Consider the following 258,217-nt stretch of genomic DNA (forward strand, 5'->3'; position numbering starts at 1 on the left):
ACAGGGACACACTTGGACAGCTACAGAAAATTATTGATAAATACAATACGTCACAATTTCTGGTCATTGCCGGAGATATGAATGCCATGCCAAAAAGAAAACAATCACCCAGAGATACTGCTCTGAATGAATTCATTTAGAAAACCTAACCTGTACTCTGCGGCTGCTTCTGACAAACCAACCTACTACAACCACAATGGGAAATCACAGTCACATATCGATTACTTCTTATTCACAACTGAGGAAGAGTTTCGGAACCCTTTATTCGCTATCTCCGACATGGACACTGCAAACACATCGGACCATGTACCGTTCTCCATTAACACCCTCCCGGTTACCATCCCCAGGACATAAGACCTAAACCACATCAAGTGCAATTAAGACCTAACCGGAACAAATGTAGCATGGACATGTATAGAGAATGATTGGCCAATTACCTTAAAACGGATAGATACAACCCCTCATGTAAAGAGCCCACAAAGAGATCTAAGAAATCTGGAAAAGGCGCTACACAAGGCTGGAGAGATATCCATACCAAAATACAGGAAGCGCATCACTCGAAGAAAGTCGGGGAAAGCAATAATCCACGAGGACATAGTTAAAGCCCTCAAAGATTAAAATTTAGTACAAGCAAAACGAAGAAAATGTAAAAATGAAGTAGAATCCCTGGCACTCCACCAAAAAGCCAAGGCGATTAAAAGAGCACTTCAACGAAGAGACTATGGATCCCAACGTGACCAACTTCATTGAGATATCATGAATTCCTCACAGAGAGACAGTAAGCTAATTTACAAACTGGTTAGTAAACAAAGATCTTCAGGCTCACTAACACTAAAGTAATCAACGTCAACAACATTCTCTATTCTGAACCTTTGGAACCCTAGAACAATGGCGCATTTTCAACAATTAGCCACACCACCACCGGACATTAGTAACGACTTAACAGAGAGCATTTATCAAAAATACAAAATGAGCTATCATGGAAATCAAGCCGATATCGGAAAAAGAACTGGAGATAGCCATAAAAAGCCTCAACTCCGGGAAGGCCGTGGACGCAAATGACATCAACAGAACATCTGAAATATACAGGGGATAAATGAGATAGTACCCTAGCAAGCATCTTTAATAAAATACTGCAAGATCTGGATATACGAGTAATCCAGCCAATGAAAGAAGGAATACCAACACCTATACTCAAAAAGGCAAAGGATAAAACAATTCCATCCAACTATAGAGGTATCACTGTAACAAACGAGGCCACCATAAAGTCCAGGCTAGAGGCAATCCTGAACAACAAGCAAATCCACTACAAAGAGGGTTTACGTCAGAGTCTCACACCTCGGGCTGCCCTTATGGTCTCAGAGGCAATCATACATGCAAATGAAAACAAGAAAGACCAGTTTCTGGTAACGCTACACGCACAAAAAGCCTTTGGCACGGTGAACCATGAGATACTCTTTTACAAGATTTACCATGCAGGAGTCACGGGACCTCTCTGGATCCCTATTGAGGAACATGTACAGAAATTCAAAAGTCAAATGGGAAGACAACCTCTCGAACGATGTACAGCTCAAACAGGGAACTAAGCAGGGAGCCAAGCTCTCAACCACGCTCTATAAGGTCTATAACAACACCATACTGGACAGTATAACTAGCACCGCCATTGGAACCCACATTGGAGACATCAATGTAGCCTGCCCTACATGCGCAGATGACATTGCCCTCCTTACTAACAGCCACCATGAAATACAAGCATTGCTAGAGCTAATTAACTACCACACCACGCTGGATCGAGTCACCATCAATCCCACAAAATCAAATTTAATTATATTCGGGAACAGCAAAAAAAAAAAAAAAAAAGCAAACAGGAAACAACTAAAAACATTAGACAAACCAAAATTACATCAACTGCAGAAACAATACACCTGGGCATTACCCGTTCCAATTCTAATAAGACAAACATCAAAGAAAGGACAAATTGTGCAAGAAACCATCTATGCAATCCTGGGAGCTGGTCTTTGTGCAAAGAACGGAATGTCGCCAACAGCCACACACAAACTATGGCGATCATATGTCGTTCCACGCCTCACATATGGACTTGAAGTTATGACGCCCACAGCAACAGATATAGACAAAAATAGAAATGATGCACAGGAAAATCCTCTTCGTAAACATTGCAAGAAACACGGATTCCATTGATCTACCAGAGTTAAGTTACTCTGATCTACCAGAACTGAGTTACTCTGATCTAACCGAGTTAGGTTACTCTGATCTACCCGAGTTAGGTTACTCTGATCTAACCGAGTTAGGTTACTCTGATCTACCCGAGTTAGGTTACTCTGATCTAACCGAGTTAAGTTACTCTGATCTAACCGAGTTAGGTTACTCTGATCTACCCGAGTTAAGTTACTCTAATCTACCCGAGTTAAGTTACTCTGATCTACCCGAGTTAGGTTACTCTGATCTAACCGAGTTAGGTTACTCTGATCTACCCGAGTTAGGTTACTCTGATCTAACCGAGTTAAGTTACTCTGATCTAACCGAGTTAGGTTACTCTGATCTAACCGAGTTAGGTTACTCTGATCTAACCGAGTCAAGTTACTCTGATCTAGTTAAGCTACACTGATCTACCAGAATTTGTTTCACTCTGTACACATAGGAAGATTGACAGCCGATGAGTGCCGAGAATATGATCTATAACCAAAGATTCCGTAACCAGTCTCAAAGAGGAACACATATATCAACTTCCAGAAACATCCATGAAGTCCTTCTCAGGAAATATCAGTAACAAACTTAAATTATAACAAGAGATCCCAGAGGGATCTTGGCGCCCACCATTGAATTATCTTTATAGGTTACATGTCAGATTGATCTTTTCTTTACTTTTCCCTTCCTCTAAGTGTTACTAATCTGTGTAAATTCAGAAACAGCCCTTGTTGTTTTCAAACAAGGGGAACCTATATATAAAATTTAAGATTTAGCGATAATGGCTGTCTGTCGGCCATGTTGTTTTTGGATTGGTCCCAAAATGCAACACCAGGGACCAAGGGGAACCTACATATGAAATTTGAGATAGATCCCTTCAGTACCCATTGTCAAATAGCGATAACAAACTTCAATTGTCAAAATACAAGATGGCTGCCTGTCGGCCAGGTTGTTTTCTGACTGGTCTCAAAATCCAATATGCATAACTAGGCACAGAGGGCAACCTACAAATGAAATTTCAGAAAGATCCCTTCAGCCATTTCTGATCAATAGCGATAACAAAATTCAATTGTAGAAAATACAAGATGGCTGGCTGTCGGCCATGTTGTTTTCCCATTGGTCCCAAGATGCAATATGCAGAACTACAGACCAAGGGGAACTTACAAAAAAAGTTTGAGAAAGATCCCTTCAGTACTTTTTGAAAAATAGCGATAACAAACTTCAATTGTCAAAATCCAAGATGGCTGTCTGTCGGCCATGTTATTTTCCGATTGGTCTCAAAATGCAATAAGCATAACTAGGCACCAAGGGGAACCTATATATGAAATTTGAGAAAGATCTCTTCAGTACATTCTGAGAAATAGCGATAACAAACTTCAATTGTCAAAATCCAAGATGGCTGCCTGTCGGCCATGTTGTTTTCCAATAGGTCTCAAAATGCTTTATGCATAACTAGGCACCAAGGGGAACCTACATATGAAATTTGAGAAAGATCTCGTCAGTGCATTCTGAGAAATAGCGATAACAAACTTCAATTGTCAAAATCCAAGACGGCTGCCTGTCGGCCATGTTGTTTTTCGATTGGTCTCAAAATGCAATATGCATAACTAGGCACCAAGGGGAACCTACATATGAAATTTGAGAAAGATCCATTCAGCACTTTCTGAGAAATAGCGATAACAAACTTCAATTGTCAAAATCCAAGATGGCTCCCTGTCAGCCATGTTGTTTACCGATATGTCTCAAAATGCAATATGCAATATGCATTACAAGGCACCAAGGGGAACCTACATATGAAATTTGAGAAAGATCCCTTCAGTACTTTCTGAGAAATAGCGATAACAAACTTCAATTGTCAAAATCCAAGATGGCTGCCTGTCGGCCATGTTGTTTACCGATATGTCTCAAAATGCTATATACGCATAACTAGGCACCAAGGGGAACCTACATATGAAATTTGAGAAAGATCCCTTCAGTACTTTCTGAGAAATAGCGATAACAAGAATTGTTTACGGACGGACGGACGGAGGGACGGACGGACCACGGACCACGGACGCAGGGCGATTGGAATAGCCCACCATCTGATGATGGTGGGCTAAAAATCCAAGATGTCGACCTGTTTTGGTGTTATCTGTAAGAGGTGGATTTAGACACCAATTAATCACCACACAAAATAACACAACACTGTCAGTATATCTATATGTTTATTTTATTATAAAAAATAATCTTTATGTTCAAATATGGGTATGAATTACATTTGCATGAAAATATTAAAACAGAACAATGTTCTGGGAAAGCATGTTCAATATGAAATAAAGAGATCATTAATATACAGCATGTACATAATATATATATATACATGTATATAGGGGGTTCCTAGTAGCCCTACCGAACAATACTTGGTGTATATACATGTACCTGTATTTATTCTAAAATCATAATCATCCACAATCTTCTCTTCATCTTCATACTTTCCAACAATATTTAAAATTTGATTTCCAATTTTATTTACTCTATAACAAATATAAAACAAGCTTTAAGTTATACCAACTTATATTGAGCATGCGTGTTGGTCTTATGTGACATGACGTCTTACTTGTTTGATATTTGTTGATATGTTCAGTAGTTCCATTGTCACTATCCTAACTAAGATTGTGATCGAGATTAACACAGCTTTGACCTACATTGTATATGTCACGTGTCGTCCACGAAGCAGAAGACACCTCCTTTCCTTATCTTATTCTTTATGTCTTACAGTTAAATTATATCATGGAATAATAATTACAGTTCAATATTCTGCAGGTACAACGTGTTATAGTTTATTATTCTCCAGGTACAAAATGTTATAGTTAATTATTCTCCTGGTACCACGTGTTATAGTTAATTATTCTCCTGGTAAAACGTGGTATAGTTTATTATTCTCCAGGTACAACATGTTATAGTTTATTATTATCCTGGTACCACGTGTTATAGTTAATTATTCTCCTGGTACCACGTGTTATAGTTAATTATCCTCCTGGTACCATGTGTTATAGTTAATTATTCTCCTGGTAAAACGTGGTATAGTTTATTATTCTCCAGGTACAACATGTTATAGTTTATTATTATCCTGGTACCATGTGTTATAGTTAATTATTCCCCTGGTACCAAGTGTTATAGTTAATTATTATCCTGGTACCACGTGTTATAGTTAATTATTCTCCTGGTAAAACGTGGTATAGTTTATTATTCTCCAGGTACAACGTGTTATAGTTTATTATTCTCCAGGTACAACATGTTATAGTTTATTATTCTCCAGGTACAACGTGTTATAGTTTATTATTCTCCTGGTACAACATGTTATAGTTTTTTATTATCCAGGTATAACATAATATAGTTTATTATTCTCCAGGTACAAAATGTTATAGTTTATTATTCTCCAGGTACAACGTGTTATAGTTTATTATTCTCCAGGTACAACGTGTTATAGTTTATTATTCTCCAGGTACAAAATGTTATAGTTTATTATTATCCTGGTACAACATGTTATAGTTTATTATTCTCCAGGTACAACGTGTTATAGTTTATTATTCTCCTGGTACAACGTGGTATAGTTAATTATTCTCCAGGTACCACGTGGTATAGTTTATTATTCTTCAGGTACCACGTGTTATATTTTATTATTCTCCAGGTACAACGTGTTACAGTTTATTATTCTTCAGGTACAACGTGTTATAGTTTATTATTCTCCAGGTACAACGTGTTATAGTTTATTATTCTCCTGGTACAACGTGTTATAGTTTATTATTCTCCTGGTACAACGTGGTATAGTTAATTATTCTCCAGGTACCACGTGGTATAGTTTATTATTCTTCAGGTACCACGTGTTATATTTTATTATTCTCCAGGTACAACGTGTTACAGTTTATTATTCTTCAGGTACAACGTGTTATAGTTTATTATTCTCCAGGTACAACGTGTTATAGTTTATTATTCTTCAGGTACAACGTGTAATAGTTAATTATTCCCCAAGTACAACGTGTTATAGTTAATTATTCTCCTGGTACAACGTGTTTTAGTTTATTATTCTTCTGGTACAACATGTTATAGTTTATTATTCTCCAGGTACAACAAGTTATAGTTTATTATTCTCCTGGTACAACGTGTTATAGTTAATTATTCTCCAGGTACAACATGTTATAGTTAATTATTCTCCAGGTACAACGTGTTATAGTTTATTATTCTCCTGGTACAAAATGTTATTTTTTATTATTCTCCAGGTACAAAATGTTATTTTTTATTATTCTCCTCGAACGACTTGTTATAGAATATCATTCTCCTAGATGTGTTATAGTTTATTAATCTCCTAGTACACGTTATAGTATATTACTCTTCTAGTATAACATGTTTTTTATTACAATTTATCCTCAGTAAAAATACAGACAAAAAATAAGGAGTATTTATCTATACATGTACCTTGGGAGATCACAGGGACTTGAGCCTATTGACAATTTTGGTGTAGTGCAACCTTACATACATGTAAGCTGTCACCAATAATTCAGTAATCTCCCTTTAAAATTAAATGTATAATAGCCTTTATATATAGAACATGCAATAATATCATATACACATGTGTAAATAAAATAAGCTCTTCCATAAAGATAAAAGAAAATGTGTGTAAAATAAAATATGATGATTGAACAAGGATATATTGAATAAAGAAAATAATGTGACATAAAATCATTGACTAAAGACATGATTACATGAAATTGTTAGTTACTGGTTTACCACCTACATGACTCCGCCTATTTCTAGTTTCCGTCTCATTGACTATAGTCAGTAGTCTGTGGTCCTTAGTTAGTTACTGGTTTACCACCTACATTACTCTGACCAAAGAGTTAATTATTGTTTATCATTCTTAAATGATGTAAATAAATATAATCTACAGATTAAATGAGAATATAACAAAATTACCCTGGAATGCTTAATATCATATTATTGATATTATTCATAATTTTAGAAAACAAACAGTTCATCTGAAAAGTTAACCCTTAAATTTAATGCAGACTACTGGGTTACTTCCCCTTTCAAAATTACTCTGAAATACAGTGATATCTCAAGATGACAGAGAAATATTACTATATAGATATACATGATCCTATTACACAAGGATTTGAAAAAAAAGCTGAAACTGACCAAAAAAGTATATATCAGAAACAAAATTTTACTTCCCACTCAAAAAATAAAGGGGAACAGTACATGACTTCCTTTAGGAATTCCACACTTGGCACTTCAACTCAAACAGAAAATAAACTATTGAAGTGGTAGTAGAGTTTGACTCTGCCACTTATTACAAACAAAGTATTGGTAAAATGTAAGGGAAGTAACTCCTAAAATATCACAGGTAAAATGTTAAAGATGGGTTCCAGTATAGTTCTCTCCTTGTTCACCTTGAAAGTTTGCAGTAACTATCATTTTTGGGATTCCCCGAAATATAAGCTAAGTGATAATGTCTAATTTATAATTTAAAAGTAATTCACAGAATAAGTATTAAACTGAGAATATTATGTCTCAGATTTAACTCCCACCAATAAAATATGCCTTCTCAATTTATTGAAGCTGACTGGTTCTTAACAAGTGATTATATTCTGTTATGTATAGTAATGAAGCGAATGTGTCAGTTAACAAATATGAAATAAAATCTCACATTGCCAAAGGATGAATGTTCATTAGTACCAAGTTTGATATTTACCAGTATAGGCAGGGAGTTGGTAAAACTCTGGATAACCAAGTCCATAGCAACATAATATTTTAACTTTAAAAATTGTTTGCGAAGACTGTATAGAAATAAATCTGTTGTGTAATAGATATTGTATTTTGAATTCCGCGCTCTACAATATTCTACCATATGCCGGACAAACTCTTAGTTTGATTGTATATGTTAAGAAAGTAAACAGCATGTTACAAAAAAGAAATAACACAAACATGAGGATAAGAAATAATTCTCTGAGGTAAGGTCATAAGATATAAACCTGGAGGTGATTGGTGAGTATTTCATCTTTAATAATTTAACATTACATAAAGTCATTTCATTTTTTGTACTGTGCTGATGTGGAAGAACAAAGTCCAACTGTACACTGGAACCCATCTTTAAGGCAGCATATATCCAGAAATTACGAGCATGCATTGTATCTGACATTGCTGGAGTCATAAATATTCTTTACATCATAAGTTTAAAGGGCCATGGCTCTGTCTAAAAAGGACAATGAAAAACACAAATCTTCACCTCATTCTGTAATAGGTTATTCAGAAATCATGTACATTTGAGCTCAGAGAGACCATGCAAAGCAGACTTCCCCAAACATAAATGAAAACTATGTCCTCTAAGAGACATTAACCATGCCCCCCCCCCCCCCCCCCCCTCCCCTCCCCTGGGCAGAATATTAAACTACATACCTATGTTCCCCACATAAACCAAGAACGACCATGCACCTACCCCTCCCTGTAACCCCCAACCCCCACCCTCAGTACTAAAAGAGATTGTAAATCAAATGTAACCCCCACCCTCAGTACTGAAAGATTGCAAATCAAATGTAACTCCCACCCTCAGTACTGAAAGAGATTGTAAATCAAATATAACCCCCACCCTCAGTACTGAAAGATTGCAAATCAAATATAACTCCCACCCTCAGTACTGAAAGAGATTGTAAATCAAATATAACCCCCACCCTCAGTACTGACAGAGATTGTAAATCAAATATAACCCCCACCCTCAGTACTAACGAGATTGAATCAAATGTAACCTCCTCCCTCAGTACTGACAGAGATTGAATCAAATGTAACCCCTACCCTCTATACTGACAGAGATTGAATCAAATGTAACCTCCTCCCTCAGTACTGACAGAGATTGTAAATCAAATATAACTCCCACCCTCAGTACTGAAAGAGATTGCAAATCAAATATAACTCCCACCCTCAGTACTGAAAGAGATTGTAAATCAAATATAACCCCCACCCTCAGTACTGACAGAGATTGAATCAAATGTAACCCCCACCCTCAGTACTGACAGAGATTGAATCAAATGTAACCTCCACCCTCAGTACTGACAGAGATTGTAAATCAAATATAACCCCGACCCTCAGTACTGACAGAGATTGAATCAAATGTTTGATAGACTATCATTTCAGGTCATCATTTTGAGATAAACTCTGAAATCTTCTCTTTAAGCTTTTTCAACAGTCCTGTTTCCTTACCAAAACACATGACAACTTCTTTAGTGAGTCGGTGGTAGATTGTGGGCACCATCTTCATGTTGTTCAATGTAGGATTGTCCGTATTAGTCTCTTTGAGTGACACGTCCTGCGATACTTCGATAAGGATGCTGAGAAAATCTCGTTCACTGATTTTACGGCTGCGTATGTACTGCTTAAAGACATTGTAGAGGTTTGCTAACAGCCAGCCTCCTTCTGAAGTACTTCTCCATGCGAGTTTACCTGGACAATAACATGTAAAATCAGTCTAGCATTGTTCTGATAAGTATATGAAAAAGATTCCTAGACAATGAACCCTATTTATATATAAATAAGCCCCTGGCCACATATAAGTCCTTTCTAAATTTCAGACTCTGAAATTTCAAATCCGTAACCAAAATAATATTATGTATCGCTTCAAGGTAACACGTGTATATTTACCTGGTGGGGAAGCAAACATGTCGTCATGGTAACACATGTATATTTACCTGGTGGGGAAGCAAACATGTCGTCAAGGTAACACGTGTATATTTACCTGGTGGGGAAGCAAACATGTCGTCATGGTAACACATGTATGCTTAACTCGAGGGGAAGTGAACATGACGCCATGGTAAGCAGTTTATAATTACCTGGTTGGGCAAGGAACCTGTCGTCATGGTAACAAGTGTAAATTTACCTGGAGGGGAAGCGAACATGACGAGCATGTCGTCATGACAAGGAATGGCGGTAACCTCCATGGGCTCTGCCTCCTGTATATCTGTAGGACCCTGTGTTTGCCTTTGGCTCCAGCATCATCCTGGTCCAGCGGAACACCACTAGGTACCATTCTCTCGCTTTGTTGGATTTCTGTTTTCTCTTCCTCCTTGGGAACAACGTTAAGGTCTTTGTTTTGGTCTGAGAGTGTTGTAGCCTGTATGTGTCTGATTTCTATTTTCACGTCATCCTTGGAAATTACATCTTCGTTCTCCGTGTTTACTGATCTGTCTCTCTTCTTGATTTCTTCGTGTCCTGTCTGTAAAAATCATCTCTTATAATATTTCAATCGCGGGAAGGAGATTAATAGAATCTAACATGGGTATGTTCCATGGACAGGGATATCTCAACCCGAGTGTAAGAGTTTGACCAGTCAGCACGAGGCTTGCCGAGTGCTGGCCAGCCAAACTCTTACACGAGGGTTGAGATATTCTTGTTTGTGGAACAGACCCATGTTTGATTATTTTTCTCACATACTTGCAACCAAATGTAAGTTTTTATGAAAGTTTTTCATCGCCTCATCTTCAATGTTTTTATGAATATGTGTCAAAATTTATGATGTCATCATTTACGACTTGGTTACTCAACGTAAAATGATGACGTTACGTTATTGTGAGCAGCGTCATATAGCGTGTGCAGGCTGTCCTTATCCCCATGTGTAGGATCGATTTATCTTTTCCTTATTAACCGCCTGATAACCCTGTGAAGTATGTGAGAACTACCTATTTATACCTGGAAACAGTGGTGATGTTGAGTTGAATGATTGGGAGAAGGGCATTGTTTGTTTGGTTGATGGATTTATCATCTCATCAAGATCATGTCAAAGTGGTTATTTTTGGTGGGTATAAGGTTGTTGATGTGGCAGGTGCTGGGGATGATGGTGTTGGTGGTGATGGGGGGGGGGGTCGATGGGGGAGAGGATGTTGGTGATAGGGGGGGGGGGTCAATGGGGAAGGGGGTGTTGCTGGGGTAGTAGTGTTGTTAGTGATGGGGGAGAGGATGTTGGTTGGGGTGGAAATGTTGTCAGGGATTGAGGTGTAGGTGGGGACAACAATGAAGAAGGGGTGTTGGATGGGGTAAGGATGTTGTTAGGGTAAGAAGCTGTGGTTGTTAGGGTAAGAAGCTGTGGTTGTTAGGGTAAGAAGCTGTGGTGAGGGATGGGGGTGTAGGTGGGGATAACAATGAAGAAGGGGTGTTGGATGGGGTAAGGATGTTGTTAGGGTAAGAAGCTGTGGTTGTTAGGGTAAGAAGCTGTGGTTGTTAGGGTAAGAAGCTGTGGTTGTTAGGGTAAGAAGCTGTGGTTGTTAGGGTAAGAAGCTGTGGTGAGGGATGGGGGTGTAGGTGGGGATAACAATGAAGAAGGGGTGTTGGATGGGGTAAGGATGTTGTTAGGGTAAGAAGCTGTGGTTGTTAGGGTAAGAAGCTGTGGTTGTTAGGGTAAGAAGCTGTGGTGGGGGATCGGGGTGTAGGTGGGGATGTTGGTGAGGAATCGGGGTGGGGTTAGATTTTTGGTGGTTGTGGTGATCATGGTTTGAGTCATGTTAAAATTTGGAACTGAAGGTGTAATATTTACATTTAAGCTATTAATGGTGATAATCGTGGTTTAAATTATGAGATTATAAATTCCTTCCGTGATCAGTTATAGCTTGTCCTACCTCTCTGTCAGAATCCGCGTCAGAGTCTTCGTCCGTGGTCGCTGTGTCATAGCCATCAGATAACTGGTCATCATCATCACTGTCACCGTTGCCAGTTGGATCAATGATATGGTCCAGTGCATCTAAAGGGACTTCTGAAATAATGATTTTATATATGTTAATGACTGCTAACAAGATAAGCAATGAAACTCTGTTTCTCATTAATACCCCAAAATCTCAATATTTTTTATTATCACCCTGAACAACGAGTTTGCTGTGGATATCTATTAAGAACAATGATGTCACAGGAACACTACATAGAGGATATCGTACAGGGTCTTCACTAATACCAAATTTATTTCACTCATGTGGCTAATATTTGGATATTTTTCACTCTTGTTATACACTCATGAAAAATATCAAAATATTTGCAACACGAGTGAAATATATTTGGTGTAACACAAGTAAAAATTATCAAAATATTTCACACGAGTAAATTATATTGGTACATTGTATTACTGAAGATACTGCTAGATATTCTGTTTATTACATTTTATAACAAAATATACAGAGGCAGCTCAGTCTCTCCCAGAATTCATTATGGCCACCTGTCAACAGCTTACAAATGTATGCCAAAATCGTGACATTATGTATTCTATCTTGAATTATGACGTCATATAACATGATGAAGAGCTATATGCAAATCTTAATTTTCACCATGGTTATTTAAAAGCAATTTTCTGATTGGTCAAATCAGAAAAAGTGATATTTTTCACTAGTGAAAAATTTCACTTTTATAGAATTAATAATTTTTTATATTTCACCAGTAAATATGTAATAAAATGATATCACATCCACGATTCATCATTACATGAATTTATCTGGTAATCCTGATGACAAGGGACACATCATCAGTGTTAGATAGTGGAGACAATTGAGGTCACAGAGCACATGTTCGTTATTACATACATAAACTTTGTTGTTATTCTATATGTGGTAATGTTGAGCCTGATGACACAAGACCCATTATCTGTGAGATACTGTTGACACATTTTTCTGGAATGTTGATCCTGATGACGAGACATTTTTCTTGATGAGATACTTACCGGCCTGGTCCAGTTTACTATCAACACTAACAATATTTTTCTGGTTAGATACTTACCGGCCTGGTCCAGTTTACTATCAACACTAACAATATTTTTCTGGTTAGATACTTACCGCCTTGGTCCAGTTTACTATCAACACTAACAATATTTTTCTGGTTAGATACTTACCGGCCTGGTCCAGTTTACTATCAACACTAACAATATTTTCCTGGTTAGATACTTACCGGCCTGGTCCCGTTTATTATCAACACTAACAATATTTTTCTGGTTGAGATACTTACCGGCCTGGTCCAGTTTACTATCAACACTAACACTATTTTTCTGGTTAGATACTTACCGGCCTGGTCCAGTTTACTATCAACACTAACAACATTTTCCTGGTTGAGATACTTACCGGCCTTGTCCAGTTTACTATCAACACTAACAACATTTTTCTGGTTAGATACTTACCGGCCTGGTCCAGTTTACTATCAACACTAACAATATTTTTCTGGTTGAGATACTTACCGGCCTGGTCCAGTTTACTATCAACATTAACAATATTTTTCTGGTTGAGATACTTACCGGCCTGGTCCAGTTTACCATGGACACTAACAATATTTTTCTGGTTAGATACTTACCGGCCTGGTCCAGTTTACTATCAACACTAACAATATTTTTCTGGTTAGATACTTACCGGCCTGGTCCAGTTTACTATGGACACTAACAATATTTTTCTGGTTAGATACTTACCGGCCTGGTCCAGTTTACTATCAACACTAACAATATTTTTCTGGTTAGATACTTACCGGCCTGGTCCAGTTTACTATGGACACTAACAATATTTTTCTGGTTAGATACTTACCGGCCTGGTCCAGTTTACTAACAACACTAACAATATTTTTCTGGTTAGATACTTACCGGCCTGGTCCAGTTTACTATCAACACTAACAATATTTTTCTGGTTGAGATACTTACCGGTCAGGTGCATTTTACTAACGACAATCTTAACATTTTTTTATCAGATATTTACCGCTTTGGTTCGGTTTACTATCGGCACTATCATATTTTGTGTTCAGCGATAATCTCTGTCTCATCCGTCGATGTTTTGATAACTTAGCAGACACAACGTACTGGATAGCTACCCCCCTGTCAACGGCCTTACTGCGATCAGTACTGTAGAGTGTCTCTCTGCATGCCTGTCAAAGAAAACTACATACAATAGAGGAAAGTATATCACAAATTTTTCAAACATATTCAACACAGTGTCATATATTACAGCCCACAGAAAGAAGAGTAATGTATTTTGTAAGGAAGATCCAATCAAAATTTAGAAAGATATTTATTCTATAATGAAGTGTAATGCTTTAACTATGATTGCATTCAAGGATAAACTTTGACGTATCACAACCAGATGATTAAACCAACCAGAATTCCCACAGAAGTGGATGTGTCGCCTGCACCCACTTAATTGTAAGGGTGTCATGTGGAAAATTTCATGGTCGTCATGAAAAGCATCAGGTTTTTTGTTTTCTGAATAAGCTGCCTAATTTGGAAGATTCAATTTGAGGTGACAAGTTGTAGAGGAAAAGGGATGAAAAACTATTAATTGTGATAATTTCCTGTACATGCAAAGGGCCATAACTCCAGAAAAAATATCTGACGTGACAAGTTGTAGAGGAAAAGGGATAAAAAACTAAATTGTGATAACTACCTGTGCGCAAAGGGCCATAACTCCAAAAAAAAATTTTGACATGGTCCAAATTGATCAATGTTAAAGCCACTAACTAAGATACAGTTGAAAATGGGTAATTCTGACAACTTCCTTTCTGTAAAGGAAAGTCTAGATGGTAAAATTAATGTGGGGAAAAAACAGGATTTTTAACACTTTTATGTATACAAAAGATGTATTATATGGTAATTAGATTGAGGTACCCACCTGAATGAAGAAAAGTTTGGGTTTTCCCACCATGTCAAAACACTTATCCTCCGAGAAGAACCCCACTAAGTCCTTCGTTAGCACTCTCATGCCGTCTACGCCCACAATGGCATGTTCCATTGTCTTCTTTTTCTCTTTCCTATCTACTTCTGCCCATTGTTCTCCGTGGGAACTGATTACACAAATGAAGCAAGACCGATCAGCAAGGTCAGGCCTCTTGGAAGCTGTGTGGCAGAAGAGAAATGTATCGGTTTATGAAGAATTTATAAAATCAGAAATTACAGGTTCAAGATTAAAAAAAATGCAGATGAAGAACATGATGATCTTACTGCTACATACCACACCTTAGATTTTACAATAAAACAAGAGGCCCATGGGCCTTAACGGTCACCTGATTTCTGAAATATTTCAGTAAATTTGAATGAAAGAATGAATTTCAAAACAAATAAAACAAATGATAGTCAAAAATGTAATTTCCCTATAACTATAGTAAAGTTTATCCCCTCCCATGGGGCAAACGCGAGAACCCAGGGCTAGGAAATTCACAATTATGGTAAAGCACCTTAAGACCCTTCGATCTGTGAAGAGTATTTAATTCTACCTTATTTGGGTTGTAAGAAGAAGATTTTTGAAATTTCAGTTAATTTGACCCTTTTTGGCCCCGCCCATCAGCCCCTGGGGGTCAGTCAGGGCCAACATGTACATCAAACTGTCATCCCAAGCTGATAACGTTAACAAAGTTAGAATGAATTCCAATAAAATTCCAACAAATAATAGTCAAAAATGTGATTTCCCTATATAAACTATAGTAAAGTTTACCCCCTCCCCAGGGGCAAACGTGAGACCCCAGGGTCATGAAATTCACAATTTTGGTAAAGCACCTTAAGACCCTTCCATCTATGAAAAGTATTTGATTCTACCATATCTGAGAGTAGAGAAGAAGATTTTTGAAATTTTAGTCAATTTGACCCTTTTTGGCCCCACCCCTCAAGCCCCTGGGGGGTGGGGACCATATAATTCACAATTTTGGTTCACCCTCAGCCATGGAAGCTTCCTGTTAAATTTCATTGAATTTAGTTCAGCAGTTTTTAAGAAGCAGTTGAAGATGTAAATTGTTTACGACGCACGATGCCGGACGCCGGACAAAAGGCGATTGCAATAGGTCAACTGAGACTTTGTCTCAAAAAAACCCCACCAAAACAAACCTGGTATGATCTTCTATTTTTAAAACAATACTTCCCTGAGGGGATAAACCTGACACCTGAAAAGTACATTAAATTTTTATAGCAATCCAATCTTCCGCGAAATAGTATTTTTTGAGAATGAATTAATTGTGAACCTCATGAAGGTATGATTCGTCAGTAAACTGTATAAAGTATTTAGTGGTTGTATCAAGACAACCCTTCTCCGTTAATGACTGTTCTTTAATATACATTTGTCAGTGTTTGTACATACCGTTTTGTATGACATATTTGTCAGTGTTTGTACATACCGCTTTGTAAGATATCCTTGATCTGCTGTCCAGTTTTATCGTAATATGTCATTAGTTTTAAATTGAGTGGTTTAAACAGATTCTTCATGTTTCTGTAATCAGTGTACGCTCCATGCCTGTCGGGATATCCCTCGGCAGAAAACCTCTCGTTCACGATGATATAGACAAGGCCACGCTTTGGATATTTTTGTTTGGAAAAGTCGTACTGCATGTCTTCGTCTTCCATATCTGCCAATCACACATTCAATCTGAAACAAAATGTTAAATAACTTTGTTAAAATACTTAATATTCACAATGACGACATGACACCTTCTCAAATATCTCACCTTATCTGCAGGTAAACTGCCCAATCCTGTGGTATCTATTCTGTATTTGACAAAAGACAAAGTTAAGATATTTCTCTATTATATTATAACAAATTAATTAAAATTAGCATGGCCATCCAAAAAAATGTTAATCATAAAATAGTTTCCTCACAAACAAACTTACAGGTATTGATTTTTACCTGAGTTGCAGATTTACCTCTTAATAAAAGTCACTGATAAAAAAAATGTTGTAAATATTGCTAATAACATGCTGTCCTTGCTAATGTCGGCATTACCTCCCTTACATGTAATAGATTTAGGTAGAGTTTATTCTGTTTAACTTTCTATTAACAGCCAGGGTCATTATGGACGTGTCTGGTTCTTGAGGGGGAGGAAAGCCAGAGTACCCAGAAACCACTGACCTACAATTGTATGGTCAGTACCAGGCAACTGCCCCACGTTGGTTTCGAACTCGCAACCCAGAGGTGGAGGGCTGTAGTGATAAAGTGTCGGAACACCTGAACCACTCGGCCACCACTGGTCCTTTAAGATATAGACACTCACCTGTTAGACTGTTATTACTATACAGATACCAGTAGTTCGGTATATTGCGGCTAGTATTTACCAGGGTTACATAAATGTAATATTTAACTGCAACTAGATATCAACATAATTGTTACAAGTACATGTATCTGTGTAGTTAAGTTTTTGCTGATCAAGTGCCATTACTTTATAAACCACTTTACACAGTGGCATGAATTAGACGGATTATTGTGTGTCTGTAGTGCTGGAAATGGTGCTAAAATTAGATATCTGGTCATTCCCACAGATATGGGAGTAACATATAGTGACATGAAAGGCTAACATACTTACATTTTGTAAGTGCCAAGTCTCAAGACTGTTTGCCTAAATCTCACCATCCGTATCAACTTATAAGGCACCTGTCAAAAATGTTTTGCTAAATATAGCCCTTCTCGGAATTACTGTTATAAAAATAGCATGTTCAAATGTAATGAATGAATTCCGTACTGTTTTATTACTTCAATTAAATATTCATTTCATGTCGATCTTAAAAGCGCACTGTCTGCAGGAGTCTATATCTAAATTGCTTAGTAACGTTAGTGAGCAGTTTAATTAGTCTATATATATATATATTAGTCATACTACTTTGTTATGTAAACCTGATCATGACTTTGTCAGTTTTTGTTGTACAGTATGATAAAAATCAGAAAACGAAATTACACTAGCTTTCCGATCAGAAACGTCATGAACCTCCATTATATTTATCAGTAACTGGTAAAATATTCCGACAGATTCTGTTCACCGAGCCCACCTACCTTCCCTTCTCTTCCTTCCTCAACTTTCGTTTTGTTTTCGAAACCGGAAGTTTACACGTATTATAATTCCGAAGTGACTGTACATATATTCCGGAATGTGATACCTCTTATTCGACGTCGCTGGTTAGCTGATTTCAGCTAATTCTGACGCATCTCGTAGGAATAACTCACTGTTATCCGGTTGCGCATCATAAAAACTTGGGTAAAACTTAAAAGGTACTTTGTGCCAATGTCTATTTAGACGATTTTTAAAAACATACCCATATTTGAACATAAAGATTATTTTTTATAATAAAATAAACATATAGATATACTGACAGTGTTGTGTTATTTTGTGTGGTGATTAATTTGTGTCTAAATCCACCTCTTACAGATTACACCAAAACAGGTCGACATCTTAGATTTTTAGCTCACCTGGTCCGAAGGACCAAGGTGAGCTTATGCCATACCGTTGCGTCCGTCCGTCCGTCCGTCAGTCCGTCAACAATTGACTTCTTCTTCATAACCACTGATAAGAATTTGACCAAATTTTGTCATAAGCATCGCTATGGAGTGTGGACTCAAAATTGTACAAATGGTGGGGCTGACCCCCCCCCCCCCCCCCCCCCCCCCCCCCCCCCCCCCCCCCCCCCCCCCAGGGGTCTGAGGGGCGGGGCCAAAAGGGGTCAATTTGGTTCTGTTAATATAAACGACTTCTTCTCTGAAACCATGCAAAGGATATCGCCCCTATTTGCCTGGTAGCATCACTATGGGGTGGGGATTCAAAATTGTACAAATGATGGGGCTTACCCCCTGGGGGCCTCTGTGGCGGGGCCAAAAGGGGTCATTTTGGCGCTATTGATATAAACGACTTCTTCTCTGACACCAAGCAATGGCTATCACTCATATTTGCCTGGTAGCATCACTATGGGGTGGGGATTCAAAATTGTACAAATGATGGGGCTGACCCCCTGGGGGCCTCTGTGGCGGGGCCAAAAGGGGTCATTTTGGCGCTATTGATATAAACGACTTCTTCTCTGACACCAAGCAATGGCTATCACTCATATTTGCCTGGTAGCATCACTATGGGGTGGGGATTCAAAATTGTACAAATGATGGGGCTGACCCCCTGGGGGCCTCTGTGGCGGGGCCAAAAGGGGTCATTTTGGCGCTATTGATATAAACGACTTCTTCTCTGACACCAAGCAATGGCTATCACTCATATTTGCCTGGTAGCATCACTATGGGGTGGGGATTCAAAATTGTACAAATGATGGGGCTGACCCCCCAGGGGCCTGAGGGGTGGGGCCGAATGTGGTCAATTTGGCTATATTGATATAAACGACTTCTTCTCTGAAACCGAGCAATGCCTGTCGCTCATATTTACAAATGGTGGGACTGACACCCCCCCCCCCCCCCCCCCCCCCCCCTTCTCTGAAACTAAGCAATGGATATTACTCACATTTGTATGGTAGCATGGTTATGGGGTGGGGATTCAAAATTGTACAAATGTTGGGGTTGACCCGGGCCGCCAGGGGGCTGAGGGGTGGGGCCAAAAGGGGTCAATTTGGCTTAATTGATTTAAACAACTTATTCTCTGAAACTTAGCAATGGTTTGACTGGTAGCATCCTATGGGGTAGGGATTCAAAATTGTATAAAGAAAGGAGCTGCATCAGCCCAGTGTTCCAGTGATCCTTGACAGCTGGCGAATAGCAAACGTAACACCAATCTTCAAAAATGGTAACCATCATCAAGTAGAAAACTACCGGCCCATTAGCCTAACATCTATCCCAGGCAAACTACGGTGTACCTCAAAGAATTGTACGTGATGAAATAGTAAAACATATGGACAGTAACAACTTGTTCACAGATCACCAACACGGTTTCAGAACTGGCAAATCATGTACTACAAACCTACTTGAGGTACTCCTTCTTCCATAGATTTTTTGAATATGTATTCCAATGGTTCTAATATTTGGTTAGTGGTTTCTAATAGCAATTTAGGATGAAAGATGTCAGGCCCTGGTGATTTGTTTGGATTCAGTTTTTTTTACGGCCTTTTTGATTTTTTCTTTGTTTATGTCAATATTGGATAGTGCAGTTTGGTGTGGTCTCACTGGGAAGTACGGTGAATCATCGTCATCTGGTTTGTTAAATACAGTGCCGAAATAGTTGTTTAGGTCTTCAGCAGTTTCTTGGTGGGAATTGGTGATGGTACCGTCAGTTTTTTCCACGTTGGTTACAGACATACCTGTTCGAGTTTTTTCTTTTACGTACTTCCAGAATAGCTTGCTGTTGTTATTGATGTTTTCTGCTAATGTGTTTTCGTGCTGATAGTGAGAATTCCGGATCTTGTTGGTTGCGACGTTCCTAGCTAGTTTGTAGGAATTGAAATTCTCATCCGTCTTACAGTGAAGATATTTTTTCCATTTTTGTTTTTTTAATCGAATGGATTTTTGGGCCTCTGTATTTAAATGAGACTTCCATCTGGATTTGTTCGGAGATGTCTTCTTCACGGGTATTTTGTCTTCTATTAGTATTGTAATGGTTTCAAGAAAGACATTCCAAGTACTGATCCGGTGACTTGTCTTCAAATATTATAGGCCAGTTTATTTCAGGTTGTAGTACGTGTTGATATAGGAAGGTATCCCTGATACATTCCAAAAATCTAGTTGATATGTGTGTCTCTGATGTGGTTGTCGTCCAATTTGACAAATTTATTTCGGGCAAGTTATCCCTACGATTGTGCCCTTTTTTGGTCAATCATTTTATCAATTTTATGACTTTATAGCTTTCATAAACACTCCCTTTCTTTTCCTTTTCATTTGATGTACTGTGTACTGTAGGCCTACAAGGAATAGATCACCGAAACGGACCGAAACCATGGAAACGGAACCGAACGCGCTAACCATGGGAAATGTTCGTTGCCTGCTGCGGGCATACTACCGTATACACAGTCAAAATGAGATACACACGTTAATTATACTTTTAACAATGCTGCATATCATTACTTTATTTAATTATGTTAGTTCATAATATCCAGGGTTACTAAAAGGTAAATTACGTCGGAAAAGTTTTATCAAGTTCAAGGGCAATAACTCTGTTAATGAAAATGGGAGATTGAAGAGGTGACATGTCGATATTTTTATTTTCTTTGGCTTTAAGCATCCATACTCTTTGCAATAAAAGACATTTGACTTGTTGTTTCTAGTCGTGAAAAAAAGACTAAAACTGATAAGAATCTGATGTAATTAAGTTGATTGAGGCGATGGGGAAGTAGATTATTGTTGTAGTTGGAACATATTATACTAGATTCCGTTACTCCTTGTCCGATAGATGTATGAATTCAGAATCTTTTTTTTTCATCGGTGATTTTAAGTAATGTATCTCGAGTACTGTTTCAATTATAAGATACGTCCCTTGCATAACGTCAAATAATAAGCACAGCTCTGAAAATCTAGTAATTACACATTATCCCTACGTTCTTCCCATTTCTACGTCATCATTCTTCACATCCTTCCCATTCTTACGTCATCCCTCCTCACATCCTTCCCATTCTTCCGTCATCATTCCTCACATTCTTCCGTCATCATTCCTCACATTCTTCCCATTCTTCCGTCATCATTCCTCACATTCTTCCCATTCTTACGTCATCATTCCTCACATTCTTCCCATTCTTCCGTCATCATTCCTCACATTCTTCCGTCATCATTCCTCACATTCTTCCCATTCTTCCGTCATCATTCCTCACATTCTTCCCATTCTTACGTCATCATTCCTCACATTCTTCCCATTCTTACGTCATCATTCCTCACATTCTTACGTCATCATTCCTCACATTCTTCCGTCATCATTCCTCACATTCTTACGTCATCATTCCTCACATTCTTCCCATTCTTCCGTCATCATTCCTCACATTCTTCCCATTCTTACGTCATCCCTCCTCACATTCTTCCGTCATCATTCCTCACATTCTTCCCATTCTTACGTCATCATTCCTCACATTCTTCCGTCATCATTCCTCACATTCTTCCCATTCTTACGTCATAATCCTCACATTCTTCCCATTCTTACGTCATAATTCCTCACATTCTTCCCATTCTTCCGTCATCATTCCTCACATTCTTCCGTCATCATTCCTCACATCTTCCCATTCTTCCGTCATCATTCCTCACATTCTTACGTCATCATTCCTCACATTCTTCCCATTCTTACGTCATCATTCCTCACATTCTTCCCATTCTTACGTCATCATTCCTCACATTCTTCCGTCATCATTCCTCACATTCTTCCCATTCTTCCGTCATCATTCCTCACATTCTTCCCATTCTTCCGTCATCATTCCTCACATTCTTCCCATTCTTACGTCATCATTCCTCACATTCTTCCCATTCTTACGTCATCATTCCTCACATTCTTCCGTCATCATTCCTCACATTCTTCCCATTCTTCCGTCATCATTCCTCACATTCTTCCCATTCTTACGTCATCATTCCTCACATTCTTCCCATTCTTACGTCATCATTCCTCACATTCTTACGTCATCATTCCTCACATTCTTCCGTCATCATTCCTCACATTCTTACGTCATCATTCCTCACATTCTTACGTCATCATTCCTCACATTCTTCCCATTCTTACGTCATCATTCCTCACATTCTTCCCATTCTTACGTCATCATTCCTCACATTCTTCCCATTCTTACGTCATCATTCCTCACATTCTTCCCATTCTTACGTCATCATTCCTCACATTCTTCCGTCATCATTCCTCACATTCTTCCCATTCTTCCGTCATCATTCCTCACATTCTTCCCATTCTTACGTCATCCCTCCTCACATCCTTCCCATTCTTACGTCATCATTCCTCACATTCTTACGTCATCATTCCTCACATTCTTCCGTCATCATTCCTCACATTCTTCCCATTCTTACGTCATCATTCCTCACATTCTTCCGTCATCATTCCTCACATCCTTCCCATTCTTCCGTCATCATTCCTCATATCCTTCCCATTCTTACGTCATCATTCCTGACATCCTTCCATATTACGTCATCCCTCCTCACATATTCCCATTCTAACGTAATCCCTCCTCACATATTCCCATTCTTGCGTCGTCCCTCCTCACATCCTTCCCATTCTTACGTCATCATTCCTCACATTGTTCCCTATAACGTCATCCCTCACATTGTTCCCATTCTAACGTCATCCCTCCTCATTCTCCCCTCATTCGGCTCACCTCGGCAGATTGATGCAGTGTACCGGAATCTGCCGAGGTGAGCCGAATGATTCTCCCCTATAACGTCATCCCTCCACACGTTCTTCCCATCCTTATGTCGTCCCTCCATACGTTCTTCCCTATTACGTCCTCTCTCCTCACATTCTTTCCCATTACAAGTTTTGTTTACACATTTGTATTAACTTTTTAATGCAGTAATTGTTATCATTCTGTCATTAAAAAACAGATATCCACTTGATCTGTAACATTGTTTTTAAAAATGTTCAACAGGTTATAACTCACTCAAAACGATAATGAGAAACTTCCCAACAGTGTCTGTGTGAAGGGAGATAACTCCCATTACTCATGAAAGTTTGTATGTGTACATTATCATGGTATTTGCGGTATGTGGAAAGACAGGGGGTTCCCCTAGTTTTCCTACACGCGACAGGTATATAAAACCCTTCGCCGGAGTAAAACCACTTGAGTCGGGTATGCAGGCGGAGTGTGATGAATCGATACAGATACAAGGATGGGTAGAGCTGGGCAAAAAATAAAGGTAGGTGTCAATAAGAAAAATATATCATACCTTTATTTTTACCTGTAAACTGTATTTATTTGTTTTATTGCAGATAAATGACTGCAGGTTGCGTGTTGCATTAACATTTAATCATTTCTAACAGAAACCAGAAACCTGCATAATTTTCATGTCCCTGCACGACCTAGATTTCTAGCATTTTTTTGCAAATAGACATTAAATATGAAAAAAAAAATCTTAAATGCATCAGCATACTTTGTTCATTGGCTGTTCTTTATGTGTTTATTTGATGATAATTGATTTGACATAAAAATTACAGGAGCCACGAAAGACATGGTCGATCGCGATCATCGATAGGGTTCATCCCCACCATGAAAGAATTCAATCTTATTCGAGTTGCTTCCCTTGACTCGATGGATTTGACCTTTGACTTGTTGCAAGACAAGTTGAAACATTTGCTGGACTGCTAACAACATCACACACCACCTGAAGTGAAGTGATAGTACTAGTGACGATTCCCACGGTCATTGTGGTAGGTATGTTTCTTTGTTTTATTACGAGTGATAAAGATTAACGTTTTCGTAGGTTGGGGGCGGGGGTTGGGAGGGGGCGGAATATTACACGCAGGGAAGTAGGTTAAGATCGTAGCCTGATCGCTTATTAACGACCATATTACGCACAAAATGAGGTTATGTGTGTGAAATACATTTGTATTTGAGTATATTTTTGTGTATTTGAGTATATTTTATGTGTATTTGAGTATATTTGAGTATATTTGAGTAAAAAGTCAAGCCGGGTTAAGAGACTACATCCGGAACATCACTGAGAACTATCTACGAATAAAAAGTAAACAAGTATATTAATCTATAAAATGAATACATGAATGTACTATAATGCTTACTAAGCCTAAAATGTGTTGATAAAACTTGAATGAACTCAACGCCACACAAATCGTGTTAGTGGAAACATACAGGTGTGTGTGCTGCAATCTATTTTTAGCATGTTATTGCATTTATTACGGTAACACTGATTAGGAAAACTGGTTCGACGCTTACCGGAGACAGAAAACAGGATTTTTTCATCAGTATTATTATTTGTTTATTTTACAATTAGATATTGCTAACAAACAAACAAACAAAAAATTGATCCGAAAAATTTTTTTTTTTTTTAAATTAAAATTGACTGAAACTATATGTTTCACCAGAATATTGATAGATATTTATTGTTACAATATTATATTTGATAACTTCTGAAAAAATACATATGTAGAGAAAATGTATCTTGAGAGAGCCTCTTGCTTTTAAAGTTATCTTGGTGCTTATAAATACATGAATAAGGTTTTTTTTCTGTTTAAATTTAATTTGATTTTCCTTTTTTTGGCAGAGGCAAGATTAAAAGTAATCAACCGAAACCATGGATACAGAAAAAAATTTGGTTGTTATGGCAACTGAAGCATTACAAGCTCAAACACGTCTGACTCATAAATTACCCAGATCATCCAAAGGTAGGATATCTTAAAACTGTTTTTCTCTAGAAAAAAAAATTGCATTAAAAAATGAGAAAAACTTCAAATAAGTGAAATGAAAAGAAAGTGTAACTCTTTTTGAACCGGAGGTAGTATAGAACACTGACACTCTCTACCTTAATTAATCAATTACCTTACAAATGGCATGATTGGATGTTTTTTTTCCAGTTCATGAAAAAGCTTGTGAGACTTTAGACAATCTGAGAGAAATCAAGGCCGAACTGGATGGTTCAAATGTGAACTTTGACTACCCACAAATAAAGCGAGACCAGTTTACGGAGTTTCGTCAGCTGACACTAATGCATTTGCCATCATCTGTGACAGAGGAGGTCAAGGTCAAGTTTAACGGTTTTGTCAACCATGCATTGAAAGGTACAAATAGTGACATTTTTAGCATTTTGAAATTACACACACACATATATAATTATATATGCATAAACAAGTTGTTTTACAGTAATAGTGCAATGAGTTTGTATCTGATATAAATCATTCTTGTTAGCCGGGATAGTACCACACAGAAGGTCTTAACTGTGGGGGTAACCAGTGGAAAAACCCATATGATCAGGCAACTTATTTGTTAATGTTTTCATGTGAATGATATTTGAACTCAATGACTTTTTTTTCAGGTTCCTGCCGAAAAGTTTTGAGTGTGACCTTGGTAACCTGCCCTTGGTATCAAGTTACACAGCAAGAAAGAGGTGAAATGGCGAGACATAATGTGATATTCATCGTATATCTGTCACATGACCACCAGTATCTAGCACCGACCAATCACCACGACCAGGAGAAAGCCTTTGTTATAGATGAGGTAAATTTACGTTAACCCAAGTTACCTCCCCTTGTTCAAAATTTTTATGAAGAACTTTGAAACAATTTTTTTTGTGACAATCGCATATAGAATTTGTTGAAGATTTTAGTTACAAGAACTATGGAAAATTAACAGAGATATTTAAATCTGAAGAATTCAATGTTGATGTGACCACCAAATTCAAACCACTATCTCATAATTCGGTAGGATAATAAGTCTATGTAATTCTGTATTATTTCCAGGGCTGGTTATACGCTGTAGAATTGTACCATTTTCTCCACTTCCTGTCTCGAGGAAGGACAAGATGTATCGAAGTTCTGTACGCCCCGAAATCTGCTGTTTTGTATGAGAGCGAGGCTTGGGCAAATCTACGAAGCTTATTGGATTATAAAGATCTTATGGGTAAATGCATGTAGAATGTCTGTTTAATAATACAGTACATGTATACATGGTTTACCAATTTCACAGATGAACCACAAACATTTCCATGTGTGAAAACAAATAATTCTATGTGCAAAAACAACTATTTCCACACATGAAATTGATTAAAATATATACCGGTATTTCAACCTCTGAAAACATTTTCATGTGAAAAAAATCTGGGTCACATCATGTCTATAATCAAATTTTTCAAAGTGTGAAAATAGATATTTGTATGATTTGAAACAAATAATGCTTTGTCTAGAAATAACTATTTCCACATGTAAAATAAAATACATGTATTCAGATGTGTGTATAGAAATACATATTTTCCACATTGAGCAATTTTTTTTCGGGTCTAAATTAACGATTACCATTTTGTTATGCAATAAACATTGTTTGTTCATCGACGTAGCTGTGCATGCATATGTAATGTATAAAACATATGGTTATTGATTATTGAATTGATAAAATGTTCACTTTATAATTTTTCCTCACGTTTACAGGGTTACAAGGGTCTGTGTTTTCCTGTCAAGGTCAGTGTACTGGGAAGATTGGAAAGAAAACTTCCAAGAAAGGACCATTTAGACTGAAGGAAACAGCAACATTCCAGGACTTCTGTAATAGTTTTAGGTAATGTCCCCCTCCAATTAATCAAACTTTGCTGATTCTATTTCTGTTATAGTGAATGTATGATTACTATGAATTAATATCTATTTTAAATAATAAAAAATTAAATTTAATATTGGATTTGTATAAAACTAGAATTAATTATTAATTATTTATATTGTTCTGTTTTGATTTCCAGGTTGATTCATCATCTCTATAATTTGATGTCAGGATTACCTCCCCTGACAGACATCTTCACTATGGAAGATCTTCCAGCATTGGCTAGAGAAGGTGCTGAGATGCTTCAGAAACTGTACAGGGTAGGATATGTTTATAGGATGGGACAGATAATGTTGAAGTATCAGCAAGATTATGATTGTAATAGTTTAGGTCCATTTCCCAATACAGCACTCCAAAATTCAACATCTTAATAAAATGGAAGGATTAAATTTTGATATTGTATATCTATAATTAAACATTGTGAGATATACCTGTTTAATAGGAAGGAGTAAGGGAAAATACCTTGTCTGTGCCGGGGTTCAAACTAACGACCTTTCCCTCTTAAGACAAACATCCTACTATAAGGTAAAGGGAAATTCTCTCTAGTCTGAGTTAGCAAGGTCATCTTATACTCTCTACTTTTACACCTGTAGCAGGTTTGATCTGTCTCTCATTTTATGAAATGTCATACAATAGTTCCATTTCTGATGTTTTCCCAGATAATTCTTGAGTAAAATTATATTCAACACCTTATACTCTATTAGCTCCATGGTGATGTGTTTCGGTACCACTTCTTGATAGAAAAGAAAATAACTTGGTGACCAATTTTATGTAAAAGGAAAGAGCGACACAATACTTTTGTATGTTCTGATCAATCAGACTGGGACTCAAAACTAAGTGAACTCTCTTTTTAGCGGACAAACTACCACTAAGGCTAACCTGAGCTAGTATGTTGACTTTGTACAATCCTGCACTTTTACACTACTCCTATGTCTACAAAGTCATCACCCCCGATGACAACCAAGGTTCTATAGCTCCAACAAAGCCTCTCAATCTCTCACTCTACCTTTCACTTGGAGTGGTCAACGGCACCAAATCAGTAAATAGGAGTGATAAAAAATACCCTGAAGATGCGTGGTTCAACGCTCCCTACCTGTGTCGGTTTATGTTTCTCTGGTTGCTAAGAAATAGGTCCGTCTGTGCTGTCATGGTTGTGTCCTTGGGCAAGACACTTTACCCCAATTGCTCTTGATGGCATGTGACAGGCCTGCTGTATGTGGTTCTGTGAGGTAGTCACCAACTACTACAATTAAGGAGACCCCTGCCTCAATATGACCCTGACTGTTTACAGAGCGATAAACCAAGTAAACAATAAAAAAACCTTACATGTAGTGACCTAATAAGATCCCACCAGCCAGAGCTATGAAGAGGACCTTATGCTATGCACTTCTAAAGTTACATGAAAAACATACGAAAATGATGTAAACGTGTATATTTTGGTGTACTCAAAGTGTAGCGCATAACAAAACATTGCTATATAATTAGTGTACAGTAGTTATAAATTGGCACATCCTAATTTTTGGCTGTAGCTGATCATGAGCAACGCTTCCAATGTGAAATTTGCTAAAATAAGGTTACCGCTAAAATATGTATGTTTTATGTCAAGACTCATTATAGCAATATGTGACCTTATATCTTGTATTTATAGGATCATGACACATCTAAACGTGACATTTTCGACATTGTCATGAAATGGAATGAGGAAGTAATGGGTCAGCTCTCCAAATTTAAATATACCGACGCAAGCAAGATTGAACGAATCCTCGAGAATTGGCAAGTTGAGGTTCGTCTGGAGGGCAGGCAACTTGTACAGCAGGGTGAGTATCAGTTGTCGCTTCTCATGATCATCACACTCTGGGATGTATGTTTGTCATAGGGTCACAATATTCGGATAATGAGTAACTGTTTTGGTACCTACATGTTTATGATCTTTTTTTTATTTTGAAACAATATATTATTTTTTTCTGATTTTTAGATTTTTATAAAGAGAAATTATAAAAAAAGGTATTGTTTTCCTCTTTTCTTCTTGTAAATCAGGGTGTGGGTTCTTTAAAATATCAATTTTATTTTTTTCCTCAAGGATTTGATGTAATAGCTAATATTTCATATTATATATGATAACATAGTAATGAAGGTGTATGTGGTTTTGTTTTAGCTCTCTCTGACAACCACACCAGTCTGGTAACAGTAATGGAGAAAATTGGTGGACCTGTTGGAAAATTGGAGCCGAGCCAAATCGTACTGGTCGCCAGGGCAGGAAGTCACATGTACGGACTATCAACACCGGAGAGTGATGTTGATTACATAGTCATATTTGCAGAGAAAACGGAGGTAAAAACCATAATAGTGGTCCGAAAAAGTATAATAAAAATGTTTGTATAATTTGAACAGTTTATCAATGCATGAACCATAGTGAATGATCATTGGTTTATGGAATGTTTTTATCCTAAACTAAAATAAACATTATGTGTAGCCAGCAATAAGACCACCCATTTATTGCATGGTTAGATTCCAGTATTTCAGGGATCATTCTGGAGGGGGCCATTGACCCACCATTTTCCTGAATGACCTACATGATTCAGTAAAATCCTTTAAATGTCAATAAATAGCCAATAAATTATTTTACAGATAGTTATTTTTCTTGAAAATGACCTATCCTTTTGGTTACCCAAAATAATCCCCGAGTTTTTTGATAGGTATTGGTACTTTATATATCCAGCATTAACCATGTCTAATGATAAGCCCAATATGTCCATTGCAGTTCAGAAAAAATACAAACACATGTTATTTCATTGTCCTGCAATAAGCCTGCCCCCTTCTGTTACCAGATGTGTCGCCTCTCTGGGCTTATTACAGTTGAAAATTTATCTGTTAATGTAATAATTTACGTTATTTTAAACCGCTTGCTTAAGATTTATTATTGCAAGAAATCAAGTCAAAAAATGGTTTTTATCCACAAATAATCCCCTTCTTCATTTTTGTAGAATCATCTATAATGAAACAGATTTGAAAAAATGTTTAAACTACGTGACAGGGCTTATATGAGAATAAACAATAGTATTTAATGAAATTAAATGAATACACGAAATGTATTTTGAATACTAGCAGTTAGACTGAACAGACAGTTAACATTAGAAATGTCTTCCCCTGTTGACCCGGGCAGTACTTGGAACCTTACAGTTAACATTAGAAATGTCTTTCCCTTGTTGACCCGGGCAGTACTTGGAACCTTACAGTTAACATTAGAAATGTCTTCTATTGTTAATCCAGGCAGTGCTTGGAACCTGTAAGGCCCTGAAGGACATTTACGAGAGTCGAGGTCCCACCAAGGACTTTGAGTATGGAGCCTACGAGGCCAAAGTGTTCTGTGAAATGGTACTGAAGGGAAGTGTGGTCATACTGGAGGTAAAGACAACTAATGAGATTAGGATAATTAGGAGCAAGACATATCCATAAAATAAAATAATTATATATGTATATAAAGTTTGGGGATTTTCCTACAATAGAAAGTGGGTCTGTTAAAAGGACCTTTTCCCCTAAAATATCTTGTGAAAATTCCCAATTTGCCTCCAGAATATGAAAAGAAGTACTTAATATATACTTTTTAACAGAATTAAGAGAAAAAGCAGTACATAACACCCAACAATTCAGAGACAGTAATCAAACTCATTTTAGTTAGAATTAAACTGTACAGAGAGAAAACCTAAAAAGCATTAGTTAACAAATTTGTTGAAAACATCTTTATTTTCTAACTGATTGTTGTTTCAGCTGCTGTTTGCTGAAGGCCACGAGTACTCCAGTCCACTGTGGAAGGTAAAAACACAATTTGTGATAGTTTGACTGAAATGTGTTTGATATTGATAGTTTTGAAAATTCTATTATGCAAAGCTGTCTGTGAAGTATTGAATTGTTTTTTTTTTACCCACCAGGCATTAAGTGAGAAGAGGAAAGCATTCCTGACCGAGACAGGTATCCAGCAATTCCTTGGTCTGATAAAAAACAACTTCCATCTATTAAACAACGAAAAACATAGAGGCACCCCAAGAGACCGTAAACTGTTTTATCAGGTAAGTTATAAATACATGTAAAATACAGAGGTGTTCCTAAAAGTCTGAGAAATGATATACCATTAAAAATTAAAAATTTGGCGCCATTTTTGTTAAATTTTCCAAAATCATCAAAAAACAATTTTTTCCAACTACACCACGAAATATAGATTTGCATAAAAGACACGTGCTCTGCTTATTCATTGCCTAGGGATCCTCTATGAATGATTTACATATTTCTAGTGCAAGGCGAGTAGAATATATAAGAATTTTTGTGTTATACAGATATTCCACAAGATGGACAGTATCCGTTACATGATGCGAGGTGACGTGCCACCGATTCGCTGTACTGGGGATGTAAAGGACTACATCATGAGGATACGCACCCAGCCACTCGAAGTAAGTAACATGTATCTACTGGAGATCAGAGGCAAGGTCACCATGGGGGTCACCCTGGAAGTCAAATTTCAAGATTAGCCTTGGGGTCTGATTCTTGAGTATCCTCTAGCATTGTCAGTCCCTAAGTAATTCACATTTTGGACCTCTTCTCTTAAACCAATAGACCAATTTCAATGAAATTTTCTATAAAATTTCCAAGGCCAAACTTCAAACAAAATTGATAATTATATGGTATGCAATCCCCGGGGATCTGTGGGGAGGGGCAAAACAGTGGGTGAAATTGACTGAACTGTGAAAAAAGTATAAGTTTGACTAACAAAGCAAACAAAGGAGATGTTTTCGAAATCCTGTAGAGGAAAAGGTAAAGAATTACACTTATAACCTCACCCAGTTCACCTGATAGATTGATGTAAATTTGACTTAGGTAATGTTTAAAGTACTGTAAATCATTTTCAAGGAAGAATACCTTTTTATTCCAGGGGGATCTAGACAGAGATGTATTGAGCCAAACAGCCAACCAGAAATTTGAGGAGTTACAACTTGAACTTGGAGCTCGTGCAGAACGTCTAAAGGAAAAGATGGAATTCACCCTGATGTTGGATTGGCTGTTGTCTGTACGCGGTATAGAAGACAGGCGGTAGTAATCATCTGTCTCATCAATAGACAAAGGTTTTTCTTGATAGTTAAGGAAACCGGCAGGATCACATTTCCATTAATTCAAGGTCACACAAATAAACTTTGCCAAAATATATCAAAACTCAGGGGATCATAGGCCCAGGGACCTCTGGTAAGTAAGCCTATCACAATCACCATTTGTTTTTCAATCACTTGGAATTAGGTGGAAGGTTTTATGATATGTTTATTGAATTTTTTTGTTTTTGTTTTGGTAAACTGGTCAATTTTCTTATTTGAATTTTTTGAAGATATATTTCTTTTTATTTCAAATGCAATTTTATTTTACATTCAACTTTTCAATCTTGTAAATTTGGACATTTTTGTGCCCTAAATGTTGTTATTAAGCCTTTTTAAGACTTATAAACATAGTTTTATTAATAGATTTTGTATGTATAATAATTGATAAAGTAAAAATTCTTGAAAACCAAAACCATATCCTTAAATGAAATATAGTGAACAAAATTCCTGCATTAGGGGTATAAAATGTAAGCTATAAGTCAGTTTTCTATAAAACATTCTGAACAAATATATCACTGTCAATGTTCAGTGGTCAAAGGAACAAGGGTCTCTTATCAGAGTGTTATTGTATCTGTCCACTGCTTATCGCCACCCAGTTGTTCAAAACTTTGAAGCTTGCAATGTTGTTACTATAATAGTCATAAACTTCTAATTCTGCAGTAGTTAACATCTATGGTTAATTTTGGTGCTCAGAAATATTAAACAGTCATTAGCTTACCCTAGAGTTATTTTGGCAGTTTCTCCCACAATGCAATTGAGAAATGTACACTTCCTGCATTTCTCGACCCAGTGTTGCAGTGACAGGGGACTGTTGTATGTTATCAAATTTGTTGGTATCTTTTTTTCGTGGGATTTTCCGTTTCTAAGATTCATAACTGTTGTTGTTACTGCCTTGAGTGAAATCTAATTCGTCAAATATGACATCTCTGGTGACGTCATCAGATACGTCAATATTAACATAACAAGAATTCACTAACTGCTTAAAGTGATAATTTTTTCCACATAAACATTTTCGAGTACTGAGCTTATTCAGGATTGTATTTTCATGAGAACACAAGCCTTTCGTCATCGTGATTCAAATATTGCCTTTTTATGCTTCCGCCATGAAATTTGGGGGCATATAATGTAACCCATGTCCGTCCTATCCTGCCGTGTCGTGTCGTGTCGTGTCGTGTCGTGTCGTGTCGTGCCGTGTCGTGTCGCGTCGCATCGCATCGCATCGCATCCCCTTCATCATTAAACTATGGCTTGTCATCATTGGCCTTATCTTTCAGAAAATTTACATTAACTTGAGTTTTTCCGGATATATCATCCACAACGACCCTTTGGAATGGCTCCATCAAATACTGTAATTCTTGAGTAAACTTTTCTGTACAAGTATCAGTTGTTTCCCGATTTACTTCTCCTGTGATCATGACATTATCCTTTAATTTATCAGAGTTGACATTCAAAGATTCAATAAATTGATGCTTAAAATCGTAATTCCATACTATTGTAATCATCTTTATAGGAAGTTGCCTCTATGGGTGGTTGTTTAACAAAAAGTTCTACATGTAACGGTGCTGGTCAGAAAACTTGTAAAACTACCACCAATAAACTGTTTGACCAAATCGAATAGAGTGAAGGGCATTAACTTGTAATCTATTTCTCTAATTTCATTTGAACCATAACAAGTAAAGTCACGAGAAGCAGACCAAACAGAATCTATGGCAAGCCGTTTTAACATTTAATCCCATTTCCTCTTAAGGTAAAATATGCTTCAAATTTATTTCACTTAAGTGAAATACTTTTTACCTTAAGGTTAAAAGACTTTTTTTGCATTATGTTTTATTTCACTTAAGTGAAAAAGAATTTCACTTAAGTGAAATAAATCTTATTCATCTTAAGGGAAAATCTTTTTCACTTAAGTGAAATAAAACATAATGCAAATGCTGCTGTTGAGTAAATCGGACACCCACTCTCATGAATCAGATATGGACTAGTCCATCTATTGACCAAGCAGTGGGTGTTTAATTTCTGACCAATTCGAGACCTTTTCTCTACTTCATTTGTTGTTAGTAAAATCAATACTATTTCCCATATGATTTACTTTCACTTATGTTTTAATTCCATTAAATATGTTTTATTTATTTCCCTTATGATAAGTGATAAGAACGTATCAAAGTTAAAGTTTACTCACACTGTTTCTTAGTTGACAGGTCCAATGGGTTCATTCCATTATACCATGGGGTGGATAGGAGGACAGAGTGACTTTATGGACATATGGTCAGTTTTATTTACCTTAAGATGAAAAGAATTTCACTTCAGGGACAAGTATTTTGCATTATGTCTGCACATAATTTTTTTCACTTAAGTGAAATTCTTTTCGTCTTAAGGGATTTTAACATTTATTTGCATTATGTTTTATTTCACTTAAGTGAAATTCTTTTCACCTTAAGGTGAATAAATTATTTGCATTATGTTTTTTTCACTTAAGTGAAATTCCTTTTTCACTTAAATGAAAAAATATCCCCTTAAGAGGAAATGGGATTAAATGTTAAAACGGCTTGCCATAAGAATCTCTGCCATTTCCGACCAGTAGATTTAAATTAATTAATAAACCTATTACCAAAACCATTTACAAATGGAGCTCGATTGACCTGAAATCATTTTTATCCGAATGCTAGATCGTCATTGGTTACAGCACAGGTGCCTGACTCGTATTATAAAATAACAGATAAGATTACATATAAATGAGATGTACTCTTATATATTATCATTTGATAAAACGGGCACCTCTGGTTACAGAATGATCACTGGATATCCAGCATTCGCAAACAAATTCAATATCTTACGACAAGATGTAACTTTTTAAATTCGTGCTCATTAAGCTTTTTATCAAATTCACCATTTATATTCCTTGATAAAGTCACTATCGAGAACGGACTGTCTATATATCGACTCCTATCCTAACACTCCTATCTTGGAGTGGAAGATTTCCGTCTCCTCTTATTATCGGGGCGACTAGTTGTCTGAGTAGTTGCCAGCGCATCGTGGTATTGGGGGCCGTTTCGGCATTCCTTCCAGCATTTCGATCGTGATTGCCTTTGTCCGTGGAATCATCGGTTTTTGTACATATGTATATAGGTTATCTTCGATATAAAGTTTGTCGCAAACTAGACGAGTGTTGTGACCACTAGCCTTGGCCTGCTTCCTAACAGGACACAGGTTGCGAGTATGTTTTCAATTTCAGCAGGAAACTGCTCATTTATGCCAAACTAAGAACCATGTTGCTTGTTAGCCCGATTTAGAACGTACTCCAACTCCATTTGATAAAGAGAACGTGAAACTATTGGACGTAGTTTACCATTCCTGGATCGACCAAACTGTATACGTTATCGAATTCAACGTGGAAGTCGACACCTAGTTCAGCATGTACAAAATGTCGCAAGAGCGCTTCTGTGTCCTCATCTCTCTGATCACAGCGCAAGTCATCAAATGTTAGATTGTTTTTTCAATCGATCGACAACTAATATCGAGAATATCTTCGTTCATGCAGAGACATATATCTCAGATTTTCAATATTGGTCCTCATTGAACATGACTCGGTCTCGGATCTCACAGAAGTTTTGATGACTTTTATTTCATTATTCACAGAATCATGCTTATCGCTAAGTAATTCACATTAAAATAGAAACATTGTACCCCCCTCCCCGTGATTTTAGTTGAATGTAAGGCTTTACTATGCCCTGCTAATCGTTAATTGTTTGCAAATCAGATCTCAAAAAAAAAAAAAATAAATAAATAAATAAATAAATAGATAAAATATTTGAATAAATATAATGATTACAATCATATATTTGCAGTTTAAATTCGATACCGCATTGCATTTACTGGCTACTTTACTACCAGTCAAAATATCCTTACTTTTATCATTGGATATCCCCCTTTGGCAAAGTCAATTATTTTTCATGCGTAATAAGAAAAAAAAATGTAAAATGCATTTTTTATCACCTCCTCTACCTCCTGTACATTGTATGCACAGTGGAGTCAAAATGAATTGATGCAATATATCATTTTATAGTGCATTCTATGTATATGTTACAGGTAAAAAATACTTTCATCTAGTCTCCATCTACTGCATTGGTTGATTTTACACAACAGTCTAACATGAATTTGAGGTTTATGTGAGTCTTACCGGCTCCCTCCTTACCGGTAAATACCAACATCGGTATTACTGAACATTTATCCTTTAACAACCTGCGATTCTAGTTCATGTTACAAGTAAATAAATGTTTATACCTCATCTGGTCTTCGTTTGCTCTACTGGTTGTTTGCGCATCAGACTGAAATGAATTTGAGGCATATGCGAGTCTTACCGGCCCCCTCCTTACCAGTAAATACCAATCTTGGTATTACTGAAAATGCATCCTTTGAAAACGAAAAATTCTAATTCGTGTTGTTTGCAATAACGACTTAAAACAAGTAGAGTTAAAAAAAAAAATCAGTAAAATATGAAAACATTTTAATGTTTAGGTTGAAATCGTGGCTTATGTCTTGTTATCCAGTGTCTTACCGACCCCCTCACGACCGGTAAATACCAACCTTGGTATTACTGAACATTCATCCTTTGACATAATGAAATTCTATTTCACATATTGAAAATAAAAATGTTGTACTAGGTAAATTACTTATGGAGACTTCAACAACGGTGTTTTTCTGAGTTTGTACACTGGACTCTGAAAGATATTACAGAAAATGAATGAAAAAGAAAATAAATGAAAGACAGAGTTGATGTAATTATAGTTGAATGTAAGGTTTTTGTTTTATGCCCTGCTAATTGTTCCTTTTTTTTTTTAAATCAGATTCAAAACAAGCATATTTGAAATATATATATTTACCGTTTAAATTAAATTCCCTTCTGATGTTTTGATTATTTCATTTTTTTTTTTTTTTTTTTACATGGCTGTTAGATTCTATTTCATGTTACAAGCAAAAACAAACTGTTTATAACTGATCCTGTCTTCGTCTGCGGCATATGGTAGTCTTACAGGCCCCATCCTTACCGGTAAATACCAACATCGGTATTACTGGACATTCGTCCTTTGACAACGTGACATTCTATTTCGTGTTAACTGCAAAAACGACTTAAAACAAGTGTGGTAAAAAATAGCATCAGTAAAATACGAAAACATTACAATATTTAGAATGAAATCGTGGCTTATGTCTTGTTATCCAGTGTCTTACCGACCCCCTCACGACCGGTAAATACCAACCTTGGTATTACTGACTTCATCCTTTGAAAACGTGACAATGTTGTTGTAGATAAAACAATGGACATGAGTGATGTAGTCCTGTATTTTGCAAAACAGACTGAAACACATCTGATGATAATGTCTTGGTTATCAGGAGTTTTACCGGCTCCTTCTTTACCGGTAGATACCACGTTGGTATTACTGCAAAATCATCCTTAGACAACGTGGTATTCTATTTCATGTTACAAGTAAAAAAACAAACAAAAAAACTAATGTTTTTAACTCATCCTGTCTTCGACTGCTGTATTGGTGGTTAACTCATCAGACTGAAAATAATTTGAGGCATATGTGAATCTTACCGGCTCCCTCCTTACCGGTAAATGCCAACCTTGGTATTACTAGACATTCATCCTTTGACAACGTGACATTCTATTTCGTGTTGTTTGCAAAAACGACTTTAAACAAGTGTAGTAAATAATAGCATCAGTAAAATATGAAAACATAATATTTAGGTTGAAATCGTGGCTTATGTCTTGTAATCCAGTGTCTTACCGACCCCCTCACGACCGGTAAATACCAACCTTGGTATTACTGAACATTCATCCTTTGACAACATGAAATTCTATTTCACATATTGAAAATAAAAATGTTGTACTAGGTAAATTACTTATTGAGACTTCAACAACGGTGTTTTTCTGTGTTTGTTCACTGGACTCTGAAAGATATTACAGAAAATGAATGAAAAAGAAAATAAATAAAAGACGGAGTTGATGTAATTATAGTTGAATGTATGGCTTTTTTGAATGCCCTTCTTATTGTTCTTTTTTTCAGATCAGATTCAAAACAAGCATATTTGAAATATATATATTTACCGTTTAAATTAAATACCCTTCTGATGTTTTGATTATTATTATTTTTTTTTTTTTTTGCATAGGTTGTGAGATTCTATTTCATGTTACAAGCAAAAACAAACTGTTTATAACTGATCCTGTCTTCGTCTGTGGCATATGGTAGTCTTACCGGCTCCCTCCTTACCGGTAAATACCAACATCGGTATTACTGGACATTCATCCTTTGACAACGTGAAATGTTATTTCATGTAACAATTTTAAGAAAAAGTATATAACTCATTTGTCTTCATCCGCTGCATTGGTTGTTTTAACACAGTAGACTGAAACTTAAATTGAAGCTTATATCTTAATTATCTAGAGTTTTACCGAAAATAATTTGAGGCTTATGTGAATCTTACCAGCTCCCTCCTTACCGGTAAATACCCAGCTTTGTTTTACTGACTATTCAACCTTTGACAACGTGGGATTTTATTTTATGTTACTGGTAAAAATGTTTAAAACTCGTCCTGTCTTCGTCTGCTGTATTGGTTGTTTGCGCAACAGACTGAAATGAATTTGAGGTTGATGTGAATCTTACCGGCTCCCTCCTTACCAGTAAATACCAATCTTGGTATTACTGAAAATGGATCCTTTGAAAACGAAAAATTCTATTTCGTGTTGTTTGCAATAACGACTTAAAACAAGTAGAGTTAAAAAAAAAAAATCAGTAAAATATGACAACATTTTAATATTTAGGTTGAAATCGTGGCTTATGTCTTGTTATCCAGTGTCTTACCGACCCCCTCACGACCGGTAAATACCAGCCTTGGTAATACTGAACATTCATCCTTTGACAACATGAAATTCTATTTCACATATTAAAAATAAAAATGTTGTACTAGGTAAATTACGTATCGAGACTTCAACAACGGTGTTTTCCTGTGCTTGTACACTGGACTCTGAAAGATATTACAGAAAATGAACGAAAAAGAAAATAAATAAAAGACATAGTTGATGTAATTATAGTTGAATGTATGGCTTTTTGATGCCCTGCTTATTGTTCTTTTTTTTCCTGATCAGATTCAAAACAAGCATATTTGAAATATATATATTTACAGTTTAGATTAAATTCCCTTCTGATGATTTGATTATTTTATATTTATTTTTACATAGGTTGTGAGATTCTATTTCATGTTACAAGCAAACAAAAAAAAGTTTATAACTGATCCTCTCTTCGTCTGCTGTATTGATTGTTTGCGCATCAGACTGAAAATAATTTGAGGCATGGGGTAGTCTTACCGGCTCCCTCCTTACTGGTAAATACCAACATCGGTATTACTGGACATTCATCCTTTGACAACGTGAAATTTTATTTCATGTAACAATTTTAAGAAAAAAGTATATAACTCATCTTTGTCTTCATGCGCTGCATTGGTTGTTTTTACACAGTAGACTGAAACTTAAATTGAAGCTTATATCTTAATTATCTAGACTTTTACGGAAAATAATTTGAGGCATATGGTGAGTCTTACCGGCTCCCTCCTTACCGGTAAATACCAACCTTGGTATTACTGGACATTCATCCCTTGACAACGTGACATTCTATTTCGTGTTGTTTGCAAACAAACGACTTAAACAATTAAAGTAAAAAAAACAGTATCAATAAAATATGAAAACATTACAATATTTAGGTTGAAATCGTGGCTTATGTCTTGTTATCCAGTGTCTTACCGACCCCCTCACGACCGGTAAATACCAACCTTGGTATTACTGAACATTCATCCTTTGACAACATGAAATTCTATTTCACATATTGAAAAAAAAAAAATGTTGTACTAGGTAAATTACTTATTGAGTCTTCAACAACGGTGTTTTTCTGAGTTTGTACACTGGACTCTGAAAGATATTACAGAAAATGAATGAAAAAGAAAATAAATAAAAGACGGAGTTGATGTAATTATAGTTGAATGTAAGGTTTTTGTTTGATGCCCTGCTAATTGTTCCATTTTTTTTCCTGATCAGATTCAAAACAAGCATATTTGAAATATATATATTTACCGTTTAAATTAAATACCCTTCTGATGTTTTGATTATTTTAATTTTTTTGCATAGGTTGTGAGATTCTATTTCATGTTACAAGCAAAAACAAACTGTTTATAACTGATCCTGTCTTCGTCTGTGGAATATGGTAGTCTTACCGACCCCCTCCTTACCGGTAAATACCAACATCGGTATTACTGGACATTCATCCTTTGACAACGTGAAATGTTATTTCATGTAACAATTTTAAGAAAAATTATATAACTCATTTGTCTTCATCCGCTGCATTGGTTGTTTTAACGCAGTAGACTGAAACTTAAATTGAAGCTTATATCTTAATTTTATATTTTTTTACATAGGTTATGAGATTCTATTTCATGTTACAAGCAAAAACATGTTTATAACTGATCCTGTCTTCGTCTGCTGTATTGATTGTTTGCGCATCAGACTGAAAATAATTTGCGGCATATGGTAGTCTTTCCGACCCCCTCACGACCGGTAAATACCAACCATGGTATTACTGACTTCATCTTTTGAAAACGTGACAATCTGTTTCATGTTGTAGATAAAACAATGGACATGAGTCATGTAGTCTTATCTTTTGCAAAACAGACTGAAACACATCTGATGATAATGTCTTGGTTATCAGGAGTTTTACCGGCTCCTTCTTTACCGGTAAATACCACGTTGGTATTACTGCAAAATCATCCTTAGACAACGTGGTATTCTATTTCATGTTACAAGTAAAAAAAAAAAAAAAAAAAAACAACTAATGTTTATAACTCATCCTGTCTTCGACTGCTGTATTGGTGGTTAACTCATCAGACTGAAAATAATTTGAGGCATATGTGAGTCTTACCGGCTCCCTCCTTACCGGTAAATGCCAACCTTGGTATTACTGGACATTCATCCTTTGACAACGTGACATTCTATTTCGTGTTGTTTGCAAAAACGACTTAAAACAAGTGTAGTAAATAATAGCATCAGTAAAATATGAAAACATTTTAATATTTAGGTTGAAATTGTGGCTTATGTCTTGTTATCCAGTGTCTTACCGACCCCCTCACGACCGGTAAATACCAACATCGGTATTACTGACTTTATCTTTGGAAAACGTGACAATCTGTTTCATGTTGTAGATAAAACAATGTACATGAGTCATGTAGTCCTATCTTTTGCAAAACAGACTGAAACACATCTGATGATAATGTCTTGGTTATCAGGAGTTTTACCGGCTCCTTCTTTACCGGTAGATACCACGTTGGTATTACTGCAAAATCATCCTTAGACAACGTGGTATTCTATTTCATGTTACAAATAAACAAAAAAAAAACAAAAAAACTAATGTTTATAACTCATCCTATCTTCGACTGCTGTATTGGTGGTTAACTCATCAGACTGAAAATAATTTGAGGCATATGTGAATCTTACCGACCCTCTCACGACCGGGAAATACCAACCTTGGTATCACTGGACATTCATCCTTTGACAACGTAAAATTCTATTTCATGTAACAATTTTAAGAAAAAGTATATAACTCATTTTGTCTTCATCCGCTGCATTGGTTGTTTTTACACAGTAGACTGAAACTAAAATTGAAGCTTATATCTTAATTATCTAGAGTTTTACCGAAAATAATTTGAGGCTTATGTGAATCTTACCAGCTCCCTTCTTACCAGTAACTAACCAGCTTTGTATTACTGAATATTCGTCCTTTGACAACATGAAATTCTATTTCACATATTGAAAATAAAAATGTTGTACTAGGTAAATTACTTATCGAGTCTTCAACAACGGTGTTTTTCTGAGTTTGTACACTGGACTCTGAAAGATATTACAGAAAATGAATGAAAAAGAAAATAAATAAAAGACAGAGTTGCTGTAATTATAGTTGAATGTAAGGTTTTTGTTTGATGCCCTGCTAATTGTTCCTTTTTTTTTTTAAATCAGATTCAAAACAAGCATATTTGAAATATATATATTTACCGTTTAAATTAAATACCCTTCTGATGTTTTGATTATTTTTTTTTTTTGCATAGGTTGTGAGATTCTATTTCATGTTACAAGCAAAAACAAACTGCTTATAACTGATCCTGTCTTCGTCTGTGGAATATGGTAGTCTTACCGACCCCCTCCTTACCGGTAAATACCAACATCGGTATTACTGGACATTCATCCTTTGACAACGTGAAATGTTATTTCATGTAACAATTTTAAGAAAAAATATATAACTCATTTGTCTTCATCCGCTGCATTGGTTGTTTTAACACAGTAGACTGAAACTTAAATTGAAGCTTATATCTCAATTTTATATTTTTTACATAGGTTATGAGATTCTATTTCATGTTACAAGCAAAAACATGTTCATAACTGATCCTGTCTTCGTCGGCTGTATTGATTGTTTGCGCATCAGACTGAAAATAATTTGCGGCATATGGTAGTCTTACCGACCCCCTCACGACCGGTAAATACCAACCATGGTATTACTGACTTCATCTTTGGAAAACGTGACAATCTGTTTCATGTTGTAGATAAAACAATGGACATGAGTCATGTAGTCTTATCTTTTGCAAAACAGACTGAAACACATCTGATGATAATGTCTTGGTTATCAGGAGTTTTACCGGCTCCTTCTTTACCGGTAAATACCACGTTGGTATTACTGCAAAATCATCCTTAGACAACGTGGCATTCTATTTCATGTTACAAGTAAAAAAAAAAAAAAAAAAAACTAATGTTTATAACTCATCCTGTCTTCGACTGCTGTATTGGTGGTTAACTCATCAGACTGAAAATAATTTGAGGCATATGTGAATCTTACCGGCTCCCTCCTTACCAGTAAATACCAATCTTGGTATTACTGAAAATACATCCTTTGAAAACGAAAAATTCGATTTCGTGTTGTTTGCAATAACGACTTAAAACAAGTAGAGTTAAAAAAAATCAGTAAAATATGAAAACATTACAATATTTAGTTTGAAATCGTGGCTTATGTCTTGTTATCCAGTGTCTTACCGACCCCCTCACGACCGGTAAATACCAACCTTGGTATTACTGAACATTCATCCTTTGACATAATGAAATTCTGTTTCACATATTGAAAATAAAAATGTTGTACTAGGTAAATTACTTATGGAGACTTCAACAACGGTGTTTTTCTGAGTTTGTACACTGGACTCTGAAAGATATTACAGAAAATGAATGTAAAAGAAAATAAATAAAAGACAGAGTTGATGTAATTATAGTTGAATGTATGGCTTTTTTGATGCCCTGCTTATTGTTCTTTTTTTCCAAATCAGATTCAAAACAAGCATATTTGAAATATATATATTTACCGTTTAAATTAAATTCCCTTCTGATCTTTTGATTATTTTTTTTTTTTGCATAGGTTGTGAGATTCTATTTCATGTTACAAGCAAAAACAAACTGTTTATAACTGATCCTGTCTTCGTCTGCGGCATATTGTAGTCTTACCGACCCCCTCACGACCGGTAAATACCAACCTTGGTAATACTGAACATTCATCCTTTGACAACATGAAATTCTATTTCACATATTAAAAATAAAAATGTTGTACTAGGTAAATTACGTATCGAGACTTCAACAACGGTGTTTTTCTGTGTTTGTACACTGGACTCTGAAAGATATTACAGAAAATGAATGAAAAAGAAAATAAATAAAAGACATAGTTGATGTAATTATAGTTGAATGTATGGCTTTTTTATGCCCTGCTTATTGTTCTTTTTTTTCCTGATCAGATTCAAAACAAGCATATTTGAAATATATATATTTACAGTTTAGATTAAATTCCCTTCTGATGATTTGATTATTTTATATTTTTTTTTACATAGGTTGTGAGATTCTATTTCATGTTACAAGCAAAAAAAACGTTTCTAACTGATCCTGTCTTCGTCTGCTGTATTGATTGTTTGCGCATCAGACTGAAAATAACCTGCGGCATATGGTAGTCTTACCGACCCCCTCACGACCGGTAAATACCAACATCGGTATTACTGAACATTCGTCCTTTGACAACATGAAATTCTATTTCACATATTAAAAATAAAAATGTTGTACTAGGTAAATTACTTATCGATACTTCAACAACGGTGTTTTTCTGTGTTTGTACACTGGACTCTGAAAGATATTACAGAAAATGAATGTAAAAGAAAATAAATAAAAGACAGAGTTGATGTAATTATAGGTGAATGTATAGCTTTTTTATGCCCTGCTTATTGTTCTTTTTTTCCAGATCAGATTCAAAACAAGCATATTTGAAATATATATATTTACCGTTTAAATTAAATTCCCTTCTGATCTTTTGATTATTATTATTATTATTTATTTTTGCATAGGTTGTGAGATTCTATTTCATGTTACAAGCAAAAACAAACTGTTTATAACTCATCCTGTCTTCGTCTGCGGCATATTGTAGTCTTACCGACCCCCTCACGACCGGTAAATACCAACCTTGGTAATACTGAACATTCATCCTTTGACAACATGAAATTCTATTTCACATATTAAAAATAAAAATGTTGTACTAGGTAAATTACGTATCAAGACTTCAACAACGGTGTTTTTCTGTGTTTGTACACTGGACTCTGAAAGATATTACAGAAAATGAATGTAAAAGAAAATAAATAAAAGACATAGTTGATGTAATTATAGTTGAATGTATGGCTTTTTTATGCCCTGCTTATTGTTCTTTTTTTTCCTGATCAGATTCAAAACAAGCATATTTGAAATATATATATTTACAGTTTAGATTAAATTCCCTTCTGATGATTTGATTATTTTATATTTTTTTTACATAGGTTGTGAGATTCTATTTCATGTTACAAGCAAAAAAAACGTTTATAACTGATCCTGTCTTCGTCTGCTGTATTGATTGTTTGCGCATCAGACTGAAAATAACCTGCGGCATATGGTAGTCTTACCGACCCCCTCACGACCGGTAAATACCAACATCGGTATTACTGAACATTCGTCCTTTGACAACATGAAATTCTATTTCACATATTAAAAATAAAAATGTTGTACTAGGTAAATTACTTATCGATACTTCAACAACGGTGTTTTTCTGTGTTTGTACACTGGACTCTGAAAGATATTACAGAAAATGAATGTAAAAGAAAATAAATAAAAGACAGAGTTGATGTAATTATAGGTGAATGTATAGCTTTTTTATGCCCTGCTTATTGTTCTTTTTTTCCAGATCAGATTCAAAACAAGCATATTTGAAATATATATATTTACCGTTTAAATTAAATTCCCTTCTGATCTTTTGATTATTATTTTTTTTTTTTTTTTTGCATAGGTTGTGAGATTCTATTTCATGTTACAAGCAAAAACAAACTGTTTATAACTCATCCTGTCTTCGTCTGCGGCATATTGTAGTCTTACCGACCCCCTCCCGACCGGTAAATACCAACCTTGGTAATACTGAACATTCATCCTTTGACAACATGAAATTCTATTTCACATATTAAAAATAAAAATGTTGTACTAGGTAAATTACGTATCGAGACTTCAACAACGGTGTTTTTCTGTGTTTGTACACTGGACTCTGAAAGATATTACAGAAAATGAATGTAAAAGAAAATAAATAAAAGACAGAGTTGATGTAATTATAGTTGAATGTAAGGTTTTTGTTTGATGCCCTGCTAATTGTTCCTTTTTTTTTTAAATCAGATTCAAAACAAGCATATTTGAAATATATATATTTACCGTTTAAATTAAATACCCTTGTGATGTTTTGATTATTTTAATTTTTTTGCATAGGTTGTGAGATTCTATTTCATGTTACAAGCAAAAACAAACTGTTTATAACTGATCCTGTCTTCGTCTGTGGAATATTGTAGTCTTACCGACCCCCTCCTTACCGGTAAATACCAACATCGGTATTACTGGACATTCATCCTTTGACAACGTGAAATGTTATTTCATGTAACAATTTTAAGAAAAAAGTATATAACTCATCTTTGTCTTCATCCGCTGCATTGGTTGTTTTTACACAGTAGACTGAAACTTAAATTGAAGCTTATATCTTAATTATCTAGAGTTTTACCGAAAATAATTTGAGGCATATGTGAGTCTTACCGGCTCCCTCCTTACCGGTAAATGCCAACCTTGGTATTACTGGACATTCATCCTTTGACAACGTGACATTCTATTTCGTGTTGTTTGCAAAAACGACTTAAAACAAGTGTAGTAAATAATAGCATCAGTAAAATATGAAAACATTTTAATATTTAGGTTGAAATTGTGGTTTATGTCTTGTTATCCAGTGTCTTACCGACCCCCTCACGACCGGTAAATACCAACATCGGTATTACTGACTTCATCTTTGGAAAACGTGACAATCTGTTTCATGTTGTAGATAAAACAATGTACATGAGTCATGTAGTCCTATCTTTTGCAAAACAGACTGAAACACATCTGATGATAATGTCTTGGTTATCAGGAGTTTTACCGGCTCCTTCTTTACCGGTAAATACCACGTTGGTATTACTGCAAAATCATCCTTAGACAACGTGGTATTCTATTTCATGTTACAAGTAAAAAAAAAAAACTAATGTTTATAACTCATCCTGTCTTCGACTGCTGTATTGGTGGTTAACTCATCAGACTGAAAATAATTTGAGGCATATGTGAATCTTACCGGCTCCCTCCTTACCAGTAAATACCAATCTTGGTATTACTGAAAATGCGTCCTTTGAAAACGAAAAATTCTAATTCGTGTTGTTTGCAATAACGACTTAAAACAAGTAGAGTTAAAATAAAATCAGTAAAATATGAAAACATTACAATATTTAGTTTGAAATCGTGGCTTATGTCTTGTTATCCAGTGTCTTACCGACCCCCTCACGACCGGTAAATACCAACCTTGGTAATACTGAACATTCATCCTTTGACAACATGAAATTCTATTTCACATATTAAAAATAAAAATGTTGTACTAGGTAAATTACGTATCGAGACTTCAACAACGGTGTTTTTCTGTGTTTGTACACTGGACTCTGAAAGATATTACAGAAAATGAATGAAAAAGAAAATAAATAAAAGACATAGTTGATGTAAAAAAAAAAATGAATGTAAAAGAAAATAAATAAAAGACAGAGTTGATGTAATTATAGTTGAATGTAAGGTTTTTGTTTGATGCCCTGCTAATTGTTCCTTTTTTTTTTAAAATCAGATTCAAAACAAGCATATTTGAAATATATATATTTACCGTTTAAATTAAATACCCTTCTGATGTTTTGATTATTTTAATTTTTTTGCATAGGTTGTGAGATTCTATTTCATGTTACAAGCAAAAACAAACTGTTTATAACTGATCCTGTCTTCGTCTGTGGAATATTGTAGTCTTACCGACCCCCTCCTTACCGGTAAATACCAACATCGGTATTACTGGACATTCATCCTTTGACAACGTGAAATGTTATTTCATGTAACAATTTTAAGAAAAAGTATATAACTCATTTTGTCTTCATCCGCTGCATTGGTTGTTTTGACACAGTAGACTGAAGCTTAAATTGAAGCTTATATCTTAATTATCTAGAGTTTTACCGAAAATAATTTGAGGCATATGTGAGTCTTACCGGCCCCCTCCTTACCGGTAAATACCCAGCTTTGTTTTACTCGACATTCATCCTTTGACAACGTGACATTCTATTTCGTGTTAACTGTAAAAACGACTTAAAACAAGTGTGGTAAAAAATAGCATCAGTTAAATATGAAAACATTACAATATTTAGTTTGAAATCGTGGCTTATGTCTTGTTATCCAGTGTCTTTCCGACCCCCTCACGACCGGTAAATACCAACCATGGTATTACTGACTTCATCTTTGGAAAACGTGACAAGTTGTTTCATGTTGTAGATAAAACAATGGACATGAGTCATGTAGTCTTATCTTTTGCAAAACAGACTGAAACACATCTGATGATAATGTCTTGGTTATCAGGAGTTTTACCGGCTCCTTCTTTACCGGTAAATACCACGTTGGTATTACTGCAAAATCATCCTTAGACAACGTGGTATTCTATTTCATGTTACAAGTAAAAAAAAAAACAAAAACAAAAACTAATGTTTATAACTCATCCTGTCTTCGACTGCTGTATTGGTGGTTAACTCATCAGACTGAAAATAATTTGAGGCATATGTGAGTCTTACCGGCTCCCTCCTTACCGGTAAATGCCAACCTTGGTATTACTGGACATTCATCCTTTGACAACGTGACATTCTATTTCGTGTTGTTTGCAAAAACGACTTAAAAGAAGTGTAGTAAATAATAGCATCAGTAAAATATGAAACCATTTTAATATTTATGTTGAAATTGTGGCTTATGTCTTGTTATCCAGTGTCTTACCGACCCCCTCACGACCGGTAAATACCAACATCGGTATTACTGACTTCATCTTTGGAAAACGTGACAATCTGTTTCATGTTGTAGATAAAACAATGTACATGAGTCATGTAGTCCTATCTTTTGCAAAACAGACTGAAACACATCTGATGATAATGTCTTGGTTATCAGGAGTTTTACCGGCTCCTTCTTTACCGGTAGATACCACGTTGGTATTACTGCAAAATCATCCTTAGACAACGTAGTATTCTATTTCATGTTACAAGTAAAAAAAAAAACAAAAAAAAAACTAATGTTTATAACTCATCCTGTCTTCGACTGCTGTATTGGTGGTTAACTCATCAGACTGAAAATAATTTGAGGCATATGTGAATCTTACCTACCCTCTCACGACCGGGAAATACCAACCTTAGTATCACTGGACATTCATCCTTTGACAACGTAGAATTCTATTACATGTAACAATTTTAAGAAAAAGGATATAACTCATTTTGTCTTCATCCGCTGCATTGGTTCTTTTTACACAGTAGACTGAAACTAAAATTGAAGCTTATATCTTAATTATCTAGAGTTTTACCGAAAATAATTTGAGGCTTATGTGAATCTTACCAGCTCCCTTCTTACCAGTAACTAACCAGCTTTGTATTACTGAATATTCGTCCTTTGACAACATGAAATTCTATTTCACATATTGAAAATAAAAATGTTGTACTAGGTAAATTACTGATCGAGTCTTCAACAACGGTGTTTTTCTGAGTTTGTACACTGGACTCTGAAAGATATTACAGAAAATGAATGAAAAAGAAAATAAATAAAAGATAGAGTTGCTGTAATTATAGTTGAATGTAAGGTTTTTGTTTTATGCCCTGCTAATTGTTCCTTTTTTTTTTAAATCAGATTCAAAACAAGCATATTTGAAATATATATATTTACCGTTTAAATTAAATACCCTTGTGATGTTTTGATTATTTTAATTTTTTTGCATAGGTTGTGAGATTCTATTTCATGTTACAAGCAAAAACAAACTGCTTATAACTGATCCTGTCTTCGTCTGTGGAATATGGTAGTCTTACCGACCCCCTCCTTACCGGTAAATACCAACATCGGTATTACTGGACATTCATCCTTTGACAACGTGAAATGTTATTTCATGTAACAATTTTAAGAAAAAAGTATATAACTCATCTTTGTCTTCATCCGCTGCATTGGTTGTTTTTACACAGTAGACTGAAACTTAAATTGAAGCTTATATCTTAATTATCTAGAGTTTTACCGAAAATAATTTGAGGCATATGTGAGTCTTACCGGCTCCCTCCTTACCGGTAAATGCCAACCTTGGTATTACTGGACATTCATCCTTTGACAACGTGACATTCTATTTCGTGTTGTTTGCAAAAACGACTTAAAACAAGTGTAGTAAATAATAGCATCAGTAAAATATGAAAACATTTTAATATTTAGGTTGAAATTGTGGCTTATGTCTTGTTATCAAGTGTCTTACCGACCCCCTCACGACCGGTAAATACCAACATCGGTATTACTGACTTCATCTTTGGAAAACGTGACAATCTGTTTCATGTTGTAGATAAAACAATGTACATGAGTCATGTAGTCCTATCTTTTGCAAAACAGACTGAAACACATCTGATGATAATGTCTTGGTTATCAGGAGTTTTACCGGCTCCTTCTTTACCGGTAAATACCACGTTGGTATTACTGCAAAATCATCCTTAGACAACGTGGTATTCTATTTCATGTTACAAGTAAAAAAAAAAAAACTAATGTTTATAACTCATCCTGTCTTCGACTGCTGTATTGGTGGTTAACTCATCAGACTGAAAATAATTTGAGGTTGATGTGAATCTTACCGGCTCCCTCCTTACCAGTAAATACCAATCTTGGTATTACTGAAAATGCATCCTTTGAAAACGAAAAATTCGATTTCGTGTTGTTTGCAATAACGACTTAAAACAAGTAGAGTTAAAAAAAAATCAGTAAAATATGAAAACATTACAATATTTAGTTTGAAATCGTGGCTTATGTCTTGTTATCAAGTGTCTTACCGACCCCCTCACGACCGGTAAATACCAACCTTGGTAATACTGAACATTCATCCTTTGACAACATGAAATTCTATTTCACATATTAAAAATAAAAATGTTGTACTAGGTAAATTACGTATCGAGACTTCAACAACGGTGTTTTTCTGTGTTTGTACACTGGACTCTGAAAGATATTACAGAAAATGAATGAAAAAGAAAATAAATAAAAGACATAGTTGATGTAATTATAGTTGAATGTATGGCTTTTTTATGCCCTGCTTATTGTTCTTTTTTTTCCTGATCAGATTCAAAACAAGCATATTTGAAATATATATATTTACCGTTTAAATTAAATTCCCTTCTGATGATTTGATTATTTTATAATTTTTTTTACATAGGTTGTGAGATTCTATTTCATGTTACAAGCAAAAAAAAACGTTTATAACTGATCCTGTCTTCGTCTGCTGTATTGATTGTTTGCGCATCAGACTGAAAATAACCTGCGGCATATGGTAGTCTTACCGACCCCCTCACGACCGGTAAATACCAACATCGGTATTACTGAACATTCATCCTTTGACAACATGAAATTCTATTTCACATATTAAAAATAAAAATGTTGTACTAGGTAAATTACTTATCGATACTTCAACAACGGTGTTTTTCTGTGTTTGTACACTGGACTCTGAAAGATATTACAGAAAATGAATGTAAAAGAAAATAAATAAAAGACAGAGTTGATGTAATTATAGTTGAATGTATGGCTTTTTTATGCCCTGCTTATTGTTCTTTTTTTCCAGATCAGATTCAAAACAAGCATATTTGAAATATATATATTTACCGTTTAAATTAAATTCCCTTCTGATCTTTTGATTATTATTTTTTTTTATTTTTTTTTGCATAGGTTGTGAGATTCTATTTCATGTTACAAGCAAAAACAAACTGTTTATAACTGATCCTGTCTTCGTCTGCGGCATATTGTAGTCTTACCGACCCCCTCACGACCGGTAAATACCAACCTTGGTAATACTGAACATTCATCCTTTGACAACATGAAATTCTATTTCACATATTAAAAATAAAAATGTTGTACTAGGTAAATTACGTATCGAGACTTCAACAACGGTGTTTTTCTGTGTTTGTACACTGGACTCTGAAAGATATTACAGAAAATGAATGTAAAAGAAAATAAATAAAAGACAGAGTTGATGTAATTATAGTTGAATGTATGGCTTTTTTATGCCCTGCTTATTGTTCTTTTTTTTCCAGATCAGATTCAAAACAAGCATATTTGAAATATACATATTTACCGTTTAAATTAAATTCCCTGCTGATGTTTTGATTATTATTATTATTTTTTTTTTTTTGCATAGGTTGTGAGATTCTATTTCATGTTACAAGCAAAAACAAACTGTTTATAACTGATCCTGTCTTCGTCTGCGGCATATTGTAGTCTTACCGGCTCCCTCCTTACCGGTAAATACCAATATCGGTATTACTGGACATTCATCCTTTGACAACGTAAAATGTTATTTCATGTAACAATTTTAAGAAAAAGTATATAACTCATCTTTGTCTTCATCCGCTGCATTGGTTGTTTTTACACAGTAGACTGAAACTAAAATTGAAGCTTATATCTTAATTATCTAGAGTTTTACCGAAAATAATTTGAGGCTTATGTGAATCTTACCAGCTCCCTCCTTACCAGTAAATACCCAGCTTTGTATTACTGACTATTCAACCCTTGACAACGTGGGATTTTATGTTACTGGTCAAAATGTTTATAGCTCACCCTGACTTTGTCCGCTGCATGGCTTGTTTGAGCATCAGACTGAAATTAATTCAAGCCTGATGTGAATCTTACCGGCTCCCTCCTTACCAGTAAATACCAACATTGGTATTACTGGACATTCATTCTTTGACAACGTAAAAATTCTATTTCGTGTTGTTTGCAAACAAACGACTTAAACAATTAAAGTAAAAAAAACAGTATCAATAAAATATGAAAACATTACAATATTTAGGTTGAAATCGTGGCTTATGTCTTGTTATCCAGTGTCTTACCGACCCCCTCACGACCGGTAAATACCAACCTTGGTATTACTGAACATTCATCCTTTGACAACATGAAATTCTATTTCACATATTGAAAAAAAAAATGTTGTACTAGGTAAATTACTTATTGAGTCTTCAACAACGGTGTTTTTCTGAGTTTGTACACTGGACTCTGAAAGATATTACAGAAAATGAATGAAAAAGAAAATAAATAAAAGACGGAGTTGATGTAATTATAGTTGAATGTATGGCTTTTTTATGCCCTTATTGTTTTTTTTTTCAGATCAGATTCAAAACAAGCATATTTAAAATATATATATTTACAGTTTAGATTAAATTCCCTTCTGATGATTTGATTATTTTAATTTTTTGTGCATAGGGTGTGATATTCTATTTCATATTAGAAGCAAAAAAATGTTTATAACTGATCCTGTCTTCGTCTGCTGTATTGATTGTTTGCGCATCAGACTGAAAATAATTTATGGCATATGGTAGTCTTACCGGCTCCCTCCTTACCGGTAAATACCAACATCGGTATTACTGGACATTCATCCTTTGACAACGTGAAATGTTATTTCATGTAACAATTTTAAGAAAAAGTATATAACTCATTTGTCTTCATCCGCTGCATACTTAAATTGAAGCTTATATCTTAATTATCTAGAGTTTTACCGAAAATAATTTGATGCTGATGTGAATCTTACCAGCTCCCTCCTTACCGGTAAATACCCAGCTTTGTTTTACTGACTATTCAACCTTTGACAACGTGGGATTTTATTTATGTTACTGGTAAAAATGTTTAAAACTCGTCCTGTCTTCGTCTGCTGTATTGGTTGTTTGCGCAACAGACTGAAATGAATTTGAGGTTGATGTGAATCTTACCGGCTCCCTCCTTACCAGTAAATACCAATCTTGGTATTACTGAAAATGCATCCTTTGAAAACGAAAAATTCTATTTCGTGTTGTTTGCAATAACGACTTAAAACAAGTAGAGTTAAAAAAAAAAAAAAAAAAACATCAGTAAAATATGACAACATTTTAATATTTAGGTTGAAATCGTGGCTTATGTCTTGTTATCCAGTGTCTTACCGACCCCCTCACGACCGGTAAATACCAACCTTGGTATTACTGAACATTCATCATTTGACAACATGAAATTCTATTTCACATATTGAAAATAAAAATGTTGTACTAGGTAAATTACTTATCGAGACTTCAACAACGGTGTTTTTCTGAGTTTGTACACTGGACTCTGAAAGATATTACAGAAAATGAATGAAAAAGAAAATAAATAAAAGACAGAGTTGATGTAATTATAGTTGAATGTAAGGTTTTTGTTTTATGCCCTGCTAATTGTTCCTTTTTTTTTTAAATCAGATTCAAAACAAGCATATTTGAAATATATATATTTACCGTTTAAATTAAATACCCTTCTGATGTTTTGATTATTTTAATTTTTTTGCATAGGTTGTGAGATTCTATTTCATGTTACAAGCAAAAACAAACTGTTTATAACTGATCCTGTCTTCGTCTGTGGAATATGGTAGTCTTACCGACCCCCTCCTTACCGGTAAATGCCAACATCGGTATTACTGGACATTCATCCTTTGACAACGTGAAATGTTATTTCATGTAACAATTTTAAGAAAAATTATATAACTCATTTGTCTTCATCCGCTGCATTGGTTGTTTTAACACAGTAGACTGAAACTTAAATTGAAGCTTATATCTTAATTTTATATTTTTTTACATAGGTTATGAGATTCTATTTCATGTTACAAGCAAAAACATGTTTATAACTGATCCTGTCTTCGTCTGCTGTATTGATTGTTTGCGCATCAGACTGAAAATAATTTGCGGCATATGGTAGTCTTTCCGACCCCCTCACGACCGGTAAATACCAACCATGGTATTACTGACTTCATCTTTTGAAAACGTGACAATCTGTTTCATGTTGTAGATAAAACAATGGACATGAGTCATGTAGTCCTATCTTTTGCAAAACAGACTGAAACACATCTGATGATAATGTCTTGGTTATCAGGAGTTTTACCGGCTCCTTCTTTACCGGTAAATACCACGTTGGTATTACTGCAAAATCATCCTTAGACAACGTGGTATTCTATTTCATGTTACAAGTAAAAAAAAACAAAAAAAAAACTAATGTTTATAACTCATCCTGTCTTCGACTGCTGTATTGGTGGTTAACTCATCAGACTGAAAATAATTTGAGGCATATGTGAATCTTACCGGCTCCCTCCTTACCAGTAAATACCAATCATGGTATTACTGAAAATGCATCCTTTGAAAACGAAAAATTCGATTTCGTGTTGTTTGCAATAACGACTTAAAACAAGTAGAGTTAAAGAAAAATCAGTAAAATATGAAAACATTACAATATTTAGTTTGAAATCGTGGCTTATGTCTTGTTATCCAGTGTCTTACCGACCCCCTCACGACCGGTAAATACCAACCTTGGTAATACTGAACATTCATCCTTTGACAACATGAAATTCTATTTCACATATTAAAAATAAAAATGTTGTACTAGGTAAATTACGTATCGAGACTTCAACAACGGTGTTTTTCTGTGTTTGTACACTGGACTCTGAAAGATATTACAGAAAATGAATGAAAAAGAAAATAAATAAAAGACAGAGTTGATGTAATTATAGTTGAATGTAAGGTTTTTGTTTTATGCCCTGCTAATTGTTCCTTTTTTTTTTTAAATCAGATTCAAAACAAGCATATTTGAAATATATATATTTACCGTTTAAATTAAATACCCTTCTGATGTTTTGATTATTTTAATTTTTTTGCATAGGTTGTGAGATTCTATTTCATGTTACAAGCAAAAACAAACTGTTTGTAACTGATCCTGTCTTCGTCTGCGGCATATTGTAGTCTTACCGGCTCCCTCCTTACCGGTAAATACCAACATCGGTATTACTGGACATTCATCCTTTGACAACGTAAAATGTTATTTCATGTAACAATTTAAAGAAAAAGTATATAACTCATCTTTGTCTTCATCCGCTGCATTGGTTGTTTTTACACAGTAGACTGAAACTAAAATTGAAGCTTATATCTTAATTATCTAGAGTTTTACCGAAAATAGTTTGAGGCTTATGTGAATCTTACCAGCTCCCTCCTTACCAGTAAATACCCAGCTTTGTATTACTGACTATTCAACCCTTGACAACGTGGGATTTTATGTTACTGGTCAAAATGTTTATAGCTCACCCTGACTTTGTCCGCTGCATGGCTTGATTGAGCATCAGACTGCAATTAATTCAAGCCTGATGTAAATCTTACCGGCTCCCTCCTTACCAGTAAATACCAACATTGGTATTACTGGACATTCATTCTTTGACAACGTAAAAATTCTATTTCGTGTTGTTTGCAAACAAACGACTTAAACAATTAAAGTAAAAAAAACAGTATCAATAAAATATGAAAACATTACAATATTTAGGTTGAAATCGTGGCTTATGTCTTGTTATCCAGTGTCTTACCGACCCCCTCACGACCGGTAAATACCAACCTTGGTAATACTGAACATTCATCCTTTGACAACATGAAATTCTATTTCACATATTAAAAATAAAAATGTTGTACTAGGTAAATTACGTATCGAGACTTCAACAACGATGTTTTTCTGTGTTTGTACACTGGACTCTGAAAGATATTACAGAAAATGAATGAAAAAGAAAATGAATAAAAGACATAGTTGATGTAATTATAGTTGAATGTATGGCTTTTTTATGCCCTGCTTATTGTTCTTTTTTTAGCTCACCTGGCCCGAAGGGCCGGTGAGCTTATGCCATGGTGCAGCGTCCGTCGTCCGGCGTCCGTCGTCCGTCGTCCGTCAACTTTTTCTTTAAATTGCTACTAGTCCTAAAGTATTGAATGGATTTTCACCAAATTTGGTCAGGAACATCCTTGGGGGAAGGTGAACAGAGTTTATATAAATTTTTACTCTGAACCCCCAGGGGCCTGAGGGGCGGGGCCAAATAGGGAAAATAGGGTTACTCCTTTAAATTGCTACTAGTCATAAAGTTATGAATGAATTTGAACCAAATTTGGTCAGTAACATCCTTGGGGGAAGGGGAACAGAGTTTGTATAAATTTTTACTCTGAACCCCCAGGGGCCTGAGGGGCGGGGCCAAATAGGGAAAATAGGGTTACTCCTTTAAATCGCTACTAGTCATAAAGTTATGAATGAATTTGAACCAAATTTGGTCAGTAACATCCTTGGGGGAAGGGGAACAGAGTTTGTATAAATGTTTACTCTGAACCCCCAGGGGCCTGAGGGGCGGGGCCAAATAGGGGAAATAGGGTTACTCCTTTAAATCGCTACTCGTCATAAAGTTATGAATGAATTTGAACCAAATTTGGTCAGGAACATCCTTGGAAGAAGGGGAACAGAGTTTGTATAAATTTTTACTCTGAACCCCCAGGGACCTGAGGGGCGGGGCCAAATAGGGGAAATAGGGTTACTCCTTTAAATCGCTACTAGTCAAAAAGTTATGAATGAATTTGAACCAAATTTGGTCAGTAACATCCTTGGGCAGAAGGGGAACAGAGTTTGTATAAATGTCTACTCTGAACCCCCAGGGGCCTGAGGGGCGGGGCCAAATAGGGGAAATAGGGTTACTCCTTTAAATCGCTACTCGTCATAAAGTTATGAATGAATTTGAACCAAATTTGGTCAGGAACATCCTTGGAAGAAGGGGAACAGAGTTTGTATAAATTTTTACTCTGAACCCCCAGGGACCTGAGGGGCGGGGCCAAATAGGGGAAATAGGGTTAATCCTTTAAATCACCACTAGTCATAAAAGTTATGAATGAATTTGAACCAAATTTGGTCAGGAACATCCTTGGCAGAAGGGGAACAGAGTTTTGTATAAATTTTTTACTCTGAACCCCTAGGGACCTGAGAGGCGGGGCCCAAATAGGAGGAAATAGGGTTACTCCTTTAAATCGCTAATAGTCATAAGTTATGAATGAATTTGAACCAATTTGGTCAGGAACATTCTTGGCAGAAGGTGAACAGAGTTTGTATAAATTTTTACTCTGAACCCCAAGGGGCCTGAGGGGCGGGGCCAATAGGGGAAATAGGGTTACTCCTTTAAATCGCTACTAAGTCATAAAGTTATGAATGAATTTGAACCAAATTCGGTCCAGTAACATCCTTGGCAGAAGGGGAACAGAGTTTGTATAAATTTTTACACTGAACCCCCAGGGGCCTGAGGGGCGGGGCCAAATAGGGGAAATAGGGTTACTCCTTTAAATAGCTACTAGTCATAAAGTTATGAATGAATTTGAACCAAATTTGGTCAGGAACATCCTTGGTAGAAGGGGAACATAGTTTGTATAAATTTTTACTCTTAACCCCTAGGGACCTGAGGGGCGGGGCCAAATAGGGAAATAGGGGTTTATCCTTTAAATCGCTATTATTCATAAAGTTATTAATGGATTTGAACCAAATTTGGTCTGGAATATTCTTAGGGGAAGGGGGAAAGAGAGTTTATATAAATATTGACTCTGACCACCAAGGGGCCTGAAGGGAGGGGCCAAATAGGGGAAAAAGAGATTTGAGTTTTAAATGGATTTGAACCCAATTTGGTCAGAAACATCCGTGGTGATGGGGGAACAGATTTTGCATAAATGGTTACTGTGACCCTCAATCCCATAACTATGTATAGTAACGCTGGGCATTAAGGGATAAACACAATTCTTATGTAAACATAGGCCAAAGGGTTTTCCCCACCCTAAGGGACTTAGTTTCTTTAAACACCATTATGTTGTAAAAAATAATCCATATGGTCTTTCAGAGAGTACATTTTTGTATAATGTATTAACAAATTGAACATGAACATTATTTTGACATTTGGTCAAATCCAACCAGGTGAGCGATACAGGCCCCATGGGCCTCTTGTTTCCTGATCAGATTCAAAACAAGCATATTTGAAATATATATATTTACAGTTTAGATTAAATTCCCTTCTGATGATTTGATTATTTTATGGTTTTTTTTACATAGGTTGTGAGATTCTATTTCATGTTACAAGCAAAAAAACCCGTTGATAACTGATCCTGTCTTCGTCTGCTGTATTGATTGTTTGCGCATCAGACTGAAAATAATTTGAGACATAGGGTAGTCTTACCGGCTCCCTCCTTACCGGTAAATACCAACATCGGTATTACTGGACATTCATCCTTTGACAACGTGAAATTTTATTTCATGTAACAATTTTAAGAAAAAAGTATATAACTCATCTTTGTCTTCATCCGCTGCATTGGTTGTTTTTACACAGTAGACTGAAACTTAAATTGAAGCTTATATCTTAATTATCTAGAGTTTTACCGAAAATAATTTGAGGCATATGGTGAGTCTTACCGGCCCCCTCCTTACCGGTAAATACCAACCTTGGTATTACTGGACATTCATCCTTTGACAACGTGAAATGTTATTTCATGTAACAATTTTAAGAAAAAGTATATAACTCATTTGTCTTCATCCGCTGCATTGGTTGTTTTAACACAGTAGACTGAAACTTAAATTGAAGCTTATATCTTAATTATCTAGAGTTTTACCGAAAATCATTTTAGGCTTATGTGAATCTTACCAGCTCCCTCCTTACCGGTAAATACCCAGCTTTGTTTTACTGACTATTCAACTTTTGACAACGTGGGATTTTATTTTATGTTACTGATAAAAATGTTTAAAACTCGTCCTGTCTTCGTCTGCTGTATTGGTAGTTTGCGCAACAGACTGAAATGAATTTGAGGTTGATGTGAATCTTACCGGCTCCCTCCTTACCAGTAAATACCAATCTTGGTATTACTGAAAATGCATCCTTTGAAAACGAAAAATTCGATTTCGTGTTGTTTGCAATAACGACTTAAAACAAGTAGAGTTAAAATAAAATCAGTAAAATATGAAAACATTACAATATTTAGTTTGAAGTCGTGGCTTATGTCTTGTTATCCAGTGTCTTACCGACCCCCTCACGACCGGTAAATACCAACCTTGGTAATACTGAACATTCATCCTTTGACAACATGAAATTCTATTTCACATATTAAAAATAAAAATGTTGTACTAGGTAAATTACGTATCGAGACTTCAACAACGGTGTTTTTCTGTGTTTGTACACTGGACTCTGAAAGATATTACAGAAAATGAATGAAAAAGAAAATAAATAAAAGACATAGTTGATGTAATTATAGTTGAATGTATGGCTTATTTATGCCCTGCTTATTGTTCTTTTTTTTCCTCGTCAGATTCAAAACAAGCATATTTGAAATATATATATTTACAGTTTAGATTAAATTCCCTTCTGATGATTTGATTATTTAATATTTTTTTTTACATAGGTTGTGAGATTCTATTTCATGTTACAAGCAAAAAAAACGTTTATAACTGATCCTGTCTTCGTCTGCTGTATTGATTGTTTGCGCATCAGACTGAAAATAACCTGCGGCATATGGTAGTCTTACCGACCCCCTCACGACCGGTAAATACCAACATCGGTATTACTGAACATTCATCCTTTGACAACATGAAATTCTATTTCACATATTAAAAATAAAAATGTTGTACTAGGTAAATTACTTATCGATACTTCAACAACGGTGTTTTTCTGTGTTTGTACACTGGACTCTGAAAGATATTACAGAAAATGAATGTAAAAGAAAATAAATAAAAGACAGAGTTGATGTAATTATAGTTGAATGTATGGCTTTTTTATGCCCTGCTTATTGTTCTTTTTTTCCAGATCAGATTCAAAACAAGCATATTTGAAATATATATATTTACCGTTTAAATTAAATTCCCTTCTGATCTTTTGATTATTATTTTTTTTTTTTTTTTTTTTGCATAGGTTGTGAGATTCTATTTCATGTTACAAGCAAAAACAAACTGTTTATAACTGATCCTGTCTTCGTCTGCGGCATATTGTAGTCTTACCGACCCCCTCACGACCGGTAAATACCAACCTTGGTAATACTGAACATTCATCCTTTGACAACATGAAATTCTATTTCACATATTAAAAATAAAAATGTTGTACTAGGTAAATTACGTATCGAGACTTCAACAACGGTGTTTTTCTGTGCTTGTACACTGGACTCTGAAAGATATTACAGAAAATGAATGAAAAAGAAAATAAATAAAAGACATAGTTGATGTAATTATAGTTGAATGTATGGCTTTTTTATGCCCTGCTTATTGTTCTTTTTTTTCCTGATCAGATTCAAAACAAGCATATTTGAAATATGTATATTTACAGTTTAGATTAAATTCCCTTCTGATGATTTGATTATTTAATATTTTTTTTACATAGGTTGTGAGATTCTATTTCATGTTACAAGCAAAAAAAACGTTTATAACTGATCCTGTCTTCGTCTGCTGTATTGATTGTTTGCGCATCAGACTGAAAATAACCTGCGGCATATGGTAGTCTTACCGACCCCCTCACGACCGGTAAATACCAACATCAGTATTACTGAACATTCATCCTTTGACAACATGAAATTCTATTTCACATATTAAAAATGAAAATGTTGTACTAGGTAAATTACTTATCGATACTTCAACAACGGTGTTTTTCTGTGTTTGTACACTGGACTCTGAAAGATATTACAGAAAATGAATGTAAAAGAAAATAAATAAAAGACAGAGTTGATGTAATTATAGTTGAATGTATAGGCTTTTTTATGCCCTGCTTATTGTTCTTTTTTTCCAGATCAGATTCAAAACAAGCATATTTGAAATATATATATTTACCGTTTAAATTAAATTCCCTTCTGATCTTTTGATTATTATTATTTTTTTTTTTTTTTTTTGCATAGGTTGTGAGATTCTATTTCATGTTACAAGCAAAAACAAACTGTTTATAACTGATCCTGTCTTCGTCTGCGGCATATTGTAGTCTTACCGACCCCCTCACGACCGGTAAATACCAACCTTGGTAATACTGAACATTCATCCTTTGACAACGTGAAATGTTATTTCATGTAACAATTTTAAGAAAAATTATATAACTCATTTGTCTTCATCCGCTGCATTGGTTGTTTTAACACAGTAGACTGAAACTTAAATTGAAGCTTATATCTTAATTTTATATTTTTTTACATAGGTTATGAGATTCTATTTCATGTTACAAGCAAAAACATGTTGATAACTGATCCTGTCTTCGTCGGCTGTATTGATTGTTTGCGCATCAGACTGAAAATAATTTGCGGCATATGGTAGTCTTACCGACCCCCTCACGACCGGTAAATACCAACCATGGTATTACTGACTTCATCTTTTGAAAACGTGACAATCTGTTTCATGTTGTAGATAAAACAATGGACATGAGTCATGTAGTCTTATCTTTTGCAAAACAGACTGAAACACATCTGATGATAATGTCTTGGTTATCAGGAGTTTTACCGGCTCCTTCTTTACCGGTAAATACCACGTTGGTATTACTGCAAAATCATCCTTAAACAACGTGGGATTCTATTTCATGTTACAAGTAAAAAAAAACAAAAAAAAACTAATGTTTATAACTCATCCTGTCTTCGACTGCTGTATTGGTGGTTAACTCATCAGACTGAAAATAATTTGAGGCATATGTGAATCTTACCGGCCCCCTCCTTACCAGTAAATACCAATCTTGGTATTACTGAAAATGCATCCTTTGAAAACGAAAAATTCGATTTCGTGTTGTTTGCAATAACGACTTAAAACAAGTAGAGTTAAAAAAAAATCAGTAAATTATGAAAACATTACAATATTTAGTTTGAAATCGTGGCTTATGTCTTGTTATCCAGTGTCTTACCGACCCCCTCACGACCGGTAAATACCAACCTTGGTAATACTGAACATTCATCCTTTGACAACATGAAATTCTATTTCACATATTAAAAATAAAAATGTTGTACTAGGTAAATTACGTATCGAGACTTCAACAACGGTGTTTTTCTGTGTTTGTACACTGGACTCTGAAAGATATTACAGAAAATGAATGAAAAAGAAAATAAATAAAAGACATAGTTGATGTAATTATAGTTGAATGTATGGCTTTTTTATGCCCTGCTTATTGTTCTTTTTTTTCCTGATCAGATTCAAAACAAGCATATTTGAAATATATATATTTACAGTTTAGATTAAATTCCCTTCTGATGATTTGATTATTTAATATTTTTTTTTACATAGGTTGTGAGATTCTATTTCATGTTACAAGCAAAAAAAAACGTTTATAACTGATCCTGTCTTCGTCTGCTGTATTGATTGTTTGCGCATCAGACTGAAAATAACCTGCGGCATATGGTAGTCTTACCGACCCCCTCACGACCGGTAAATACCAACATCGGTATTACTGAACATTCATCCTTTGACAACATGAAATTCTATTTCACATATTAAAAATAAAAATGTTGTACTAGGTAAATTACTTATCGATACTTCAACAACGGTGTTTTTCTGTGTTTGTACACTGGACTCTGAAAGATATTACAGAAAATGAATGTAAAAGAAAATAAATAAAAGACAGAGTTGATGTAATTATAGTTGAATGTATGGCTTTTTTATGCCCTGCTTATTGTTCTTTTTTTCCAGATCAGATTCAAAACAAGCATATTTGAAATATATATATTTACCGTTTAAATTAAATACCCTTCTGATCTTTTGATTATTATTTTTTTTTTTTTTTTTTTTTGCATAGGTTGTGAGATTCTATTTCATGTTACAAGCAAAAACAAACTGTTTATAACTGATCCTGTCTTCGTCTGCGGCATATTGTAGTCTTACCGACCCCCTCACGACCGGTAAATACCAACCTTGGTAATACTGAACATTCATCCTTTGACAACATGAAATTCTATTTCACATATTAAAAATAAAAATGTTGTACTAGGTAAATTACGTATCGAGACTTCAACAACGGTGTTTTTCTGTGTTTGTACACTGGACTCTGAAAGATATTACAGAAAATGAATGAAAAAGAAAATAAATAAAAGACATAGTTGATGTAATTATAGTTGAATGTATGGCTTTTTTATGCCCTGCTTATTGTTCTTTTTTTTCCTGATCAGATTCAAAACAAGCATATTTGAAATATGTATATTTACAGTTTAGATTAAATTCCCTTCTGATGATTTGATTATTTAATATTTTTTTTTACATAGGTTGTGAGATTCTATTTCATGTTACAAGCAAAAAAAACGTTTATAACTGATCCTGTCTTCGTCTGCTGTATTGATTGTTTGCGCATCAGACTGAAAATAACCTGCGGCATATGGTAGTCTTACCGACCCCCTCACGACCGGTAAATACCAACATCGGTATTACTGAACATTCATCCTTTGACAACATGAAATTCTATTTCACATATTAAAAATAAAAATGTTGTACTAGGTAAATTACTTATCGATACTTCAACAACGGTGTTTTTCTGTGTTTGTACACTGGACTCTGAAAGATATTACAGAAAATGAATGTAAAAGAAAATAAATAAAAGACAGAGTTGATGTAATTATAGTTGAATGTATGGCTTTTTTATGCCCTGCTTATTGTTCTTTTTTTCCAGATCAGATTCAAAACAAGCATATTTGAAATATATATATTTACCGTTTAAATTAAATTCCCTTCTGATCTTTTGATTATTATTATTTATTTTTTTTGCATAGGTTGTGAGATTCTATTTCATGTTACAAGCAAAAACAAACTGTTTATAACTGATCCTGTCTTCGTCTGCGGCATATTGTAGTCTTACCGACCCCCTCACGACCGGTAAATACCAACCTTGGTAATACTGAACATTCATCCTTTGACAACATGAAATTCTATTTCACATATTAAAAATAAAAATGTTGTACTAGGTAAATTACGTATCGAGACTTCAACAACGGTGTTTTTCTGTGTTTGTACACTGGACTCTGAAAGATATTACAGAAAATGAATGAAAAAGAAAATAAATAAAAGACATAGTTGATGTAATTATAGTTGAATGTATGGCTTTTTTATGCCCTGCTTATTGTTCTTTTTTTTCCTGATCAGATTCAAAACAAGCATATTTGAAATATATATATTTACAGTTTAGATTAAATTCCCTCTGATGATTTGATTATTTTATATTTTTTTTTACATAGGTTGTGAGATTCTATTTCATGTTACAAGCAAAAAAAACCGTTTATAACTGATCCTGTCTTCGTCTGCTGTATTGATTGTTTGCGCATCAGACTGAAAATAACCTGCGGCATATGGTAGTCTTACCGACCCCCTCACGACCGGTAAATACCAACATCGGTATTACTGAACATTCGTCCTTTGACAACATGAAATTCTATTTCACATATTAAAAATAGAAATGTTGTACTAGGTAAATTACTTATCGATACTTCAACAACGGTGTTTTTCTGTGTTTGTACACTGGACTCTGAAAGATATTACAGAAAATGAATGTAAAAGAAAATAAATAAAAGACAGAGTTGATGTAATTATAGTTGAATGTATAGCTTTTTTATGCCCTGCTTATTGTTCTTTTTTTCCAGATCAGATTCAAAACAAGCATATTTGAAATATATATATTTACCGTTTAAATTAAATTCCCTTCTGATCTTTTGATTATTATTTTTTTTTTTTTTTTTTTCATAGGTTGTGAGATTCTATTTCATGTTACAAGCAAAAACAAACTGTTTATAACTGATCCTGTCTTCGTCTGCGGCATATTGTAGTCTTACCGACCCCCTCACGACCGGTAAATACCAACCTTGGTAATACTGAACATTCATCCTTTGACAACGTGAAATGTTATTTCATGTAACAATTTTAAGAAAAATTATATAACTCAATTGTCTTCATCCGCTGCATTGGTTGATTTAACACAGTAGACTGAAACTTAAATTGAAGCTTATATCTTAATTTTATATTTTTTTACATAGGTTATGAGATTCTATTTCATGTTACAAGCAAAAACATGTTGATAACTGATCCTGTCTTCGTCGGCTGTATTGATTGTTTGCGCATCAGACTGAAAATAATTTGCGGCATATGGTAGTCTTACCGACCCCCTCACGACCGGTAAATACCAACCATGGTATTACTGACTTCATCTTTTGAAAACGTGACAATCTGTTTCATGTTGTAGATAAAACAATGGACATGAGTCATGTAGTCTTATCTTTTGCAAAACAGACTGAAACACATCTGATGATAATGTCTTGGTTATCAGGAGTTTTACCGGCTCCTTCTTTACCGGTAAATACCACGTTGGTATTACTGCAAAATCATCCCTTGACAACGTGGGATTTTATGTTACTGGTCAAAATGTTTATAGCTCACCCTGACTTTGTCCGCTGCATGGCTTGTTTGAGCATCAGACTGAAATTAATTCAAGCCTGATGTGAATCTTACCGGCTCCCTCCTTACCAGTAAATACCAACATTGGTATTACTGGACATTCATTCTTTGACAACGTAAAAATTCTATTTCGTGTTGTTTGCAAACAAACGACTTAAACAATTAAAGTAAAAAAAACAGTATCAATAAAATATGAAAACATTACAATATTTAGGTTGAAATCGTGGCTTATGTCTTGTTATCCAGTGTCTTACCGACCCCCTCACGACCGGTAAATACCAACCTTGGTAATACTGAACATTCATCCTTTGACAACATGAAATTCTATTTCACATATTAAAAATAAAAATGTTGTACTAGGTAAATTACGTATCGAGACTTCAACAACGGTGTTTTTCTGTGTTTGTACACTGGACTCTGAAAGATATTACAGAAAATGAATGAAAAAGAAAATAAATAAAAGACATAGTTGATGTAATGATAGTTGAATGTATGGCTTTTTTATGCCCTGCTTATTGTTCTTTTTTTTCCTGATCAGATTCAAAACAAGCATATTTGAAATATATATATTTACAGTTTAGATTAAATTCCCTTCTGATGATTTGATTATTTAATATTTTTTTTTACATAGGTTGTGAGATTCTATTTCATGTTACAAGCAAAAAAAAACGTTTATAACTGATCCTGTCTTCGTCTGCTGTATTGATTGTTTGCGCATCAGACTGAAAATAACCTGCGGCATATGGTAGTCTTACCGACCCCCTCACGACCGGTAAATACCAACATCGGTATTACTGAACATTCATCCTTTGACAACATGAAATTCGATTTCACATATTAAAAATAAAAATGTTGTACTAGGTAAATTACTTATCGATACTTCAACAACGGTGTTTTTCTGTGTTTGTACACTGGACTCTGAAAGATATTACAGAAAATGAATGTAAAAGAAAATAAATAAAAGACAGAGTTGATGTAATTATAGTTGAATGTATGGCTTTTTTATGCCCTGCTTATTGTTCTTTTTTTCCAGATCAGATTCAAAACAAGCATATTTGAAATATATATATTTACCGTTTAAATTAAATACCCTTCTGATCTTTTGATTATTATTTTTTTTTTTTTTTTTTTTGCATAGGTTGTGAGATTCTATTTCATGTTACAAGCAAAAACAAACTGTTTATAACTGATCCTGTCTTCGTCTGCGGCATATTGTAGTCTTACCGACCCCCTCACGACCGGTAAATACCAACCTTGGTAATACTGAACATTCATCCTTTGACAACATGAAATTCTATTTCACATATTAAAAATAAAAATGTTGTACTAGGTAAATTACGTATCGAGACTTCAACAACGGTGTTTTTCTGTGTTTGTACACTGGACTCTGAAAGATATTACAGAAAATGAATGAAAAAGAAAATAAATAAAAGACATAGTTGATGTAATTATAGTTGAATGTATGGCTTTTTTATGCCCTGCTTATTGTTCTTTTTTTTCCTGATCAGATTCAAAACAAGCATATTTGAAATATATATATTTACAGTTTAGATTAAATTCCCTCTGATGATTTGATTATTTTATATTTTTTTTTACATAGGTTGTGAGATTCTATTTCATGTTACAAGCAAAAAAAAAACGTTTATAACTGATCCTGTCTTCGTCTGCTGTATTGATTGTTTGCGCATCAGACTGAAAATAACCTGCGGCTTATGGTAGTCTTACCGACCCCCTCACGACCGGTAAATACCAACATCGGTATTACTGAACATTCGTCCTTTGACAACATGAAATTCTATTTCACATATTAAAAATAAAAATGTTGTACTAGGTAAATTACTTATCGATACTTCAACAACGGTGTTTTTCTGTGTTTGTACACTGGACTCTGAAAGATATTACAGAAAATGAATGTAAAAGAAAATAAATAAAAGACAGAGTTGATGTAATTATAGTTGAATGTATAGCTTTTTTATGCCCTGCTTATTGTTCTTTTTTTCCAGATCAGATTCAAAACAAGCATATTTGAAATATATATATTTACCGTTTAAATTAAATTCCCTTCTGATCTTTTGATTATTATTTTTTTGTTTTTGTTTTTTGCATAGGTTGTGAGATTCTATTTCATGTTACAAGCAAAAACAAACTGTTTATAACTGATCCTGTCTTCGTCTGCGGCATATTGTAGTCTTACCGACCCCCTCACGACCGGTAAATACCAACCTTGGTAATACTGAACATTCATCCTTTGACAACATGAAATTCTATTTCACATATTAAAAATAAAAATGTTGTACTAGGTAAATTACGTATCGAGACTTCAACAACGGTGTTTTTCTGTGTTTGTACACTGGACTCTGAAAGATATTACAGAAAATGAATGAAAAAGAAAATAAATAAAAGACATAGTTGATGTAATTATAGTTGAATGTATGGCTTTTTTATGCTCTGCTTATTGTTCTTTTTTTTCCTGATCAGATTCAAAACAAGCATATTTGAAATATATATATTTACAGTTTAGATTAAATTCCCTTCTGATGATTTGATTATTTTATATTTTTTTTTACATAGGTTGTGAGATTCTATTTCATGTTACAAGCAAAAAAAACGTTTATAACTGATCCTGTCTTCGTCTGCTGTATTGATTGTTTGCGCATCAGACTGAAAATAACCTGCGGCATATGGTAGTCTTACCGACCCCCTCACGACCGGTAAATACCAACATCGGTATTACTGAACATTCGTCCTTTGACAACATGAAATTCTATTTCACATATTAAAAATAAAAATGTTGTACTAGGTAAATTACTTATCGATACTTCAACAACGGTGTTTTTCTGTGTTTGTACACTGGACTCTGAAAGATATTACAGAAAATGAATGTAAAAGAAAATAAATAAAAGACAGAGTTGATGTAATTATAGTTGAATGTATAGCTTTTTTATGCCCTGCTTATTGTTCTTTTTTTCCAGATCAGATTCAAAACAAGCATATTTGAAATATATATATTTACCGTTTAAATTAAATTCCCTTCTGATCTTTTGATTATTATTATTATTATTTTTTTTTTTTGCATAGGTTGTGAGATTCTATTTCATGTTACAAGCAAAAACAAACTGTTTATAACTGATCCTGTCTTCGTCTGCGGCATATTGTAGTCTTACCGACCCCCTCACGACCGGTAAATACCAACCTTGGTAATACTGAACATTCATCCTTTGACAACGTGAAATGTTATTTCATGTAACAATTTTAAGAAAAATTATATAACTCATTTGTCTTCATCCGCTGCATTGGTTGTTTTAACACAGTAGATTGAAACTTAAATTGAAGCTTATATCTTAATTTTATATTTTTTTACATAGGTTATGAGATTCTATTTCATGTTACAAGCAAAAACATGTTGATAACTGATCCTGTCTTCGTCGGCTGTATTGATTGTTTGCGCATCAGACTGAAAATAATTTGCGGCATATGGTAGTCTTACCGACCCCCTCACGACCGGTAAATACCAACCATGGTATTACTGACTTCATCTTTTGAAAACGTGACAATCTGTTTCATGTTGTAGATAAAACAATGGACATGAGTCATGTAGTCTTATCTTTTGCAAAACAGACTGAAACACATCTGATGATAATGTCTTGGTTATCAGGAGTTTTACCGGCTCCTTCTTTACCGGTAAATACCACGTTGGTATTACTGCAAAATCATCCTTAAACAACGTGGTATTCTATTTCATGTTACAAGTAAAAAAAACAAAAAAAAACTAATGTTTATAACTCATCCTGTCTTCGACTGCTGTATTGGTGGTTAACTCATCAGACTGAAAATAATTTGAGGCATATGTGAATCCTACCGGCTCCCTCCTTACCAGTAAATACCAATCTTGGTATTACTGAAAATGCATCCTTTGAAAACGAAAAATTCGATTTCGTGTTGTTTGCAATAACGACTTAAAACAAGTAGAGTTAAAAAAAAATCAGTAAAATATGAAAACATTACAATATTTAGTTTGAAATCGTGGCTTATGTCTTGTTATCCAGTGTCTTACCGACCCCCTCACGACCGGTAAATACCAACCTTGGTAATACTGAACATTCATCCTTTGACAACATGAAATTCTATTTCACATATTAAAAATAAAAATGTTGTACTAGGTAAATTACGTATCGAGACTTCAACAACGGTGTTTTTCTGTGTTTGTACACTGGACTCTGAAAGATATTACAGAAAATGAATGAAAAAGAAAATAAATAAAAGACATAGTTGATGTAATTATAGTTGAATGTATGGCTTTTTTATGCCCTGCTTATTGTTCTTTTTTTTCCTGATCAGATTCAAAACAAGCATATTTGAAATATATATATTTACAGTTTAGATTAAATTCCCTTCTGATGATTTGATTATTTTATATTTTTTTTTACATAGGTTGTGAGATTCTATTTCATGTTACAAGGAAAAAAAACCGTTTATAACTGATCCTGTCTTCGTCTGCTGTATTGATTGTTTGCGCATCAGACTGAAAATAATTTGAGACATAGGGTAGTCTTACCGGCTCCCTCCTTACCGGTAAATACCAACATCGGTATTACTGGACATTCATCCTTTGACAACGTGAAATTTTATTTCATGTAACAATTTTAAGAAAAAAGTATATAACTCATCTTTGTCTTCATCCGCTGCATTGGTTGTTTTTACACAGTAGACTGAAACTTAAATTGAAGCTTATATCTTAATTATCTAGAGTTTTACCGAAAATAATTTGAGGCATATGGTGAGTCTTACCGGCTCCCTCCTTACCGGTAAATACCAAGCTTTGTATTACTGACTATTCAACCTTCGACAACGTGGGATTTTATTTTAAGTTACTGGTAAAAATGTTTATAGCTCACCCTGACGTCGTCCGCTGTATTGGTTGTTTGCTCATCAGACTGAAATGAATTTGAGGTTGATGTGAATCTTACCGGCCCCCTCCTTACCAGTAGATACCAATCTTGGTATTACTGAAAATGCATCCTTTGAAAACGAAAAATTCGATTTCGTGTTGTTTGCAATAACGACTTAAAACAAGTAGAGTTAAAAAAAACATCAGTAAAATATGAAAACATTTTAATATTTAGGTTGAAATCGTGGCTTATGTCTTGTTATCCAGTGTCTTACCGACCCCCTCACGACCGGTAAATACCAACCTTGGTATTACTGAACATTCATCCTTTGACAACATGAAATTGTATTTCACATATTGAAAATAAAAATGTTGTACTAGGTAAATTACTTATCGAGACTTCAACAACGATGTTTTTCTGTGTTTGTACACTGGACTCTGAAAGATATTACAGAAAATGAATGAAAATAAAATAAATAAAAGACAGAGTTGATGTAATTATAGTTGAATGTATGGCTTTTTTATGCCCTGCTTATTGTTCTTTTTTTTACATATCAGATTCAAAACAAGAATATTTGAAATATATATATTTACCGTTTAAATTAAATTCCCTTCTGATGTTTTGATTATTTCAAATTTTTTTTGCATAAGTTGTGAGATTCTATTTCATGTTACAAGTAAAAAAAAATTAACTAATCCTGTCTTCGTCTGCTGTATTGATTGTTTGCGCATCAGACTGAAAATAATCCATGGCATATGGTAGTCTTACCGGCTCCCTCCTTACCGGTAAATACCAACATCGGTATTACTGGACATTCATCCTTTGACAACGTGAAATGTTATTTCATGTAACAATTTTAAGAAAAAGTATATAACTCATTTTTTCTTCATCCGCTGCATTGGTTGTTTTAACACAGTAGACTGAAACTTAAATTGAAGCTTATATCTTAATTAATTAGAGTTTTACCGAAAATAATTTGAGGCTGATGTGAATCTTACCAGCTCCCTCCTTACCGGTAAATACCAAGCTTTGTATTACTGACTATTCAACCTTTGACAACGTGAGATTTTATTTTAAGTTACTTGTAAAAATGTTTATAGCTCACCCTGACGTCGTCCGCTGTATTGGTTGTTTGCTCATCAGACGGAAATGAATTTGAGGTTGATGTGAATCTTACCGGCTTCCTCCTTACCAGTAAATACCAACATTGGTATTACTGGACATTCATTCTTTGAAAACGAAAAATTATTTTTCGTGTTGTTTGCAATAACGACTTAAAACAAGTAGAGTTAAAAAAAAACATCATTAAAATATGAAAACATTATAATATTTGGTTGAAATCGTGGCTTATGTCTTGTTATCCAGTGTCTTACCGACCCCCTCACGACCGGTAAATACCAACCTTGGTATTACTGAACATTCATCCTTTGACAACATGAAATTGTATTTCACATATTGAAAATAAAAATGTTATACTATAGGTAAATTACTTATCGAGACTTCAACAACGGTGTTTTTCTGAGTTTGTACACTGGACTCTGAAAGATATTACAGAAAATGAATGAAAAAGAAAATATATAAAAGACAGAGATGAAGTAATTATAGTTGAATGTATGGCTTTTTTTATGCCCTGCTTATTGTTCTTTTTTCCAGATCAGATTCAAAACAAGCATATTTGAAATATATATATTTACCGTTTAGATTAAATTCCCTTCTGATGTTTTGATTATTTTGATTTTTTTTGCATAGGTTGTGAGATTCTATTTCATGTTACAAGCAAAAACAAACTGTTTATAACTGATCCTGTCTTCGTCTGCTGTATTGATTGTTTGCGCATCAGACTGAAAATAATTTGAGGCATAGGGTAGTCTTACCGGCTCCCTCCTTACCGGTAAATACCAACATCGGTATTACTGGACATTCATCCTTTGACAACGTGAAATTTTATTCCATGTAACAATTTTAAGAAAAAGTATATAACTCATTTTGTCTTCATCCGCTGCATTGGTTGTTTTTACACAGTAGACTGAAACTTAAATTGAAGCTTATATCCTAATTTTATATTTTTTTTTACATAGGTAATGAGATTCTATTTCATGTTACAAGCAAAAACATGTTGATAACTGATCCTGTCTTCGTCTGCTGTATTGATTGTTTGCGCATCAGACTGAAAATAATTTGCGGCATATGGTAGTCTTACCGACCCCCTCACGACCGGTAAATACCAACCATGGTATTACTGACTTCATCTTTTGAAAACGTGACAATCTGTTTCATGTTGTAGATAAAACAATGGGCACGAGTCTTGTAGTCCTATCTTCTGCAAAACAGACTGAAACACATCTGATGATAATGTCTTGGTTATCAGGAGTTTTACCGGCTCCTTCTTTACCGGTAAATACCACGTTGGTATTACTATTTCATGTTACAAGTAAAAAAAAGTTTATAACCCATTCTGTCTTCGTCTGCTGTATTGGTTGTTTGCGCATCAGACTGAAATTAATTCGAGGCGTATGTGAATCTTACCAGTTCCCTCCTTACCGGTAAATACAAATCTTGGTATTACTGAAAAAGTACACTTTGATAACGTAAAATTCTATTTCATGTCTTGATATCCAGCCCTCCCGACCCCCTCACGACCGGTAAATACCAACATCGGTGCTACTGAATTATTTCATGTAACAAGTAAAAAAAAAAAGGGAGAATATAACTCGTACATTCTTCATCTTTTGCATTGGTTGTTGTTTGTACAGCAGACTGAAACTTAAAATGAAGCTTAGATCTTTATCATTTTTTCCGGTTCGCTCTTTACCGGTAATAACCAACATTGATAATACTAAACATCCATCCTTTGACAACGTGAAATTTTAATTTCATGTGACAACTAAAAAAATGGTTTGCATTAGTTGTTTGCAAAACAGACCGAATCAAATATGAAGCTGATGCGAGTTACCGGTAAATACCAACCTTGGTATTACCGAAAACGCACTCTTTAACAACGTGGGATTCTATTTCATGTTGTTTGCGAAATCTACTTCATAAAAGTATAGTAAAAATAGTATAGATAAAATATGAAAACGTTTTAAATATTTAGGTTGAAATTGTGGTTTGTCTTGTTTATCAAGTCCTACCAACCCCCACACGACCGGTAAATACCAACATCGGTATTACCATTCATCCTAGAAAATGTCGGTAGTACGAAAATGCTGCCACTTAACATCCCGAAACAGTTTGGTGAGGATCGCATCAGCAGTTTATGAGATGAGTTACATGTAGTTAATATTGCAATACGACGGGACGCGATGTAACGCGACGGGACGCTACACGACGCGACGGGACGCGACACGACGCGATGTAACGAGACGGGACGCGACACGACGCGATGTAACGAGACGGGACGCGACACGACGCGATGTAACGAGACGGGACGCGACACGACGCGATGTAACGAGACGGGACGCGACACGACGCGATGTAACGAGACGGGACGCGACACGACGCGATGTAACGAGACGGGACGCGACACGACGCTACACGACGCGATGTAACGAGACGGGACGCGACACGACGCGACGGGACGCTACACGACGCGACGGGACGGACATGGGTAACAGTATATGACCTCCCATTTCATGGCAGGGACATAAAAGATGGTTTATAAGTTGAATGTGTTGCTGATAACTATTTAGATCTTGCTCTCTTAAACGCCAGTAAAATATTTTTTTGTGTGTGGTAGATATGACAATGCCTGTTCATATATGATCATGTATCTTGTTGTTATAGCCGATTATCATTCAGTGTCTGTTTGTTAGATTTATTTTGGCTGGAATGCACATTCGTCGTCATAGTATGAGGTAGATAAGCGATTTTTTGGGTAAAATTAGTGCCTTTTATGAAGTATTTGATTATTGTTGGTCTTGTCTGTAGAACCAAACGTCTTTCAAACTTTGTGGACTTTGCTTTTACACGAAACTGTACTTTCTTAGTAGCATTCTGAGGCAATTATTGTCATTCCTATACTTGTGTTCATTTCGATACAATAATGAATACATTTAATTTTTGTATGGGACGTGTATATTGTTACGACCCGCAGCACTCTGGTTAATTATACATACATGTATGTATCTTACTTAATGGTATCTTATTTTTCATGTTTACAATTGTTTTATAGTATTGTACTTATGTTTATAAATTAAATATTTACAACTGAAAATTTTAAAGATTTTTGTTGTTTTTAAAATTACTCTTTTCAAATTGCCTTTCATTCGTGGTCTGGACATTGTCACTATTTTCCTGTTGTGACTATATACATGTATACAAGTGTATACGTATCAGGGCCCAGTTGTTCTAGAGACCAACCAACCAACTGTTTTCCCATAGACTTTAGTGTTAACGTTTTGGAGTATTTCATTCAAATTCTTGAATTCAATATGACAATTATGGTTTATAACAAAAGTTTAGGGTCTGATATAACACCTAATCAAAAAAAAAGTTGGGTCCTTCAGCTGAAATTTTCTCCAGGGTAGCCATTTTGAAAATAGGTGAATTTCGCAGTAAAAATTCTCAAAAATCTTAAAATGTTTACATGTTTATTATTATTACCTGAACTTTTGGGGAAAAAAACAATCAGACTTACGAAATTTATATCAACATTTCTTATTGATAGTTACCCTATCAGGCTACATATCTATTTTCTCACTTCATAACATACTGGCCAATCAGTGACTGACAGACATTTTATCCTTGGCTCAACGTTCTATACACAGGGGCTGTTTCAAAAATATATGTTTTCAATTGGTTGGTTGTTCCCTGTAAAGGTGAGAGGCTCATCACAGTTTAACATGAGTTTTAAAATCCCGATTTAATTATTTCTGACAAAGCTGACATGACACAATTTCATGAGACTATAACACCCATCAGTCTCTTCATACCTGTCTATTTTTAAAGAATACACAAATAGATTTTAAATAAAGGAGAAATTATATTTTCACTAATTAAGTGATTAAGCCAATGCTAATCACCTTTAGAACGACTTGACCCAGATCGTATCGTAAACAAAGCAAGCCCTTGGGAACCATTATCAAACATCACTGATGATTGTAGACTTAAAGAAGTCATCAGCTCGCGGCCTCAGATTTCAGGGTCATGTGTGTCATCAGTATTCAAGGCCCTTGTTTATCAGCTAAAGGAAAGTCCTTGCTTTTTTCATAGGAAAGTATTGAGGAAACATCTTAGCAAGAAACCTTCTTTCATTGAATACTTTGACACTTTCAAATGTAGAATTTTATCTGAAGATTGTTTTTAAGGAAAGTTGATGAAATTTGGACCATAAAATACTTTGCAAATCTTCAAAATTTAAGTTCTGGTTGATGCGTCACAACCTTTGTTTGTGGTTATGAGGAACAAACCAGATGAATGTAACAGCCAACAGGCTTCATTTAGTGTCTCTGACAGAGTTTAACACTGTTAAAATTTCAAAAAATACATCCTTCTTAAAATTTGTAAACAGGTTTCCCTGATAGGATCCTAGAACTTCATTATGAATTAAAATTGGTCAAAGGCGAATACTAATGCCCAAATGTCAAAGTCACAATCGTAAACATGGGTTTCTTGAATGCTTTTTATAGATCTATAGAAGAGAGAGTACACGCATACAATTGTAGGTACGACTGACATATGAACTAAAACAACACAAAGTCTTCTCCAAAGATGTTTTATTATTGAATAAATTAAAATTGTCTACAAAACTGCTATCACATCACATATATATACATAAAGGAATGAGTTCTACCCTAAACAATTATATAACACCTACATTGGCCCATGGTATGTAAAACCATTTTATAAACATTTGATTTCCCATATTCAACGACTACTTTTAATGCACTTTAAACCAGGGACAAAGACTGATATTTATTACATTTTTACCAGTGAAATATCAAAAATTATTCATTCTATAAAAGTGATATTTTTCACTAGTGAAGAATATCATATTTTTCACTAGTGAAAAATATCACTTTTGCTGATTTGACCAATCAAATCAATGATTAGAAAATACCAAAATAATTGACCAATCAGAAAGCCCGACATATATGTCAGCACCTGGACAAGGGAAACTACTTTTTTTGTTTACAAATTATCGCTGTAGTCCTAGTTAGCATACGGGGTAGGGTTTTCGTTGATAAAAAATGTAATAAACAGAATATCTAACAGTGTCTTCAGTAATACCAAATATATTTCACTCGTGCGGCTAATATTTTGATATTTTTCACGAGTGCGCATTCACTCGTGCTGCGCACTCGTGAAAAATATCAAAATATTAGCCCCACTCGTGAAATATATTTGGTATTACTGAAGACACTGTTAGATATCCTCTATGTATTCACGTTGGGTTTACTACAAAATTTAATTTGGGATAAATCTATACTAAGTGAAGATATTGAAATGTAAGATATTTATTGTATTATTGACCAATAAGAGAGCAATGTTGTATTCACTGCATTCAAAACAGTTAGATGGTAGATCAGGTGGTTGTTTTGGTATAAAGACTTGCAATTGGATATTGACTTGTAAGAGACCTCTACAAGGTAAATTACAAAATCAGGAAGGACGAAACATTTGGATTTTTTTTTTTAAATTCCAATTAAAAGATATCAAGGGAGTTTCAAATTTTATGAAATCCCAGTAATGTCAGGGTGACCCTGAAATATCATCTGACTTAGGGACATTTCAGTATATGTGTTACGTGGAGATTATTATATATCTACTATATAACTTATTTATATAAACAACAGCAGGTTTGTACATGTAATTAGTTATGCAACATTACATGTGTTCGCCTGGTTAAAATGTATACAAGAAATATTTGAAAGATATTTCAATTTAACCTATAAATATGATATCTCACAAAACATTCTCACCTCATTAATATACAAATGCATTACATGATTATAACAAATAATTTCAACAATTTAAATTTGCTGAATTGTATCAAAATGATAATTTCCAAATTCAACACAGTAAAGAGGCTTTGCGATTGACTTGTACATTGTGACAGAGATGCTCAATACAATCATCAAATTAAGAAAATTATTTTACGTTGCATCCAGGAAATATATCACAGATAAAGGAAAAAATTCAGGGAATATCAACAAAAACAACAAGAAAAATTAAAATAAAACCAAAAACTGATTTCTGTAAACAGATATACACTAAATAGTTCATCATTATGGGGGACGTGTTGACCGAATTAAAGTAATATACAATTAAAATTCTAGAACTAAAGAGATGTTTCCTCTGGAATGAAGTTTTACTGAAAAAACTAGAGAGACCTTACCTCTGGAATGAAGTTTTACTGAAAAACCTAATTAACAATTACACAAGAGTACCGTCATTACGACCTAGCGTTCAAACATGTCAACGAAATCGAGGCCACAATAAAGGTTGATAGTTTATGGATGTTGAGAAACTGTAATTTTGAAATATTTTAATTAACATTTGTGAAAGCTGTTATTTTGAAATATTTTAAGTAACATTTGTGAAACAGACTCCGTTAACAATTTGAACATGCAGGTTCCCCAAGAAGACATTTTACAACATACAACATGTGTCAATATAAAATATTGTTGTGTTAACCACTTACAGTACCCCAACACTATCAACATCACCAGTATCAAACTTCAAATCACAAGAAATGTATCTTCCAGGTTAAAGTATTAAAGGAACACTCTTACACTGCTCTAAGTTTATCACCTTTACAATAAAATGTTCAGGTACATATGTATAAAACCGGTATTTCTTGCCAACCAAAACTTGGCACTCATAACTATTTATATAGAGGTCGGAACTCGTCTCTATTTAAATGAATCGGCTACGTTTATGTTGTAGTTTGAGGCTGTAATGCTACTCACATCCACGGCTATATAAACATGTTTTATTTACAATCTTAGGAAGACCCCCATTTCACCTTATTACAGGTACACAAAATCAAATTAAAAAAAAAAAAAAAAAAAATTTTAAACACACCATTGTTTCAGAGAAAATTGCTTTGAGAGAAAAAAATATTCCTCAGATTCCTGTCCCAGTAATGTCGCAAGTCGACCAGACTGATTATCAGTTCTCAGCACGTCTACCAGTAAAACACATGTAATGTTACATGAAACAGAAGTTCTCATTAAATAGGAAACAGGAGAATCATCACACGTACTGTATAGACAGCACCTATTCTATTGAGTAAGTTATAGCCTAAAATGTTTTACAGTTTGACCTCACGCATCCTTTGTCGAGTGCCATTTATATTTGTGTACTAATTGTTGGTTTTCCTTTTGGCCAAAATTTCAAGCAAGCAGAATACTTTACATGAGCATTTTGTATTTAACAAAACAGAGAAAAAACAAGGTAGTTAGTATTTGGACGGATGATCAGAGATCATTTCATTACAACGGTAAAATTTCTGATAAATATTTTTGTGAAACATTAAACTGCTTAACCCTATACACTACAAAGAAATTTCAGAAAAAATCAAATTGAGAATCTTTATGTCAAGCGCTTCAACAAAAATCGATAAAAAGAAAAGAAAAAAAAAATTATCAAAACCTTTCTGCTTTTTTAAAATATTTTGTTAGAATGTGTTGTTATCAGTAAAAATTAAATATTTTTTTCCCTAAAAATCGTTTTCTTCACTTTCTATAATTTGGGGTGGGGGTGATGGCGAACTTCCATACGTGTCAAAATCACCATCAAATCTAACCACCTCCCCTCGCTCGCTTAGGTATGACGGTTCGAAACTGTCCATACTGTAGTTGTAATCACTCATGCGTGACCCGTCCCTGGGACCAGGACCCACTGTCTCACCGGGTTTACTATTGTCTGACGGTTTAACTTTTTGTGAATTTGGACCCTCCTCCTCGACTGACTTGCCCCTTGGTAATGGTACAGGGCGACTACCTTTAGAGGAATCGTCCATCTCGCTTGCATCAAACACTATTTCTTCTCCTAGTTTCTTACTCCATTCTTTTGTTTTGTCGTTATTCCCAGCATCACCGTTTTCCTGTTTATTTTTGCTTTCGGCCTCACCCTTGGATTTCAAACCAGCCGATAAAGCCTCCACGCGGTTATGGTTGAACGCATTTGAGGTTTCCTGTAAAATTCTTTCGTACAGCTCATCGTGTTTTGCCTGATCAGCTGTGTTATACGTCCCTTCAAAATGTCCTGCCATTGTGGGGTCTTTGGCTGCAGGGACACTAAACGTTCCACCAGAAAATCCAGAGGTGGCCACTTTATTGCTAGATGAGATATCGCCAAGGTAACCGTTGGTATTTGTTATGGGTTTAGCGGGGCGTGGTGGGATGCGACTTGCTGTCGAGTTGTTGTATGGCGTAGATGATTTTGGTTGCTGACTATAGCTTTGTCCCCTGGTGACTGGGAGCTGACTAGCACTGACAAATGGAGATTCCTTGTGGTCAAGTCCTGCCATCGTGATCAACTGTCCGAGACTGTAACACAAGAACATTGTTCATCATCTTTACAACAAAAGAAGTTCATTCTTAAAATCAAAAGTCCAATAGAGCATCTTACAGGGAGTTTCAAAGACAATGTAATTAGGAATTTGATGAGTCATAAGCCTTCAGGTTAAGTGACATACATTAAAATATTTAATGAGGTTAATATATTCCTCTGATTTCACACAGGTGTAACCTATTTCTGTAAAAGACTCTAGCAGTACGATTCTACGAGCCTTGTGATGTCATAACCCCATTTATTTATGATGTCACAACAGACACTTTGGTATATTTCTCTTTAGTTCTTGTTTATGATCTTGTATTAGTGTTGAGTTAAAGTACATATTTGTTTAAAATATTTTGTTTATTGAGGAGTTTGTTAATTGTTTTTTTTCCTGATAAAAAACATTTTACCTCCGAAAATAGTAATCTTACCAACAACTTTACCTTAACCAATATTTCCTGGCCTCAATGACAAACAGGCTAAAAATATAAAGGAATTCCCCCTCAATGACAAACAGGCTAAAAATATAAAGGAATTCCCCCTAACATATTTCCTGGCCTCAATGACAAACAGGCTAAAAATATAAAGGAATTCCCCCTCAATGACAAACAGGCTAAAAATATAAAGGAATTCCCCCTAACACCCTAATTGTCTGGGTGTTTTAAGCTAGAGGCACCTACCCTGCGTCCTTCAGAAGGTCGAGGAACTGGTGAAATTGTTTGAAGGCGCCCTCTATACTCTCCAGTGTGCTGTCATCATCCAGAATGTTGCCCCCGGGAACACCGCCCCCAAACTGACTCCTTCTCAAACGGTCATAGTCATCCTGCAGTCGCCGATTTTCTATAGACAACTGAAAAACAAATTAAAACATACTATCAATGAATAATGGTTTGTTTGTCTGCAAAGGTGTGTCATTCATATAAACTATATATGCCACACTAATAATATTTAAAGGTTTATATTTTCTAATTGCTTATTGAAATAGACTCTAATTTCATTTATAGTTGTGTCGTTTTGATGGGTGTTTGGTTTGTCATCCCCAATCTCCCAAAATTTAAAACAGTACAATGTTTTATTTTTATGTACCTCAATATTTTTCTTGTCTTGTTTTGTTTAGTTTTTGCCACATCTAGTCTTTTGTAAGTTTTTAATTCTGGAATATTTCTTGTCAAATTTTGAACATATATATACCAAATATTGTACACCTCAATGTTTTATTATGAGGACGGCCTCCTCTGTATGTGTGCAAGATGCATGTGGGTGGTAAGTGTGTATGTTTTAATAGGTTGTGGTATGTTCATGTTTGTCTCCCTGCGATAGTGCAGAAATGATGCCTACTTTAAAGTGCTACCTCACTGAAGCATACTGCCAAAGACACCCAGCAGGACACCTCAGCCTATCACATTATACTGACAATGGGCAAACCAGTCATCCAACTCAAAAAAACGCTGAGCGTTTAGCAGGAGAAGTAACTACTAACGATTTAAAGAATCTGCTATGTCGGGTAGAGCCCAAAGCTTTCCTCACAGGAGCAAACGCTCAACTGAAGGCCAAAAGTGAGGCAGTGTAGAGGTAGACATTAGGAAGAAAAAAGTTTTTTTAAAAGAAGAGAAAAGATAAAATCTCATATTTAGATGCTTTTCACAATAATGTAATGGGGATTGTAGGTACAAGTCTTAGGTTCTACCTGCAGTGATGATTTTCTTGTTAACTATCCTGGAGACATCATCATTTCAGTATGGGGATGCATAGGAAGAAACTTATTTTGATGACAACAACTAACAACTATTTTCTTGTCACATTTTGTATGTACAAAACTCAATGATTTTCTTGTCACATTTTGTATGTACAAACCTCAATGATTTTCTTGTCACATTTTGTATGTACAAACCTCAATGACTTTCTTGTCACAAAATGTATGTACAAACCTCAATGACTTTCTTGTCACATTTTGTATGTACAAACCTCAATGATTTTCTTGTCACATTTTGCTCTCGCCAGTCTTTCCTGCTGTAGTTGTCTCTTCATCTGTATCAGTTCTATCTGTAACAGGAGGAGTGGGTAATACATGAGGGGAGGTAACTCCTACAGGACTGGACATTTCCAGTGGAGATACACAAGTAAGGGGACAAATAAGGGGAGATAACTTCTACAGGACTGGACATTTCCAGTGGAGATACACAAGTAAGGGGACAAGCAAGGGGAGATAACTCCTGTAGGATTGGACTTTTCCAGAATTTAGAGTGAGGGGAAGTAACTCCTCCAACAAACTCTAGAATGTTAACAATACACAAAATTGAGCTGTTCATATCCCCCAAAACAGGGTTGTAATGTCCTTCTAACAATCAATGTCGCATTAGTGTGAGGGATAAAAGAATAGAAAACCTTATGAAAGTGTAGATAGGTAAGAAAAGATAAATATCCTCAGTGTTGCATTGAGAGCAGCAGTTCAACATTGGCTTCTACATTGGCCCCTTAATTATTAGAAGTCACCGGAAAATAGGCGCCTAATTTTAGGGCCCCGGCCCGGGTAAGGGGTGGTTACAGCTGTCTTTAGTTCAGGGGACATTGGAGAGCCCTAGAATAAGGCCCGCAGTATCCTACATTTGAGAGACCTAAAATAATGCCCGCTGTATCCTGCATTGGAGAGCCCTAGAATAAGGTCGCTGTATCCTACATCAGAGAGCCTTAGAATAAGGTCGCTGTATCCTACATCAGAGCCTTAGAATAAGGCCCACTGTATCCTACATCAGAGAGCCCTAGAATAAGGCCTACTGTATCCTACATTGGAGAGCCCTAGAATAAGGCCCACTGTATCCTAGATTGAAGAGCCCTAGAATAAGGCCTGCTGTATCCTACATTGGAGAGCCCTAGAATAAGGCCCACTGTATCCTAGATTGAAGAGCCCTAGAATAAGGCCCGCTGTATCCTACATTGGAGAGCCCTAGAATAAGGTCGCTGTATCCTATATTGGAGAGCCCTAGAATAAGGTCGCTGTATCCTATATTGGAGAGCCCTAGAATAAGGTCGCTGTATCCTACATTGGAGAGCTCTAAAATATGGCCCACTGTATCCTACTGTAGCATGTTGTAAGAGTCAATTGATTGTTGCCCTGCTCTGTAGAATCATTGGTGTTTTTAAAGCCTGGTTTATCAACACTGCATGTTAATCATAGGAGACAAATCGTAGTGGGCCCTCTGAATGGGTTTCCCCCATACCCAAAGTGTAGAAGGACAAAGATTTCTGAGAGAGATCTATTTTTGTCGTACATAATGCTAAACTCTACAGACCTTTAGACCTGAAATATCAATCCAGAGCAGGCCCGTGACCATCCATCAAACAAGTAAATGAAAACAAAGATTTGCTCAGTGGATGTTGAAACTATTAAATTACAATCCTAAATGCTATATCTACCAAAAGTGACAATAGCCTTTGACCTTAGTCCTGTTAATTTCAATTTAAGAAAGGCAGCATGTGAAATTTGAGAATGTTTTTGCCAGTTAACATCAACTTTAATTATTCTGCATTTTTCTTTTATCTATATAAGCAATGTATTGAGAAATTGTAAGCCAAACTTTAATTATTCCTTTGAACACACAAGCCCCACATTCTCGAAAATTTCAATTAAAAAAATATATAATGTTAATACACATGTTCAAATCTTCACTGTAATCTAAGTTTTAAAGCCTTTGCATTGAAAACATTCTGCTTATTCATGACTGTGCTAATAGCACTTTCTTTATATTTTTTCTAAGTTTTTGCATTTTGGGTGCCCAAATCTATGATTGCTCTAATTCGTTTAAATTTGTACTAAAATTTCAGTGCGCCAAACTAAATATGTTATCAGCATTTTTCTCCTTCTTCAACTGACTAAAAATGATTTATTCATTTCAACATTTCCTTGTAGGTGAATAAGCAGCACAAGTAAATTATACAGAATTCTATACTCACTAATTGTTTAATTACATTATCAGAACAGATTCCGTTTTCTGAATAATTTATCAGATTTTAAAAACCTGAGCATTTAATTTCTTTAAATGAATTACAGTTTTATAATTAAATGACAGACAATGGAGCAGATAGTTAAGATTTCAAAAAGGGGAATCAATAAATAGTTCTAAAATAGAATTATCATGTTTGAGATGGCTAAGATTTAGTTATGGATTTCCACAGTCATTACATGAGGTGAAAGCAGGTTGCTTAAACTATTGAAAAAAGGATGTGTGCTGTGTAATCTAGTTTGTATTTGATTGATCTCAGGGTCACATTTGGGGTCAAAGTTCTTTAATATGATGGGGATATTTTGTTCCCTGCAATTATATCTCACATGATTCTATAATTTTACAATAATGTTGAAAATTCCCCCATGTTTGATCAGATATTGATACAGAGAACACAGAAATATATTTGTTTTCCATCTGATTCAGATGTAACATAAGATTCAATATAAGGACACTGTTGCAAAATTTCCTGTATGTTTGTATGATCCCCCCCCCCCCCCCCCCCCCCCCCCCCCCCCTTTTTTTGTGATCCCCATATAGACAATATCAGAACACCACTGATATACTGCTATCATTTCCCCCCAGGGTGAGCCCCATTTAGACAATATCAAACATCATCAAAATACTGCTGTATAATTCCCCCATGGTGATCCCCATTTGGACAATATCAGGACACCCTTGTTATACTGCTGTATAATACCCCCATGGTGATCCCCATTTGGACAATATCAGTACACCCTTGTTATACTGCTGTATAATTCCCCCATGGTGATCCCCATTTGACAATATCAGGACATCCTTGTTATACTGCTGTATAATTCCCCCATGGTGATCCCCATTTGACAATATCAGGACATCCTTGATATACTGCTGTATAATTCCCCCATGGTGATCCCCATTTGGACAATATCAGGACATCCTTGATATACTGCTGTATAATTCCCCCATGGTGATCCCCATTTGGACAATATCAGGACATCCTTGTTATACTGCTGTATTATACCCCCATGGTGATCCAGATTTGGACAATATCAGGACATAATTGATATACTGCTGTATAATTCCCCCATGGTGATCCCCATTTGGACAATATCAGGACATCCTTGATATACTGCTGTATAATTCCCCCATGGTGATCCCATTTGGACAATATCAGGACATCCTTGTTATACTGCTGTATTATACCCCCATGGTGATCCAGATTTGGACAATATCAGGACATCATTGATATACTGCTGTATAATTCCTTCATGGTGATCCCCATTTTGACAATATCAGGACATCATTGATATACTGCTGTATAATACCCCCATGGTGATCCCCATTTGGACAATATCAGGATACCCTTGATATACCGCTCTGTATCTACCCTTGGTATTATCACTATGCAATTGGTCCTTGGCTGGAGAGGTTACAGGGGAAACAAATATACACAGGCACATTCTACATGTGTGTTATGGAAGCCACGACCTTGGGCCTTCTCCTGGCGAAGATAAAGTCAGAAGTCAGAGCCATTTTTCTTGGTCTGTAATAGTAATTTCCACATGGTAACGATCCACAAATTCCTTGTATCGTTACCCTATATGACAGTTGTATCTGTAGTGGAAACCTCAACAGATATACTACCCACCTGTAGCTCTTTTGCACTGTTGATCCCAGTGGAAAGGGCGCTGTCGTCCAGGACGACTTTCTCCAGCTCCCTTAGCGTGTCCTCATCCTCCAGATCGTCGTGGGTGAATAGTACGGAGGCGGAGTGGTCCGGGGATGTGTTAGGCGAGGCTTCACTGTTCTCAAACAAACTGGCTTTTCCTGGAATGTGTTCTGGGGGAAATCCCCTGGTAACAAAGACAATGACATTTTTATGTAATGGTTAATCTATATCACTCATAATGTTTTAAACTGTACTAAGATATGGAGGAGAGGCATATTTTTGTAAGCATTAAGCTATGAAGCTATGAAGCTTTGTACAAGCTGACTGGCTGTTGGGAGTTCTTTAATGTCGTGTATGTCTTGAGGAGGTATGTATTGAGACAGAGTTTGGTTAATTTATATGCTGACTCTGAGGTGGTCAGGGCGGATGTGCTGGCCCTGGCTGGAGCTTAGAAATGTATACTTGTACCGATGTATATGATGTACAGTGTAAATGTAAACTTTGTTTTACAAATATTTTGAAGTAAGTTATTTAAGTATCAAACTACCTTCTTTAAAAACTTATTTTCCAATAATTTTCCCAGGAATGTAGCCAAATTGAATTATACTGGCTTCTTAAGTAAATTATTGTTCCATAATTCTCCAGGTTTGTTGTCAAATTAGATAACATACATTAGAAAATTAATGATTAATGTGTCTGTAATACTGTGAGAATTACAGGACACCTGTAACAGTTACGGCGTTATTACATTCCAAACTCAAATTTTGCGCTGCCAACGTAAATGCAACTGTTCTTGGGAAAATATAGTTCATGGAAATAAACACAAAATCATTAATTTCAACATTTTAATCAATATATTCCACTGTGAGGTAACGACCTTTTATGCAGCCTAAATAAATACATTTTTTCGGGTTACATTGATCGATCAAGATTTTTTTTAATCTGGTAGAACAAATTTCGGTGACCTCAAAAGTTCACTTACTATAGGATTGTCAGACAAAACAAAATTTAGTGATGATACAGTCACGGACATGTTTCTCATATTGATCACTACACCGATGAGAATTATGTGAGCATTAACATCTGATAACTTTCTTTTTTGTTAGGTAATATTATACATTGCATAGTGATAATGCAGAGAAAATGGAAATATAACATCTTATATTAGTCACTCCTGTTGGTACGGATGGAAGTGCACAAGAGATCTTACTGTGGGAGGAAACCAAGGGGTGCTACATTAGTACTGTCAAGTATACAAAATGTTGGTCCTGGCCTAGACTGGAGGTAAAACTATCTATACCTGTATCTGTTGGTCCTGGTCTAGACTGAAGGTAAAACTATCTATACCTGTATCTGTTGGTCCTGGTCTAGACTCGAGGTAAAACTATCTATACCTGTATCTGTTGGTCCTGGTCTAGACTGAAGGTAAAACTATCTATACCTGTATCTGTTGGTCCTGGTCTAGACTGGAGGTAAAACTATCTATACCTGTATCTGTTGGTCCTGGTCTAGACTCAAGGTAAAACTATCTATACCTGTATCTGTTGGTCCTGGCCTAGACTCAAGGTAAAACTATCTATACCTGTATCTGTTGGTCCTGGTCTAGACTCGAGGTAAAACTATCTATACCTGTATCTGTTGGTCCTGGTCTAGACTCAAGGTAAAACTATCTATACCTGTATCTGTTGGTCCTGGTCTAGACTCGAGGTAAAACTATCTATACCTGTATCTGTTGGTCCTGGCCTAGACTGGAGGTAAAACTATCTATACCTGTATCTGTTGGTCCTGGTCTAGACTGGAGGTAAAACTATCTATACCTGTATCTGTTGGTCCTGGTCTAGACTGAAGGTAAAACTATCTATACCTGTATCTGTTGGTCCTGGTCTAGACTCGAAGGTAAAACTATCTATACCTGTATCTGTTGGTCCTGGTCTAGACTGGAGGTAAAACTATCTATACCTGTATCTGTTGGTCCTGGCCTAGACTCGAGGTAAAACTATCTATACCTGTATCTGTTGGTCCTGGTCTAGACTGGAGGTAAAACTATCTATACCTGTATCTGTTGGTCCTGGTCTAGACTGAAGGTAAAACTATCTATACCTGTATCTGTTGGTCCTGGTCTAGACTGGAGGTAAAACTATCTATACCTGTATCTGTTGGTCCTGGTCTAGACTGGAGGTAAAACTATCTATACCTGTATCTGTTAGTCCTGGTCTAGACTGGAGGTAAAACTATCTATACCTGTATCTGTTGGTCCTGGCCTAGACTGGAGGTAAAACTTTCTATACCTGTATATGTTGGTCCTGGCCTAGACTGAAGGTAACACTATCTATACCTGTATCTGTTGGTCCTGGTCTAGACTGGAGGTAAAACTATCTATACCTGTATCTGTTGGTCCTGGTCTAGACTCGAGGTAAAACTATCTATACCTGTATCTGTTGGTCCTGGCCTAGACTGGAGGTAAAACTATCTATACCTGTATCTGTTGGTCCTGGCCTAGACTCGAGGTAAAACTATCTATACCTGTATCTGTTGGTCCTGGCCTAGACTGGAGGTAAAACTATCTATACCTGTATCTGTTGGTCCTGGCCTAGACTGGAGGTAAAACTATCTATACCTGTATCTGTTGGTCCTGGCCTAGACTCGAGGTAAAACTATCTATACCTGTATCTGTTGGTCCTGGTCTAGACTGAAGGTAAAACTATCTATACCTGTATCTGTTGGTCCTGGCCAATACTCGAGGTAAAACTATCTATACCTGTATCTGTTGGTCCTGGCCTAGACTGGAGGTAAAACTATTTATACCTGTATCTGTTGGTCCTGGTCTAGACTGGAGGTAAAACTATCTATACCTGTATCTGTTGGTCCTGGTCTAGACTCGAGGTAAAACTATCTATACCTGTATCTGTTGGTCCTGGCCAATACTGGAGGTAAAACTATCTATACCTGTATCTGTTGGTCCTGGCCTAGACTGGAGGTAAAACTATCTATACCTGTATCTGTTGGTCCTGGCCAATACTCGAGGTAAAACTATCTATACCTGTATCTGTTGGTCCTGGTCTAGACTGGAGGTAAAACTATCTATACCTGTATCTGTTGGTCCTGGTCTAGACTGAAGGTAAAACTATCTATACCTGTATCTGTTGGTCCTGGCCAATACTGGAGGTAAAACTATCTATACCTGTATCTGTTGGTCCTGGTCTAGACTGGAGGTAAAACTATCTATACCTGTATCTGTTGGTCCTGGCCTAGACTTGAGGTAAAACTATCTATACCTGTATCTGTTGGTCCTGGTCTAGACTGGAGGTAAAACTATCTATACCTGTATCTGTTGGTCCTGGCCTAGACTCGAGGTAAAACTATCTATACCTGTATCTGTTGGTCCTGGCCTAGACTCGAGGTAAAACTATCTATACCTGTATCTGTTGGTCCTGGTCTAGACTGGAGGTAAAACTATCTATACCTGTATCTGTTGGTCCTGGCCTAGACTCGAGGTAAAACTATCTATACCTGTATCTGTTGGTCCTGGCCTAGACTCGAGGTAAAACTATCTATACCTGTATCTGTTGGTCCTGGTCTAGACTGAAGGTAAAACTATCTATACCTGTATCTGTTGGTCCTGGTCTAGACTCGAGGTAAAACTATCTATACCTGTATCTGTTGGTCCTGGTCTAGACTGGAGGTAAAACTATCTATACCTGTATCTGTTGGTCCTGGCCTAGACTCAAGGTAAAACTATCTATACCTGTATCTGTTGGTCCTGGTCTAGACTCAAGGTAAAACTATCTATACCTGTATCTGTTGGTCCTGGTCTAGACTCAAGGTAAAACTATCTATACCTGTATCTGTTGGTCCTGGTCTAGACTCAAGGTAAAACTATCTATACCTGTATCTGTTGGTCCTGGTCTAGACTCAAGGTAAAACTATCTATACCTGTATCTGTTGGTCCTGGTCTAGACTGAAGGTAAAACTATCTATACCTGTATCTGTTGGTCCTGGCCAATACTCGAGGTAAAACTATCTATACCTGTATCTGTTGGTCCTGGTCTAGACTCGAGGTAAAACTATCTATACCTGTATCTGTTGGTCCTGGTCTAGACTGAAGGTAAAACTATCTATACCTGTATCTGTTGGTCCTGGTCTAGACTCGAGGTAAAACTATCTATACCTGTATCTGTTGGTCCTGGTCTAGACTGGAGGTAAAACTATCTATACCTGTATCTGTTGGTCCTGGCCTAGACTCGAGGTAAAACTATCTATACCTGTATCTGTTGGTCCTGGTCTAGACTGGAGGTAAAACTATCTATACCTGTATCTGTTGGTCCTGGTCTAGACTGAGGTAAAACTATCTATACCTGTATCTGTTGGTCCTGGTCTAGACTGAAGGTAAAACTATCTATACCTGTATCTGTTGGTCCTGGTCTAGACTGAAGGTAAAACTATCTATACCTGTATCTGTTGGTCCTGGTCTAGACTCGAGGTAAAACTATCTATACCTGTATCTGTTGGTCCTGGTCTAGACTGAAGGTAAAACTATCTATACCTGTATCTGTTGGTCCTGGTCTAGACTGAGGTAAAACTATCTATACCTGTATCTGTTGGTCCTGGTCTAGACTGAAGGTAAAACTATCTATACCTGTATCTGTTGGTCCTGGTCTAGACTGGAGGTAAAACTATCTATACCTGTATCTGTTGGTCCTGGTCTAGACTGGAGGTAAAACTATCTATACCTGTATCTGTTGGTCCTGGCCTAGACTCGAGGTAAAACTATCTATACCTGTATCTGTTGGTCCTGGTCTAGACTCGAGGTAAAACTATCTATACCTGTATCTGTTGGTCCTGGTCTAGACTCGAGGTAAAACTATCTATACCTGTATCTGTTGGTCCTGGTCTAGACTCGAGGTAAAACTATCTATACCTGTATCTGTTGGTCCTGGTCTAGACTGGAGGTAAAACTATCTATACCTGTATCTGTTGGTCCTGGTCTAGACTCAAGGTAAAACTATCTATACCTGTATCTGTTGGTCCTGGTCTAGACTGGAGGTAAAACTATCTATACCTGTATCTGTTGGTCCTGGTCTAGACTCGAGGTAAAACTATCTATACCTGTATCTGTTGGTCCTGGTCTAGACTCGAGGTAAAACTATCTATACCTGTATCTGTTGGTCCTGGTCTAGACTGGAGGTAAAACTATCTATACCTGTATCTGTTGGTCCTGGTCTAGACTCGAGGTAAAACTATCTATACCTGTATCTGTTGGTCCTGGTCTAGACTGGAGGTAAAACTATCTATACCTGTATCTGTTGGTCCTGGTCTAGACTCGAGGTAAAACTATCTATACCTGTATCTGTTGGTCCTGGTCTAGACTCAAGGTAAAACTATCTATACCTGTATCTGTTGGTCCTGGTCTAGACTGAAGGTAAAACTATCTATACCTGTATCTGTTGGTCCTGGTCTAGACTGAAGGTAAAACTATCTATACCTGTATCTGTTGGTCCTGGCCTAGACTCGAGGTAAAACTATCTATACCTGTATCTGTTGGTCCTGGTCTAGACTGGAGGTAAAACTATCTATACCTGTATCTGTTGGTCCTGGTCTAGACTGAGGTAAAACTATCTATACCTGTATCTGTTGGTCCTGGTCTAGACTGAAGGTAAAACTATCTATACCTGTATCTGTTGGTCCTGGTCTAGACTGGAGGTAAAACTATCTATACCTGTATCTGTTGGTCCTGGTCTAAACTGAAGGTAAAACTATCTATACCTGTATCTGTTGGTCCTGGCCTAGACTAGAGGTAAAACTATCTATACCTGTATCTGTTGGTCCTGGTCTAGACTCGAAGGTAAAACTATCTATACCTGTATCTGTTGGTCCTGGCCTAGACTGGAGGTAAAACTATCTATACCTGTATCTGTTGGTCCTGGTCTAGACTGGAGGTAAAACTATCTATACCTGTATCTGTTGGTCCTGGCCTAGACTGGAGGTAAAACTATCTATACCTGTATCTGTTGGTCCTGGTCTAGACTGGAGGTAAAACTATCTATACCTGTATCTGTTGGTCCTGGCCTAGACTGGAGGTAAAACTATCTATACCTGTATCTGTTGGTCCTGGTCTAGACTCGAGGTAAAACTATCTATACCTGTATCTGTTGGTCCTGGTCTAGACTCGAGGTAAAACTATCTATACCTGTATCTGTTGGTCCTGGCCTAGACTCGAGGTAAAACTATCTATACCTGTATCTGTTGGTCCTGGTCTAGACTCAAGGTAAAACTATCTATACCTGTATCTGTTGGTCCTGGCCTAGACTGAGGTAAAACTATCTATACCTGTATCTGTTGGTCCTGGCCTAGACTGGAGGTAAAACTATCTATACCTGTATCTGTTGGTCCTGGTCTAGACTCAAGGTAAAACTATCTATACCTGTATCTGTTGGTCCTGGTCTAGACTGGAGGTAAAACTATCTATACCTGTATCTGTTGGTCCTGGCCTAGACTCGAGGTAAAACTATCTATACCTGTATCTGTTGGTCCTGGCCTAGACTAGAGGTAAAACTATCTATACCTGTATCTGTTGGTCCTGGTCTAGACTCAAGGTAAAACTATCTATACCTGTATCTGTTGGTCCTGGCCTAGACTGAGGTAAAACTATCTATACCTGTATCTGTTGGTCCTGGTCTAGACTGGAGGTAAAACTATCTATACCTGTATCTGTTGGTCCTGGTCCTAGACTGGAGGTAAAACTATCTATACCTGTATCTGTTGGTCCTGGTCTAGACTGGAGGTAAAACTATCTATACCTGTATCTGTTGGTCCTGGCCTAGACTGGAGGTAAAACTATCTATACCTGTATCTGTTGGTCCTGGTCTAGACTCGAGGTAAAACTATCTATACCTGTATCTGTTGGTCCTGGTCTAGACTCGAGGTAAAACTATCTATACCTGTATCTGTTGGTCCTGGCCTAGACTCGAGGTAAAACTATCTATACCTGTATCTGTTGGTCCTGGTCTAGACTCGAGGTAAAACTATCTATACCTGTATCTGTTGGTCCTGGTCTAGACTGAAGGTAAAACTATCTATACCTGTATCTGTTGGTCCTGGTCTAGACTCGAGGTAAAACTATCTATACCTGTATCTGTTGGTCCTGGTCTAGACTCGAGGTAAAACTATCTATACCTGTATCTGTTGGTCCTGGTCTAGACTGAAGGTAAAACTATCTATACCTGTATCTGTTGGTCCTGGTCTAGACTCAAGGTAAAACTATCTATACCTGTATCTGTTGGTCCTGGTCTAGACTGAAGGTAAAACTATCTATACCTGTATCTGTTGGTCCTGGCCTAGACTGAAGGTAAAACTATCTATACCTGTATCTGTTGGTCCTGGCCAATACTCGAGGTAAAACTATCTATACCTGTATCTGTTGGTCCTGGCCTAGACTGGAGGTAAAACTATCTATACCTGTTTCCGTTGGTCCTGGCCTAGACTCGAGGTAAAACTATCTATACCTGTATCTGTTGGTCCTGGCCTAGACTGGAGGTAAAACTATCTATACCTGTATCTGTTGGTCCTGGCCTAGACTGAAGGTAAAACTATCTATACCTGTATCTGTTGGTCCTGGCCTAGACTGGAGGTAAAACTATCTATACCTGTATCTGTTGGTCCTGGCCTAGACTGAAGGTAAAACTATCTATACCTGTATCTGTTGGTCCTGGCCTAGACTGGAGGTAAAACTATCTATACCTGTATCTGTTGGTCCTGGTCTAGACTCGAGGTAAAACTATCTATACCTGTATCTGTTGGTCCTGGCCAATACTCGAGGTAAAACTATCTATACCTGTATCTGTTGGTCCTGGTCTAGACTGAAGGTAAAACTATCTATACCTGTATCTGTTGGTCCTGGTCTAGACTCAAGGTAAAACTATCTATGCCTGTATCTGTTGGTCCTGGCCTAGACTCGAGGTAAAACTATCTATACCTGTATCTGTTGGTCCTGGCCTAGACTCGAGGTAAAACTATCTATACCTGTATCTGTTGGTCCTGGTCTAGACTCGAGGTAAAACTATCTATACCTGTATCTGTTGGTCCTGGCCTAGACTCGAGGTAAAACTATCTATACCTGTATCTGTTGGTCCTGGTCTAGACTGAAGGTAAAACTATCTATACCTGTATCTGTTGGTCCTGGTCTAGACTGAAGGTAAAACTATCTATACCTGTATCTGTTGGTCCTGGTCTAGACTGAAGGTAAAACTATCTATACCTGTATCTGTTGGTCCTGGTCTAGACTGAAGGTAAAACTATCTATACCTGTATCTGTTGGTCCTGGCCTAGACTCGAGGTAAAACTATCTATACCTGTATCTGTTGGTCCTGGTCTAGACTCGAGGTAAAACTATCTATACCTGTATCTGTTGGTCCTGGCCTAGACTGGAGGTAAAACTAGCTATACCTGTATCTGTTGGTCCTGGTCTAGACTGGAGGTAAAACTATCTATACCTGTATCTGTTGGTCCTGGCCTAGACTAGAGGTAAAACTATCTATACCTGTATCTGTTGGTCCTGGCCTAGACTCGAGGTAAAACTATCTATACCTGTATCTGTTGGTCCTGGCCAATACTCGAGGTAAAACTATCTATACCTGTATCTGTTGGTCCTGGCCTAGACTGAAGGTAAAACTATCTATACCTGTATCTGTTGGTCCTGGCCTAGACTCGAGGTAAAACTATCTATACCTGTATCTGTTGGTCCTGGCCAATACTCGAGGTAAAACTATCTATACCTGTATCTGTTGGTCCTGGTCTAGACTGAAGGTAAAACTATCTATACCTGTATCTGTTGGCTCTAGCAGCAGTTCTCCATGGCATTCCAGACTTGGCACCGTCGTTGTTCAGCTGGAGACGTCTGGCAACACCTACTGCCCCTGCCGACTTCGTCCGTCGCCGTGCTGCTCCAGCAGATATCTGGAAATGTATGGACAAGTCAGTCTTAAGGATTTTTCTTTAGGACATTTTCACAAAAATAAATATCTTAGTAAAACAGTGAAATGTAAACACTGTCTACCCAGTGTCAGAAAAAAAAAGAATATCCTAATCAAATAAAACTTTAAAGTCTTTTTTTGTTTGATGGTTGTTCTCATGAATGTGAAGTGTTAGTGTAATATATAGAGAACAGAAAAGCATATATATTTACCCTGATGGTAGCTTTACGGCCAAAACTTGAGTTCAAGGTCTTTGTCCGACGTTTCTTGGCAGACTTGAACTTTCCCCCTTCCAAGCCGTCGTCTGCCTTGATCCATTTGTACTGTCAACACCAATAACATCAATGTAACCAACTTATAACATTTCCCAAGTCTACGATTCCAGTAGGAATTAGGTCCAGGTAGAAATGTTCCTTGAGAACTCCGATACAAATTTGAACCATTGGAACTGATTTTTAAGCAATACTAAAAATCTTTTGACTAAAGTGAACCCAAACATACAATAAGATGCCAAATCGACCTGGCTCAGGGATTATTAACAATGTTAGACTGAAGTTTTTGTTTCATCAATCACACATTTAATAGTGTTTGCCATGCCCTGTTATAGCTACCCCGACCTTGACCAGTAGTGCTTCCCTGACCTTGATACATGTATACGTAGTTACCTTGACTTTACATTGACCTTGACCTGTATTGTTTCCCCTGACCTTGTTACATGTAGTTACCTTGACTTTACATTGACCTTGACCTACCTCAGTGTCTTGACCATTACAGTTAATCATCAGCTGTTCCATGATGGAGTGGACCACATCACGATCTGTCAATAGAAAACATCATGATAAACATTACTGTTGCCACACGATTCCCTCCTGACAGAGGTGAGAGTACTCTAGTCATAGAAAGTATCACACAAACTGTACAAAGCCATTTAAACACAGGACCTGTGTATACAGGCTGTATTTTTCAGTTACCAGATGTAATATACTTAATAATATGAACCTCAGTATTAGGGCCACCTGCCTTTAAAGGTCACTTTTCTGTGGCCTCTTGAGTGACCTTTACAAACCTCAGTATAAAGGCCACCTGCCAATAAAGGTCACTTTTATGTGGCCTTTTGAGCGATCTTTACAAACCTCAGTATAAAGGCCACCTGCCAATAAAGGTCACTTTTCTGTGGCCTTTTGAGCGATCTTTACAAACCTCAGTATAAAGGCCACCTGCCAATAAAGGTCACTTTTCTGTGGCCTTTGAGCGATCTTTACAAACCTCAGTATAAAGGCCACCTGCCAATAAAGGTCACTTTTCTGTGGCCTTTTGAGCGATCTTTACAAACCTCAGTATAAGGGCCACCTGCCAATAAAGGCCTCTTTTCTGTGGCCTTTTGAGCAACCTTTACAAACCTCAGTATAAAGGCCACCTGCCAATAAAGGTCACTTTTCTGTGGCCTTTTGAGCGATCTTTACAAACCTCAGTATAAAGGCCACCTGCCAATAAAGGTCACTTTTCTGTGGCCTTTTTAGCGATCTTTACAAACCTCAGTATAAAGGCCACCTGCCAATAAAGGCCTCTTTTCTGTGGCCTTTTGAGCAACATTTACAAACCTCAGTATAAAGGCCACCTGCCAATAAAGGTCACTTTTCTGTGGCCTTTTGAGCAACATTTACAAACCTCAGTATAAAGGCCACCTGCCAATAAAGGTCACTTTTCTGTGGCCTTTTGAGCAACATTTACAAACCTCAGTATAAAGGCCACCTGCCAATAAAGGTCACTTTTCTGTGACCTTTTGAGCAACATTTACAAACCTCAGTATAAAGGCCAACTGCCAATAAAGGCCTCTTTTCTGTGGCCTTTTGAGCAACATTTACAAACCTCAGTATAAAGGCCACCTGCCAATAAAGGCCTCTTTTCTGTGGCCTTTTGAGCAACCTTTACAAACCTCAGTATAAAGGCCACCTGCCTATTAAGGTCGCTTTTCTGTGGCCTTTTGAGTGACCTTTACAGACAGATTTGACAGTGTAAGAGAACATAAAGAGAACCTTGGTCTGATATTGTGATGTAGTACTCAACACATATGTGGTAGAGTAACAGAACTAAACTCATAGTCTATTAACCATGTTGTCATAGAGACTGGTGGATAGAGGGACACATGTTTTTGCTACAATGGCCAACAACTGTCGCCTCTATCAAATGTCTCAGGGACCTATGTAACAGACCATGGTACAACATAACAAAACAAAAAGCCAGACTCAATGATTACTTTCCGTGTATTTGTTCAGTGAAATTCCAGACTAAATTAGATAATAGAAACAGTATATAATATTAAAAGCCATGACCAGACGATGGGGCCGGACACAAGCAACCAGCATTTTGATGGGACAAAAGCAACACACGAACCAACCACTTAACTCAAAGACAACATATCGTACATGTCCCCTACTACTACCTCCCCCTCTCCCCCCCAACCTTCCCAAAGTTTCACCATTAGGGGACTAGCCCTGTGTCATACTCATTTTCCAACACAATCAAGAACTGTTGAGCCATATCAATAGATAATATGGGGATGTAAACCTCTGTTCAACACTCAATTAAAGTAGAATCCATTACTCCAGCATTTCCCATAGATACTGACATGTTGATCAAACCGTAAGTCCATAGATATAAACATCTGATGTAGATTCAGTGTCTGGGGATCTTACACGATGAAAACTTACCTAATAATCTAATCCACCTTTAGGTCAGCCATACGAGATTTGACAACCATGCAGGTATTTAAAGGGTTAAGATGACCATAACATATTTAGTTATCCTTCACCCACCTATCGCCTTGAGAGGTAGTATAGAATGATATTCCTAACACACATGTTTTTATCGTATAAAGACCTAACACACTTGTACTTGTATTTTATCGTATAAAGACCTAACACACTTGTACTTGTATTTTATCGTATAAAGCCAAAATCTTATCCATTTGGACCTATAGCTGTAACAGTTAATACACCATTAATTGAACACCTTTGGCCCTACAGATGTTGAGTGTATTTATTTCCATACATGTCACCAGTATAACTATAACAGGCCAGAGTTCTTAGATAATACATGTAATTTAAGGTAAAAGGTTATATATGTAATTTTGTATTGGTAACCCACTAAGACAGGTTTCTCTACGGTATTGCTGTGTAGACAGTTTACTTTCCAATCAGGTTAGGAAACTTCCCCAAGGAACAGAAAGCTAACATTACTGTATGACATGAAATGTTTGTTGCACGTAAAACTTACGTAGTTTTCATGGTTGCTATGGATCCAGACATGTATACAAAGAATATTGTTGTATGTAGTAAGTTAATGCTATATTATTGTAGCATGGGCTATATATAGAATGATAGTTTGTACCTACAAAATGATTTGAAGGCTAAAAACCACGAAAGAATGTAAACACCAACATTTATGTTATATCGTGAATTGAATTTTTGTGAAAACTAAGACATAAATGCCGTTGCTGCCACTTGACACCGCGAAACACAGATATGTGCTTTATAGATCACAGATTGGATTACAGATTTATACATGTACTTTAGTGTATTCCTCCAAATCTATCATCAGGTGGAATATAATGCCTCTCAGATACCATAAGTTGGAGGACGATAGAATAAAACATGAGGTCCACTTCCTGATACTGTCCTGAAGAACAGATCAACCCAACAAACAGGCAAAGACAAACTCTATACATATACATTTCTTCCATTACGATGTGGCAGATAAAAAATCAAATCGGGAAGTATATTGTGTTAAAATGTTCATCGTTTGGTATGTAACTCTAATTAATGTTTGATAAACCGCTAAATAACATTTCAGAATCGGTAAATTAGGTCTGGGTATTAACCAGGTTGTTAAAGTACAGTGTACAGGAACATTAATATTCTCCCCGAACATAAACCCCAAAATACACATGGCTATGTTTTGTGACCAAAAATAATCTTATCAGTACAAATTCCTTATCAGTGGTACCGGGAGACAGCAGGAACATGATTAATGAGGAATTAATATATCGATTCAGAAGGTTGGAGGAAAACACTGCCCCACTCATCCTCAACATAATTGACAAGAGGCCCAATTGGCCTGTATCGCTCACCTGGCTCTACACCGACTTTGACGTTGATTGAGGTCATTTCTACACACACTATGCTGATTACCTCTTTTTTCAAATATCAGTGTATGCTTGCTTTATCATATCAATAAATTTTCTAGTCCTTCATTCCAGCATAATATTTGCCTAATATCAGGTTTCAGAGACTCTTGGCTATCGCAAAATTATTGTTTACAGATTTAAGCCAAGTTCACCTCTGTGACCATGAATGAAGGTCAAGGTCATTTATTTGAACAAACTTGGTAGCCCTACATCTCAGCATGCTACAGGCCCAATATCAAGTCCCTGGGCCTCTTGGTTATTGAGAAGAAGCTGTTTGAAGATTATAGCCTATTTGACCCATGTGACCTTGAATGAAGGTCAAGGTCATTTATTTGAACAAACTTGGTAGCCCTTCACCCCAGCATGCTACAGGCCCAATATAAAGTCCCTGGGCCTCTTGCTTATTGAGAAGTCGTTTGAAGATTATAGCCTATTTCACCTCTGTGACCTTGAATGGAGGTCAAGGTCATTTATTTGAACAAACATGGTAGCCTTTCACCCCAGCATGTTACAGGCCCAATATTAAGTCCCTGGGCATCTTGGTTATTGAGATGAAGTCGTTGGAAGTTTATAGCCTATTTCACCTCTGTGACCTTGAATGAAGGTCAAGGTCATTTCTTTGAACAAACTTGGTAGCCCTTCCCACCAGAATGCTACAGGTCCAATATCAGGTCCCTGAACCTCTTGCTTATTGAGAAGAAGTTGTTTGAAGATTATAGCCTATTTCACCTCTGTGACCATGAATGAAGGTCAAGGTCATTTCTTTGAACAAATTTGGTTGCCCTTCACCCCAGCATGCTACAGATCCAATATCAAGTCCCTGGGCCTCTTGGTTATTGAGAAGATGTTGTTTGAAGATTATAACCTATTTCACCTCTGTGACCTTGAATGGAGGTCAAGGTCATTTCTTTGAACAAACTTGGTAGCCCTTCACCCGAGCATGCTACAGGTCCAATATCAAGTCCCTGGGCCTCTTGGTTATTGAGAAGAAGTTGTTTGAAGATTATAACCTATTTGACCCATGTGACCTTGAATGAAGGTCAAGGTCATTTCTTTGAACAAACTTGGTAGCCCTTCATCCCAGCATGCTACAGGCCCAATATCAAGTCCCTGGGTCTCTTGGTTATTGAGAAGAAGTTGTTTAAATGAAAAGTTGATGCCGGACGGACGGACGACGGACGCCGCACCACGGCATAAGCTTACTTGCCCTTCGGGCAGGTGAGCTAATAATGTCTGGTTTTATTTTCAGTGTAAGTATAGTCCAGGGTAAAGAAGGGGTTCTGTGGAGGTGTTTGGACCCTGGGTTAGACTTCTGATTGACATGTTTGGACCCTAGTTAGGTGTTTGGACCGTAGTAAGGTGTTTGGACCCTAGGTAAAGCAAGCAGGAATTTCCCTTTAGACTATAGTGGTAGGATGTCAGCTCTGTGAGCGAGAGGTCGCTACTCCGAGGACCAATACTGGCAGTGTATTTTTTGTTACTCCCAGGGTATCCAGTTAAGAACTTTTGACTCCTCAAAATCAGATTTGACTCTAAATTGGGTTTGAAAGAACATGTCTATTTGACATATGTTTTGACCATTCAGATTTCTGAGAAATAGTGATTTGACCTCTAAAATTGGTAAAAGTCCAGAGTTAACTCCTTCCTACTACAATATGACGTGGCGATTGTCTAAGCCTTTAAGTGATGTCAGTATAATATTGTACGATATACATTAATAACAGTAGAGAACAGTTTTATTTAGTGTCTCCCTTACACTGTCACCATTAGGGGACTAGCCCTGTGTTATACAAGACCTGTTGAGCCATATCAATAGATAATATGAGGATGTAAACCTCGGTTCAACACTCAATTAAAGTAGAATCCATTACTCCAGCATTTCCCATAGATACTGACATGTTGATCAAACCGTAAGTCCATAGATATATACATCTGATGTAGATTCAGTGTCTGGGGATCTTACACGATGAAAACTTACCTAATAATCTAATCCACTTTTAGATCAGCCATACAAGATCTGACAACCATGCAGGTATTTAAAGGGTTAAGATGACCATAACGTATTTAGTTTTCTCTCATATCTCGCCATGTTGGATAGAGTTTGCCCATGTAAGATAGCTATGTAAGATAAATCTATCTTACATAGCATTTCACGCGCGCGGATTAATCTGCGTTCAAGGGGGACAACTCTCACAACGTCGTCTGCTTGTGTTCACATCCGACAGTTCTTATCGTCGGTGTCGGTTTTGAAACGTTGGACTTAACTATAAAAATACATACATTCTTAGATAAATATATATCATATCAGCAGTAAATCAATAGGGCTACACGGTTAAACGATTAGACATTTCATCTGAACGAACATATAACTCCGTTACTGTAACAAACAGTTAGACTACGCCTACAGGCCTGTTGTAAAAGTTACAGTACAATACAGACTTGCCTACCCGACAGATTTGTCATTTGTCATTAAAAACATGTAAACACACACAATCACCTGGCAATGACAGGAAGTAAAATAAAAGCCATACATAAAAAAATATAAAAAAGAAAATGTCAAACGTCACAACCTATGAAATGGTTCCGTTTGCGTCAGCAGGGGGCCCTGGAATTTGTTTACTCTACGGTACTGTCAGTAACTGTTAGGCCTACTCAGTAACCTGTGTATTTGGAAGTTGGGAATTGGCTCTTAAATGAACGAACATTCGGTAAAAAATGACACCCCTCGATGTTCATATAAAAAATATTTATTTCAATTGTAACTCAGAGTCTATATTTGTGTAGAGTAACCATGAAAACTAACTGCCATCCTAGCCTTTCAATATGATCATCGTTAGCCTATCGACTGACCTACCTTCGTCATTCCATCAAGACAACCGGTTAAACACATATAATCCTATGTCACAGAAAAGATCGAATACTCGTATAGAGTCACTGTTCGCTGGTTCACACACGAAGTTGCCAAAATCACAGTGAATTTAAAATTACCAGCCACGAAACATCGCCGCGTCATGGCGATCGAGATCGACATCACTCTCAATATCCTTGAACTATGAATGGAATTCCAATGACAGTCGTGACGTCATGCAGTGACGTAGTATTTTATAAAAAAAAATTTGACTTGACATTTAAAAGTACAGTGTGTTCGGTGAAATGATTAAATATGTCGAGGTGCAAATCAAATTATATGTGAAGTTGGGAAACTCATTTCAGCGTTGGCTTTCAGTATTGTTGATAGAACTTCTTTTTCTCGGATGTTGACAATTTGATCACGGCCACGTAAAAGTCGGTCAAGTTACGGTAATTTTTATCGGCGAATTGTTCATTCGTTCATCACTTAACCACAAAATGAATGAAATTTGTGTGCAAACATTGTTTGCCAAAAATAGGGTATGATCTTTCAGAATATCACAAGTATATTTAGTAAAAACGTCAAATAAAGAAATTAAAAAATTGAAGAAAATGGATGGCTGAGGGACACTTTCGCCAGAAATTCGGTAATGATATGAGAGAAAAAGACTCTTTCATTATGTGTGTATGTAGGATAGGGATATTCCACCCTCGGGATCACAAAATGTGGTAAAACCCTCGGCAAGCCTCGGGTTTCACCACATTTTGTGACCCCTCGGGTGGAATGTCCCTATCCTACATATACACATATGAAAGAGTCTTATAATCCTTCACCCACCTATCGCCTTGAGAGGTAGTATAGAATGATATTCCTAACACACTTGTATTTTATCGTATAAAGACCTAACACACTTGTACTTGTATTTTATCCTATAAAGCCCAGATCTTATCCATTTGGACCTAGCTGTAACAGTTAATACACCATTAATTGAACACCTTTGGCCCTACAGATGTTGAGTGTATTTATTTTCATACATGTCACCAGTATAACTATAACAGACCAGAGTTCTTAGATAATACATGTAATTTAAGGTAAAAGGTTACATATGTAATTCTGTATTGGTAACCCACTAAGACAGGTTTCTCTACGGTATTGCTGGTTAGACAGTTTACTTTCCAATCGGGTTCGGAAACTTCCCCAAGGAACAGAAAGCTAACATTACTGTATGACATGAAATGTTTGTTGCACGTAAAACTTACGTAGTTTTCATGGTTGCTATGGATCCAGACATGTATACAAAGAATATTGTTGTATGTAGTAAGTTAATGCTATATTATTGTAGCATGGGCTATACAATGATAGTTTGTACCTACAAAATAATTTGAAGGCTCAAAACCACGAAAGAAAGTAAACACCAACATTTATGTTATATCGTGATTTAATTTTTGTGTAAACTAAGACATAAATGCCGTTGCTGCCACTTGACACCGCGAAACACAGATATGTGATTTATAGATCACAGATTGGATTACAGATTTATACATGTACTTTAGTGTATTCCTCCAAATCTATCATCAGGTGGAATATAATGCCTCTCAGATACCATGAGTTGGAGGACGATAGAATTAAACATGAGGTCCACTTCCTGATACTGTCCTGAAGAACAGATCAACCCAACAAACAGGCAAAGACAAACTCTATACATATATATTTCTTCCATTACGATGTGGCAGATACAAAATTAAATCGGGAAGTATATCATGTTAAAAATGTTCATCGTTTGGTATGTAACTCTAATTAATGTTTGATAAACCGCTAAATAACATTTCAGAATTGGTAAATTAGGTCTGGGTATTAACCAGGTTGTTAAAGTACAGTGTACAGGAACATTAATATTCTCCCCGAACATAAACCCCAAAATACACATGGCTATGTTTTGTGACCAAAAATAAACTTATCAGTACAAATTCCTTATCAGTGGTACCGGGAGACAGCAGGAACATGATTAATGAGGAATTAATATATCGATTCAGAAGGTTGGAGGAAAACACTGCCCCACTCATCCTCAACAGAATTGACAAGAGGCCCAATGGGTATCGCTCACCTGGCTCTACACCAATTTTGACGTTGATTGAGGTCATTTTTACACACACTATGCTGATTACCTCTTTTTTTCAAATATCAGTGTATGCTTGCTTTTTCATATCAATAAATTTTCTAGTCCTTCATTCCAGCATAATATTTGCCTAATATCAGGTTTCAGAGACTCTTGGCTATCGCAAAATTATTGTTTACAGATTTAAGCCAAGTTCACCGCTGTGACCATGAATGAAGGTCAAGGTCATTTATTTGAACAAACTTGGTAGCCCTACATCTCAGCATGCTACAGGCCCAATATCATGTCCCTGAGCCTCTTGGTTTTTGAGAAGAAGCTGTTTGAAGATTATAGCCTATTGGACCCATGTGACCTTGAATGAAGGTCAAGGTCATTTATTTGAACAAACTTGGTAGCCCTTCACCCAAGCATGCTACAGGCCCAATATAAAGTCCCTGGGCCTCTTGCTTATTGAGAATAAGTCGTTTGAAGATTATAGCCTATTTCACCTCTGTGACCTTGAATGGAGGTCAAGGTCATCTATTTCAACAAACATGGTAGCCTTTCACCCCAGCATGTTACAGGCCCAATATTAAGTCCCTGGGCATCTTGGTTATTGCGATGAAGTCGTTGGAAGTTTATAGCCTATTTCACCTCTGTGACCTTGAATGAAGGTCAAGGTCATTTCTTTGAACAAGCTTTGTAGCCCTTCACCCCAGCATGCCACAGGCCCAATATCAAGTCTCTGGGGGCTCTTGGTTATTGAGAAGAAGTCGTTGGAAGATTATAGCCTTTTTGACCCATGTGACCTTGAATGAAGGTCAAGGTCATTTCTTTGAACAAACCATGTAGCCCCTCACCCCAGCATGCTACAGGTCCAATATCAAGTCCCTGGGGCTCTTGGTTATTGAGAAGAAGTTGTTTAAATGAAAAGTTGATGCCGGCCGGCCGGACGACGGACGCCGCACCACTGCATAAGCTTATATTACTTGCCCTTCGGGCAGGTGAGCTAATAATGTCTGGTTTTATTTTCAGTGTAAGTACAGTCCAGGGTAAAGAAGGGGTTCTGTGGAGGTGTTTGGACCCTGGGTTAGAACCCTGGGTTAGACTTCTGATTGACATGTTTGGACCCTAGTTAGGTGTTTGGACCGTAGTTAGGTGTTTGGACCCGAGTAAGGTGTTTGGACCCTAGGTAAAGCAAGCAGGAATTTCCCTTTAGACTATAGTTGTAGGATGTCAGCTCTGTGAGCAAGAGGTCGCTACTCCGAGGACCAATACTGGCAGTGTATTTTTCGTTACTCCCAGGGTATCCAGTTAAGAACTTTTGACTCCTCAAAATCAGATTTGACTCTAAATTGGGTTTGAAGGAACATGTCTATTTGACATATATTTTGACCATTCAGATTTCTGAGAAATAGTGACCTGACTTCTGAAATTGGTAAAAGTCAAGACTAAACTCCTTCCTACTACAATATGACATGGCGATTGTCTAAGCCTTTAAGTGATGTCAGTATAATATTGTATACATTAACGACAGTAGAGAACAGTTATATTTAGTGTGTCCCTAACACTGTCATCAGAATCAATATCTTTGCTGTTTTTTTACTGTTAACGAGATATATGTATGTTACATGTACAATTCAAATGCCGTTTAGCGATTGATATGACAGCTAATTGCCTTTTCCTATGGGCATAAAGAAAACACACAAAACTAGTGTATGTCGCCACCTGCCCTTCTACACCACTCACAGTTATTACTAAGAAATTATTAACAGTAACACTTCTACTGGTTTTATATACAAAACAGCCAGGAAACAGGTCGGCATGGTCTCCCAGGTGTATGTGAGGGAAACATGGTATCCAAGGTGGATTTGAGGGAAACATGGTATCCCAGGGGTATGTGAGGAAAACATGGTATCCAATGTGTATGTGAGGGAAACATGGTATCCCAGGTGTATGTGAGGGAAACATGGTATCCCAGGTGTATGTGAGGGAAACATGGTATCCCAGGTGTATGTGAGGGAAACATGGTATCCAAGGTGTATGTGAGGGAAACATGTTATCTCAGGTGTATGTGAGGGAAACATGGTATCCCAGGTGTATGTGAGGGAAACATGGTATCCCAGGGGTATGTGAGGGAAACATGGTATCCCAGGTGTATGTGAGGGAAACATGTTATCTCGGGTGTATGTGAGGGAAACATGGTATCCCAGGTGTATGTGAGGGAAACATGTTATCTCGGGTGTATGTGAGGGAAACATGGTATCCCAGGTGTATGTGAGGGAAACATTGTATCCAGGTGTATGTGAGGAAACATGGTATCCCAGGTGTATGTAAGGGAAACATGGTATTCAAGGTGTATGTGATGGAATCATGGTATCCCAGGTGTATGTGAGGGAAACATGGTATCCCAGGTGTATGCGAGGGAAACATGGTATCCCAAGGGTATGTGAGGGAAACATGGTATCCCAGGTGTATGTGAGAGAAACATTGTATCCCAGGTATATGTGAGGGAAACATGGTATCCCAGGTGTATGTGAGGGAAACATGGTATCCCAGGTATATGTGAGGGAACCATGGTATTCCATGTGTATTTGAGGTTAACATGGTATCCCAGGTGTATGTGAGGGAATCATGGTATCCCAGGTATATGTGAGGGAAACATGGTATCCCAGGTGTATGTGAGGTTAACATGGTATCCCAGGTGTATGTGAGAGAAACATTGTATCCCAGGTATATGTGAGGGAAACATGGTATCCCAGGTGTATGTGAGGGAAACAATTTATCTCGGGTGTATGTGAGGGAATCATGGTATCCCAGGGGTATGTGAGGGAAACATGGTATCCCAGGTGTATGTGAGGGAAACATGGTATCCCAGGTGTATGTGAGGGAAACATGGTATCCCAGGTGTATGGGAATCATGGTATCCCAGGTGTATGTGAAGGAAACATGGTATCCCAGGTGTATGTGAGGGAAACATGGTATCCCAGGTGTATGTGAGGGAAACATGGTATCCCAGGTGTATGTGAGGGAAAGATGGTATCCCAGGGGTATGTGAGGGAAACATGGTATCCCAGGTGTATGTGAGGGAAACATGTTATCTCGGGTGTATGTGAGGGAAACATGGTATCCCAGGTGTATGTGAGGGAAACATGTTATCTCGGGTGTATGTGAGGGAAACATGGTATCCCAGGTGTATGTGAGGGAAACATTGTATCCAGGTGTATGTGAGGAAACATGGTATCCCAGGTGTATGTAAGGGAAACATGGTATTCAAGGTGTATGTTATGGAATCATGGTATCCCAGGTGTATGTGAGGGAAACATGGTATCCCAGGTGTATGCGAGGGAAACATGGTATCCCAAGGGAATGTGAGGGAAACATGGTATCCCAGGTGTATGTGAGAGAAACATTGTATCCCAGGTATATGTGAGGGAAACATGGTATCCCAGGTGTATATGAGGGAAACATGGTATCCCAGGTATATGTGAGGGAACCATGGTATTCCATGTGTATTTGAGGTTAACATGGTATCCCAGGTGTATGTGAGGGAATCATGGTATCCCAGGTATATGTGAGGGAAACATGGTATCCCAGGTGTATGTGAGGTTAACATGGTATCCCAGGTGTATGTGAGAGAAACATTGTATCCCAGGTATATGTGAGGGAAACATGGTATCCCAGGTGTATGTGAGGGAAACAATTTATCTCGGGTGTATGTGAGGGAATCATGGTATCCCAGGGGTATGTGAGGGAAACATGGTATCCCAGGTGTATGTGAGGAAACATGGTATCCCAGGTGTATGTGAGGGAAACATGGTATCCCAGGTGTATGGGAATCATGGTATCCCAGGTGTATGTGAAGGAAACATGGTATCCCAGGTGTATGTGAGGGAAACATGGTATCCCAGGTGTATGTGAGGGAAACATGGTATCCCAGGTGTATGTGAGGGAAAGATGGTATCCCAGGTGTATGTGAGGGAAACATGTTATCTCAGGTGTATGTGAGGGAAACATGGTATCCCAGGTGTATGTGAGGGAAACATGGTATCCCAGGGGTATGTGAGGGAAACATGGTATCCCAGGTGTATGTGAGGGAAACATGTTATCTTGGGTGTATGTGAGGGAAACATGGTATCCCAGGTGTATGTGAGGGAAACATGTTATCTCGGGTGTATGTGAGGGAAACATGGTATCCCAGGTGTATGTTAGGGAAACATTGTATCCAGGTGTATGTGAGGAAACATGGTATCCCAGGTGTATGTAAGGGAAACATGGTATTCAAGGTGTATGTGATGGAATCATGGTATCCCAGGTGTATGTGAGGGAAACATGGTATCCCAGGTGTATGCGAGGGAAACATGGTATCCCAAGGGTATGTGAGGGAAACATGGTATCCCAAGGGTATGTGAGGAAAACATGGTATCCCAGGTGTATGTGAGAGAAACATTGTATCCCAGGTATATGTGAGGGAAACATGGTATCCCAGGTGTATGTGAGGGAAACATGGTATCCCAGGTATATGTGAGGGAACCATGGTATTCCATGTGTATTTGAGGTTAACATGGTATCCCAGGTGTATGTGAGGGAATCATGGTATCCCAGGTATATGTGAGGGAAACATGGTATCCCAGGTGTATGTGAGGTTAACATGGTATCCCAGGTGTATGTGAGAGAAACATTGTATCCCAGGTATATGTGAGGGAAACATGGTATCCCAGGTGTATGTGAGGGAAACAATTTATCTCGGGTGTATGTGAGGGAATCATGGTATCCCAGGGGTATGTGAGGGAAACATGGTATCCCAGGTGTATGTGAGGGAAACATGGTATCCCAGGTGTATGTGAGGGAAACATGGTATCCCAGGTGTATGGGAATCATGGTATTCCAGGTGTATGTGAAGGAAACATGGTATCCCAGGTGTATGTGAGGGAAACATGGTATCCCAGGTGTATGTGAGGGAAACATGGTGTCCCAGGTGTATGTGAGGGAAAGATGGTATCCCAGGGGTATGTGAGGGAAACATGGTATCCCAGGTGTATGTGAGGGAAACATGTTATCTCGGGTGTATGTGAGGGAAACATGGTATCCCAGGTGTATGTGAGGGAAACATGTTATCTCGGGTGTATGTGAGGGAAACATGGTATCCCAGGTGTATGGGAATCATGGTATCCCAGGTGTATGTGAGGGAATCTTGGTATCCCAGGTATATGTGAGGGAAACATGGTATCCCAGGGGTATGTGAGGGAATCATGTTATCTCGGGTGTATGTGAGGGAATCATGGTATCCCAGGTGTATGTGAGGGAAACATGGTATCCCAGGTGTATGGGAATCATGGTATCCCAGGTATATGTGAGGGAATCATGGTATCCCAGGTGTATGTGAGGGAAACATGATATCCCCGTTGTATGTGAGAGAATCATGGTATTCCAGGTGTATGTGTGGGAATCATGATATCCCCGGTGTATGTGTGGGAATCATGGTATTCCAGGTATATGTGAGGGAAACATGGTATCCCAGGTATATCATCGTTTTCATGTCATCTTTATGGTATTCACTTATATACATTAAACAACAAATCACACACAGCAATACAGTATATTTACCTATGAGAGGGTTGCGTCTTACGTCGAGTACCACCACTGTCGTGTTATATTTGAGTACGTCGAGTAATGCCTTGGCTCCTGTCGTAGAAATACCACACCCTTGGAGATCCAATGCTGAAAACAGCATAAAATTATACTTCAATTGGAACCTCAAAAGATACAAATCGATACATGTCACTTAAAGAAACTTTCTTATTTCAGTACCACATTTTTTTCTCTCAGATTTTGTATAACAGTTATCTTTCCTTGATTTAGGTATGAAGTTAAACCTACCTTCTACCACAATACCCTGTGTTATTCAACTCTCAGACCATCAGTTAATCATTACAGCTGTTGATTAACACCGGACGTCACCGGTACACTTTATTTGCATATGCGAAATAATACTTGGCCACGTTTCCCTTTGATTCAAGCTGATATTATTGTGGTAGAAACAGGTCACACGACTCGAAATTGTTGGATATGGAATTTATTTCACACTCGTAAGTTATTTTTTAAAAGTTGCAAAAAACACTCGCTAAAGCTTGTGTCTTTTGCAACTTTTAAACAAGAGGCCCATGGGGCCTGTATCGCTCACCTGGTTGGATTTGACCAAATGTCAAAATAATGTTCATGTTCAATTTATTCATACACATACTCTCTAAGGGACTGAAAGACCCTATGGATTATTTTTACAACCTAATTGTGTTTGAAGAAACTAAGTTCCTTAGGGTGGGGAAAGACCCTTGGGCCTCTTAGACTCCGCCCCTCAGGCCCCTGGGTGTTCAGAGTAAAATTTATACAAACTCTGTTCCCCTCCCCCCAAGGATGTTCCTGACCAAATATGGTTCTAATTCATTCATAACTTTATGACTTGTAGCAATTTAAAGACTAATCTCTATTCCCCTATTTGGCCCCGCCCCTCAGGCCCCTGGGGGTTCAGAGTAAAAATTTATACAAACTCTGTTCCCCCTTCTCCCAAGGATGTTCCTGTTCAAATTCATCCATAACTTTATGACTAGTAGCGATTTAAATGATTAACCCTATTTCCTCTATTTGGCCCCGCCCCTCAGGCCCCTGGAGATTCAGAGTAAAAATTTATACAAACTCTGTTCCCCTTCTCCCAATGATGTTCCTGATCAAATTTGGTTCAAATTCATTCATAACTTTATGACTAGTAGCGATTTAAAGGATTAACCCTATTTCCCCTATTTGGCCCCGCCCCTCAGGCCCCTGAGGGTTCAGAGTAAAAATTCATACAAACTCGGTTCCCCTTCCCCCAAGGATGTTCCTGACCAAATCTAATTAAAATCCATGAAAAATTTTATGACCAGTAGCGATTTAAAGACTAATCATGGATCAAATCCTTTTATTCCTGCAGAAGAAGAAGGATTTTAAAGAATATGCAATATTCCCCTATTGGGCCCCACCCTCCAGGCCCCTGGGGGGGCCAGACCCACCGTTTATACAAAATTGGTTCCCCTTCACCCAAGGATGTTTCAGACCAAATATGGATCAAATCCCTTTATTCCTGCAGAAGAAGGATTTTAAAGAATATGCTATATTCCCCTATTGGGCCCCACCCCCCAGGCCCCTGGGAGGCCAGACCCACCGTTGATACAAAATTGGTTCCCCTTCACCCAAGGATGCTTCAGACCAAACATGGATCAAATCCCTTTATTCCTGCAGAAGAAGAAGGATTTTAAAAAATATGCTATATTCCCCTATTGGGCCCCACCCCCAGGTCCCTGGGAGGCTAGACCCACCGTTTATACAAAATTGGTCCCCCTTCACCCAAGGATGCTTCAGACCAAACATGGATCAAATCCTTTTATTCCTGCAGAAGAAGAAGGATTTTAAAGAATATGCAATATTCCCCTATTGGGCCCCACCCCCCAGGCCCCTGGGGGGGCCAGACCCACCGTTTATACAAAATTGGTTCCCCTTCACCCAAGGATGTTTCAGACCAAATATGGATCAAATCCCTTTATTCCTACAGAAGTAGAAGGAATTTAAAGAATTTGCTATATTTCCCCTATTGGGTCCCGCCCCTCAGGCCCCTGGGAGGCCAGACCCACCGTTTATACAAAATTGGTTCCCCTTCACCCAAGGATGCTTCAGACCAAATATGAATCAAATCCCTTCATTTCTACAGAAGAAGGATTTTAAAGAATTTGCTATATTTCCCCTATTGGGCCCCACCCCTACGGCCCCTGGGGGGCCAGACCCACCGTTTATACAAAATTGGTTCCCCTTCAACCAAGGATGCTTCAAACCAAATATGAATCAAATCCCTTCATTTCTACAGAAGAAGAAGGATTTTAAAGAATTTGCTATATTTCTCCTATCGGGCCCCGCCCCTAAGGCCCCTGGGGGGCCAGCGCACTGTTTATACAAAATTGGTTCCCCTTCACCCAAGGATGCTTCAGACCAAATATGAATCAAATCCCTTCATTTCTACAGAAGAAGAAGGATTTTAAAGAATTTGCTATATTTCCCCTATTGGGCCCCGCTCCTAAGACCCCTGGGGGGCCAGACCCACCATTTATACAAAATTGGTTCCCCTTCACCCAAGGATGTTTCAGACCAAATATGGATCAAATCCCTTTATTCCTACAGAAAAAGAAGGAATTCAAAGAATTTGCTATATTTCCCCTATTGGGCCCCGCCCCTCAGGCCTCTAGGAGGCCAGACCCACCGTTTATACAAAATTGGTTCCCCTTCACCCAAGGATGCTTCAGACCAAACATGGATCAAATCCCTTTATTCCTGCAGAAGAAGAAGGATTTTAAAGAATAAACAATATTCCCCTATTGGGCCCCACCCCCCCCCAGGCCCCTGGGGGGGCCAGACCCACCGTTTATACAAAATTGGTTCCCCTTCACCCAAGGATGCTTCAAACCAAATATGAATAAAATCCCTTCATTTCTACAGAAGAAGAAGGATTTTAAAGAATTTGCTATATTTCTCCTATCGGGCCCCGCCCCTAAGGCCCCTGGGGGGCCAGACCCACTGTTTATACAAAATTGGTTCCCCTTCACCTAAGGAGGCTTCAGACCAAATATGAATAAAATCCCTTCATTTCTACAGAAGAAGAAGGATTTTGAAGAATTTGCTATATTTCCCCTATTGGGCCCCACCCCTAAGACCCCTGGGGGGCCAGACCCACCGTTTATACAAAATTGGTTCCCCTTCACCCAAGGAGGCTTCAGACCAAATATGAATCAAATCCCTTCATTTCTACAGAAGAAGAAGGATTTTAAAGAATTTGCTATATTTCCCCTATTGGGCCCCGCCCCTAAGGCCCCTGGGGGGCCAGACCCACCGTTTATACAAAATTGGTTCCCCTTCACCCAAGGATGCTTCAGACCAAATATTAATCAAATCCCTTCATTTCTACAGAAGAAGAAGGATTTTAAAGAATTTGCTATATTTCCCCTATTGGGCCCCGCCCCTAAGACCCCTGGGGGGCCAGACCCACCGTTTATACAAAATTGGTTCCCCTTCACCCAAGGATGCTTCAGACCAAATATGAATCAAATCCCTTCATTTCTACAGAAGAAGAAGGATTTTAAAGAATTTGCTATATTTCCCCTATTGGGCCCCGCCCCTAAGACCCCTGGGGGGCCAGACCAACCGTTTATACAAAATTGGTTCCCCTTCACCCAAGGAGGCTTCAGACCAAATATGAATCAAATCCCTTCATTTCTACAGAAGAAGAAGGATTTTAAAGAATTTGCTATATTTCCCCTATTGGGCCCCGCTCCTAAGACCCCTGGGGGGCCAGACCCACCATTTATACAAAATTGGTTCCCCTTCACCCAAGGATGTTTCAGACCAAATATGGATCAAATCCCTTTATTCCTACAGAAAAAGAAGGAATTCAAAGAATTTGCTATATTTCCCCTATTGGGCCCCGCCCCTCAGGCCTCTAGGAGGCCAGACCCACCGTTTATACAAAATTGGTTCCCCTTCACCCAAGGATGCTTCAGACCAAACATGGATCAAATCCCTTTATTCCTGCAGAAGAAGAAGGATTTTAAAGAATAAACAATATTCCCCTATTGGGCCCCACCCCCCCCCCAGGCCCCTGGGGGGGCCAGACCCACCGTTTATACAAAATTGGTTCCCCTTCACCCAAGGATGCTTCAAACCAAATATGAATAAAATCCCTTCATTTCTACAGAAGAAGAAGGATTTAAAGAATTTGCTATATTTCTCCTATCGGGCCCCGCCCCTAAGGCCCCTGGGGGGCCAGACCCACTGTTTATACAAAATTGGTTCCCCTTCACCTAAGGAGGCTTCAGACCAAATATGAATAAAATCCCTTCATTTCTACAGAAGAAGAAGGATTTTGAAGAATTTGCTATATTTCCCCTATTGGGCCCCACCCCTAAGACCCCTGGGGGGCCAGACCCACCGTTTATACAAAATTGGTTCCCCTTCACCCAAGGAGGCTTCAGACCAAATATGAATCAAATCCCTTCATTTCTACAGAAGAAGAAGGATTTTAAAGAATTTGCTATATTTCCCCTATTGGGCCCCGCCCCTAAGGCCCCTGGGGGGCCAGACCCACCGTTTATACAAAATTGGTTCCCCTTCACCCAAGGATGCTTCAGACCAAATATTAATCAAATCCCTTCATTTCTACAGAAGAAGAAGGATTTTAAAGAATTTGCTATATTTCCCCTATTGGGCCCCGCCCCTAAGACCCCTGGGGGGCCAGACCCACCGTTTATACAAAATTGGTTCCCCTTCACCCAAGGATGCTTCAGACCAAATATGAATCAAATCCCTTCATTTCTACAGAAGAAGAAGGATTTTAAAGAATTTGCTATATTTCCCCTATTGGGCCCCGCCCCTAAGACCCCTGGGGGGCCAGACCAACCGTTTATACAAAATTGGTTCCCCTTCACCCAAGGAGGCTTCAGACCAAATATGAATCAAATCCCTTCATTTCTACAGAAGAAGAAGGATTTTAAAGAATTTGCTATATTTCCCCTATTGGGCCCCGCCCCTAAGACCCCTGGGGGGCCAGACCCACCGTTTATACAAAATTGGTTCCTCTTCACCCCAGGATGCTTCAGACCAAATATGAATCAAATCCCTTCATTTCTACAGAAGAAGAAGGATTTTAAAGAATTTGCTATATTTCCCCTATTGGGCCCCGCCCCTAAGACCCCTGGGGGGCCAGACCCACCGTTTATACAAAATTGGTTCCCCTTCACCCAAGGATGCTTCAGACCAAATATGAATCAAATCCCTTCATTTCTACAGAAGAAGAAGGATTTTAAAGAATTTGCTATATTTCCCCTATTGGGCCCCGCCCCTAAGACCCCTGGGGGGCCAGACCAACCGTTTATACAAAATTGGTTCCCCTTCACCCAAGGAGGCTTCAGACCAAATATGAATCAAATCCCTTCATTTCTACAGAAGAAGAAGGATTTTAAAGAATTTGCTATATTTCCCCTATTGGGCCCCGCCCCTAAGGCCCCTGGGGGGCCAGACCCACCGTTTATACAAAATTGGTTCCTCTTCACCCCAGGATGCTTCAGACCAAATATGAATCAAATCCCTTCATTTCTACAGAAGAAGAAGGATTTTAAAGAATTTGCTATATTTCCCCTATTGGGCCCCGCCCCTAAGGCCCCTGGGGGGCCAGACCCACCGTTTATACAAAATTGGTTCCCCTTCACCCAAGGATGCTTCAGACCAAATTTGGTCAAAATCCACTGAGTAGTTTAGGACTAGTAGCGATTTAAAGGAAAAGTTGACGGACGGACGACGGACGACGGACGCCGGACGACGGACGGACGCCGGACGACGGACGACGGACGCTGCGCCATGCCATAAGCTCACCGGCCCTTCGGGCCAGGTGAGCTAAAAATAACTTACGAGTGTGAAATAAATTCCATATCCAACAACCACTCGTTGTGTAACCTCTATTTAACCTATTTCTGTAACATGTTTTCTTATTACATTTTTACCAGTGAAATATCAAAAATTAATCATTTTATAAAAGTGATATTTTTCACTAGTTTTTTTCGTATATTTTTCCCTAGCGATTTGACTAATCAAAACACTGCTTACAAAAGACAATGGGGGGAAATCAAAAGCTGACTTAGTACATTTTGCTATAAAAACATAATAAACAGGATATCAAACAGTATCTTAAATAGTACCAATTATATTTGACTGGTGAGGCTAATATTTTGATATTTTTCACTTGTGCTGTGCACTAAAGAAATTATCAAAAATATTGGCCTCACTCGTGAAATATATTTGGTATTACTGAAGACAGTGTTAGATATCCTCTATATTTTAGTAGTTTATAATGGTAGTCCTTTTTAAAGACAGAACTTACCTAGACATTAGTGTTATGCTATAGTCGACACAGCTGCGTGGACGAGGATTACTTACCTTTGAGCCACAGGTCATCCTTAAGAGCTTCGGCCAGTAGACTTGTGCCCTGATCACCTAACATGGGGTTGTTATTGATGGTGATCCGACGAATGCCTGGCATGCGGTCAAGGTCAGGCCGTCTGTAACGTAGACTGTCCCGCCATGCCTCATTGTGACGCTTCATCGCCTGGTGCTGAAATATAACAAACAACCTTTCAATAAATATTTCCTCTGTTACATTTCTGTGAAATTAATTTTCAGTAAAATTTTGCTTACTATTAAATTTCTAGTAAACATTCATATAGCAATGAATTTTCCTAGCTTAATTTCATAATAAAGTAAAAGTACTTCTAAATATGTCATGTTTTTTTTTATTTACCTTAATTTTCTTTTACCATACAGTAGCAATGTGATTACACAGCAATCAGTGTTTGTGATGTCACATGCAATGTTATCCGACATTATGTCATGTTATTAAGTATAAGCCATAATTGGCATACAGCACATCAGATGATTTTTTGCAGTTACTGTCGGGTATTTTTCTCCTATCATACAATCATAATTCTGAAGGATCAAGTTATTCAAATATTAAAGAAGCATACTGACAATTGCTAAAGCAATACATGAACCCCCGCCCCCAGTTATCATAAAACATTATTTCCCAGACAGATAAAAAGTCATCAAATTTTTTCATCATAAATTGATGATGTTTTTATAACATGGCGTTAACCTTGATTCCTTTTCCCCTACAAATTGACTGCTGTTACCTGTAACAGGTATATTGTGTCTTGGTAGTAAAAACGATATATCTCTCCCCTGACATCTACGTGATAAGGGTCCCCTGCAGACCAGTAAACAACCACAAATTGGCCAAATATACTCAGCAAATTGTTTGAAGCATTAGACTGGTTTTGAGAAGCTATGTCGCTGATCAGATACAATTTCTGGTATAAACTGCAGGCAAATTGTCTGTTCACATGCTATACCTCTAAAACCAGGTCAATCTATACCACAATATAATCACAGTGTAGGAAGGTGAACAGAACTTCACTCGAAACAATAATAAATCATCTTCGATTCAAAAGTGAAACTCATCTTTACTCAACTCAAAAGTGAAAACTCATCTTTTCTCAATTTACGAAAACTCATCTCAAATGAATTCAAAAATCGTATGACGTCACTGTGACAATACAATGACATCACATCGACAATTCAATCATGTCACACCAGCAATGTCCTGCATTGATGTAATGTCAATATTAGATACATAATAAACAGGGTAAGAGAAAAATAATCATTCACCCCCATGGAAGTGAGACAGGGGAATCTCAACCCTCGGGGTACGATAATTAAGCTGCTAAACACTCGACAAGTCGATGATGTGAAACTCAATTCTCTTAAACATAGTATACATATGTATATATATTATAAATTATATACAATTAATATAATTTTTTTTTTTTTTTTTTTTTTCAATTTAGTATCACATTTTGGGTATTTTAGATAAAGGAATTCCCAATATACTTTGGTTTGGCCTAGAAAAACTGCTGAAACAATCCCCGTTGTTTTTCGACATTGATAAAAAAGCCCCCTTATATCTTCCTGACAGTGAAACAAGTTATACAGATTAGAATATTAGTGTATAAGCCACGAAGGCTCTCTACCCCAGAGATCCTCAGGGACATTCTACAGATGCCTTACATCAAGAAAAAACACAATTTGAATTTTCATATATGACCAGCAGTCACTTTATTGCTACCATATGCCAAGCCAAGGGAATCATGGGAATTCAAAGTCTTTGTATGTTTATACGTATGTGTGTGTGTATGTTTTAAAGTTATATTTGATATTACGTTAGGGTGATACATATTTGGGAAACATCCGAGATCGTGGCGCCATGCAGGCGACTGAGAACATATATATAGACATATTATACTCCAGTTTAAGTTGGCTCCCCCTGTCAGGTACACGTAATCTACTATCCAGTGTAACAAAGACCAGACATTTTTTGTAGTACCACTATCAAACTTGTTGATGCCAAAACTTTCACTGATCCAATAGCACTATATAGTCCTAGAGATAGAGAGCCTGATCATACTGAGAGCTGTGTTGTTTGGTTTGTTTTTGTTTAACGTCCTATTAACAGCCAGGGCCATTTAAGGACGTGTCAGGTTTTGGAGGTGGAGGAAAGCCGGAGTACCCAGAGAAAAACCACCGGCCTACGGTCAGTACCTGGCAACTGCCCACCTAGGTTTCGAACTCGCAACCCAGAGGTGGAGGGCTAGTGATAAAGTGTCGGTACACCTTAACCACTCGGCCACCACGGCCCCCCTGCACACTGCTGTCATACTGCAATTCAAAATAGCACCCATGAAAACGACCTCTTTTGAGTCCCCTTTCCCTAAACCTAAAATATCAACCCATATCGAGAACCACTGCAGAGCCCCCTACCCCCAACACAAAATAGAACTATCCAGAGAACCTCCCCAGAGCTCCTTCCCTCCATCCAACCAAAATATAACCCATCCTTAGAGACAATTAACCCCTTCTCTCCATCCAACCAAAATAAAAACACATCCTGAGAGACAATGAACCCCTTCCCTCCATCCAACCAAAATATAAAACATCCTGAGAGACAATGAACCCCTTCCCTCCATCCAACCAAAATATAAAACACATCCTGAGAGACAATGAACCCCTTCCCTCCATCCAACCAAAATATAACCCATCCTTAGAGACAATTAACCCCTTCTCTCCATCCAACCAAAATAAAAACACATCCTGAGAGACAATGAACCCCTTCCCTCCATCCAACCAAAATATAAAACACATCCTGAGAGACAATGAACCCCTTCCCTCCATCCAACCAAAATATAAAACACATCCTGAGAGACAATGAACCCCTTCCCTCCATCCAACCAAAATATAAAACACATCCTTAGAGACAATGAACCCCTTCCCTCCATCCAACCAAAATATAACCCATCCTTAGGGACAATTAACCCCTTCTCTCCATCCAACCAAAATAAAAACACATCCTGAGAGACAATGAACCCCTTCCCTCCATCCAACCAAAATATAAAACACATCCTTAGAGACAATGAACCCCTTCCCTCCATCCAACCAAAATATAAAACACATCCTTAGAGACAATGAACCCCTTCCCTCCATCCAACCAAAATATAAAACACATCCTTAGAGACAATGAACCCCTTCCCTCCATCCAACCAAAATATAAAACACATCCTGAGAGACAATGAACCCCTTCCCTCCATCCAACCAAAATATAAAACACATCCTGAGAGACAATTAACCCCTTCCCTCCATCCAACCAAAATATAAAACACATCCTTAGAGACAATGAACCCCTTCCCTCCATCCAACCAAAATATAAAACACATCCTTAGAGACAATGAACCCCTTCCCTCCATCCAACCAAAATATAAAACACATCCTGAGAGACAATTAACCCCTTCCCTCCAACCAACGAAAATATAAAACACATCCTGAGAGACAATTAACCCCTTCCCTCCAACCAACGAAAATATAAAACACATCCTGAGAGACAATTAACCCCTTCCCTCCATCCAACCAAAATATAACCCATCCTGAGAGACAATGAACCCCTTCCCTCCATCCAACCAAAATATAAAACACATCCTGAGAGACAATTAACCCCTTCCCTCCATCCAACCAAAATATAAAACACATCCTGAGACAATGAACCCCTTCCCTCCATCCAACCAAAATATAAAACACATCCTGAGAGACAATTAACCCCTTCCCTCCATCCAACCAAAATATAACCCATCCTGAGAGACAATGAACCCCTTCCCTCCATCCAACCAAAATATAAAACACATCCTGAGAGACAATGAACCCCTTCCTTCCATCCAACCAAAATATAAAACACATCCTGAGAGACAATTAACCCCTTCCCTCCATCCAACCAAAATATACAACACATCCTGAGAGACAATTAACCCCTTCCCTCCATCCAACCAGAATATAAAACACATCCTGAGAGACATTGAACCCCTTCCCTCCATCCAACCAAAATATAAAACACATCCTTAGAGACAATGAACCCATACCCTCCATCCAACCAAAATATAAAACACATCCTGAGAGACAATGAACCCCTTCCCTCCATCCAACCAAAATATAACACATCCTGAGAGACAATGAACCCCTTCCCTCCATCCAACCAAAATATAAAACACATCCTGAGAGACAATGAACCCCTTCCCTCCATCCAACCAAAATATAAAACACATCCTGAGAGACAATGAACCCCTTCCCTCCATCCAACCAAAATATAAAACACATCCTGAGAGACAATGAACCCCTTCCCTCCATCCAACCAAAATATAAAACACATCCTGAGAGACAATGAACCCCTTCCCTCCATCCAACCAAAATATAAAACACATCCTGAGAGACAATGAACCCCTTCCCTCCATCCAACCAAAATATAACACATCCTGAGAGACAATGAACCCCTTCCCTCCATCCAACCAAAATATAAAACACATCCTGAGAGACAATGAACCTCTTCCCTCCATCCAACCAAAATATAACACATCCTGAGAGACAATGAATCCCTTCCCTCCATCCAACCAAAATATAAAACTCATCCTGAGAGACAATGAACCCCTTCCCTCCATCCAACCAAAATATAAAACACATCCTGAGAGACAATGAACCCCTTCCCTCCATCCAACCAAAATATAAAACACATCCTGAGAGACAATGAACCCCTTCCCTCCATCCAACCAAAATATAACTCATCCTGAGAGACAATGAACCCCTTCCCTCCATCCAACCAAAATATAACTCATCCTGAGAGACAATTAACCCAGGCTAGCTCCCAAGAGACCATCTATGATGAGGGAGTATATATGTCCTGATTATGTCCTTAACAAACATCTATCATTAACATTGTGTAGAACATTTGACATAACAGAGTTTATAGAACCTTCCTTGTGAGATCACACCATCCTAAGAGGGCACTGAACCCTCTCATCCTCAGAGAGCAGCATCTGTCCTAAATGATCATCTCTGTAAACCAACTGTGACCAATCCTATGATTTCCTTCTCTGAGAGACCTCTGTTCTAAGAAAGCAACTTCTTAAAAGAGAACCTGTCCTAAGCTGAATCACCTCTTCTGAGAGACAACCCAATTCCTCAGATGTCCTTTCCTCAGACTCCTTAAGAATCGCCTCTTCTGAGAAATAACCCATCCTAAGATGTCCTTTCCTCAGACTCCTTAAGAATCGCCTCTTCTGAGAAATAACCCATCCTAAGATGTCGATCCTTTCCTCAGACTCCTTAAGAACCGCCTCTTCTGAGAAATAACCCATCCTAAGATGTCCTTTCCTCAGAGATCAATATCCAAACAGATTGACCATAAATGACATTTGTACTGTGAGGCTGTAATAATTTCCTTGACTCCGACTTTCTATCACCCAATGACAGGGAATCAAGGTCACAATACATACAACAGTATAGCTATATACATGTTTTACCTTTCAAACCAGTAGTCTCATTTCATTGTATGAATACTACAAATTCTCTTTCCATTTTGATGCGCGCGCAATCCTTGTTCCATAAAATTACATGTATCTTATAATTATGTTACCAAGCTACAGCCCAGGTTCTCTGACAGATCCGAGGAGAAACATAAATCTTATTTACATATTTACTTTAATGACCCAAGCAGTTGCCGAGCTTTTGACGCTCGAGCGGAACTTCAGTAGGAACTCGAGACAGAATATTGGCAGTCTATATTGTTTTTATAACCTGTTTTCAGAGACATGTTGCTCATTTAAAAAATTGATTTATTTAAAATCTATAAAGAACTGTTTTTCTAGCTTATCTACCGAGTGAGGAACGGAGAGAAAGTTATGGGAGACTGCCATTGATCACCTGAGAGCACGTAAAGCTATGAATCTGTGCTGTTTTGATTTAATTTGTAAATCTAGAAAAAATTGTCTATCAAACTGAGACTATAAACCTACATACAACATGTAACTGTTAAATATCACTGAATGTTTGTTGTATGGAACATTGTAAGATGAGGACTTCAAACTGGTTAAGTCAGTCAGGGCCTATGAAACAAGTGCAATCAATGATTGCGAAAGCTCACCGGCGGCAGCAATCACACTATGCATTCATTTTTTATGTATGTATAAACATGTCATTTTGAAATTGTACGTCACATAATATTGCTCCTAGACCTCTAATGGATGTATAAACCAAGTAAGAAAGGTGTGGACTTACAAGCTTTCCAAAACTTACCCCAAAAATCTTTAAAGAGAGTTTTTGTGTCAAAAAAAATAAGTCCACTAAATGGTAAAATGCAAAAAAACAAAACAAATGTTTTTTGCATGATTTTGCCAAAACATCACTCCTGGACATCTAATGAATGCATAAACCAAATTAGAAGAGTGTGAGAGCATAATTTTGGACTTACCCCAAAAACTTTAAAGTGGATTTTGGTGCTAAAAAGTTAAGTTAAAAAAATGGTAAAATGCAAAAAAATCACAAATTTTTTCTGCATGATTTTGCCATAACATCACTCCTAGACCACTAATGAATGTATAAACCAAATTAGAAGGGTATGAGGTGTATACTTTTGGACTTAGAAGCTTTCCAAAAACTTTAAAGTTTTGGGGTGGGACGCCGACGCCAGGGTGACAGCATTAGCTCACGGTTACAAGTGAGCTAATAACAACTTGTATTAAGTTAGTAAAATTCACATCAGTCAATCAATTAAAGCTTAGATATCCATAAATTACCTTAAGCATGTACAACTGGATAAGCCTATTCAATGTGTTGTACTGTCCTTACTTCTGTACCATGACGTCATAATGCTGTGTTCTCCTGAAGAGCAGCATTTGAAGAGCTGCTTACTCATAATCTCTACAGATTTGTTTTAAAGTAACTGTTTTGTTTTAACTTGTAACTCCTTCACAAGGACTATATTTATTTTAACATTATTCTACATATGAATAGTAAATATTTGGAATAAGATTTACAAAGAAAAATTGTTCAATACAAATTTCCTAATTTAAAAACAAATTAAATTAATTACATCATTTTTCCTTTCAGAATTTTGTATAGCCACAGAAATTTTAAGCATAAAAAAAGAAATAAAAGCAAAGCTGTTTTTTTTTTTTTTTTTATTTGGTCTGACTTTTGATCAGAACACAATCCCTAACATACACTGCTCTTGTCGGGAGTCGATAACAACACATGTCAGTACAGTAAAAACTGGGGTTGCTCTAGAGAGTTATTGACAGTGAAATTTGAGACAAATTTATAGTCTTCATAATCAGTGACCAGAGATTCAAAGCAGTGGAAGAAATCGACAGTAAATTCGATCAGATATATACAAATCTACAGCACTAATGAAACAGGATCCAAAGTTGCCAGGAGAGAAATTGACATCAATTTTGGTCGGATAATAAGTAGCCATCTCATGCCCCGCAGGCCATTATTCTTGCGATGCCATCATGATGATTATCCGAAAAGTAAAATGGTATCATGACTCGCAGGCACAAGGATAAACCATTTTCCCCTCACATTGATGAAGAGTTGGTCAATATTTATGTAGTGATTTTTGTATCGTCTGTGAAATTAATTTCCTCTGGTATCTATAGCTATTCATACTGAATATAAGCTTAAGGCAGAGACACTCATAGATCTTATAACAGGGACACATTTTAGTGATCTTTATAGAGGGGACACTGATGGGTGATCTTTATAGAGGGGACACTGATGGGGGATCTTTATAGAGGGGACACTGATGGGGGATCTTTAAAGAGGAGACACTGATGGGTGATCTTTATAGAGGGGACACTGATGGGTGATCTTTATAGAGGGGACACTGACTGGTGATCTTTATAGAGGAGACACTGATGGGTGATCTTTATAGAGGGGATACTGATGGGTGATCTTTATAGAGGGGACACTGATGGGTGATCTTTATAGAGGGGACACTGATGGGGGATCTTTATAGAGGGGAGACTGATGGGTGATCTTTATAGAGGGGACACTGATGGGTGATCTTTATAGAGGGACACTGATGGGTGATCTTTATAGAGGGGACACTGACGGGTGATCTTTATAGAGGAGACACTGATGGGTGATCTTTATAGAGGGGACACTGATGGGTGATCTTTATAGAGGGGAGACTGATGGGTGATCTTTATAGAGGGGACACTGACGGTGATCTTTATAGAGGGGACACTGATGGGTGATCTTTATAGAGGGGACACTGATGGGGGATCTTTATAGAGGGGACACTGATGGGGGATCTTTATAGAGGGGACACTGATGGGGGATCTTTATAGAGGGGACACTGATGGGTGATCTTTATAGAGGAGACACTGATGGGTGATCTTTATAGTGGAGACACTGATGGGGGATCTTTATAGAGGGGAGACTGATGGGTGATCTTTATAGAGGGGACACTGATGGGTGATCTTTATAGAGGGGACACTGATGGGTGATCTTTATAGAGGGGACACTGATGGGTGATCTTTATAGAGGGGAGACTGATGGGTGATCTTTATAGAGGGGACACTGACGGGTGATCTTTATAGAGGGGACACTGATGGGTGATCTTTATAGAGGGGACAATGACGGGTGATCTTTATAGAGGGGACACTGATGGGTGATCTTTATAGAGGGGACACTGATAGGTGATCTTTATAGAGGGGACACTGATGGGGGATCTTTATAGAGACACTGACGGGTGATCTTTATAGAGACACTGATGGGTGATCTTTATAGAGGGGACACTGATGGGTGATCTTTATAGAGGGGACACTGATAGGTGATCTTTATAGAGGGGACACTGACGGGTGATCTTTATAGAGGAGACACTGACGGGTGATCTTTATAGAGGGGACACTGACGGGTGATCTTTATAGAGACACTGACGGGTGATCTTTATAGAGACACTGATGGGTGATCTTTATAGAGGGGACACTGATGGGTGATCTTTATAGAGGGGAGACTGATGGGTGATCTTTATAGAGGGGACACTGATGGGTGATCTTTATAGAGGGGACACTGATGGGTGATCTTTATAGAGGGGACACTGATGGGTGATCTTTATAGAGGGGACACTGATGGGTGATCTTTATAGAGGGGACACTGATGGGTGATCTTTATAGAGGGGAGACTGATGGGTGATCTTTATAGAGGGGACACTGACGGGTGATCTTTATAGAGGGGACACTGATGGGTGATCTTTATAGAGGGGACAATGACGGGTGATCTTTATAGAGGGGACACTGATGGGTGATCTTTATAGAGGGGACACTGATAGGTGATCTTTATAGAGGGGACACTGATGGGGGATCTTTATAGAGACACTGACGGGTGATCTTTATAGAGACACTGATGGGTGATCTTTATAGAGGGGACACTGATAGGTGATCTTTATAGAGGGGACACTGACGGGTGATCTTTATAGAGGAGACACTGACGGGTGATCTTTATAGAGGGGACACTGACGGGTGATCTTTATAGAGACACTGACGGGTGATCTTTATAGAGACACTGATGGGTGATCTTTATAGAGGGGACACTGATGGGTGATCTTTATAGAGGGGACACTGATAGGTGATCTTTATAGAGGGGACACTGATGGGGGATCTTTATAGAGGGGACACTGATGGGTGATCTTTATAGAGGGGACAATGATGGGTGATCTTTATAGAGACAATGATGGGTGATCTTTATAGAGGGGACAATGATGGGTGATCTTTATAGAGGGGACACTGATGGGTGATCTTTATAGAGGGGACACTGATGGGTGATCTTTATAGAGGGGACACTGATGGGTGATCTTTATAGAGGGGACACTGATAGGTGATCTTTATAGAGGGGACACTGATGGGTGATCTTTATAGAGGGGACACTGATAGGTGATCTTTATAGAGGGGACACTGATGGGGGATCTTTATAGAGGGGACAATGATGGGTGATCTTTATAGAGACAATGATGGGTGATCTTTATAGAGGGGACAATGATGGGTGATCTTTATAGAGGGGACACTGATGGGTGATCTTTATAGAGGGGACACTGATGGGTGATCTTTATAGAGGGGACACTGATGGGTGATCTTTATAGAGGGGACACTGATGGGTGATCTTTATAGAGGAGACACTGATGGGTGATCTTTATAGAGGGGACAATGATGGGTGATCTTTATAGAGGGGACAATGATGGGTGATCTTTATAGAGGGGACAATGATGGGTGGTCTTTATAGAGGGGACAATGATGGGTGATCTTTATAGAGGAGACACTGATGGGTGATCTTTATAGAGACACTGATGGGTGATCTTTATAGAGGGGACAATGATGGGTGATCTTTATAGAGACACTGATGGGTGATCTTTATAACAGGGACACACTTTAGTGATCTTTATAGAGGAGACACTGATGGGTGATCTTTATAGAGGGGACACTGATGGGTGATCTTTATAGAGGAGACACTGATGGGTGATCTTTAAAGAGGAGACACTGATGGGTGATCTTTATAGAGACACTGATGGGTGATCTTTATAGAGGGGACAATGACAGGTGATCTTTATAGAGGGGACACTGATGGGTGGTCTTTATAGAGGGGACACTGATGGGTGATCTTTATAGAGGGGACACTGATGGGTGATCTTTATAGAGGAGACACTGATGGGTGATCTTTATAGAGACACTGATGGGTGATCTTTATAGAGGGGACAATGATGGGTGATCTTTATAGAGACACTGATGGGTGATCTTTATAACAGGGACACACTTTAGTGATCTTTATAGAGGAGACACTGATGGGTGATCTTTATAGAGGGGACACTGATGGGTGATCTTTATAGAGGAGACACTGATGGGTGATCTTTAAAGAGGAGACACTGATGGGTGATCTTTATAGAGACACTGATGGGTGATCTTTATAGAGGGGACAATGACAGGTGATCTTTATAGAGGGGACACTGATGGGTGGTCTTTATAGAGGGGACACTGATGGGTGATCTTTATAGAGGGGACAATGATGGGTGATCTTTATAGAGGAGACACTGATGGGTGATCTTTATAGAGGGGACAATGATGGGTGATCTTTATAGAGGAGACACTGATGGGTGATCTTTATAGAGGGGACACTGATGGGTGATCTTTATAGAGGGGACACTGATGGGTGATCTTTATAGAGGGGACACTGATGGGTGATCTTTATAGAGGAGACAATGATGGGTGATCTTTATAGAGGGGACACACTTTAGTGATCTTTATAGAGGGGACACTGATGCGTGATCTTTATAGAGGGGACAATGATGGGTGATCTTTATAAAGGGGACACACTTTAGTGATCTTTATAGAGGGGACACTGATGGGTGATCTTTATAGAGGGGACACTGACGGGTGATCTTTATAGAGGAGACACTGATGGGGGATCTTTATAGAGGGGACACTGACGGGTGATCTTTATAGAGGGGACACTGATGGGTGATCTTTATAGAGGGGACACTGATGGGTGATCTTTATAGAGGAGACACTGATGGGTGATCTTTATAGAGGGGACACTGATGGGTGATCTTTATAGAGGGGACACTGACGGGTGATCTTTATAGAGGAGACACTGAGGGTGATCTTTATAGAGGAGACACTGACGGGTGATCTTTATAGAGGGGACACTGATGGGTGATCTTTATAGAGGGGACACTGATGGGTGATCTTTATAGAGGGGACACTGATGGGTGATCTTTATAGAGGGGACACTGATGGGTGATCTTTATAGAGGGGACACTTTAGTGATCTTTATAGAGGGGACACTGATGCGTGATCTTTATAGAGGGGACACTGATGGGTGATCTTTATAGAGGGGACACTGATGGGTGATCTTTATAGAGGGGACACTGATGGGTGATCTTTATAGAAGGGACACTGATGGGTGATCTTTATAGTGGAGACACTGATGGGGGATCTTTATAGAGGGGAGACTGATGGGTGATCTTTATAGAGGGGACACTGATGGGTGATCTTTATAGAGGGGACACTGATGGGTGATCTTTATAGAGGGGACACTGATGGGTGATCTTTATAGAGGGGAGACTGATGGGTGATCTTTATAGAGGGGACACTGACGGGTGATCTTTATAGAGGGGACACTGATGGGTGATCTTTATAGAGGGGACAATGACGGGTGATCTTTATAGAGGGGACACTGATGGGTGATCTTTATAGAGGGGACACTGATAGGTGATCTTTATAGAGGGGACACTGATGGGGGATCTTTATAGAGACACTGACGGGTGATCTTTATAGAGACACTGATGGGTGATCTTTATAGAGGGGACACTGATGGGTGATCTTTATAGAGGGGACACTGATAGGTGATCTTTATAGAGGGACACTGATGGGTGATCTTTATAGAGGGGACACTGATGGGTGATCTTTATAGAGGGGACACTGATGGGTGATCTTTATAGAGGGACACTGATGGGTGATCTTTATAGAGGGGACACTGATGGGTGATCTTTATAGAGGGGACACTGATGGGTGATCTTTATAGAGGAGACACTGATGGGTGATCTTTATAGAGGAGACACTGATGGGTGATCTTTATAGAGGGGACACTGATGGGTGATCTTTATAGAGGGGACACTGATGGGTGATCTTTATAGAGGGACACTGATGGGTGATCTTTATAGAGGGGACACTGATGGGTGATCTTTATAGAGGGGACAATGATGGGTGATCTTTATAGAGGGAGACACTGATGGGTGATCTTTATAGAGGGGACACTGATGGGTGATCTTTATAGAGGGGACACTGATGGGTGATCTTTATAGAGACACTGATGGGTGATCTTTATAGAGGGACACTGATGGGTGATCTTTATAGAGGGGACACTGATAGGTGATCTTTATAGAGGGGACACTGACGGGTGATCTTTATAGAGGAGACACTGACGGGTGATCTTTATAGAGGGGACACTGACGGGTGATCTTTATAGAGACACTGACGGGTGATCTTTATAGAGACACTGATGGGTGATCTTTATAGAGGGGACACTGATGGGTGATCTTTATAGAGGGGACACTGATAGGTGATCTTTATAGAGGGGACACTGATGGGGGATCTTTATAGAGGGGACACTGATGGGGGATCTTTATAGAGGGGACAATGATGGGTGATCTTTATAGAGACAATGATGGGTGATCTTTATAGAGGGGACAATGATGGGTGATCTTTATAGAGGGGACACTGATGGGTGATCTTTATAGAGGGGACACTGATGGGTGATCTTTATAGAGGGGACACTGATGGGTGATCTTTATAGAGGGGACACTGATGGGTGATCTTTATAGAGGAGACACTGATGGGTGATCTTTATAGAGGGGACACTGATAGGTGATCTTTATAGAGGGGACACTGACGGGTGATCTTTATAGAGGAGACACTGACGGGTGATCTTTATAGAGGGGACACTGACGGGTGATCTTTATAGAGACACTGACGGGTGATCTTTATAGAGACACTGATGGGTGATTTTTATAGAGGGGACACTGATGGGGGATCTTTATAGAGACACTGACGGGTGATCTTTATAGAGACACTGATGGGTGATCTTTATAGAGGGGACACTGATAGGTGATCTTTATAGAGGGGACACTGACGGGTGATCTTTATAGAGGAGACACTGACGGGTGATCTTTATAGAGGGGACACTGACGGGTGATCTTTATAGAGACACTGACGGGTGATCTTTATAGAGACACTGATGGGTGATCTTTATAGAGGGGACACTGATGGGTGATCTTTATAGAGGGGACACTGATAGGTGATCTTTATAGAGGGGACACTGATGGGGGATCTTTATAGAGGGGACACTGATGGGGGATCTTTATAGAGGGGACAATGATGGGTGATCTTTATAGAGACACTGATGGGTGATCTTTATAGAGGGGACAATGATGGGTGATCTTTATAGAGGGGACACTGATGGGTGATCTTTATAGAGGGGACACTGATGGGTGATCTTTATAGAGGGGACACTGATGGGTGATCTTTATAGAGGGGACACTGATAGGTGATCTTTATAGAGGGGACACTGATGGGTGATCTTTATAGAGGGGACACTGATGGGTGATCTTTATAGAGGGGACACTGATGGGGGATCTTTATAGAGGGGACAATGATGGGTGATCTTTATAGAGACAATGATGGGTGATCTTTATAGAGGGGACAATGATGGGTGATCTTTATAGAGGGGACACTGATGGGTGATCTTTATAGAGGGGACACTGATGGGTGATCTTTATAGAGGGGACACTGATGGGTGATCTTTATAGAGGGGACACTGATGGGTGATCTTTATAGAGGAGACACTGATGGGTGATCTTTATAGAGGGGACAATGATGGGTGATCTTTATAGAGGGGACACTGATGGGTGATCTTTATAGAGGGGACAATGATGGGTGGTCTTTATAGAGGGGACACTGATGGGTGATCTTTATAGAGGGGACAATGATGGGTGATCTTTATAGAGGGGACAATGATGGGTGATCTTTATAGAGGAGACACTGATGGGTGATCTTTATAGAGACACTGATGGGTGATCTTTATAGAGGGGACAATGATGGGTGATCTTTATAGAGACACTGATGGGTGATCTTTATAGAGGGGACACTGATGGGTGATCTTTATAGAGGGGACACTGATGGGTGATCTTTATAGAGGGGACACTGATGGGTGATCTTTATAGTGGAGACACTGATGGGGGATCTTTATAGAGGGGAGACTGATGGGTGATCTTTATAGAGGGGACACTGATGGGTGATCTTTATAGAGGGGACACTGATGGGTGATCTTTATAGAGGGGACACTGATGGGTGATCTTTATAGAGGGGAGACTGATGGGTGATCTTTATAGAGGGGACACTGACGGGTGATCTTTATAGAGGGGACACTGATGGGTGATCTTTATAGAGGGGACAATGACGGGTGATCTTTATAGAGGGGACACTGATGGGTGATCTTTATAGAGGGGACACTGATAGGTGATCTTTATAGAGGGGACACTGATGGGGGATCTTTATAGAGACACTGACGGGTGATCTTTATAGAGACACTGATGGGTGATCTTTATAGAGGGGACACTGATGGGTGATCTTTATAGAGGGGACACTGATAGGTGATCTTTATAGAGGGGACACTGACGGGTGATCTTTATAGAGGAGACACTGACGGGTGATCTTTATAGAGGGGACACTGACGGGTGATCTTTATAGAGACACTGACGGGTGATCTTTATAGAGACACTGATGGGTGATCTTTATAGAGGGGACACTGATGGGTGATCTTTATAGAGGGGACACTGATGGGTGATCTTTATAGAGGGGACACTGATGGGTGATCTTTATAGAGGGGACACTGATGGGTGATCTTTATAGAGGGGACACTGATGGGTGATCTTTATAGAGGGGACACTGATGGGTGATCTTTATAGAGGGGACACTGATGGGTGATCTTTATAGAGGGGAGACTGATGGGTGATCTTTATAGAGGGGACACTGACGGGTGATCTTTATAGAGGGGACACTGATGGGTGATCTTTATAGAGGGGACAATGACGGGTGATCTTTATAGAGGGGACACTGATGGGTGATCTTTATAGAGGGGACACTGATAGGTGATCTTTATAGAGGGGACACTGATGGGGGATCTTTATAGAGACACTGACGGGTGATCTTTATAGAGACACTGATGGGTGATCTTTATAGAGGGGACACTGATAGGTGATCTTTATAGAGGGGACACTGACGGGTGATCTTTATAGAGGAGACACTGACGGGTGATCTTTATAGAGGGGACACTGATGGGTGATCTTTATAGAGACACTGACGGGTGATCTTTATAGAGACACTGATGGGTGATCTTTATAGAGGGGACACTGATGGGTGATCTTTATAGAGGGGACACTGATAGGTGATCTTTATAGAGGGGACACTGATGGGGGATCTTTATAGAGGGGACACTGATGGGGGATCTTTATAGAGGGGACAATGATGGGTGATCTTTATAGAGACAATGATGGGTGATCTTTATAGAGGGGACAATGATGGGTGATCTTTATAGAGGGGACACTGATGGGTGATCTTTATAGAGGGGACACTGATGGGTGATCTTTATAGAGGGGACACTGATGGGTGATCTTTATAGAGGGGACACTGATGGGTGATCTTTATAGAGGAGACACTGATGGGTGATCTTTATAGAGGGGACACTGATAGGTGATCTTTATAGAGGGGACACTGACGGGTGATCTTTATAGAGGAGACACTGACGGGTGATCTTTATAGAGGGGACACTGACGGGTGATCTTTATAGAGACACTGACGGGTGATCTTTATAGAGACACTGATGGGTGATCTTTATAGAGGGGACACTGATGGGGGATCTTTATAGAGACACTGACGGGTGATCTTTATAGAGACACTGATGGGTGATCTTTATAGAGGGGACACTGATAGGTGATCTTTATAGAGGGGACACTGACGGGTGATCTTTATAGAGGAGACACTGACGGGTGATCTTTATAGAGGGGACACTGACGGGTGATCTTTATAGAGACACTGACGGGTGATCTTTATAGAGACACTGATGGGTGATCTTTATAGAGGGGACACTGATGGGTGATCTTTATAGAGGGGACACTGATAGGTGATCTTTATAGAGGGGACACTGATGGGGGATCTTTATAGAGGGGACACTGATGGGGGATCTTTATAGAGGGGACAATGATGGGTGATCTTTATAGAGACAATGATGGGTGATCTTTATAGAGGGGACAATGATGGGTGATCTTTATAGAGGGGACACTGATGGGTGATCTTTATAGAGGGGACACTGATGGGTGATCTTTATAGAGGGGACACTGATGGGTGATCTTTATAGAGGGGACACTGATAGGTGATCTTTATAGAGGGGACACTGATGGGTGATCTTTATAGAGGGGACACTGATGGGTGATCTTTATAGAGGGGACACTGATGGGGGATCTTTATAGAGGGGACAATGATGGGTGATCTTTATAGAGACAATGATGGGTGATCTTTATAGAGGGGACAATGATGGGTGATCTTTATAGAGGGGACACTGATGGGTGATCTTTATAGAGGGGACACTGATGGGTGATCTTTATAGAGGGGACACTGATGGGTGATCTTTATAGAGGGGACACTGATGGGTGATCTTTATAGAGGAGACACTGATGGGTGATCTTTATAGAGGGGACAATGATGGGTGATCTTTATAGAGGGGACACTGATGGGTGATCTTTATAGAGGGGACAATGATGGGTGGTCTTTATAGAGGGGACACTGATGGGTGATCTTTATAGAGGGGACAATGATGGGTGATCTTTATAGAGGGGACAATGATGGGTGATCTTTATAGAGGAGACACTGATGGGTGATCTTTATAGAGACACTGATGGGTGATCTTTATAGAGGGGACAATGATGGGTGATCTTTATAGAGACACTGATGGGTGATCTTTATAGAGACACTGATGGGTGATCTTTATAGAGGGGACAATGACAGGTGATCTTTATAGAGGGGACACTGATGGGTGGTCTTTATAGAGGGGACACTGATGGGTGATCTTTATAGAGGGGACAATGATGGGTGATCTTTATAGAGGAGACACTGATGGGTGATCTTTATAGAGGGGACAATGATGGGTGATCTTTATAGAGGAGACACTGATGGGTGATCTTTATAGAGGGGACACTGATGGGTGATCTTTATAGAGGGGACACTGATGGGTGATCTTTATAGAGGGGACACTGATGGGTGATCTTTATAGAGGGGACAATGATGGGTGATCTTTATAGAGGGGACACACTTTAGTGATCTTTATAGAGGGGACACTGATGCGTGATCTTTATAGAGGGGACAATGATGGGTGATCTTTATAGAGGGGACACACTTTAGTGATCTTTATAGAGGGGACACTGATGGGTGATCTTTATAGAGGGGACACTGACGGGTGATCTTTATAGAGGAGACACTGATGAGGGATCTTTATAGAGGGGACACTGACGGGTGATCTTTATAGAGGGGACACTGATGGGTGATCTTTATAGAGGGGACACTGATGGGTGATCTTTATAGAGGAGACACTGATGGGTGATCTTTATAGAGGGGACACTGATGGGTGATCTTTATAGAGGGGACACTGACGGGTGATCTTTATAGAGGAGACACTGAGGGTGATCTTTATAGAGGAGACACTGACGGGTGATCTTTATAGAGGGGACACTGATGGGTGATCTTTATAGAGGGGACACTGATGGGTGATCTTTATAGAGGGGACACTGATGGGTGATCTTTATAGAGGGGACACTGATGGGTGATCTTTATAGAGGGGACACTTTAGTGATCTTTATAGAGGGGACACTGATGGGTGATCTTTATAGAGGGGACACTGATGGGTGATCTTTATAGAGGGGACACTGATGGGTGATCTTTATAGAGGGGACACTGATGGGTGATCTTTATAGAGGGGACACTGATGGGTGATCTTTATAGAGGGGACACTGATGGGTGATCTTTATAGAGGGGACACTGATGGGTGATCATTATAGAGGGGACACTGACGGGTGATCTTTATAGAGGGGACACTGATGGGTGATCATTATAGAGGAGACACTGATGGGTGATCTTTATAGAGGGGACACTGACGGGTGATCTTTATAGAGGGGACACTGATGGGTGATCATTATAGAGGAGACACTGATGGGTGATCTTTATAGAGGGGACACTGACGGTTGATCTTTATAGAGGGGACACTGATGGGTGATCATTATAGAGGAGACACTGATGGGTGATCTTTATAGAGACACTGATGGGTGATCTTTATAGAGGAGACAATGACGGGTGATCTTTATAGAGGGGACACTGACAGGTGATCTTTATAGAGGGGACAATGATGGGTGATCTTTATAGAGGGACACTGATGGGTGATCTTTATAGAGGGGACACTGAGTGGTGATCTTTATAGAGGAGACACTGATGGGTGATCTTTATAGAGGGGACACTGATGGGTGATCTTTATAGAGACACTGATGGGTGATCTTTATAGAGGGGACACTGATGGGTGATCTTTATAGAGGGGACACTGATGGGTGAGCTTTATAGAGGGGACACTGATGGGTGATCTTTATAGAGGGGACACTGATGGGTGATCTTTATAGAGACACTGATGGGTGATCTTTATAGAGGGGACACTGATGGGTGATCTTTATAGAGGGGACACTGATGGGTGATCTTTATAGAGGGGACACTGATGGGTGATCTTTATAGAGGAGACACTGATGGGTGATCTTTATAGGAGACATTGACGGGTGATATTTATAGAGACAATGATGGATGATCTTTATAGAGGGGACACTGATGGGTGATCTTTATAGAGGGGACACTGATGGGTGATCTTTATAGAGGAGACACTGATGGGTGATCTTTATAGAGGGGACACTAATGGGTGATCTTTATAGAGGAGACACTGATGGGTGATCTTTATAGAGGGGACACTGATGGGTGATCTTTATAGAGGGGACACTGATGGGTGATCTTTATAGAGGGGACACTGATGGGTGATCTTTATAGAGGGGACACTGATGGGTTATCTTTATAGAGGGGACACTGATGGGTGATCTTTATAGAGGGGACACTGATGGGTGATCTTTATAGAGGAGACACTGATGGGTGATCTTTATAGAGGGGACACTGATGGGTGATCTTTATAGAGGGGACACTGATGGGTGATCTTTATAGAGACACTGATGGGTGATCTTTATAGAGGGGACACTGATGGGTGATCTTTATAGAGGAGACACTGATGGGTAATCTTTATAGAGACACTGATGGGTGATCTTTATAGAGGGACACTGATGGGTGATCTTTATAGAGGGGACACTGATGGGTGATCTTTATAGAGGGGACACTGACAGGTGATCTTTATAGAGGGGACACTGATGGGTGATCTTAATAGAGGAGACACTGATGGGTGATCTTTATAGAGACACTGATGGGTGATCTTTATAGAGGGGACACTGATGGGTGATCTTTATAGAGGAGACACTGATGGTGATCTTTATAGAGGGGACACTGATGGGTGATCTTTATAGAGACACTGATGGGTGATCTTTATAGAGGGGACACTGATGGGTGATCTTTATAGAGGGGACACTGATGGGTGATCTTTATAGAGGGGACACTGATGGGTGATCTTTATAGAGGGACACTGATGGGTGATCTTTATAGAGGGGACACTGATGGGTGATCTTTATAGAGGGGACACTGACAGGTGATCTTTATAGAGGAGACACTGATGGGTGATCTTTATAGAGGGGACACTGACGGGTGATCTTTATAGAGGGGACACTGATGGGTGATCTTTATAGAGGAGACACTGATGGGTGATCTTTATAGAGGGGACACTGATGGGTGATCTTTATAGAGGGGACACTGGTGGGTGATCTTTATAGAGACATTGACAGGTGATCTTTATAGAGACACTGATGGGTGATCTTTATAGAGGGGACACTGATGGGTGATCTTTATAGAGGGGACACTGATGGGTGATCTTTATAGAGGAGACAATGATGGGTGATCTTTATAGAGGAGACACTGATGGGTGATCTTTATAGAGGAGACACTGATGGGTGATCTTTATAGAGGAGACACTGATGGGTGATATTTATAGAGGGGACACTGATGGGTGATCTTTATAGAGGAGACACTGATGGGTGATCTTTATAGAGGGGACACTGATGGGTGATCTTTATAGAGGGGACACTGATGGGTGATCTTTATAGAGGGGACACTGATGGTGATCTTTATAGAGGGGACACTGATGGGTGATCTTTATAGAGGGGACACTGATGGGTGATCTTTATAGAGGGAACACTGATGGGTGATCTTAAAGCTGTGTTTCTAATCATTATTTTCCAGTTTACCTTGCAAAAGGATTTGTCACTTTAACTTCGTGATGAGTCACTTCATAAATCTCAAATAAAATCAACACTTGTGTAAGTTTGTATATTACAGAGATATTTGTTATATATGATTCCTATCAAAGATGAAAGACATGTACATTTACTCTTACCTACCGTCTTCGATGAATCGAGGACGTAATTGGCTCGAGGACGTAATTGCCTTGACATATTCAGATTAACATCCTACCTATCGGATGTTAGACAGCTTCCCTCTACCATAACAGGTATCTTCACGCGATATTACTGTCACAGCTGGTAATATCAATGAAATCTGAGAATCTCTCCACAGCTCTCCATGATGACTTTATACATGAATTTCTAAGGGTATTTTTTTCTAATTTCAGCAATTGTATATTTGATATTCCAAAAAATCAGATACTGAAAGCTTTGAATCTTTGTTATAATGAAGTAGAAATATAAATTTTGAAATGAAATAAGATATTTGTGATGGATGTATCAGGAGCAGTATATAAGCTTATTATGCTTTGTGTAATACTAGCATGACTATAGGCTCTTAATGAGCTCTATCAGAGGCATGCATGTAGCATAAACCTCACTTCCAGTTTGATTCAGGGAATTATAAGTCAAGATACCACAAAACAGAAACATGGTAAAAGAACTTGTAATTACATATGCCATAACATTCTAGTCAAACTATGAATATAATATTGACAATTAATTACAATAACGGCTCGATCAGTAGTCAGAGGAACCTCGTCCTGGGTGGAATTGATCGACAGTCCTGGTCTAGTTAAGTACATTGTACCAAGAGAACATCAATCATAAAATTACAATTGGTCTGAATTAAACTTAATTAAATCAAAGAAATTTAGGATACCTAAATAAGAAACTAAGGCAGCCATCTTTGATTTCAAATTTCAGCCGAAAAAGAAACTTAAAGACATCTCAGCCAATAACAAACTAAGAAGGCAGCCATCTTTGATTTCTAATCAGCCTAAAAAACAACTGTTCAATAGATTAACAAGTTTTGGATTACATTTCCTTTTAAACTGGAAAAGAAGTTGTCAATGTTTTCACCTCATTTCCAAAAGGCTGTATTCCTTCTGCATCTAAGACTTATACAATATTCATTTACCCAAATTAACACCGGTGATCAAGCTATAGGAAGGATTATAGAAATAGCTGAATTGAAATTGCTATCCATGAATCTTTGAGAAAAAAAATTGACTTTGTTTTACATTATACAAAGAGTCAGCCATAACATTTACAACTAATGTGAGGAAAATGTTGCATGCAGAATTACAATTCTCCACCAACAAAAATTGATTTGAAGAGAACTTCTTCGACATTTATTTTGTCATGAATTCCATCTTGTGCGTTGATTCACACCCACTAAAACTAGACCCTTAAGTTATAATATTATCTGCCAGTCCTCAAAATGCCAATTATTTTCGAATTCTCACTTTCCCTGGAAATACTCACGCACAGTCATCAAAGGAAATAGAACCATATTGTCTAGGTGACATTGCAGTTCCAATAACCACCACAGTTTTCTCCAAACAATGAATGATATGACAAAGCCGCTGGCTGTGTCGTCACCAAGGACCTGACAGAGGTGTAATGATCATTAGGCGTGTCTGTTGATGGTGATGAGGCTTGGTGTCCATCAACTCAAGGTAATTAAACACCTAGATAACGAGGTGACAAGGATATGTTTTTTTCTGTAAAATTAGAAAACTGGCAGTTTCTACTGTGAGTTGTCGTTGTCTCTTTCTAATTATACAGCTATGCATATTTGATACCCAAAGCTTATTACAGATGATAGTTTCCTTATAGAGAATGGGCTAATACCGAAAGAAAGTAACTATTTAAACATTTGAGTAAATTGCAATTTGTATAAAGACTAACAAGTGAAACAACTTAGATCTAAGAATTACCTTTACATTTTTGACTATGTTGAGTATTTGTCTGGATAGATATTCAGTATAGTATGATATTGTGAAGATTTTTTTTGAAACTATAGGCTTAATATAAATTATCAAAAATATCAACTTCAATTTTTGTGTCAGATGAATGATTGAAAATTAATTAATGAAGCATTTATCTTTAATTATTTGTCTTTTATTCATTTGTTTAAGTGTTTAAATATAATAAATCAGGAGACATATAGTGTACTATAAACAGACTTTGGTTTGTTTCTTCGTTTATAAGGGACATAACTCGTTGAACTCTATATAAAGGACACCTCTCTATAAAGGACACTTTTGTCTTGTCCCTCAGGTGTCCTTTATAGACAGGTTCGACTGTATAGTGTACTGGTGTAAATCTAGTGAATATTGAAATGTCTGAGGTTAGTTTGGTTTATTCTGTTTAACATCCTATTAACAGCCAGGGTCATTACTGAGAATAGCTGACAATACATGAATCCCTATGGATTAAACCTAGTGTTCTATCTCTCAGATATTCCATACCTGGATGTTCAATAGAGACCAACCAACCAATTGTTTTCCCATAGACTTTAGTGTTAACGTTTTGGAGTATTTCATTCAAATTCTTGAATTCAATATGACAATTATGGTTTATAACAAAAGTTTAGGGTCTGATATAGCCTAATACATAATCAAAAAAAAAAGTTGGGTCCTTCAGCTCAAATTTTCTCCAGGGTAGCCATTTTGAAAATGGGTGAATTTCGCAGTAAAAATTCTCAAAAATCTGAAATGTTTACCTGTTAATTGTTATTACCTGAACTTTTGGGAAAAAAAATCAATTGGACTTACGAAATTAATATCAACATTTCTTATTGATAGTTACCTATCAGGCTACATATCTATTTTCTCGCTTCATAACATACTGGCCAATCAGTGGCTGCCAGACATTTTATCCTTGGCGCTCAACTTTCTATACACAGGGGCTGTTTCAAAAAACTATTTTTTCAATTGGTTGGTTGTTCCCTATAAGTGAGACTCAGGTCTTTTGTAAAATACTTCTAAGGAAAGCAAATGTTGGTGACCACTTTTACAGGGAGGAAGACTGACGTAACTACAAACTTGATACTTCACCAGGGCCATTTAAACCAAAGTTTATCAGCAGGCCTTGCCAGTTCAGTGCTGCCCTGTATTGTAACTAAAATACATGAAATACAGCCATAACTTATCCAGTAATATATGCCCTATAATAAGCCCACACGTCTTTGCAGTTCAGTATTTATGCCAACAAATGATATTTGATTGTCCTGCAATAAGTCCCATCTTTCTACTGTGTAGGGCTTATTACAGAAATGACATGCTACATTGAGTCAATGCCTAGTAATAAGCCCTCATGTCTGTGCAGTAAAGTAATAAAGCTAGCAATTTTAAATACCATTTCATTGTCCTGCAATAAACCAAACCCATTATTTTAAGTCAAATGTTACAGGATTAATAGGGCAGCAGCCATTATCACCTTGGCAACAGCAATTCATCACCCTGACAACCATATTTTTTCACCTTGACAACAGCATTTCATCACCTTTGCCAATATCACTTTTTTAAAATTAATTTGTAATGATCAAAACCAGCATCATAAACAAATCACAGACAGACAGGCCACCAGAAAATAACAATAGCATCAACCTAGATAACTGTTTCCATGACACCCTCTGAATCGTGTAATGGACAGAGACCTCGGAGCCACAAACTTAGCAAAGCATAAAACAAACCAAATGTGTTGATTGGGGATCTCACCTTACAGTCAATAACTGTCCGGCTCGCCCGACCGATTAATTACCTCGTGGTATACGATTGGATTTGGCCGATACTGATTGGTAATTTTCCACCAATTCCGTGTAAGTACATTTTGCTGGTAAACGGAGAAGTGATTTATTGATCATTGATGAGTCAGGATTTTGATAACGGGCTATGTCATACAGGAAACAGGGGGTCAGGTCCGCAACTTCACAGGTTTGTATCACATAAATTCTCCAGGTTTTTTTTCCTATTTCTTTATAATTTTTTGTCTTTCTTTCTTTTTCTGTTGGAAAGTTTACACTAAACAACACTGATGAAAGATTTATTCTCAATTCAGAAATATTGCAAACAGCATTTCCACTCCAATCAGTTAACATAAAGAATGAAGAGTATCACTTCAGACATTAATTTCTCATCCACAAGCACATGATTCCAGAACATCCTCTACCCCAATCTCTGTTACAGGAGGTATGACAGGTGCTAATATTATAATCACAACAGTTAATTTCTCATTTATTATCAACTCATTTCATGTCTATTTAAGGATACATATTAGCTTATATATCAAATCTATGAACTGTTTAAAAATTTAGAGTTATCTGCCTTTATGATACACAATGCTTTACTGTGAATGCTGCATTACAAATTAATCCAAAAAATTGTCTTGAAATGATCTTAAGGATATATGCTAAATCCCACATGTCTGTCAAAATAGGAGAGTTGCTTCCCTTTAAAGACTTCTCTGAAATGTACACATTTTAACTTTGAACTAAGTTGAAATTGTTTCCCATTAAGAATGTATACTACCTTACTACAAATGATACCTGTGAGCTGTGTTGAAGTTGTCTCCCTACATGATTATTGTGCCTTCATTAAGGACGTATGTAACTAGAGTTGTCCCCCTTTTGGATACCGTAGTTTCTACATATTATGTGTATCTATCAGGCAGACCTGATCATTTGTTAACTCTTCCAGTACAGTTGTCGACTATAGTCGACATAAAAATGTGCTCCCTCTTCCCCATTGTCGACTATAGTTGACGTAATTTCAAGCTCCCTTTCCCCGCTGTATAGTCGACAGGCTAAGTTGACGTTATTGAAGTGTTGATTTGTTGAAACCATCACCCAACATATAGAATCATCCGATGCAATGACAAATAAACGGTGGTCAAACCTTTCGTAACAAACATTTTTGTTGACAAATTCGTTTTTATTTCGTTTAGGTTACGTGTTTTTCCGTAAGAGTAATAGGTGATATTTTCTCAATATGTTTTTAATGTAAACAATATGGCGGCTTGCTACATTTGCATTTTAGATATCATTGTCTGGGACGTTACAGAGTGTTCAATCTGACATCTAGATCTTATTTAGTTAAATATTTCATAATTATGTACAACGATAACACTAACCTTAGTGTTTCTATATGAAAAAACAACACACCAGAAATGCACATAAAGTCTGTTTAAACTTCTGGGGATGAGCCTAATAACTACTTCCGGTACGGAATCCGGAAAAAACACAAAGTATGGAAAGAGTTAAGTCTGTTGTTTTGCACTGGGTAAAAACTTTCCTACAAACTCTTGAAACTATTGTCGGCAAAGTTGATTATTGGAAAAGTTCCTCTAAAAGCGAATGGTTATCACATTTTTTTCTGATCATTTCCGTCTGAGATAAGATAAATCTCCACAGAAGCCTCTCTTCAGACAGCTGTTGTGGACGTACGTTGTCTTTAGAGACGCCTTAAAACTTGACACAGGTCGCTTACATTTCAGACTCGACACATCAGCTTCAAGCAGTATGTGGACAAAGACTTGACGACTAATGACTATAATAGAGATATAGCACTTTAGGAATCCAGGTCTGTCAAAAGCATGGTTTAAGGACAGGATTTTACATGGTACAAAAACATTCAGAAGACAAAGATTCATTGATTGATCCTAAACACAAGGGACATGATGGAATAGAGACAGAGTCAGTAACTCAGCGATGTGGGTGTGATTGAAATGGTTCTATTTTAGGACAAAACAATTTAAAATTCTGCTGTGCACAGCAATATTTCCGACAATTAACCTCTTTTCAACTGAACTTCAAAAAAAAATCAGAATTTCAAGTGTATTTTCGCCAAAGGACTTCTATAGAATATGATTTTTTGCATAGGATTTGAAAGTGATTAAGTATAAAAGAAAATCATCATAATGAACAAAAAAATCACATTTGTTATTGTTAACTTTATATACAAGTCACACCATGGTAAACGAAAATTCATTGAGTGGTTGGACAGATTTTTTATGTGTCAAGTTCCTGAACATCATGTCATTGTCTATATTATGATGAATTGACATCTGACTGACACAGCCAATGAAATACATTCCATGGTATATATTGCACAAGTGATAAATGCAAAAAAATGACACGGGTAAATTCACTAGATAACAGGACTAAAAATGATCTTATAAAATTGGAGTTATTAACAGGTAAATACAGTGTATACTGAGGCTCCCCAAACAACCAACACATACTTGTGATGAGTAAAATCTACAAACATTGTACAAAGAATATCAACCACTCTATAGATTAGACCAGCACCATTTTCCTGGCTTGTCCAAGCTACATCAGACGCTGATGAACAGACGCTGATAGAAGCCTAGGATATAGCTTGCCAATTTGTACCCAAATGAACAAGTGTCCCTTGGGTCGGTGTGTCATTACCATCCATTTCCACGTTTGTTCCTCGACACTTGTGTCAACAAGACTAGAAATAGAACACGCAGGAAAATGCGATAGCGAAAAAATTCCTCACTCAATTTTCTCTATGGAAGTAATACTGTGATTCGTGTTTTGATCTGTAGACACATTGATTTGTAAGGGATTGTCTGACGTAAACTAGACGCAGTGATTACACCTTGGGATTTCTACGATTTAAGTAAACACACGATCCTAAAGTCTCTGGTTTCTCTGTTATGTGTCAACATACAGAAACATCACTAAGTAAACACACATTACAACGGAGCCATTCTATCATCAGGGTCCTGGTTAGGTTTTTATTGCCGGGTCTCTAACATTTATTTTGGTGCAGTCAATTAGTAGTGCATGATTTAATTTAAACAGATTAGCAAAATGATGAACCAACAACATTTAGTAAACAATTAATTAAAACTGCAATTACATGTAACAGTATTCTTTCAGTGCGAAAAGTGCTGATACATAATAACTACTAAATATGAAATGTTTGCAGTATATTGAAGACTTCAAATAATATGTATATCTTATCTCCTTGATACTTGAGTAAGGGGTTATCATCTCTCAACAGTTGTTGTTTGATTTGCAATTGGAATTTTTACATTTGTGAAGTGACCTCTCCTCTACATTATCCCCGTGATTTGTGTAAGTTTCTTCCCTATACCCATTTTGCATAGATTGTCCTTACATAACATATTACACCTGTGATTTTGTGAAGAGTTATCTCCCATATACATTACACATGTAATTTTCAGAGTTATCTCAACTACACACTACATCTGTGATTTAAATAGTATCTCCCCTATACAGTACACAAATGGTTTTGTATTATTACCTCCCCTACATATTACAAATGTTATTTATTTAGAGTTATCTCCCCTATACATTGCACAAATGGTTTTGTTATAAACTCCCCTACATATTTCAAAAGTGATTTGTATAGTTATCTCCCCTATACAACACAATTGTAATATGCATAGATTAGAGTTATCTCCCCTATACAACACACATGTGATTTGTATAGAGTTAGTTACATGTATCTCCCCTATACACCACACATGTGATTTGTATAGTTATCTCCCCTATACAACACACATGTGATTTGTATAGATATCTCCCCAATACACCACACATGTGATTTGTATAGTTATCTCCCCTATATAACACACATGTGATTTGTATAGTTATCTCCCCTATATAACACACATGTGATTTGTATAGTTATCTCCCTTATACAACACACATGTGATTTGTATAGTTATCTCCCCTATACAACACACATGTGATTTGTATAGTTATCTCCCTTATACAACACACATGCGATTTGTAGAGTTATCTCCCCTATACACCACACATGTGATTTGTATAGTTATCTCCCCTATACAACACACACGTGATTTGTATAGTTATCTCCCCTATACACCACACATGTGATTTGTATAGTTATCTCCCCTATACAACACACATGTGATTTGTATAGTTATCTCCCCTATACACCACACATGTGTTTTGTATAGTTATCTCCCCTATACACCACACATGTGATTTGTATAGATTTACATGTATCTCCCCTATACACCACACACATGTGATTTGTATAGATTTACATGTATCTCTCCTATACACCACACATGTGATTTGTATAGATTTACATGTATCTCTCCTATACATTACACACATGTGATTTGTATAGATTTACATGTATCTCTCCTATACACCACACATGTGATTTGTATAGATTTACATGTATCTCTCCTATACACCACACATGTGATTTGTATAGTTATCTCCCCTATACAACACACATGTGATTTGTATAGTTATCTCCCCTATACACCACACATGTGATTTGTATAGTTATCTCCCCTATACACCACACATGTGATTTGTATAGTTATCTCCCCTATACACCACACACATGTGATTTGTATAGATTTACATGTATCTCCCCTATACACCACACATGTGATTTGTATAGTTATCTCCCCTATACACCACACATGTGATTTGTATAGTTATCTCCCCTATACACCACACATGTGATTTGTATAGTTATCTCCCCTATACACCACACATGTGATTTGTATAGTTATCTCCCCTATACACCACACATGTGATTTGTATAGATTTACATGTATCTCTCCTATACACCACACATGTGATTTGTATAGATTTACATGTATCTCCCCTATACACCACACACATGTGTTTTGTATAGTTATCTCCCCTATACACCACACATGTGATTTGTATAGTTATCTCCCCTATACACCACACATGTGATTTGTATAGATTTACATGTATCTCCCCTATACACCACACACATGTGTTTTGTATAGTTATCTCCCCTATACACCACACATGTGATTTGTATAGTTATCTCCCCTATACACCACACATGTGATTTGTATAGTTATCTCCCCTATACACCACACATGTGATTTGTATAGATTTACATGTATCTCTCCTATACACCACACATGTGATTTGTATAGATTTACATGTATCTCCCCTTTACACCACACATGTGATTTGTATAGATTTACATGTATCTCTCCTATACATTACACCTGTGTCCTGAACATGATATTTGATCCCCTGTATGACCCCTCACATTCTTTATCACTGTACAGCCTCACTGGTCAGCTACCTCAGGCTGTGTTATATGTCTATGTGAAACAAGGTACAGGAAATTAACTTTCCCGTAGGACGACCACAATCTAGCTCTTTCACTGCGCTCAATGATCTTACCATAACATTTAATCAATTTTTCGCCCTGTAAGCCACACATTTTCTAATTATTCCATTTTTGCCCTGAAAGCTTCGAGTTTCTAATGATTCCGTATTACAATGACATGCCATACAATGTGACAATTTATATGTATCTCGATCCTGAACCTTAATGGGACAATACAACATATATTCAGGTACATAAATGGCCTAAGTTACTTGTAAAGTTGATCAGACAATTAGAGATATAGAATAGGTGAGAAGTTATGTGATAAACAAATCCAAAGATAATTATCTAACAAAGTTTTTCAGTCTATCACCATATAAATGGCTTCAATATCAAAATTATTCCCAGATCTACATCACTTCTAAGGTTTTGACAAATTGTCTCCCTTGCTGTTCACAAACACAAATTATCTCCCTTGCTGTTCACAAACACAAATTATCTCCCTTGCTGTTTACAAACACAAATTTTTTCATTTGCTGTTTAAAAACGCAAATTGTTTCTCTTGCTGTTTAGAAATAAATTGTCTCTCTTGCTTTTTACAAAACACAAAATGTCTGCCTTCCTGTTTAAAAAAGATATCTCCCTTCCTGTTTCCAAACATTTGATCATCGCAATAAGACCAGGGAAATTTCAACTAAGCACCCTATCATAAAGCTATCATGTACTCTCATCATCACCGCAGCCCAATCCAACTGGACACACGAATCCTAAGTCACCGCAGCCCAATCCAACTGGACACACGAACCCTAAGTCACCGCAGTCCAATCCAACTGGACACACGAATCCTAAGAAAAAGGCTAAGGTGTGAGGCATCAATCTCAGACAGAAAAACTCCAACATTTTTAAAATTGTATGAAATATTGGTCCGATAAAAAAAGGACAACATAATACCTGCGTGTAAACAAAATTGTAACTACCAATTAAAATTGATGAAAACAATTAAAGTGCAAAAAACAAAATATTACAGATTTTTATAGAAACCCTTGAAAAAGTACAAGGCGAAAGGAAAGCAGCTTCTGCTTCATTAACCATGACTGGCAGGTAAGTCAAAGATAAATCCAGGTAATACATCCTCAATAGGAGTTGTGACATTATAGCACCATCAGCCATATGAATAAGCAGTGAGTATGCCTAAGTTCATACTGCATAAAGAAATGGTATTTATTACATTTTTACCAGTGAAATATCAAAAATTATTCATTCTATAAAAGTGATATCATACTTTTCACTAGTGAAAAGTGAAAAATATCACTTTTGCTGATTTGACCAATCAAATTAATGATTAGAAAATACCAAAATAATTGACCAATCAGAAAGCCCGACATATATGTCAGCACCTGGACAGGGGGAACTACTTTTTTTAGGGAACTGTAGGCCTAGTTAGCATACGGGGTAGGTTTTTCATTGATAAAAAATGTAATAAACAGAATATCTGACAGTGTCTTCAGTAATACCAAACATAGTTCACTCGTGTGGCTAATATTTTGATATTTTACACTCGTGCTGCTATACATTGTACTTCGTGATGAGATGATAATGATGACAAATCTCATTCCCCAAGGTCTCTATCAACCTCAGCTCTTTAAACAGTGTGTTATGATATTTTCTGTCATCAACAGTCTCTATTTTCGGTCGCCAACGAATCAGGAATAGTTACAAACTTATCATGAAGTGACATTAGCCAGGAGATATTGATCATGAAGCGAAAGACGAGGGGGGCTGGATATGTACAAAGTCTTCCAGAATCGTACAAAATTCATGACTGCCTAACTGTGATGTGATCAAGCCATCCAACTCAGTAATTTATAGCTCTATATGCTTGTATGGGGGTAAACTTTCCTCAACATTAAACACAGATGACAGATGATTTATAATCTAGCTGGTAATATCCCCCAAAATAACACGAGAACTGTTGGAAAACAGCCTAGCAGCATTATTGATGACTTCAGATGTCACATATAAAACCTTCTCTTTCTGAAAAACCATCTTTATACATCATCATAAAATGCTGAAGCAAGTTAAGGTATCTATATAGATATTCCTGAGTTCTGTCTCCACAAAACTTGTCTCACTTCAATAGCTAATAATGTATCCTTACTCAAAATCAAAAAAGTTTTCTTGAAACAAGAAAGAGCCCATACAAATGTAACAAGAGCTGTCGAAGGACAACATAGCTCGCCGAGTGGGTTGAAATTAAGAATTAATTTTTCAGATATATACCAATGGAAAGGTCTTGTCAGAAGGAACATGCATGTCAAATATGAAAGCCCTATCTTGTTCGGTTAACATAACATGGCCAAGGTCAAAGGTCACGGTCAATGTCAGCCGGTCCTCAAATGCAGTACCAATAGAGTGGTCCTGTCACAAGGACCACATATGTCCAATACCCATGCTGACGTATCCTAATTAGTATTGACACAACACTGTCTTATAAAAACTTAACCTAGCTGTCTACTGACAATGATAATGATGACAATTTGGACTACAGGGGTACTCATAGCAATTCCTCCCCTGGACTTAGTACTGGCATTAGCTTAAAGAAGCAGAAATTCTTAAATTGTATGCCTTCATTACTTATCTACGAATAAACCAAGCTTTCATCTCTGTGGAGTATGATTAAACATCAGAATGTGTATTAACACAATGTAGAAGTAATCAAAACTCTATGGTTGCTGTAAGCTACTAATGCATTTAAATTTGTAACTTAACTGAAGTTGTTTGGTACTTTGTTTGCTGGGTCTGTGAACTGCCAGGGTCATTTTGAGGTGGGATCTATTGTAGTAGTTGTTGGTTACCTCACTGAACAACACAGTGGACACCTCACTGAACAACACAGTGGACACCTCACTGAACAACACAGTGGACACCTCACTGAACAACACAGTGGTTACCTCACTGAACAACACAGTGGACACCTCACTGAACAACACAGTGGACACCTCACTGAACAACACAGTCGACACCTCACTGAACAACACAGTGGTTACCTCAATGAACAACACAGTGGGCACCTCACTGAACAACACGGTGGTTACCTCACTGAACAACACAGAAGGCCATTTGCATGCCATCCAGAGCAATAAACCTTTGTAACTTTACTTAAGTTGTTTTTTTCTTTGTTTGCTGTGTCTGTGAACTGCCAGGGTCATTTTGAGGTGGAATCTATTGTAGTAGTTGGTGGTTACCACACTGAACAACTTACAGGAAGCCATTGTTGCATGCCATCCAGTGCAATAAGGGTAAAGTGACTTTCCCATGGACATATGACTACAACAACACAGACCGTCCGTTTCTAAGCTTGCAGAGAAACACAAACCTGATACGGGTAGGGAACACAGATCCATGCTGGAGTTGAGACAACACCAGATACTGGTTGGTTCCACTATAATGTGATGGATCGGAACAAAGCTCAGACTTCAATGCCCTAGGGATAACTCTTACATAACATATAGTTTTAATGGTAGGATTTATCAATCCTTTCAAACATCAATATTGGAGCCTGGAAACAAAGAACGAGTATCAGCACTGACGTGCAATTTACTTGACAAATGTAAAATGATATTTAACACAATTTTATTGTATCTTCATTCCTGTAATTGTTATTCTTATCCCGCTAGGATTAAGTGAAAGCTTTATGTTCACAAAACTTGATAACCACATCCTGTTATTACCAATATGCCCACTCATTTGTGATCATGATTCAAACTCTGTACAAGAATATTATTTCAGCAGTAGCTTGTATTTCATGCATTGCAATGCAAAATAAACTGCCGCAGTAAATTTTTAAACAAGCAAACTTTTGAATCTAAATGTATTGTGTTGTATTGTGTCAGTCGACCCACACAACCATCTGTATCAGTTACTATAGAAATAATTCATGCTCTTTCACCTAACAGTCGGATGCCCCTAACACCTCAGGAAAAGTTTTGGCTGTCCAATCGAGGGCCATGAATCATTCCAGCACCGTGGGGACATGGTTTTGGCTTTGAAACTAAAAGAGAAGGAATTAAATGTCTACCGATACATGTCCATTATATTAGGTAAACACAATAATTCAAACAAAATACTGACATGGGAGGGTTAACACTACTGAACTCTAGTTCCAAACGGTTTGGTTTTGTATCGCTTAATGTCCTATCAACAGATATTAAAAAACATGAATTGTCTCCCTTGCTGTTTAAATACACAAATTATCTCCCTTGCTGTTTAAATACACAAATTATCTCCCTTGCTGCTTGGAAACACAAATTATTACCCTTTAAAAGCCCTTAACCAAAAGATATGTTCATTTGAGGATGGTGACAGTTCCAAATCTTTCAATTATACAGGACACAGTGTACCAAAGTACTACCTAATGTAATAGATAATATAAAATCAGCCTTTTGTTGTATTTGATATATATACTGTAAAAGTGAATATTTTCGCGTGTGGAAATTTTTCGCTTAGCCAGCTTCCAAAGTGTTCGCGGTGTGAATATTTTCACGCCGTCAAGATACTTTTGCGCTAACTTGTATCTTTTATATTTAATATTTTTATGTGTTAATATATTCGTGTGTGGAAATTTTCGCGGATATTTACTGATAGCGAAATAAGCGAAAATTTCCACACCGCGAATATTTTCACTTTTACAGTATACAAACCTACAAAAGAACATTTTCACACCCAATCCCCAATGCTCCAGCGCCTATATTAGGCAATGCATTTGGAGCTATGCTACTATGGTGTAAATATGAACTACATCTGTTGAGGGGTTCTCAGGGTATGACATTGATTTGGAATGTCAGACAAGCGACACATTGTTTATTATTATTTACTACTGTCCCCATCATACACCCCCACCCCCAGCTTCCCCCCACCCACCCACCACAAGAGACGGTATTTAAATAATGTTGTTTTGAAGAGGTACACTTGTTTATCCTGACCTGAAAATGTACAATAGGATGTGATGTTTTACCCTCCAGTGTTCTAGATCTGCCCAGGGTTATTTGAGGAGACACAGGAACTGCAGCTAGAACAGAATGATGAACGAGAATCAATTCATCACACTGTCAGTAAAACCGATCCTGAAAATGTAGGTAGGATACAGAGTTCTCCAAACCTGTCTGACTGAGAAATCTGTAATTGTGGTACACTTGTTTTTCCTGACTTGAAAATGTACAGTAGGATACAAATTCCTCCAAACATGTCTGACTGAGAAATCTATAATTACTTTTGGAAAACCATGGAAAATACTAAAAGCCATAATCTTCTTCAAAAATATGTATCATAAAAATAAAACTCCCTTCAAATTATGAAAATTTGATGTGTTCGTAACCATGATTCAATACAATTACAGTTTGGTAGGCCCTATAAGAATTGACATCATCACTTGTTTGGTAGGCCCTATAAGAATTGACATCATCACTTGTTTGGTAGGCTCTATAAGAATTGACATCATCACTTGTTTGGTAGGCCCTATAAGAATTGACATCATCACTTGTTTGGTAGGCCCTATAAGAATTGATATTAAAACTTGTTTGGTAGGCTCTATGAGAATTGACATTATCACTTGTTTGGTACGCCCTTTAAGGTAGGCCCTATAAGAATTGACATTATCGGTTGTTTGGTACGCCCTATAAGAATTGACATTATCACTTGTTTGGTAGACCCTATAAGAATTGACATTATCACTTGTTTGGTAGACCCTATAAGAATTGACATTATCACTTGTTTGGTAGGCCCTATAAGAATTGACATTATCACTTGTTTGGTAGGCCCTATAAGAATTGACATTATCACTTGTTTGGTAGGCCCGGCCCTATAAGAATTGACATTATCACTTGTTTGGTAGCTCTATAAGAATTGACATTATCGCTTGTTTGGTACGCTCTATAAGAATTGACATTATCACTTGTTTGGTAGCTCTATAAGAATTGACATTATCGCTTGTTTGGTACGCTCTATAAGAATTGACATTATCACTTGTTTGGTAGACCCTATAAGAATTGACATTATCACTTGTTTGGTAGGCTCTATAAGAATTGACATTGTCACTTGTTTGGTAGGCCCTATAAGAATTGACATTATCACTTGTTTGGTAGGCTCTATAAGAATTGACATTGTCACTTGTTTGGTAGGCCCTATAAGAATTGACATTATCACTTGTTTGGTAGGCTCTATAAGAATTGACATTATCACTTGTTTGGTAGACCCTATAAGAATTGACATTATCACTTGTTTGGTAGACCCTATAAGAATTGACATTAACACTTGTTTGGTAGGCCCTATAAGAATTGACATTATCACTTGTTTGGTAGACCCTATAAGAATTGACATTATCACTTGTTTGGTACGCCCTATAAGAATTGACATTATCACTTGTTTGGTAGGCTCTGTAAGAATTGACATTATCACTTGTTTGGTAGACCCTATAAGAATTGACATTATCACTTGTTTGGTACGCCCTATAAGAATTGACATTATCACTTGTTTGGTAGGCTCTGTAAGAATTGACATTATCACTTGTTTGGTAGGCTCTATAAGAATTGACATTATCACTTGTTTGGTAGGCTCTATAAGAATTGACATTGTCACTTGTTTGGTAGGCTCTATAAGAATTGACATTATCACTTGTTTGGTAGGCTCTATAAGAATTGACATTATCACTTGTTTGGTAGACCCTATAAGAAATGACATTATCACTTGTTTGGTACGCCCTATAAGAATTGACATTATCACTTGTTTGGTAGCTCTATAAGAATTGACATTATCACTTGTTTGGTAGACCCTATAAGAATTGACATTATCACTTGTTTGGTACGCCCTATAAGAATTGACATTATCGTTTGTTTGGTAGGCTCTATAAGAATTGACATTATCACTTGTTTGGTACGCCCTATAAGAATTGACATTATCACTTGTTTGGTAGGCTCTATAAGAATTGACATTATCACTTGTTTGGTACGCCCTATAAGAATTGACATTATCACTTGTTTGGTAGGCTCTATAAGAATTGACATTATCACTTGTTTGGTAGGCTCTATAAGAATTGACATTATCACTTGTTTGGTACGCCCTATAAGAATTGACATTATCACTTGTTTGGTACGCCCTATAAGAATTGACATTATCACTTGTTTGGTACGCCCTAAAAGAATTGATATTATCACTTGTTTGGTAGGCTCTATAAGAATTGACATTATCACTTGTTTGGTAGGCTCTATAAGAATTGACATTGTCACTTGTTTGGTAGGCTCTATAAGAATTGACATTGTCACTTGTTTGGTAGGCTCTATAAGAATTGACATTATCACTTGTTTGGTAGCCCTATAAGAATTGACATTATCACTTGTTTACAGAAGCAGAATATATTACCCATCTTGGGGAATTGTCAATGTTATCATCAGTTGAGGCTATAATGTAGTTGTGTTATATGTCATCGTAAAACCAAACAGATAACACAAAACACAATAACATTCTCGAGTTAGAAATTTGTAGCAGGGAGGGACATTCAATATTAACTTCTACATGTGTCTTTGTTTACACCTACCTCGTAATCAATTTCTATTTTGGGAAAGTAATAGCATGGGGACTCGTGACTATGTGGGCACTTGTGTGACTCTATTTGGCTTTCTCCGAGAAGCATTGCTTACAAACATCAATTGTGGTAAGAAGTGTTTTAAAACCAATAATTAAATTTATTTACGGGGCATATTTTATAGTCTAGTTTTGTTTATGGCTATATCTTATACTCTGATTTCCTAATTCATAATTAGAAATCACCGTTTAATGACTAGGAAATCTTAAACATGCAGTTACAGTTGCTTTAAGGAAAGTTAATGAAACTGGGCCAAGTACTTTATACAGTATTGGTATAATATAGGAAATTCATCTCCATAGAAACACTTTCTTTTCTGTTTTATTTTCATAGAAGACGTTTTATTATGATGCACTGAGCAAGTTTAGTATTTCCGACAGTTCCTTTTAGTTACGGACGTTAATTGTTACAGATTCTGAGAAGTACATTCATCCATCACTACAACCTCTGTATGGTGGGAATGCTGGGCAGTCGACAATCTCTTAATTCCGTGCAAAAATGATGCATGTAATATCCCTTCATCGTTGTTTTCTCCGAAATGACTGACACATGCAATTCAGCGATCATCATTCCCGGTAAGGAATACATCTCCCCCCCATACAAACATCAACTATAATGGCTACAAGACCTTCAATTTGTAATCTATAGTTCTCACAAACACTAACATAATGTAGACACTTCAAATCCCAAACTCATGCAGCTTAATTGAAAATAAGAAATTTGAAATAATCATTTAATCAGTTAGTTCGAGGTGACATTATATATTTGTGAACATTCCCTCCTCAGCCCGGGGTGACATTATATTCCCTCCACAGCCCGGGGTGACATAAGATTCCCCCCTCAGCCCGTGGTGACATTAGAGTCCTTCCACAGCCCGGGGTGACATAAGATTCCCTCCTCAGCCCGTGGTGACATTAGATTCCCTCCTCAGCCCTGGGGTGACATTAGAGTCCCTCCTCAGTCCGGGGTGACATTAGATTGTGTACATTCCCTCCACAGCCCGGGGTGACATAAGATTCCCTCCTCAGCCCGTGGTGACATTAGATTCCCTCCTCAGCCCCGGGGTGGCATTAGAGTCCCTACTCAGCCGGGGTGACATTAGATTGTGTACATTCCCTCCACAGCCCGGGGTGACATTAGATTCCCTCCTCAGCCCGGGGTGACATTAGATTCCCTCCACAGCCCGGGGTGACATAAGATTCCCTCCACAGCCCGGGGTGACATTAGATTGTGTACATTCCCTCCTCAGCCCGGGGTGACATTAGATTCCCTCCACAGCCCGGGGTGACATAAGATTCCCTCCACAGCCCGGGGTGACATTAGATTGTGTACATTCCCTCCACAGCCCGGGGTGACATTAGATTCCCTCCACAGCCCGGGGTGACATAAGATTCCCTCCTCAGCCCGGGGTGACATTAGATTCGCTCCTCAGCCCGGGGTTACATTAGATTCCCTCCTCAGCCCGGGGTGACATTATATTCCCTCCTCAGCCCGGGGTTACATTAGATTCCCTCCTCAGCCCGGGGTGACATTATTGGTCAGCCTGCATAATGTATACATCACAGAGTATTGATCAGCCCGACAGCTGAAAACAAATCTCCTTGCTCTGAATCAACTTCTAATAAAACCAGCGATACACAATTCATTGCTGTCTATTGCTGTCTCCTTGGACTAATGAATCGGCAAGAAGTGTTGCGGAGTCTTGGTGGGACATGGAGTATACAGATTTTAATGGGGATTGTCTCTGTCAGTTAAGTGCTTAGGTTTCCTATCTGCGGGAGGTGCTCTTCTGTCAGTGGAATGAAGACGTTGATGAATTCCACGCAGAGGAATTTAGAACTAAGTGTTTATTTACCTGGAGGGAAACTTGAACAGTGAAAACAAGGTATGAAGTTATTTTCACCAGCTATTGTTAACTTTCCAGGAATCTGTAAATAACTGTATGTATTGTAGTACTGTATATTAGTGTGTTAATTAAATCTATTATCTACTTAAATCTAACATTTATACAGCTATCTAGTTAAATCTAACATTTATACAGCTATCTAGTTAAATCTAACATTTATACAGCTATCTAGTTAATGTTTTTTTAATAAATGATTTGTCTACTGTCTATGATTTTTGAGATACATTCTCAGAATTGTCTTATCTTATATTCTGAAAGACTTAGTTAGCGCAATTATTAATTTGTTAATTCCATTCCACAAATTATTTTTTATTTTTTTTCTTCAAATTAACAGTTTATCTATCAATTAAAATCTAAGTGTAGCAAAAAATCTGTATCGTACAGGAATGACATTGGAGAAAACAGATGGGGATAATTAACTTATCCGGGTTTTCAGTCTCTACTTTTTTTTCTTTTTTTTTAACAAGTTGATAAATTATAGTCTATAGCTAGCTGCTATCTGTCCCAACAGTACAAATATCACACTGGGCATTGGGGAAATTTGGCACTGTTGTTTTTCAGCCCAAACTTGATAATTTCTACAGTGGTAAAAAGTGAAAACCTTTTAATTGTATTAGGCTATATCAGGGAGGCTTCTGGACTTATCTGAACAGTAAACATTTAGCCCCAATTATCATACATAGCTGACAAAAACCTTAATACAATGATGGGGCTATTAACAAAATCCTAAATACAATAAGTCTTTTAAAACATATAGATATACAAATGTATATAAATATGTATATTTGACCTTAAGAAAGACTAGCTTAATGAATAACAGATCTTAGAATCCTCTGGTCACTAGGAACACATCTACACTGTACATTTATATGAAAATATCAAAATGGATAAAATTCAAAGCAAATCAAACTATAAAATGTCTGTAAGACACCCCGAAACATAGTTTGGTGAGGATCGCATCAGCAGTTCCTGAGATTAGCTAGTTACATAGCATCAGGACGGGACAGGACGGACAGGACGGACAGGACAGGACAGGACGGACAGGACAGGACAGGACAGGACAGGACAGGACAGGACAGGACAGGACAGGACAGGATGGGACAGGATGGGACAGGATGGGACAGGATGGGACAGGACAGGACAGGACAGGACAGGACAGGACAGGATGGGACAGGACAGGACAGGACAGGACAGGATGGGACAGGATGGGACAGGACAGGACAGGACAGGACAGGACAGGACAGGACAGGACGGGACATGACAGACATGGGTAGCACTATATGCCTTCTCATATCATGATGAGGGGATGACTATGAAACAACAGTTAACTGAGTACTAATTAGTTCCTCAGGTGCAAATCAAGTCGAGTACAATCGTGTAATTTAGTGAAAACTTATGTATACTTGAACGATTTTGGAGAAATTACTTTCCTTTGGACAGATTTTGCAGTAACGGTACAGAATATAATCAGCATCCATATAGAACATTACCTTCTGATGCTGGGAGTGATCTGTCTGGATGACGAATCATTACTCAGAAATTCATCTTGGGGCAGGAATAACAGACATTGAAGTTTCTCGGGTACCATGAAAAATTGGTTAAAACATGATGGATGTATGACGCTTAAAGAAACATTTGTCTACAATTTCCACTATCTATCTGTGTCTGGTATATATACGGCATATTTATCTCGGACAACTGAGCCACACTCCTCAAAAATACTGTATTGATTGTAGAAATATTCCTAAACAGGAGACATTTTCTGTATATGGAAACCTGTAAGAAAGCAAGGATTTGTCATGGGAAGATTAGAATCGCTGTTCTCATAACTTGGCAGACAATATTGAGATGAAAAAAAAATGTACTCGTAAATGTTTTTAGAGACATCAGAACTGAACCCGTCAAGACTGTATCACTTCTGGTCTATATCCGTCAGTTTGAAAAATCCCTGTGGATTCTTTCTGTCTTAAAAGCTGCGAACGCTTAGAATATTTCTTTTTTACACTTGTCAGTTAAAACAGACATTACTTTTACTTGTCATCTATCTGTTGCCTTTCTAAAATTCCCAACAGTTTAACTTTCAAACTGATCCATGAAATATATCTTTACTCAATCATCCACGTTTTTGAAGAAAATGAATTCCAACTACAGATCCCCTGACACAACTGTCTTTCATCTTTTAAAAGCCTGCACAGCCATATATCTAAAACGTGTCTAACTTCAAAGTTTTGAAATATTAGATCATGTTCCATGACTATCAAGATTCTGAAAATGCTTGGAACTAAAATGTAACCGTCTCATTAGCTTAAAATCTATTACCAGAAGTGACTATAAATGTTATTCCATTTCATTTATCATTATTGACATCGAGACATAGCAACGCTTGCCTCCATTTTATATCCTATTATATTTTATATCCTATAATATTTTAAAATTCCTATCCACTTCACATCAATTGTATTATTCTGCAACTTGGATCATCTTTAATAAAACGCTCAGGTAACCTGGATCATCTTTAACAAAACGCTCAGGTAACCTGGATCATCTAGGATCATAAACAAAACACTTGGATAACTTGGATTATCCTTAACAAAACACTCAGGTGACTTGGATCATCTTTAATTTAACAAAGCATTCTGGTAACTTGGATCATCTTTAACAAAGCACTCAGGTAACTTGGATCATCTTTAACAAAGCATTCTGGTAACTTGGATCATCTTTTACAAAACGCTCAGGTAACCTGGATCATCTTAAACAAAACATTCAGGTAACTTGGATCATCTTTAACAAAACATGCAGGTAACCTGGATCATCTTAAACAAAACACTCAGGTAACTTGGATAATTTTTAACAAAACATGCAGATTACTTGGATCATCTTTTACAAAACACTCAAGAAACTTGGATCATATTTAACAAAACGCTCAGGTAACTTGGATCATCTTTAACCAAACACTCAGGTAACTTGGATCATCTTTAATAAAACGCTCAGGTAACCTGGATCATCTTTAATAAAATGCTCAGGTAACCTGGATCATCTTTAACAAAACGCTAAGGTAACCTGGATCATCTAGGATCATAAACAAAACACTTGGATAACTTGGATTATCCTTAACAAAACACTCAGGTGACTTGGATCATCTTTAATTTAACAAAGCATTCTGGTAACTTGGATCATCTTTAACAAAGCACTCAGGTAACTTGGATCATCTTTAACAAAGCATTCTGGTAACTTGGATCATCTTTTACAAAACGCTCAGGTAACCTGGATCATCTTAAACAAAACATTCAGGTAACTTGGATCATCTTTAACAAAACATGCAGGTAACCTGGATCATCTTAAACAAAACACTCAGGTAACTTGGATAATTTTTAACAAAACATGCAGATTACTTGGATCATCTTTTACAAAACACTCAAGAAACTTGGATCATATTTAACAAAACGCTCAGGTAACTTGGATCATCTTTAACCAAACACTCAGGTAACTTGGATCATCTTTAATAAAACGCTCTGGTAACCTGGATAATCTTTAACAAAACGCTCAGGTAACTTGGATCATCTTTAATAAAACGCTCAGGTAACCTGGATCATCTTTAATAAAATGCTCAGGTAACCTGGATCATCTTTAACAAAACGCTAAGGTAACCTGGATCATCTAGGATCATAAACAAAACACTTGGATAACTTGGATTATCCTTAACAAAACACTCAGGTGACTTGGATCATCTTTAATTTAACAAAGCATTCTGGTAACTTGGATCATCTTTAACAAAGCACTCAGGTAACTTGGATCATCTTTAACAAAGCATTCTGGTAACTTGGTAGCACACCACAGTAAGACAGCCTGGCCATGGGCAATTTTTTTGTTAAGCAAATAACTCCTGTATTATGATATGCATAAAAAATGAAAAAATAAATGTACACTATAATTGGTATATTCAGTATGAAGTAGTACATACAGGCTTCACATTTATTAAAACAAAAATCAATAAATTGGTTCCGGATTTTAAATATCCGGATTTTCCGAACGTGTGTTTACACAGGAAATTTAGTTTTGCCTACAGCGCAAAATGGAAGCCCACAGAAAAGGTAAGATAGCGGAAAAACTTAATTTACAACATATGTCCAAACAAGATTAATTCTGTCTTTGGGATAGAGATATTTAATTTTAAATAGGTTTCAGAAAAAAAATTGTGTAGAGAATTGTGCCATTTTGGGTCAAATATCATAATATTTTGCAATTTTTGAGAATTTTTTAAGCTGTTACCATGGTATTCACAGCTCTAAAAATCACAGAAAATATCAGTTTACTTATCCTTCAGAGCTCTATTAAAATTGCAAATGTTGTACAGATTTCAAATATATATACTTTATTAGAGGTTATATGTAAGGTTAACTGGCAATGTTTACATATCTAAAACATGTGCCATATTTTTCAGAATTTGGCATTTTTACTGTACACTGCTACCCTTGGATCATCTTTTACAAAACGCTCAGGTATTCCTGGATCATCTTAAACAAAACATTCAGGTAACTTGGATCATCTTTAACAAAACATGCAGGTAACCTGGATCATCTTAAACAAAACACTCAGGTAACTTGGATAATTTTTAACAAAACATGCAGGTTACTTGGATCATCTTTTACAAAACACTCAAGAAACTTGGATCATATTTAACAAAACGCTCAGGTAACTTGGATCATCTTTAACCAAACACTCAGGTAACTTGGATCATCTTTAACCAAACACTCAGGTAACTTGGATCAACTTTAACAAAGCAACCCGGTAACTTGAATCATCTTTAACAAAACACTTGGGTGACCCAAGATTATCCTTAACGAAACGATCAAGTAACGTTGGGTCATTTTAACAAACAACTCAGGTTACTTGAATAATATGATAAAAATTAACAATCAGATAACATGAATTGTCGATAAAAACATTCCAGTACTGTAACTTGGTAGATAAAAAACTGTAAGTGATCTAGTGATTAGGATTTGCGGAAAGTCAACAACAAAACATGAATTTCACATAAAACTCTACAGTATCTCATTGTTTAGAGTGTTTACCTATCGTAAAGTCAAACACTACTTCACTCTGAACGTATATATTCCAACAATTCTTTTCTGGTTAAAAAAAACCCCAACACTTGTACAGGTTTCCTGCACTTAAGACATTTGCTCAGAGAGGACCCAGAACTTGCCCATATACAGGGACATGTTGAATTCATATGACTTCCTGTTGTTAGTTACTGGTTTATACCGCCTACATGACTTCCTCTGTGAGCTGAAGTTTTTATAAGGCACAAGTTTCTTTGTGTCACAGCCAGGAAAGCAACTCGCTGAACATGTGAAGACGTCAACGATAAATCTCCATATTTCCAATAACTGGATTTGTCAAAGTCATTTCTGCGTGCAAACTGTGTAAATAACTACATTAGTATACCAGGGATAACGTTTTTTCATAGACTGGTTAGTTTCTGTAGCAGGGTTTCATCAACTTTCTCCTACACATTTATCTGTATTGTAATAATAGAATTATCTACAAATAACATGGTTTTACTAAGAAAGTACTTTACTGACTACTAAAGTGAAATATATGAAGCAAATTATTTGTTGATTTTGATGGATTTCAAGCTTAGCGGTATCTAAATCATCCTGAGTTGCTCAAACCCATTAACTTGATTATTTGTTCTATCAATCAAATTGCATGTGGCAAATCAATTTTTAATCTTGATCAAATTTGTGTTCCTTCCTTTGATAATGATTCTGAATCCCTTTAAAACTTCTAATACTTATTTTAACCAATTTTTTGAGTAATAGACCACACGAGAATTTTTTGACAATTTAAGTTAAGCTGACCATCCTTTATACAACAGGGCTCTCAGCTGTGTACTTTCGTATCCAATTTCCTTCATGTTCACGTTGCTATCCTTTAATTCACCGGAACAGTCCGGAAATCACTCTCCCATTTAAAGTCTAGATACTGACCTGGATATCGACCAATCAAAGACATTTGAGTCGTAGTGCACATGACCATTTAGATTGATATCAATCTGTATTAATCCCCACATACTGGAGAGTAGTGTATCTCCTCCCCAACTATAGCCCCTTAATACTGTCACTCTCCTCCCCAACTATAGCCCCTTAATACTGTCACTCTCCTCCCCAACAATAGCCCCTTAATACTGTCACTCTCCTCCCCAACTATAGCCCCTTAATACTGTCACTCTCCTCCCCAACAATAGCCCCTTAATACTGTCACTCTCCTCCTCAACAATAGCCCCTTAATACTGTCACTCTCCTCCCCAACTATAGCCCCTTAATACTGTCACTCTCCTCCCCAACAATAGCCCCTTAATACTGTCACTCTCCTCCCCACCAATAGCCCCTTAATACTGTCACTCTCCTCCCCACCAATAGCCCCTTAATACTGTCACTCTCCTCCCCAACAATAGCCCCTTAATACTGTCACTCTCCTCCCCACCAATAGCCCCTTAATACTGTCACTCTCCTCCCCAACAATAGCCCCTTAATACTGTCACTCTCCTCCCCACCAATAGCCCCTTAATACTGTCACTCTCCTCCCACACAATAGCCCCTTAATACTGTCACTCTCCTCCCCACCAATAGCCCCTTAATACTGTCACTCTCCTCCCCACCAATAGCCCCTTAATACTGTCACTCTCCTCCCCAACAATAGCCCCTTAATACTGTCACTCTCCTCCCCAACAATAGCCCCTTAATACTGTCACTCTCCTCCCCACCAATAGCCCCTTAATACTGTCACTCTCCTCCCCACCAATAGCCCCTTAATACTGTCACTCTCCTCCCCAACAATAGCCCCTTAATACTGTCACTCTCCTCCCCAACAATAGCCCCTTAATACTGTCACTCTCCTCCCCAACAATAGCCCCTTAATACTGTCACTCTCCTCCCCACCAATAGCCCCTTAATACTGTCACTCTCCTCCCCACCAATAGCCCCTTAATACTGTCACTCTCCTCCCCACCAATAGCCCCTTAATACTGTCACTCTCCTCCCCACCAATAGCCCCTTAATACTGTCACTCTCCTCCTCAACAATAGCCCCTTTTGGCCTTAATACTGTCACTTTAGGTTTGATTCTGGGTTTTATCAGGCTCATGGAGTTAGAAAGTTGCTCCAGAGAAGTTCATGTTGAAACACAATCAACACAATATATTGCTCAATGTTTTCCCATCAAATGAAATCATGCTGTACACAAAGTCAAACCTGTCTAAATGCCACTAAATTAAAGGATGCAGTAAAAGGTGGTCTTTATAGGCAGGTAACCTTTATAAAGAGGTTTAGAGATAATCAACTGTGGTATATTGGAGATAAAATAGACGGCCTTTATAGACAGGTTTGTGTTTATACGTCTTTATCTCCCATGAACAATGTGACGTCTGATGTAGTCATTGTGTCACGATCATTTTGCGAATGTCACAATTTTCCCTCTGTATATGGTTTAAATGGTAAGAGCCTGTACCCTTTTGTGTTTTTGTAAGTGTACTGTGCGTTTATTAGGTTAAATACAGTAAATTCTGAAATGTTACTCAAAAAGGAACTGATAAGATTTCTGAGAATGCCTCTTTTTTCCAGGAGTTATCAGGACACTATAAGATTTTACCCTTTTGGTTTACTTTGTTAAATGACCTATTAATAGCCAGGGTCATTTAAGGACGTGCCAGGTTTTGGAGGTGGAGGAAAACCGGAGTACCTGGAGAAAAACCACCGGCCTACGGTCAGTACCTGGCAACTGCCCAACATTGGTTTCGAACTCGCGACCAAGAGCTGGAGGGCTAGTGATAAAGTGTCCGCACACCTTTACCACCCAGCCACAGTGCCCCCTTTTTACACACCACTGTTGTACAATAGCATTGTGTCTGTCAGAGACTTAACGTACAGATCCCACCTGTTCTTGAGCTGTTGGCTATTGATTTTTTATCTGCAGCCATTGTGTAATATGATGCGAATCATAACAGATAACGTAAAACAATTCCTGTGCAATAACAATTGAACGAATGTGAAATACTATTGTCTGTATCAACTCTGGAACAAATTTTATCTAATATAATGGAAACATTTTCAAATCAAATTCTCTGAACCGACAACCGCTGTTCGTATGCAATTACGATATGAAAAAGAAACATTCTGAGTTTTAAAATAACATAAAATATTCATTTGTAACATAAGTTCTGGAAGAAACTGAAAATGGAGATGAATATTTCATGGCAGATATGAAGTTTGAAATGAAAAGGTGAAAAATATAGGTCAAATTCGTAGCCATGAACTCAGGGTAAATTACTGAGTGGAACCACACCAGCATGATATCATCTCTACCAGTATGAACACTGTGTCAGTATCAGGGTGGGATCTGTACTGACTTTTCCACAAGATTAATGACAATGCTAAACTGCAACATCAAAGAAAAGAGAAAATTGCATATTGAAAAAGGCCTATGGGGCCTGTAGGAGTTTGACAGTTCTTCTGAAGTAATAGCCAAATATATAACAATCATACATAATAGCAAGAGCCCAAATGGGCCCGTATAGTTTTATGAAATCTGTTACAGTACATGACTGCTTAAACAGTATGAGGCCAAAAGGGTATATGGTCGCATTAACAATGGGTACTCATCATATAGGCATTGGAAATATAAAATGTTTAAATGGAAGGTTTCTTGTTGGTGTCCAAACACGTATCTTTTAAAAAGTTTTTTTTAAAGTTCTGTCACATTACCTGTGTATTGGTGTCTGTCAAAGCATTTTTCACTTACCTGGAAAGATAAAATGAGAAGAATTAGAATTACTACACATCAAACATACAACAAATGTTTACAATGGAGTGTATTTGCCTTTAATCTATCATGTTCTTTTGAACAATCTAAATTGAGCATGCTGAACTAGGGACCATGGGAAACCTAAATATGAAATTGGACAACCAGTGAGATCAATCTAGTACTTCACTAGAAAGAGCAATACCAAGAACTGTGTGTGGAAGTGAAGTCACATGAAAAGCAAGTTGGACTGCTCTGAGCATCAGATTATGTAGGGCCAAAACACAAAATCTATGAATTCAGTGATATTTTCTCTACATATCTACCAAACTGAATCTGATTCTGATAAAAACGTTTTGGTGTAGTGGGAGGGAAATATGATAATGTAAGTATTAAGAGTTACAGTGACTCAGACTCCTATCTTTTGTTCAACTATACCAAGAGTTAAAGTGACTCAGAATCCTACAAATAGTTAAAGTGACTCAGAATGGTGTCCTTTATCCTACTACCAAGAGGTAAATTTAAGTGACTCAGAATCCTGTCTTTTGTTCAACTATACTAAGAGTTAAAGCGACTCAGAATCTTGTCCTTTATCCTACTCTACCAAGAGTTAAAGTGACTCAGAATCCTACAAAGTGTTAGTGACTCAGAATGGTGTCCTCTATCCTACTACCAAGAGTTAAAGTGACTCAGAATCCTACAAAGTGTACCAAGAGTTAAAGTGACTCAGAATCCTGTCTTTTGTTCCACTCTATCAAGAGTTAGAGTGACTCAGAATCCTGTCCTTTCTCGAGCTCCTTCTCTTAACCTTTTGACTTTGTCCTGCTCTGTATATAAGCTGGATAGCGTTTGTTAGTGTAAAAGTCTATATACCTCCATATGGAATAGGACACTGCACCGCTGTCTTATCTCTATTAAATGAACCATAGATAAATATGTATCTTCTCCCTAGGCGTTCAGTAGAAGGCATCTGGGTTTTTTTTTTTATCACACTAACATATTTTCCCTGTAGTAGATCATCCCGAGTTTTCCAGAGGCATTCAATAATTGTACGATCACAACCTTTAATATATTGATATATTCCTACAGTATACACCAATGTAACGCAGGTCATTAGCTTTTTTTTTTAATTATTCAACTGTTGATTGAACTCTGGACCCTTAATTTTGGCACACCATGAATTCTTAGGTTCTTTTGTAAAACTAAAGAGAAATATGTTATAGACGTTCAGTAAGAAAAGCCTAGTAGTTGAACATGATGACATCAACTTGTATGGCTTCCATATATAGTGTTCATACAGTCATAAATGACAATAGATATACTACTGCTTTGAGGTGCAACTTAAAACTCTACAAAATTCTCATGACATTCATATTGTCTATGAATGGCAAAACTGTTTGCAGATGCCTTTATTATTATAAATATTTACATATATATCATAAACTTTCAATAGATTTCCTTTAAGATGTCATAGCAATTCACAGTCCTTTTTATTTCAGGATATTTTATAATTCAGATGTAAAACACAACAGGAATTGAACAAAAGGAAAACCGTGTGAAAGCACCTTCCTATATACATATGTAACATCTTTTGAAAAACCAAGTGATTGAAATTTCACTTCATGCATTGTTATGGTTTCGGGATTCTGATACAGTGGAGTTACGGCCAGACACAATAATATGCATGACACTGGTGTATCAGATAGCACCAACTAGCTCATAAACCTAGTCTGGCCAGTAAGCTCGGCCACACATGAAATGGATTCAGAATGACTAAAAGTAAATATCTGTCATCTGAATTGTGCTGATGTCGAAGGTTCAATGTGTGGGCAGGCTCACAGAACAAATCAGGGTTGGCACTTTACAGCAGTAACGGCTATGGTATTACTGTAGTAGCAGGCTATGGTATTAGTACAGAGCAGTTGTCCGAGGCTGGTGTGTCTCTACAATATAGGACAGCATAATGGGGAGCTTTTAAGCAATGACTCGTTTCATTTTTCGGCATAGCCGTATAATATTCTTTTGGCCAAGGATATGATACAATAGGTGGTGATACTGGTCAAGATGAAGTATGTGATTGGTCAATGTAGCAGTAAATGCAAAATGCAGATATACAGTTAAAAACGAAACAAGTTTAACAAAAGTTAAGATTGAATGCGAGCTGAATAAGTGGATGTATCTTTTCAAATGACACATTAATAAAATTATATTCCTGATTCAAATGCAGTCTTATCATCACCAAAAATGATTCAAACTGGTGTAATTTTTTTATACGTGCTGAAACGCATTAGTTCGTTTATTTATTTCACCAGCTGTTTTACATTATAACCACCAGCATTAAAACTATGCCGTTTATCTTTTTTAAAGATATTTCTTGTTTAATGTTAAGATATTTGTATATAAACTTGTTTCTATATAAACAGGACAAAGGATTTCCAATACTACAGCCCCTTTATTTAAATACACAATATTGAGACGGCTTTATGTAACTGGTTGTTTTACAGAAACATACCACAAAGTTTTTCACAATTATGATAAAGAGCTAAGATAACCACCATCTTTTAACTTTACAACAATTGTTAAACATTGACTAGTTACCATATTGACTGATATAACTCTTGTCGGCCTGGATGGAAGTGTGCAAGGACAGGCTTAAAGTGTGGGAGAAAACCGGAAGTAAAATACAAAACCTACATAGATGGGACTAGGTGTTCCTATATATACCTTTCCAAAGCCTCCCCGCAAGGTGAAAGGCATGTGTGTGTTAATCACTGTGCCACCCGACCAAAATCTCGGACCATATAAAGGGGTTTGATTCCCCTAACTGACAAACGGATGGAAGGACCTGAGGTCGCCTCTCTGACCACACATAGGTTTTCTCCGGATTCTCTTGTTTCCTCCCACAGTAAGACCCTCGTGTATTTCAGTCTGGTCAAGAGTGATTATTCCAAGTTGATATAACTTATTGTAAATTTACAATTGTTGTAAAATAAATGAAATTCATATCAAATTTACATAAACATAAAAAGCTACCTAAAGCTGCCTCTGTAATTCTAGGCAACACTCAATATCTATAGAAACCTATAAATGGTCTCCTTAACATACTGTATAGCTCGCTGTACAGACTGTTCACTCACAGTGTATGCATTCGGGAGTATTATAAGCGGGAGGCTGGACTCTCACTGTGTCATGAAGCAAATTAAGTTTATGTGAACAGGAGCCTAGTGACAATTCGTACCTTATATTACTGGGGATATGTCGGGAGTATCGATGGGAGAATTCATATTACAAGGTAATACAGTTATTATCTACTGATAACAAAGGGAGGTAAATCTGTATTGTCACATGGAAAGTTATCCGTATTTATAGTATATATATTTGACTTGGGGGAAATCTTTCTCAATATCATCATATTTTGTATAATTTTTCTTTCTTAAGATGATACCTATAAATCCACTTCTCTTTCTTTCTTTTAAAAGTGCAGCTTTCTCATTTCTCTTTCATTATTAGGTACTTAATTGTTATAAAGTATGCCTACAGAAAATCAGAAAAATCTTTAAATATCTAAAACCAGAAAATGTTCCTGCCATAATGTATACCAGTACAGTAGCAAAGGTACACATGTAATATTTCTAATATAACAATAATTTCCTTTACAGGACGGAGGTCTGCTGGCTCCATGTGAATTCTAAGTTTGGAATCTGATGGAACAGTGTAAGTTAAAAAATCAAGGTAAGTTTAAACAACAATGAATCTGTTGGAACAGTGCTAGCTAGGTTATACTGGTAGCATTCTGATTTTTTTTTTTTTTTTTGGGGGGGGGGGCAATCTAATGGGCACAATTTCCAAATGAGATCTGAGACAGGGTCCATCATCTGTCCCAAAAAGTTCTAATTTTGTGAAAATTAAAGTTATGACAGGATTTCAACATCGTTTGTCCTATAATCTCTCAATCAAATACGTGTATAATAAAGGAAGGACAGAGGATGACTTAAGGATGTGTTTGATATGTTTTTCTCTGTGTATAACCTCCATAAATCTTTCTTAACAAATTAAATGTCAGTTACTTCATAAACAGAAAGTGATAAATTCTAAATACTCAATTTAAAATAAAAATTTTTAAAAAATGTCACTGGTAATAGAAATCCTTCAACAAACATAGTAATTACATTGTCAACCCTATAACTGTAAATTTTCATGACATTAATGAGTTATGGTGATGACACCCTCATAATTACTTGCCTGTTTACATTTTAAAAGTATCATAAACACTCCTTTATCTGTATTATGAATATTCAAACTCTATTAAAACTTGGATTCTGCGTCATCATGTGTGATATGTTGTCCATGAAACCGTTCTGATCACTCTCTTGATGGCTGTCAACTATAAATAGTATTTGTTGTACTTATAACTTTTCAAATGATCGAGACGGAAAGTAGCATGGCAAAAATTAACATTGTCTTCAAAACCTATACACTACATAGCCGATAAATCTTTCTGTAATTGTGTTTCATTAAATTTTTTGCAGTTTCACCAAAATCTTCAAGCAAAATTAGGATGTATTACTATATGGGAATAATGAATGGGCTCAGAGCTGGCAGATGTGTATTAGGACTTAATTTGGTAGAAATAAATGATCTGCATAGTAAAACAAACGACTGCTGAAAGGTTCCAAAATATCTTACTTTAGTTAGTTTTACATACAACATCAATATTATTTTATCCGCGACACCCTCAGGCATGATAGATTTGTAGAGTATTCTGACTTGTATGGTTATCCCTGGTAAATGACACACAATCATCAGGGATGTTTCCTACACTTTCCTGGTTTCTGTAAAAGTGTAGCGGAAGGTTTTCTAAGGCTTCTCTACACAATGCTGGAAGCCACACAATTAGTGTGTCCCGATAAGTGAATAGCCCGTACTAATCAATGACCAACACAATCAGTCGTTACAGTATCAGGGCCTGACGTATAGTGTCAATCCCTGTCCTTCCATTTCACCGGTGGGCAATCAACGGTCAGAACCATAAATGTTTTATTAACCAGAGGGTCAGGGGTCAAATCTGAAGGGCAATCACTGGAGACAATTCCGACGGAATGAAATGAAAATCATTAGCGTAGTTATTTTTCCGTCTTTATGTGAGGACTATCCTGTAGGGGTCAACTCTGAAGGTCAATCACTGGAAACAACTCGGAAGGAATGAAAATCATTAGGTCAGTTATTTTTCCGTCTTTATGTGAGGAATATCCTGTAGGGGTCAACTCTGAAGGTCAATCACTGCATGGAGACAACTCGGAACGAATGAAAATTATTAGGTCAGTTATTTTTCTGTCTTTATGTGAGGAGTATCCTGTAGGGGTCAACTCTGAAGGTCAATCACTGGAAACAACTCGGAAGGAATGAAAATCATTAGGTCAGTTATTTTTCCGTCTTTATGTGAGGAATATCCTGTAGGGGTCAACTCTGAAGGTCAATCACTGGAAACAACTCGGAAGGAATGAAAATCATTAGGTCAGTTATTTTTCCGTCTTTATGTGAGGAATATCCTGTAGGGGTCAACTCTGAAGGTCAATCACTGGAAACAACTCGGAAGGAAAGAAAATCATTAGGTCAGTTATTTTTCCGTCTTTATGTGAGGAATATCCTGTAGGGGTCAACTCTGAAGGTCAATCACTGGAGACAACTCGGAACGAATGAAAATCATTAGAGTTATTTTTCTGTCTTTATGTGAGAGATATCCTGTAGGGGTCAACTCTGAAGGTCAATCACTGGAAACAACTCGGAAGGAAAGAAAATCATTAGGTCAGTTATTTTTCCGTCTTTATGTGAGGAATATCCTGTAGGGGTCAACTCTGAAGGTCAATCACTACATGGAAACAACTCGGGAACGAATGAAAATCATTAGAGTTATTTTTCTGTCTTTATGTGAGGTATATTCTGTAACCTTTACTATAGGGTCAGGGGTCAACTCTGAAGGTCAATCACTAGAAATAACTCAGAAGGAATGAAAATCATTAGTAGTTATTTATCTGTTTTAATCAGAGAGACATTCTATAATTTTTTACTATAGGGTCAGGGGTCAAATGTTATTTACTTCTTTAATATGAGAGATATCTTGTACAATTGCTTTATACAACAGAGGGTCAGGGGTCAACTATGAAGGTCAATAGTTAGGGTAATCATTTACTTGCTATCCTAATGTGACTAGATGGTGTACAGATGCTACTCCACCCTGGTATGACATTTCGGTGTGATGACACTATAAAGCATCTATCAGTGGCCTCATCATTTATAATACCTTGTAATCTGTTATCAGATTTAACTCTGAACAGACAAAATAGATAGGCTGACCTATCAACTTCATGACTAAGAGAAAATAGTAAATCTAGTCTAATATAAAAAATCTTCTCAGTGGTGTTGGGGAACGATATACAATATATCTCTAGGTCTCTAAGTCCAATAGAATAGCTATATATTCAATCCAGACAATTTTTTTGTCTTAAATCATCTACAAATATAAGCCCCTTTCTTCATTTTTGCAGAATCATCAATATTGAAACAGTATGCTTAAATTGCTTAACAAATAGGCCTTCCTTCCTCTGATTTTTACACTAGAGAAGGGTAACTAATTTACACTACAGAAGAAGACTTACCTGAAAATGAATATGGTATAGAAATTTTACACTAAAGGAAAGGGGCTTACTTGAGATAAAATTTTGCACTGGAAGAGGGACCTAATTGGAGGATGAATATTTTTACCGAACTTTTACACAAGGGTAGAGGCCTTATTTGAGGATGAATATTTTACTGAACTTTAACACTAAGGTAGGGGCCTTATTTGAGGATGAATAGGGTTGAATTTCTTATCAAGATTGATCAAAAATAAACAAAATAATTGTGAAGAAAATGTTGAGCTCCTATTGCCCTGTTGGGCTGCAGAAAGAGATATTCTGGCTACCTACTTCACCACGAGACTGCCCTACACAATTCCTAAGAAGCTTCGATTGATTTTCTTGAAGACATTGCAAGCCAAACATTTTGTCATTTTATTAAATTTCACGCGGACATCTATTTTGTATAAGTTGATTAGGATAATGAAATAGGGCGGAGAGCCAACAGACCTACAGCTAAGAATGGATGCTGTGTTGATTCAATTTGGCCGACAAACAAAATTACGTGGAAAACTTATCAGTTATCGTTTCTTGCCGTTTCTCAAGAACATTGCCGAACACATCAGTTACTGTCAGTCATAAGGTGAGACCAGGTTACGCAGAAAACATCTCAAAATAGAATGATTGGGCTTCAAGTAATTTCATGACTAAATTTGTGACCAGTGTTACCAGTGTTGCTTTCTCCCTACATCGTAGAACTGGATCAAACAAAAATATCATGGTATGATCTTGGCAACACAGGGCCTATGGCAACACAGGGCCCATGGCAACACAGGGCCTATGGCAACACAGGGCCCATGGCAACACAGGGCCCTTGGTAACACGGGGCCCATGGCAACACACACTGGTAACTGTAAAAGTCTGAATTTTGGCGAAAAATCTGAGTTTTAAAATACATATCTGAATTTCAGCCGAAAAGTCTTAGTTTTTCAGATATACATTTTATATTCTGATAAGTTGGGGGGAACTCAGATAAGTATTATGAAATTCCGATTTGCATGCTGGAATTCAGATATGTTGGGTAAAATTCAGATGTTTTCTTATTTGTGCCCTCGGGCACCCCTTCTTGCCGGCGAGAGCAGCACGGGGTTTCACACCTCCCGCGGAGCCGGTGTTCATGGTCCACCGGCACCAGCTTACCTTTACCTGTGCTGTTATAAATCATCCGCGTGCGACTCGCGATCGGTCGGTCACCAATTCAATCATACATCGGTCGCTGTAAACTTCAACATTACGGCCGGTAAAGTGTTTTAATTTGTGCTTATCTTCGTCTGTTTTTAGTGTAATGGTCAGTGTCGTTGTTCCGTGTGTGTTTGATACTTTTCTACCTCCGATAACAAAAGATCTGACTGCACGGTGCGGTGATGCAATCGGACCGACGACGTTTTGTACAAGGGCATATCACAATCGACAACCAATATCTCTTATTTCCAATTGGTATCTAAGCTTAATTAAAATGATATTCTCAATAAATCTGTTCACATGTTGTGATCTGTTGAAACAGTCGGTTCGTAACGTAAGTAGCCGCCCATATGTACAGTACTGTGCAGTGTGTAATTAATAAAAATCGTGTGTTGATACCGATATTCACACTGTTATAAACCAAACATTATTTATGTGCACTTGACGAAAAATCGGACCCAAATCAACATTACTAGCTGCTACTGTGTATAAATTGTTCGCACACTTTCGATGGCTTGTGATCGCATGATAGTCATACGTCTGGCCGTACGCAGCGCCAGCAGGCGGTCTATTTTAGGACCGATCAAAAGCCGTACGTCTGTCATGGGCTACCAGTACAAACAGAATCACCTACCGTAAGTGTCGCTGCTGTCATTATATTTCTTACAGAACCATCGTTTTGTTAATGATTATTTGGCGAGATTGGAAAATGTTAGTCTTTGTGAACAACTTAATCGTATATTTGTTTTGACGTATATATAACACAGTTACTATATTCTTGTTTCAGGTATCCCATGGCTGTAATACGGTTGCAGAAAAATTAGACCAAATTTCTAACCAGTTGCAGTTTTCTTCTTTGTGCCTGGCCTGAACGATGCTTGCTATTTATTGATTTTGATATATACTGTATACCTATATCCGTTAACATTATTTGATATATTTACCCTGTAGCATTTTAATAATTTCCTAAATACGTAGACGTATATATCGCATACATGTGACCTTTATATACGTCTCTGCTTATAAAATAATGGGGCATATCAGGACTCATTTCACGACATGTATGTCGTACAATATGTTTTATACTTTGCCGAATACAACAGAGATACACATTTAAATATATATTTTAGATCGCGGAAAAATATTTCGATAATTTTCTGAATCGCACGTATATATCGTGTAACATTTTGATGATGTTCTGAATAGAACTCGAGCATCAAAGTTTCTTAATGTATCGGTACGAATATATATCGGCAACATTTTGATAATTCTTCGTGATTTATAGCGGGGCGTTTTTTTTGTTTTGTTTTTGTTTTTGTATTTTTAAGATAATCGAGGGTAGAGAGTGGTGAAAATTTGATCATTTTCTTAAGATAATTGGACAGACGTAAATGGTGTGCCATGTAGATTTTGTTCTTGATATATCCTGCAACATTTCGATAATTTTCTAAATAGAATGGGACGTATACATTGTGTAACGTTTTTTTTTTTTATATATAATTTTCTAAATAGAATGGGACGTATAAATTGTTTAACGTTTTTTTTTATATATAATTTTCTAAATGTATCTGGATTTATAAGCGTCATTTTGCTTTCATTTTACGTGTTTTACTCCCGACCCTCATAAAGTTAAACTCATAAAATCATAGCCGGAATCATTTTACCGATGTCAAATCTTCTAATAAAATCCGAAAAGTTACGTGTAGATTATCTTTTTATTCATACAATACATGAACGAACATTTCATCTTAACCCTGGGATACTGATTTAGTCGATAAAATATTGGTCTCCATTCCTTACGGGATGTCGCCACAGCAAGTACCCATTTCTCCCCGTAGCTCAACAAGGACTCTTCTGTATTTTACCTTCGAGATAGGATATTACGTAATTCAATTCATTTTCAAAAGCAACACAGTATGAAGGATTCCAGGATACATACAGAATATAGTAGTCTTGTCACAGCTCATGGTCTTGAAATTTTTTTAAATATGCATTCCTATGTCATGGGTGTGTAATGAGTTCCTGCCTATACAATTGTCCCTATATTTATATTATTGTAGAACTCGACACCGCGACATTGTCGATGGCACGCCGACTTCTCAACGGTCCAGTGAACAAGATAATTGACCTGTAATCAGTGTCATCTGGACTAGCAGAGGTTGTGTATTGTAACTGACTAGGGCAGTGACCACACCATATTTGAAACAATGATCTAGTACATGAACGTTTTGCTTATGAAAACTCCTCACCTTAACAATAAAGTTCGCAAAATTGGTAAAACGAATTATGGATTGACGACCGATACCAAACCGGTACAAATTAAGGATGTATCGTGGATTCCCGTAGCAAGGACCCATTGTAATACTTGATCAAACATTCGTTACGATAATCTACAGTAAGTATTTAACCGAGATAAATACTTAAGATAAATGCGAACTGTTAAGTGATTAAACAGTATTTAGTATTATCTTTTATTTTTTTAGGGACAGTGATGGAATAAGAAAGAGTGCGTGTATGAAGACTTGTATTTTGCACGAATTTACCTGGACCCGAGACGTGAATATCAGATAACGCGTCTCTGTCTTGACACAATTAAAATTATAAACGATGACATATAGACATAAAACATGGAACAGTTACACAAGTTTAGTAGATAAACAACGGAACATTATTGTTGCTTATGTTTATGAACTCTTCGGTCGATTATTAATTCGCCTATTGTAGTTTGTAATTAATTAGAAAACATCTTAGGTGGTGTACAAATGATATAAGTAAATAGCCAAATAAAAAGTTTGCTATGAAGCAAATGTTTCTGTTTTTCTCCACAGTCCCCACAAAACTCCGCCAAACCTGAGGCCAGCGGTCAGAAGTGACAATGTCGGGTGGCAAATTCCATACTCCTGACTGAAAATAGTATGTTTTAACGTAAATTGAATCGACTGTTAATTATCGACAAACGAAATCTAGGACCTGGGGAGGGGTCATGTATATGCATGTGTGGATTATATATTTTGATCAATGTTACATAAGAAGAAAACGAGATGCTGATATCGAGCTGCTTAACTCACCTGCGTATCATCAATAACAACTGCTGTGTTTAATCAATAAGCATCTTGATTATCTGATTGCTCCAAGCTATGTCCCTTACCTGTACTCGAATCAGATCAAACGGACTTGAGGCGTCCTTTAGAAAGGTACTCTACCTACCTGTCAAAGCGCTATCCACGGGTGGCCACATTAGCCTTGTGCAGGTGTCAGGTACACCAGTTCAAGTTCTTTAGGACTTTGAGCGAATTAGCTCATCAGTTTACAGACATATTATTTAACATAATTCACAAAATCATATATATACAGGTTCAACCGTGGAACGGCTGATAAACAACGATGATTGGAGAGTGTATTTTTATATTCGTTACATCAAAGTTTCATGTATTTATGATTATGTAATTACATGTTAAAAAGTATGTGTACACATGAGCACATGCATTGAAGTAATAATTCTAACCTTTTCTTTTTCCATGTGCAAGTGTCAGGTACGTCCGGTAGACATTCTTTTCTGACCTGATGTAAATGTAATTTTTGATAGCGTTGGCGCTTTCGTAACTGCAGCAAGTTATTTATATAACCACGAAAATAACATATTTTTGTTAGTTTTACATCATTTGTGAAACGGGATATTTTCACATATATCAGACGATTCAATGTTGACGTTTTACAGCCGTTTTACCGCTCCCTGCTATGTACACAAACGGGGTACGGACAAAAGCCCGCACTTGACATTAGCCCTTCACACTAATAAAAAAGTGGACATTTGCGACATCGATCATATAATACTTGCAAAATGGAACACTATAATAATTCAACAAGTTCGGCAAGTTAATTTGTGTTTCTAATGTTTTATGTTCTATTACGGACACGTATCTAATCAAAAGTCCGTGGAACAACTGACGTAACAACTAACGGTAATAAATAAAGGCATTCAAAAACCTATTGTATATTCAAATCCCATACGACTAATTTATCAGACGACACGTACCCATTCCGACTCGTATCCGTAAATCTATACAGATGTGGTTTACTCTACTCACAAAAAAATACCAACATTTGGTTAAGTTGTTCCTTAATTATTTTCGGATTTGGAAGATGCATTTATTTCAGCTTTAACGAAGTTGTCAAATAGCTGGTTTAAATGATGCATGTGCAGTTGATATCATACAGTAATGTGGTTGCAAGTTGCCAGAATTTGCATTGACTGCTTCCACTCGCTCTACTTACTTACTTAACAGGTGTTACGTCCGCTGTAATACGACCTTACGGTCTTTCAGCTGACGAAATGACGAAGACGCCCTCTTGCTGGTCATCAATTGATAAATATTTCCACTTCAAGAATGGTTTTGAGGAAGATGGAAATCAGCTTGACCGGCATATTCTGATGGACATCAGCTTGACCGGCATATTCTAAGTCCTGTGCATCGACGAATCATTACATAAAATAATCTTTTGGTTTTCCTTCCTTTATATTGGCCTAGAGACCAATTACATTACATCGTTAGCATGTGGAGCTTTATCAAATTGTTGTATATGAAGAAAATTGTCAAAATGTTATGCAACACATATCCTGTTATATAAATATATAAGAGAAATAAGCTAATAGTCGTACGCTGTGCGCTTCGTCCTGTTCTGCTTAATGAATTATCAAAATGTGACCCAATATGGTAAAATACGGCCCATTATTAATAGAAAGTTATCCCGATTAACAATACATCCGGTCCTGTTACATTTCACAAAAGTATTAACATTACGATAAATGATACACATGCAAGTTCTATTCAGAAAATTAGCATGATACATTATATGTGTCGGTATAATATTTACGTATACCATTTATTTAGAATATACGTCCCAGTATATCAAGAAATTTGTCAAAATTTTACACGATGCACATATCAAATTATTTAAAAATGATCAAATTCTAAGAGTGTGTTTGAACTGAACAAAGATAGTCAGAATCGCCAGGTCTAGATACAGGAAAGGCAACTGGTAAGAAAGTTGGTTTGATGTTTTCAGTTCTCGGACACCTGAAACAAGAAAATGGCAATAGTGTTATATTAACGTAAACACAATTATGATATAACGAACCTGCTCCCTGAGACAATTATGAAAATGTCAAAGAGAACACGACACTTACGGCGACACACTGCGTAAGTATGCCTTTTGATCGGTCTTAAAATAGACCGCCTGCTGGCGCTGTGTTCGGCCAGACGTATAACTAGTCATGTGACAACAAGCTATCGAACGGGTGAAAAATACACACAAAAATAATATCTATACAATGTGGGTTTGGGTCCGTTTTTTACGTTAGATATATGCTGATCAGCGCATATATAGTTAATATTAGGTCTATAACAGTGTGAATATCGGTATCAACACACGATTTTTATTAATTACACACTGCACAGTACTGTACATATTCATGGGCGGCTACTTACGTTACGAACCGACTGTTTCAACAGATCACAACACGTGAACAGATTTATTGATAATATCATTTTAATTAAGCTTAGATACCAATTGGAAATAAGAGATATTGGTTGTCGATTGTGATATGCCCTTGTACAAAACGTCGTCGGTCCGATTGCATCACCGCACCGTGCAGTCAGATCTTTTGTTATCGGAGGTAGAAAAGTATCAAACACACACGGAACAACGACACTGACCATTACACTAAAAACAGACGAAGATAAGCACAAATTAAAACACTTTACCGGCCGTAATGTTGAAGTTTACAGCGACCGATGTATGATTGAATTGGTGACCGACCGATCGCGAGTCGCACGCGGATGATTTATAACAGCACAGGTAAAGGTAAGCTGGTGCCGGTGGACCATGAACACCGGCTCCGCGGGAGGTGTGAAACCCCGTGCTGCTCTCGCCGGCAAGAAGGGGTGCCCGAGGGCACAAATAAGAAAACATCTGAATTTTACCCAACATATCTGAATTCCAGCATGCAAATCGGAATTTCATAATACTTATCTGAGTTCCCCCCAACTTATCAGAATATAAAATGTATATCTGAAAAACTAAGACTTTTCGGCTGAAATTCAGATATGTATTTTAAAACTCAGATTTTTCGCCAAAATTCAGACTTTTACAGTTACCAGTGACAGGGCTCAAAGTTGATATTTTTACCAGGTGGCCTATTTGACTACCAAGTCATAAAATCTAGGCGCCAATTGGAAAAGTTAGTCGCCTGGCCTAGTTGTCATCAATTTGAAAAGAAACCCTTTTAATTCTTTAGATCAGTAAAACATCTCTGTATCATTTTTGATCGTGAACATCATTTTATGGGGAATTTAACATTGACTGCAACCTTAGAAAGATTAGCCTTATAGGTCCATAACTGGTCGCCAATGGTGAATTTAAAGCGCCACAGCCACTAAAATAGGTGCAACTTTGAGCCCTGCAAGAGCAAAACTATTCAAATGTTAAGTCTGCTTGCACTAAAACACCTCTCAACAGCAGATTTAACTTCTAAAGGATAATTGGGACAACAAAACATTGATAAATCTTTCAAAGCAAATAAAAGAGTTACATCAAATACTTTCTCTCAGAGAACTGGATTTTTTCTTGATTGATGAACAGATTCCATTCGAGAGAAAACATCAAATTTTAATTTTAATCTTAATTTCAACAACATGTTGATATATTGCCTTTTGTGTTATGTTTATTTCATGATTCCACAAATACACATGAGAATTGGCCAGCATGAAGTTGCTTCGTTTCAAATTGAATTTCAGTGACCAAATGTAATCATGCCAGCATTGTGTTAAGGTACAGGTTTGTACTTCTATAGTACACAGCCTAGACTCAGTACATTGTAATGTATGTGTCTTACGTCAGGAAGATGTCCGTAGGATTTATGGATTTAACCCTTGATTAAATTCACAATGCTGTTTTTTTATTTTCTGAAATCTTCAAAAACAAGATTTTTCAGGTTGTGTAATACATACATCCATGTTTACATGTACCATTATTATGATCAGGCATGTAATATAAATTTCTTTCCTATCATACACAAGGGGCCGCGGTGGCCAAGTGGTAAAGGTGTACCAGCAATTTAACACTAGCCCTCCACCACTGGGTTGCGAGTTCGAAACCTACGTGGGGCAGTTGCCAGGTACTGACCGTAGGCCGGTGGTTTTTCTCCGGGTACTCCGGCTTTCCTCCACCTCCAAAACCTGGCACGTCCTTAAATGACCCTGGCTGTTAATAGGACGTTAAACAAAAACAAAACAAACCAAATGTAATATTATAAATTTCTTTCCTATCATACACAACTTTGATATTTAACTCTTGTATAGATATTAACACAGAAATTTGCTGCCATTCAATGATGAAGCATTATAATTGATCTCTGTACCAGCCATATTGTGGGGATTGCACATGTATATAAATAGTTCGTCTACTTTGATTGGCTTGTTACCATTATTCATACCCAGTATTTGGTTATACCTACTGTCAGTGATGTCATCATTTGTAAAGGTACCGTTGGGGAACTTATTTGCAAAAACAATGTGATCAATAAAATCGGAGAGTATCCGAATGTTCAAACAGGCTTGTTGGACAATGTTCTGCTATATTGCACACATGGTGGAGTTGTTTACTTATGGTCGGAAATCGATAAAATCAGAGAGACGTATGGTTGATGCATAAAATTTGGATGTATAACAATCAGATGGAATGTGATATTTGCTGGACAAGATTTGGCTGTAAGCGTTATCAACATACCTTTCATTAAGTTTTATACTTTCATTAAGAGTAAAATACAACTTTCAAAGCAACACAGTATGATTTCAACTGTTCATTCATAATATAAGCTTTAAAGTCTATTGAATGTTTCATATCCAGGGTTTGTATCAGCCATGTTTCATATCCAGGGTTCGTATTAGCCATGTTTCATATCCAGGGTTCGTATTAGCAAATTGGTTCATATCCAGGGTTCGTATTAGCCATGTTTCATATCCCGGGTTCATTATAAGCCATGTTTCATATCCAGGGTTCATTATAAGCCATGTTTCATATCCACGGTTCATATAGCCATGTTTCATATCCACGGTTCATATAGCCATGTTTCATATCCAGGGTTCGTATTAGCCATGTTTCATATTCAGGGTTTGTATTAGCCATGTTTCATATCCAGGGTTCGTATTAGCCATGTTTCATATCCAGGGTTTGTATTAGCCATGTTTCATATCCAGGGTTCGTATAAGCCATGTTTCATATCCAGGGTTTGTATTAGCCATGTTTCATATCCAGGGTTCGTATTAGCCATGTTTCATATCCAGGGTTCGTATAAGCCATGTTTCATATCCAGGGTTCGTATTAGCCCAGGTTGTACTTTTAGCTTGTATCAGGAATTAAAACTACAGAAGAAATATTATCTGTCAAAAAATGTCACGTAACTTACTGAGATGTTCTTTAGAAGAGCGTTAGAGGCAAAATTGTGAATGCTGTAGTGTTTGTACAGAGCAAACTCATTAAGTGGACATCACTGAAATTCTATTTAGCTTTATGAGTCATCAATGAAATACAAAATGGCTTTAAGGTGTACAACAAGGTGGGAGCGGTGTCTATAAACAAACTTAATCAGCCACAGAGGCAGGAAAAACTAATTAAGTTATCTATACAACTTACACATTCTCATCGCAACACTGACAACTTTCAACAGTTTCACTTCAAGGTTGATCTCATGATCACCTCATAAATTATACCTTAAATATTTGTTTAACTTATATAACTCTTTTGATTTTGAAATTATACATATATATATATTCTTAACAAATTTAACAAATTGTTATCCTTGCATTTTTTGTTTCATTTTAATTTGCAAATTCCATCAATTAACTAAGTTCTAATCTATATATACCTTTAAGTAGATTTTACTTGTTTCTCAGCAAAGAAATATTTCGAGAAAAAAAAACCTCCAGTAGGAGAAATTCACTAAGAACCAATTGCCTGCCGAGTTCATATGTGTTGAGTGAAGTTTGATATATTATCTACTAGCTATAGGTTTTATAGTATCAAATAATGCAATAATATTTTTATTCCTGAATAAATGTCTACCATAAATCGTTATCATACAATAACCAGGATTGTCTTGGGAAGGAAATGCTGAAGGGAAAGTAATCTTTTTTTTTATTTTATTTAAAAATCAAAATGGCTGATCTTTCTATATCTATCATTTTCCGATAGTTATAAATAATGATGTCTGTAAGACCTAAATGCCCCTGCTGCCACTTGACACCCTGAAACAGTTAGTTTGTTGAGGATCAGCAGTTCCTGAGATTAGCTAGATACATTGCATCGGAACGAATATGGGTAACACCATATGCCGCCCCCTGCCCCCCCCCCCCCCCCAATTTCATGGTGGGGGCATATTAAACAGAGATGAAAATGGACTAAGGGCAAAAAGGCTGAAAATTAGATTACTCAATCTTTTCAATGGGAAAAATTACAAGTTTACATTACACTGATATTCTCAAAAAGGCTGAAATCAGCCAATCGGCTGAACATTTTCATCTCTGATTAAAAAGTCAATTATATAACTAGAGTATTACAAACCATCTATTCTAGGTACTGATGCCGCACTTTAGTTGGTAGATTAACATTTATTGAAGTCAAGAGAGACATCACAGCTTAAACCAAACCAACACAGTCATTGCTAAAATTACATCTAGACACAATCTTGCAATGAATATTTGTGCTCAGATTTTACAGCGATTTGGAGATGCCAATTTCGTGTTTAATACTCAAAAAGCTCCCGAGAGTTGTAGATCAAATTCTAATCACATTCGTAAATCAAATTTACAATACAGGAAATGTGTTTAAATCCTTAAGGCCAGACAGTGATTATTATATTGTAAAGGCAATGTTGTATATGTATGTAACAACAAAGGAGACTTGAATTTATATTCAAATGCAATTTACATAACAGAAATTTAACAGGAGTCTTCCATTCCAAATCTGCATAACATGCAAAACACAGGAAGTAGTATATTAAAGACAGACAGTCAGGCACAAAAGACAGACAGTCAGGCACATCAGATCAACATTTACAGTTAGGCACAAAAGGCTGGCAGTCAGGCACATCAGGTCAACAGTCAGACACATCAGGTCAACAGTTAGGCACAAAAGGCCGGCAGTCAGGCACATCAGGCCAACAGTCAGACACATCAGGTCAACAGTTAGGCACAAACGGCCGGCAGTCAGACACATCAGGCCAACAGTCAGACACATCAGGCCAACAGTCAGACACATCAGGTCAACAGTTAGGCACAAGAGGCTGGCAATCAGGCACATCAGGTCAACAGTTAGGCACAAAAGACAGACAATCAGACACATCAGGTCAATAGTTAGGCACAAACGGCCGGCAGTCAGGCACATCAGACCAACAGTCAGGCACATCAGGTCAACAGTTAGGCACAAAAGATAGACAGTCAGACACATCAGGTCAACAGTTAGGCACAAACGGCTGACAGTCAGGCCCCCAGGTCAACAGTAAGGCAAATCAGGTCAACAGTTAGGCACAAGAGGCTGGCAGTCAGGCACATCAGGTCAACAGTTAGGCACAAAAGGCTGGCAGTCAGGCACATCAGGTCAACAGTTAGGCACATCAGGTCAACAGTTAGGCACATCAGGTCAACAGTTAGGCCCAAAAAACCGCCAGTCAGGTACATCAGTCCAACAGTTAGGCACATCAGGTCAACAGTCAGGCAAATAATGTAAAACACCTTTATTTTGCCAACAACAGTCAGACACATTATGTAAAACATCAACATTTTGCCATCACCAGTCAGACACATTATGTAAAACACCAACATTTTAACATCAACAATAAGGCAGATAATGTAAAACACTTGAACATTTATTGCTTTACAAAGGACACATTTCAACATCTAATGGCAGCAACTTCAGTTCAAACAATTGGATCAAAGACAAAAGAAGGATAACAAAGCCAATCAAACAACCAACTGTATGTGTTCACTGGAGTTTATTGACCATTTAGCCAAATTTAAGGATCGTCTATCACACTTCTAGGTATTTCTTTGCTAAATTTAGGACCATTAAGGGCTCTTCATATGTTCGGTGTTTTTCCAGGTTAATCAATTTAAACTTGTTTATAGGGTATTTTAAAGAACTACAGTACAGACCCAGCATGTTATATCGTAAGAAAGAATAGTTATCAACACTGTCGGGGTCGGCAAACTGTGGAGGTTAAAAACTACAGTACAAACTCGGCATGTTATGTCGTAAGAAAGTATAGTTATCAACACTGTCGGGGTCGGCAAACTGTGGAGGTAAAAAACTACAATACAAACTCGGCATGTTAAACCGTAAGAAAGTATAGTTATCAACACTGTCGGGGTCGGCAAACTGTGGAGGTAAAAAACTACAATACAAACTCGGCATGTTAAACCGTAAGAAAGAATAGTTATCAACACTGTCGGGGTCGGCAAACTGTGGAGGTTAAAAACTACAGTACAAACTCGGCATGTTATGTCGTAAGAAAGTATAGTTATCAACACTGTCGGGGTCGGAAAACTGTGGAGGTCAAAAACTACAGTACAAACTCGGCATGTGATATCGTAAGAAACAATAGTTATCAACAATGTTGGGGTCGGCAAACTGGGGAGGTCAAAAACTACAGTACAAACCCAGCATGTTATGTCGTAAGAAAGTATAGTTATCAACAATGTCGGGGTCGGCAAACTGCGAAGGTCAAATATCTCATCATAGCACTTCTAACTCAAAAGGTTAAAATTATCTTATTATTGTATCAGTTGTTGAAAATTGTCAAATACAAAATGGAGGTTGAAACTCGTCTGTTCACATTTACACTATATGCCCCCATTTTACAGCAGGGGCATTAAAATAATTTTTAATCAGAAGTAATAGAAAAACACAAGAATCCATCAGTGGTCGGGTAGCGCAGTGGTAACACACTTGCCTTTCACCTAGATGGCCGGGGTTGGATTCCCCAATTGGATGTGAAAAGATATTAGGTCACCTGCCTGACCACCTAGGTTTTCCCCGGGTACTCCGGTTTCCTCCCACAGTAAGACCCCTCGCATGCTTCTATCCGAGCCAACAAGCGTGATTAATATAAGTTGATATAACTTTTTCCGCATTTGTTGTAAAATTTATAAAGCTTACACCCATCAGTATTTTTCAGAATTTGATCAGGCAATGATGTGGCCAGTATCAGGTCCCAGTTTTACTGACATCCTGTTAAATTCCCTAACTTAAAACATTCGATAGGAATTAAAGCACCATTCAATATAAGGGAGAAGCCTCCTTGGAAATCTAAATTAGAAGAATTTCCTACGTTAGGGGAGACGAAACTGACGCCAGGTTGAACTGACATTTATACTATACATGTATCGACTGTAGTTTTTTTAATTAAAACACTGGCATGTTTTTAATATTAAAACGGAGGCTGAGATTACACTAGAGGAATTCTCGTGGCTGTCAACCTGTTGGTTCTGTCTACAGTTGTCCCACTGAGATCCCTCTATTTCAGATCCAATATGTCCTGCTCTACCCCTTTTCCAAATAATGGAAGCTACTGCACATTGAGTTGGAAGATTCCACCGTAATTCACATGTCAGACAGGTTGAAAGATAATGAACATTTCCCCTTGTTTTTTGAGATTAAGATTGCCTTGCATGCAACCACAATAATAATAAGTTGAGAGGTGTAGACTATACAGACCCTGGGTTACATAAGGCTAACACGGTGTCATGAACGCCGAATCGTTTCTCATACCATGATTAAAATTCCCACAATCCCAACTTGACCTAATCACAGACTGAATTTGCTGCCTGCTGCAAAACTGAACAATTCATAAAACCAAACAAATCAATTTTAAAATCACTTTGGAGATTCCTTTTTTCACCACAATTCCAATTATATCTAGATATGTCATCATCCTTTATAATGTTTCTCTTCCCTCTCCATTTTCTTGTCCCTCCCATCTCCCCATCCCCTTTTTCCTTTCTCCTTTCTTTCCATTTCCCTGCCTCCATCTTCCCTCCTTCTTTTCACTTCCCTCTCCATTTGTTGGGGAGTAGGATGGGGGGAGGGTTGTGAATTGAATGAAATATGTTGGGGGTTGGAGGGTTGTGAAGTGAATGAAATATGTTGGGGGTTGTTAATTGAATATGTTGGTGGGTGGAGGAATGTGAATTAAATATGTTGGTGGGTGGAGGGTTGTGAATGGAATATGTTGGGGAGGAGGGTGGGGGGTTGTGAATTGAATAGTTTGGGGGTGGGTGGGGGTAGAGGGTTGTGAATCTAATATGTTGGTGGGTGGAGGGTAGTGAATAGAATAGGTTAGGATATATATGTGAGGGGATTACTGTGATTTCACTTTGATATGAAGGCTATATTTGGGAATTGATTATGACAGTGAGGTGATCGTGGAGATAAAATTGACTTCAATAAGAACATGATATTGCTGTGGCTTATTGAATACTTCATTATTCATGATTAATTGTTGATGAAACAAAATTTTATTTTTGATCAATACAGAATTATCTGGCCAACATAAGTCCACCTGGAGAATACCTGATCCCACAGCGACATTCTCTCACATCCTACCAACAATCAAAGACTGTTATAGCCGAGGACGAAATATTGTCAGAAAATGACAGGGTCGGCCAGGATCCATAATCAATATCGAACAGACAGCATTCACCTGGTCAACGTTACATAAAAACTCTGTTTCACCATACCGAGTGTTCTATATATATGTCGGCTGTGTTTACCTTGTGAGGTGATGCCTTATCACTGACGGAAGTGTAATTATACTAATATGGTATTAGATTAAATTACCACCCAAAGAAAACGCTTTGATTTACATTCACAATAACAGTGATGTTTGTGGCAGAGTGACATACCAGGAAAACTACTGTGGATTTGGAAATATAATACCTTTTATGGATTAAAAATAAAATTCTCACCAAACGTGTTAAACCAGATGAAAAAGCCCAGTTTACAAAATGGATTATTTCCTCTTCCAGTTTGTGATACAAGCCATACTGATTCATGGATTTATTGAGTAATTGCTGATGGTCAGTAAGGTGTGTAAATCTTATTGAAATATTCTTCATAGAAATTGACCCCAGGATTTATGTGGAATCAATACAGATGAATGAGCATGGTGTATGAAGATTCAGCCAGGCTAAAATACTATGTGGATTATCGAGGATTTGAATGTGGGATTCTTACAGTCAAAAGACAAAGTGAATCTTTTACCAACATGGATATTTGTGGAATAATCTGAAGCATTAACCAGAATGTTTGGAAGCATGTAAGGAAATCTGTTGATTTAGATGAGGAACATTATGGATTTTAAACGCTATGGAAAACTGAATTCATATATTAAATGCAGTGGATCAATTGATGGGATATTGTGGATTTCGTAACAGAGTAATGTGGATTCAGACACAGCTTGATAAATGTGGAATTAGCAACAAAGTTATGTGGAATTCAGACACTAGAATAAAGTGGATTCATACGAAGAATAATGTGGATTCAGACAAAGAATAATGTGGATTTCATTACAGAGTAATGTGGATATGGTAATAAAAGTAGATTCACTTGAGGAATACTGCGGGTTTAATTCAATGTTGGGTATGATACACAAAGTTTTTACCATTTGAACTAAGCTGCCAGTTTCAATGTATCGGGTGATAAGATTTATGGTCAGCTGCATTTTGGAGTTGTCTCCTCTTTGGTGGTGCTTTGGAATAATAGCCGAAACAATATCAGAGGAAACATTCAATGCAGAAACGGCAACATCCACTGGACAGGAAAATGGCACTGAAACTGATGTTTACAACACGACAGTGACCATGGTAACGAGTTATCAGCTCTCCCGTGTGGAGGTAGGATTGACAAAGGGGGTCATTTATTCCCACAGAACGGCAATCATCGTCATTATGAGCATATTTGTGTCTATCACACTCACAATTACGATTGCAATTCTAATGTTTTGCAAAAAGAAGAATTCCGTGTTTATTTTACAGAAATGTGAACAGGACACGGATACGGTTTATGAAATGGATGATATGAACACAGAGTGTGATTTCAGTGACCAGGACCTTGACATTGACAGCTACAACGAAAATCTGCAGGGCCTACGATCGCAGACATACCCAAAAATGTCACGGCTGTGCGAGTACGAATTGGACAGTCCAATTCCAGGGCGGACTTCTTGTTTGGTTACCAAAGACCCAAACCAAGCATCTAACACCTCTATACCAAAATCAAAAACATTTTCTGGGCTGCGAAAAAATCGCAATTTAAGAGAATGTGACATAATGTTTGCATTAAATAAACGTCGTACATTTTCTCGATCTGATATTAAGCGTCCAACAAGTCTTCCACTATCATCAAGTTTTTCTAGCTCAAGTTCCTGGTACAATTACCAATCGATGGTAATAACGGCAGATGTGGAACCCTGGGAAAATTCCTCGTCAGATCTTTGTTTTCCTAATACATCAGAAAATAACAGCAATTCTCTTGGATTGAATTCAAAACAGTTTGATCAAAGTGAAGGAAACTTCTCAAAGTGTAGTCTCCAAAGTTCAACAAGACAACCGGGTATAAAAGACGAAAGTTTTAATGAAATGGATGAGGAGTTACATGTGTGTACGCCATTATTACAGAGTAATAGCTACAGTAATGATACAACGGACAGATTTTTGTTCCCATCACAAACAAACAAAGAATACATTCCAAAAACTTCCAATCAAGACATGTGTTACAAACCTTTATTAGAACCAGATCAGTCATTAAATCATCCATGTGAACCAGATCATGATCTTCCAATGATCACAAATAGGTCAAAAAAACAATTATCTCCAGATCAAAGTTCAAATTCTAATGGTGGTTTCACACAAACTTCTGTTACTATGGGAAGTAGGACAAATGTCCCATCTGAACCAAACTCTGATCTGACTGGTCAAAAGAAAGGACAGATGGGTACACAACCTGTCTCCCCCGACGACATTCATGGAAAGCTTCAATTCTACTGGGATAACAACTCCTGACTTATGCATATTATAATTCGAGATATATCATACTCATAGGTTTTACTCCAATTTACTTAATATGCATGAATTTAAACTCTAGATTTTTAAAGGATTATGAGGAATTTTTAAAATATTTAATATTAATACATGTATTTTTGGTTGTTGTCTCAGTCAGAACCAGGACCCTGGTATTTAATTTTACACAGCTATGTCCTCTAAACATTATGCAGCGATTAAATATTTCTATAAATTTGTGCATATAAATATTCAACGTGTATTTATTTTTGTGCCCCATTTGAAGATCCAAATAAAGCAAAATGAAATCCCCACGAATATTGCCAACTATACAGTACAACTGAGCATATTATCAGGGATTCCAATTTTCAAGTTAGATTCATCTTCAACATATTTTTTTTCTATGAAATTTATTTAGATATTGTCCATTATTACAAATGCAGAGGCTACATTAACTTTGGAAAATTGAAAAATAATTCAAAGTAAGTTTTATTCTTTACAAAATCAGCCTCGGCCCACCAACATTCTATTATGATTCAGATCTTAATTCGGGTTACTGTCTCCTCACAGAAAGTTCAATGGTAACTGAGGCTGAAGAGCTGCTCATCACACAATGATATTAGCAGAAAGACATTTCTCATCTCCATAAAACCTCCAGGAAATTCTAAACATGGTTTCTAACTAATCTATATAACTTCCGAGTTATGTTGTTAATTTAAATAAATAGACATGTTATTGGTCCTATGGTTTATTTTGTGTGAGAATGACACCTAAAGATTATATGATTATAGTCCCTAAATGTCCATGGCAATGAAAGTTTACATCTTTGGAATGAATTTAAATTCTGGTAGTTTAACAATGATAATACTGTTGAATAATTTATCTAACAACACTTACAACCGGTGGGAATTTATCGCCAGGAGAAGATCTACAGAGAGTAAATGCCAAAATGTATTGATCTCGAAACTTTATTTTGTACAAAATATTTCAAACTAATTACATTTCTTGTCTTGCTGGTATCTATAGCATACATTTAAAGCATTGTGTTGTTACTGTATATAATTTTTACAAATAAATCTTTTAAACATTTTTATAATATTCTACACAAATACGTATTAATATATTTATAATGTAGAGCATCTCACGTCAGGTCTATATGAATATTCATAAAATATTTAAAATGACAATTCCTGTCTGATCTGCAATCCTCAATCCAAAGAAATTATATCACAGTGCAATTATTAAGGTCAGGTCTAAGGTCAATAATGCTGACAGTTCATTTGATACACAGATCGTATATGATAAAGAAAGGTCAAGGTCAAATAATCTAAACACAAATGTCGATCAAAGTCAATTACAGGTTGTCTGACCACAAAGGTCAATCAAAGTCAATTACTGGTTTTTTGACCACAAAGGTCAATCAAAGTCAATTACAGGTTGTCTGACCACAAAGGTCAAAGTCAATTACAGGTTTTCTAACCACAAAGGTCAATCAAAGTCAATTACAGGTTTTCTGACCACAAAGGCCAAGGTCATTTACACTTACAGTGGTACAACAATAGTAAAAGGGTAATTAACACACAAAAGGTTCAGACTTTGAATTTAAAGATCAGTTACACAGGTTTTGATTAAATTACAATGTACAAGTTTGTAAACATTACTGTCTGAGACATAAAAAGCAGTTTTTATCTAAATGTGCCATTGTTCATGTGAATAGTATTTTTGTCTTATTGTTAATTGTGTATACATGTACATGTTTTTGCTCTGTCATTTCATAATCCAGAGTTATCTGCTCTTGTGAGCATTTAGTATTGATTGTTACATCATTAGTTTTTGCGATAAAATTACATTGTTTTCTCACAAATTCATGAAGTTATTCTCACCAAAACATGTCATTTTCTCAAAAATTCATGAAGTTACTCTCACAAAATTACAGCGTTTTCTCACAAAGTCATGAAGTTACTCTCACAAAAATAAGTTGTTTTTTTCACAAATTCATGACATTAGCTCACAAACAAATGACTTAATTTGATTAATCTATACCCACTCACAAGAACAGATAACTCTGCTTTACAACAAGACGGAATACCTGCCACGCCAAAGGATCAAAGCAAGAAACCTGGACAGATTGAAATGGTTTTGTTGTCAAATTTCCATTTTGAGATGAAAAAAAATATATTTGAGAATGCCAAAATTTACCAAAATAAACTGGAGGATCCAATCAAAGGACTTCACTGTTACATATATTGTTTACATCATGTTCCTGTAGCAGGATAACATTTATAACACGGATATTGAAAAGCAATAATTAAAATGTTAATTAGAAATTGTGTGCTTCTGTTTTATTTTAGCAGGACTGTATAAAGAGATATCAAACAACAAACATTCTACTTTTGCGTCCAAAACCTGTTTTAATTCTTACATTAAATTTTGTTCTGAAAAGGGTGCACAAACAAAAGAATTCCATTTGCGTATTTTTGAATATTACTTGCTATGTTTTCATGTCAGCCAAAATTTCATGTTTTTTATCTTAAATTGGATCAAAATTCACAAATTGTGAAATTTTCATGTCTAGATTACTGTGAATTATGCAATAAATCGACTCCATTGATTTCTTGGGATACCGTTTTCACATCACAAAACATTCTAATAATATGGCCAACAACGACAAATCCACAGAGGTTGGAAGGTCACAGGAAGATATACTGGACAGGAGTCTGTCGACGGAGATTCTTACACACATCAGGGAATATTGGCCTTAATAGAGTCTGTACAACGAGATTCCTACACACACCAGGGAATATTGGCCTAAATAGAGTCTGTACAACGAGATTCCTACACACACCAGGGAATATTGGCCTAAATAGAGTCTGTCCAAGGAGATTCCTATACACACCAGGGAATATTGGCCTAAATAGAGTCTGTCCAAGGAGATTCCTATACACACCAGGGAATATTGGCCTAAATAGAGTCTGTCCAGGGAGATTACTACACACACCAGGGAATATTGGCCTAAATAGAGTCTGTCCAGGGAGATTCCTACACACACCAGGGAATATTAGCCTAAATAGAGTCTGTCCAAGGAGATTACTACACACACCAGGGAATATTGGCCTAAATAGAGTCTGCCCAAGGAGATTCCTACACACACCAGGGAATATTGGCCTAAATAGAGTCTGTCCATGGAGATTACTACACACACCAGGGAATATTGGCCTAAATAGGGTCTGTCCAAGGAGATTACTACACACACCAGGGAATATTGGCCTAAATAGAGTCTGTCCAGGGAGATTCCTACACACACCAGGGAATATTGGCCTAAATAGAGTCTGTCCAAGGAGATTCCTAAATACACCAGGGAATATTGGCCTAGATAGAGTCTGTCCAAGGAGATTCCTACACACACCAGGGAATATTGGCCTAAATAGAGTCTGTCCAAGGAGATTACTACACACACCAGGGAATATTGGCCTAAATAGAGTCTGTTCATGGAGATTACTCCACACACCAGGGAATATTGGCCCTAAATAGAGTCTGTCCAAGGGGATTCCTACACACACCAGGGAATATTGGCCTAAATAGACTGTGTCCAAGGAGATTACTCCACACACCAGGGAATATTGGCCCTAAATAGAGTCTGTCCAAGGAGATTCCTACACACACCAGGGAATATTGGCCTAAATAGAGTCTGTCCAAGGAGATTCCTACACACACCAGGGAATATTGGCCTAAATAGAGTCTGTCCAGGGAGATTCCTACACACACCAGGGAATATTGGCCTAAATAGAGTCTGTCCAAGGAGATTCCTAAATACACCAGGGAATATTGGCCTAGATAGAGTCTGTCCAAGGAGATTCCTACACACACCAGGGAATATTGGCCTAAATAGAGTCTGTCCAAGGAGATTACTACACACACCAGGGAATATTGGCCTAAATAGAGTCTGTCCAAGGAGATTCCTACACACACCAGGGAATATTGGCCTAAATAGAGACTGTCCAGGGAGATTCCTACACACACCAGGGAATATTAGCCTAAATAGAGTCCGTACAAAGAGATTCCTACACACACCAGGGAATATTGGCCTAAATAGAGTCTGTCCAGGGAGATTACTACACACACCAGGGAATATTGGCTTAAATAGAGTCTGTCCAAGGAGATTCCTACACACACCAGGGAATATTGGCCTAAATAGATTCTGTCCAAGGAGATTCCTACACACACCAGGGAATATTGGCCTGAATAGAGTCTGTCCAAGGAGATTACTACACACACCAGGGAATATTGGCCTAAATAGAGTCTGTCCAAGGAGATTCCTACACACACCAGGGAATATTGGCCTAAATAGGGTCTGTCCAAGGAGATTCCTACACACACCTGGGAATATTGGCCTAAATAGGGTCTATCCAAGGAGATTCCTACACACACCAGGGAATATTGGCCTAAATAGAGTCTGTCCAAGGAGATTCCTACACACACCAGGGAATATTGGCCTAAATAGAGTCTGTCCAAGGAGATTCCTACACACACCAGGGAATATTAGTCTAAATAGGGTCTATCCAAGGAGATTCCTACACACATCAGGGAATATTGGCCTAAATAGGGTCTATCCAAGGAGATTACTACACACACCAGGGAATATAGGCCTAAATAGGGTCTATCCAAGGAGATTACTACACACACCAGGGAATATAGGCCTAAATAGAGTCTGTCCAAGGAGATTACTACACACACCAGGGAATATTGGCCTAAATAGAGTCTGTCCAAGGAGATTACTACACACACCAGGGAATATTGGCCTAAATAGAGTCTGTTCATGGAGATTCCTACACACACCAGGGAATATTGGCCTAAATAGAGTCTGTCCAAGGAGATTACTACACACACCAGGGAATATTGGCCTAAATAGAGTCTGTCCAAGGAGATTACTACACACACCAGGGAATATAGGCCTAAATAGAGTCTGTCCAAGGAGAGTCCTACACACACCAGGGAATATTGGCCTAAATAGAGTCTGTCCAAGGAGATTACTACACACACCAGGGAATATTGGCCTAAATAGAGTCTGTTCAAGGAGATTCCTACACAAACCAGGGAATATTGGCCTAAATAGAGATGCAAACATCGATCACTCCGCATATCATTGATTCTGACACGTTCCCATCCCAGACATGTTTACCGTGACCATCAATTAGCCACCAGAGTCAGCTTGGTGTTAATCCGACAATGAAAATATTGTATTTGTGATAATACAGCGTCAATATTTGTCTGGCTATAGGACTAGTGGTACTGACAACACAAGTTGTTGTAATTAAAACTAAGTAGGAAGCCTTGCTCACAACCCTGCGTCATTTATTATGATTATGAATGCCATAACCTAGCAGATATGCTGCATGCTTTATCATGATTATAAAAATCATATCAAGAGTTTAATGCCAAAACTCCACCTGGAACACATATTCCCTGACTTAAACTAGTTCTGACAACAACAGCCAACAGAATAGAAGCTACCTCGTAATCTATCTGAAACCGTTATGTATACTGGTTATAAATGTCACTGTTATGTTAGATGCTAAATCAAACAAAATAAATTCATTGACTAGAACTTCTACAGTCAACAGAGGAAATCATTGATATGGTAGAAGCTATTGTACAGTGATATGGGCTTGTAAAACTACAATAAAGTTGTTAAATTTCAAAGGGCTTATATTCCACAGTTGATCCAGTCAGAAATATAGTTCAAGTGTTTTAAATTTCGCACAACAGCCTTGTAAGCATTCTTCAGTAAACACCTACATTCGCGTGTACATGACATCCATTAGACCCTAGAGAGTATGTTTCTAACTCCAGGCAAAATCAGATTTGACTCACGTGTCTGTTGGACATTAAGTTTTGCCCCTTCACAATATGTTGAATAATGATCTGACTTCTAAAATTGCTTAATCTCCAGGGTCACTGGATACCCTGGTGTAGATGTCGATATTTGTTGGGTAGTTATTTTCGTGCTACCTATTTAAAGACCACGAACACTACCCACTATACAGTAAGTCGTTTATGGCCGTGTTGAGATGGTTCAATGCTTAAAATCAAATAGGAATATATCCCTAAGTACAGCAACTATTTGTTTAGTATGAAATCAGGAAAAATCAATTCCTTGCAGGCCATGGTAAGAGTAGCCATTCTCAATTTCATTTGGTGTTATCATCTACAGTGGTCACGTAAAGTCAGACGGGAAAATACTAAAAAATTGAACTGGTGTCACACGAAGTGTCGGGACAATGCTATAGACTTCACCCTAACATATATATAAACCTCAGGTGGTAGATAAGGTGACACCCAACGCTGGAACAATAACTGAACACAGTTTAATGTGTGTACATGAAAACCATTCTCTGATATAATGAAATTAGTTAAAGCTCAATTCCGTTAAATTGTCATCCATAAAAAAAAACATGTCGTGTAAAAAAGTGAATCATGAGCCATATCACTTTACATGTAGTATGTAGTCTAGACTGCCTGAAAGGAGCTGTGATAGCTCAGTTGGTTAGAGTGTCAGCCACGCAACATCAGGTGACGTCGGAGGTGCCTGGTTCTACGCTCCCTACTCATGGTGGTTCGTGTTTCTTGGGATGTTGAGAAACAGACCAGTCTGTGCTGTCGTGGTTGCGTCCTTCAGTAAGACACTTCACCCTTATTATTCTGGATGGCATGCAATGGGCCTCCTGCATGTTGTTCAGTAAGGAAGTCACCAACTACTCAAATGTTGTTCAGTGAGGAAGTCACCAACTACTCAAATGTTGTTCAGTGAGAATGTCGCCAACTACTAAAAAGACAGGGTTCGACACTTGTTCGTTAGTCCAAGACTAGTAAAAATTCTGAAGGACTAGTAAATATGCTCTGTTTATTAGTCCTGTGGACTAGATGAGTTTTTTATTTATTTATTTTTTTTTTTGTATTCTAATCTATAACTTATACTCAAGAAGAGAAAATTGTACAAAGTTAGCACTCAGGATACACCAAAACTCATATTAGAGCATTTAGATATCAATTCCTTACTGGGAGAGACCCCCATACCCCCGTCCCCCTTCTGCACAAGCCCACCGGCCCATCACTTCGCGATTTGTTGTTCGTCACTAAGTGTTTCAGCTGAGGTTGAAGCCCTCAGGACTAGTCACAATACCACAGGACTAGTACCTAAAAATTTTACTAGTCCTTTGGACTAATATATTGAAAAAGTTAGTTTCTAACCCTGAAAGAGAACCTGCCTCAAAATGACCCTGGCTGTTGAAGACTGCCTGAGCGACCCCCTGTATTTGACTCCATCTTACATCAGTGACTGTACTGAAGACCTTCCAATACTATTTCCAATAAGATTGGTCAGTACAAGCGACCATGATTACATACAGTCCCGAACTATTCCGCTGTCTGTAATAAGTAACTTTTGAGATGACCCCTTTTTCGATGTATTCAGTGACTAGAGAAGTAACGGGCAGTATCGGTTAGTTACAGATGGATGTAGATCAGGACTAAATTCAGACCCACACTTACCAACAAAACAACACCAGAAACATGTGATAGTCGAACAACAAAGACAAAACTCAATATTAAAAGCTTGCAGATATCCTCATAAATCTGTAAACAAAAATTTCAAGGAATTAGTTGTCTAATTCCCACTTGTCAATAATAAATTGTCTCTCAAAAGGTGAAGGAATTAAAGAAAAAATCTTTAAATAAAACAAAAACTAGTTTATCTTATAAAGTACAAATGATATTGAAGGTAAAGAAAACAACAAAATGTCACCACTCAATCAGAATTTGACCATCTGATGAGGTCATGTCTCCATGTGCCCAGGAGGGCTGATAGACAAAGGATTGGCAAAATTCTACATCTGACTGATAAAGTACACTATATTACTACATATGTCACTCAAAGCTTTCTAAAATGGTAAAAGAGTGCTGTGCTGGTGAATATAGTTATTGTTCAAGTAGGAAAACTAGTATAAACCTCAGACCAACATTTGTAGTAAAAATTTAATAAGACCCAGCCAAAAGGAAGTCGAGTAAACTCTAAACCAACATTTGCAACAAAATAAACAAAGGGCAATAACTCTTCATATATACAGAGAATCGAACAAGTTAAACAGCTAGGGAATCATAAACAAAGGGCAATAACTCTACATATATACAGAGAATGGAGCAAGTTAAACAGCTAGGGAATTATAAACAAAGGGCAATAACTCTACATATATACAGAGAATGGAGTAAGTTTAACAGCTAGGGAATTATATTAACTTTTGACCAATATGCTATAAAAGGGCAATAACTCTATATAAATTTACAATGGGAATGAATAAAACAGCAGGGTGTTACATAAATTATATGGGTGTCCAAGGGCAATAATTTTTCAAAATAGATATGAAGTGTGTTATATAGCAACAAAACTATATAAAATTTAAACAAATTTTGTATACAAGAGCAATAACTCTAAATTTACAGTGGGAGTAAATGACATAGCAAAGGACATTATATAAATCATGGACGACTATGTGTATCAAACATGTGCGGCAATAACTCTTAATATAAAACGGTGTTTGAGATCAGTGTGAGAGCCTCTGCTTCCTGAGATCACATGACATTTAGGTGAAATGCTGGGAAAGTTATGGTGCAGACGAAATATTGGTGGCTGCTAGCCAGCAACTGAGAAGGCCAGACAATCTCGACCAAATGGCATATCATATGTCCCAAAACTGACAGAATTATCAGAACTCTTCATATTGAAAGATGACTTTTATTTTGTGTAACAAAAACAATATTGGGCCAAATGTGTTACAGAGTGAATAGAAAATTTGAATCATTTCTCCTTTATTACCGATTGTCAGAAAACATTATATGAATAATGTAGATAAAGTTTTGAAGTTATATGATATTATCATCAAGCTAGAATGTTCATAGAACATGCAACCAGTCTCGATTGGTCAGAAATGGAGGCTGCTCAACCCAAACCTAAACCAAAAAATACTAAATTTTCAAATTTGATTTCATGGCATTGATATTTGACCCTAAAAAATATACATATATATGTATATCATCATACTATCACTACTCATGAGTGAATTAAAAATTCTGCAAAATTTCTCAAACAAGAAAATGTCTGTAAGACATAAATGTCCCCTGCTACTTGACACCCCAAAATACACCCCAAAACACAGTTTGGTGAGGATCTCATCAGCAGTTCCTGAGATTATCTAATTATTACATATTGCATTTGAACGAGACGGGATGGAACATGACGGACGTGTGTAACACTATATGCCCCCCTCCCTCTCTCCCCCTAATGGTGGAGACATAAAAAGAGAGACAGGAGATGGACAGACATAGGGCTTTGGTTTGGTTTGTTTAATGTCCTATTAACAGCCAGGGTCATTTAAGGACGTGCCAGGTTTATTAGGTGGAGGAAAGCCGGAGTATCCGGAGAAAAAAACACTGGCCTACAGTCAGTACCTGGCAATAAATGCAACTGCCCCACGTAGATTTCGAACTAGCAACCCAGTGGTGGAGGGCTAGTGATAAAGTGTCGGGACACCTTAAACACTCGGCCACCGCGGCCCCTTACATAGGGCCATGCATGCCTCCCCTGATAATATTAAAGGGGTTAATTAATAAGCAACCTTATGTGTACGTTGATGTTATCTCGAACGAAGTTAAACGATGTTTACAACATTTACGTAAACGTGTATGAAGGTATCTTTTTAGTGTCTGATTTGAAAACACTCAATTTCCTGGTATTCTGTAACTAAAGCAAAACAGACCAAATTTTCCTGAAAATACAGAAGCTCAAAAACCTACAGAAAATTTCATTGCGAAAATCTGTCATTTAGACAGAATTGTCTACACATTTTGGCTACAAGTTGTTGCTACTTGTAGCAGATACAAAATCACATAAATTGATGATGTCATGCACACATAATTCTGGGGAATCCCTTTCTACACATACACATAGTTCCTTAACCTTTCTATTGTCTAAGGCCAAACAAAATTAATGTCTTGTTTCTCAGGCACATTTTTCCAAAAAAGGATGAGGGAGGGAGGCTTTTTTTTTTTTTTTACTACCTAAAAATGTGATGAGGGAGGGACTTTTTTATTTTTTTCTCTCAGTCACATAATGATACAAATACATGAATCATGTGATTTGAAATTGTGTCAATTGTTAAATGCATAAAATGAATAAAGAAATCTTAATTTTAAACTATTGTCTTTATTTTCTGGTATTAAACTTGCAATTTAAATTGAAAAACAATTGAAATACAATTTTATGTTCAATGTTCACCAGATGTACACAAGTGATCAGGAACTCCCTATGTTTTAAGATTTGGTTCTTACATAATGTCCAAACAGTTTTGTTGCTTCGTTTACCTTAAAAGACATCGATCATTACTTTATCAAAAACATCAGCTTTCCGTTTGCCGATCGCGGCCGACACATCATGATCCGTGAATTTTGGCGGAAACGACCAGTCTTCGGGACCAAGCGATCCATCGCGCAGACCCTTGTAAAGTTCGCCAAACGAACAAGTGTCGCTATAATTCGATATGATTGTCCAGGGTAAAATAACACTGCCAGAAAAAGATATTTGAATGGAAATCATTGCTACCATGTGCAATCGAAAAATCAAGCTTCTAAAAGATAAACAAACGTTTCAATGATCTGATTTGGGAGATTCTAAAACACGGATCGGGCAAGTTCCGGATATTGCGGCAACCAACGTCGGATTTTTTTCCGGAATTTATTTTTCGGCGCGGACGTTTTTATTTTTTTGATTTCAATAAAAAGTGAGTGGTGCGGGGGGTTCATATTGGATGCGGGCGGGCCTGAGAAACAAGAAATTAATTTTATTTGGCCTAATCAGGCATAATAAACCTTTGATTTTAATAGGTCATCTAAAATGGGAAATCTCAACCTGAGATTATGGTTATAGCCATGCTGATAGCTACAGTTAAAAATCTAGCAGCTTGAGATGAATTTTCTCTGTCTTCATCATAAACAAAGGCGACTTTTTCTCTCCCACACATTTCACCATTTAAAATAATTGCGCAAGTGTTAAATTCAAACATGAAAAGTATGACAAAATTGGTAATGGCAATGCCATTCTATGAAATGGTAATGATTTTCCATAAATACTGACCCCAAAATTTCATCATTTTGACAACACTGAACCCAAATTCCATCTTTTTTCCAAGAAAGCACCTGAGATGACTTTCTGTGTGTAGTTAATCTTGTATTTATATTTCCCTGGAAATATGTATGGTGAAGGATTCGAGAAATGAAAAACAAATTTGTACAAGCCTGATCAACGTAATTGGGAAAACCAAAAACTTTAGAACATCAATTGGCATGACTTCTCACACTGGGTAAATGCCATACGAAGGGAGGTAACTCAAAGGAAAATATCAAATATCTATGAGTTTTTCAGAAAAAATGCCTTGAAAATAACCCTTATAGAGTGGAAATGTGTTCAAGACATTGACCTTTTTAGTTTGTGTGGTAGGAGGAGAGGTGGTAATGGGACGGGACGGGATGGACATTGGTAAAACTATATGCCCCCCCTCCCTTCATTGGGTGGACATGTAAACAGTAAAAGGCAATCAAAAGTGGTATTTATAACAAAGATGTCATTCTCTTTTGTATTTGGAATACAGTGAGTGTTAACATTAAAAGATAGTAGTAGTAAAAAGGTATTTAAGACAAATATATATAAAATATATAGATATGACAATTGAAGTAATGACCCCATAAACAGGGGTTATTTGCAGTACACATACCAAGTTGTGATACCAAATGTCCTTGAGAAGGATATGACTCACTTGAACATCTCTGAATCAATTCCAAGGCCCTTCACGTTGTAATTCAAGGTCTTTCACACTCAGCTTATTATTAAAAGAAAATGGCCTACCTTTATAACTTTAGCCAAGGATTCGGAGCCGCGCCCTGTCAGACTACAGCCGGTGAAATTCACAGAGTTGATGGTTGTAGAATTCTTGATACCCTTACAAACAACTGGGTAGTAATACAAAACAAAAACCAATTAATCCATTTATCAGTGAAATGAAAAAAGGATTCAACTTAACTTTTTATTTCAAAATGGCATTGTATTCAACAAATATTCCAATACATGAATACATTTCTAGGACAATTTCCTATGAGCACTTCTGAGGCCCAACTCAATTTGCACTCTTCGTCTAGAATATAACTTCCAGTCACTCGATTTGTAGCTATTCTGCTTCTGGAAGATCTTCCTCTTCCGTCTTGAAGATGGAAGATTTATCTTCCAAGATGGCGGCGACCATGTTTAAGTGTGCGACATGTGGAGTGATGATTCACTAGATAAGGATTTATGGCACATACATGGACAGGTTTGTGTTACAGTGTTTGAGAAAACTTAAAAACTTTGTTTTCTGTTATGTTCTTCCGGTTAACTCAATTTACATATAACGGAATGAAATCTTCTGAGAAGGCTTCTCTTCTGAGAAGAGTGCAAATCAAGTTGGCCTCCGACCTGTCCTTGACCTCCAAGAAAAGGGAGAAAACAATATATCCTCTAACATCACTCAGAACTTCTAACATCGCTCAGAACTCATGAATGTGCCATATCACATCAGAGGTAATGGCAAAGTTTCCATTTTGTAAATGGAGACCTATATTAGAAACTTTTTTTCTGTTAATAAGTGGTAATACTGACAGGGTTTCTGTCATGTGAATATAGAAATGTTCTCTTTGAAATTAATTATTTACCAAATTGTGTTTCTAAAACAGATAACTCTGTACTTACTCTCCAGACCGGTATCTCCAATGCGACAGTATTCCAAAGACAGATGATTCAGCGTGGTATTCTTTACCAGGCCCTGTAACACATACATCAGTCAGTCTTTAACATATCACTCAGGTATTCTAATAATCATGACTAGAAAATACATATCATACTCAAGTTACTCCAATTAAAATATAACTTTACCAGGCCCTGTAACACATACATCAGTCAGTCTATAACATATCACTCGGGTATTCTAATAAACTAGAAAATACATATCATACTCAAGTTACTCCAATTAAAATATAACTTTACCAGGCCCTGTAACACATACATCAGTCAGTCTATAACGTATCACTCGGGTATTCTAATAAACTAGAAAATACATATCATACTCAAGTTACCCCAATTAAAATATAACTTTATTTATTTTACGATAATTGCAAAATTAATTATATCAACTATATCAATCACTTGTTGGCCAGGATTGAAGGGGTCTTACTGTGGGAGGAAATCAGAGTACTTCGAGAAAACCCATGTGGTCAGGTGACCCCACATCTTTTCACATCAGATCAGGGAATGAAAGCCCAGCCACCTAGGTGAAAGGCAAGTGTGTTACCACTGTACCATCCGACCACCCTACAAGTTACCCTAAGGTCTATGTTAGAATTCCTTCCTTCATATACATCTACCTCCACTGACCTCTGTTTGGCCAATTAACACATACATCACTAACATTAGTCAATCTAAGACAAATCACTCTTAAACTTAAATGTTCCTGTTGATGACATCTTGTAAGACTGAACAACATCATGTATATCAAATATCTGCAGAACAATTCAGTTAAAAATCCTAGATACTTTTCTTAATATTTCCTTCATGAATTCTATTCAAACTTCAATTCTTCCAATACCAACAATACACTGTATCATTAAAGAGTTAACTAAAACAGAGAGGATAATTAATTCAAGGGAGATAACAGAGAAAAGGGAGACAACCTTCATTAGCGTTGACATATCACGTTCTCGGAGTGGTAGACCCTGCAGTTCCAAACAGGACAGCGTAGGAGTGTTCACCAGACATTCCTTCAGAGCTTTACATAACCGGTAAGTGATTTCTTTGGACCGTACAGCGGGCATCTTCCTCTTCTCTATCATCGCCTTCTTCTCTGTTAAATTACAAAAACATGTACCAAAACTATAACTTTAAGTCACCTCTTATGACTTGAAATACTGCAGGTATATCGTTTCCCCACCCAGGTCTAGAGTTATGTAAAACTTGCCCAGATTATATATAGCTTCATATTGATAACACAAAGTTTTTTTTAGAGCAACTTTTGTGTATTTTTTTTATAACCCTGGGAAGATCCAGGACCAAATTTGTGGAAGAGAAGAGCTTGTGGCTAGCTCAACTAACAAACACATAGAAAACCTGTTGTATGTTACAGAGCAATTTTGTGATGAAGCTACCACAACCTGTCTTCAGGACAGGTGTCACTTTTCATGATCAAGATCACTGTTAACTGACTGATATTACAGTTATTTTTTAATATTTAATTGATGAAAGTACTACACTATAATGAATATATTGTGAGAGTTATATATATAGATTATTGTGATTGCAAGAGATTAATTTACCCAAGCTTAGGTGGTAATTTGCTATTGGTTTGTTTGTAAAAAGTAGAATTGAATTTTATGCCTAGCATATTTCATGTCTATCATTGTTCCCTGTTTTCATGAATTTAGAACAATCTTATTCAGCAGGTTTTTCTTTTTCACTTTGTAAATTTGATAAAATGATTATATAGTTACCATTGTCCTCAGAGGGAGGCTGGTAGTAGCTGCGGAAGGCTATAAACTCCAGGTTCTTGTTGATACGGAGAGTGTTGAGGACTGGCTGCCAGTCATTAGCTCTGGAAAACAAAGTCGTTTGGAATAGTTGATCAATTCAATATCACATGTATACTGAAAGCCAGATTATTTGGTTCAAATTGTATTCAAGCATAATTCTTTCCTGCAATTGCAAAATATAGGAATCAATCATAGAAATATCAATTACAACTAGAAACATATAAATTAAACTTCTGTTATTTCTTGCCTGATCAAGGTTTTGTCGTCTTGTAATGAACACCATTTAGGTAACAATATATCTATATGATGGAAAAATAGTTAAATTTAAATTGTGATAACAAGCACTAATTGTGAGGGGTCTTTCTGTGATTTTGTTAAACTAATCTGCCCCTAAAATTGATCATGCACAACTAAGGGATTCTATATTTAAGAAACTTTGCAATAATTTTGAACTGTCAAAATCTAATATGGCAGTCAACACGTTGGCTTTTCAAACTGCCTTAAAATGGGGAAAAAACTAAACTTAGGACTGTCATGGACCTACACGTACTATGATTAAAAACTTATATTAGCATCCTGATGTAAAGGAATGTAGCTTTATAAGGAACTGAAGTGCAGATTAAGATATTAATTTATTTTAATCATATTGGAAAGATACATAGAGAACTTCAAACTATCATTCAACTTCTGTTTTCATTAATTTAGAAATATTGATAAAATTAAAGTATATGGATAGAGGATTGACCAGACTACACATATTTACTGGTATTTAATTTCCCTGAAAAAATTGCTACAGTTTTGTATGCAGCACTTCGAATTCTAGGAAATTGAAATCAGGGTTACAAACTGACATTATTTATTATGTTATGGGATGATAACAAGTAAATTCTGGCCAAAAGAAATGTTTGTTTCAAGCAGGATTAAATCATTTTATAACAAACAATGTTGGAATACATAAAGGGTTCACAGTTATGAGTTTAATAACACATGTATACTAAAGTTAGTTCTTTCCCTCTATACTCACCTGACCCTGTCTCCATTGAGGTCAAGCACCCCCTGACCTAGATGTGCTTTTACAGCTGGCAGGGGGCAGGAATCCTGCATGGCACACAGGTTGTCATAGTGACCCTCAAAGTCAATCGCCCCTCGCTGACGTGCTTGTACACTCTCAATCATTGTGCAACTGTACACAATACTTTTCTAAATCTGAAAAATAACAACACATAATCAAATTGAAATATGCATATCATAAATGAAATATGATGCCATCACTTAAAAACATTTAATTTCCAAAAAACCTCATTGCTTAGTGAAGTATATATACATGTATCTGCAATTCAAACAGCTGGAAATTTAATAAAACGACAGCAGTACACAGCTATTGGAGGTTGCATGAATTGGATGGCTGCATGTACAAAGGGAAGTAATTACCATTATTATCTTTGACCAGCTAGAATAACACAAATAACCAAATTCTGGAACACAAGAATGTTGACAAGTAACATTTCAATATACCTAATTGTACTTAATTCAAATACAATGTAGATATTCTCAATTATAAAGTCAATTCAATATGAGTTGTTTCCAATCATGAAAATATCTCATACTTGTGTATATATATATATATATGCATTTAAACATTTTCTTTTTAGCATAAACAACCTGCGGAAATGGATCATTGATGAGCATTTATATAGCATGCTACGGTATACAATGCTGAGTATATATATATGAAATTAAACAGTTGAATATATAATGCACAAGGTACGTATTTCAACTGATTTTCTTACCAGCTACATATATATATGGTTATGCTATCTATATATATTTGTATCAAAGGTATTCCAGCATTTCCATGACATGCAGCTAAGTTTCATTTGATAAGGAAGAGCAGATCTTGGATTAATTAATTTCCAATCAGATATATAGCAAGGCATTCAGAAACAAATGGGATGTGCTTAAAAAATTAAGTTATGATTATTGCAGGTTAATCAGGCCAAGACAAAAACATTAAAGATGATGTTCTTAGACTGAAAATAAGTTGTAGAAAGATATATAGTGTTTGGAAGGCGTCAACAGTTTCAGAGGGTACTATATATAGATAGAAGCACAGGCGTCTGAAGTTTGTTATAGGGGTAGAAGGAGAATTAAAAGGAGTCAAAATGATCGAGTGTTGTATATATATATATTGACTCGAGCATGTATAATATATAGCAATCACTCGAATATATACAAAACGTTTCTATCAATGTAAGGATATAACTTTCTTTGAGATGAGACCACAATTAATTCAATCCTATGTCAGAAATGTCAATTTTAAAACGTAAACAAACTCTAATGTTTACATTTCAAACCGTCTAATTTCTAATTTGCTCACATTTATTCAAAGGGAAAATAACAAAAACGTACATTCAGTTCATTGTATTCAACCAGAGCCGTACATATTAACCATTACAGTAGAGTTCAATTTCCTTTAATACCCGGTAATTTTAGGAGCTATCCCGGCTTCATAACGATCTCTTATTGTCCAAGACATGCTCGTACTCGCTTACAGTAAATAAAGTAATGTCTATGCAAGCTCCGTTTCCTGCAGTGTAAATTTTTTGAACATTCGTTAACGGAAACACTTGAATACCTTTGCAAATGTTGTGACGAAAAACTGTCACCTGTCATCCACAGTGTGCGAATAATCATCCAAAATTCGTGAGCTTCATCGCTTTGAAAATCCAGGAAATGGCGCTTTTAGTTTACGTCCCAGAATTCAATGCTTTGTGACGCAATTTCCGGTTATTGGACCATGAGTCTGGAAGTTTCTACATGTTCGGGGAAATATCGTTGATAAAAACGCAGATTTCTGAAACGCATTGTTCAGTTTACCCTCCGACATTATAGACACAAGACATATAACTTGTGTAAGAAAGCGTTAAACACGAGAAGTTAATTCAAGGTAAGACACATTGTCCAATTTGAATGATTTGATCTGGACATGTGGACATTTCGACGCGTGCGTCTGCATTGTCAACGAAACTGTGATCGTCTCTCAGATTATAATCTGAACGACGTACGTGTCAAACGATCATGAGTTAACTTAAATGTTGTTTTTCTATGTTTTTGAGAACTTTTTACTCGAACAGAATTTTATTTAAAGAATATATTTTAATTATGAACAGTGAACACAATGACCTTACTTGCAAATCAAAACAGGTTCCTGGTTTGTTAAAACTTGTCCAATAACGATTCGAATGTCTTTGTTTCATAAAGATTGATTTGATCTAATATAAACTCATTTTATGTACAACTGATCGTATTCAGAAAACACTGCATGGATTCTACATTATCTCGACAGTGGCTATTTGAAATAATATTTGCTAATAAGTAATTATTTTTCAGATGCTTATATTTAATAAAAATTAACGTTTGTACTTTTTTCAGGAAAAATGGTTAAGGAAACAGAATACTATAAAACATTGGGAGTTGAACCCAGTTGTACTCCTGAAGAACTGAAGAAAGCCTACAGAAAACTTGCTCTAAAGTATCATCCAGACAAAAACCCTGATGAAGGAGAAAAGGTATCACCTGATTTGTAATACTGTCATGATGTACATGAGACGTGATTCAACATTAAAACTTGCCCTACAGCCCAGGGCAAATAAAACAGGATAAGAAATTCTCATACAACTTTCCTGTCTGTGCAACCTAAACATTCACTGTCCAATGTTTAATTGACTTGCCTAACACCACATACCGTATTTGACCTAATAAGGGCGCCTGCCCTAATAAGGGCGCCCCTACCTTTTTTCAAGGAAATAAATCTTTGACTGAGTGTCAAAATGGTGTTCAAAAGTAATAATTCATGTGAAATATTTTGCTACTTTTTGTGTTCAATTTTCTTCAGCAAATTAAGTAACTGGAACACATATATGTTTTCGCCACATTTTGTGTATTCCTACAGGCTACAGATGACATGTCGGTGCAAAGAGCACCCAAAACTAAACACACATACAAATAATAACTTACCATCTTTATTTGAAGATAAAGTAAAGACTTCATTCTTGTTGATAAATAACTTTTGTTCAGAACAGAAAGCTAGTAAAAGACATTGTAAATCAATTATTAGGTCAAAGAAAACGATGTCCGATATGATCTGGGAAATCACCTGTTTCTATAAATAGAACACAAAAGAGTTCCATTTGAACATAAATGGTGGAACACACGTTCTCTGGTCTAAAGATCAGCTGGCATGGTTTACAAGTTTACAGGAATATTCAAGTGATGTTTAAGCTTAATATATAATGATAATGTATATATGTCTTCATCTGGAATATTTTTATGACTGAATATTTTATCGTTTCCACAACCTTGGGTATTCTGCTATAAGGTATAGTCTGTTTCATAAAACTTCAGAATAACTAATCTTAATAAGGGCGCCCCCACTGTCAATTACCCGCGCCCTGCGCTCTTATTAGGTCAAATACAGTATTATGTATACTTGATAAAGGTACATGTTTCATAATTAACATTATTAAAACAATGCAGTTTTCTGTTTTAATCCGAATCTTCATTTGTACAAGGTTATTTTATGATAACCAGTTGTGGGCCAATGATTACAGGGCATCCAGTTGAATGACCCTTGACTTTTAGCAATTTCAGAAGTCAAATCACTATTTCTGAGCAATCTGAAGGGTCAAAACATATGTCAAATAGACATGTCCCATCAAACCCAAGAGTGAGATCTCAATTTCAAGTTTATTGAAAATATTGATAACAACGAAAGGCTAAGACATGTATAAATGTACTTGATTCATTCTTCATAATTCTTGTGTTATTGCCTTTCTGTTCAATAATTTTCAGCCGTACTCTTCTATTTTTTCCTCCTACTTGAATTGTCAACATACTGGCCATGGTCAAACAAATCGGTTATCTTACTCCTAGCTATATATAGCTACCTCACCTAGCCGCAGGATTTATTTGTAAATATAAATATGTATAAAATTAAAAAAATGAAATAAAATCCCAAGCAAAACTGACAGGTTGTTTTTCTGTTAGTAAGGGAGTGAAATATGCATCATAAAACAATTTAATAGGAGGAAAGAATACACTAAGAAAACTGCATTAATAATAACTAATTCCGTCATTTGAGAGTGTGGTACATTTTGGATCAATGTGCTTTTATGCTAAAAAGCATGCATGATTATTATTAATGGGCGAATAAAAGAGTTGCTTTCAAAATAAGGCAATAAGATGTGAGAAGTAAACCGCAGACAACAGATTTATTTGGTTGATTATCCAAGTGTATTACTCTTTCTACCACAATACCCTGCGTTATTCAACTCTCAGACCATCAGTTAATCATTACAGCTGTTGATTAACAATCTGTTTATACCACACGTGGTATAAACTCTGTACGCATTTTGATTGGCTAACATGGTGAACTTTGACCCAAGCTGCAGTTGTTATCGACGTCATCAATAATCTAATGACGTCACATCACAGGGTCCCGGACGTCACCAGTACACTTTATTTGCATACGCGAAATAATACTTGGCCACGTTTCCCTTTGATTCAAGCCGATATTATTGTGGTAGAAACGGGTCACACGACTCGAAATTGTTGGATATGGAATTTATTTCACACGAGTAAGTTATTTTTTAAAAGTTACAAAAGACACGAGCTTGTGTAACCTCTATTTATTGGCTGAAAGTGAAATATATTTGCTAAAACAAGCATTTACAATCCATAGATTCTCAATCTCGATTGCTAACATACCCTGTGTCCTGATCTTAATTATCTGGAGTCTTAATCAGAATAAATGTTCATGTTTTACACCTCTGTATTGGTTTATAGTTCAAAGCGATCAGCCAAGCGTATGAAGTGCTGGCTGACCCAAAGAAGAGAGAATTGTATGACAGAGGAGGTGAGGATGCTATAAAAGGAGGAGACAGTGGAGGAGGTGGTTTTAACTTCCATTCACCTATGGACATTTTTGACATGTTTTTCGGCGGCAATGGTGGTGGCCGAAGGGGAAGAGGCCCATCCAAAGGAAAAGATGTTGTTCACCAAATCAAAGTTTCTCTAGAAGACTTGTACAAAGGGGCCACAAGAAAACTGGCACTTCAGAAAAATGTAATCTGTGATAAATGTGAAGGTAGGTAACTGTGAGCCGGTGAAACAAAATCAGATATCTAATTCCCAACGCTTTCAGTTTACTCCTGAATTGCTCCCCAACATGATTGTTCTAATCTTGTGTTTGACAGTTCTGTTGATAAATGTTAAAACAAATTGAAGGGCATCCATTAAACCCTTGAGGGTGTGTGTTTTTGACTCCCCAAAACCAGATTTGACTCTTTGAGTTTAAAAGTACAAGTCTATTTGTCAAATGTCTTGACCCTTCAATTTCTGAGAAAGTAGGGGCAACCATAGCTCAGTCAGTAAGAGCGCTGGTAATATGACCTCAGCTGAAGGTCAGAGATTCGTAGTTCAACACTCCCTACCTCTTAGTTTGTGTTTCTCGGAAAGCTGAGAAAAGTATTTGTCTGTGCGGTTGTGGTTGTGTCCTTGGGCAAGTGCTCTGGATGGCAAAACATTAACATTAACATGCTCTGGAAGCTCTCGTATGCTATTATCATAAATAATCATAGATGTTGATCTGTCCTTAAAACAATAAGACATTGACCCAGATTTGTGCTGTTGATTTTGATGAGGATGCTTGTGCCACAGTTAGTCTTATTGTGGATTCAAATTTCACTTGTCCTCAGTCGATTTTTAGAAAGAATAACCGTTTTGTTCACATACTGTATTCTCCAGTAGACAAATTACTATATCTCTTCAACACTTGATCTGTTTACTTGCTGTAGGTCGTGGTGGTAAAGAGGGAGCCGTTGAGAAGTGTACACCCTGCCGTGGGACAGGCATGCAGGTACGGATACAGCAGATCGGCCCCGGGATGGTACAGCAGATACAGAGTGTGTGTGGTGATTGTCAGGGACAGGGAGAACGTATCAATCCCAAGCACCGCTGCAAAAACTGTCAAGGACGTAAAGTTGTACGCGAACGCAAAATCCTAGAGGTCCACATTGACAAAGGTAACTTGATTATTATCTTGTTGAAGAGCTTGTGCTTAGATAATTTGTGAGTTTTTTTCTCCATTTGATACATTGAAGATTGCAGGTAATATGAAGATAAATATTGTAATTCATGAACTTAGAAATTGGTACCAGTTTTTACTACACATAAAAAGTGTCAAGCAATGGGTATAACTTCAGACCAACTTTGAATTTGGACAAATCTTCTTCTACATAAAAATTTGTAACTAAAATATGAAGTGACTGATGAAAACAAGTCAACATTTGAATAATGGTTTAAACTAAGCTGGAATTTGAGTGAAATCTTCTTTTATACAAATACTTCAATAGAACATTTTTCAACAAATCTGGAGGGCTGTTTTAGGTTCTAATGGACATTGATGGAAAACATTTTGATTTTAAAGGTCAACTTTCTAAAATTGGTAGATTTCTAAAATTTGTAGTTGAGTTTATACTTGAATATTCCCTTACCAATCCACCAGATTTCTTCCAAAAATGAAAGAAAAATCTGAAATAGCATAAAAAATATGAAATGTGAGCACCACTTAACAGCTGTTCCAAAATTGTCCATGTTGGAGAGGTGGGAGGCGTTTTTTCCTCCACCACCCATCAAATATCAAATCACATTAAGTATTTATAAGGAATACTAGAAAAATGTGGTTTTACCCCACCCCCATCACACCTCAAATTTTAAAACATGTGCCTTCCATTACTCTGGAATATCCCTAATATAGTGTCACCCATCCCTCCCATACAGATAATTCTGGAATATCCCATATATAGTGTCGCCCATCCCTCCCATACAGATAATTCTGGAATATCCCAAATACAGTGTCTCCCATCCCTCCCATACAGATAATTCTGGAATATCCCATATATAGTCTCGCCCATCTCTCCCATACAGATAATTCTGGAATAACCCAAATATAGTGTCGCCCATCCCTCCCATACAGATAATTCTGGAATATCCCATATATAGTGTCGCCCATCCCTCCCATACAGATAATTCTGGAATATCCCAAATACAGTGTCTCCCATCCCTCCCATACAGATAATTCTGGAATATCCCATATATAGTCTCGCCCATCTCTCCCATACAGATAATTCTGGAATATCCCTAATATAGTGTCGCCCATCCCTTCCATACAGATAATTCTGGAATAACCCAAATATAGTGTCGCCCATCCCTTCCATACAGATAATTCTGGAATATCCCAAATATAGTGTCTCCCATCCCTTCCATACAGCTAATTCTGGAATATCCCTAACATAGTGTCTCCAATCTATCCCATACAGATAATTCTGATATATCCCAAATATAGTGCCTCCCAACGTTAACCCTCCCATACAGATAATTCTGAGATATCCCAAATATAGTGCCTCCCAACCCTCCCATACAGGTAATTCTGGAATATCCCAAATACAGTGTCTCCCAACCCTCCCATACAGATAATTCTGGAATATCCCAAATACAGTGTCTCCCAACCCTCCCATACAGATAATTCTGGAATATCCCTAATATAGTGCCTCCCATCCCTCCCATACAGGTAATTCTGGAATATCCCAAATACAGTGTCTCCCAACCCTCCCATACAGATAATTCTGGAATATCCCAAATATAGTGTGTCGCCCATCCCTCCCATACAGGTAATTCTGGAATATCCCTTATATAGTGCCTCCCATCCCTCCCATACAGATAATTCTGGAATATCCCAAATACAGTGTCTCCCATCCCTCCCATACAGATAATTCTGATATATCCCAAATATAGTGCCTCCCATCCCTTCCATACAGATAATTCTGGAATAGCCCAAATATAGTGTCGCCCATCCCTCCCATACAGATAATTCTGATATATCCCAAATATAGTGTCGCCCATCCCTTCCATACAGATAATTCTGGAATAACCTAAATTAAGTGCCTCCTATACAGATGATTGTGGAATAACCCTTAGAAACTCCATTGATAATAGAAAATCTCAACAAAAACAATTTAAGTTTGAATAACATTAAAGTCTTAAAGTTAGTTTCTTAAAATAATTCCAATCTACAGGAATGAAAGATGGGCAGAATATCCGTTTCCATGGCGAGGGAGATCAGGAACCCGGTCTAGAGGCTGGAGATATCATCATCGTCTTGGATGAAAAAGAACACCAAACATTCCGACGTCACGAGAACGACCTCATCATGGAAATGGAGTTGGGACTTGCTGAGACACTTTGTGGCTTCCAGAAAACCATCCCCACACTAGACGACAGAACTCTAGTACTGACAAATCTACCAGGTAGGTTCAGCACCACTGGGTGATGTAGTTGTTGTTTGTAATCTGGTAGCCCCATGGTCTACCAAGACCGTCTACACATAGCCCCATGGTCTACCAAGGCTGTCTACACATAGCCCCATGGTCTACCAAGGCCGTCTACACATAGCCCATTGGTCTACCAAGGCCGTCTACACATAGCCCATTGGTCTACCAAGGCCGTCTACACATAGCCCCATGGTCTACCAAGACTGTCTACACATTGGACTGATTTTCAATTGGTAATCAATAAGGAATTGATTATTAATTATCAGTTTGGTAATCAATTATCAGTTTTGTAATTAATAAATGATACAAATGATTAATTAGAAAATCAGAAAAAAATCTGCAATCAGTTTTGAATTTCTATTTTGTGTATTGATGAGGCAAGAAAAAAGTGATAATTCTAAATAAAACAGTTCTTTACAAACTAATAAAATCACAATGAAAGCGTAAAAAAGTCTTGACACACCTGACTTAAGTTGAGAGTTCAAACCTGTGAGGAATGGTCAGAATTTTGTGTGTGTGACACACGCATGCATCTCGCAAGCAGATAAGGCAGTCCTTAAATGACAACAGCTGTTGGTAGGACTTACCAAACCAAACCTACAAAGGTGAGACTATCCATAAATGACCTTGGCTGTTGATAGGACATTAAACAACACAAACCAAACCAAACTCTCACAGGCTAGGCTCTCCTTAAATAATTAATAGCTGTTGGTAGGACATTAAACAATACAAAATCAAACCAAACCCAAAAAGGGGAGGTCATCCTTAAACAATAGCTGTTGATAGGACATTTAACAATACAAATTCAAACCAAACCCACACGAGTGAGGCCATCCTTAAATTACTGTAGCTGTTGGTAAGATGTTTATTACTATTCCTAGCCATACCTGTTGTTGATGGGACATCAAATAATACAGATTAAAACCAAACCCACACAGATGAGGCCATCCTAAAACATCAATAGCTGTTTGTAGGACGTTAAATAATCCAAAACCTAACCATGGGTAAGGCCATCCTAAAACAACAATAGGACGTTAAACAATACAAAACCTAACCATGGGTAAGGCCATCCTAAAACAACAATAGGACGTTAAACAATACAAAACCTAACCATGGGTAAGGCCATCCTAAAACAACAACAGCTGATGGTAGGACGTTAAACAATACAAAACCTAACCGTGGGTAAGGCCATCCTAACAATAGCTGTCTGTAGGACGTTAAACAATACAAAACCTAACCATGGGTAAGGCTATCCTAAAACAACAATAGCTGTTTGTAGGACGTTAAACAATACAAAACCTAACCATGGGTAAGGCTATCCTAAAACAACAATAGGACGTTAAACAATACAAAACCTAACCATGGGTAAGGCCATCCTAAAACAACAATAGGACGTTAAACAATACAAAACCTAACCATGGGTAAGGCCATCCTAAAACAACAATAGCTGTTTGTAGGACGTTAAACAATACAAAACCTAACCATGGGTAAGGCCATCCTAACAATAGCTGTCTGTAGGACGTTAAACAATACAAAACATAACCATGGGTAAGGCTATCCTAAAACAACAATAGCTGTTTGTAGGACGTTAAACAATACAAAACCTAACCATGGGTAAGGCCATCCTAAAACAACCATAGCTGTTTGTAGGACGTTAAACAATACAAAACCTAACCATGGGTAAGGCCATCCTAAAACAACAATAGGACGTTAAACAATACAAAACCTAACCATGGGTAAGGCCATCCTAAAACAACAACAGCTGTTTGTAGGACGTTAAACAATACAAAACCTAACCATGGGTAAGGCCATCCTAAAACAACAATAGGACGTTAAACAATACAAAACCTAACCATGGGTAAGGCCATCCTAAAACAACAATAGGACGTTAAACAATACAAAACCTAACCATGGGTAAGGCCATCCTAAAACAACAATAGCTGTTTGTAGGACGTTAAACAATACAAAACCTAACCATGGGTAAGGCCATCCTAACAATAGCTGTCTGTGGGACGTCAAACGATACAAAACCTAACCATGGGTAAGGCCGTCCTAAAACAACAATAGCTGTTTGTAGGACGTTAAACGATACAAAACCTAACCATGGGTAAGACCATCCTAAAACAACAATAGGACGTTAAACAATACAAAACCTAACCATGGGTAAGGCTATCCTAAAACAACAATAGGACGTTAAGCAATACAAAACCTAACCATAGGTAAGGCTATCCTAATACAACAATAGCTGTTTGTAGGACGTTAAACAATATACTAAAACCAAACTAAATCCACACAGGGGAGGTTGTCCTTTAATGACCACAGCTGTTGATATGACATTTAAGAAACCAAACAAGCAATAAAGCCAATAGAAGTAAGAAATGAAAACTGAGTAATAATAGATAGTAAAGAATGACAAATATTTCTGTGTTTTCATATAGGTGGCTAGATTTATTATTTAAACCCAAAAAGTTCACATTGTAATTTCTGCCTATATCTTGAAAATATAGATGGCTCAAAATAAGAAACAATAAGTTGAGGTTTTTGTCAGATTTAATGAGGAATGCAATTTAAGTGTTTTGGTGTTACGCCGAGTTAAGTGACTAAAAACAAATGTTTCTGTTGCAGGGGAGGTAATAAAACATGGAGCGATAAAATGTGTGATGAACGAAGGCATGCCAATATACAAGGACCCTTTTGAAAAAGGACGACTTATAATCAAATTTAGTATAAAATTCCCAGAAAAAATAGACCCTGCATCTGTTGGCATGCTGGAAAAAATCCTACCTTCCAGACAAGAAGTCATTATTCCGGACGGAGCCGAGGAGCATGATCTCGTCGACTTCGACCCCAAGGCACAGTCAAGTCGAAGGCGAGCGGAAGCTTATGGAGAGGATGAAGATGGTGATGGTATGGGAGGACAACGAGTGCAATGTGCGTCACATTAATCAGACAAGAGACGAGACGTTTTAGCCGTTTTTAATAATTCTTGTGGCCAGTTTTGCTGGTGAATTTAGTATTTATGACTGGGAGGTTTCATAGTTGATGGGTGTCTACATATAGATACGATTGCCTTTAGGCTATTATTAATAACTGTGATTGGAAAGTGGATAACGGTCAATGTAGACAAATAGCTCGGAATGGACAGTATATGCCTATTGGACCCAAACACAGCTGACCTTATGACTCCCCGCTGAACCACATTCTCACCAGATGAAGGCAACAGTTTATACACAGATTCTGTTCCAAGTTAAATAAGATGTGACGGATCCGTTGTCCATAATCTTCATAACTAGCTGTAAGGCCTTTTCTTTGATGCAGATTAACTGGTTCATCTTCTAGGTATAAATGTAAAATCTGAGACATATAATTTTGGTCTGAAGATGTTTTTAACAGGCCTTGGAATTATTCATCTTGGCCCACCACAAAGTAAAGTTCAGTGAATAGGTCTATCTTCATTTCATAGCGAACAATTCTGGTCTGTTTGGACTGAGATATAGTGTCTAATCTCAATGTTTGGTGTTTTTTAGCTCAGGGTATTTACTCTCTCTAAATATACTGAGATAATGAGATTCCGGCAATAATTTCTCCAATATGATCAAAAAATCTATATACTTAGAGTATAAATGATACCTTTATGGCTGTTACAAATATAGGGATTCAGATTTCTGGAAAGATTTTCAAGTTATCTGGTAAATCAAACTCTCCTGGATATTGGTTCCAGTTAAATATATGATGTTTTCTTTGTGTGTACTTGATAATTGGAGCCTGTAAGCTCTTCATTAAGAAATTTATTGATAGATAGACTTGCATGCTGTACTGAGATTTTTTTTCATGTTCGTCTATAGCTATTAACTTTTGCAGTATTCATTGAGGTGAACGAAGAATGCCATTTGAATTTTCCTTGTTACATTTTAAACAAAATTGATGTAGACAATCTGATTTGTCAGTTCAAAAATGTGACATCAATATCTCTGGGATACATTAATATAATGGAACAGCAGATTTGAAGTCTCGAGTCTCGTCATGAAAACCAAAAAGAAACTATAGGACTGCTGTAGGTCCATCTTTGTTTCATGAAGGAACAATAGATATACTGGTCCAACCATTTGGACGGCAATGAATAAATATGGACCAGGTTTTTAATTTGGAAACTGCCAAGGGAAATAGTGTATATACTTCCAAGGCTGGGACTGTTGTACATGTGTTTATTTATGATTTGTCGGTTATTAAGTGCAGGTCAAAATTTTACAGGCATAACTTTTGGTATTTTTATCATTTTACTGACAATGTGAGTATATAAACCTCTCTGTGAGATGTACATAAAACATTCATTATTATTTATCCTTTTATATTTTTCAACGTTTTCTAAAATCAGACATGAAAAAGCTTAAAAATTCACAGACATTCTGAATTAAACATGTTTGTGACATAAGTTCCAAACTATAAACTCTGAACTCGTGACATGCGACATGCATTGTTTGTATTGTGTTACAAGGTATTCTCTGATACGCAATTATTTATACATACAATTCTGAATAAATTGTGTTTCAAGTTGATGAATATAATTCATTGTACATGACACATTATTGTTATATTGGATGAAAAAAACACCACTTTATAGATATCTGTCTGTTCTCTTAGTTAGACAACAGTTTAAAAATAATAAGTTCCGTTTGTCAGCGATATTGCTGTTGTTAATATTTCAATGCTTGATAAACATATCTTTTTATTTTATAATGAAGTTTTTGTGGTTGAATTCTGGTTAGTATAATATTATGTACATTACATATACATATTTATCTGGTCTTTGTTTAGACGTTATATTTATCTGTGTTTCGGGTTGGACATACCCAGTTAATTTGCTGTAGGGAGAAAGTAGAGCATTGTAAGAGTTATCTCCCTTGATACCTGCGAACTCGAACAAGTCTATCATGTGTTCACTTTAATCTCCCTTCTCTATGTAAAATCTAATCACTAATCACAAGAAAATTTAACAAGTAGGGAAATCTTCTCTTTCAAATGAATTCCATTCAATGTCACACTGAAGTTTAAAATATCGGTAATTTAACACAATGAAAAAGAAATGAAATGTCTGAAAGTCATATTAAAGAGCAATGTGTCCAAATACAGATGTCAAAAACATAAAGTTGTAGCGCCAACAACATTCTGCATTCTGTGTTAGGAAGTAGACCGTGTATTTCTCCTGAGACTTGAGTTATACTCAGTTTACACAGGAATCACCTTATATAAATGAAATGGGAAACAATTAATGTGATGTGGATGTGTCAATGTATTTCTCAGTCAAGTTACAGTGTTAGTATGACTGGAACAAAAAAACTTGATTGTATTTTTAACTTGGACTGCAAACTCCAAATAAAATTATACTGTACTAAAATTTTCTTGTTGTTTATACATACATGTATAACAATTGTGGTAAACCAATCAAATTTTTAGTTCACCTGGTTAAAACGACCAAGGTAACGTTATTATTGGACCATGTGAACATGATAACTAGAGTAAATATCAAACCAGTTTGATGAAACTTCGTATACAGCCATATATCAACAAAATCTGGGATGAGTTCGAAAATAGAAATTATTTGACAGAAACTTCCAGAGTGATTGGCCTTTGTATAATATTATTATTGGACCTTTTGAACACAATAACTGAGTAAATATCAACCAAGTTTGGTGAAAATTTGTATATCGCCAATTATAGACAAAATCTCGGACAAGTTCAAAAATGGGATTTATTGACAGTAGCTTACAGAGTTATTGCCCTTTGTATATCATGATTACTCTATGCAGCCATATATCAACAAGATCTGGGATGAGCTTGAGAATGGAAATTATTTGACAATAACTTACAGAGTTATTGCCCTTTGTATAGTATTATTGGACCTTGTGAACACAATAACTTGAATAAATATTGACAAGATTTGATGAAACTTTGTATGTAGCCATATATCGACAATATCTGACGAGTTCAAAAATGGAAATCATTTGACAGTAGCTTATTGCCCTTTGAAATAAAGTATTTTTAGCTCACCTGGCCGAAAGGGAAGTTTATGGGATGGGACAGCGTCCGTCACATGCCTGGAGCATTATTGGGCAAAAGATGAAATTTGGTCTGGAGAATTATTTGGCAATGCTGTATGTTGTATTAATGAAGGATGTGACACCCTTGGGGCGGGAGAAATGGGGGCCCGATAGGGAAAATGAAGAAAACAGATAGTTGTTGGAAGAGGCAGTTCATAATAGGAAAATACTTGAAATATATAACTTAAGGTAGACTATTTTGTTTAAAAGTAGACTATTTTGTCATGATTACTGAAATATCCAGGTGAGCGATCTTGTTTAAAACAGAGCATCACTTACATGATAATATGATTCTTTATTATTGTGTGAAGTTTTACCGGTAAGAAACTAATAATTAAGTTGGGCAATTCTGATCCTGCTAACCTCGAAGGATAAGGTTTAAGGTCGTGGCCCTTTCTTACAAAACTTCTTTCGTTTTCTTGACGACTTTTCGCGTGAATATTTATACAAGAAAATAGATTGTACAAAATTAGCCTCCTCTGTGATAATCCTGGGACACATTGACGTGTAACATGGAGATGGTGGTCGGGTAACACACTGGTAACAAACGTGCCTTTCACCTTGGCGACCGGGGTTCAATTCCCGGTTAGGACGTGAACAAGTTATTTTAACCGTGCTTAAATCGACAAAGTTTCAAACAAAAATAATCTTGTGTCATATTCAAGATTACAGACAAGCTAACAACACTCATTTCTTTTTTATGAACGAGAAGTTGAAGCTGTTAGAAGGGAGACGATCCTTATTAGTTTATCTTTCGAAGTGCCTCGGGTTGAGATTTCCATGTCAACGGAACAGACTCATGTGAGATTCTGTTATCCCTACTCCACTTAGCGGGTGATCGGGTGGCACATTGGTAGCGTACTTGCCTTTCCTCAAGGCTGCCGGGGTTCCATTCTCGTTATGGGGTCACCTGCCCAACCACGTGGGTTTTCTCCAGGATACTCCGATTTCCTCCCACGTATCGCGCGTGTCAATCTTTGCTAACATGAGTGATTGATAAAAGTTGTTATAACTTGTTCCGCAGTTGTTTTGAAATGAATTCATGTACTCAAATCCTCGGATGGTTAGCCGTCAGAATCCACCCGTTAAATCGGTACTGAACCGTTGATTAATTAGTACAGAACACGTGTATTGTTCCTTTATTAAATGTTATTTGTACTTATTTCGAAGAAGATGATACACATTATTCAACCGAGTTATAAATCTCATACCCGTCTTGATTAATCTTATAAAACACAAACACTGTAGCAAGGATTTATAACCACGCTGTGTTTTATTATCTCGTCAGTCAAACGTCAATATGAAGCCATTTAAGATTTATTGAATCATATTTACATTAGTTAATGAAATATAAATGATATTGGTTTTTAACAGACATCACGTACGTATAGGATTGTGATATGGACACAGTAAGAATCATCATAAAATAAATTGGATTACACTAACGCTATCAATCCGTGTAATGGCTATCTTCAGGCGATTACCGTTAATTGTCAAAATGATAAAAACAATCTCCTGAAGTCATTAGACGGATCGATAACGTCAGCGGTTATCAACTTTATTTGTCGTGATGATCTTTCTAAATGTTAACACACACACATACACATACAATATGTTTTGTTTATAGTGTTCGTAGCTGCAGTCCGTACGACAACCATACAGTCGATACCTAGAACAGAAGTGATAAAATTAAAAACGAGTTATTCCCCTTGACACGTAAAAGCAATGACTGCCTCCTTCTTTGTAACACTAGTATCTCTATGTACTTTCTTTCCTATCTACTCTATCTTTCTGCGGTTTGTTTTCTTCTGTTGGGGTCCCACACATCCGTCCTAACATCCTCCTGATTGCTGGTGTCTTCCAGATACCCCCGTCCTCATATGACCCTGACTGTTGCTGTCCCCCTAGACACCCGTCCTCATATGACCCTGACTGTTTCTGTCCCCCTAGACACCAGTCCTCATATGACACTGGTTGTTGCTGTCCCCCTACACAACCGTCCTCATATGACTCTGACTGTTTCTGTCCCCCTAGAGACCAGTCCTCATATGACTCTGACTGTTGCCGTCCACTAGACCCCCGTCCTCATATGACTCTGACTGTTGCCGTCCACTAGACCCCCGTCCTCATATGACTCTGACTGTTGCCGTCCACTAGGCCCCCGTCCTCATATGACTCTGACTGTTGCCGTCCACTAGACCCCCGTCCTAATATGACTCTGACTGTTGCCGTCCACTAGACCCCGTCCTAATATGACCCTGGCACTACCTTCATATTCCATATAGCCTAGAAATATTGCGTATTCCTTAATATTACAAAGAAAAGTTTGCTTAGAACTTAGAAATGATAGATCCAATAATCAATAACAAGATTTGATAATTCTGCAAACGATCAATTTAGTATCAAAACGAAAGTATTTTGGACACTCTTTCTGTCCAAAAATATAAAGGCATCTCACAGCATTGTCATATACCTGTTCGCATATTGCTATAATAACCGGTTTTTGATTTTTTTTATTGAGGTTTGACGTTACACGTGACAATATAGTTTATTTGTGTGTGAGGTTTGACGTTACACGTGATCTGTGTGAGGTTTGTCGTTACACGTGACAATATAGTTGATTTGTGTGTGAGGTTTGACGTTACATGTGACAATATAGTTGATTTGTGTGTGAGGTTTAACGTTACACGTGACAATATAGTTGATTTGTGTGTGAGGTTTGACGTTACATGTGACAATATAGTTGATTTGTGTGTGAGGTTTCACGTTACACGTGACAATATAGTTGATTTTTGTGTGAGGTTTAACGCTACACGTGACAATATAGTTGATTTGTGAGTGAAGTTTGACGTTACACGTGACAATATAGTTGATTTGTGAGTGAAGTTTGACGTTACACGTGACAATATAGTTGATTTGTGTGTGAGGTCTGACGTTACACGTGACAATATAGTTGATTTGTGTTTGAGGTTTGACGCTACACGTGACAATATAGTTGATTTGTGTGTGAGGTTTGTCGTTACACGTGACAATATAGTTGATTTGTGTGTGAGGTTTAACGTTACACATGACAATATAGTTGATTTGTGGGTGATGTTTGACGTTACACGTGACAATATAGTTGATTTGTGTGTGAGGTTTGACGTTACACGTGACAATATAGTTGATTTGCGGGTGAGGTTTGACGTTACACGTGACAATATAGTTGATTTGTGGATGATGTTTGACGTTACACGTGACAATATAGTTGATTTGTGTGTGAGGTTTGACGTTACACGTGACAATATAGTTGATTTGTGTTTGAGGTTTGACGCTACACGTGACAATATAGTTGATTTGTGATTGAGGTTTGACGTTACACGTGATGTGTGTGAGGTTTAACGTTACACGTGACAATATAGTTGATTTTTGTGTGAGGATTGACGTTACACGTGACAATATAGTTGATTTGTGTCAGGTTTGACGTTAAACGTGATTTGTGTCTGAGGTTTGACGTTACACGTGACAATATAGTTGATTTTTGTGTGAGGTTTGACGCTACACGTGACAATATAGTTGATTTGTGTGTGAGGTTTGACGCTACACGTGACAATTTAGTTGATTTGTGAGTGAGGTTTGACGTTACACGTGATCTGTGTGAGGTTTGACGTTACACGTGATCTGTGTGAGGTTTGACGTTACACGTGATCTGTGTGAGGTTTGACGTTACACGTGACAATATAGTTGGTTTTTGTGTGAGGTTTGACGTTACACGTGATGTGTGTGAGGTTTGACGTTACACGTGACAATATAGTTGTTTTGTGTGTGAGGTCTGACACTACACGTGACAATATAGTTGATTTGTGATTGAGGTTTGACGCTACACGTGATGTGTGAGAGGTTTGACGTTACACGTGATGTGTGTGAGGTTTGACGTTACACGTGATTTGTGTGAGGTTTGACGTTACACGTGACAATATAGTTGATTTTTGTGTGAGGTTTGACGTTACACGTGATTTGTGTCTGAGGTTTGACGTTACACGTGATTTGTGTGAGGTTTGACGTTACACGTGACAATATAGTTGATTTTTGTGAGAGGTTTGACGTTACACGTGATTTGTGTCTGAGGTTTGACGTTACACGTGATTTGTGTGAGGTTTGACGTTACAGGTGATGTGTGTGAGGTTTGACGTTACACGTGACAATATAGTTGATTTGTGTGTGAGGTCTGACGTTACACGTGACAATATAGTTGATTTGTGTGTGAGGTTTGACGTTACACGTGACAATATAGTTGATTTGTGTGTGAGGTTTGACGTTACACGTGACAATATAGTTGATTTGTGTGTGAGATTTGACGTTACACGTGACAATATAGTTGATTTGTGTGTGAGATTTAACGTTACACGTGACAATATACTAGTAGTTGATATGTGTGTGAGGTTTAACGTTACACGTGACAATATAGTTGATTTGTGGGTGAGGTTTGTCGTTACACGTGACAATATAGGTGAATTGAGACTGAAGGCGAAAATCAGTAGCAATGATATTTTCCCGGAACTTCTGTATACCGGCGGTGTTTCAAACGATTGTAGATAGTACGATCCAACAGTACATTCGGACTAGAAATGTACAGGTAAATATAAGCATTGACCGGCCTTGTTATGGTATTTACAGTCGTTATAAATTGCACGGCAGGACAGAATAGTCAAAATTCGCACAAAACAAGTAGAAATATGCCTATTAATTATTCGTTTGAACATTTTTTGGAGTTCAACGCCAATTAATCGTTTTCCTAGAAAGCAGGTTCGCACTTTTGACGTTTATTTTTGGCTATGTTCTTGTTAGCGCTAAATCCAATGTATATTTCATCAGATTGACGTCATAACAGGGAAGATAAAGAGAAACACAAATCAGGTGAATAATATCCGGACTATCGAATTGTAGTTGAAGTAGTCAATTTTACTACAGACAAAAATAGATTGTTTCTATATTGAGACTTTAGGAGATCATTATTTTCCTTTAAGTATCACGGAACTATTTACAAGTTATAAACAATCAATTTCCATGTCTGGTATACTGGTAAAAAGTGTCTTCACTCTCACCAAAAGTGGCAGCCATTTTTTTCGGCGATACCAATGTCGCATCGGTGCCTTCATCGACTTGTACTAATCAAAATCCTACCGCGAGGTGATTCGCCGCTGAAATACTCACTAAGAAATCGAATACCTCCGCAGTCTCATCAAGTCCCTCATTAATAATGTACAATAACTGCTACCAAAGACATAATTGGCAAGAAGAGGTGTATAACGTTGATTTAATTACTGGAAACGAAATTACGCAGATTTCAGCGCGGACGGGCTATCGGGCGGCCTGCTGAATTATTAAAGGCCCACGCACAGGACGGCTTTACAGCATGTTTACGTCCGATCTGACTCCAGGGACCGATCATATACTTCCGGCTGGCAATACTAGTTAGTCCAAGGTTATCATAGAACACAAAGGGCAGACAACTCGGTATGCATTATTTCTAGTCATCCTGTTTCTTATGAAACTTCTCAATTAAAAATACTCTGAAACTATCACATAGAGTAATTGAATCATTTCTAAATGAAAGCGAGAATCGTAATTATAACACTTGTGTTGTTTTATGTAGGACTGGTGTATTTTGGGGGGAAATGTGAGTCTTATTACATGTAATAGGTTTTATTTGTTTAAAGATATGTTAGATTTTAATGACATGACGTTAAATGATAAACAACAACCTTAGCTCGGCGATTTCTGGATTATTTGTTTGTTAGCTGGTTTTATCGACCCATGAGAGGGTGATTTTGAGGTGGGTTTCCTTGTAGTAGTTAGTGACTACCACACTGAGCATCATATGGGATGCCCGTCGCATACCATCCAGAGCAATCAGGATAAAGTGTCTTGACCAAGGACACAACCACGATAGTACAGATCTGCCCGGTTTTTTTAGCTTCCCGAGAAACAAAAACCGATACGGATATAGGAAGTGTCCAATTTAGTTCGGCAATGTATGAATAGAAACCGATCTTAGTTCGGCAATATATTGATAGAAACCAATTTTAGTTCGTGATGTACCGATAGAAGCCAATCTTAGTTCGGCAATGTAATGATAAACAAATTTTAGGTCTGCAATATATTGATAGAAACAAATTTTAGGTCGGCAATGTATTGATAGAAACCAATTTTTGTTCGGTAAATTATAAAAATAGACCAATCTTAGTTCGACAATATATTGATAAAAAAAACCATGGGTTTGACACGTCCCTAAAACCCGGAATGAAAATGAAATAACCCTAGTCTGACTTGAGGCCGTACCGTGAGGTTAGTGATCTTGGACCCTGGGGTTTATTTGTATTCCGGGTATTAGAAACTTGACAAGCCCATGTGCATTGGTTAACAAATGGAAATCTATCAACGTAGGGACGAATGATTCAGTTCCACATTACGGTCAGTTCAAATAACTTCCCACGCCATTCTTGACTCCATGGTCACTCACGTGACTGAAATTAAAGCGCTCTACGTGACTTTAGTAATAATCTCGGTTTTTGTCATTTTAATCTCTCTTCTCTCGTTATTTCTCCTCCGATCGTTCCTGTGTCGCCTTCATTCCTTCCTTTATTTCCCCTTTCTGTCTTTCTTCTTCCCACCTTTCTACTCGTTCATTCCTTTGCTTCCCCATTCTGTCTTTCTACTTTCCACCTTTCTACTCGTTCATTCCTTTGCTTCCCCATTCTGTCTTTCTACTTCCCACCTTTCTACTCGTTCATTCCTTTGCTGCCCCTTTCTGTCTTTCTTCTTCCCCTTTTCTACTCGTCCATTCCTTTGCTTCCCCTTTCTGTCTTTCTACTTCCCACCTTTCTACTCGTTCATTCCTTCGCTTCCCCTTTCTGTCTTTCTGCTTTCCACCTTCCTACTCGTTCATTCCTTTGCTTCCCCTTTCTGTCTTTCTGCTTCCCACCTTTCTACTCGTTCATTCCTTTGCTTCCTTTCTGTCTTTCTACGTCCCACCTTCCTACTCGTTCCTTCCCTTCCAGTCTCATTCGCATCTCCCCCATCAATACATCAATTTAACTGCCATTGGAATGTGTATTAGCTGGCTTGATGTTGGATGCCTAAAGAACGTGCTCAAAACAAGTCATCGTAAGCTAGATCGCCCAAACCTTCCAGATTAGCTAGGCTCAATGATAAAACCCACCTCTACTTCCATGTTTTTGTCTAATTTGCCCGCGAACGTCAATTTTATTGCATTTCGTTTTAAATTATGCATGACAGTTGCTGCGGGGTAGTTACATGAAAAAGAACCAATCAGCATCCATATTGATTATCTCTGCCGAACACCGCGGCGAACTGATAGAAGCATGTATGCTTAACTTATGCCGCCTGTCCTCGTCAAGGTGAAATTCTCAAATTACTTTCGTCTAAAACAATTATTCCAGCATTTATGCCTTATCCAGTAATTTCCGGGCATTTACTTTTGTTTAACGAAGTGCTCAGGAAACACTACGAACACCTATAAACTAGGTATATATGTAGACTGTCGTACTTAATCCTACCGGTGTATTGTTCCTTCGCCAGCACAAACATTAACATTGTATCCAATTTCACTGGAGTAGTTTTTTCTAGAAAACTGTCTGCGCTTTTTTGATGGATTAAGACTGGTGGTATATATTCGATTTCCCCCTTAAGTCCATAATGGACGTATAATAACAAAAACAGTAATAGAATAGCATTCTAGCATGTATAGAGTGTTGGTCTTGATAACGTGCACACGAGTCTTCTGAGCAATTAATGACATATCATTTTACAGAATGCTAGATATTTAAAGTTCTCCCAACTTTTTCGATCAAGACGGACTTTGTTTTGTTTAGAAATCGGCGGGAAAATACTATATTACTGTTTCCTGAAAGCATTCACTTATTTCCGATTATTGCCGGAAAGACCCGATTGTTTGTTGTCTCTCGCTGGTCGTAGGCTTGACACCTCTGTAAAAGTCTGCAAATTGCGTCACGAATATAAAAAGTCGTCATTTTTAACAAAAAGACATAGAGTTTCGACGACTTCCCAGACTATAGTTCGCTACAAACTTTCAAAAAAAATCCTTTAATTTAATAACAACATCAAAATATTCGGAATTCAAATGCTACAAGTCAAGCTCACCGAATTAAAAATCAGTGTTTAGAAATAGTTACAAACAGACTTCCATATGTGTTCGCTATCTTTCTACCGCTCACGAGCTTCTGCACATGCCGACACGTAGTAGTCGATACACGAGTGACATACGTATCGCATGCGCAGACACCAGATGCTCTAATTACATGAGAGTTATCTACCTTCCCTATCACGGTTCAACTAAATTAGGATCTGGTTGACGGAAACTTTTATCCGCCCATGGCAAGATGGTCCCTTCGCCATCTTCTGACAGTAATTAATTAGGCGGAGTAGAGAGACACCTTTTCAATTAAGTGTGTTTGAGAAGGGAAAAAATGCGAGGGAAAATACAGATTACTGTCTGGGAAAAACAGAGTCTAATACACCCTGTATATTGCAGTTTACGATCTTAGATCTGTCAGTGTTTTTATAAACCCATGACAACAGCTACCAATTATGTATATTGTTAACTGGTCTTAAGATCCAGAAAAGGCATATCAAAAATAGATTATTTAGAAAAATGCTCTAATATTATATAGTGTAAAAAATATATATCACAAATGTAAACATTTCCCGAGTACGTGCACTCTCTATAACCGAACTGAACACTCGTATTTTACAGAATTTACATATAATTTATCCTTCTTTCCATTGTTTGCGTGTTTGTTTTTCGCCCCTCAAATCTCCTTGTGTTAGCTGGTGCCTACCTTATTAAAACATGTACATGAACATCCAATAAGGGTAAAGTATCTTGCCCAATGATAGAACCTTCTATTGAGTCAATACATTTACAGTTATCCAATCAGAAAGCTCAGTGTTTATCACATGATGTTAGTCCAAACTATAACAAAACAACCTTCACTTATACCTCCCGCCCTCCAAACACATAAACCCTAAACAATTGAAAACTAAAGCAAAACAATTCTCTCAGTATCCTGATTGCTGTGATGACGTAAAAACAAAAACAAAAACGAACCAAAATTAATCAAACATTCATTCCGGAATCCTGTGATAACATCCAGTTGGTTAATTTGTTATTTTTACTGTTGATTTTGCTTACATGGACAGAAAGGTGCACGTGCAGAAAACACACATTAAGACTGCATGACGACGGCGCACGTAATTAGGACCAACTGATAAAAGGTCAACTATATGTAGACTTAAAGAGTGAAAGATCTAAATATGTTGATTTTGTCAAATATTTAAGTCGCTACAAGTGAAAACGTCTATTTATTGCCGACAGTGGATCACGTGGGTTTCGTGTGAGGCTGTAGTTAAGTTTCAATCCGGTATCCTGTTGAATTTTTGAAAACCTTCCGAGAGGCAGAATCGTGATACAATTAGCTTCTGTACCTCCTCGACGCTCGTGTGTACAATTAGACCAAGGACTTAGTTAAATATATATAGGTACGGTGAAATATAGCACTGAAGTCACGTGACTTTTACCGCCGGGGGTTGTTTACCGCAAGAGCTCGTTTCTTAGTGATGCTTTTTATTGAAATGTCGATGAAGTTCAACTTTTGATTTATAAGGACTTCAAGGAAACGATAAACCCTTTGACAAATACAAAGCCGATTTATACGATGTGGTTATCTTACTCAAAATTCTTAACGGCAAGAATTCGTTGAATGGTATCTTGTATAGAACATTCTGTATTAGTCCCAGAAAATGATAATGAAAAAAAAAATGCCAAAACAAAATCACAGACTAGGCGAAGTTCTTCCATTTCCCCCTAGCCTGTGGTGATATTTGAGATGTGATTATTAATAAAAAAAAATTATTTATTTATCTATTTATATTTATATATTTTATTTATTTATCTATTTATATTAATATTTTTTATTTATTTATCTATATATTTATTTTTACATGAAAAAAAGTGTTCAGTTCCAATTTTTAAAAAGATAACTATATAATCATTTATTTATCTATTTATATTAAAAAAATTTATTTATTTATCTATTTATTTATTTTTACATAAAAAAAAAGTATTCAGTTCCGATTTTTAAAAAGATAACTATATAATACAATGACACAATAAAACCCTAGAAAGTTACTTACACCAGTCTCACGCTCAGAGACTTGGCACAGATACATCACAGCCCATGTGTATTGATACAAATAGTATATGTGCCAGGTTTTTACGGCCTGGATCTTTTTGGATTCTGGCGAAACTTTCTGACCATTTTTTTCTGATCCACACTTACCACGCACAGAAAATAATCAGTAAGCTTAATAAACAAGATTCAAGTGATGAAAGTAATTTGCCGATGATTAATCCCCAACAATCTCTGTGTTCATGTTTAGAATATCGTCGTCGTCGTCGTCGTCGTCGTCGCCGCCGCCGCCGCCGCCGCCGCCCGAACAGGAGCTGGCCCTGTGGTGTGCTGTTCCAGCGATATAGTATACATGTCCGAACCGCCAGTTAAAATTTAAAATCAGTAAGACATTTTATGGCTCCCTATGAGACAGCTTAGCTGATACTTAAAACATATATATGCAGTTCAAGTTAGTGGTGTCTTCCTTAGAAGTCACTGGTCGTAATGAGGACTGGAAGGAGTCCACTGAAGGGGCAAACTTTTTGTTACCAGGGATTTGGTTCCAGGATATGTTGGTTCTTGGAAGGAAGGAAGGAAGGAAGGAAGGAAGGAAGGAAGGAAGGAAGGAAGGAAGGAAGGAAGGAAGGAAGGAAGGAAGGAAGGAAGGAGTGTATCTTAGAGTATCGTAGAAGAATGGAAATTACAAGTCTAATTTTAATTAGATTGCTGGACAAAGTAACGTGTGTTTATTGTTTTATTGGGATATAAATGCAATCTAGGTTGCATAATACAGAAGATGGCGGTAAAATATAGAATCTCACAAACGTTTAATTCTTATATTTACATATGTTAAACACTGTGTCTCTATCAGCAGGGATGTCTATTCGAGGTACAGTGAACTGGATATACTATTTCATCAGTTATTACCGTCTAGTATAGTATTTAGAAGTTTAACAGTGGACATTATAGTTCAGACTAGCGGGATTTTCCCTTTACTACAGTGGCAAGCCTAGAAAGCGAGAGGTGTCTAGTTCGAGCCCCAGCACGGACAGGATATTTTTCATTACTCTTTCCTGTAAAAGAAGCATTTTTTTACATATTTATTATGTACTCAATTTATCAATTATATTGAGAGCACCGCGTGCTTACTGTTGTAGGTCTATCTACCTTTATCGTTAGTATAAACTTAGTCATAACACCGGGAACAAAACGACTTTATCAAAGATGATTTAAAACACGTCAAAATTCCTTTGATGAAATTAAACACACGAACCGCCAATTTTAAGAACATTCCTACCACTCCAAAGAAATATCCAATTTCTATTATTGACTTTTGTGAATTATTACGGCAACCTATTACTCCGAGACGGCACAGAGCACGCGCACAGGGCAGAAAACCCACATACTATCAATAAATATCAAATTTAATATATCGAGTTTTAGTCATACATGGTTGTAATAAATAATGTGTTTTACCTGGGAGAGGGTGTCACGTTTTTACACTTGGACACGTCAGGTGACGATTTAACAAATAAACCTGACGATGTATGTAATAAAGGGTCCGATCGTCGGGACGTTACTCAGTAGTGTTATAACAATTAAAATTCCGGATAGAACGTCACTATTGTGTACATGTGTATACATCCCCACTGGTGACCACCATGGAATATTGTACAGTATACCTCCCCACTGGTGACCACCATGGAATATTGTACAGTATACCTCCCCACTGGTGACCACCATGGAATATTGTACAGTATACCTCCCCACTGGTGACCACCATGGAATATTGTACAGTATACCTCCCCACTGGTGACCACCATGGAATATTGTACAGTATACCTCCCCACTGGTGACCACCATGGAATATTGTATGTTGGGGTTTTTTTCAAACTAGGCTTGATCAACTTTCTCTTTTTTCACTGCATGATGCGACCTCTGTCGGTAACCCGCAGCGTTAGTGTCATTCCAGAGTTCCGTTTTCGTTCGGAAACTTTAGATGAAAAAAAAAAAAAAAATGCATGATGACACTCTACAAAACACGATTTACATGCTGACAGACATTCCTATTCTCATATAATATATATCGCTTTAAACATCATACAGCTGCAATAAAACCGAGGGGGAATGTAATTTACTTTATGTCAATAGATTACCTTCAATCATTAAAAGATTAAGTTATGTTAACTTGAACCAGCGAATCAACACCAGCTGCGATTGTGGTTACGAAAGAATCACGAAACAAATGACAGCTCAAGTCCTGAAAGTCACGTGATCAGAAGTCAGCTATGACCAAAGGTCACAAGGCTCCCCAATATCACACCGTCATGAAATATCGAGGTCAATGATCAAAAGGTCACACAAACGCAAGACAACGCAATCACAAGGTCACATATATTGACCAGGTCACAAGGTCATATGAGCATGAAGTTGCATGACTTCAAGGTCAAGGTTAAAATGACAACAAATGCAAAACAAGCTCAAATCACTCTAGTAACCCGGATGGAAGCGCGTGAGGGATCTTACTATGGAAGGAAACCGGAGTTTCCAGAGAAAACCAGCTTGGTCGAGCAGGTGATCCCACACATTTTCATTTCCGATAGGTGAATTGAACCTTGGTCGCCTAGATAAAAGGCTACTACTATGCAGATTGCAGTTCACCAGTTTCACAAATGATGCATTTTCAGTATCTTTGTAGTTTCAACAAGATATTTGAGTTTCAGACCATGGCCAAGTTTCTGAATGTTTAGTCGAATTTACAGTAGTTTAAACCGGTAAACAGTAAATGGATCTTCACCCAGGTGTGAGGAGATAAAACAGTCACGTGATCACACGTTTACGTCAGGGAGCTCTCGATCTTGTCTCGTAGGTATTGACATATGTCAAATTACATATCTAATTCGAAATAACTGTGAACTGATGTATTTAAAAAGTCTTCCTCTCGAATTTTGATAGTTTAATTGCTTTTGATATCGGGTGTTCGTGGTAAAGTGCTAACAAATCACTTTATAACATACAAAATGTCTCGCCATGTTCGTCCATACCGGTTATACCAGACGAACTAGAGGGCACTACGCGACAGAGGACAAATTGGAATTACAGAAATAGATTTGGAAAAATAAAATGATAAATGGTTGCTGGGTTATATTTTCACGCTGTGTAACGTAAAATATTCGTGTGCATTTTCTGTCGTGGTTTGGAGTTTTCAAATTATTTCGCGGATACAAACTTTCATGGTATAACTCATGCTACAATGATAATATAATACATATATCAGACATTGTATTTGTAATCGTGGATCTATAGCAACAACGGAAACAACGAAAGTTTATATACGATGAAAGTTTATATACGATGAAAGTTTATATACGATGAAAGTTTATACACGACAAAAGTTTATACACGACGGAAGTTTATACACGACGGAAGTTTATATACGATGAAAGTTTATACACGACAAAAGTTTATACACGACAAAAGTTTATACACGACGGAAGTTTATATACGATGAAAGTTTATATACGATGAAAGTTTATACACGACAAAAGTTTATACACGACGGAAGTTTATACACGACGGAAGTTTATATACGATGAAAGTTTATATACGACGAAAGTTTATACACGACAAAAGTTTATACACGACGGAAGTTTATACACGACGGAAGTTTATATACGATGAAAGTTTATACTCGACGGAAGTTTATACACGACGGAAGTTTATATACGACGAAAGTTTATATACGATGAAAGTTTATATACGACGAAAGTTTATACACGACAAAATTTTATACAAGATGAAAGTTTATACACGACGAAAGTTTATATACGACGAAAGTTTATATACGATGAAAGTTTAAATACGACGAAAGTTTATACACGACAAAAGTTTATACACGACAAAAGTTTATATAAGATGAAAGTTTATACACGACGGAAGTTTATATACGACGAAAGTTTATATACGATGAAAGTTTATATACGACGAAAGTTTATACACGACAAAAGTTTATATACGACGAAAGTTTATATACGATGAAAGTTTATATCAGATGAAAGTTTTATACACGACAAAAGTTTATATATGACGAAAGTCTATATACGACAAAAATTTATACAAGATGAAAGTTTATATACGACAAAAGTTTATACACGACGGAAGTTTATATACGACAAAAGTTTATATACGACAAAAGTTTATATATGACGAAAGTTTATATACGACGAAAGTTTATATACGACAAAAATTTATACAAGATGAAAGTTTATATACGACAAAAGTTTATACACGACGGAAGTTTATGTACGACAAAAGTTTATATACGACGAAAGTTTATATACGACAAAAATTTATACAAGATGAAAGTTTATATACGACAAAAGTTTATACGACAAAAGTTTACAACGAATGTCTATACACGAAGATAGCTTCCTATTATACCGTAGTGTACGACCGTCCTGACAAAATCACGACGGCTGTGTGTATAGCCATTACAAATATTAAAAACATCTTACAATTCATCATCGATAATTATATCATTATATCACCACCCCTAGCTATCAATCACTTCCCACATCCCCACCCATTCCCCCATCCTACACCCAACATCCCCCAAAATTCCCACCATCCTGCACCATATACACAATTCCCCATCCCACACCCAACATCCTAACCCCCCCCCCCCCCCCCCCCCCCCCCCCCCACACACACCTCCATCCCATCCTTAACCCAACTACCCACTTCCCCACCCCACTGCCCCACCCAACCCAACTAATCCCCCACCCTACACCACCCAACAACCCACCCAACAACCCACCCTACACCCCACACACCTCACACCACATCCCATCCCACATCCCCCACACCACACCCCACCCCACCCCACACCCCACACCCCACACCCCACCCCACACCCCACACCTCGCCCCGAACTTCCTACTTCCCATCTCTTTCCTCCGTCTCGGGGTCACAGAGAGAAGAAGCCGATATTGTAGGAGATGAACACTGGACCAGAGGTTGCCACCATTCGAACCCTAGCTATCAATTATTTTCTCCACCTTGTGTACCATCTCCAGCTCACAAAGAGATAAGATCTATGAATTGGTCCACCAATGTTTTCTAATAAGAAAAACAACGTGGCAGAAACTTGTCCGGACTGGTCATAAGAGCTGATAATAAAGGCGGTATGTATTGGGCCGGGGGATGCCGAACAACATATTTTATGACATGTCTCACCTGGAAGATTGATGTGTGGACACCTATCTCAGGTGTTAAATAATCATTTCTGGCTGTTGTTATGACCTGTCAAATCATAAATATTTAAAACAATAATCAATATTTAGAGTACATATGGTTTGGGCGTAAAGTGCAGGTTCTATAGAATGTTTGTATGTCCAGGTCAATGAGGGAGTTTACCTACATGTATGTATCTGAAAACAGCACAGAATGTCGACACTTAAATGAAATTTACATCAAAATTGACTAAAACATAGATCTACATGTGGAACCTTGAAAACGTACAAGTAGAATAAGACCAGGTGTTCCGGCAGAGTAAGCGTCTTCTGCTTCATCGGCGACACCCGTCATACAAATATAGGTCACAGCGACACCGACTATACAAATCTAGGTCACCGCGACACCCGTCATACAAATCTAGGTCACAACGACACCCGTCATACAAATCTAGGTCACAGCGACACCCGTCATACAAATCTAGGTCACAGCGACACCCGTCATACAAATCAAGGTCACAGCGACACCCGTCATACAAATCTAGGTCACAGCGACACCCGTCATACAAATATAGGTCACAGCGACACCCGCCATACAAATATAGGTCACAGCAACACCCGTCATACAAATCTAGGTCACCGCGACACCTGTCATACAAATCTAGGTCACAGCGACACCCGACATACACATCTAGGTCAAATAGTGGTAAATAACACGCTCAACATGAGAACTAAGATGGTGACAACGGAATCTGTAGATATATCAACAAGGATCGAACACGTCTGAATTCATATCGCACGAGAGAAAACATATTCCAAAACGAATTCATTTTGATTTGAAAATAAATACACACATCTATATGTTACGAGGAGAAATAATACCATTAATTATGTGTGTCCTTTCTCTCTAATTTGTTTGGAGTTTATCAATAATGTATTGTGCTTTTGCTGATTACCGATGGAGTGTTATTAAGCATGTTTTGACGTTTATGAATAATTTATTGTCTTTAGTTAATTATCGATTGACGTTTCCGGATTGTCCATTCCGTCTTTGATTCCAGTTTAGCGATGACTCACGTTGATGCCGCCATGACTAGCCATTCCTTTAGCTACAGATGTCTGCTGAGACATGGGATGTCGAATTAAAATCACATCGGATAACTATTATCTGGCTATAACTAGAGAACGTTCTATACATACACCGTTACCACACACAAGGCCCATATCACGTCTGGATGTTGTTTTAATGTTTAAGCACATAGGATCTACAATATATCCTCACAAAAACATCGCCTGTTTTAATTGATATAGATCTAAATATATAATGTGTTGAAGAAAGCAAAAAAAAAAAAAGGTATGAAACTTTCTTTTACCTTTTATATTACGCAAGAATTGCGATTTTTGTGCATTTTGTAGATTTAAAATCGGTAGGTAATTATTGTCGGTATGTATAATTATTGGTAGGTAATTATTTTCGGTACGATACTAGACATTAATTATATCCTAAATTGAATTATGACCGCGAAAACAAACACAAGGTAAGCTATGTTTTAAATTCATCTATTCAACTTGAGAGCCGTTTCCCTGAAAACTGGACACACGTTTTTTCACGTGAATACCGTAGACATTACAAAATTCGTCACATATCAGTAGGTGTGGAGTTTGTTGACCTGATCGTCATCTTTTTTCGGTGATGATAATTTTAAAATGTTGTTGGTTTTATGGTTCATAATTGGTTCAATTGAATATTGGACTAAACCATGAACACTTGTAAACATAGGTTTTAAAACAGTCCATCTCGATACATTTTACGAGGAGAGGTCATTTAGTCATAAAACCAAAATATATGAATCTCCGACTGAGTGGAAAACTACTGACACCTGGACACCTCCAGCTATTTCCCGATTATAAGTTATATTTCTTATTATCAGCAAATAAGCTTTTTGAGTTTTGGTCACGTCTTATCACTGGCGAGTCCTAGAAGGATGAAACAGCTGTATAGTGTCCCTAACATCGCTGACACGTCCTATAAGGACGAAACAGCTGTATACTGTCTCTAATATCACTGACGAGTCCTAGAAGGATGAAACAGTTGTATGGTGTCACAAACATCGCTGACGAGTCCTAGAAGGACGAAACAGCTGTATAGTGTCTCTAACATCGCTGACGAGTCCTAGAAGGACGAAACAGCTGTATAGTGTCTCTAACATCACTGACAAGTCCTATAAGGACGAAACAGCTGTATAGTGTCTCTAACATCGCTGACGAGTCCTAGAAGGACGAAACAGCTGTATAGTGTCTCTAACATCACCGACTAGTCCTAGAAGGACGAAACAGCTGTATAGTGTCTCTAACATCGCTGACGAGTCCTATAAGGACGAAACAGTTGTATGGTGTCCCAAACATCACCGATACGTCCTTTAAGGACGAAACAGTGGTATGGTGTCCCAAACATCACCGATACGTCATATAAGGACGAAACAGTTGTATGGTGTCACAAGCATCGCTGGCAAGTCCAAGAAGGACGGAACAGCTGTATTGTGTCTCTAACATCGTTGACGACTCCTTAAATGACAAAACAGTTGTATGGTGTCCCTAACATCCCCTACGACTCCTAGAAGGACAAACAGCTGCATGGTGTCCCTACCATCACTGACGACTCCTTGAATGATAAAAGAGTTGTATGGTGTACCTAACATTACTGACGATTTCTGGAAGGACGAAACAGCTGTTTGGTGTCGTCCCTTACATCGCTGACGAGTTCTAGAAGGACGAAAAAGCTATATGGTGTCCCTAAAGTTGCTTACGAATCCTAGAAGGACGAAACAGCTGTATGATATGGCACAGTCTAATTCATTTTGGCTCTACTCTGTCTAACTCTCAATTTATGTGTTTTGTTTAATCCTTCAGAGAGGATAATCTAATACAGGATGTCATTGAACGTGGTTTTCATATCTCTCAAAAGTCTGCTTCGAACCTATGTTATAGATCAGGGACATGTAGCAAGGTGAGGTCTCAGCTGGGCAGTTCTTTAATACAGAATAGGGACTTATACATGTACATGTAGCTAATATTAGCTTCAACCTAGTGCCAATATCGTGTGTGTCTTTTGTCCAACCCTTTCAAACCAAGGGCATATAATCCTGATGTTAGGAGCTGGAAATTATTTACAGAAACTAAGGGGTTAGTAGCCGGTCTAACTAGGGGCAGATAACCCCGATGTTTGAATTGAGATTGGGAATAATTTACAGAATCTAAGGGGTTGTAACCGGAGAAAGTCTCTAACTAGGGACAAAAAAGTTTTTATCATAATAAACTTGACAATTCTTTACAAAGCTTAAGCGCTAGTAGTCAGTTTACTTGTGGTTTCTCACGGAAAATCACCAAAATCCCGTCTTATAAAAAGTATGAAAACAAAAACAAGTTCGGTCGTAAACGGACTTTAACGGTATCTAAGTTCTGTCAAATTACGTCATCATGACGTAGACTAGTCGCATTTTGGTTGTTTTATTTTATGGCATCACGTGCCATTGGATATTAATACTATTAAATATTTATAATATGATACAATGTCAAGATATGGTAGTTCTTAAAATCCTGAAGTCGATAACTAGCTTCGTCAATTTTTCCGGTTCTCGTCCGCTTCTGCTATTATTTATCTACGTAATGATAGTTTCGTATTTTTCAATATGTCGATTACGAAGTTTTTTACCAACCAGACTTTAGTTCTCAATTTGTCTGTCCAACAGTTGTTCTTTTTATACCGAACTACTTTGATCTTCCTCGGGGGCTTTCTTAATTAAACCGATCTGCACTCATAAACTTCAGGCGTATGAATAATCACTTTGATACAATATAATGATTTATCTGTCCATATAAACCCCCCAAAGGTCAAGGTCATACAACTGTCAACGTTGATAAATCAAATCTGCTTTAACACTGACGTTTGTCAAAGAAGTGACAGATATTAAATTTTCACAATCAAACTGACTTACAGGAACCTACAGGGTGACATTGTGGCGAGGTATCGCTTTAATACTGTACGGAAATTAGCAGTCTTAACTATCAAAAAGTAAAATTAAAACTCGAAATATAACTGATTCTATTTTATAAAATACATCGATCATATCAAATTTGGTTACACTAAAGTTCATCATAAATTCTAAAAGACACCTTCGATTTATGATGAGGATATTTAAAATTTAAATTGTCAATTTTTGAACAATACTTGACGGCTTATAAAACCGATTGGTTCCTTTATCTCCAACTCTTACCAACGGAGGGCCTGATTTGACATGTTAGATCTACAAGGCTGGCCGACAATGAGACACCGCCGTATTCACGAAGAAATGAATTTACCTAGAATTGATTGGTTTATCATATTTCAATTAAAACTCTCGTTTTCTATCTCGAATACTTGTTTGCTTTTCGTTCTCGTCAGATGTCAAGATTTAAATGGCGGAGAAGGGTCTCCTTTACGAATCTCATATATTCTTTTTATATCATGGGTCAGGTTCTGTGTTGTCTAGATAAAGGTACAGTAAGTGCACCTCCTTGCTGAATACCGACACTTTTTTGTTATTACGTTAAATCACTATATATAATGTGTCTGTATTAAACACTAGACCCGCCCAGTAAACCTCCTGGGGATACCGGGTTTTTTTTTAATTATATTTTTTCATTGTTTTAGTTTTTTCCTTCTTTACTGACCTTACAGTAAACAATTACACTTCATATTAATCCTTTGTAATTTTAACCAAACTTTCAATAATTCTATATGATCTGTCCACATTTGTCGTATTGGTATACATGTATATTGGACATTTGTTTGTGTTTTTATTTCTACCATAAGTTTAATTGGTCTGTGTTGACGTAATGTTGAAAATACATGCTGTAAATACTGTACATTAGTTTAATTGGTCTGTGTTGACGTAATGTTGAAAATACATGCTGTTAATACTGTACATTAGTTTAATTGGTCTGTGTTGACGTAATGTTGAAAATACATGCTGTTAATACTGTACATTAGTTTAATTGGTCTGTGTTGACGTAATGTTGAAAATACATGTTGTAAATACTGTACATATGTTTGTGTTTTTATTTCAACCAGGAGTTTAATTGGTCTGTGTTGACGTAATGTTGACAATACATGTTGTTAATACTGTACATTAGTTTAATTGGTCTGTGTTGACGTAATGTTGACAATACATGTTGTAAATACTGTACATTTTACTGTGGACCACTTGTCTCTGACTCAAAGTTTTATCGACCTGAAATAAAGCATTTTATCATTATTATAACGCATTTCTAAGTTGCAGAAGGGCTCTTACAATATAATACGTTTTGGCTGGTGATGCAAATGTTAAATTAGAGAAGCACTACGTGAAGTATCCTTATTTTGACCCCCTCCTCGCCTTGTAATGCAAATTGAACATTATAGAAAAGCCCTTTGAAATACACCGTATAAATTTAGATATGATTTTTCAATGATTATGCTCAATGAATCATGAAATATCGCATGTGTGTTTTTATGAAATCACATGTAGTATACCTTTTTTTCCTACACGTAGTCACGAAATCTTAAACAGTTTCTGGGGTATGACACATCTATATTTATATATAGCACTTTTTGTAATCAGACATTTTAAATGATGTTATGTTCTGTGATGGCATTTCAGTGATATTGTTTTAAGTACAGTATATTTTATCAAGCGTGAACAAATCTTCAACCGATTCCAAATTTCTGTCGAGGTAATTATTTTTCATTGTAGCAAAGAGTGCAAGACATTAAGCAGGTTACAGAACACGGAGAAAAATCTAAAATTAAGGATTGTTGTAACACGCCCCGTCGTTCACGTTCGCATTAAGCTACTTCATGTGTTAGTAGACAGTCGATATGAATGTATTTCGGATGACAGATCAATAGAATGCCACCCGTTACTCGGACTGGATTTGATGTATCGATGATACATAGGCAAATGCAACATACACCCTTAAGTCACCATGTCACAGTAAGGTAGCATACATCCTTAAGCTACCAAGTCACAGTAATGTAGCATACATCCTTAAGCTACCATGTCACAGTAAGGTAGCATACATCCTTAAGTCTCCATGTCAAAGTAAGGTACAATGTAGCAAACATCCTTAAGTCTCCATGTCACAGTATGGTAACAAACCTCCTTAAGTCTCCATGTCACAGTAAGGTAGCATACATCCTTAAGTCTCCATTTCACAGTATGGTAGCAAACCTCCTTAAGTCTCCATGTCACAGTATGGTAGCATACATCCTTAATTCTCCATGTCAGAGTAAGGCAACATACATCCTTAAGTCTCCATGTCACAGTAAGGTAGCATACATCCTTCAGTCTCCATGTCACAGTAAGGTAGCAAACATCCTTAAGTCTCCGTGTCACAGTAAGGTAGCATACATCCTTAAGTCTCCATGTCACAGTAAGGTAGCATACAGCCTTAAGTCTCCATGTCACAGTTAGGCAGCATACAGCATTAAGTCTCCATGTCACAGTAGGGTAGCAAACATCCTTAAGTCTCTGTGTCACAGTAAGGTAGCATACATCCTCTATTTCTCTGGAAGATCGCATACATCCTTAAGTCTCCATGTCGGTGTATGGTAACATAAAGACCTACGTATCCATGACGATCGGGAGGCCACATATGAAAATTTACTGTACAGGAGGTTGAAGTCATGGCCTCTCAACTCTGGCAATACTTAGAAAATTATGCGCTTCTTTGATATATAACATATACATATATTACGGACATGTGTGAGAGATTAAATGAATTGAACCGAAAAAACAGTAGTTGTAAATAAAACATATCATATAGATATTTTCCTATAACTGTAAGTTAGTATTTACATTGTACAGGTAATGTGAGAGTTATGGATTGAATTTGTGTTACCTTGTATTGTATTCTAGTCCACTGGTGCCTCAACACAAACGATATTAATGCTGTAAACAAATGTTCAATAACCAAAAAAAAAGGGAGGCGGGGAGGGGGGGGGGGGGGGGGGGAGGCTCCGTGCAACTGCAATGCATACTATGTTTTTGACACCCCTGAGGTTTTGATATTGTTAAAAATGTAAATAACATAAAACGTCAGAGAAATAATTTTTGTCGGATCATAATTTTGACATAGAGTTGATACTGATATTACCGAGGGATTTTATATATACAGTTTTTGTACAACCCGTCAGTAGATCTACTGTCGACTGGCGTTATCTTGTTTTATACTTGTGGGTGTTTTGTTAAACGAATAATATATTATTCGTCAAACCAAGGGAAATCAATTGTGATACGTATGAACATAGAACTGGAGGGGAAATAGAACTGATAATGGGAATGATTTGTAGAGAAGAATGAGGAAAACAGTATGATACGGCTTGGCATAATTATAAGTGACGTTATATCTATACAATCCGAGTCATTTGTGCGGTAAAATGTGTAGTCGTCCGATCGCTTTCATTCAAACATTTCAATGACTTTGAACAAATGATAAAAATATTTATCTACAGTTAGGGACGGCATACACGCATATACAATCCGGTATAGCACACTTTAATTGTAATGAGAACATAAATATTTCAGGCGAGCGGGTCTCACACGGCGAAACACACACAAAGGGTATATTCTGTCTATTGTATCGGAGAGATTTAGGGAGAGTGATATAAATTATCCCTAATTAGTACAAGGAAATTCTGGTTTATAAATCAAGGAATGGTTGAGAAACTTTAGACAAACCGCTCCCGCTGGAGAACTGAGGGCTAACAGACATTAACAAGTCTTAAAAAACAAACCCTCGTAAACACACGAAAACCCCACAAGTTCTAGGAAGACCTCAAATCTATCACGAAAAACCCCTACAAGCTCTATAAAACCTCCAAATAGTAACAAAACCCCGTCATATCACAGAAATTCCATCAAACCCTAGAATCTCTTTCCAAACCCAAAACACTAAACATTCTATCAAACTCACAAAACCCTCCACAAACCCTTTATGCTCTACTCGAAATCCTATAAACAACTTAGCAACACCCTAGAACCGTCCTAGTAACCAAGCACTCCGTCGCGTGTTCTGCGTGCTTCCATTCTATCGGATACATTTTTGAATATTAAGGCTGTATGCTTCTTCTGTGATATTTGTCTTCTCTCTAAAAGAGTTCTACATTCAGAACTTGGTAAAAACGGCAGTCGAGGACCAATCAAAAGTAGTTTGTGTTTATTTTTTGTTTATTTTTGTTTAACGTCCTATTAACAGCCAGGGTCATTTAAGGACGTGCCAGGTTTAGAGGTGGAGGAAAGCCGGAGTACCCGGAGAAAAACCACCGGCCAACGGTCAGTACCTGGCAACTGCCCCACGTAGGTTTCGAACTCGCAACCCAGAGGTGGAGGGCTAGTGATAAAGTATCGGGACACCTTGGCCACCGTGGCCCCCAATCAAGAGTAACAGAGATCAGACACCAGTACTTTATAAAAGTAAGGTCACCTGATTTGATTTAAAGTAGTTACAACAATGGTACTAGTAACCAGCAGTACTATATGTACTAAGAAATTCGAAAGTCCCTCCGAGAATATTCAAAGAAATATTTTTGAATAGTTTATCACCGAGCAATCATGATAATGTTGGACAGGGAGTCTGAGTCTTAACGTAAGATACGATTTTAAAATCTACGAATGCATGTGTTTTTATCTCATGAATGTGATAGTCATCAGCTGACACGCACGCGCAAAGCTTATTCAAATAAAAGTACGTGATGATTATCCCTAATATACAATTATACTCGGACAGAATCCCTATCAATTGTCTTTAAAACTATGAAGAGTTATTTTACCTTTAATCCCCACGATTCGTATGTAAAATTCTTGGTGCCCTTTCACAGAACTTTTCAGATATCACGTGTAACAGTACAACCTTACCAGGTGTTTACCAGACGACAGGACCAATTCTGAATCTCAAGCGACGAGTTTTTCAAGATGGTGACCGTCTCTACAAAACGATGTTTTAAACATAAAATTATATTTTTGTCTCAGTTTAACCATAAAAAAATCTTTGAAACACATGTCAAAATCACGCCTGCGCAGTTCTGTCATTCATTTATACAGGTTTTACAATACATATACATTGATACAATTCTATTTGATATCGATTTTATGTTTTGTTTTACAGACTTTCGTGTTTCCGTTACTATTTAGTCCAATCGGAACTCCTCGGCTTGCTTCACACATAACATGTGGCGGGAGTCACACCCGCGGAGTCCTGAGTGACCTTTCTGCTCTATTCCCCGGCATACGTTTACAACGGTGTTTTTCTTCGAGATAGATTCAGTGAAAGAGTCCGTTAAAGATGAAAAATCACGAGTCATATCAATAGACAAATAGGAATTATCATGAATGATTTTGTTTTTTGTTGGGGTTTTTTCAGAAAGTAAACAACCATTCTAACTATTCCTGAAATAAGGACACGCTAGAGTCACAGTTCAAAAATCTGTTTACAATGCATTATACAAATTTAGATATATACCCATATGGTTATAATGTACATGTATATTAATATAAACCATTAAATATATTCCTTCATAAATATTGATATTTTGGCAGGTGCTATCTGTTGAATACCTGTGATATAAACCATATACAATTCTCAGAAATTGTCAAGACGTCTCCCCGACACAGAATTCCGTGACGAAATACACAACAATGACGATATTCAAATCATTTACAACTTGTTTTATAATAAATCACGTTTGATATCGGAGTAAAAACAGCTGTTAGAAACAACTGGTCGGATATTTGTCTTCGAAACGTAGAAACACATTGAAATAAGACATTAAAGACTAATGTAGTTCTATGGAAGAACTCCATCAATATTTAATTTATCGAAATCAGAGATAATGTTCGCACACGATCACTGACAGCTGGTGAGGAGTTATCGCCCCTGATGTTACTGATGTGTTACCGCCGTTGTTGCCCACTTCGTTTCGTTTGACGTCGAGCGCAGTTAATTACAGTTAAGATAGAGGGCGTGATAACGGCGATTTACCTGCGTTTTACCTGTAAGGTCGCTGGTAATTAGACAGGTAGAAGAGCAATTCGTCGACATTTGGCATTAATTAAGTTACCTGCCAAAACGCTACCTGTAATTTTCGTTACAAATTTATCGCCTTGGTTTAGTTTGCGCCATATGGTCTCGCGCGCGCTGGCTTTGATCTAATAGGTACGCAGACAATTCACAGCCAGGTAAAAACCAAAGGTAGCTAATTAGATCGCCAGACAATAGAACGCTACAATGTTTGATTTTCTTGTTTATTGACGAACAGTGGATATAAAAAATATGTTATTGACAAGTTCGTGTAGTTAAGTCAGTCAGAACCAGCTACAGTTGAAGTACACCAAGATCAAGAATCTATACGGACGTAGGTTAAACACATAACATCTACGATTTTCCTCACAAAAACATCATCTGTTTTAATTTATATAACTATTATTTAAGCAATACAAGAACTAATGAAAAATCTGTTACCAAATAATTACGATTTTTGCGTGATGAAAATTGGTATGTAATAATTATCGGTACTATTGGTGAGTTGGTGGACAACAATCGCCATTATCTCTTAACTACGATTATGAGTGTGAAACAAAACAATAATATTTGTTTCATATATCCAACAAGAGAGCCGTTTTCCTTTTTCATGTGAACATCGTAAGACACTATGATTTAAACTCATTCCAAATTACTACTGTACTAATCCTAGCCTTATTAAAATGCAAGGATTATTTACCATAAGTAATGTGAAGGTTTTATCGAATATCAGCAAATTTCTACAAAAACTTGAAAAATTACTGGATGTTTATCATTAGTTTATCATTGTAGCATCTGTTGTTTATTGCATTGGTATTTTGCTAACCGCCATGTGTCCATGAATTTGATGTACAATGACCTCTTGTCACATACTCTGTATGTCTGAAAGAGAAATAAAATCTGAAATCTTGAGACATTACATAGGTACATGTATATAATAATAGTATAATATTATATGGTATAATGCAATGCAATCTGATATAGATGTAATGATCTAACAAAAGATTAAATAATTCACATAACTACTTTCATTGAACACTATTATATAGATGTATAATGATACCAATATTGTATAATGATATTATGTCTTCGTATATAATATTAATTAGTGCCATCATTATGTAGCACAATTACGTACATCGTGTTAATATAATTATTACTATATACACAATACATGCAGTTTGCTGCTGAAAATACAATATACCTACATGTATATAACGATACGATTTGATTCAAACGTATATTATTTGTCAAAACACAAATGGGATTAGACACAAGTATAAAACTGATAATCCGTCTTTTCCCGTATAACATAAATGAGGAAATGACTATACATGACCGACAATAATAAGGACAATTGATGATGATGTGAACATGTCAAAAATAGATATAAGATAAAATTTACCATATACATATATGTCATATTATGAAGTCACTGTACCCGCATGTCTGGATTGGATATGGGTTAACTTACAATGTAAAGCTATGGAGATACATATACATACAGTATATATTTTTTTAAGTACATTTAGCTAAATTGCTTGCTCTAATAGAATTTGCAGACGATACCATACCTTTACTGATCTGAAATAGTTAAGTTATAAACTTCCTGTTTTTTCACCTTTCATCTTCACCAGTATAAACAATAATAATTCATTTATTGACGAAATATCCATATTATAGTGTCTGTATACGACTTAGTCTTTCTCTTTGATGCACGAAAATATCATATTGCGTTTTTACAGGATGGGCGATGTGAGGAGTATCAAAATAAAGCTTCTAACTAACGATCAATAAATAAATAAATAAATAAATCAATAAATCAATAAATAAGAAAAAGTGAAAAAGGAAAGAAGTACATTGAGTGACAGTTATAACGAAAGAATGATTTACATACAATATATAATATGGTAGATACCCCAGTATACGGACTACAGTAGAATGATTTACATACAATATATAATATGGTAGATACCCCAGTATACAGTAGAATGATTTACATACAATATATAATATGGTAGATACCCCACTATACGGACTACAGTAGAATGATTTACATACAATATATAATATGGTAGATACCCCAGTATACAGTAGAATGATTTACATACAATATATAATATGGTAGATACCCAGTATACGGACTACAGTAGAATGATTTACATACAATATATAATATGGTAGATAGCCAATATACGGACTACAGTAGAATGATTTACATACAATATATAATATGGTAGATACCCCAGTATACAGTAGAATGATTTACATACAATATATAATATGGTAGATACCCCAGTATACAGTAGAATGATTTACATACAATATATAATATGGTAGATACCCCAGTATACAGTAGAATGATTTACATACAATATATAATATGGTAGATACCCCAGTATACAGTAGAATGATTTACATACAATATATAATATGGTAGATACCCCAGTATACAGTAGTATGATTTACATACAATATATAATAAGGTAGATACCCCAGTATACAGTAGAATGATTTACATACAATATATAATATGTTAGATACCCCAGTATACAGTAGAATGATTTACATACAATATATAATATGGTAGATACCTCAGTATACAGAAGAATGATTTACATACAATATATAATATGGTAGATACCCCAGTATACAGTAGAATGATTTACATACAATATATAATATGGTATATACCCCAGTATACAGTAGAATGATTTACATACAATATATAATATGGTAGATACCCCAGTATACAGTAGAATGATTTACATACAATATATAATATGGTAGATACCCCAGTATACAGTAGAATGATTTACATACAATATATAATATGGTAGATACCCCAGTATACAGTAGAATGATTTACATACAATATATAATATGGTAGATACCCCAGTATACAGTAGAATGATTTACATACAATATATAGTATGGTAGATACCCCAGTATACAGTAGAATGGTTCACATACAATATATAATATGGTAGATACCCCAGTATACAATAGTAATGATTTACATACAATATATAATAGGTAGATACCCCAGTATACAGTAGAATGATTTACATACAATATATAATATGGTAGATACCCCAGTATACAGTAGAATGATTTACATACAATATATAATATGGTAGATACCTCAGTATACAGAAGAATGATTTACATACAATATATAATATGGTAGATACCCCAGTATACAGTAGAATGATTTACATACAATATATAATATGGTAGATACCCCAGTATACAGTAGAATGATTTACATACAATATATAATATGGTAGATACCCCAGTATACAGTAGAATGATTTACATACAATATATAATATGGTAGATACCCCAGTATACAGTAGAATGATTTACATACAATATATAATATGGTATATACCCCAGTATACAGTAGAATGATTTACATACAATATATAATATGGTAGATACCCCAGTATACAGTAGAATGATTTACATACAATATATAATATGGTAGATACCCCAGTATACAGTAGAATGATTTACATACAATATATAATATGGTAGATACCCCAGTATACAGTAGAATGATTTACATACAATATATAATATGGTAGATACCCAAGTATACAGTAGAATGATTTACATACAATATATAGTATGGTAGATACCCCAGTATACAGTAGAATGGTTCACATACAATATATAATATGGTAGATACCCCAGTATACAATAAAATGATTTACATACAATATATAATATGGTAGATACCCCAGTATACAGTAGAATGATTTACATACAATAATAATATGGTATATACCCCAGTATACAGTAGAATGATTTACATACAATATATAATATGGTAGATACCCCAGTATACAGTAGAATGATTTACATACAATATATAATATGGTAGATACCCCAGTATACAGTAGAATGATTTACATACAATATATAATATGGTAGATACCCCAGTATACAGTAGAATGATTTACATACAATATATAATATGGTAGATACCCCAGTATACAGTAGAATGATTTACATACAATATATAATATGGTAGATACCCCAGTATACAGTAGTATGATTTACATACAATATATAATATGGTAGATACCCCAGTATACAGTAGAATGATTTACATACCATATATAATATGGTAGATACCCCACTATACGGACTACAGTAGAATGATTTACATACAATATATAATATGGTAGATACCCCAGTATACAGTAGAATGATTTACATACAATATATAATATGGTAGATACCCCAGTATACAGTAGAATGATTTACATACCATATATAATATGGTAGATACCCCAGTATACGGACTACAGTAGAATGATTTACATACAATATATAATATGGTAGATACCCCAGTATACAGTAGAATGATTTACATACAATATATAATATGGTAGATACCCCAGTATACGGACTACAGTAGAATGATTTACATACAATATATAATATGGTAGATACCCCAGTATACAGTAGAATGATTTACATACAATATATAATATGGTAGATACCTCAGTATACAGTAGAATGATTTACATACAATATATAATATGGTAGATACCCCAGTATACAGTAGAATGATTTACATACAATATATAATATGGTAGATACCCCAGTATACAGTAGAATGATTTACATACAATATATAATATGGTAGATACCCCAGTATACAGTAGAATGATTTACATACAATATATAATATGTTAGATACCCCAGTATACAGTAGAATGATTTAATTAAATATTTCTCGCTGTTGTCTCTGAAAACTTGAGACGAGTTCTTTCCTGGAGGGGTGTATGTCGCCCTGGTCAGGCGCAACCATTTTTTGAAATAAAACACACTGTTAAATGAACATTCCCAGGAACATACATTGAAGAATATCGCCGTTGAAAGTTTGTTCCATATTAAAATAACTGGATTATGAAACTATTACTGTAAAATCATATTTTTCTCGTATTAATTTTTTGTCAATTTCGTGCGTGCTCTTATTAACAAACTTACATGTCAATGGATTATTGAATTTGCTGAAATTTGACCAAAAACTAATGATAGTGGGTTTCAAACGTGTACTATACGTACTGCTACCATTATCAATATGTTACAGGTGGAGAAGAACAGGTGAGCGGCGGCAACAAAGTGCTCTTTTTTCTCGGTAGCGAAGTTCTCAAGATACCCGTCCTCATATGACCCTGACTGTTGGTGTCCCCGACACCCGTCCTCATATGACCCTGACTGTTTGTGTCCCCGACACCCGTCCTCATATGACCCCAACTGTTTCTGTCCCCCTAGACACCCGTCCCCATATGACACTGTCTGTTGGTGTCCCCGACACCCGTCCTCATATGACCCTGACTGTTGCTGTCCCCCTAGACACCCGTCCTCATATGACCCTGACTGTTTGTCCCCCATAAACACCCGTCCTCATATGACCCTATCTGTTGGTGTCACTCATAGACACTCGTCCTCAAATGATCCTGACTGCTGGTGTCACTCATAAACACCTGTACTTATATAAACCTTGATGTAGGTGTTCCTCGTAAACAACTGTCCTCATATGACCCTGATTCAAATATATCTGGTTGTTGTTAGACCTCTCTCATTATTATGGTACCACATCGTAGCTTGCAAATCTCTTGAAAGTAGTTCTCAAATGTCCCTGGTACTCATATGACCATGATCCTCAAACGTCCATAGTCCTCAAACGTCCATAGTCCTCAAACGTCCATAGTCCTCAAACGTCCATGGTCCCCAAACGTCCATGGTCCCCAAATGTCCATGGTCCCCAAATGTCCATGGTCCCCAAATGTCCATGGTCCTCAAACGTCCATAGTCCTCAAACGTCCATAGTCCTCAAACGTCCATAGTCCTCAAATGTCCATGGTCCTCAAACGTCCATAGTCCTCAAACGTCCATAGTCCTCAAATGTCCATAGTCCTCGAATGTCCATAGTCCCCAACTGTCCATGGTCCCCAAATGTCCATGGTCCTCAAACGTCCATGGTCCTCAAATGTCCATGGTCCCCAAATGTCCATGATCCTCAAATGCCCATGATCCTCAAACGTCCATTGTCCTCAAATGTCCATGGTCCCCAAATGTCCATGGTCCTCAAATGTCCATGATCCTCAAATGTCCATGATCCTCAAACGTCCATAGTCCTCAAACGTCCATAGTCCTCAAATGTCCATGGTCCCCAAATGTCCATGGTCCTCAAACGTCCATAGTCCTCAAATGTCCATAGTCCTCAAACGTCCATAGTCCTCAAATGTCCATAGTCCTCGAATGTTCATAGTCCCCAACTGTCCATGGTCCCCAAATGTCCATGGTCCTCAAACGTCCATGGTCCTCAAATGTCCATGGTCCCCAAATGTCCATGATCCTCAAATGTCCATGATCCTCAAACGTCCATAGTCCTCAAATGTCCATGGTCCCCAAATGTCCATGGTCCTCAAATGTCCATGATCCTCAAATGTCCATGATCCTCAAACGTCCAGGGTCCTCAAACGTCCATCGTCCTCAAATGTCCATGGTCCCCAAATGTCCATGGTCCTCAAACGTCCATAGTCCTCAAACGTCCATAGTCCTCAAACGTCCATAGTCCTCAAATGTCCATGGTCCTCAAACGTCCATAGTCCTCAAACGTCCATAGTCCTCAAACGTCCATAGTCCTCAAATGTCCATAGTCCTCGAATGTCCATAGTCCTCAAATGTCCATAGTCCTCAAATGTCCATGATCCTCAAACGTCCATAGTCCTCAAATGTCCATGGTCCCCAACTGTCCATGATCCTCAAACGTCCATAGTCCTCAAACGTCCATAGTCCTCAAATGTCCATGATCCTCAAACGTCCATTGTCCTCAAATGTCCATAGTCCTCAAATGTCCATGATCCTCAAACGTCCATAGTCCTCAAATGTCCATGGTCCCCAACTGTCCATGATCCTCAAACGTCCATAGTCCTCAAACGTCCATAGTCCTCAAATGTCCATGATCCTCAAACGTCCATTGTCCTCAAATGTCCATGGTCCCCAACTGTCCATGATCCTCAAACGTCCATAGTCCTCAAATGTCCATGGTCCCCAAATGTCCATGGTCCTCAAACGTCCATAGTCCTCAAACGTCCATAGTCCTCAAATGTCCATGATCCTCAAACGTCCATTGTCCCCAAATGTCCATGGTCCTCAAACGTCCATAGTCCTCAAACGTCCATAGTCCTCAAATGTCCATGATCCTCAAACGTCCATTGTCCTCAAATGTCCATGGTCCCCAACTGTCCATGATCCTCAAACGTCCATAGTCCTCAAATGTCCATGGTCCCCAAATGTCCATGGTCCTCAAACGTCCATAGTCCTCAAACGTCCATAGTCCTCAAATGTCCATGGTCCTCAAACGTCCATAGTCCTCAAACGTCCATAGTCCTCAAACGTCCATAGTCCTCAAATGTCCATAGTCCTCGAATGTCCATAGTCCCCAACTGTCCATGGTCCCCAAATGTCCATGGTCCTCAAACGTCCATGGTCCTTAAATGTCCATGGTCCCCAAATGTCCATGATCCTCAAATGCCCATGATCCTCAAACGTCCATAGTCCTCAAACGTCCATAGTCCCCAAATGTCCATGATCCTCAAATGCCCATGATCCTCAAACGTCCATAGTCCTCAAATGTCCATGGTCCCCAACTGTCCATGATCCTCAAATGTCCATGATCCTCAAACGTCCATAGTCCTCGAATATCCATAGTCCCCAACTGTCCATGGTCCCCAAATGTCCATGGTCCCCAAATGTCGATGCCTTTTGCGAGGTTGTTATACCAATGTCACTCAATGCTGACACAGCTGGTTCCATACCCTTACAACAGTTTAGCTTTAGCTGTGTCGATGCCATGCCGTGTATCTCCCTGATACTGACTCCTAAAAACAAAGTTTATGTTGTTCCAATACCATACAGTGCTACTTACCTGGCTGCAGTCGGTATGCTACAGAATCCTTTGATGGGTGTGTGTGTTTTAATTAGACATTGATGACATCACATCACGCACGTTGTACCACGTGATTACATACATAATGTACAATATTCTTATTGATGGATTGACTCCTAAAACGTAAAGGCAATTCACGCCTCTGAACTCCCACAACAAATTACGTTAGCGACTATACATCTTATTGATAACGACTAAATGATTCAGGTAAGATTCTTATATCGATTGATCTAGGTCTCTCTCGGTCTTGACAAGCATCGGTCGTAAGTCAGGTAGCGGGTCAATAAGTATAGGTATGAATAATTAAAACGAAAACGAGGCAGATAAAAAACGTACTTTGTTGAAACTGACCATCTTACTGTTGTAAACGAAACACAAGAAGATAATTCTACAATTGTTATAACGAAATTAGACAACTTAATTTCTTGCAATAGGATATTTATGAGTTTAAAGACTTGTTTGTGTCGAGAAGCGGCATTACACTGACTGAAAATCAAGTTTCAGAAAAAAAATATCAAATTTGACACGTAATCTTTTAATTATCTTCTAAACACAGCGACATTCTTGTAAATACTAATTATAACCACGTGCATGCACGTGCAAATATGTTCAGATGTGCATACATAATGCCAGGCAAATGTCCAGCGCGTGCGCTCAAATAACATTCCTAAAAGATAGCGTTGTAGTCAGTGAATTAGTACCCGGTATTGTTTGCTGAATTGTCCGGAATTATCGAGACAATGGACGCCATGTAGAACTGGATACAGACACGGATCCACAACCTTTGTTTATTTCACCACCCTTTATTCTATCAACTGGTTTCAGTTAATGTCTTGGTATACACTTTTGGATCACCCGCCATTCTCGTTTTCCTGCAAAGAAAGCTTTTTAACGAGATTGATAAAACTTTTATTTAAAGAAAATTATTCGAGATTTTGTTTTGGTGTCTCCTAAGTCTTAAAGTTGTTCTTCGTTTTGGTTTGTTGTCTCCTCGGTCCTAAAATGTTCCTCCTTTTGTTTTGTTGTCTCCTCAGTCCTAAAGTTGTTCTTTCTCTAGTTTTGTTGTCTCCTCAGTCCTAAAGTTGTTCTTCCTTTTGGTTTGTTGTCTCCTCAGTCCTAAAGTTGTTCTTTCTCTTGTTTTGTTGTCTCCTCAGTCCTAAAGTTGTTCTTCCTTTAGGTTTGTTGTCTCCTCAGTCCTAAAGTTGTTCTTCCTTTAGGTTTGTTGTCTCCTCAGTCCTAAAGTTGTTCTTCCTTTTGTTTTGTTGTCTCCTCAGTCCTAAAGTTGTTCTTCCTTTTGTTTTGTTGTCTCCTCAGTCCTAAAGTTGTTCTTTCTCTTGTTTTGTTGTCTCCTCAGTCCTAAAGTTGTTCTTCCTTTTGTTTTGTTGTCTCCTCAGTCCTAAAGTTGTTCTTCCTTTAGGTTTGTTGTCTCCTCAGTCCTAAAGTTGTTCTTCCTTTTGGTTTGTTGTCTCCTCAGTCCTAAAGTTGTTCTTCCTTTAGGTTTATTGTCTCCTCAGTCCTAAAGTTGTTCTTCCTTTAGGTTTGTTGTCTCCTCAGTCCTAAAGTTGTTCTTCCTTTTGTTTTGTTGTCTCATCAGTCCTAAAGTTGTTCTTTCTCTTGTTTTGTTGTCTCCTCAGTCCTAAAGTTGTTCTTTCTCTTGTTTTGTTGTCTCCTCAGTCCTAAAGTTGTTCTTTCTCTTGTTTTGTTGTCTCCTCAGTCCTAAAGTTGTTTTTTCTCTTGTTTAGGTGTCTCCTTAGTCCTAAAGTTGTTCTTCCTTTTATTTTTTGTGTCTCATCAATTCCTAAAGTTGTTCTTTCCCTTGTTTTTGTGTCTCCTCAGTCCTAAAGTTGTTCTTTCACTTGTTTTGTTGTCTCCTCAGTCCTAAAGTTGTTCTTCCTTTAGGTTTGTTGTCTCCTCAGTCCTAAAGTTGTTCTTCCTTTTGGTTTGTTGTCTCCTCAGTCCTAAAGTTGTTCTTCCTTTTGGTTTGTTGTCTCCTCAGTCCTAAAGTTGTTCTTTCTCTTGTTTTGTTGTCTCCTCAGTCCTAAAGTTGTTCTTCCTTTAGGTTTGTTGTCTCCTCAGTCCTAAAGTTGTTCTTCCTTTAGGTTTGTTGTCTCCTCAGTCCTAAAGTTGTTCTTCCTTTTGGTTTGTTGTCTCCTCAGTCCTAAAGTTGTTCTTCCTTTAGGTTTGTTGTCTCCTCAGTCCTAAAGTTGTTCTTCCTTTTGTTTTGTTGTCTCATCAGTCCTAAAGTTGTTCTTTCTCTTGTTTTTGTTGTCTCCTCAGTCCTAAAGTTGTTCTTTCTCTTGTTTTGTTGTCTCCTCAGTCCTAAAGTTGTTCTTTCTCTTGTTTTGTTGTCTCCTCAGTCCTAAAGTTGTTCTTTCTCTTGTTTTGTTGTCTCCTCAGTCCTAAAGTTGTTCTTTCTCTTGTTTTGTTGTCTCCTCAGTCCTAAAGTTGTTTTTTCTCTTGTTTAGGTGTCTCCTTAGTCCTAAAGTTGTTCTTCCTTTTATTTTTTGTGTCTCATCAATTCCTAAAGTTGTTCTTTCCCTTGTTTTTGTGTCTCCTCAGTCCTAAAGTTGTTCTTTCACTTGTTTTGTTGTCTCCTCAGTCCTAAAGTTGCTCTTCCTTTTTTGTGTCTCCTCAGCCCTAAAGGTGGTCTTCCTTTTATTTTGGTGCCTCCCAGGTTCCTAAAGATGTTTTTTTTTCTTGTTTTTTTGTGTCTCCTCAGTCCTAAAGTTGTTCTTTCACTTGTTTTGTTGTCTCCTCAGTCCTAAAGTTGTTCTTTCACTTGTTTTGTTGTATTCTCAGTCCTAAAGTTGCTCCTCCTTTTTTTGTGTCTCCTGAGTCCTAAAGTTGTTCTTCCTTTTATTTTGGTGCCTCCCAAGTTCCTAAAGATATTTTGTTCTTGTTTTGTTTGTCTCCTCAGTCCTAAAGATGTTTTGTTCTTGTTTTGTTTGTCTCCTCAGTACTAAAGTTGTTCTTCCTCTTGTCTCATCAGGTCTGGAAGTTGTGCTTCATATTTCTCATGCGTGTTACTATGTTTTACATATAATTATTAACACAATATATCATATACACTATGTGTGGTCGATCAGAAGGCTTTAATTATGTTACTTCTTCAGTCTCTGTCGTCGTCTTCAAACAAATTAATGTCATTTTAAGGCCATGACTATTGATATTGTATGTCTTATACATATCAAAGGAGAGGGTTTATATAATGTTGTCTTAACTTGTGTCCTATCCTATTGTCTTTACATGCATCATTTATAACAATAAAATGTTAAACAATCTAATTATTTACACAATGTATCATATATACACCATTTGTTGTTGATCCGAAGGTTAAAGATATGAATTCCCTGTCGTAATTGCATTGTGTTGAATACAAATAGCTGTAGATGTTAATATATATACATATATTGTATATGTTTTAAATATCTAAATATACAACAGAGGTACAGATATATGAAGTAAATGTGTGAATATATTCTTCTCAATGAAAGAGATTATTCATCGCGGGTCTCGTAAATCTCGCGAGACGCGAGATGTCACACGTGTTTGGAGAAAAATCCCGTTTGTCATAATCAGGAGTTGTTTACTTTAACCATTAATTATCTTGGTCTGTCTCAGACGACAGCTCGAGGTTAAATGTAGTATACTTCAATAAAATGTTTCGTATTTTATTTATTTATTAATGTTTATATCTAAAACGAAATAAGCTTATCAAATTGACTACTTGATGAATGGCCAAGTATAGCTACAATTGTCGTTTTCATCTCCCGTTCATATGAAATATGATGGCATATACATTGAAAAATGCTGATCTCCTAACAAGTTGGTGTCGAGAAATTTAAGGTATACAACTATACATGTATACTAAAGAAAAATACAGGTCCCTATATATATGTATTGCCTGCTCAGCAGACAAGTTGACCCGTACATTTATAATGTCCGTCTTATGGAATAGCATCCCAAGAGAAAATAGAATCTGTAGTCTGTGTAACCTGAATGAAATAGGAGACGAATTCCATTATCTATTTAATTGTAGCGATCATCAAATAGCATTAAACAGAAAAAATATATATCTAGATACTATTATGAAAGACCAAGTATATTCAAATTTAATACACTTTTTAATTTTGTAGTAGACGATGAATTGAAATCACTTGTGAAATTAATTAAAGAAATAACTATACGACTCAACAATATTTAAGATAATCTCTTGCTTAACAAATGTATCCATGTATTATATCATATGTCCTGTACAAATTTTGTATGTATATAATTCTCTACACTTTATATGTTTATGAGAATAAAATATTGTCATTGTCATTGTCTTTGTTTTACCGGGGTCATAAATTAGTATCGGGGTCATACTGTTTTTTGCTTGTTTTTGTGTTTTATTTAAATTTTTCATATATAATCTTTGGTAATTTGGTTAATATCGTCGTTATACCAAAACTATGAAGCAAAAGAATGGATTTGTTTTTGTCCTGCTCTGCCATCTACCACGCTCACTCTAACATTTTCGCTATTTCGCGTTGAGTTATGTCGTCTTTTCGTTATGTAGCTGCGAATTTATAAGCGATAATAAGCGGCGCGAAAGGACGATGATTGTTGTTTTGTAGAGGTGAAAAAACAAAACATCGAAATGACAGAAATCAGCCTCCTAACTCTAGCTTTGAAGCAACTCAAGCCCAAGAAACATTATTTCCGATTCCGTTTTAACTCAACGGTTACGAGTAAAGAGTAACTCAAATGTCTTTATCTCATTATTAAAACTTTGTCTCTATTTTGTCCTTCTACACAGAAATAATTCATAGTTAAAAGTTTGTCTCGATTATTTCTTTCTATACAGAAACATTTCGTCATTAAATTTTTGTCTAGTTTGTCTTTCTACACAGGATTGTTCACCATTACAACTTTGTCTCTAGTTTTTCGTTCCTCAAAGGAATATTTCATCATCAAAGCTTTGTCTTCAGTTTGTCTTTATACACAGAAACATTTCATCATCAAAGCTTTGTCTTCAGTTTGTCTTTATACACAGAAACATTTCATCATCAGAGCTTTGTCTTCAGTTTGTCTTTCTTCACTGGAACATTTCATCATCAGAGCTTTGTCTTCAGTTTGTCTTTCTTCACTGGAACATTTCATCATCAGAGCTTTGTCTTCAGTTTGTCTTTATACACAGAAACATTTCATCATCAAAGCTTTGTCTTCAGTTTGTCTTTATACACAGAAACATTTCATCATCAAAGCTTTGTCTTCAGTTTGTCTTTCTTCACTGGAACATTTCATCATCAGAGCTTTGTCTTCAGTTTGTCTTTATACACAGAAACATTTCATCATCAAAGCTTTGTCTTCAGTTTGTCTTTATACACAGAAACATTTCATCATCAGAGCTTTGTCTTCAGTTTGTCTTTATACACAGAAACATTTCATCATCAGAGCTTTGTCTTCAGTTTGTCTTTATACACGAAAGATTTCACTCATTATGCAATATGACCTTATCAGATTCAGATTCTTTATTTGCTTAAGTTTTACAACATATCACAATAACACAAGACATGATGCATTATATACAAAGGCAAACATAACAGTACAAGTTTTCATCTGGCACACAACTTTTATGCAATATCACCTGATATTCACTTCGTCTTAATTTTTACCGACACCTTTCAATCATAATGCTTGTATCAGACATAATTTTGTACAATGAAACACTAATTGCAGTCATTCATTGGAGTGTTAATCTGTCAAAAG

The 258,217-nt window shown here is 37.2% G+C and overlaps 5 protein-coding genes across 9 annotated transcripts; 3 read left to right on the plus strand and 2 right to left on the minus strand.

Moving 5' to 3' along the window:
* Nucleotides 1–8,680: 8,680 nt before the first annotated feature.
* LOC117315066 lies at nt 8,681–18,038 on the minus strand. Its single transcript, XM_033869206.1, has 7 exons — nt 17,982–18,038; nt 16,339–16,586; nt 14,847–15,070; nt 13,941–14,106; nt 11,844–11,977; nt 10,112–10,447; nt 8,681–9,678 (listed from the first exon to the last, which is right to left on the minus strand). Exons 2-7 carry the CDS (start codon nt 16,562–16,564, stop codon nt 9,634–9,636), a joined length of 1,131 nt encoding a protein of 376 aa, XP_033725097.1. The 5' UTR covers nt 16,565–16,586; nt 17,982–18,038; the 3' UTR covers nt 8,681–9,633.
* Nucleotides 18,039–23,676: 5,638 nt separating this feature from the next.
* Nucleotides 23,677–36,061, plus strand: LOC117315768. Of its 2 annotated transcripts, none has more exons than XM_033870127.1 (15): nt 23,677–23,738; nt 24,037–24,253; nt 25,101–25,221; nt 25,411–25,614; nt 25,869–26,050; nt 26,293–26,452; nt 26,977–27,103; nt 27,279–27,399; nt 28,788–28,956; nt 29,295–29,470; nt 30,410–30,544; nt 30,908–30,952; nt 31,069–31,206; nt 31,471–31,584; nt 32,064–36,061. In XM_033870127.1, the coding sequence occupies exons 3-15, from the start codon at nt 25,131–25,133 to the stop codon at nt 32,223–32,225; spliced, it is 1,824 nt and encodes a 607-aa protein (XP_033726018.1). In that variant the 5' UTR covers nt 23,677–23,738; nt 24,037–24,253; nt 25,101–25,130; the 3' UTR covers nt 32,226–36,061. The 2 variants fall into 2 exon arrangements, with proteins under 2 accessions (XP_033726018.1, XP_033726016.1); XM_033870125.1 differs by having other exon boundaries at nt 24,037–24,249.
* Nucleotides 36,062–77,681: 41,620 nt separating this feature from the next.
* LOC117315752 (centrosomal protein of 78 kDa-like) lies at nt 77,682–206,247 on the minus strand. 2 transcript variants are annotated; one of them, XM_033870103.1, is made up of 16 exons: nt 206,118–206,247; nt 204,507–204,688; nt 203,444–203,544; nt 202,631–202,800; nt 201,654–201,726; nt 200,778–200,881; nt 116,358–116,532; nt 109,959–110,072; nt 95,972–96,036; nt 95,432–95,542; nt 95,069–95,202; nt 86,230–86,434; nt 82,586–82,641; nt 82,416–82,437; nt 81,279–81,448; nt 77,682–80,588 (listed from the first exon to the last, which is right to left on the minus strand). In XM_033870103.1, the coding sequence occupies exons 2-16, from the start codon at nt 204,656–204,658 to the stop codon at nt 79,757–79,759; spliced, it is 2,484 nt and encodes an 827-aa protein (XP_033725994.1). In that variant the 5' UTR covers nt 204,659–204,688; nt 206,118–206,247; the 3' UTR covers nt 77,682–79,756. The 2 variants fall into 2 exon arrangements, with proteins under 2 accessions (XP_033725994.1, XP_033725993.1); XM_033870102.1 differs by lacking the exon at nt 82,416–82,437 and having other exon boundaries at nt 82,564–82,641.
* LOC117315753 lies at nt 168,447–191,154 on the plus strand. 3 transcript variants are annotated; one of them, XR_004529764.1, is made up of 3 exons: nt 168,447–168,591; nt 186,306–190,280; nt 190,315–191,154. XR_004529764.1 is itself a non-coding variant. In XM_033870104.1 (2 exons), the coding sequence occupies exon 2, from the start codon at nt 187,457–187,459 to the stop codon at nt 188,828–188,830; it is 1,374 nt and encodes a 457-aa protein (XP_033725995.1). In that variant the 5' UTR covers nt 168,447–168,591; nt 186,306–187,456; the 3' UTR covers nt 188,831–191,154. The 3 variants fall into 3 exon arrangements, 1 of the variants encoding a protein (XP_033725995.1); XR_004529765.1 differs by having other exon boundaries at nt 186,306–190,138; nt 190,281–191,154; XM_033870104.1 differs by having other exon boundaries at nt 186,306–191,154.
* A 16-nt stretch (nt 206,248–206,263) lies between the features above and the next one.
* On the plus strand, nt 206,264–218,266 carry LOC117315754 (dnaJ homolog subfamily A member 1-like). Its single transcript, XM_033870105.1, has 6 exons — nt 206,264–206,429; nt 206,915–207,051; nt 209,327–209,627; nt 210,337–210,564; nt 212,617–212,847; nt 215,497–218,266. The coding sequence occupies exons 2-6, from the start codon at nt 206,920–206,922 to the stop codon at nt 215,814–215,816; spliced, it is 1,212 nt and encodes a 403-aa protein (XP_033725996.1). The 5' UTR covers nt 206,264–206,429; nt 206,915–206,919; the 3' UTR covers nt 215,817–218,266.
* Nucleotides 218,267–258,217: the final 39,951 nt, after the last annotated feature.

Source organism: Pecten maximus, chromosome 17 (assembly GCF_902652985.1).
Source record: "Pecten maximus chromosome 17, xPecMax1.1, whole genome shotgun sequence".
In the NCBI taxonomy this organism is placed as follows: domain Eukaryota; kingdom Metazoa; phylum Mollusca; class Bivalvia; order Pectinida; family Pectinidae; genus Pecten; species Pecten maximus.

Coding starts and splice junctions, on each gene's coding strand:
- LOC117315753 (XM_033870104.1), top strand. CDS start 187,457: ATGTATCGGGTGATAAGATTTATGGTCAGCTGCATTTTGGAGTTGTCT.
- LOC117315768 (XM_033870127.1), top strand. CDS start 25,131: ATGGATACAGAAAAAAATTTGGTTGTTATGGCAACTGAAGCATTACAA. Junction 26,453..26,976: donor GGATTATAAAGATCTTATGG/GTAAATGCATGT, acceptor TCACGTTTACAG/GGTTACAAGGGTCTGTGTTT. Junction 27,400..28,787: donor TGCTTCAGAAACTGTACAGG/GTAGGATATGTT, acceptor TTGTATTTATAG/GATCATGACACATCTAAACG.
- LOC117315066 (XM_033869206.1), bottom strand. CDS start 16,564: ATGGAAGACGAAGACATGCAGTACGACTTTTCCAAACAAAAATATCCA. Junction 15,071..16,338: donor CAAGGATATCTTACAAAGCG/GTATGTACAAAC, acceptor TCTGCCACACAG/CTTCCAAGAGGCCTGACCTT. Junction 9,679..10,111: donor CATGTTCGCTTCCCCTCCAG/GTAAATTTACAC, acceptor GTTATTGTCCAG/GTAAACTCGCATGGAGAAGT.
- LOC117315754 (XM_033870105.1), top strand. CDS start 206,920: ATGGTTAAGGAAACAGAATACTATAAAACATTGGGAGTTGAACCCAGT. Junction 207,052..209,326: donor ACCCTGATGAAGGAGAAAAG/GTATCACCTGAT, acceptor ATTGGTTTATAG/TTCAAAGCGATCAGCCAAGC. Junction 210,565..212,616: donor AGAGGTCCACATTGACAAAG/GTAACTTGATTA, acceptor TCCAATCTACAG/GAATGAAAGATGGGCAGAAT.
- LOC117315752 (XM_033870103.1), bottom strand. CDS start 204,658: ATGATTGAGAGTGTACAAGCACGTCAGCGAGGGGCGATTGACTTTGAG. Junction 116,533..200,777: donor CCTTGGCTAAAGTTATAAAG/GTAGGCCATTTT, acceptor GTTATATTTCAG/CACCAGGCGATGAAGCGTCA. Junction 86,435..95,068: donor GCTAGAGCCAACAGATACAG/GTATAGATAGTT, acceptor CTTTGTTACCAG/GGGATTTCCCCCAGAACACA.